Source organism: Labrus bergylta, chromosome 3 (genome assembly GCF_963930695.1).
Source record: "Labrus bergylta chromosome 3, fLabBer1.1, whole genome shotgun sequence".
Classification (NCBI taxonomy): domain Eukaryota; kingdom Metazoa; phylum Chordata; class Actinopteri; order Labriformes; family Labridae; genus Labrus; species Labrus bergylta.
The window spans coordinates 25,703,404-25,991,761 of NC_089197.1; the positions used below are offsets into that span (position 1 = coordinate 25,703,404).

Here is a 288,358-nt window from a genome sequence, read left to right on the forward strand (position 1 = left end):
GTTAATAACCCTAACTATGTCAAATATGCAATGTACTTGTACAGACTTTACTAATATATTAGTAGAGAGAAAACAAATAATAGTTATATAGTGCCTCCGGTGGACAGTTTGTGTAAATGTTTTTCAGCCACAGAGAAGCAATACTACCACCTAAAGGCAAAGAATGTGTCGTCTATTTTCAGTTTCCCTTTTTAACAGTGTTTAAATGTTGCTGCAGTACCATTTGCTGTGTGTAATGTAATGGAAACAATTTAAAGTCACATTGTCATGATTGAGTGTAACATCTTTATTAAATGGAGCAAATATAACAAAATACTCAAACAAAGAGGCTCTTTATGCAAAGTAACCTCACTGAGCAACTTTGGAAGATTGATGTAATGAATGTTGTGCAATCTGTGGACATTAAACTATGCAGTCTGTCACGAGTTTTCATCTAACCAATGATGGTGTTCAATACTTGTTTTCATAAGACACAAACGTATGAATCTGCCAAGTTGCTTTAATGTATTAACAGTAGGCTACCATCATCTATCATTGAGATCATTTGTTTTTTAAAAAGGAAAACAAAACCACAGGACCTTTCATTGAAGCAAAAGCTTAGTGAAATAAATGTGGAGTTGCATCTTTACCAATCCATCATGACATCCTTTATTAAAACAGTGGTTTCACTTTTCTGGGTACCCTCCAAACAAGAAATAAAAAGAAATAAGAAATGCAATCCTTTACCAAATATGCGTCAGGCAGAAGGGTTGCCAAAGGTCAGAAAGAAACTCTATTTCTTCTGTTTCAGGACCCCAACTTGATGGGAGGAGAGCGTGGGTGATGATCATTCAACCATCCTGAAGGAGCCTCTAAGCAGCGTATAACAAAAACAACAAACCAAGACAGCCACTCCAAATGACTGTAAGTTTAATCGTGTCATCTATTGCCGTTTACATATTTAAAAAATACTAGTATCATAAAATATCACAATGATGGAATGTGTGTGTAGTGATTACCTTGAGCTCCACAGTTCTCATTCACAGTGGGGTTTGTTTTCTGGCATGGGGAGGGAGAATAACAACGCAATATGGGGAGAGGGTGACAGAGAAAAAAGAGAGCATGGAAGGAAAGCGATAGGACTGGCATAAATACAGACTATGATCTGTGAAGGATGAATGAAGGTAATGTTTTAATGTTGCCTCTTTTTTCATTCCTAAATCATCAGCGCCTCTCAGTGGCCACACAGCCACACAGCAGGAGAGGTGCATTCATACACTGCATGAAACCATTTAGAATAGGACACATGCTAGATATACATTCAGTAATAAGACATTTTTGAATCAACTAGAGGTGACTACAATATTATGGGTATGAAATATCACTTTATTTTTAACACCGATTTGATTATTTTTGTGGTGTAAATCTGATGTCAGCACAGAGTAAACATGACAATAGTATGTTCACATTTTTAATTTATTTCCAATTTAGAGGAAGTTTAGCTATAATACAGTTTATATTGTAACAAAAACGAATCCTTACAACCTTCTTTAACAATCTGCATAAAAATGTAGTCAAACTATTATGAGGTAAAATAAAGTAGAATCAAGGTTACAATTCAATCATTGGTGTACTATTAGAAAACAGCTAACTTTACATTTTCAACAGACTCTAAACGTGCTTTTTTAAACACAATGACAAACTATGTTTCTGCACATCTATTTCTATGTGTTTTATTTAAAGAAAAAAAAAACTTATTTTACCTTTTTTTCTCAACAATTGCTAGAACAACAGATCAACACAAAGAGTACATACACAGCTCTCATGGTCTACTAAAGAACAACGTAAGACACATTCAAAACTAGTTTCATTTCCTTCTCAAACAAACAACGAACCAATGAAAAGTTCTACAAATCATTACAATGCCCTTTAATACAGGCATGTGAAAACCAGTTTCCCACTGATGTTCATAGCTATAAGTTGATGATGAAATTGCTTGAAATCACTGAAACTTGCTGAATCAGCGACGGGGTGAAAATGTAAAAACTGAACGTGTAATAAAAGTGAGCTACATTTTTTAAACATTTCATAAATTAGCTTAAAAGGGAAACATTTTTTTCAGAAGAGGCAAACCCTTTCCAACCCTTTTGTTAAAAACTTTGGCATAGCTGTCCCATTATTTTTTTGCCACCTCTGTGTTGTAGAGGCTACATCTGGTTTTCGTTGTATTGAGGGCTGGAGTGCTGCTCCTGCATTGCCCCAGCAGCTGCACCCATGGCCGCCTGCTGGACGTGTGGGTTCTTCCAGGCTCCTGTTGCCCACTCCTCCTGAGCTTTGGACATGCTGGCCCCGCTGCCACGGTAGTAATTATGGATCTGAAGGCAAGGTGGAATCAAGTTATTACTGACAGGCCTTCATGTTTGGAAGGTAAGTGATTAAAAAACTTAATTTATTGTCATATAGAGCTATGGAAATTTTTTGCATTTTTCAAGGACATGCCATGTTAATGGTACAAAGGAAGGTTGAATTTGGACTTTTAAAAGCTTGTGAAGTTTAACTTTATTTTGCTTTGTTTTAGATAGATATACTTCTCGCTTGTTTTTTTTTAATTGTCACTTAATTACGGCTGAAGAGTAAACAGGCAATGCAAAAAAAATAAAAAAAATAATGTACAACATTGTTCACAGACATAATGAACACGGATCGTGTATTCACATAGATTTCCTGTCTGTCGTCATTTCCCTTTCTAGAAATGCAGAGGCTAAATTCCTACCCTGGTGAGAGCGATGAAGGACAGAGAAGCCACTGCAGTGAACATGATGGTAGGGACCAACATGATGAGAGCGATCAAAATATTATAGCTGAAGAAGGAGATCGTAGCCAACCAACCACTGAAAGCAACAAAAAGAACATTAACAAAATACATTTCAAATAAAGATCAATTGAAGACTATGAACACAACATGACACAATCACTCAACATCTGCACGCATAATGTAAGTAGTCTTGTGAATTGTAAGTGCTGCTATATAAAGTTTAAACATTTTAAAGCTCATACATGATGATATATGGCTGCAAACGGTGACATTTATAAACTTTATGGAGGCTGTCATAATATTAATTCCTGATCATCAGTCTGAGTCGAGTGACATTTTGAGGTTCTCTTTAACAGCCTCTCAAAGCCTAATAATAGGGCGATCATTAAAGTTATATGAGGGCAATTTCTAATGTTCCATCACTGTCATGTTAATGAAAGCAGGGAACAAGGCATTTAGAAATAGTTCCTGACCAGACTTAGAGCTTCAACTCTGAATGTTTCATTCTCAAGCAGATTTTGAAATCTTAACAAAACAACTGTGATTCCAGTAGTTAGGACTTTATCACCTCAAATGTGAGAAATAAATTCAGTGAACCTTTGTAAAGACTGTGCTCGAGTATTACTTAAAATGCTTGTTCGCTTCACCTTAATGTTAGGGGATCGCATTAGAATTTTTTCTTACTTTAGTACATTTATTTCAAATTGAATAAATAGAGTGAGATCCAGCAACACAAGATAAAGAGTTGCCCCTGGCATTCAAGTATCCTTTTATGTTAGAAACTCTTTCTAAATGAACATAAACTTATTTTCTTTTCTTCAAGAAATCAACAAAAAAAATTAGAAAACATATTACATTATACAAACAAGTTGAGCTAAATGATTTCAATACATTTTCAGTTTCGGACTCTTACCACACGCCCCAGCCAGGGATGCCGATGCATTGGATGATGCTGATGCCAACTTGGGCCATGAACACAAAAAAGAACTGCATGAAGTTGAAGGAGCTGTCAGTCCTAAGAAAAACAAAGATAAAGATGTAGCATCTATACACAGAAATGTGATCTGGCTTAGATGTTTCCACAGACACACAGATCGTGTCCTTTACTGTGGTTGTGATAGACACATCAGCTGTCCCTGTCTGTTCAAAAAGCAGAACTAAAGTTCAAAGATACATGAATGACTTAAGATATTTATATCGGCTTTGCTTGATAAAATGCAAACGCTGTAAAGGGAGTCACCTCATGATAGGCATGATCTTCATACACAGGATTTCAAAGTTGTTTTACAGACAGGGACAGAAGGGATGTTCAGGGTGACATTTCTCCTCTAGTTATTTCTGCTGCCACTGAAAACTTCCAGAGAATAGAAGAATAGTTTCTCAGAGCCACCGTACTATGGACCATTGCCAATGAGTTTCCCAATTGAGAAGAATGGTAAGATTTGTTTTGAATGATGCTAAACCCCTTGAAACACATTCAAATTACCATGCCAACAATCAAAGAAGTCTTTTCTTTTTTTAAATATGTGACAGTTTTGTATTTGATTTTGTGCAGTAGACACAATACAATACAATACATTGTGATACAGAGCATTCCATCTTCCCCTGAATTTGCAAAGTATTCTCTCTACCACAAATAACTAAGAGGAGCATGCCCTCTCCCAGTCTCCTGCCTGTAGAGTGAGAATCAGAGCCATTCATGGTACGGTTCTGTGTGTGTGCAATTCTCTCATACTAACAGAACAAAACCGACAAGACAAGAAATACAAAACCATGTTAGGAATACAGCTATATATAGAGAAAACAAACAAGTAAGAGCAAAAAGCAAGAATAAGTGTTATTAAATTTATAATCAGCTCTTCAGATACATCACCTGACATATAGTGTCACTTCACCACTAGATGTGCCTGCAGTTACTTTTCAAAGCTAGAGATATTCTCTGTCAATCGGTTACTCACTAACACGGGATACACATTCAGTATATTTTATACCAGAGTTATTGTCTCTACTGAGCTGATAAAACACAAACAGTAGAATTCAACTTTACCTCTCTGTATAATATGTCAGTATAACATACGAGTTCAATATTGTGTTCTCGTGTTTTAATGCATTGCCTTATTCTTTCTTCAACTACGATGACTGTCAACAATTTCAACAACACAAACACAATTTTACCTTGAGTTATGACCGAAACACTAATTCAACAATACTTGAAATTGAAACTTGAGTGTCATATATGACTTACTTGAAGGCCTTGTAGATGGCTCTAAACCAACACACGTAGGAGCAGGGAGTGAACATGAGCAGCCAGATGATAGCCAGCCCAAAGTTGGTCACACCTCCACCACCAAACATCCAGGCAAAGCAGCCAATAAGATTCACCGCAAGAGTAGCACTATTCACTTAAACACACCCAAAAAAAAAACAGACAATGGATTTCAGGTATGGACGAAAAACACTGTTTAAGGCACACATACAGAGACATGCACATGCAGGAAGGAGTAAAAAATAAAGTGGATATGATGAAAGAAGGCAAAACATTTTTCAAAGCCTTTAATTGCAGTGGTTGACAATGCAGCTTGTGTTCCCTAAATAGCATTTTTGTACATGTCATTTTCTATTAATTTTCAGAGATATTATGAGGTTGCAGTTTACTCTCTGCTTAACATGCATGTAATAAGAATAACTGTAGCTCTGTGCTTTCGTTCCATCTCTTCTCCAAACTAGGTTTTCAGGCTGATCTGCTTCATATTTGGGGCCAGTAAAAACAATGCACTGTGCCTCTCAAGATAATTATGAGGCCAAACACAGCTGCAACATGACTGCTATTAAGGAACACAGTTAAATGTCTTGAAACAGCAGAAAAAAAACTTCAAATGATTTTCACAATGCAAGAAGAAACCACAAACACACTGAAAAGCACAAGTAGAAAATGGTAAATGCAAGTGCAAGCAGAATGCAGAAAATTGTAACGGGGGAAAGGAGATGTTAGTAAGTTTGAATATCAGCTGAAATACCTGCTTATGTTTATCGTATATTGAAAATGAAGAACCCTGTAGAAAAAAATGTTCGTCACGATCATTAATAGTTTAGAGAGGAATTTATATTTCTCATTGAGAATAAAAGATAATTGTTAATAAAAAAAATCTCCTGGAAACACAATAAATATCCGGCTGTAATTTGCAGCAGGCTCACTGAGGTGGAGAGGCACTTCTGGACGTGCGTATTTGGCCCAAATCAGATGCTACCGGGTATGATTTGTTTTCAAACTGTTATTTGGCTTAGTGGCGTTCTCTTACTACCAGGTTATTGTCGTCGCACCTGTGTAAACGCCACAGTGGATTTTGTTCCTCTCCCTTTCATGGACAGGCAGGGAGCTTTCAGAACAGAGCAATATCACAAGCATCATTGTGCTGCTTGTTTATGGTGTAATAAACTTTGATGAAAGGGCTTCTGGCGAAAATTGTCAAACACAATTTCAATGTTTACCGCTCTGCTCAAACCAAGGCCATCTGGTCAGTGCCATGACTCATTAGCAAATAAACCAGTCAGGATAACAGCCAATAAAAGAAATCAAAATCTTTGTGGACTATAGGGACCCTTGTAGACCATGGCCCTTCTGTTACATTGTACTTCTTATCGTGAGTTACAGAGGGGAAGGTTTATGGGACCTTCAGGAAAAGTCTGTTGGCTCCTTTTTATTCTTTAAAAGGAGAGTCAGATAGTCGGGGCAGAAAAAAAGTCAGTTTCATCGTAACTTAAGGTAAAGTTTATATAGTAGTAGCCTATGATGCAGAATTAATACAACAATGTAACTCTACTTCACTTACACATCCACAGGTGGTACATTTTCTTGCACATGCTGCGGTGCTGTTCAGGGATCTCCTCAAAGTCCTGGTAGAAGCATGGCTTCAGAGGGATGAAGCCCGGCAGTGGGGGAAAGTTCGGCTCTGAGACAATGATTTCAGAACAGTTAGTTAAAGCTTGTTGCATATCGTAGTTCCCAGTTATACAGCTCTATAATGACTGACCTGCCATGTGAAAGATTGTAGAGGTAGCTCGTAGATTTACTTCTTCCTCAGACTCTTGAGCTTGTCAAACGAAAAAAAAAAACACACAGGGGGGGGTTATGAGGTGCTGATGTAGGAGGTAATATCGTACAGGTCTACGGTGTGGGGAAACACATCTTATGTTATTAACATGTTGTAACAGAAGGTGCTATAAGATAAGCTATCACGTCCTGTCAGGGATTTAATGTGTGAGCCCTCCAGGCGCCGTCTCGACGCACTTGATAAGATTTTCACAGATGAATCCTTCCGGTTTGACTAAATACAACCAGAAGGGCCCCCACACTCCTCCAGAGAGACTGGACACGCACAGCTGTTGCAAACATAGTCAAGACGTCCCAGCACCGGCCAATAATATTGTTTAATAGCGACGTCAGTGGGATATTTTGACAGGGCTGGCCCATCATCGGCAGGAATTACGGATTTCACGGAGAACATAATCTTCTTACCTTCCCCAGAGATCAGCTGTTTCTCTCTTTAAAGTCCACAGGCTCCCGTTGGGAAAGTCTCAGCGTGTTAAACGTAGCAGACAATCAATAAGACGATGTCTCTAAGCTAAACTATCGGACTAATTTAATATCTTACCCTGGACATTCCCCTGAGCAATAAATCCTAACGCTTCCGTCCCTCGACCAATCAGCGCGCTTGATTCTGCTGTCACTTTGACTCAGACCAATAGGCAGATTACTCCAATCCTTGACGTTGTATTGTTGACCCAATCACTGTTTAGCCCTCTGTCCATGGTTCTGAACCCTGACACACCGACTTAGCGTTGAAGTGCAAACAAGTGTAACTGTATCATTTAAGTACATCTTTAAATCAGCTCGTCTGAAATGAGAGACATTGTGTAAATGGTTATGTTGCTTCGGCTGTGTCGAGCAGCAATGATTCTTTGCCGTAGAAATATGACGCAGCAGCGTGTGCATCATCTATAAACTAGCCTACATATATATCTATTAAAAAAAACCCACACAGACACACAACAAGTTATAGTTTCTAATAAGAACGTATCAATGTTAGTAAAAGGCCTACGTAGTTCTCCTGTTTAATAGGGCTATACATAGGCTACTCTTCTTTTTGTACATTTGGCTTTTTGATACCCTGTTTGATAAAAGGCATCATGTTATATCAGTGCCCAGAACCAAATGTGAGCCTTAGTATGTGTATCTGACTTAAATAAGACATTTACTCTATCTCTCCAGCAGGGAGCGCTGTTTCATTGCAGTTAGTGTCTGTACTAATTCAAAAACAAAACTCTAAATTAGATTCAACAGGACACTCTCGACACTGTGCACACTTGTTGGCATTCATTTGCTTGGCTTGCTCAAAAGAAAAAAAAATTTAGCTGGCAGGAGAAGTTGGTAATTAATCCACAATATGGAGCCACCTGTTTCATATTTGGAGCTACGATGGATGGGTAAAAGTCCAGCAGTACTGTACAGTACAACAGGTCTCAAAACAGACATTACTCAGTTTCTAGTTTGAAAAGTGTACATATAACAGCAACATAAAGTACATAGAAAAAAATTGTCACATTTAGGCATATACAGTAGAAGAAAAGAACAAGTCCAAAAATGATTTTATGACTTTGGGTCATTTTTGTCAAGACCCATTGGTTGTAATGAATGAATGAATCATAAAATCATGTAGGCTGTGCCTGACATCGTGGTCTCACTGTAGTTAACAGATTAATTTGATATGTACTTTTTGTCAAATATGCAGCTCTGGCCTTTACCACACTTTGATTACTGCTTTCTGATGTACCTCCAATGATTTGATTTGTAACTGATAACAAAGGCCAAAAATACCCTTTTCTGTATGCAGGCTAAATAAATCAAACTCTCTCGGGCAATACAACTTGAAAAAAATGATATTATCTAAGTTGCCATGGTGCTGTGTTTTGACAGAGTAAATAGAAATGAATTAAAAGGAAGAACTATGGAAATGAGTTACTCTATAATTCTAAATTTTAACCTTAATCACAGGTGCAAATGTGCCCTGATCAAACCATATGGACATAATGAACACCATCCATATGTCGTCACCAATGAAATGGGTTTTAATCACTGTACATAACTTTATACTGTGTGGATACATTTTTTCTGGAAGTAGAGGTTAATACATTCACTTAAAAAAAGCTTTAAATAGCAGAATATCACAAACTACTTAACAATAGAAATTTGGTAACAGCCTTTACTTACAGATGTAAGTCATGTGTTGATATATGTAACAGAGAGAGAGTAAACAGCACAAATAGGAACTGTAACAGCAGAGTGACTCATTTTCTAAAAGATACTGAGCATCTTAATGACAAACTAAGACATACCGTAAGTCATTTGCCCCTTTCTATATAAACGTTTTTAAATTATGTGATGAGAAATGCTAAAAATAAGATCCATCCATTCCTCTCCCTCATCTCCTTGTTAAGTCCTGAGGAACTTCTCTGCTAGCTTATACTGGGCAGAAAGCAGGTCATCACCATATGGATCTTCTCCAGTTCTGAATTTCAAAGAAAGTGAAGGAAGTAGCATAAAACAAAGATGGGCATAGAAAACTGTAAGCAGTCATAGTCTAGACATTTGCTTTATATCAGAATAAAGATCAGTACAGTGTGTCCAGGAAAAAAAGAAAGTGCATATGGCTCATAAGAACATGTTTTTTTAATAAACTTTTATAAGCTACTTTGAATGCATCAGGGACCCTTCTTTCTTCCCTTACTGTCACTTCTATGACACTCTCATTTTCCCGCTCCTCTTTTCATTAATATGCATCAGAAAGAGCTTCAGTCTAGACGTGTTTCTAACAGGTTGTTCTATAGCCACTTTGACATAGACTGAGTTGGTTATAAGTGGTCTCGCAATCTTGCCTCTTTGTTGTCTTCCTCACTCCAGCTCTTATTACGCCTCTCTCGTCTCTACACCAAACAAGGCAGCCATTGAGATGAATTTCTTTACGCGCCTCGCAATCTTCAATTTACAATATTATTCAGAATCTACTTTTCAGGCTAATTAGGACAAGGGCTGCTTCTTTCAGGAAATAATGGCCCTCCTCTGCATTTACACAGCCCACCTTCTCCCTCCAACTTCAGCTCACGAACCAACCACAGTGTTTTACTCTGCAGAGATTGAATGAGTCCGATTTCCCCCACGAGTTTCCCAAGACAGCATCAATGCAACACAATGAGTCTTTCTGGGTTATCTTTGCTGTGTGCTTTGTCATCTTACTGCATTGGAAACAGATAGAAGGCAGGATATTAAGTATCCAATGAGATAGTGAGATAATGTGAATGGTTGGAGGGAAAAATAGAAGAAGGCAGAGAGAAGAAGAGAGGAAATGAAGGATAGGAGAAGGGCCGGATATCTTTTCATCAGCATTTATTGAACATCATAGAAATACTGAAAATCTTTCAAGGAGAAAAGTCAAAAAAACTTTCCCATACACACACCGACACATACAAACTTAGTAGCCTACTTCAGCATACATGAGCACGTTTATTAATCTTTATCACTTGACATGTAAATGCACTTTAAATGATGCAAAAGTGAGTGTCTGTTGTTCAACACTCAATACCCCTGCTTTAAACTTCACTTGTGGCCCAGCACCAGTGCACCCCAAGTGTCATTGTCCTGCATTTGCCCAGTCACCCCCTAAGCCCATGTGCCACCGTTGTCCTGGTTTCTATGGAGACACTTTCCTCCAGACCAAGCATTTGGAGGGCAACCCTCCAGCGGAAGGAGGTGGAATAACATTGTGGCGAGGCAATCATACACCAACCTCATTTACATATCCAAACATGAGGCATGGATCGTAGCATACAGTGTTTGTTAACTAAACAGTTCACAGCTGGTGAGTGGACCTGGCTGGAGATGGAGCTCAGACTATAATTGTCTTTAAAAAAAAAAGAAAAAAAGGGAAGTAGATTCTAAAATTATTGGAAAGAAGGCAAACATCAGAAAACTGACAAAATAAATATACAGTCAATTATGGCTCTTCTTTCAGCAGGTAGAAAACATCTGTCTTTGTGCACTTGGATTGCTCAGCATTCTGATCAGCGCGGCTGCCTTTGTAGTGCTGACATGAATGATGCATGTCTGTGTCTGGGCCTGATGTTGTCACTCCTTAGCACCTCCAGCTGAGGGCGCTGTGCCATCTGTCTGTCAGCCACTCAGTGGTCTTCCTTTTCTATTCAGGAGATGCTCTGCTGTTAGATGTGATTCTGTTTCTCTGACCTTGAGGAAAATTAAAGACAGCCACCACGGATACAACTGTACTTATTATTCAAACACACAAACCTTACAGGGACGACTGGGGCTCAGTTGGTAGAGTCATCGTCGTCTCTCAACCGGAAGGTAGAGGGTTCGATCCTCAGCTCCTGGAGCAACGTGTCCTTGGGCAAGACACTTAGCCCAGAATTGCTCCCGCAGCTTCGTATGCGGCGTATGAATGCGTATGAATGGGATTAGTTAATACTGATGGTCACATAGCATCCACTGCCACCAGGGTGTGAATGTGTAGGGTTAGGGTTAGGCTTTGAGTAGTCAGAAGACTAGAAAAGCGCTATAGAAGCTCAAGTCCATTTACCATTTACAGACTCGCACACAAGAGAAAGAGACACAAAGAACAAATTGCTTCTTTTCAAATTTCAAACCCAATAATAACTGCTGTCACTTCTAAACAACTTTCTACTTTTGAAACTCCTCTTGTAATGATAAAAAAAGGCTTAACAGAGCAATATAATAGAAACAAGGATTATTTTCTTGTTCCTTTATATACTTGAAAAAAATGTGATTGTTAAACCCCAAATTGCTCCCCAAAGTTGCCATTAATGTGTAAATGTGTGTGAATGAAATAGCACTGATGGGCAGTTTGGCACTTTATGTCACAGCCTCTGATATACTGTACGTGTGTGAATTTGTGTGTGAATGAGTGACCACTGGCGTAGGGCAAACAACAATAGAACGCAAAGAAGGCTAAACATAATTAAAATATTCAACAGTAATGGACTGCTTCACACTCCCATTTATACATATAACCCAGCATTGAATTTCAAACTGAGGGACCAAACTCTGTAAAATGTATGGTAATGACTTTTCCTTATTGAAATGCTCAATTCCATCACTTAAACATTGTCAATAGAACACAATCATAGATTCATTTCAAACAAAGACTTAGATAATAACCTACCTCTTGAATGTCGATGCATCATTTTCTCACATAAATTCTGCAGTCCTTGCACCCTCGGTAACTATTGAAGCACATCAGGAAACCATCATATACATGTACGTTACTGTTCCTTGGAGAGATTTGCATCATTTGATGAAATATTAACTACATATTATATAATTGTACTAAAATTTTAATGAAAAACCTTTTATGTATTATAGCAACAACTATAGCATTTGAACCACAAAGTATATTAAAAGCAATAACATCAGGCGGGCCAAGACTGAAGTAGGGATAATCACAGGGGCCATCATCTCTGTAAATTTGTTTTCCTTGGCCATGAACATTATCGTAAAACCTGCTCTGAGCCAGAGCGCAAAGGGCCCAAGATGAAATACACAAAGCACCAATCTCCCATCATGGCCTTTAAAGATGATCTGTCACCAGAGAGATGGTACTAGGCTGTAGGTGGATACTGTTTATTTTCAGTATTCAAGGTGTTACTAAAGTCGGAGTTACAAGAAAAATCAGTAAAGAACCTTAGAAAGGTTTTCAACAGCACCCTGAAGGATACATCATTCACCTGATACCTCTTATCTGCTTTGACTTGGAGAGTTGGTAGCTAACTCTCCAAGTTGGTCTGCTATGAAAGCATGTCCCACTTGACCCTAAATCACATAGCCACTCCAGTTTTACAAGATGCCAGTCTCCACATTGGAGGTCCTCGAGAAAAAAAGGGGACAACTAGGGCTGCCTAAGAGTCGGAGCAGCATTCCACTAAGTCATTACAAAAATCTGCAGCTGCGACGTCAAAAGCACAGGAAGTCAAACATGTCTTGGTCAAAGCAGGAAGCAAGGTGAGGACTTGGAGGAGATGGTAAGCTAGGATCAAGGGTGGACCAGGGTAATTGGTGCAAGTGGTAACTCATGGCAAAGTGGGGTTCAGATCTTTTATATCTATCGAAATTAAGAGAAAGACAAGCACTGCCTTGCCCATGCAACTATTTCAAGAAAAGTGTTTTTTTTTCTCACTGTGTGAATACACAGCAACTAAGACAGACATATCCTGGACAGAAGCAGGTGCTCAGCTCCTCACCAACCAATTACAGTATTTTCTGTAGTAGAGGAAAGCCTAATTTGTTATCAAAGAAGAACAGCAAATCCAACATACCTCTCACTGCCAAGAAAAAGTACTAAAACCGCTTGCAGTTTGACACGAGCCAGACAAGTTTACTATACTAATTGGTCTCAGTGGGCAAGGCATCAAATGTGTAAATAATTTTCTCAGCAAATGGTCTGCTTTATTTTGAGCGATCAATGGTTTTCATTATTTTACTGGGGGAAGAAAGCTGTGCCTGTTGAAAAAAATGCCCTCTTATTGCAAAAGTAAATTGTTAAAATAAATGCAAAGTTGCTTTAAATTTGCCTCTACAATATTGGGATACATAATAGTAAGTCGTGTTTTTAAGGGTAACAAATTGTTGATGGGGTTTCAACTGTTCCAACAGCATGTTCAGTTTGACTTTGGTTAAAGGGAATCAGGTTACTTATAATTAAGACCATAGCTGGAAGCAGGTCGTACCATCTAATAAATCAGCTTTTCGTACTTCTGTCAATACACTAGTCATTTCACTAGCATTAGACTGCAGTCTCTACATAAAAGTGTCATGGGAAAGCGTTTTTTTTGCATTTGTTGCATTGGAAATTAAAATGTATTGGTTGATTGGCCTGGCAAAAGCATTTACAACAATGACCATACAGTACAGCAGCACATGTGCACTCTGTAATCAATAGAGGGGAACTTACAAATCTCCATAAAGATTGTGAGGGTTGACATTTTGTGAACAAATGTATCAAGCTAATTCTTAAACATGTTTTTTTTGTTCAGATCATGAAGCTTTCGTAGAGCAATTTGCGAGCAGCTGGTAGTTTGTGTTCATTATTCCACTGGAGCTGGAGGGAAAGGGAGTATCATGGAAATTACAGCTTGACCACAATCACAGAGGACACACCAATGCTATTAGTTTTCCAATGCAATCACATTTGCTGATGGCCCAGACATTCGCTTTAATCAGACACCTGGGAAATGCATCCGTCCCATTTCATTTCATCATCCCCAATCCATCACTGATCAGGATTAAATGAATACACTGAGATGAGAAATCGAGCTAAACAAAATATGATATCCTTAGTGGGACTCCATCATTGCTTTATGAGTTTCTGTCTTGCTTTAACATGCTGAAGACAACATAATGAATATTCCTTGCAAACATGTTGTTCAGGCATTTTTTATAAACAAAACAGAGCTGTACTCAAAAGCACAAATGTTTCACTAAGATTAAGATGTTGAAAGAGTCTGTATAAGGATTTATTTTAATCCCAAAACAAATTTTAACCTATGTGGATGTCACATCAAAAGGTGGGTTTTGCACTTTACAATTTAAGATGTTTGTGTGTAACAAGTCAAGGTTTTTATGTAATTTCGAAGGCTGTATCTATATTGTGAAAGCCTTTGTGTGTTTGCCTCTCCTGCTTTCTCTGTGCATGCTGGTGAATACTAGGATGCTGCTGATATCAGTGATGCTGAGAGTCCTGCATGAGGCAAGTCTTTGTCTGCTCGGGGAAGGCTGGGCTCCAGCTGGCTCCCGCTATGTGCAAAAGTCAGTGGGTCCCTCAGCACTCAGTGCAGTAGGCGAGCCGGCTGATTGATTGGGATGCACACCACCAACACCCCACCAACCCCACCCCTTCGTCCCCACCATCCCCACCTCCTCCTTCGCCTTCTCCTCCTCCTCCTGCCTGCTCTTGCACAGGGAGCACATGTGCCTCTCCTACTCTCCATTTTTTTTCAGACAAACCTGCTATACTACACACTGGCATCCTGCAGCCTTGCCTTCATATACGTGCACTTGCATAAACAAAGGTGCATGTTCTCTATCGCATATTGAGCAACCTAAAAACACAAGGATGTCTTAATGAATTAATCGGAGGATTTTGCACAGTTATAAAATAGAGTCTGCACTAAAATGTGTGTCTAGTGAATGCTCGAAAAAATAACCACTGTCTGAAACCTTGGGTTCATTCGGGGCAACAAATTGGCAGTCATTACAGATAACTGCTAAGCGTGACCATCCTGCATACTTCGCTTTAATCTTGCAGAGAATGAGGCATTACCCTAACGAATTCATCATTCCAGAGAGAGAGAGCGAGAGAGAGAGAGAGAGAGAGAGAGAGAGAGAGAGGGCGCCTGGGGTTAAATATTTTTTGACAAATTTTATATTGCTAGTGTATCTACTTGCGTATCCGCTTTGAATGAATCCTCCAAGTGTCTTTGGAAAGCGTGGAGTTGGACAAAAAAGGAGGAAAAGGGGTGTGTTAAAATCACCGACAGCTTTTCAGGACTCCAGCGACGAGCAGCCAGCCAGCCAGTGTCTGGTGAACGTGCATGCGCGTGCGTGCGTCCACTAGCATGTGTGTGCGTGTCTCTCTCTCTCTCTCTCTCTGTGTGTGTGTGTGTGTGTGTGTGTGTGTGTGTGTGTGTGTGGTGTGGACCAGCAGCCAACACACACTTAACATTCGTTCGCAACATGGCGTTGAAGCGCCGAGAGACACGACGGCTCTCCCCAGACTAATGCAACACTGTTAGTTAGTTAAAAGAGTGGGGACTGTTCGCCTAAAGACCGAAAACATTCACGAGGACTCCTTTACGCACCGGCGGAGACAATAGCGGATTCCAACGTATGCATGTCGCTATAACGGTATAGCTGGTTGTATAGACGAACGCTGCTACCCCACTGGTGGAAATCAAAGGCTGTACATGGCGGTGGAGAGCACTATTTGGCTGTTCTGTTTTCTTTCGCTGTTTTGTGGTCCATCCAAGCAAGGTAACGCGCTTACTTTAATCATCTGCATGCTTTTAGTGGAGTGTTTTGTGTGAGGGGGGGGGGGGATTCTTGTATTACACTGTAGTGTAGTTACTTAGAATTCAAGTGGGCTGTGGTAAAAAAAAAAAAAAACAAGAGAAAGCGATTGGGTGAATGTGCACCTTGCATGGTTCGTGCAATGTCCCCACCGGATTCCGTGTTCACCTCATGTGGCCTCTCCTGTGCGTTTGAGGCAGGGGTGTATTGTTACTTCATGGGTGTCTCTCCTGGGACGCGCTGGAAGGCTTTTCTCGTAGTGAAGTTGCAGCACGTTACCTAAGGAGCAGCTCCCTGGACGTTGCCACAGAGCAGCCACAGGGCTTTGAACCGAGCAGGGACGACTCGGATCGAACAGGGGATGGGGCTCATTATGCAGACACATGGGCTTGGCCTTGGTGCTTAAGAAGCAGCACGGTGTTAAATGTGTGGATAGCTTTGCCATTGAAATAATCACAACTTTTCTGTCTGGCAGTTTAATCAGGACTATGCTGCATTCGAAGCCGGCTTCAGCCACTGCCTGCAGGAAGTTCATTGAAAGGATCTTGAGGAGATAGTTGATTATCAATGGGATGCTCTTTCTGTGAATGGATATTTTTTGTCTGATAGCTGATTGTCAAATATGCACACAAGCAGTTTCATTTCCACAGATAATGTGGTGGCTCCTGAGTGAGCTGGTGTGAGTGGAAAGTCTGCCTGCCCACACATGGGACATTAAGTGGGTGAGAAAGTGGCCACAGGATTAACATAACAAAGACCTGTGCAGAATATAAGAGGAGGAGGCAGAATGCATTGAAGCCAAATAGTAAATTTACTTCATTATACACATTATGCTTTTGCATACATTGAAGCTATTTTGACAAACTTTCAATTTGTCTCAATTTAGGAAGCCCCTGTGGACTAAGTGCCTCCTTTCATTTTGCTTATCTTGTCCTGTAAATTACTGAGGAGTGTTTCCTAAAAAAAAATATCATCATTTTGTCTTTGACAGTAAAAAGTATCCCTCCCTGTGAATCTTTGCTGTGGAAAACTAAAAAGACGGCTGTTTCTGCAGGGTGCGGATAATCGCTTTTCTTCACAACTACCAAAAGGCACAGGCATTGAATATAACAATAATAACCAATCTAATATGTGATGGTCTGGTTTTCTTTTGTAGGTCATAAAAAGGCATCAGCATTTAGTTGAGTTAGTTCTCATTACCCGCTAAAAACTCCTGAAAAGAGCTTTGGTGGAGTGAAAAACTGAAGTTCAAGCTTTGAGTTAAACTTTTTTTTTTAAACTTTACTAACAGGTTGTAAATATCCCACAAAGAGGACCAGAAATGTTAGGACAGTGTGTATGTGTGTGTTTGACAGAGAGAGAGAGAGAGCTAACACACTAAAGAGGATTTCCAAGAGGAGGTATTCATTTTTAGGCTAGCATTATAATGACTCCTGAGAACATTTAAAACTTATTTGAATCTTCTGTGTTTAACAGATTGAACTACAGCCTCATCTTAAAGTTAGGCAGCAAGTATTTTGACGACAGTTAGTCTTTTAAAAGAGTGATGAGAGGTGTCCTGTCATGTAAACAGAGCACCCTGAAAATCTCTCTTTCATTAGTTGTTTGTAATGCTACACAGCTTTAAGAACAGTCAGGCTTTGTCCAGTTCTTCATTTCTTGTCAAAACTGTCTGTACTGAGCGTGGCATTGTCTTGCTGTAATGCTATTTGTTGATGTCTCTCTCTCTGCAACACAAGAGTGAGCACATGTTTTCACAAGTAGATGACTTCATTGCTTCACTGATCAGTATTTTATCCTTCTCTGTCTGGATATTTCCTGCTGCTCCTCCAGCTCCTGTATGACACACATTGCAGTGATGGCCATCTATACAGTGATGAGAAATAAAGCAATATAATGCACAAGGATTGGAGAACGGAAAAGTCATTTGGCACAATGAATATATCAGAAACTCCAAAGTGCTTCTCCACATCCAGGTAGACCACAACCTTTACTTTGAGATCTACTATATTTTTTATCATATAAGTTCCATTATCCATTGTTCAATTATGCATTGAAAGACCAAAGGAGGCACTAGAGGTATGCCTCCTCCACTTCAATCTGATATAGTGAGAGAAGGTCAGAGGATACAATTTATATAGAGTTAGATTACCATGCCCTGCGGACTCCAGCAGAAACAGAATAAGGAATTACTCCCCTTGAGATCCTCCTGGCAGGAGAGAGAGTGCCACACTGGGGGCGATCACATCCACATGATGAAATCTCTCACAGGTAAATGGCCATTGTGATGGAGGTTGTCTGTGATAAGAGTGAGGGGGAAATTGATTTCTTTACAGTGTGAGATTTGTCATTGGAATTTGGTAGCAAACAGTTTTGACATTTTGTGGCTGTCTAAAAAGCTTTTGAATTGTTAAATTATCCCACTTGTAAAGTTGCTAAGAGACTATTTAAATCAAAGTCTGAAATCTATTAAAACATAAGAGATAAAGTGTTCAGAGCAGAGGCCACATTTGTATTCACAAGCTCTTTAAACACTGACTGAGCGATTCAACTTTTTGATCAAACGGACAGATTAGTATATATCATATGTTATTACTACATAATGTCAGGGGCCGTTAATAACACACTCGTTGATGGTGACTCACTGTGTGTGTGTGTGTGTGTGTGTGTGTTTCGTTGGGTTTAGAAAGTGGAGCGTGAATGTCATGGGTGTTTTCCTACTTGTGGGAACTGAGGCTGGTGGGTGGGGGCTTGGGGTGATTCTGGGACAGAGATGAATTGGCGGGTGCCGGTTGGGGCGAATTTGAGGGCAAGGGCCATGGCTACATCCACAAACAAAGAGCTTGTTTTGTCCTTTCTGAAGATCAAATGAAAATATGGCAGCTCCACTTCACACATCACAAGCAAATGAATGCAACCAAAGTGCCTGAGTGTCTCTGTGTTCACCGTGTGCACGGTTATTAAAGGACATAATGGAAACAAACATTTGCTCTCCAACAAAACTTTATGAGCAAATGCATGTGTTTATTGTGAAGCCTCTGGTCTTTTGATATGCACAAACACACTGTAAACAAAGCAACAGTTTCATGGCAAAGCTTTGGTGCCTCACTGCCTGAGCATGTCACTAAGATCACCCTTCAAATGCACCACATTTGTTCTGTTTGTTACAAACAAAATGTATATTGAGCTACTATAGCACAGTATAAATAGTATGTTCTGCACTTAATGTCGCCATCTTGTATCCATGCATGGACCCAAAGTATTGACTTTATATGATTTGGGTTATTACACTGTTATAGAAAAAAATAGACTTGTAACTAGAATCATATTATCAATGGCTTTCAGTCAAATAAATTGTGCTGAGTCTGACTCCGGAAGTGCTAGCAAAGGTTAGATAAACACAAAGATGGAGGATATTTATTTGTTTCACATCCAGGTGCGAACAAAACTACATCACATGACAATTTTTGTTGTTCTTGTTGTATTTCATTTTTGTCTAAACTGCACCTTTACTGAAACTTTTTATTTAATCACAGCTTTCTGCTTCCGAGGCATCAATTTATGCTGAACAAAAGGTGATCAATCACAATATACTTCACAGCAATACTAAGTATCCTGTTAAATATTCAGAATTGCAATAAAATATGATGAAAAAAGTATTGTGATTATGAAGTATCATCAGACATCTGTTGATGAGGCTCTTGCACATGAATCAATCTGAATTTACTCACAGACAATGTAAGAGGCAGATTGTAGTGAACAGCTCATGTGTTGCACTTGGATTTGGTGTTAATCTGAAATTAAAAGTGAATGAAGAGACAATTGTCAAGAATTCTATCATGAACTTCATCCAAAATAAACGTATCTAAAGTATGTCACATGCTCCTGATTTAGGTGTGGCTGAGGCTGTGAGCAGGCCCACAGTTACCACAGTTGAACTTTTACTTTACTTTACAATTTCTGTGCTTCTTCAGCTGTACGGAGGAATACATTACAGACTTTTATAGGTATTGATGGATAACTCTGCATCTCAACATCTACTCTCGGTGACACTGCTGAATAATAAGCACAAAGCTATTCCTCCAATATTCTGAGGTCAGGTGGGGTCATCTCAGCAACTTGGTTCATACTATGTTAATATCGCATCTAAACACCCGAGGAGAATCTGCCTGTGGGAATTCTGATCTGGAGTGACCCTATACAATGTTGGTTATGGTTGTGGGAGGGGAATGTTTTTTGAAGTCAACCATTTATTCCACAAACTGCACCAGGGTCCTCTGGGGCGAAGTCCATTCTCCTGCTTAAATGTCATGGAAATGTATAGTTACATAAGAGGTTACATTTTCTGCTATAGGCACAGTGTCAGAGTGAGATATTTTGAATCCAGTGAGGCTGCTGTGTAATAAACTTTGTGTATTAAAAAAAGTTGAATGTCACATGAGTTGAAGCTCTATTTCCTCCACAAATTCCATATTTTCCATGGCTTTCCTTATTTCTTCAATTATGTTGCCCCCCACGCTAGAATTTGAAAAACACCAGAGATTTGATACACACCAGAAGATTTGCAGAACAAAGCAGAATAAATGCTGAAATCCTTGTCCAAAAAGATAATTAAAAGTTAGATAACCTAAAGAATATGCTAACACAGGCTTGGAGATAACAAGCTTTTACATCACATTGTAATTGCAAAAGTTAAACAAAATCTAAGGTTAGCATAAAGCCATTGCTTTACTTTGTACAAATACTTGTGCTCGTAAGTTACAACTGTGTGAAGTGTATAACAGAAAAGGAGCAGTATGGGCTTTGTAGTTTTCTTACTCCCATGTGATGGCTTCAGTTTGGTCCCCAAAATATTAAGAAAAATGTCTACTATTAAAAAGATAAAAGTATTTTCAATGTCTTCTTATAGAGCTTTCACACTTGCAGAAAACTCAGGAGGACCTGGGGGAGAATAGCAGAGAGAATCCCTCCCATTATTCCCCGCGAGCATCAACGTCATCTTTTGTTATTGTTTTGATTGAGAGCCCCCCAGTGGCGGATTTTACATACTGTGCGTTTAAAGCTGCATTTAGGTTACTTTTTAAAGCTTGTTTTTGGTTTCTGGCACTAGTTTTCTTTCAGCTGAAAACTTTTATTTAAAGATCTGACTCTGTTGTGCCAGTCAACAAGGCATCTAGTGGTGTTTTGCAGTCAGTATTTTTCCTACTGCACATAGAAACATGTTAAAGATGAAAAAGCTCCTAAAAGAACAGAAAACTGAATGAAAAGCTCTTGAGGCAAGCTGAAATTCCTTAGTCAATGCAGGAAGACGGTCGATCTGTGTCAGCACCTCTTCTCCTGAGCTCTTCGCTCAGCTGTAATGTTCAGAGCACGTGTCCAGGTCTGGTTTGTTGTGTCTACACCTGAGGGCCAGCTGCTCAGCCTCCCGTATAGAGACAGCTACAGAATATTAAACATTGAATTTGTAGAGTGATGTAGAGTGTACAGCAGCTTTCATTACCTTTACTGTTAGTGCTTTTATAATATCAGTGTGCACTTCTTCTCTATGATCACTGAACAATAACACTGTAGGTTGTGTTTGTGGTCATTATTGTGATAAGTGAAAGTGAGTGCCCCGTCATAATTCATTCTTTCATTCCGCATGATAGATTAAGAAATCCTCTTCTATTTGTGCAAATCCCCTTAATGACCTCATGTACTTGCATTTATAATTGAACTGAGGCATCAACGATGTTTGAATGTTAATTTTAAATTGAAATGTAAATACTTTAATGACTTGGTTCTCTTTGATTGGACGTTGGGCCCAAACTTATTGCACTCTTTCAGTATTTCTGTGAACAAACATGTTCAGATCTCTTGAGACTTCAAACCAGATCTTGTCAGACAGTAGTGCATGTGTAGAATGGCTCATTACACATTAGCCGTAAATTAAGCATCTGTATGTGTGTGCGTGTGTGTGTGTGTGTGTGTGTGTGTGTGTGTGTGTGTGTGTGTGTGTGTGTGTGTGTGTGTGTGTGTGTGTGTGTGCGTGCGTGCGTGCGTGCGTGCGTGCGTGCGTGTGTGTGTGTGTGTGTTTGCTGAGGTACAATCACCCTGTGTGTCTGCCTGCTTGTGTGTAATCGTGGGTGTGTCAGCTGCAATTTGTGAGTGCATCTTGATCCACTCCCCAGAGAGTCCATGCTAAATTAGGATGCATATTATTTAAAGATGCCCTGGGCTGAGTTTCAGCTGGGTATATTTGTGCAGTGAATATGTTGATTTTTTTATGGTGCCCTCTGTGCGCCTATTCATGCTGCCAGGGAGGGAGGCATTCTGAAAGTCAGAAGTGTTTGTCTGAAAGGAGGGGAAGTCTTGAGATAGATTTGTCTGCTATGAATTCAAATGATCTGCTCTCTTTAGATGTTCAAAGTCTTGTGTCCAATTTATGTTCATAGTTCTTTTTATTCTGTTGTAAATATGGGTGAGCGAATGAGTGTTCAGTTTTGGAAGCCTGTCATCTGTCAGGCCACAGTTTGGCCTGGAAGAAGATACGATTTTTTTCCATCTAAAATCATCGTCAACAGAGATTATAATAGTATAATCAATTTTTTTATCTTTTTTATTTTATTTTGCTGGCTTTTATTGAACTCTATATTGATTACATTTGAACCAAAAATCTTCTCAGACATGTTACATGTTTAGGGTTGTTGATCTGGTGAAACAATTTTTCCAGCCATCTTTACAAAATAAGTGTGGATTAAGTGTTTTCAGTGCATAGTGCCCTAAGTGCAAAAACGTCCTAGGTGTCAGCTGTAGCTGCGCTCACAGCCTTCTCTTGCCAAACTGGTTCAAGTTTTGGAACACTGCTTGGCATGTCAGTGTCACTTTTCTACCTCAAAATCAAAAAGGAGTGGAACTTCCGCCATCAACTTCATTCTGCATTTATCCCCCACTCGTTTTAAAGCGAGCGCAACAATCAGTTTCTTCGTAAATGAAGACAAGAAAATAATAAATACCAACACCAAAGCAATTTTAAAAAGACAGTATGTAGATTCCGCCACCAGGGCTTCTTAATCAATACAATAACAGAAGATGACGTTGAGTCTGGCAGTGAATCATTGGAGTCCTTTCTGCTTTTGCCTGTTTTTGTCACTTTTGGCAACAACTGTGGACTAGCAAAACCTCTTATCTCTATTCCGACTCTGTCCTGGACAGGCATAAATAGTGTTTAAAGACAAGCTTCAGCTTCATGTAGTTAATTGCTCAGGTTGACAGTGACCTGTGACAGCAGTACGAAATGTAAAAATTCAATTAAAGACATAATCTATATTGTCACTGATGGTCCTCTCCTCAGTGCTTGCATAGGTAATATAGTTATCAGTATTCATTTCAGTCTGTTTCATAACTACGTTTAAAAAATATCTGCACAGTTCTCGTGTGCTTTATTCTGTTCAATAATGTCACCCTGCAGGCAGCATCATATTACTGAGTGGGCGTTGTAAAAGAAGCACTTTTGAAATGAATCCAACAGGGGAACTGGTGGCCTCGCGGTTAGTTTGTGCACCTCATGTCCTCAAGGTGGACGGCCGAGCAATATATGTGAGAGTGACGCGACTCCTGGACCGGCATGGTGACCTGTCACCTCGTGACAGAGAACAACCAATGCAAGCGTTGTTACGCAAAGAGTGAATAAAACTCTGCAAAGGAGCCAACTGGCCACATACTGAATCTCGGAAGAAAAACACCCCGCACTCACAGAAGATTAAAAAGATAGGACTAGTTAAAAACAGATGAAAGACTAAAAAGTGGTAGACTGCTTTGGGTCACATGAGAAGTGCCCCCTCTCCTACTGGACATAAAGTAGTATTCTTCTTGGCAGCGTTTGCACTGTGTTGCACTCCATTGCTCACAGAGATGCACCTTTTTACAAGTTGCTCTAAGGTAAAGCTGCTATCTGTTAATCCTTTGATCCCAGGAGCACTTTTAGATATTACTACTGGAATAATGTAACTCTGATAGAGTGCGCATTTCACCCCCAGGTTTGCCTGAGAGCGTTATTGAAATTTTTACATAATGTGATTTTAACTGATGCTCAGAGACAGGTCAGAGTTGCACTGATGTTGCTTTACAACTTACCGCCGGAGCAAGTTTAGAGTCAGATTCTGCACTTACCTCAATCCAAGGCCTATCGTTCAACATCCACTTTATGTAAAAATGTTCACACTTTTTAGTGAAGCTGCAGCAACATCTTGTGTAAGATGGATACTTAGCATGAAATGGAAGCAGTCAACCAGCTCTTTAGAATACTGGTTATTCTGTTTTCCACAATTTCTTAAAGATATATGTCTTAAATAAGTTTAATTTTATCACACTGTGAAACTCTATATAATTGGTACAACTTTGATTTTTCATATTTATGTATATCTTTAGATGTCTGTGGATTTAAGCGGTCACACTACGCTTAGTTGGTTAACTAACCTGCATGTACATTCCTTCCATTCCTCCTTGCCGTCTGTTCAGTCACATGAGAGCAGAGGAATGACGCTGAAGGTGGTCATGTAGGTGGTCAAAGTGCTAATGCATGTAAATATGACTACATAACTCCTGAGTTGGGCGTTAGCTTTAGGGTTGCAGTATAGTGATGAGTAGATGCTGCAGAATGAACAAGTTCAGGAAGTTCACATGCATTGAAGACAAAAAAGTGCAGCAGTAGCCTCTGCCTTGTTTCTGTAATACTAATGTAACATGAACAACACATACATCTATAATTACCTCAAACACTCCTTTGTGCATTCATGCTGAGCACATACACATTTTAATTTCTCGTTCAAATGCAGTTCAATTCTCAAGATCAGTGGTTGCGATGGAAAATGTCACTATTGAGAACCCCTTTGTGAGCGTAACATGTGAAGCCTGCTAAGTGCAGTGTGTCCTTCCTCTGTGCATACAGCTATAGTGTCACATAGCAGTCACATTCATCATACTGACCTTGTGTGCTATCTCAACCCTGATCTTTGTACACCAGCATTATGATGTACATATGCGCTAACTCAATCAGCTCAGATGTGGGGCAAGGGAGCTGGGTGGGGGAGGGAGGGGGGGGGGGGGTGAGACTGTTGTTGCAATTTTTACATTAAACACCCTTAAATTTTGACATTTTAGGTTCTTCATACTCGGGACCTACATTACACTTTGTTGTGCACCAATGTTAGTCCAGATAACAGTTAATCAAGTGTTCTACGTTGTAAATCAACAGATTCGGATCTCATTTGTTACTCACATGTTAGTTTTAATGCTCTCCCTGTTGACTCATACAAGAGGGCCTGGCACTTGACTTGGCCATGTGGAGGCCCCATGCTGCTGGGAGGCCCAGTATACAGGACCGCTGCTGTGATTGGAGGAGACCAGAATGGGATGAATGAGCACTGTACATAAAACAGGAGGCATGAGGGACTATACTGCGCCCCCCCCATTCTCTACCCCTGGTTTTCTGCTCTGCTCTCTCGTTCCCTCTCTCTCATACACACAAATGCAGTGGGAAACAGGAGCCACCTTTGCCCCCCCAGAAGCCCTCCTAATTTTTTTTCAATGTGGACTTTCATACCATTTATAATCAGTGTATGATTTCAAAAGCCACCAGTGAACATATCAAGTCTTTGGTTCATTATTGCATCAAAAACATGACCTACATAGCCTACATGTTGGGACACTAAGTGCTTATGCAGTTTAAGTAATACTGGAAATCCCATAAAGGCCCTGACACACCAAGGAGATCACTCTGATTGGCTGTTCAGCTAAGCGAATCAGTGCACGAGAAGAAAAATGGAAGTGACCAAAGCAAGTAAAGGAGTCTTGTATCATAACATCATCATCATTGTATCATCATTCTTCTTCGTCCTCGTCCTCTTCTGGTTTCCCCTTTATGGAATGACTATTACAGACTACCTCCACCTGCTGGCATGGAGAGTTATTTCCTCTCCGGCCTGCGCAGAATGTACGTGGAGGTTGGCCGTAGTCTTTGCGGTGTGTTCAAGGGCAACTTTTTTGGCCAAGACAAAGGCGTTTTGAGGTGACGCCACAGTCGGCCTTCATCGCCACTAGTTCTTTGCCGTCTGCTTGGTGAGTCAGGGCCTTGAAGGTTTCATTATGCGAATGTTGGTAGTAGAGATGTGCGTGATTAGTTGTCTTAGTGGTTTTTAAATGTTGAGGCACACCTTCACTGGAGGGTACTTGATGACTTCAGGGGATGCACAGCATGGAAACAACATAAACCATAAAAAGAACCAACATCTGGTAAGTTAACATTTGTGATGAGTGGGGCATTATGGATCGATTTTTTTGAGTAACTTTAGAGAGAAGGAAGACAGATTCTGGAGTGAGCAGAAAAAGAAGGAAGTATTTCCATGACTACCGGTATGTGAAGTTTTGATTTTCATGGATTGTTCCTGATTATGCTCCAAGATCACAGTGTATTATTTTCAAAGAGGTGCCAACTCATGAGACCAAGCACCTAGTATGTTTAGTAACCAAGCCCCATGATTTTTTTTGATAGAAAGCTAAAGGGATTGCGGTCACAGAAGAAAAGATGAGTTTCTCTTGTGTACTTTTGGCTGTCTGTGAAGACTTCCACATCTCTCCACAAAGGTTATAAAAATGCTTATCCCCTTCACCTCCGCTTCCCTGTATGAGTGTGGGTTTTTGTAATGACAGCAAGCAAAAGCAAGGTACTTGCAAAGACTGCAGTTGGGGGATGATTTCTCTTCTACAGTGCATACCTGCGTAAACCACATATGTACATAACATAAAAATCCTGATTGGCATTCATTAACATTTAAATAAAGTGAAACAATGCATTTTAAGAGTAATCATGAATGAATTGAAACAGAACCTTAAGTCAAAATCTAATGCTTTGGTTTTGTTTTTTACTGATGGTGGAGCTATTCAGAAGGTAGAACACGTGAAATATCGTGGTGTGTGGAGTGACTCTTCTCTTAACTTTAAGACACACATCGACCATATCCTAAAAAAAGTACACTTTAGTGCTGGTGTTTTATACCGCTCTAAACATTGCTTCACATTCAATTTTAAAAAGAAACTTGTCTCACAACTCATACTACCAATAATAGACTATGCTGACATTGTTTACCAAAATGCATCCCCTTAATGTTGTATATAATAGACTCTGCAAATTTATACTAGGTTGTTCTTTTTTTACACATCACTGCACAATGTTAGATACACTCAGCTAGCTCCCTCTCAATGCAAGACGTCAATATCACTGGTATCAATTTGTTTTCAAATGTATTAACTAATTATCCTTACTGTCTTAAACAATGTTTTGTTCCTTACACACCAAGTTATTCTCTCAGAAGTTCTGATCAGACTCTCTTTACAGTTCCCTTTGTTTCAAAGGATGTTGGTAAAAAAGGTTTTAAGTTTTGTGCTCCTTCTGATTGGAATAAGTTACCTTTAAATCTCCGTTCCTTGTCATCGTTCCACTTATTTAAACATGTTTTGTTTTCTCATCTTCAAAATGATTGTGTATGTTTTCAGTCAACACTGTTTGTTTATTTCTCTCTATGTATAGACTGAATCTCTCTCCTCTAAGGTGTCTAGTCTAGAGTTGTAATTGTTGTTGTAATGGTGGTAGCTTATTGTTGTATCTGTTCTCTGTGTTGTCCCTTGTTTAGTTTTTTTGTGTGTTTTGTTTTGTTGTTGTCGCTGTTGTTTTCTGCTGTATGTATTACTTTGTTTGTTTTGTCTGTAGTGTGTTATGTTTTGGTTTTGTATTGCTGTGTTGTACCTGTGTCTTTGTAAATATATGTTTGGCACCCCCTTGAAAATGAGGTGATACACCTCAAGGGGCTTATCCTAATATAATATAATACATTTTCTCTAGATTTTCTCTAAATATCTTCTTTTTGTCAATAATCTGATTTAGGGTGGTCATTAGATAACATTGAAGTCCAAATAAAGAACAACATGCCTCTCGATCCGAAGGCTGTGGTCCAGAGCAGCAACAAAACTCAAAAGATGCTGAAACAATTTACATCAGAGAAGTAATTAGAGTGGAAAAATGTTTTCTCTTAACCTCAGTTGACTCATGCCCAAGGTCTGACTGGAATCTTTGATTTGTGGTGTCATCGTTCTGACAGTGAGTGAAAGTATGTGTCTGTGATTAGGATGACAGGCTGTGAAAAGAGCCCTGCTGTATGGTCATGGGAGGAAACACAGCTGGAACGGTTAACACCTGACACAGCAGCTGTTCACATTGTTGAGTGACTCACAGCCTCGCTTTGTATACAGGGAAATGTTGCGCCCTCTGTGAGGAGCACTGCTTTACTCGTAAACAGAGTTTTCATTTCCCATCAGCGATATTAAAAAGTAACAAAGTAGGTTGAAGATGGGAAAGGTTTCAGACTCCTGGCAGTGTTTTACACTTAAATAGAAAAAGGAAAAAAACAGACATTACTGTAAAAAAAAAAGAAAAAAAAAAGTGATGTCTGGCAGCAAGGGTGTCAGAAAATGTTGAAACAGAAAAAACAGCACTTATTTTCTCCAAGTTGCTGTATTTTTACTTAGAGAGACCTGGTCAAGGTAGCAGTCTAACACAATCACAAACGCATACAAAGACAATAGAACACAATATAGTTAAATCCCAACAAAAAATAAAAAGAACAACAATAACCTATATGGGGATTAATAAAATCACATTAAAAAAGGTGTTCAAGATTCAAGTTGCCTTCCATGAAAAAAAAAGACATGCCTCTGTCACCACTTTCTTTATGATGCATTTATAATTGTAGTGTGGTATCAGTGTATTTCATTTTTAGCTCTTTTTGAAGAGTTTTCTATGCCCACAGTGCATTATGAGAACATCACGTTATTAATATTACTCTCTGTTGTAAAACTATGCCATTTTCCCATCCAAGCAATAAGTTGACTGCCTGTATCCTTCAATCTCTCTGTAATAATACATTGTTTAATTTAGCGCCCCTACAGGCCTGGAACACTTCTGTATAAGACTGGATTTGCAGCGTTTATGGATTTGCAGTTCTTTTGATGTTATTGTAGTTGTTTTGGCTTTTGCTGTTTGTTTGTTTCGCATTTGTTTTGAACTTTTGCATCTCCTTTTGAATTTTACGTAGCCCTTGAAGGGACGTGGAGGGGAATTCTTTTGGAGAATCTGTAGCAAAATTTTGCAATAGTTTTTGCAGCCTTCCCTAGTCAGTTACTCAACAGCCGAACATAACTTTTACAAAACCAACACCTCTTTCCAACCACTGTAAGGTAGGAAGCAAGCTAGGTCAGCTTACATTGGCCTCTGTCTAGTCAGCCAAGGCTCGAGGAAGGGGCTCTCCACTAAGTGTAGTACTGAAAAGCATGCTACAATACTGTTCAAAGGCTACATCATGAATAAATGAAGTGTGGGTTGAAGTGTTTAGGACAACATTTTTGTGGATTATTTATTGTTAAATATGAATATACATGTTTATTTGTCCATTTGTCTTTAGCCTCTGAATCTTTGTTGAAGATGGAATCAGTAAAGTTATTTTTATAGCTTAATATATGTGTGATGTTTACATTTTTAGACGTCCCTCTCCATAGAGTCTCAGCCGGCCATCCGGCTATACGTAGCGGTCAATGTTTGTTGTCCAGTATAGAGAATGACTTGTACTGATGGAAATCTGGTTGTAGCTCTTTGTCTAGAATACTTTGATTGAAAACTGGTGTTGGTTTTGTTTACTGATGAGTTATTGACCCAGGAAGGCTGAGTCTGTCTTTCTTTCCAACAAGTCATACAAGAATTCCCTTAGCAGCAAGGCCCCCCTTGCACAAAATGCTCGTTTGAGGGCCATCTCAAAAAGAAATACAATTAATCTCTCTCTGAGTGTGTGCCTTCTTCCATTGTTGATGCATGTTTCACTATATGCCTGTGAACTAAAGTAAGAAGTCACTTGAATGAAAGCTTTTGCAAGATCTTTAAAAAACGAGTATAAAGAGTATAACAAGATCTCAGAAAAAGTTTCTGGGGACCCTAGAAAATCGTTGCCTGTTATGTCCCTTAAGGGGCTCAGTTGAATTTGCATAGATTCTGATACAAATTAAAAAAAACTTCAATTCAAATACATGAATTCACTCAGATAAAATGATAATAAATGCATTTTGTTTCTCTATACTACTACACCTTCACATTGTGTTATAAGTTACCACAAACATAAATAGTCTGATCCTATTAATATAGGATATAATTTGTCTAGACAATAGTTAAAAAATATTGAACATGGAGAACCACACAGTAGATGAAGCCTCCTGAATAAAAGCACAAATATGTATGATTGCACATATATTTCCACCTGCAGACCCAAACTTAAGAGCTTCCATCTCCTGCAGGGATTGTTGCTAGTTGCCTTCTTCTCAGGTTATCACAGCTGTGTCTTCACAGTATTCATTTACTCTCCACAAGAAAGTGTAAGTGCCAGTGCTATTTTTCACCCTGTTTTTATTGATGCATGTCAGTTTGTGGTATCCAGACCTACATGATACATAAACACCCACATGGGCGGTTTCTCATACTTTCAGACCATCTGTCCCTGCCTGCATTTACCTTTCATTGTGTTGTGATGTCTTACAACAACCCTGTTTTGCTGAGACAAGTAGTACCTACATGTGCAATAGAATATTGCTAACATCATTCAGGACTCGTAGCAATTATCTTATGCCGCTGTGTCAATTTAGCAGGAGGTACAAGGCAATCTGGTTATCACTGCTTTTTGAGTGCTTTAGTGGTCCCTCTTCACAAAAGCACCTGTAATCACACTTCACTGCTCTCTTTCAGTCGACTCTGCTCTAATCTTATCTGTACTGTTCAGTCCTCTATTTCATTCGTTAATTCTGGCTCTCTTTCTTTTGTCATTGTCTTTCTTTCAGTCTCTTACCTCATACGTTCCGCACCACATTTAACTCTGTGACCCCTCTCAGCTTACTTGAGACCACAGTATGTCTTCTACTGTTGTTAGCCATGCTAGCAGATTAGCTCTCGTCAGTCAGTTGTTCTGTCCTCCATAGGAAATATATATGGTATATATCTACTGAATAGATTTCTCAAAATACTTCTTGTGAACTTAAAGGGTCCTGGAAGGACTAAGACTACTAACTTCTCTAGTGGACATTTCTTTGAAGATGATAAAGTCCACATCCTGGCCAGGGAAGTGGTGTTAAAGAAGCCATCTATGTTAAGGTGGAAAAATCATCCCTTAACAGAGACTGTGATCTGAGACATGAGCTTTCTCCAACTTTCAATGCTGTTTAAAAATTCTCTCTCAAAATAACTGAAGCCCCAGTCCCACCTTGGAACTTGATGCGACCCCACAGACTTACAGACCACTTGGAAGGTTAACGACTCTAAGCGAAACTAGGTAGACGAGTCAGCTAACAACTCTCATGTGAGTCATCATTGTTCATTAGTATTCTAATGAACAACAAAGGCTTACATTTCTAGCTTCGTCCACCAGTTAGTTTAGAACTAAAGAAGCCTTTCGGAGGAGAGATGCAACGTCTTCAAGATCTTGAGCCAAGTCCAGTTGCCTTTGTGTCAAGCTTCAGTTACCATGACCTAGATGACTGAGAACCTGCACAGACATCTATAGTAATGTTGATAGTTGTGAATGACCGTGCTGGTCAGTTGTTGTTTTTGAGTCGTTTTAATCAAACCATCATTTCAAAAGGTTTACTTCATCTACAGTTTGCCAATGTTTTTGAATGCATGGTTATGACCTAATAAGGGACAAAAGCTGTTGAAAAGTGGCGCTTCCAGCCTGGTCCACGTCGCTATGTGTGCAGCGAAGCAGCAATTTTTGTATTATTGCAATACACAATAAATGGGGTGAATTTTCATTCATGTCTAATCATGTCTGTGACATAGTCTTAGATAGATGATGATGCCATGAAACTCCTCTCTTTGAATTGTAAACAGGTATATTGGTCTTACTGGTATATAGGATGCAGCCCAATTTTAGATTAAAAAAAGGCATAACAATGGCGTTGTATATACCAGGTTTTACGTTAATCAAATACTTTGATAGAGAGCGACAGGAAATGTTGGGAGAGGAGATTAGGGGATAACATGCAGCAATGTGCCAAAGTCAGATTTGAACCCACGGCCGCTGTTACCAGGACTATAGCTTCTGAACATAGGGCTTGCGACATAACCACTAGGCTATCGACGCTCCAATACTTTGATTTTTAATTAAGTTTGTTGCTGTGTTATATACTGTAAACATAGAAAAGCAGCCCAGATTCAGGAACAGTTCCATTAAAAACATCCAACAGCAGCATATGTTTGACTGAGGTATCAGCATCAGAGAAAAAGAAAATCCACTCCATCCTGTGACCCCTCTTTTTTTAGACTCTTTTAGCTGAACCTCTTTGTGCTTATCTGTAGTTCCTGAACGGCCTGAGGTATTGTATAGCTCCTCTTTGGAGTCTGTAGAAACATGAGCTGTGGCCTCCGGGTCATTGGGTGTCCAGTCTCTGCTGACAAGCTGAGCTGGGTGAAATATTCTCTTTGTAGGGTCACTCTTCTCCTCCTCCTGCTCCTCCTCCTGCTCCTCCTCTTTCTCCTTCTCTCCCAAATGTTTTGTGAATAGGTGATCCATTAACAGAAATGGACTAGTGTTGATGGTATCTCCATTTCCCTTGCCTTTTCTCTCTTTTTCTCCCTCTAAGTGAGGGTCAGTTTCTCTATCTGAGCTGCTTTTGCTTCTCTTTTGTTTATTTTTTGTGTATTTTATTGTGAATCTTAGATAGTTTTTTATCTTTGTATTATTAAGTAACAAAAGCTAAACATGGGTTTTGATTAGATAAAATCCTGGGGATCATATTATCTTTGTGTTTTTACATTGTCCAAATAACTGTTACTGCCTATTATAAATCAATTAAACCCAGCAAAGTTATTTAAACTATTAGCAATAAGCTAAAGGGCAACTGAGATATTGGTGTGTAGTATGTTTGCTTCTGTGTGTGTGCATGTGTGTGTTTGAATGTCTACTGTTGTCTACTGGACCTTTTTCTCTCCCTTTTTGTAAACCTCTGGCCTCTCTCTCTCTACTGAGAGTAAGCTATGAACAGCTTGGCACAGTGCCATCACAATCCATTCACCACAGCTCAGTGAGATCGCACAGCCGCTACTATATCCCAGAGTGCACCCTGTCCTTTCCCGCAGCTCCCATTTCAACAGTAAAATGGCAAAATGGCCACTTCACAGTTCCCCCCCTCTTCAACACACAGTGTTCTCATGACACACTGACTGTTTCTGTGTGAAGGGTGCGCATCTGTAATGGTTTTGTATGGCACATGATAGTATGTGAATATAACGCAAGTGTGTGTGTGCCTAAACTTCAGGACAGGTGGATGTTTATGGCATTTGATTGTATGCTGATATCAAGTGTTTTATTCCCAGATGAAATAGTTCTGAAAAAAGTGACTTTTCTAGGCTAGATATTGACAGCATGTGTCATTCTTACCTCATCATACTTCTACTTCAGTTTGTTTGAGCGTACCTAAAGCAGAATGATCCCCATGTCTTGCCAAGTGAAACCATTGGCAGTGAGCTGGGAAGTGGCTGCTAACATTTTAATGACATAATGAGACCTAATTAGTTCAAATGGAGAGAGGAAGAGAGGAGCTGTAGAGGTGATCTGTGTCAGTTTGTGTTGGTATGCGACTGTTTCACTTCCTTCAAGATGATAGTGTGTTTTGGTGTTTTTACATGGGTGTCTCTATGTGTCTCAGTTCATGTGGTGCATGTTTGTGCGTGAATGTTTTTTCTATAGCAGGTGTGTGTGTGTGTGTGTGTGGCACAGCAACGTGCAGCCTTTCTCAGCATTAGCCAGCCTCTTCATCAGGAAGTGGTGGTGGGGGGTCAGGCCTCATTTAATCAAGGATCATTTAATCCGTCTCCCATTAACTTAATTAATCCAACACTGGAGAGAGAGAAGAAAAAGAAATGTGTGTGCCTGTGCGTGTGTGCGCCTGGTACTTATGCCAGAAAATTGTGTTTCTAAGCTGAATTTGTAAAGAGGCTGTCAAATTAATTAAAAAAGGAAGTTTTAATGATGTCACTTGTTCAGGTACAGTAATGACTTTATGAAAAAGACATTCAGTGCGTTCAAAGGATTTCAGTTGCATTGCCAAGCAAAATGTTGAAGGGATCCAGTTACAGCTGTTATATTTAGAAAATGTGTTCATCAAATAGTATTACATTTAATGGAAATGTTCCAATTAAAAATTGAAGCTGTTGAATGAACTTTGGTTTAAACAGACAGACATCTTTTCCATCCCACCAACTAACTAACTAAACTTTCTAGAAGTGAAAGCATTGATAGATAAAGGGCCTATGAGAGCCACTACTATACAACTCTCTTGATACCATTAGGCTCTCTAAAGTTTTTTGGCCAGTACAAATTTATTTCTATTTTTACAGTTTTGGGTTAAACCCAGAGATAGATGTACTGTAAATGAATTAGAATTATAATAAGATTACGATAAAGACAAGAATGCAAGAAATAATAGAGTGTTGGATTGAAATTATTCTTGCGGCTTTCAATGACCTTTTCCACACTGCATTTCTACATGCAAACTGTGGAGGCTGATCAGAACAAATTTGAGTCGAGACTGAAAAATGACTGCAGTGTGTCAAACATAATGCTTAGATGAAGAGGAGCAAGAACCCAGCGGGGGTATTGGATAGCCTATAGTGGAGGTATAAGAATAGATATGATACAATTGGACATACAGTAAGTATATAGGGAAACACTAGTTTTTCTTCAAAGGGATGTATTCTTCATGATGTATTTTCTCTATGTGCTCTCCTCACTGTCCTGACAATTAAGATATACTGACATGAAGCTCAAGACAAGTAATTACAAGAAAAAACATCTGTTTTATTTACTTTATTATAAGCTGCAGTACGAGCCTGATACAGATATACATTCTATAAACACATTGTAATTACTCTACCTAACTGTGGAATGTAAATGTACCTCCTTTCAATTCAGGCATGAAATACTTCTATACTTCAAAGGGGCACTAAGAGAAAAAGTGTGCAACTTTTTTCCACATGCAAAAAACAGAATCCTCTGATAGAGATTATACAAAAGAAATGGATGCATAATGTATGAAGAAATAAGCACAAAATAAATGATTAACAATAGACTGTGCACATGGTAGTGTAATGTAGTGTAATGTAGTCAACTGACAGTATGGCTTCTCTTCACCTCATCTTTTGCACTCTTTTTATCATGATTGTTTTTCTGTCTGCTGCCATGCAGCCTACTTCTTAAAGATAATTAACTTCCATCATGTCACTCAAGATTTGTATTTTTCTGTTCCTTTTATCTCCCATCTCTGATTCTCTCGGGTTCCTTTCTAATTTTATGCTTTTCTTCCATATAAGATTTGAATTCAAACTGTGCTGCATTACTGTAACAGAGAGCGAAAAAATGTCAAAAAGGAAAGATACAAACTGTGTAGGTGTCTTAAGTTATATAGAGGTGTAGAAGAAGTCAATCAATCAATCATTTAATCTTTTTTTGTATAGCGCCAATTCATAACAATTATTATCTCTAGACACTTTACAAAAGAACAGGTAAAAGACCTTACTCTTTGTTATTTTATCAACAAAGACCCAGCGTTAATCCATCATGAGCACTAAGCAACATTTAGTAAAGTTACCAAATCTGAACCGAAACTGTCCTGGAGTTGAAAAATGGGATAGAGGGAGATGCAGGAAAAAGGATAGGGATACAGAGGAGCCTACGAGTCAAGAGAGAATGAACGCATGTGGGAGCACAGCACAGTAGGGGGACATTTTTGAGTCGTTTGATACCATGTGTTAAAATGAATGTTGACTTTAGTACAGTCTGACTTTGTCAATTAAGCCTTATTCAACTATTAAAATAAAAAAGAGCTTCTCCCTTGTCTTCAGCTCATGTCACACCAGCTCATCAACTTCTCACCCCCCTCCCACTCTCTAACTGTAATGTCCTGCTGTTGACACACAAATCCCTTCATGCTGCATTTCATTTTCGGAGCTCCTCCTCTGGCCCCCTCTCTGTCCCAAAAACACCCGGCGTCTGGAATGTGCTACCCCTATTCATCTGTGCCACCTACAATATTGATTTTATTGAAGTTATGCTGTGAAATGACAAATTGCCAAATGCTTAAATTGATACCGTTGACAAAAAAATGACAAATGATGCAGATGTGTGGATAATCGACTCCATGAAGTAAAAAAATAACTAAATTCAATATTCTGGTGTTCACAGAGCAATACAAAGGTTTCTGCATTGATTTTAAAAAAAGCTGTAGAAGTGAACATTTAGATGCCTTTGAATGAAAAGAAACATATTTTTACCTAGACCGTGGCAGATATTGGGCATATTTTACTAACTCTTCTTTCCTTTTCCCTTTCCCTCACAGAAAAGCCTAATTCTGTGGAGCTGAGCTGCGGGGCCGGGCCCAGCCATGTAGTTTTAGAGCCAGGTTTGCCCCTCCTGCTGGACTGCAACCTTGGGGCCAGCGACACACCTTTCAATGTCACATGGCTTCAGGATGGCAAGCCTCTGCCTACAGAAGGGGGGGACGCTCTGCAGTATTTGGCTAACGGATCTCTCTTGCTGCTGCCAACCTCTGAGGATGGCCTGCCGACCCGGGGTGTGGAGGGGGGCTACAGCTGTGTGAGCGCCAATGCCCTTGGAGCCCTGACCAGCAGGACTATAAATGTTCTCCTAGCAAGTAGGTGTCCAGCAGATTCTTCTGCAAGTGTTGCAGGGCTCTTACACTCTTATGTATGATTTCAAGAAAATTTGGTTATTTAAATTCAAAGATTTATGCAAATCGAAGCTTCACACTGAATATGTATGGCTCCAGGTTACCTGGGAGCTAAATTGAGTATAGGGTGAATATAAGTGGTTCATTCTTTCTTCCCGTTCTGCCCTGATAGACTGAAGATTAGTCTGGAGTGTACTGTATCTTTCCCCTAATGCTTGCTGGTATGGACACCCCATGCGAATGATTTTCATGTACAAATGGATGGAGAGTTCAATAAGGATTTCTCATGAGCAGAGATGTTTTGAAGAAAAAAGATTGAACTCAGTTGAACATTTTTTAAATTAAGGGGTAACACGAGAGACAGAAATTATCTTTAAGGGGCACTGGTGGCCTAGTGGTTAGTGCGCGCGTCCCATTTACAGAGGTTACAGTCCTCAAAGCAAGTAGCCAGGGTTTGAATCCGACCTGTGGCTTCTTTACCTCATGTCATTCCCCACTCTCTCTCTTCCAGATTTTTGACTCTATTCACTGTCCTAAAGGCATAAAATACCCCCCAAACACATCTTTAAAGAAATACTCTTTAAGATGCTGATAGTGTCTGGATTTTTTGGCTAAACAAACCACCAAAAAAAAAAGAAGAAAAATCTAATCTTGGGCTTTTGTAAAGGACAATTTTCAGTATAACAGATAGTTTACCCAAAGATCAAAAGACAAATATCTTGTTTATAAGGTTACTCTGATGTAATAGTAATAACAAAAACAACAACAATACTGACAAAGAAATATCATTTTATTTATTAGGAACTTCTACTTCCTGAATACTAATGGAAAAATTATTTATAAAAGTACTGCATATAATAGCTACCTAAAGGCAGGATTGGTAGTTCTGGAGAGTTAGCGAGATTTTAAAAAGGACATCTCCTCAGGTCTCTTTCTAAGCCCACCACAGGTGGGCACAGTTTCCTGAAAGTTTAACTCTGTAAACAGTTAACAGGTTAACAAAGACGTTAACTTTAATATCAGTTAATTCCAATAATATATTTAACATAAGTTAAAACCTACTTCGGACCATGTAAACTACTTTAAGATCAAACCAACACAGCAGCCACAATCTACACATTTGTCAGAGCATGGACAAAACGAACCAGTCTTTCTGATTCATGTTTCTTACTGTCTGAAGGTCTACTGTACTCTGCCGGTCCTAATATTCCAACAAAAACGGTCCTGCTGCATCGCTCAGCTTTCCCACGGTCCAATCAATCCAAACAAATTAGCCTACATCCATCAAGATGTACAGATAGATTCAAAACTTCTGCTTTTTACTCTAGTTTCCACAAGTTCATGAACTCCAACCTTTCAGTTGACACCTTATTTGAACAATTAGGACCTTCCATTCACTGTTCCTCGGCTACTATAGTCAACGAGAGCTTGAGTAGAAACGGGACTTTCTCTCCCCTCTGTGGCACACATGAAACAGATGTGTGAGTTGAAAAAAGAGATAACAGCAGGGCCAGCATTCTTGTCTCTTCAGAGAGCCAGGAGCAAATGAGGTCAGCTGACTTGAGTTGGCAAAAGAGAATTCAAGTAACAAAATAACCAAATTTAACAGAAGTTAAATGTTACATAAAAAATTAACGCCGGTCATTAACGGTTAACAGATTCCTGGCGCTAGCCCAGCTGTAAAACCCACCCCCTCCCCTCAGGGCTCCTTCAAACGCCACGCCCCCTACACACATCCAGCACACAAGTACTGCTGGATCACAAGTGCTCCATGACAGTGCAGAGAGAGAACCTCAGCGCATCGTTTTCAAATATATTCAACTACGTCACCTCATATCTAATTCAGCAGTATGAAAACACCTAACATGATCATACTGAAAGTAAAACAAACAAAACATGGCAACCATGGCGTCACTTTTGAGACCCTTCAACTCCCTCAGCTATTGCATGCTGAAAAGCTTTATAAATGTTTACTCTGGTGTGTCCTCTTGCTTGATTTAAACTCTTTCTCGTCTCAGCCTTCTCTGCTTCTGTCTGTCTATTCTTACCCTGTTTAGCAGGGTGAGCGGTTACAAGTTACCATGGCAGTGATCATTTGAGCTGAGCTTTCTGCTGTCCTCCAGTAGACGTGGAATACCTCTGGCGGCAGTGAAGCCCTTTGAGTGCAGGCTGGTGCACTGCAAGGGTAGAGTACGCCTTGCTGCCAGAGAGGCATTTGAATGGGACTTTCCATCCGGACTTCACAGTGCTAGGTTTGGAGTTTTGAAAGTGTTACAGCAGCGAAAGGGTGAAGACTCTTTTTGGTCCTTTTTCAGAGTACATGATTGGAGTAGAAAGACCATTTTAAGGAATATAACAAAAAGTGTATGCGAGATAAAATGGCCAGCCCTGACCTTTAATTTCAATCAGTGTTTGTATGTTTTGGGGCGTCCTACATGCTTAAAAATGCAAGAAGATGAATGCTGCAGCATCATCGTGATGTAAGAGAGAATGGTTTGATTCATTCATATATCGAAAGCATTTAGTAGGGTATGCTTGCATGCACACTCTTGCAGAACCAAGTGATCTGTCAGATTTGTCGAGGGAATTTTCCTTGCATGGATGACGATGAACTTGGTTCTCCTCTGCCTCACAGGAGAGACTCATCCTCGGGCAGAGCGCTAACAAGTGTCCTGGGAACAGGTACACTCCTAGTCTGTTAAAAGGCACAGCGTGAAGGAGGAGTGGGCGAAAATAAAAGAAATGAACATGAAGATGCGGGTATGAGGGACAAGAGGAAAGGCTGTAGCTTTTTTTAATCGCCCTTCCAAGGGGGCCTCTTTCTCTCACACTGTGAAGTGGCAGTCTTTATTAAGCCATTAGCTTTGTGTAAAATGAGACAGTATTCTTTGTGGATGACCCTGCTTTTGTCAGCTGTCACACATGCCTATTTATGAGGGTCTCTTGTTTGAGGGACAATAAGGAGCTAGGGTGGGGGGGCTGGATGAATGGTGGGAGGGAGGAAAATAGTATAGAGCTTGTGGTGATAGTGAAAGAGAAAGCCTCACAGACCATTAAGAACGACCTTCAGTTTGCGAGGGTCTACACCCGCATGCATACACCACTCATGTATTTGTGAGTGGCTTCTGAATTAAATCAGCAGCGAGAGGCTATGAGATAGATGTGACCAGCGAGCAGGAGGTCCAAGTCGAAACTGCCTCGATGTTGACATTGAGCGGACATTCTCATTTCCTACTGCGACTTAAGCGGCAGAAATGAGTCTGAAGGGAGAAAGCAGCAGAGATCACATCTGTGAAAACACATTACAGAAAACCCACCTGCTTCAGTGTCCAGCTCGCAGAGTTTGATGCATGTGGCCTCGTCTGAGAGCATGTGAATGTGTCTGAGAGGGAGAGCCATGCTGAACGAGACCTGCTCTTATTTTAAATGCAGATTAAAAATGTAAATAGAGCCAGTATTTCAGTCTCCTACTCACCCCTCTCTTGGCAAAATGCCAGAGGCGTCGTACAGTGTGCAAATAACATTTCACAAATACATCGACGAGTAAATGATGATGCTGCAATATAACGTTAATTAGACCAATTAACCTTTCTCATTATAAGGATGCTGAGGTGAATGTCAATATTTCCTAATTCCTACCAGCTTTCACAACCCATTTTAGTCAAAGAGCTGATGTCATAACCATAAAGAGTGTGCACTCTCCTCCATACAAAGAGGCTGCTTATGGTTGGAGGTTTTCCTCTTACTTGGCAAAGGACAGAGGTAGAGGAGTGCATTCTCTTTTTAATCTTAGTCTTTAAAGATGGATACAAAGCGTCAGGTATTTTGTCACAGTGTAAATCTGCCTATTTGTTTTCAGCTAAGAAGAGAATCACATCTTCAACAGATTGAGTGAAAATAGCTCCCTTTCAATGCAGCTTGTCTGGTAGTCGTGCCCTCCTGCATGTCAAAGCAGGCCGCTTTCACAACAACCCCGTTATTCACCTGCTGGACAGCGTATGCTGAAGACATATATTCTGTGTACTCTATATTCAGGTTCAGGTTACTTTATTCGTACCCATCGGTACATTTGGTTGCTTGAGAGTCACATAAACTTGTTAGGCACAGACAATTCATAAAACATCAATTGTGCAAATGCACGGCTACAAAAAAACATGATAAACACTCATGTCCTATGACTTGTTCTGCTCAATAATGGCTGCTGGGACAAATCTGTTCCTATAGCACTTTGTTCTGCACTTTGGAACTGAAAGTCTTTGTCCATTAAGAAGAAGCTGAAACTCACCATGCAGAGAGTGAGATTGAGCGGGTGATCTGCTCCACCTGCCTGATGTACAAGGTCTCTAGACTGAGCTGTTGCTCTCCGATCAGCTTACTGGACCGCCTCACAATCTGGTGAATTTCTGTTCTTCACAGAGAGGTTTCCAAAGTTGACAGCAAAAGCACAGTAGAAAAGGCTCGTCATGGTTTTGTCAATGTGGAAACGGCCCAATTTCCTCAGACAAAAGAAACGCTGGTGCCCCTTTTCACTCACAGCTTCACAATTCATTCCAAAATAAAATTTGAGTTGATCATTTTTGCCAAGATATTTGTTTGACTGTAGACAATATACTGGTTGACCGTTAATGAGTGTGCCTTCATGCGTGCAGGAGTTTATCCTCAAATTGATGGTCATAAATTTTGTTTTTGATATGTTTAACTGCAGATAAGCCAGACCATTGTTGTTTTCATTGTCCCGTAGAAGACTAACTATGACAGTATACATACTTTATGAAGGTCCTCTTTTTGTATGTACTTAGGCATAATTTTGTATAAAGGATTAAAAAATGTGGTGAAAGCACACATCCTTGTGGAGAGCCAGATGAAGGGCAAACTTTGAGCTCCATTAGTTACGAAGTCAAGTATTCATCTTATCAGATTGTTACCTAAATCAAAATGTTGTAAAAGCCCATTAAAAAAATCTATCCATGAAATTAATGGAAAACATGACAACATTTTTTTTATTTTGTAAACACCTTCATGAATTGAAAAATGGTAGTTTACTAAAACTTCAAAATAAAAAATAGTTTGGCTAATATATTTTACTGTAGCCGGGGCTTGCTTGATGGGTTTACCCCACTGTTAGTCGGCCTGAAAGCTGGGTATCATCGAGGTCATGGGTGGAATTATCTGCTTGCACAAGAGGAGGGGGAAAAGGCTGCAATCTGATAGCTGTGGGGCCAAAGAGTGGGGAATAGATAGAGGGACGGACAAAGACACAGTAAGTTAAGTCAGTGTTAAAGTCAAGGGCAGGACGGAGGGAGGGAGAGAGAGAGAGAGAGAGAGAGAGAGAGAGAGAGAGAGAGAGAGAGAGAGAGAGAGGCGGGAGTAGTGAAGAAAGGCAAGAAGGGACATTTTAAGTTCCTGTAGCTATAGGACTTAACTAGACATATTTTTGACCCTTTGGCTCAATATGTCATTTTTCTTGCCCATTTTATCACCATAATCAGGAGAAGAGCAGCAGTGTCAGCTTTGCAAAATGTGAGAGTGTGTTTTCCATGGTGCTGGACAGACCTGCCACAGAATTTTATTTCAGGCCTGAAGACCCTCAAGGAATCCTTGGAAAAGACTAATATGATTACGCTTTGACAGAGCGGAGGTGGAAGCTCAGCCGGTCGCCATTGTTCCATCACAGCGTGGGCAAAGTTTCTTCCCTGAACCCCCCCCCCCCCCTTCTCTGTGCTTTAACATCTGCTAATATGCACTCTCTCTGATCAGCTGTTGTTCTACACTCACACACAGATACCCAAAACTCCTGCACATAAATACACACACAGCAATCCAGAGTGGTCACAAGCAGTCCATGTACAGGATTCAAGGAACACACTAAATAAACACTGAGGTACAAATAGCTCAACACACACTGTGAGCCGCTCTCTGGCAGTTTTACAGGTGCTGTGTTTACATGAGGGCAGCGTCATGCTGTGTAATGGCTGAGTGGCAGGGGTTAATCATCAACTCCTCCTGGTACCCAACAGTCATAGCAAGTGATTCTGAAACGAATCACATGTTTAGTGCTTCTACTAAGGGTCAGCCTCTGCCTTCTCTTTCAGAAACTTTTTTCTCCCTCAGCACTGCTGGAAAAACACAGATGGTTGGTTTGTTGCCATGAAGAACAGTTGGTGTGAAAGGGGTTACGCTAATCTTGGATAGGCCCTCTGTTTCCTTGACCTCAGTGGTTTGGAGGATATCAGCAAAAATTGGGAAAGCTAGAGTTTTTAGGCATTTTATGGATGTCTATGACTTTGAAAACACCAATCTTCCAAAATGACTCCTCTTGTTAGTCTCAGTTCAAAGCTGAAACAAGTTTTGGAGCTGTTCCAGTCCCTTCCTCTTTAGTTCTGTTTGTGTGTAGTCAGATGACATCCCACTGGGTCTTCACTTTTGTGCAGCTTTAAGACATTAAAGCTGCCACTCTGGATGGAAATGTTGATCTCTTGACTGGTTGGATGGTAAACAAGCACTTAGGTTTGATGAAAATAATAATACATTAGACTTGTATTACTATTATTAGACTAAAAGTATCCTTACAAACACTGGATGAATCACTGTCAAAATCTTTACTGACAATCATAAACCCCAGATTATGAATCTAAAGCCCCTTTTATTCATGATCTCTTGACTTTTTCTACATAGTTTAAAGACATAGACCTGAAGAGTTCTGGAATTCCTATCAAACGTGACCCTAACAGGGGCAGACTCTCTGTGTTGGATGTACTCTTACAGATAGAAAAATATTCTGGTTGGTGAAGGTGAGGGGGAGTGACATGCAGAAAGTGACAAGGAGAAAGGGGAGGAGAAAGATTTATTTTGGGGCTTTATATGCCTTTATTAGAGAGACAGGATAGTGGATAGAGTAGGAAATCAGGGAGGGAGAGAGTGGTGAATGACATGTGGCAAAGGAGCCACAGGTGGGAATCAAACCTGCGCTGCCCACATGATGAACTGTAGCCTTTGTACATTGGCGCTCACTGACCACCGGGGCCTCAGACATTTAATGGGAAGCTGGCAGGAAAATCAGTTTAAAATCAAGCATGAACTGATTTGGACTTTTGCATTCACAAACGCACCCACCAGGACAAATTCAGTATGATTTCATGACTGCAGTGCTTTTGTTAAAGTGGCTCTACTGATTTTGGTGATCCCCTGACTTTGTATGAGTTTAAACTGTACTCACAGCTACTGTAACCACAATAGGATCTAATCTTTTGTGAGGAAAAAAATGGATAGACGTGTAAATTGTTCATACTTATTTAATAAAGGATATCTCTCTGCTATCAACATCTCTTTGAAATGCTTGAATGAAATTTGTTCTTCCTGCAGAGGAGATCTTTGAATGAGCTGTAGGGTAATCTCTACATGATATCCGCCTGTTCAAATCTGATTTGAGTTAGTCCTGCGAATAGCCTTACATGGAGAGAATGTGTTTGAGAACATGATACAGAAACTAGACAGAGTTATTGAGTTTGTTACAAAGTTTTTATAGTTTACTTTGTGGCAAATATTTTCTGCTTTGATTACATCCCTTCTTATTAGCACTGCTGTGTCTGTAAGGATTTGGAGTCTCCCCTCTTTTCTCTTACCTTGATGCTTTCTCTCTTCCTTCGGTTGCTTTCATTCTCTTCTTTCTGCACTCTCTCCTCTGATCCTCCCCCAACTCCCTGCTCCTGAGTCAGAGATACAGGCAAAGTTTCTGGCAGAGCCAACCAGTTTTGTTTTCTTCTCCAGCAGCCTGAGGGGGTCAAAGGTCAGAGGCCCCTCAGAGAGTGCACACTGCTGCTCCCTGGTGCTCAGTGTTATCTGCACTAGGAAGCTTTTCTGCGTGTGAGAGAATGTGTTGAAGCTGTGAAAACTGGAGCGCTGCCACGATTCAACCTGCAAGGGAGAGAAATTATCTTGCCAAGCCTGATTAAATAACAAATTTGTCCTAATTGGGACATTCAAGGATATTTAAATGTTTAATTGAATTACTTGACTGGAATAGCTATCTTCAAAATAATTGAAATAGAGACTCTATTAGTGCCATAAACTCATCGTGACGTGAACATTTTTCTTCACAGCAATCCAAGTGAAAAAAGTAGCTGATCATTTTGATATCTAAACCAAAGAATTACAATGTGCTCCATTTATTGTGACTGAAGTATCACACACATGATTTCAGATCATTAAAATAAGTCAATTGCTTAAGCCTTACTTTAGATTCAATATGTTTTTGTCTGTCCATTAGGACCTCTCTGCTTTTGATAAACACCCTCCTTACCTGAATGACCTCTCTCCCCCAGCTCTGTCCAAGTTCCATCAGGAGCCTTCACCACAAACAGTGCCCACTGGGGGAGCTGCCCGCTTCAAATGTCAGATTGAGGGAGTACCTACTCCCGTTATCACCTGGGAAAAAGACAACCATGACATCCCTGAAGACACAAGGTGCGCCTTCATGTTTTTGTTTTTCTTTGATTCATTGTTTTTCTCTCTTTTATTTTGACTTTTTATTTTTTATGTTGCAACATGTAATTGAATTTGTGATGTGGTTAATCAGGGACCTCTGTGATTCAAACCTAATTATTCTGAGAACATATGAGGTTTTTCTTTTTTTTCTGTGCCTGATACGACATCCTGTACCTGTCCATTTAATAAGGACATCCAGTCATTTAAAGGGATGTCGTTATAAGTCATAAAGAACAGGACTTTCTGGTTGAATTATTTGCTGTCAAAGTAAATGACACCACTGTTTAGTGAAAACACAAACAGGAGGACTCGAGGGACTAAGGCATGTTCATGAATAACGTGTGAAGGCTGTGTTTGTGTTTGTGTTTAAAATCTGAGGCTGTCTTTTTATAAGAGATGAACATAACAGATAAAAGCCAGTGAATGTAACATTAATCATTTGTAAAAAAAAAAAGGAAGCACACACTGACTAAAATGACCTTGTTTTTCAACTACATTTAGCTGTGCCGTTCAATATTTTACACGCAAAACATATGCCTTTTCACTGGAACTCTTCGCTTTGGATTCTCAAGGTGAAAGAAATGTTCTTGTATAATTTCCCTTCATCACTCAAGGCTACACCGATGTTAGTTAGAACTTATCAAAGACACATAAGAGCTAGTTTTTGATGATGACCTGTAAGCACCAGGAAGAAAATGTTAAGTTAGAAGAACAGAAGGTGTTTTAACGAAGCGTTCTTTCAAGAAAAGTTTTTCAGTTTAATTTTGCTTTCTGTACTAGCTGTTAATCATTCATCTACAAATTGATAATAAAATGTTCCTGCTGTGTTATAAATATAAACCATACATTTACATGGTAATAATTTGTGCACATTTCAATGGCATTGTTATTACACAGCCAGTTAAGAAATCAAAAATTAAAAACAAAATATTGATTGTGAAACTATTTCATTCATTAAATGTGGATCACATATTCCTTCTATTTAAATTGTCCGATAAACCTATGGTTAGAGCTGCATCCATCCAAGATAAACTCTGTAGTTTTGTCGAAAGAGCTAAGCTAGCTGTTGTTACGCACATCAAACTGTGAATGCTTCTTCTTGAAGTGAGACAATGTGAACACATCTGCAAGAGTTACTGCAGCACCTCGTCACTTGGACTCTGTTGACAATTTCATTCCATTCACCTTCTTCAAACACCAACGGATCACACACCACGTCTGGTTTTGTGGTTACTTCAAGTGCCATCTTCAGTTTGGTAGATTTCTCTGTCGCAGCCTGCAGTTTTCTTTTCACCCCTGTTGTTTTCTCCTTTGTCATTCTCCTCAAAGAAACAGATGGAATTCAAATTAACTCAACTTCTATCTGAGGATTGATATGATTACAGTTTGTAATCCAGAGATTCACCTTGAGTTTGAAACAAACCTCTCACAATAAACCACCTGTGCTTAAACAGATAAAAAAAAGGTTGACCACCCATCCTTGACCTTAACAGGTCTCTCTCTCTGTCAGCTGTTCCTCACAATAGTCTCATATTGCTGAGCAATTAACTCACATTTTTAACCTTTCCATTTCATCCGGAGTAATTCCCAATGTATGGAAAACTGCTTATGTTACCCCTTTACGACTGAGTGGAGATAAGAGTGACCCTAATAATTATAGGCCAATCTCCAAATTGCCCTGCTTAGCAAAAATATTAGAGTCTCTCGTAAACTCAAGGAATTTCTCTCAACAAACTCTGTTTTAAGCCCACATCAGTCTGGGTTCAGATCTATGCACAGCACTGTGTCTGCTGTCACGCTAGTGTTGAATGATGTTGTCAATGCCTTGGATAAAAAATAAAACATTGTGCTGCCATCTTTGTCGACCTCTCCAAAGCATTTGACACTGTTGACCATTCATTGCAAATTCTTGGTTTTATTGGTTTTAGTGCCAATGTGTGTGCGTGGTTTTTGAACTACCTCACCGACCGACGGCAATCAGTGAACCTGGGAACCATCCACTCTGAGTTTCTTCCAATCACTAAGGGTGTTCCACAAGGTTCAATCTTAGGCCCAGCCCAATTACAATTTTTATTAATAAAATGATTCCATTATTATCTAGCAACCATTCACATGCTCACTTATATGCAGATGATACAATATTGTACTGTATTGCTAATTCTGCTCAGCTTGCCATGTAGAACCTGCAACATTCCTTTAATGTTCTCCAAGCTGCACTTAACAATATTAAATTGGTTTTAAATGTTCAGAAAACTAAATGTATGTTGTTTTCTAGGGCTAAATGTGAAACTGATAATAACCTTCATATTACCACCCTGCTAGGATCCATTATCGAGAGAGTTAAAGACTATAAATATCTCGGTATATGGATAGATGACAGACTAACATTCAAACTTCACATTGATAATCTTACTGTCAAATTACAACAAAAGATTGGTTACCTATATAGAAATAAATCAAATTTCCCCATGTTCTGTCGGAAAAGGATAATTGAAGCAGTTTTTCTCTCAGTTTTGGATTATGGTGATGTGGTCTATAGGCATGACTCTTCCACTACGCTAAAGCCCTTAGATGCCGTTTACCATTCTGCGCTTAGATTCATTACCGGTGATAGCTACATGACTCACCACTGCATTCTTCATAATAAAGTTGGTTGGCCCTCCCTCACTGAGAGACGCAATAACCATCTTTTTGGCATCTTTTTGTCTATAAAGCCCTTACTAGAAAGCTTCCATCATACATCACCTCCTTAACTTAAATAAAGGTTGATGATGATGATGATGATGATGACGATATACAGAGCCACGTCACTGTGTCTTTACTGGCCTCTGCGCCTTTAAATTTGTTTCCAGCCGTATTGCACAGGACCGAGCGCTAATGGCTGCAGTAGCCTTTCATGACCTGCAAACAGCGTGCTCCTTATAAGGTCTTATTGCTGGGATGTGGTTCTCCCACTGCAGGTGCTGTTAATGACCTTTCTCAAAGATGAGCTAACAGACAGCTAATACATCACTGCCTTTTTTCTCTCTGTTCTCTCTTTCTCTAATGTTCATTTCCCTCATTATTGGCCTCTCTGATGTCTCTTGCTCATCTCTTTCACACCACTTTTTTCTCCATTTCTGCTTCTCTTCAAATGCCTTTTCTCTTAATTCATAGCTAATGGTCCTCCTTTCATTACTTGCGTTTTTTCCCTTCATCATCTACCTCTGTAGTCGCCCTCACTTTTGGCTCATCTTGTCACTTCTGCTTTCCACTACTTGCTGGCTGACCACTCCACCTTTCGTCACATTTTTTATTTCTATTTTGCTTTTAAGAATAATTGTCTGTTTTTTATGAAACTTGAGATTTGCTAGATGTTAAATGCTGCAGGGCATTTGGCCATTTCTTCATTTTTTCATCTCTCTCTCTCTCTCCCCACTGTTTTCCCCTGCCTGTAACAGGTTAATTTCCCTTCCTAATGGGGTGCTTCAGATTCTGGAGGTGACCAAGGAAGATGAGGGTGCCTACCGCTGCGTTGCGTCCAACTCTGCCAGGAAGCAAATCAGTCATGAAGCCAGTCTCACAGTCACCACAGGTGAGGTCTGTTGCTGTGCTTCATAGTGTTTGAATAGGTCCTGGTCCTGCTGGATACTGCCAGACCATTCTCTGAAATCAAATGCAAATTTTAGTGGCACTGTGTCACAGCACATTGTGTTTAAGCAAGTGTTGTAGATTACAATGGCTAGTCTGGTTTTTAGTCCAACAAATATTGTTAAAATGGTTCTATTTTCCAAATAAAAATTAGGAATGATCTCACAATAAATATCATCAATCAATCAATCAATCAATTTTTATTTGTATAGCGTCAACTCATAACAAGTGTTATCTCGAGACACTTTACAAAAAGCAGGTAAAATACCATACTCTTTTTTTTATAAAATAAATATTGTATATATAATCTATAAAATTGTTAAAAGTATTCAACTTCTGCTACACCAGTCTGCTCAGTGACAGTCATGGGAAGTAACAAGTAGCACAAGAGTTTAAACGATCTTGGATTAAAAATGTATATATATTTTTTTAATTGAAAGCATTATGATACAGTGGATCTGTTCAAATTGAAAATACATGTGTGAACAATGTTTTCTCTGATGTTTCTATGTAAAATATCCCAGAACAGTCATGCATCAGCTGCAAAAATAATTCATGCTAAACATATATGCTATCAGTGAAGGGGATCTTGGTGTATGTTGATCTTTATTCATGCCACCATAAAAACAAAGAAAAGTTAGGGTTTAGAATGAGTGTAATTTGAAAAACAAAAACTGTGCAGAAAAATCAACAATGAATACTAATTTACTTTGACCATATCTGTCATTGTCATTGGAGGTAAAAGTTTAATCATATTATTACCATTGTTTACATCAAGTTGGATGGTGGCTAAATCAAGTATTGACAGAGATCAACATTTTTCTTTTACTTTCCTGCAAAGGTTCAGCTGTTTGGAGTCATTTTTTATGTTTATGTTGTTTTTTAAAAAGTCTGATATTTAATTCATTCAGAAGTCACCCTGCTCCTTTCTCTTGTGCTTCAATAAATGAAAACAAAGTAAAGCATAACAAAGCATTTTCTGCAGATCTGAAAGGTTTCTGGTGTTGAAAAACTAATCTCATACTAATATGACGTTAAGCCCATCCATCCATCCATCCATTTTCTTCCGCTTATCCAAGATCGGTTCGCGGTGGCAGCAGGTTCAGTAAGTCAGCCCAGACTTCCCTCTCCCCAGCAATGCTTTCCAGCTCCTCCTGGGGGATTCCGAGGCGTTCCCAGGCTAGACAGGATATATAATCCCTCCAGCGTGTTCTGGGAGGAAACTCATTTCGGCCGCTTGTATCCGCAATCTTATTCTTTCGGTCATTACCCATAGCTCATGACCATAGGTGAGGGTTGGAACGAAGATTGACCAGTAAATCGAGAGCTTTGCCTTCAGGCTCAGCTCCCTCTTCGCTACAACGGTCCGGTAAAACGCCTTCATTACTGCTGACGCCGAGCCAATCCGTCTGTCAATCTCACGTTCAGTCTATGGTTCCATCCTACCCTCACTCGTAAACAAGACTCCAAGATACTTGTACTCCTTCACCTGGTGCAAAGACTCACTCCCCACCCGGAGCGAGCAATCCACTGTTTTCCGGCAGAGAACCATGGCCTCGGACTTGGAGGTGCTAACCCTCATCCTCACCCTATAGCTGTAACTCTAAATCTAACTGTAATAATACTTTTACTATAGGTAGAGCCTTCCTCTCTGCAACCTGAAGTCGCAGAGAGGCGACCCTCTCGTTCAATGGGGAAAACTCCAATACAGCGGCGCTCAGCCGGGGGCTAGTGAGTATCCCCACACCTGCCCGGCACCTCTCACCCTGGGCAACTCCAGAAAAGGAAAGAGTCCAGCCCCTCTGCAGGAGTTTGGTTCCAGAACCGGTGCTATGCGTCGAGGTGAGCCCAACTATCTCCAGCTGGTAACGCTCCACCTCCCGCACCAGATCTGGCTCCTTCCCCGCCATAGAGGTGACATTCCACGTCCCCAAAACCAGTCTGCCCAGCCGTTGACTAGCAAGCCCTGCCACCCGGCTTATCTTGCACCTACTCCCCATGTCTCTCCCTGCAGGTGGTGGGCCTACAGGGCGGCGGTTCCATGTTGTTTTTTCGGGCTGAGCCAGACCGGGCCCCATGGAAGAGAGCCCGGCCACCAGACGCTCGCCTTCGAGCTCCCCGAAGCTCGAAGGCCCCGAAGCTCCCCGAAGCTGTGTTGTCCTCAGACAACACAGCTCCCGGGTTCACCAGGACACACAAACGTTAAGCCCACTTGTTCAAAATTCAGTGGCCTTAAAACAACCTAACATCTATACACCACTCTCCTTTTCTTATGAAAAACATTTCCCTTATGTAAAGCACTTACAGCAGGTGTTGTGTATTAAATGCAAGTGCTTAACGTATATCTTGCCTGTCCTTCAGCTGTCTGCAACACATACAGTTATTCAGATTCTTTTATTCACTGAATGTTGACAGACACTATTATCACCTTCTATATGGTTAGTGGCATTGGGTTAAACTTTCAATTCAGTATCCTGTAAGCGTCTGGAACTGTTCTTTCATCTCATGCAATAACTGCAAATTTTGCAAAGTTTCACTTTTGTGACGTAAATCCTGACACTTCTCAGGGTTAGTGTATGCTGGTCAGTGGGTACATGTATATATATGTGTATTTATTTGATCTCTTATATGTCTCCAAATGTTGCTACTCTCTAATTACCTTAAAATCAAAACCATAACAGATCTTTGTATACAAAATGTGTTATAGGATGTCTTTTTAACCTTTGTTTTGGGTCATTTACTTCAGTTTTCTGTGATTAAAATGTAATTCTTCTTCATGCCCTGGCAAAAAGGAAGCCAATCCTTTAGATGTAATGTACTTACTTAAAGCCATGTTGTTTCTGTTGCCTGTATGTCTGGTGAGCTGGAGATCAGTCATTTGTAATTGGCTGCTCTGTGGAAACGATTGTGTCTTTGAGTGTCCTTAAAAGAAAAGACAAAAACAAAAGGGGAGAGCCAGACACACTGAGCCAAAGCAAGCGAGTCAGATACAACATGAAGACTCTGAAAAGTTTATGCACCACTTTGAAAGCCATGCTTCAAGATTATTTATGGTTTTTTTTTCTTAGTCAGGATTTGATTATTTGAATAATTTGTCTCTTCTCATCCTGTGTTCGTCATTTGAATGCATAATATACAATAGAGGGAAGTATCCTCTTATTTATTCACACAATCAAGAAGGAAATGACTTCAGGGGTTATTACAGTAGGTACTATAACATGTCACTGATGTCAGGTCTAATGCCATCACATCATTCGTTGCAATTCAAAGTCCGATGAGAAGATCATCTAATCAGTTATGGCGACGCATTGACAGCTGTATGTTGTGGCCATTAAAGGTCACACACAAAAGGTCACAACAATGCAGTTGCATTATTGCTCCAGTTTCTCTTTTTACTTTGCACCAATGTCCTTTGTAAATACACAAGACCCTTTTGCAGGCGCACTCTGGAGTCCAGTCCTCGTAAAGGCAGACTGACCCACTTAAAGGCTTATGCATAACCAAGGCCTGCTGTATGTAATCTCAATGATTAATTTATAATGTGTTTACAGAATGCCAGGAGATCATTAGCATTATGTGCTGCTGAGACTGTGTGAGCTGAGCAAAATTGCAGAGAAGTAAGGCACTCTCACACTAGCTGTGTACCTTGGAGACTCATACACACTCAAGAAATATGTGTCTGGTCCTTTTCAACCTTTGAACAATATGGATTGAATAATGGTAACATCCTTAGTCACTGAGGAGGAGAAAATTGGCCTTAGTTCTATGATAGTGTATTTTTTTTTAATGATCCAGTCTAATGGTTCAACTTTTTTCATACAAAAATAATCTTGTTTTTGGATTCTTTTTTCCCCCCCGTCTCTGTCACTCCCCTCACTCAGAGTGTTGATGAATGGGGTATTACAGGTTTTGTATAGAGTGGCTTTGTGACCATGTCAAACGTGTTATGATGGCTGTAAATAATGACATGGCCCAAAAGGGCTTCCATCCTGCTTCCTAAAAAAAATCCAATTTACAAAACCTCCACATTGTTCCATGATAACAAATATACACTTATTTCTATTGTTTTTCAGGCTCTTTTGAAGCCCTGAATAGAGTTACGATTGTTGCACCTCCTCAGAATGCTTCAGTTGTACTCGGCCGCCCCGCTGTGATGGAGTGCATGGCACAAGGCCAGCCGAAGCCCATGGTGTCTTGGAGCAGACAAGGTAACCATCAAAAACTCTCTATTTATTTTATACTTCCTTCGACGCTAATTCATTATCCAGGTCTCACTAAATAACAATCCGTCTGTTGCACACGTCTGTAAGAACAAACATCAACACGCCAGGGTCGTGTCTGCCTACCTGTAGCTGTAAAGTTGATGTTTGAATGAAAATAGCTGTCTCTTCTCTGTTGTTCTATTTTGCACTTTTTGCATTTTTGAGTGATGCAGTACTTGAGCTGAATTGTCAGACTGATTAATGTACCTTTACAACTTCCATTCACACACATCCACACATACTTGTAGACTTAGCGGTTATGATGTCTTATACAGTTTTCTGTCAAGATGTGATTGAACAACATATCTACTTTTTATGAGAGTTTATGATGTGTCTTAGAGGTTCCCTCTGATTCACTCTTACATTTTTAACAAATAGGGAATTCTGTTGAAGATTATTCATTAATCTAGTCGTCCAAACTTGCACCCATTACTTCAGTATGATGTAATGTCTTAGTCACAATTCTTTTCACATTTCCAGTGTGATATATTTCACTATGAGATGATGATCATTTTCTGAAGAAGAAATGCCAGAATAGTACCAAACCACAGACAAACCAAATCGATGTCTTCATTATGAATAGAGATGATTTTGCGCACAGTGTTGGAGTGTGCCAATGCAGACAACTCAGTGAACCCCCAACCAGAAAGTCACAGAGCCATCTGTTGGTCAACTTGTGGGATTACAGGTCAAATTCCCAAGTACTGCCTTTTCCTTTTGTTCTGTTTCTCAGGCAACTGAAAGCCTCAGATATGAGCTCCACTCTACTGAAGGTCAAACTTTTTTCTTGTCATCTATAAGGTATAACTGAGACTGTACTGTTGTTCTTTGTTGCTTTCTTCTTTGAACAGATGGAAAGCCCATTTCCACTGATGTGGTTGTCCTTGCAACGAATCTGGTTATTAGAGACACAAGAAGCCACCATACCGGCATCTATGTCTGCAGGGCCAACAAGCCAATGACTAGAGAGTTTGTCATTGCTGCTGCTGAGCTGCATGTGCCTGGTAGGAGTCATATCACAAACTTTACATGACAAATTAGATGAGATCTGTTTAGTTCAATTACTGTCTGTCACAAGTTTTCCCATAAGTCAACAAGAAATTGAAGGTGTCAAAGATTTGTAATAGGAAAAGTAGAACAATTTAACAGTGTTAACAAGTGTCATTTTTTTGGGGTTGTGCATTTTTATTTCAGAGGACAGTGGACACAGTAGGAAAAAGGGGTGAGAGAGTGGGGAATGACATGTGGGTAAGGAGCCACATGTCAGACTTGAACCTGGGCAGGCTGCTTAAAAGACTAAAGCCTCCATACATGGGGCACAACCTATCTGCTAGACCATGGGTGCCCTGAAAAGTTCTTCCTATCAGTGCAAATTGTTATCCCTTTTGTGTCAGTGCCCATGTGACATATAGGAGTAAAGACGCGCCATCAATTGCAACATCACTAATTGCATCGTTCTTTTTCCTGACATATTTTTCCTATTTTTATCTGATTAAAGCATACAATCAAAACACATTGTGTGATTCTTGGGATTCAGAAAGCTTGAAAGGGAACAGCATTGTAGAAGACTGTTAGCCTTCACAAGCAGGGGAGAGGAAATTAACTTTCTTCGTATTTGCTAAGTTGATCTGGAACCTTTTGTTGTAAACTTTGTTTAAGTGCAATACTAAATCTTTGGAGTGTACCTTTGGTTTCGTACTGCACATTAAATCAGTGTCCTTTTTAAGAGAGCTTCTCTCCTCTTTTCAACAGCCCCCCCAGTCATTCTTCAGCCCCCAGAGACGGCCTCCCTGTCCCGGGGAAACACAGCCAGGTTTGTGTGCAACAGCTCTGGGGAGCCTCCTCCTGTGCTCCACTGGCTGAAGGATGGCCAGCCCATCAAGCCATTCAGACGGGTGAAGAGCCAGAGCCCTGGAGTTTTGCTCATAAACCAGCTGGCACTGGAGGATGCTGGGTACTACCAGTGCATAGCAGACAACGGGCTGGGCACGGCCTGTGCCACTGCCAAGCTCACAGTGATTGTGAGGGAAGGTCTGCCTAGCCCTCCTCAGCACCTGTCAGCCACGCCCTTCTCTAGCACTAGTGCCCTGCTCACCTGGGAGAAACCTGAGTACAACTCAGACCAAATCATTGGCTACTCAGTGCACTGCCAACTTGCCTCAGGTGAGTGTCTATTCTTGATTGTGTACTAGTTATTTAGTTAAAATTGACCTGAACCATATAATTTAGTAATAGTTTAGTTAAATGTTGTTCTGCTTTTCAGGCTCTGATAATGTCGAGTACCAGTTTGCAATGAACAATGACACCACAGAATATCATGTCAAAGAGCTTCTCCCGCACACTGCCTACACATTTTTTGTGGTGGCTTACTCTCCCATGGGAGCCAGTCGCCCATCCCTGCCTGTCACTGTGGAGATGCTGGAGGACGGTTAGTATTCAAAGTGATACAGGTAAAAAAAAAAAAAAAGACTTCGTAAATAAGGCAACACGGTGTGATATTGCCGGCCTTGGATGGTTCACTGACTCACATAGCAAACAGTCTGAAAACCTTGTAACTTTTCGGAGCTCATGAAACAGCTGTATCATGTCTTCATAGAGGAGTTGTCGATTTTACAAAATAGTAGTAGTAGCTCGTCAGGAGCTCAAATAAGCATTTTTGCATTTAAATATTAATATAAGTCTGTTGTTTAATTTTTGAAAAAAATCACTCCACAGCAAATTTTGAGAAAAACTGATTTTGTGCACACTTTTCCTCAGTATAGATAAGTTATGGAAAATCTTGGTTTGAATGCTGTTCATAAACGGTGCAGCTCTAAAAGACCGACTTTGTATGTGCGTCATGTAACAGTTCAGTATGTCTTTTATTCCCTCATGCAGTGCCGAATGCACCTCCTCAGCTGTCTATAGCCAGCACCTCTCCCACAGACATCAGACTCATGTGGCACCCATTGTCCTCGCAGCATAGTCGAGGAGCTGTCACCCGCTACCGCATTGAGTACAGCACTCTGGATCAGGGTGAGTAACCTCTGCTGGTCAAAAGACGGACTTAGCTGCCGGTAAAAACACCCTTTAGTTACAATGAGTACACTCAGGAAAATTGGCCATTTTGGTTTCAAATAAGTTGATCAAAGAAGAAGGACATATTTCTCTCAGAACAAATCACATTATAACATCCTACTTAATGAATTACCAAATGTAATGTTTGTGTTCTATTCCTAGAAATTGTTAATCATGGCATAAAAGTGAAGAGGCTGAGGCTTATATACATGTGTATGCTCCTTTAGAATATCTGATCAACTTGCAGAAAATAATCATTTACTCTGAATATCAACTAGGAAAATAGCATCAGTTAACAAAAACTGTTCTATGTTCTCTGTTGTCTAACAGACAGCTAAATTCTTAAATCAATGCAGGAACAACACAGTAATGAACACTGGAAAAATTATCTGTATGATATATTACCTATTGAATCATCAATTCCAAAGACAATAAACCTCAATAAAATAACATCATCATCTTAATAAAACATTCCAAACTACAAAAAGAATAATCATACTGCATTTGTAGAAACATAACAATTCAAAAGTATTCACATTGAAATATAACTGCAAATGTAGACTCTCTATTTTGGTTCCTACTGTGTCTTTAAATGATATACTGTGGCAAACCGTACAATTGCTGTCTAAGTTTAAGTCTAAGTCATTCATTCAATTTGAATAAGAAAAATGCTGATTGGTTTGATGGTTTGATGGCAAGAAATGAAAACATGAAGAAGAAAAGTATCATCAGGAAGAACCCTATAGGGACTGTCTTACTTAAAAATGTGATTTTCAAGTGTTTGTTCTTTCTTATGAACGTGTGTGATATCACTCTGCCTATATCAGATGAGCTCTCTCAGGTCTTCGGTAATAGGTTGGAAGATGTACAGCAGTCAGGTTTGGGTTTAAAGGTCTCCCCAAGTATTTGTGTCAAAATATAAGTGGAGACATTTTCACGCTCCTGCAGGCTGGTCCAAGACAATCAGCTACAGACAGCCCAAGAGCAGGCTGTATGTTACTAAAAGAAGGTGTTATCACAGCGTGTACAGCAAACTCTTACAAATGCTGGGGTCAAAATGCAGAAATCCTCAAACAGAAAGAGACTGCACTCATTTAACCTGCATGGGAGTTGTGCCAGGAGAAGTCTATGCTGTCTATAAAGGCTCAGACCAAGACTTTATGGTTCTGTTTGGGGCCAAAGAGTTCTTAAACAAGGTGCTCTGGTCAGATGAAGTGTTATGGTTTCGTTTTGCTTTGTGTATCAGGTACATGCAGAGGCGCTGCTTTTCAACAAGCAAGGTAGGCAACTGCTTGGGACCCAAGGCCAATAGGGGGCCCCCTGAGGGCTGACAAACTTTACAGCAAAGCAGAGGCTCACTCTCGTTGCTCTGCTAAGTGTTACATGCTCTATTACTTTGAAAACCAAAGTTTGTCAGTGAAAGGGTAAATGAAAATGAATGATCTATGAGGGAGGGAGGAAAAAACAGAGGAAAAAAGACGAGTAGGCATCAGGACACTGGCAGACATGATGGTGGAGATCGTGGAGCTGGTTAAAGGGGCCTCCAATAATTTTTTTCCCAGGGTGTCTAGAACCACCACTGGGTTCAGGCAAACTTACAATCATAGATTTAGCACTAAATTCTGTGAATGCTTTAGGAGAAAGTGACACCAAGAAAACCCACCAAAGACTGGTTAAAGACCAAGACATTTAGGGTTATTAAGCAGCCTAGTCAACACCCAGATTTGAATTTCACGAAAATAAATGTGTATTTTAATTTGCTGTACATACATTATAGCTCTCAAAATATCACTTCTGAAAGATAAATGTTTGGAGGAGTTGTGAAACATTTCACAAAGCAAATATCACGAGAACAGAGGCAGATTAAATAATTATAAAAAGTTATTTCTGCAAAATGAGACAACACCAGCTCCTGAATAGGAGCAATAGGAGATATTCACATATTTTCCAGTAGAATATTTCTATCTGTGTAATTATGTTGAATAAATTATTGGAAAGGCATTTTGTCCCCATCTTCAATAGGTTAGGTGGAAATTAATATAAAAAATCTTCTGGTCCAAAGATGCTCACAACTCAACATTTATTATGGAGTGTACTGGCTTTTTCAAATATACTGTAAAAAAACATTTGTGAGGATTTGTATTATTTGTTCCCACAGTGGACTCTGTGTTCTCAGTGGAAGTGGGGGGTAATGAGACTCAATTCACACTCAGAGAGCTTCAGCCCAACCAGGTCTACAGACTGAGGATTGCAGCTGGAACAGTCGTTGGCTTCGGGGTTCCCTCTGAGTGGGCCCAGCACCAAACATTAGCCCTCTACAACCACAGCAACCACAGCTTGGGTAAGGACTACAACAGAACTGGCTCTATAAATATTAGTTTATTCTTAAAGCCCCTGTTTGTTTTTATTCAGGGTTCTTATTTCCCCCTGGGATTAATAAAATATTTCTGATTCTGATTATTTGTCTTGTAGAATAACCTTTTAATCACTTATAACTTCAAGAAATGTAATCTGTACAGGGAATTTAAGATATTGTTACCAAATTGTGATTTTAAAAACATTTAAAATGGTTAGAAATCCCTTAAGTGGACATGTTACCTGAAGACTAATAGTCATGTAGAATGAAGAATGATAGGTGAAACATTTTGTTACATTATAGAAAAGTAAGAAAGGTAGATCAATTGAAGAAGCATAATGATAGGACTTAGCACATTAATTAATTAGAACTAGTGTTTTTTCTAACCTTGACAGAAAGACATTTTATTTGCATATAAATTGTTGCTCTGTTGCTCACAATCATCACAGTACAGCCCTCTTACTAATGTAAGTTTCAGATGTTTCAAATTCATTTTTTTTACTAGTCATTTGTAGTCTGCACTTTGAATTGCTCTGCTCTCCCTACTGCTGACATAAAACTACACTTGTTCATTTGACTATAGTCATATTTTTTACATATTGTACATGCCTGGCGGGTGATGTAAATGTTATCATGGTGAATTATATGAAGTTTCCCCTTGTTTAAATCCCTTTCAGTGGTCTTTGCCCCTACTGAGCTTAAAGTCAGAGCCAGAGTGAACACACTCAATGTGACATGGCACCCCTCACCCAATCACACATTGGTGTCTGGGTACAAGCTGTCCTGTCGCGAGATGGAGGCTGAAGATTCGACCAATGGAGAAAGAACAACACAGACCCACACCATCAGGCTCCGGAAGAAGGCCAGGTATCATCTCCTCACTGGGCTGGGTAAGTTTGTTGAAACAGGCCAGTTTGCTTTAACAATATTCTTCTTCTTTGATGTTTACAAAAACTCAAAAACAGCTATTTCCAGGGAGTAGAGTCCAGAACTTTGAATTACTTTAACCTTTGACAAATATTATTTTATACCCCACTTTGCTTGAAAAAGTCAGCCAAGTTCAAGAATGATCAAGGGAAATTATGTTTAATCGGGGACCTTGCAAGTGCAAATTTTACACGCATTCCTTATTAAAATAAAAAAGCAGAAAATTGACAGACCCCTCTCTTTAAAAGTTATGATCAAAGCTAAGAAAAACATTAAAAGGTGTCACAAATGTAAGTATTTGCATGAAGGTGGTTTGTGCGGTTGCCATATGTAATTTCCGGTAAACATACAGAATGTTCAACATACATTGATGGCCTTATATCATTTAAGATGTTTCCCCGGTTTGCAACATAAACTACATACTGTACACAGTATTTATATCTTAATCATTCAATTATTTGTGTTTTCTTACCTGCTTTGTCCTTCTCTCTCTTGCTGGTGTGTCAGTCCCTGACCGGCAGTACGAGGTGAAGGTTTGGGCTTTCAACAAACAGATAGAAGGAGCAGCTGCCGTGTGGAAGGGAAGGACAGACAAGGCTCCAGGACGTAAGATTTATCTCCTCCATGTGTGCATCAATACATAAATAACTGAATGAATAAGTGACATTTGCCAGCCCCCCTCATCATTTTCTCAACCTATAAACAATGACAAATTGTATTTACATTGGCCAAGATCCATGTCTTATATGTCTGCGTGTGTGTATGTGTGTGTTAAAGCAACAGCACTGCCCATGCGCCCCCCTCCGCTGCCCCCAAGCAGCATCAGAGCCACAGCCAACAGCTCCACTTCCATCTGGCTGTGTTGGGAGAAGCCACGGTTCAGCAACGTACGCATCATCAACTACACAGTGCGCTGCAGCCCTGCAGGGACCACCAACGCCTCGCTGGTCTCCTATCACACCAGGTCAGAAACAAAGGAAACTAAGTCATGTTGTATAATTGCACTGCATATTTAATCAGTCAGTATTTGTATTGTATGAATGTGAAATAATTCAATCACATCGGTTATTTCATGGAAAGACGGCCTTTTAAGCAGAGTAAGGAAGAAAAAAAAAAGTTGAATGTCTTCATAAAGTTGAACATTTTTTTTTATCCTATTGCTTCTCTTAGAAAGATCCTGTAAGGTCAAAGTCAGTTTTAAGTAGGCTAATAGAATTTCTCCACTTAAGTAAGAACTACCTGGTTTTCTTTTAAATGTTTTGACATTTTCCTTGACATTTCTTAAAAGTAAAAGGTTGAATGCAACAAAAGAGAGCTTTTTTTTAAAAGCTTAAGTAGCCCCTTTGTGAAACATCAATTGGACATTAAGATTAGAGTAGCTCTATTTTGAAGCATCATTTAAAAAATAGACCAACAATATGTCACTTTTCCACTGTAAAAAAAGTAGTAGTAAATTCGATCTAATCGTGCAATGACTTTTAACAGGGAGAATAGTGTCTCTCTCATGTTCACAGTGCGGCCTGGTCTCTGTTATTAACACTATGTAGCTTTGGCAGCGGGCCACAGCTACACAGCTGTAGTTCACACAGCAGTTTTCAGCTGTCTCTGTACTGTTGTATACAATGGCTAAGGCTTAGACACAGAAGAGGAAATATTGGACAGGCTTTTATATATTTATATATAATTTCTATACATGATAAAAAAGCTTCATGAAACAGCAGTTAGTAATGCATGAACAGAATGTTAGACATGGCATTTTAGCCTACATATGCATTGTTGCAAACAGGTTACACTACTGCCCAGCAAGAAGTTATTATGATCTGTCTCACGACTAATGGGAAATCAACAATCCGACAGCAGAGTGTAGATCCCTGCAGATATTATTCATAACAGATTGTGACGTAACAATTAGGCTGTATTGTTATCGGTGTCATTGTTTTCTCATGTGCAAAAAGTCATCTAACCCAAGTTATGTCTCAGGCTTGAATACAAATAAATGAATAAACCAGTCTTACGTCAGAAAGTTTACTCTTTCATTGTCGGCCTTTATGTTAGCTGTAGCACTTTATAATGAGCCTTACAAACCTATCTCATGATAAATAACCCTCTTCCATGTAGACATTTAGCCACGGACTATAGATATCATGTAACAGCTAAATACACATACACATATTCCAAATGCAGCTTGCAAACAACTGGCTGAAGACGCTTGCAGTCATATTTACTCAAAATCCTGTAATATTGCTGTACTTTGTCAGTTGGAATGGTTCTTTGGCTTCGCACAACATCTTTGTCCTCTGTTTGTCAACATATGCACGATGCCCATAAGGGAGAGGCAACAGCCCTGTTTGACTTACCACAATGCAGTTGAAGTAAGAGACCATCGGCCGACCCCCCGAGCGCACCTCTCTGAAATCCTAATTATTGTTGCTGTAACCAAAAGACTGGAAATCAGTCTAGTCATTGTCTGCATTACTTTGGTTCTGCTCTTTGTCACTCTTTATCCGACCTGTTAGCATTTTCATGTAACTTATACAAGAGTTATATTGTTATGGAGAGCATGAAGTCTTAAGGCAAAAGAGGTGCTTGAATATTGACAAACATAACATTAAATGATTGTCACCCAGGAGGCAGGTATTCAGAGGTGACGATGTGAAGGTAATATTTATCGTAGATAGTTATTCAATTCAATTTCAATTCAAAAAACTTTATTTGTCCCCGGGGGGTAATTCAAACGAGTTAGGATTTGTTCAGTACATAGTTATCTTTGTGCAGAGCAGGTAATAAAATGCAGAGCACTCAACACACACACTTAAGACTCATTTTTTGTTTTGCAGCTCTGCTCAGGAGATACTGCTTGGGGCACTGAAGCCCTTCACCCGCTATGAGTTGGCGGTGCAGTCCAATGGGGTGGGTGTGGTGGGACCCTTCAGCGGCACAGTGGAAGAGTCTACTCTGCCTGACCGTGAGTCTCTACTGCGCTCCTGTTTCTATAGCCTCTCTCGTTTATGATCCAATTTAATCCACTAAGGTGATTTTGGACCCTTTTTAGGGGTCCTGCAGCACCCCAAATTTAATCATAGCACCCTGAAATAATAGTAACAGGGGCACATACCTACCTTTGACAGAAACTTTGCAAATGTTTTAAATGTGTTTTCTAGCTGTCATTTGGAATAATGCATAGTAACAATAAATACTAATTTAAGTATACCCTACTCATGCCATATATCATACCTCAAAAAGGCAACCCCCCTCTCTCTACAGTTGGTTTAATCCAAAAGTCACGATCGAAACCAGCAGGTAAGCACAGACACAGATGTGACAGTTAGATGTGGGTTTCTGAAGTAGTCTATTCAGTAGAACATCAACCCATGATTAAAACGTGTAAGATATTGGCCTTCTCTCGTTCAGCCCTCTGGCCCACTAGCTTACATTAATCACGTCTTGTTATAACATAGCCTCTTGTCTTATATTTATAAGGAGCTGTGTGAATATTATGACTGTGAGTGAGGGGGCTGTCACTTTTTTGTCCACTATACAGATAATAGTTAGTAAAACACATTGAATTCTTAAGATAATTTCATGTCGGGATGCAGAGGGAATCTCTCTCTGGAGAGAACTGTAACGCGCCAAAAATAGAAAGCTGTAGTTATACTGTGTAACTGAAGAGAAAGATATGTGTATATATATGTATATATATATATATATATATATATATATATATATATATATATATATATATACAGCTTATAGAAAGTGCTTCAGTTCAGTTTAGTGGTTCTACAAATAAATAACAGGTAGGCCTTCTAGAAACATTTTTTTTAAGCTAGTTCATGATTTAATTTTGGTCTTTAAATATGTCACATGGTATTTCCTACTTGTGTTTGCTTAAAAATGTTACTTATACACATAGAGTCTTCTAGTTCTTGTGCAAAGTCATGCTGCCTGAATTTTTGTCTGATCAGTTTCACTTGGCTAATTCTTTGTGCCAGATTGAATTTAGTATTTCAATCTTCTACTCCAGCTGACAAAAATAAAGGTGTTCAAGTTGTGGCTGCAGATGCTTTGATATATGCATGCAAGGTTGTGCTTGAGTGCATGCAGCTGAATGTGTGCCCTCTCATGTGAATCATTTTGTTGGCTGGCTGTTCGCCAGTGGACATGGGAATAAGTGGTTGGCATCGATGGCTGATAACTGGCTGTAATGAAATACCCAGGTGTAGTAGCAGCTCCTGTGTTGGCCAGCAGCTCTGTCACTCAGCCAAGTCAGGGTGCTGAGTGCAGAGTGGGTTGCTTTTAATGACATTATTACAACCAGTCACCCCTTCACGCGCTCCACTTCCATGTATTATCACTCGAGCCCTGGCCCATTCCCCCCATTGCCCTGCTTGTCCCCTCTCTGCTGTACCCAGGTGGCCCAGACATGAGGGCGCAGATGGTTGTCACACAGCACGTCAAATCCCCTACCAAGGCCATATACACGCTGCAGATGTGACGCCTCATTGCTGGGCTCTTAATTACTGACCCTGTCGTCCTCTTTACTTCAGGGCCCTCAACACCTCCAGAGGAGCTGCAGCTGAGTGCGCTGGACTCATCCTCTGTGCTGGTTAGCTGGCGCCCTCCACTGGAACCTAATGGTATCATTGTCAGCTATAAAATCCTTTACAGCGGCAACCTCAGCCAACCGGAGCACATGTGGGAAAACCTCTTTCAGGATGGTGAGTGTTAAGTCAGCATGACCTGACTCTTCTTCAGCGCTCTAAAAACATCACTTCTAAATCACAGCTTTTTCTTTGAAGAAGAACTTACACTTTATGCTTTAACATTTCATGAATAAAAGACCTTCACATTGTTTTCCTGTCTGTAATTTTTTTCTCAGGGAAAATCACCAGTGTGGAGGTCGAGGGTTTGTCCAGTGATACCCGTTACTTTTTCAAGTTGGGGGCATCTACAGAAGTTGGGGCAGGGCCTTATTCCCCTGTAAAGGATGTTCACATGCCCCATCAGCAATATGGTGGGTCTATTATAGAAGAAGTAATCCTAATTTTAAGAGTACATACAGCAGTTATTGTGGTTCAATATCGGTTTCTACGTTTGCCATATTTCACATGGCAAAATGTATTTAAAAAAAGATAGAAGGGGCGCTGGTGGCGCAGTGGTTATCCCGCATGTCATTCCCTACTCTCTCTCCCTGATTTCCAGCTCTATCCACTGTCCTATATCTCCATTAAAGGTCCAAAAAGCCCAAAAACAAATCTTAAAAAAAAAAAAAAAATAGAAGTTAAGATTAACCTAATTAAAAAGTAAGACAATAACCTTGACCTATCATTTAGATTTGAACTAAAGTAGCTGCTTCCAGCAACTTGAATACATTTATTTAGTGTGATGATTCAGAACCTTGAATTTGCTATCTGAGTCTGAAAGAATATTAAACCAAAAGAAAAAGAGAAAAAACATCAAAATCAAGTTTAATTTGAATCATGCCCGTTTTTAAACTGATGTTAATTTAAAATAGGAATATTGAGGTGCACTGGTTTTGCTCACGGTCAAATAAAGGCAACAATGGTCATAAAAATAATTTTCAAAAAAGAGGCAAATTCAACCACATGAATAATAATGAAAGTACAGAATTTCCATAATGAAATTTCAAAATGATGTGTAGTAGTGGTTAGAATTCACAATGATGTTGATGTCCTTTTAATTTAAGATTTTGCTTTTAAAAGCAGACACACATTGGACAACACTAACACACATCTGCACACACCGACCTACACTTACTACACACATACTCACACACACACACACACACAAAGTATTTCCTCTCAAAGTGGGTAATTTCCCTGCCAGCAGGGAAAGTGTAGCTCAGTAGGACCCTGTCATTTCGCTTCTCCTATTCTGGTGCATTTGGAGAATAATATTAAGTGTGGATATCAAAGAGCGGCCTCATCAGTGACCCCCAGGGGAGGGCTTTAAACTCCTCTGTACCCAGCAGAATAGCTGTGAAAAGCACTTTATCTACTCTTGTGGCACTTTGGGCCAGATTTATTTAAGGTTTGCGTGTCTTAAAATGTGTGCAAACTTGATACCACCAGCAAAAAAAGTGCTATCTGATCTACTAGCGGTGCGTTATTGTAGTTAGGAGGAGACAGAGGCGCAACAAAGAAGGCATAAAGATCGCGTTTTTCCACACAAGTGTTTACATGTTTCAAATGACATGAAATAATAAATGGCATGCATTTATTTTTTAATTTGATTCAATATTCTAATCGTTAAGGAAGAGAAACACCATGATTAAACTACAGGCTATTGTTGCCATATATCCAAAGAAAACTGAACATTCACACCCTCTGCATTCTATAGAATTTCAACATTGACATTTATTTCTTCCTATTTCCCTCTTTTCGCCAACATTACATTTTAAACTGGGATTTCCTTTTTCTCGGGTCGCGTGTCTGTCCCCCAGCTCGTCCCCTCTGGTGCGCTCCTCTCCATAATGCACGCGTCACCTCCCTCTACAGCCTGCTGCTGCTACTCTGTAGGATGCTTGGATTGGGGGACCTCACCACTGTTTGTAACCCCGTCTTCGATACCTCTTTCCAGGGCATTTATATCCGATCAGACACAGCGCTGGCCAGCTGTCTGGTGCGCAACAACGGCGAGTGTAGAGCGCCCGTACCACAGAGGATACAGCTCAGACCTCCTGCGCGATGTATGACACTTCATTCTTAAGATTAAGGGAAGAAAAGAGAGGCCCTGTTTAATGCTGAGGTTTTCTTATAACCACATTTCTTTTGTAGTATTCAGATTTATCTCCTATAACTCGAAAGTATTGTGCGTTCATTTGCCTCTCTCACTCATACCTATTTTGCGCTTGCAGTTATCCTGCTTTCTGTCCAAACTCTCCATCACGTAAACCAGTAGAACACGCAAAAGCCTAACTTAAATAGTACCGCCTCCACAAGGTTTACACCTGGTGTCATTCACACAAATTTTCTTAGTAGACCACCCGCAAAACGCCCACCAACCAAACGTGCAAACTTTTGGAGTGAACACGCAATTTAGTACTCTTTAAATGGGAGTTTAGTAAATCAGGCCCTTTGTGTTTAAGCATGCCATCTCATTATGCACTTTTCAATTCCATTAGTCAGCATTTCAACATTACCTGTAATTATTGAATGCCCCTTTTGTCTTGAGGGAGTCATAAATACAAAGCAATTAACTCGCCTGTCAACTGTTATATGAAGTGAGCCTGTCATTCCTTTTCAAACAGTCCATAAAAACAATCTCTTTACATCTAAGCTAAAGCATTGTAGCATCTTGTGTTTTTCTGAATGTACTGTCTATTATTTCTGAATATTGAAATTCCCCATAGTGAAAAAGCTTGATGATTTAGTGATAATGCAGTTTTGTTATTGTTTTTCTGTGTGCCAAATCCTGAATAAAAAAAGACAGAGTAACAGGTTTATTTGTTCACATAGGCTATGATAGTGTTGCCTGTGTGCAGTGTGAATGGGACTGAGGTGGCTGGTGGGCGGGTGAGAGCTCCTGCCATCTGTTTCCTCTCCTCTCTATGTCCTGACTGCCAAAGAAACCCAGAATAAATGAATAATAATGAAGCTGTTCACTCCTCAGTCCAATGTTGCCTCATATCTCTCAGCTACCTATACTTTCACTTTAATAAAAAATCAATACATTCTCAGTGTGTGTGATTTCATAGGGCCGGATTATGTGTATCATATTTACTAGATATGTTAATATGATACTTGTGTGAAATATACAATATACTTTTTAATATAGCCTCCAGCAAAAGACCAAAACATAGAAATGTCATATATCTATGGGAATATCTATGAAAATTATGTCTTCTCATCATTTGTGTTGTTTACATTATATCTTAAATTCTTTCACACTTATTCTGTGTTTTCTGTTATATTTACAGAGCTGGACATCCATGCGGTGACAGGCATTATAGTTGGTGTTTGTTTGGGACTGATTTGCATCCTCCTCTGCATGTGTTTTAGCTTTCGTAATGGCAAATCTAGGTAAGTTAACTCAGCGAGTAAGTACTAATGATCTACTAACATGTCAAATGTGTTTTCTTACTTAAAACAATTGTTGTATTACATACAAAAGTTAATATGAACAACCCTGACAAATGTATTAATGTTCAGTTTTCTATAGTCCATGTCTCCTTTACTGTGTTTTAACATTTTCATCTCTGCTCCACATAGGGAGGTGTCGGGGGGCCTGGACTCCACAGCTGTGACCCCAAAGTACAGGAGAGGAGGCAGCCCTGTTCCTTCCACCGTGCCGGAGTGCAGTGATAGCCATGAGCTGGAGACACTGATGCCCCTTGGCAGCCAAGAGTCTGGTCAGCCGTTAGAGGAGGCCCCAGAGGATCAAAGCCTGATGGCAAGTGCTAATTCAGGGGAGGGGGAGGGTGGCCCTGCAGCTGAACCCAAGGTCAAAGGGGGAGCTTTTTTCCAGATGGGCCTTGGATACTCTGTTACTTTTTTTCAGGTGACGATAGAAGGATAATTATGGTAATTTGGATCAACTTTGTTGTTCCTCTTGCAGGCTGCTTGGAATGGCTCTGTGAGCCATAACTGGGCCAACAGAATCACAAGATACAGAGAAACCATAACAGAAGACTCTCCAGCACTCATTAATGGAGCTCTCAACAAGCAAATTAGTGATAACAACACGGTAATGACTTGACTAATTTAAATGACTCATTAATTTTATATATATAAATATGTATCTGACAAGACAATTAGGTTTTTACATCAGTGGTTCATTAAATAGGACTTATTCACTTTTTAGCTAAACCACATTTTATAGTTCGGGCTTCTTTGCTAGTCAAATGTTCCATTCTTGCACTGCACATATGCAGTTTATTCTCGTATTACACTGAGGTTAGGGCAGCTTGAACACTTGAAATATTAGGTAAGTCATTTATATTAAGAAGGGGAATTAGATTTCTGAAAAAGATTAACCATGGTACGGGTCTCGCTTACTGCAGCTAGCTACTTTAGCTATAGGTTAATATCCATAAAGGGGTTGATTAACATTTCCTGTGGCTAACTGTGTAATATGTTAAACTGATTTGTTAAAGAAATCTATGAAGGTTTCTCAAATATGCACCTGTGATAAAGTCTGTTTCAACAATCAATATTTCAAAATAAAGGCTGTAAGGATAAGGCCTCACCTATGTTTTAGTAGATGCCACTTTATCTCAGCTAACAATGTTTATGGCGCTCATCTAAATCCAATTCAGAGCTTGAAAAAAAAACAACTAAACTCTTATATCAGACAGGCTTCCACACAGTGGGAAACTAATACCTGATGTAAAATATGCTTTAACTCTACTGTAGTTTGTCCTTGGAAGTAACATATTCTGTACGCAGTGAGCTGGTTGGATATTCAAACCTTTAACCCTTATATTGAAGTAGATTTAAAAAAGATAAAGAAAAGCAGTTTAATCCATACTTACTCACACCTTTCTCTTTCAATGAAAAATACAACCCTTCTTTACATCTTGGAATTTTGATCAGTGCTGTTATCACTGTAAACATTTGCATCATGAGGAGTAGCTTGAGTGGAAATTCTGTATGTGTATTGTGTATTGTTATATGTGTAATGTATTTACACTCGTAGATCAACTAAGAAGAAGCATTCAAAATAACAAGATTGTTTTGTTGCAGGACTGCGGCGATCGTCTGTGTTCTTCCATGTGCAGTAACAAGGTGGAGGCAGAAGTCATAGTTCACTCAGAGCTGTCAGACCCAGAGAGAGCGAAAGAGGAGGAGGGCAGCCAAAGTGAGACAGATACTAATGCCACGAGGGGACACTCATTATCAGAGGACACGTATTACCCTTTGAGCCCGCCAAGTCCACCAGGAGAGGAGGAAACAGTAGAAAAACTATCAATGGCCCAAACCCCGTTGAGTCTTCCCTCGATAAAGTTAGTGGCCAATCACAACGGAGAGCTAGAAGGCATGGGGGACCAGCTAGACAAAGAGCCACAGCAGAGCACGGGGCTTACCAATGGCTTCCACTCCCCAAAGACAGTGCGTTGTGTGCTGAGGTCAGAGCAACTGGGGAACGGGGACTCAAGACACTGCCCATCAGCACCCGGGAAGGCCATTTCAGCAGGGCTGTCCCCTGCCCCCTTTGTCAGCTCCGGCCTTGTCCACTCTACCTCAGCAGCTCACAGTTATTTGTGCCCGTAGCCTCTGCATGTAGGGTATGGACCCTTACACAAACACACAGACATCAGACTGATTTTCTTTCTTTGATGTACCAGGAAGAATCCCCTTGGATTATTTTTATGCACCTCATCATTGGATTCCTTTCTCTCACTTGCAATGGTATTATAGGAACTTTGAATCCATTGTTTCATATGTGTGTATGTACAGTTTACATATACAGTATCATTTTAGTGATAGAGTACTGTATATGGGTATGCTTTCTCTTGCATTGCAACCATAGTTTTCCTCTGGGTATCTTTCCTGTCCGTAGGAGAGAAACAAAAGATTTAACTAAACCAAGCAGATGGAAGAGGATTGAAAGAAGCTATCCCGACTGTGTCGCACATGGCTCCGGTCCCCTCAGGAATGAGAAAACCTGGAATGTTCTGCTAGTGAGTGAGACAGGCTGCCATCTTGGATGGGAGGGATCCAGAGCACAGGCGTTTCCTTGGGTTTCGATGTGTGGATGCTACTTTAAAGAGTGACACAGAAGTATAAGCCTTAAAGAATACCTGCGCACTCTGACAGTGCTGCACACCTGTGTCTCTATCCAGCCACCTGCTGTCTCAGGGTCCACACGCATGCATACACACAGACACACACACACACACACACACACACACACACACACACACACACACACACACACACACACACACACACACACACACACACACACACACACACACACACATAAACACACACACACATAAACACACAAAGAAAGCTAAAGTAAAGCTGATTCCTTGGTCTCTCATGGTAATCCATAGACAAACATTTACACACACATTTCTTGACAAACGTGTGGGGGTCTCAGGTGCCTGACTATTAAGGTGAATTTATCACTTCTGTATATTTCTATAGATTTTATTCAGTACAAACACAAAACACAGCAAGAAAGAAAAAAAAAAACTCATGATGTAAAAATATTTGGAGAGTTCAGATTTGATACAAATGAAGATATGTTTCCAAAATGCCCTATGTGAAGGTGGTGTCATTTTGTAAACCAGGGGGCACGCAGTTCAAAAGTGGTTTTGCAGTATTTCAGATGGTGGATATTCCATTTTGGAATCCAAGTATTTACATGTTCATGTTAGGATTAGTTTAACTCTGTTGTTGGGAGAACAACAACTTCGGGTTCTGCTCATACTTAGGGATGCACCAATGCGCTACTGTGCCATTCATTTTAGTCAGTACAAACACTTGTCGTGTTTTTCATTACTTTGATGGAAATCACCTTACTTACAAGCATATTTGGTTCCAGCTGTATGAGAAGATCTCCAGCTTTACTCTTACACAGTACAAATCACTCTAAGTTAACCTGAATGATCTGAATGTATCGGATAGGAAAGGCGTTAGATGAGTAATAAACAAATCTATTCAAATTAAAAAATTTTCATTGTCCCAAAACCTTTAATGTATTTCTTGTGAGTTCAATATGATTTCTTACCATAATAATTAAGTGTGAAAGAGGAAATGGTGCATCTCTACTCCTTATCAACAACACTACCTCATTTCTTTTCAGGACTATTTCCAATGTGTTTTTTTAGCTTAAATTAACTAGCACCTTTTTAAGATCTATTTTTAACTTGTCTCATAAAACATCCTTTGGTATATTCCCAAATTAAGTGTCCGACACTGACAGTAAGTTCTTTTATCATGTCAAAGGAATTTATATCACTTTAGTGTACCTCTGCTTCCTCTCAGATCTCTGACAGGTTTTGCCATTCAGTAATGTGCTTATGGTAAACTCTTTACTTCAGAAAACATAAACATCACATTTCTTTCATATCTTTAATGTCAAATTCGGGTTTTGAACCTGAAGTTCCACTCAAGGCTGTGCCAAGTACAGAGAAAGGAAGGTACAATCTCACACATGCACCAGGCAAGGTGTTACTTTTATTGTTGTCTTTAAACTAACAAAGAGTCTGTTTTTGAGTGAGTTAGAAGCTGGTTTTATTTGGTTTTTCACATCATGAATAATATTCTAAGGATGCTTAGGACTCAGAAAGGGTAAGGGTTACTTCGCATGAGTGCCATAAAAACTGCTGATGACATAGTTTGTTGTACATCTATGTGATTCTGAGGTAATGGCAGGTTAGCAAAGGTTGGGATCGGTTAATAATAGTAATCATTTATCCATTCAAACGATGGACAGAATGAGAGAGCATTGAGTCCAGCTTTGTTTTGCTTGATGTCTTATTTTCTCTCAGGTGGCTTTCTTCTAGTCATCCAGCATTGAAGGGGATTTAACAAACCACTTATCTCTTTTCTTCTCATGTCTGTGTGTGTGTGTTAAATCTCACTAGCTCAACTCGATTACATCAGCAACAAACATATATGATTCCTCATGAGATGCCGGGAGCACCCTGAACGCGTTTGTCACAAACATAGTTGTTTATTCTGTAGAACTGATATAGTTTTCTGATCGAAAAGCATGGTTGGTACCTCAAAGAGACATATTTTTTTAGCCTTGCCATGTATGTTCTAAACATCACAACAATGTAATGTGTTTTTACTGCACTAGCAGTCATATAGGGACAGAAGTGAATGTGTTCTCAGCAAACCTGGGTCAAACAATAATTACTGTAGGTGAGCAAGGTTTGCAGAATCAGGATAAGTCAGATTTTACAGACTATAAATTAGAGAACTATTTTTTTAAATACAGTCTTATCAGATTTAAGAATGTATGGCACTCAGTGCATACTTATTTGGCAAACCACACTAAATTTGTACATAAAGACCAAATTAATAGTCAGCACATCTGTAGTGGGAAACTGCAGCAGCATGTCAAACCTAAATATTGGCAAACTTCCAATCAATGATGTCAGAGCAGGTTTCAATCAGCTGAGTGAAAATCTTGCTGTGAAGTCATTTATTTGGGCGACCATTTGAATAAAGAGAGCTGCTAAATCTCTTCATATGCAGTATGCTTAAGCAAACCACCAAAACTCAGTAATGTTTTATCCAGGTTCTTTACTGATACTGTTTTTTCTTGATACTGTTTCACATCATCCTCTAAAGCCCATGTGTCCTGAGTTTTAAATGAAAGCATTCCAGTTTTATATCTTACATATACCTCTCTCAGTCCAGGTCAGCCATGATTAGTGTGTAGGCCTTCATTAAGAAGACATGTGCTTGAATGCCTGAATGTTTTTCTCACAGGTCTAACATGTTTCATCCAAATGCTTCAGTTCTTCTGTTCACATTTAAGATATTGTTTGGACTACAACAAAGTGGATGGAGTTTACTGAAACAGGATCATTGAGAAGGTGTTTTTAATAAGTTGCCAGTCACTTTGTCTCTCAAACTGTTTCTCACCTGAAGTGGCCATTCAAAAAACAATTATACACACTTTATTTGATCTAATTTTAGTAACATACAGTATTTCCCATTTGTTTTATTCCCCTTACATAAAGCAGCATTACCCAGTAAATTAAGTATGCTTTTCTTTCAGAAGTTTCTTTAACTCGTCATCCATTATCATTTCAAACAAGGTACGTGTTTTTTTCCCCCCTTTGTCTGTTTGTTGGCTATAACAATCAGAGATTTTTGTGAAGAAAACTGCTCATGCTCATTTAGTTAATAATTACTGTGATTTTTTTTAATCCTCCTTTTCAAGGGTTTCATTAAACAGTATACCTCATGATGGTAACATGTTGGTGTAAGTCTGATCAGTTGGTTGGTACTGCACATTTTGTAACGAGTAGAACATAAGCATCCTTTTGTATTTGTAAGCATCAAGTCTTAGAGGACAGGGTTGACTGTTTCATTTTACCTCAGTGAGAGTTTTCACTAATTTCAGTGGCCTGGATTGTCTGGTCGGGTTGAGGGGTCATTCGACGTCATCTAAAATTGTTTTTTTACGTTGTTATTCTGCAAGGGTAGCTAAAATCTTTCAAACTTAAACCATGAGATAAAGCAAAAGATCTTTCTGCTACCGTTGAATAACAGTGTAAAATCCCTTTTCGGTATAATACCACTCTGACACATCCAGGTGACTGAAGTAGCCTACATAGAAGGGAGAAGGGCTGAAAGGACACCCTACCCAGACAGATCATACCTCAGTGCAGCCAGTCATTAAAAAAAAGTCTCTTCTCTACTCAGGTGCCCCATCTTTGCATAAAATTGTGGAGGATCATGCCAGCATATTCAACTCAGATACATGTCATTTGTTGTCAAACCAAGTCTAGTTTTAACCTTTTAGAAAGTAAATCCAGGAAAATCTTATCCATTGATGATATTTTGTTTTGTACAATCAATGTATTTCTGTCTCTCTTCCGGTGCTTTGTGGTGAGCTGATTTGTCCAGTGATGTCACATTGTTGTGCATTTTTTGTATGTCTTCTCTAGTTTTATGTGTACCAGCTCAATTCTGCTTTTCAGAATGTGTAAAGCACAGACTCAGACTCTGTAGTCATGTGCTACCAATCTGCAGCTATACTTAGACACCTTTGTAATAGTTGTGTGCTGGACAAGATCTCATTTGTATACAAAAGATGCTACTGTTGGAGCAAATTGTAGGAACACTTCAAAGATTAGCTTTTTTTTTTCTTGGGCCATAAGCAACTGTCATTTTTACATTTCTAGAAGTGCAATTTTCTTACTCTGTAACATGACAGATGGATTACTCAGTGTTAGACATGGCAGCCATAATTGGTGATAGAAACATTGCTTGTTCAGAAGAATCATCACAGGATAGGTAGTACTTGTGGTTGCTAGAAATATTTCCACCATTTTACTCATCAAAACTCAAAACAACTCTCAAGATGTTTGTGGACAACAACTCTTCTGTAAATAAACATCGAAGATCAAAGTAGGGCTCTGTGTGATGTTCTTGAAACTCAATCAAATTGCATTATTCAGGCTAACTTTAAGATCACTTCATTTTTTGTCCCTAAATATTTACCAGTCAATGAATCTCCATGTGTGACAGCTTTGTATACCCATTAAAATCTGTGTCTTGAATACTGAAATCTATAATGATCACAGGTATTTAAGTATGGGATGGGGGGCCTCTTGAAAATCAAGATTTTCAAAAATGGGACAAACACCCAAACCCCCTCTTTTAGAGATTAGGATTAGGGTCCACAGAAACACCACTTACAATGGATTTCGAGCTAAAATAGGCCAATGTTCCCTTTTAACACCAACTCCTACCATCACAAACACATTACCAATTGGAGGAGATAAAGAACACTAATCCATCCAGCTGATCCTGAGGCTCAGCTCCTCTGGTACCAGGCCTCAGGACAGCCCTCACAAAACGGACCAGTCAAATTATAAAGACAGAAAAACACATTTCTATAACTCCAAGCAAACGTCAGTGCTATTTGGATCTAAACAGACAGTACAGTATATACTATCTGAACCAGTGACTGATGAAAAACTGACAAAATACCACATACAGACTCAATGATCTCAGCTTGGCTATGAGACACAAGCTTCCCAGAGAGGACAGGCTGTGTCAGCTCTGTCCCCACAGACAGGTGGAAACAGAAACACACTTAGTGTTACATTGCATCAAATATGAACACACAAGAGAAGACTTCTTGAAAAAAAACTAAAACTACAGTCCCAAATTATGATATTTCATGACCAAACCAAAATGCAATACATACTGGGAGAAAACAGAGCCAGATGCATAGATACAGAAACATATGTCAGACCCTGTCACAGCCTGGGAGATAACAATCACCAAACAATCTTTAGTTAGTCTCCTCACAGCTCACAATCTGCCTTTTATTTAACCTATTATGTAATTTAATGCTTGACATTTTCTGTCAATATATTTATTGTTAGTAATTGTTGTTTTATTGATGATTTTCTGAATATACAATTATTGTCTATGATACACACACTCAACAATTACACCCAAACTTACACTATAAAAAGAAAAGGAAAATGTCATAAAGACAAAAGTTAAAAACATGTATTATTTGTTTGTAATGTACGGAGCCCCTGAAGGCCCAAAAAGTTGGAATAAAAAACGTGTTCGCACAAGCTATTAACTTGAACCCAATCTGCGAAAAAGATAATAACTTTTGTGGGTAAAATTGTTATCACTTACCACACAATTATTATTATTTGGGTGACTTTAGTCATAGTAGAGTATTATAAACTCCTCAAAAAAAGTTTGGAAATGTTATTTCGGTCACTTATTCTGCCCCTTTAATAATACTTACTGGTTTTGTATTTTATATCGTTGGAAAGCCTGATTAGTCACATTTACAACGAGGTATAACTTGTAAGGATCGTGCATTCGTGGAATATGCAACACAGCTAAATGTGTGGGTAGCGCCCCCAAAAAATGTGCCAAAATCCCCTGTAATGTTCTTGTGGTATTCACTCCTGTTTTGAGCTTCCAGTGCTGCCAGGTGTGTGCCAGTTACAGGTGTATGACTGGCACCTGATTGGCACCTAATTGACAGCACTTGTGAGATCATCTTGGGCGTGCTGTTCATGCCAGAGTGACCAACACAACCATGCTGGTTGACCTTCAACAACTCCTGGTTGAGGAATGGGACACCTGGCAGCACTTGAAGCTCAAAACAGGAGTGAATACCAACAGAAGAACATTACAGATTTTGGCACATTATTTTGGGGCTCTACCCACATGTTTAGCTGTGTTGCACATTCCACGAATGCACGATCCTTACAAGTTATACCTCGTTGTAAAGGTGACTAATCAGGCTTTCCAACGAAATGCAATACAAAACCAATTAGTATTATTAAAGGGGCCAAATAATTAAACAAAAGTTTATTTGTGGATTGTTGTTGTTGAAATGAGAGCCTTTGTGATTTAATTTTGTTGCTTTCTTGCCTTGAAAGATTTATATTGTAAATATGAATCTAAAGCGTCACAAGGCATCCAGAAGTCAGAAAGAATAGTTGTTTTTACATTTCAATTTTTTTTTTTACAATATCATGGGATATCACACAAGAAGGGAGTAATAAGTTTAATCACTGCTGTGATACAGTTAAAGGCACAAGGCCACATAAGATAAACTCTTGCACAGCTTAAGATAATCATATCATGCTAATAGTCACATCACAACCTCAAGTCTGATTTTGCTTTTAAGTTCATGTTTGACCAGAAGAATCTAAAGGTAAATTCTTATCAGTTATAATCAACAATATTTTTTATTTTTAGATTTATAATCATTTGTTTTGTTCCTTTTTCTGGAGCATGACTGAGACTGGACTGTTACCAAGCAACACAATCTTTAGCCTATACTGCTGCTTTGTGTGTGTGTCTACACTCAGCAGACCAGGTACTGTGTATAATGCCCATATGTCAGTGTGTTTCAACTGATCATAAAACCAGTGAAATAAGAGTTAGTTGACAGTAACTCTGTTGGCCTGTGCATTTGCACTACCTTCTACAAGGTACTATGCCAAGGTGCCAGCTTTATCAATTTATCACTTTGGGGCAAAGTGATTGAAATAGTTAAAAGTCTGCGTGCTGTTGTACTGTGCACTATTACTCATATCCAATCTGTCCAATCAGATTTAGTCAGAACTATCTGTTGTTTCAAATATGTAACTTGGTCAGTGTCAAGCATGCTAGGAAAATACTGGTAAGAACTGCTCATAGTCTTAAAGCATTGTTTTTCTGGAAAATAGATGCTGGATGTATACCAATTTTTTGTATCAGTGCTAAAATTATGTAGCCTATATAACTGTAAATTGCTGTAAGTGTTAAGTCTTATGTTTGTCTTAAAAAGTGAATGACTTCACCCAAATGATTAAACTATATTCGTCAAAATATAAGCAAAAGGCTTTCAGACTTAAAGAGATATTTTCTTATGGGAAATCAATATTTTGCTAATAATTGCATTGGATGATTGTTGTTTATTCCTTAAGAATACAATTTAAGTGTGAAATCTGAATTGTATACTGTGCATTAAATACACAGTAAGCTATTTGAAAGGGAGTTTTTTAAAGTAGGTATATTTGCCCCAGGACAGGGCGAATGCGAATAATATGCCCATATTTGCTTTTTGGCCCACCCTTGTCACTCAACATGTCTTTACAATAAGAACCACTTGGGGGCGGTGTGATACTTTCCAATGACTCTTGATATGAAGCAGCTTCAGCTGCTGCCACTCCTTTGTAGAAAAAAGCTGCCTTACTGTTGGACCTCAGGTGGTGCTCTGACCTCATACCTGCCTTGGCTGTGTAATTGTTTATTTAATCTATAGACAACTGTAAATTAATTTTATGGAATAAATAAATACAAAAACAATATTTTCTTTCATAGAAATGATCCAATCTCAAAATTATTAATCCTCAAAAAAGGTGGGAGATGCATTTGCTTCTGTCTTTTTGTACATGCATGTTTGTGTATGTGTCCATGTGCATTGTGGGGATGTTGGTGGGTTTGTGTGTGTATATGTGAACAGAGGAGATAGAAGGATGGAAGACCTGAAAAAAAGACAGAGCAGGAGGTAGAGAAAATAGGAGGGTGATATGAGGGCACAGAGTTAAGACAGGAGCTTGGAGTCAACGTCACATGACAGAATCCCCTGCAGAGATAGATAAAAGCTCTCACTGAGACAGGAGGGTCAAATCACTTTCTTTAGAAATTCATCACTGCTAATCAGAGGGAGAGGCTCCACAGCCAGAGGGGGGGGCACATATGTTTAAAATCTACACATGAACCCACAATATTTCACACCCATACACATACACACAGGCATGCGTGAATTTACTGTTCTCGCTGCTGCACCTGTCTGACTGTGTATTGTTAGTGTGTACATTGTGTTTTTGTCCTCCGGCAGCAGAGTGGTCCCTGGGCTACTTCAGCATGTCTCATATTTCATTGCAGAGGTAGGCAAGAGGAGCACGCAAAGTCAGGTGAGGGCTGGACCCATGAGGTAGAGCTCACTGCCTGTGGAACATAATAATGTGCAAAGCTCTTGAATCAGCCCATTCAATCTGCCTCTTCCTGCTTCTGCTACTAGCACCACTACTACAGTCTCTAACTCAGCATAAGCTTGTGTAAGTGCACAGTGTTATACCTGCTGGGTAAGCAAGCATGGTTTGCAAATATTTACAGATCATTGTTTTGGATTGCAGAAACTGTTGGCTGTTGTGTCCAGGTATCCAAATTATAGATTTTAACACTCTAATAGGAGAAATCCCAATGGAGATGTCTAGATAAAAACAAAAAGTTGACCTAATCATAACATGAGAGTCAAACCTCACACTCCTTTATTGATTCCATACACATTCATGACCTTGCCAGAAAAATAGGCATCATGATAATCCAGTTTGTGAATAACAAAAAGAAATTCTGACATTTCAGTTATATGGTGTATGGTGAGATCCATTATGTCCTCCATACATGTTAAAACGCAATATTATGTGCACAGGCCCAAATTTACTCTAAATGAAATGGTAATTTTTCTTTGGATATCAGCCTGTTCAATTTTAACCTCTCACGCTAAAAGCATTATATTGACTTTATTCTCTTTACTTGGTCTACTCCTGCTGCATCTCAATATAAAAGATATGGGTGCTGAGCGGGTGTAGTTGTATGATGCTGTGATAGCGCTAGGTGCAGGTCTAGCACATAACATTAGTTGAAAGTCATTTCATTCTTTAAATTAACTGCTTATACTTAATAATGAAGTAATTTTATTATGCTCTGATTGAAGATTTCCCCATCCCTGTCTCTCTTATTCCCTGCATTCATTTGGTTATTACAAGATGAAATGCTTCTTACAGATAAGACATTTTCTCAATGTCAGCCCGGTGGGTTATAACCTGCCAATCAGATATTCCCTAAACTAAAACTGAGACAGCCTGAGGAGAACGAGAATGAAGGAGGATGAGGCGAGAAATAAATGAATGAAGTCAAGGAGAGGATGGATTTGGGAATGAAGTGAATGGGGTGGAATTCATTTGCTTTTTGTAGGACATATCTCTGGAACTGTATTGAATCCTGTGTGCTTTACAGTAAGCCTTAACATTGGTTATAAAGTAACTGTTAAAGGTGAGCTCACATGGGCATGGCTGACTCAGAGAGAGGAGGGAGTCATGGCTGTAGACTGTTTGAGCCAACTTCCTCTTTCCCCTGGGTCCAGTGTGCAGCTCACTATTCACTGTTGGCGTGTCACAATAGGACCCCAGAGGAGAAGCAGCTTTAAAACTCATTGTATACCAATTCCCCATACTGTAGCTGCAGGCAAGTGGTGAAGTTGTTTCAAAATCAAAAAGTGATACATTGTGATGAATGAGGATGAAAAGCTTGATGAAGTCCTGGAGGTGTCGGAGGGCCACAACATTGCAGATTGGTCCTGACATCATGAAAACACTGGAGGACCTTGAGATGGAGTGAGTGAGCCGGAGAGTACTGCTCAGTCGAGGGGAGCGAGGAAGAGGAGCTATAGGAGATCTGCATTATGGCTGAACAGATCAGGGAGATGAAGAAGCTCCTGATCATGAAGTCAAGAGTGAAGGACATTCACAGACCCTGCATGCCCAGAACCGTTACCAAGGCTGAAACAAAGAAGCTGGAGAAGGAGATAGGTAACCTTGGTCTAGACATGAAAGACAAAGATGAAAGTCACTACATCCAAAAAGCCCTGACACTTCTGAAGCATCACAAACAAGAGTAAGCATGAACCTTTAGCTACTCCCACCTCCAAAACCTGCAGCCAACCCACGCTAACACCAGTCAGGTTTCCGGGATCCAAAACTTGACCTCTAATTAAGTGTAAGTAAGTAAACTTACACTGGCTGTTTCTCTACCTTACCCTAGTCCCTCATTTTCATGAGGGTAAAAAAAGGAGAAGAGAGAAAAACAAATTAGATTAACTGTTTTCTCTTAACTTTATCTTGGCCCCCAACTGTCAGTACTACTCCTTATGCAAATCGCTTTAGCTGCTTCATCTGGCATCCCAATAATGAAACAGCTGATCTTGCTATGAACCCTTTACATCCCACTTCTACTGGTCGCTGTTCAGCTTCTGACCCTAAACCTGGATATCTTTTCCTTTTCCTTTGATAAGCGTCCTCTATAGGAGTCCTCCCAGGGAACTGTAAGTTCTATAAAATAAACTATCGGCTGACTCGCAGACCATAACACTATTACTTAGGTAAGTGTAAATTAATTCCTGTGGCAAAAGACAAAAGATTTTCCTCCCAAATCTTCCTGCATCTCTCAATCAAAAGCGCTTTTTAAAGTACCTGACTGGTGTCTGCTGAAAGATCTATCTCCTTTGCATTTCTCTCCCTCATTGACAAACTGAACGGCTACATTCTTCTCTCTGATTACTTTCAGAATACACCTGTCATCTTTTACTTTCAATTCCTGCTTTTTTTTAATCACCTGGTAATGTCGCTAATGTATAAAGACCTTGTGATAGACTAATCTTACAACCTCACACAATATGCCTCAACATAGCTATCTCTTAATGGGCACAATGGGTCCCAGTCTACCCAATGTTTTAGGTACTGGGGCCAACTGTAGCCTATATGTTACCTACAATCTCTGTATGCATTATAGCTGCTTCCTGTACTGCTTGCATTGGGTTCCATTTCCTCCCTCTAGTTGGATTTGTGAGAACGTTACTAAATACCCTCTCTTTGCTCCCTGATAGCTACAGTTCTGTCCGGACCTCCGCACACTTGAACTCCTCTGATAGACTTATTTTTGGTAGCTGGAATATCCCTTTTACATACAGTGCCACACTATTAGACAGTGAGGCACCCCTAACCACTTCCTTAACTAACCTTTAAGCACTTCCACCTTTGACATTGGCATTCAAAAAATGACAGTGGCCAGATCAATCTAAATAGTCTGAACTGTAAACACCACAATTTCAACTTACCTGGGAGCCCTGATTTATCTATCCTTCCTCCCCTCTGCAACATATTTCCTAAAGCGGGGTACACACTACAAGATAATTGGGCCTAATTTTGGCCCGATTCCCCCCTTCCAACCAAAGTCAGCAAAGGTCCGCTTATCTGTTCCAACGATTATCTGGCCAGATTCTCCTGTGGTGTGAGGTGTGTTGAGAGTGATTTTAACCTCCCCAATCTGCTCAGAAGACGATCGGATCAATATTTACGATCGGAAATCCTGTTGTGTGGGGACAACACAGAGGACGGCCAAGCACGGACTCTGTGTATTGTCACGTGGAACGGAACAATAGCCAATAGGGAGGCAAGCTGACGGAAGAAGGAAGCACAACAAACATTACCATGGCAACAACAGCAATCGCGAAGCATAAAGTTAGATGGACGTCATAAATTCAGGACCAACTTGTTGATTTGTGGCAAGAAAACACGTGTTATATCACAACATGTCCTGTAAAACAAACCAAAATCCAACTGACAAGGAAAGGAGTTTGACCAAAATGTTTCCCGTAATGGATGTACCAGCTAACAGCTTGCTACATTTAGCTTGTCCATCATGTTGGCTTACTCTTAAATTGCGTTTGGCCGTGTGAGATTACACATTGTGATAGTCAAGACTCTGGTTGTCGGTGAATGAATCAGTTAGTGTGCACTGTGCTGAGTTGATCGTCTCGTTGCACACCACACACTATGAGATGTGAAATGTTAATCGGTCATGATTGTTGTCATATTTTCAAAATCGTTTAAGATTTTAAAAGTGGTTCAGTGTGTGCCAGGCATAAGCTGTTCAATCAGTTACCTACCATTCAGGTCCCCATTATACCACCTGCCTAAGCTCTTCACTGACTTTTCCCATATAAATTAGATAAAATTTCATCCTCATCTACATACAACTTTTCTATTCATGTTCCTCTGGGCACTGAAATTCTTCTTGGTTTACTAGGCTTTTTACTGGACTGATGAGAAGTGGACACTCTTATAAAATAAAAATAATTTTAGATTAGAAAGAATATGGGACTTTATTTACATTCCTCTGACAGTAATAGAAAGTACTCTGTGAGTATCCTGAATCACGTCAGTTCAGCTGAGAGTTCTCTATAGAGTTCCTTGCCTTTGGAAAGAATCTGCAATTGTACCTGTGCCCAAGATCAAAGCACCAAAATATTTTAAAGACTTTGACTTTGACTCTATGACTGCCTTTGAGAAGATTATTAAAAAATATATTTTGGTTGTAACTAAGTGTGGTAGACAACACAACATTGTCTTGTTGAAGGCAGCCTCTTACCTGCCTCTTCCCCACTCACTAATTAGACAAGCTCAGGCACCTGGAGGTTTTGTGCAGGCTCTCTTGCTCCTGCCTCGCAGTTTGCAGTTTGTATTTTGCATTTTGCAGTTGTGTTTGGTGTTGCTGTACTCGAGAATAAAATATATACATGGGGTTAGTCAATTTAGTTAGTCAATCAAGTTAGTTAATTAATATACATATTGTAATGTAAACATTAGCAACCAAATTCTACATATATACCTTTAATAGTGATCCCTAAAATTGTCATATATGGTTCACACTTTTTCCTGATGAAAGCACCATTCCTCTATCTTGTTATTACTAGCTATTTTCAACTATCAGACCTTAATCATGCACTCATCACGCCTGTCTTTTCCGGAGGTGAACGCAGACAGGCGACACAACTACGAGGCTCCTTCTTTGTGCTATAGCTAGCGAAAAGGTAAGACTGAATTTGTCTGTTCCAGTTTTCTTTGGAGTGGAGCATTATTTATTTTGTGAGAGAACATACTGTTAACCAATATAACATAAATAGACGAGCTACTCCGAGGTTTCTCCTTGTCAACGTTAATGTTAGCCTTGCTAGCTAGCAGCTATGACGATAGAAATTGACAAACAACTTAACTGTCTTGGTCTTTTTATTTGCATGTATCTTTTTTCTGTGAATTATATATAATATATATATATAATTTATAATGCAAATGATTTCCATACTGTGATCTCAGAAAGCTACTATTAGCTCATTGGCTATTATTTCTCTTGGTTCTTAAATTTAACATTCGAGCCATTTTGCGCAGGCGCATTTTTTAAATTACTTGATAGCATATACATAATAAACTTCTCCACCCGCTACGATGGATTTATGTCAATTTCACAATTGTATTATTTTTTGTCAGTGTCAATCAGACAAAAAAAATAAAGCAGAATGGGGGTTAGTGACATTTTAATGTCAGATATTTATCTGAATCTTGTAACACGTAGTTTTGCGTTTGTATGGCATTTCAATGTACAGTCAGAACTTCTATCTGCTATGTGAAGTCTGCTCGGTGTATAAGGCTTTTATTGTGATAGCGAAGCATAAGTGTGCACCGCCCGTCATGTCTGGACTTTTTTTAGGCTTTGGTGTGCAACTTCATTTACTATTTGAAATACCGGAGAATGATAATCCGTGACATGACGAAGGCAGGCAGGGCAGACAGTCACAGAGTGCTCCGCTATCGGACACACTCCGCTAGGAACACGAGTCAAGTCAAGAGGTGTTACAACACATTACCCACACAGACCACCGCACGACATGAATCACTTTTAAACTAGACCGTTTGATAACTAAATTCTTACATGTTATATTAGCACAACAAGCTATCACCAGTTTGTTACACACAACTACTGAGTGGGTGAAAGTTAAAAAGTGCAGTACGTAAGTTCTGTACACATTTTAAGAAACTTGTACTTGTCTATTTGGTGTGTCTTTAACATTGACTACATTTTATATTAGGGACAAAAAATACTTCTCACTACACTGAATTTATAGAAAATCTGTAGTTTGTTACTTCTCAGATTTAGATTTGTAATGCAAAATAGGATGAATATGCTATTTGTCAAAATATCTTATGCCCTGGGAATTCACAAGGTATCCAGCTATATGCAGTGTTTCCCCTATAGGCGGTGCGCCGCTGCTGAAAAATAACCGCCGCTGCTGACTTTTTTTTGAGAGAGAAAGAGGAACGGGGAAATGAAAGGAGAGGAGAAATAACTTCATATTATTTTGCACAACGGACGCTTGTTATCAGGTCATTTAACACACCTCTGAGTAAAACATGATAATAGACAGATTTGCCTATCAGTCTGTTTCAATCCCACCCCCATATGCTCAAAAATGGCTCCTGCGAGATTGCAACTATTAATTACACGTGGTCGCATTGAGAGAGAGCTGACACTCCGGCGCCTCCCGCACTATAAAGCTATTAAAATGGAACTTCATGGGACGTTCTACCATAAACGCACGTTTCCACTTCTTAGAAATCTTGGGGGGGGAAATGTCTTATTCTTGCATCTGAACATTGAGTCATTTGGAGGACATGTTAAACTGTGATAAACACATATCATGCCATCTCAGAATGTTTTTATTCTTAAATAAAACACATTTTATGTGCTTTTCACCCCTAAAATGTCAGGCCCTGTCACAGACAAATTTGTTAGAATGGTTTCCTAATGAATTTATTTGATACAAATAGTATTTTCTTATTGAGCACATGTCCCTAATTGTATCCAACATGGTTTTGTAATTCCAAAATGAAATATAAGCAACTTTTTGGTCAACTGTAGTGGATAATAAACACAGAATGACCTATATCCATAAAAAAAAAAAAACCTATACATTGGAAATTAAAAAAAAATGCAATAGTGGATATATAACCCTACCATTATTCACACAGTGTAAGAGATACATCATTATTTTCTTAAATAGTCCATATTAATATCATAATATCCTGTATGACAGGACTGACGCTGGCATGAGGAGACTGACGCTGTTGTGACAGGACTGACATTACGGATTTTGTTGAGGCAGGAAAATTTATGTTTTGTGTTCTTTAATTAAGTTCTGATAAGCATTCCTATTTTAAATTATTATTATGATTTTAATGTTATATTAGACTACAATGGTTAAGTTCAGCCAAGGACATATAATAAGGACTTAATTCATAAACTGCTATTCAACATAAAAACATACTTAATTGAACAATTGATTTCAATTCAATTAATTTCATACAATAATAAAATGGCAAGATAAAATAACAATAATGATAACAATGAACAACCCAACCCTAACCTTAACCTCACAAAACCTAAACATGTTTACATAACAGGTGGAATGTTAAGAATGAGCTCCTAGTCCCCAGTCTGATGCTTATTTTCCACAAGCTTTACCCAGATGTCTTATTGGATCTCATGGTGACGGTTGGTTACAGGCTGAGGAGGTGGAATGATATGAATGACATCCTCAAATATGTACCAGATCCTCTCTTCTTTGGTGGGCCAGAAGAATCGGTTCACTCCTACACGGTGCATGCATCTCACTTGTACCTGACCCTCATCAATGGTGGTGATGATGCCTGGGTAGAGGTCTCCGTCATATTTCATTAGCACCGCTTTTCAATTACTTCTGGGCCCCATGTAATCTCTTCTGTTGTTGGTGTGCTTGGTGTGTTCCATCCTACATACTCCATCCTAGGGGAAACTAATAAAAAGAGAATCCCCCCTAACTTATTTTGCTTTTGTATCTTACTTCTTACATCTTCTTACGTCATACTTTAATTTTAGAGTTTGCTAAAGAAAACCTGCTGTGACTGTTCATTTATATAGGTACAAAGTGCACTTGACTGTAGGTCACATTTGTTAAAAACAATATATATATATATTTGTCAGCCTAAAGTTTAAAAAAATAAACATTTCTTAGATGGAAAAACAAAAGTTAAAATTGATTATTTGTTACTTGTTATACGTTGAGAATTTTCAGTCGTTTTTGTTTATTATTTGCTGTAATCCCTTGCTTTAAAGGGATACTTCACCTATTTGCATTAAGCTTTGTATCATTAGAAATCTGGTAGTATTTTTGAATGGTCATGCATCCCGCCTCATTTTCCCCAGAGATGGGAAATCTTTGTATTTCTAAGTCTGAAAGGAGCTTCCAGTGACGCAAAATGACGATTTTTGCATCACTGGAAGCTGTTGCGGTTAGTGGGGTGAAACTACGGCTCGAGCTGGGGCGGACTGGTAGTGTCGGTGCTCTAACTGTTTGCCTATGGACACAGACATAGAGTCTGTTTTCTGCCAGGAATTTCCAAGATCAATTCTGGAAGAAATCTCTGAATCAGTTGAGGAAATGGCCTTATGTGTTAAATATGTCTGTAAATGTTTTTATTAATTCTACTGCTATATTGTATATTTTGGAGAAACTGTATTGATCGAATTTCCCTCTGGGATTAATAAAGTATTTCTGATTCTGAAATAGAGGACCTTAGTGGGAGTGGCCTGCGGTGCTGTGCATTCTGGGATTTGGTGTCTTTCATCAACATGAGCTAAAAAGACACTTTCTGCTTTTTCACGGCCAAGAAGACACCAACTTCAAAATGTATTTCACATTTCTACTACATATATGACCCAATGTCAATACAGATTCATGTTTCAACGGGTGAAGTATCCCTGTAAGGAGCTACTAGTGCCGTACTACCCTTCGAGAACATTACGGTCCCAGAATGCGGGCCTGCTAGTGGTACCTACAGTCTCTAAATGTACTATGGGAGGTAAAGCCTTCAGTTATCGGGCTCCTCTCCTCTGGAATCATCTTCCAGCCGGGGTCCGGGAGGCAGACACGCTCAGTATTTTTAAGAATAGACTTAAAACTTAAAACCTTTTTGATAAATCTTATAATTAGGGCTGATACTGGTGTAGACCAGCTCCTAGTTATGCTGCTATAGGCTTAGACTACCGGGGGAACTGGCACCTTGAGCTCCTCTCTCTCTCTCTCTCTCTCTCTCCCTCACTTTCTCTCTCTCTCTCTCTCTCTATCATATTGCATGTATCTATCTGTAAATTTCAGTCATTAACCACCTATTTTCCTGGGAGCTCTTGAGCTCTCTTAGGCTCCTCGAGATCGTTGGTTGATGGCCTGTCAGAAAGTTTTTTCTTACCACTGTAACTTTTGCTGCTTTGCTAAAGTGCTCGTGATGGATAGGCCAGGTCTTTGTAATATAGCAATAAGTAAGGTATTTTACCTGCTTCTCGAGATAACACTTGTTATGAGTTGACGCTATACAAATAAAAATTGATTGATTGATTGATTTACTGCCAGCATGCCGAGCCTCATATTTGTCCAAGAGTGAGTTGATCCAGCTATACTAGGAGCCAACCATGCCGATGAAAAAGCTTCAGTTCTGGTCAATGCATGGGCCTGCATGTTGCCTGCCATGAAGAGCTTGCTCAAAGTGATGTGCTGGCTCCTGGCCATCAGTTATCATCAGACAAGGGTTTTACTTGTCCTCACATTATATCCAAGTGTGACCTGATGTCAAACCTGCAGAAGCTCAAATGTCTGCATACATTAGACCAGGGCCTGCAGACTCATGAGAACACATATCTCTACAAACTGTATATGCCTGCTAGCAATACCATGTTATGTACTGTGTTACAATTTATCAACAGCAGCCAAGTTTATGTGGCTAACTCGGTCTTTAATAATGTTATGTGCAGGAGAGTGTGAGGTGGCCTCAATGTCCACTGTTTACACCACCCTTCTTTTGTTGTTTACTTTTTGGTATTGCTGCATTTCTTTCTCTGTAACGAAAGCAGAGGTAATACAAGAGAAATAGCTTGACTTGTTCTTTAATCAATGACAATAACTAAAGGCCATAAAGCCTAGAAAAAATAACATTTATGCTTGTGTTTTCTATCTAGTGATAATAACCTCAGTGCTAAATGCCTATAACCCATTAACTGTGACCGGTCTTCACGGTGTCAATTAAATCACTTATGAAGAACAATTTCCAAATAACTATAATGAGGTGCAGATCTAAAATTGCAGTGAACGACTCATTGCTGGGACCTGACGGTGGCTGTGTTTGGAAGTGCAGTCTGCAAGCGGAGCCTGATGCAGGAGACTTATTTCCACATCAGTAAATGGTACAGGCTGCATCTCAGTGGGCTGAGTGACCCACTTATCAGCTCTCCAAGTGTATGTTAGCGTTGTGCACTGCACATCACATAGCACTCTGCCGTTATGTACATTAACTCACATGCCAGCCATTAGCGTCATATCCCAAGGCATCTAGAGTGTCATTGAAAATCATTTGTTGAAGATCTGCTGGCTATCAATTTAGATAAACCATCACAGATCTAATGAGGAAGCAGTGCATTGTAGACAGCCTGCATTTTAAATTACACAATACCTCCACAACCACACTCCTACTGCTTCTACCTTTATACATTTGTATAATATTATATGAACGATAATATCCATTATGTCTTCTTAACAAGTGGAGATTATATTAAACTTTTTTTTTAACAGTGACCATTTCATATGATGTGAAGGTGTGGTAATGATAAAAGTTGCTGATCTTTGTGAAGCATAAAAGTGGAGAGCATGATAATGTAATGATGATTCAAACTAAAACAACAAGATTATGAAAATTATGATAGGGTTGAAGATAATGAAAACTAAAATTAGTAGTCAAAAGAGGAGTATTTTCAAAGAGGTGTATAAGGGATATGTGAGCCTTTTGATAATCAGCCTAAGGTACAAAATATAGAACATTGTTTTAATGAAAGCGATAAAAAACTGATTTTAACTGATTTAAATTCACTTGCTTGTAAACTGAGCATGCTTCATATAGCCATGCATGTGCTGTATTACGATGTTCAAGTCAGTAATAGTCAGAATGCGGTCAAACTGGCAATCCGTACCGTGCCCAAGCACGCTTCAAACCTAAAGTCCAGTCAGTTGGATTCTTGTGCTTCATGAGAAATATGCAGAAGTAGCTTCAGTATTTGGCAAAAAAAAAAAAGTCAATTCAATGTACTGATTTGGTGTTGTATGGTAATTACCCATTAAACAAATCAGACAGCCAATTTGTGTGCAGAACCTCACCGGAGCTGGAATCACAGTCTGGACTGTTGTTTCCTTTGGGCATTGATTTCCTTGAAGACAGAAAGAAGAACAATTTAAACATGAACTTCTGCAAAACCATAGAGGCTGTTAAAATCTTCTGCTAGTCTTCCTTACATCTTAAGAAAGAATATACATTTTTACTAAAATTACTTTGATGCTGATAGCCATTACAATAAAACGGTCCAATCATATGAGAGATAATTTTACCTTTGAGTCCAATGTGAAGACATGCTCTTCAGAATCAGGACTGCAAAGACAAGATGATGGCGTCCACCTTCACAACGTGCTGCTTCAGTCTGGCTGCTTCTTGGTCACCTACAGGAACACCACAGAAATGCAATCAAAGTACTTAAGTTTATTTATCAGAGGATGTACTGTATGCAAAGTAGAATTCATTTTTTTAGTTATAATTCCTCAAAAAGATTTGAGACTGCTTTGTTATTTGAGAGGTTAAAATTTAAGTCTAAAACTAAAAAGTTATAACAAACAAAATGATAATGAAATATCCAAAAGAGCATTTTAAATAGAAATGAATGTTGTTGAACAGAAATAGTGTTAATAAAAGGAATGTTATTATATTATATATGAATCACATAATCATGGAGCAAAGCAAGAAAAGTATTTCTGAACAAAAGCTGAACTAAAGTCACAACAAATGAACTGTAAACTATTGAATTGATTCCTGGTAATGTGCTGAATATTAACTCAAGTAAAGTAACACTAAAGTCAACCTGTTGAAGTCTTAGTAGAATATGATCAGCCCGTTTTGAGTCCTGGTACAAATCATGTTTGGTTCATATTACATTTCACCGTCGGCTGCTGATGTTAACACGTCCGTTCTGTTTCTTTGCTTCGAACAGTTAGAGACATTATTGAACCAGATAATAACTTTAGTGTTATCTGAACACATGAAGAAATATTCTGCCTCTTCCAAATATTAATTTTAAATTTCAGCCCTGCAGCAGCATCACGGGGAGCGGAAGAAAGTCGAGCCTGTTATTCTTACAGTCTGTGCAGACCGACCAACTGTTAATGTTATTAATAATGCAGACCATCAGGACATATTCTATTTTACTTTAACAGACTGTAAAGTAAAGTTATATAATACAGACCATCAGGACATATTCTATTTTACTTTAACAGACCGTAAAGTAAAGTTATATAATACAGACCATCAGGACATATTCTATTTTACTTTAACAGACCGTAAAGTTATTGTCGGTGATGCGCAACTAGTATATGCTGAATTTGACTACGGATCTGATAATTTATTCATGATATCAGTGCTAAGAACCACACTACCCCATCTTCTAAAGTGAAATGATGAAATATTAATGACAATAATAATGAAATAATTATACGGATTGGTTCAACAATTAACTTAAAATATATGTTTCAGAAAAGATGTATTATGTACTAATATATGTCGTTTTTTAAATTTCCTTTTCCAGAGAATAATTTGGAAGAAATGAAGGAAAGTCAGGAGACTTCTATCACCACTTCGAAAAAGATAACTGCAGAATCTCCTTGTGTGCCATCTCCGGATGAGGTGGAGGCTGCACAGAAGACTCTTCACAGCTTTGGCGCCTTCTTCACGACACATTTTGGAAAATAAAGTTGGAAGGCAGGAACCACAAAAAGACGGAAAACGCCAACACCACCTCCAAGTGATAGAGGACAATTTGATAAGAACATCCTGCCGGCTAAAAAAAAAGAAAAGAAATAAAGAAAGAAATCCTTTACCACTGCCAAGGGAGGTAATCGTAAAGACAATCAGAGTGTCCACAGTGGAGGCACCTATTAAAAAGCAGTGTAAAGGAACCACTTACAATGCCAAAGAAGCCACAGACAAATCCCAGCATAAGGTGTCACCAACTAAGAGAAAAGATTCAACACCTGCAGGGTCAAAATCCAGGGCAGTCAGTTGAACTCTCAACCCCTGGAAAAAACTACCAACGATGTCTGTAAAACACCAGAAAAAACACAGCCCATAGGAATACCAACTCAGAAAAAAGTTTCAACACCTGCAATTGTATCAGGGTCAAAGGCAGTCAGTCAGCCCTCCATGCCCCTGAAAAAATCCACAAACACTGTCTGTAAAACACCTGAAAATTTGCAGCCGATAGTGATGCCAGGTCAGAAAAAGGTTTCAACACCTGCTATTGCATCTGTGTCAAGATCCAAGATGGTCGGTTTGCCCTCCAAGCCCCTGGATAAAAATGCTGACAACTTCCGTAAAACACCAGACAAATCCCAGCGTACAGTGACATCAGCTAAGGTAAAAACACCTGAAATTGTATCAGTGACAAAATCCGAGGCAAACAGCCTGCCCTCCAAACACGTGGAAAAAATCCCTGACACCCACAAAACCCCAGCGTGTAGTGACACCGACTCAGAGGAAGGTTTCAACATCAGTTTCAAAAGCCATGGCTGTCAGTCTTTCCTCCAAACCTTTGGAGATTATCTCTGACAATGTCAAGAAAACCCCCAGTGCATGGTGACACAACTTCAGGAAAAAACTAAAGACTGTAAGCACTTTAAACCTTTAAATACCCCAGTACCAATAGTGCCACAAAATATGTTTGTCCACCTAGTCCAAAGAATAGGACCAGAGGAGATCAGCTGTATGAAATTAATGGTAAGGATCTCACAATTAAACCCAGGAAAGGGTCGATAATGAAAAGGGAGGTTTGGCAAGAAAAAACTCAAAGCTAGCCCTCTAGTACTAGAAACCTCTAAAGGACCAAATAAACCAGAACCAGACAGCAATAGCAAAATGCATCAATCACCAAAGATCAAGAAACTTGAAGTTGAGAAAAAGATTCAGCCCAAAATAACACCAGATAGGCCCAAAGTACCAAAGGCTCCATGGGTAGACATCCCAATACCACCAGCACAGTACTGGAAAACTACAGGCACTAAAGGTATAGCCGCCTGCGACAATAATTTAATTCATACCCTCACCTGTCCTCATTTACTAAATGGTATTACTGTTGTAAGACAGAAACGCATGCAAGTAACGGCAAAACAACCATATCAGTAACCCTGTTTTGATTTTATATTTTTTTTGTCATCATGTCCATTAGGTTCCCTTCAACCTTGGAAGGGGGTCCCCTCTTGTATGATCCTTCTCTAGGTTTCTTCCTGCTTGACCTGTTTGAGGGGAGTTTTGCCTTGCTCGCTTTAGGGGGAAGGGTCCTTCTGTTTAACATGAAGGCCAAATCACTTAGCCATTGCTATCACTTCCGCGACAGGTTTTCCCTTCATTTCCATGAATTGATTTACTACTCCAATTCACTCACACTCAGTAGCTGCTTAAACTGGCGGCTGTTTAGCCCCTCTGCTCTTGATAAAACTGATGCTGGACACTACAGTTTACATGACATTGTTGAGCCACAGAGGCTGTGCACACTGAGTTTCCTGATGTACAATGCAATGTATTTTTCACACTTTACATTAACAGTACCAGTCACAATGTTACCAATGCATATTTTCACTTATATCCTGGTTAAAAAAAAAAAAAAGGCATACAATTAAAAGTCATGGATCAAGACAGAGACTGCTCCTTTCTTTTTTAACTAACACAGTTAACCCCTTTTGCAAGCCAACCATGGGGCTCCATCTGTAGTAAGGGCTTAACTTTTCAAATGGTAGCTCAAATTGGTTCATAGCCGAAACAAGTTTCTCAAAGAAGTCCTCAAATTTTGTTTTACCATGCATGGCCTCCAAAGCCAACAATTCCTCTCGTGTCAAAGTCAGCAGTTATCCGACGCATTAAAGTGGCAAGTTGGGCAGTATTTGTTATGTCTTGTGCCATGTCAGTAATCCTCTCTGTGACGGTTCTTCGAACAACTCCGCAGTGGCAATGAGGCACTCTTTTACAAATTCTAAATGTGGCTTCAGCTTATGGCGATCAGCTCGCTCATCTCATAACTTGCCTGCATAATAACATTGTCTTGTCAGTTTGTGGTCCTGTGAATGCGGCTTAAAGCACCCAAACCCAGGCTAAGAGTATTGACTTTATTCCAACGCAGAGTCAGACTAAAACCTGATTTTTTTTTTTTTTTAATTGATTTTTATAGTATAAGTTTAAAGTTTTTTTAATGACACAATTCTGTTCTAAAGAGATCTTAATGGCCCTTACTTATCAAAGGTACGTACAACAGAAAAAATAGGTTTACAGTCAATCTGGACGTGAGTGGAGGATACACTCAAATCCCACGCCAGGTCTCCGCTTGTGTACGCACCTTTTTAAGTCGACAAATTTGGCTGTGTCTGAGAATTATAACCAACAATACTAGTGCAGTGCCTGTTTACACAGATTTATTGTTAGATAAGATATGACATCTAAAATGCATTTTACGTTACGCTCCACCTCAAACGATTCCTATAGGCAATATTTGTTTTTAAATAAAGTTGAGCAGTGCCAGCTTTCAGGTAACTTAATTTGTTGTGTTATAGTTGATGCATTTCTTTAAAGATTATTGAGGCTGATTTCAGTAATTACTGGTTAAACATTCACATGGGAATATCACTGCAGTAAACATTTAGATAAATGTAAACAGCTTTTAAAGGATGGAAATATATTTTTATACAGCTCAATAGGCCATGCTACATGTGACATATTAACAATTATTGTTGTGTGATATATCCATCATGAAGGATTTGAACGTGCTGACGATCTGCGATTTCAGCGGTGAAAACAAAACTTAAGAGTTTGTCCACAAAAAGAACTCCATCCTGGTTATATGCTACTCTTTTGATATGTTTCCAAACCGACACGGCATGAGCAACAGTTAAGGTTTACATCTCGTATAGTGACACAGTGAAGCCTTAACGAGCTGGAGAGACGTTTACAGTCTGTTGAGAGTCAGACAGAGCGGAGCTCAGACAGTCAATCAGTGATTGGAATTATAACCCCAGTGTTTAAAATGTTGCTGTCGAGGTTTTCTGCTCTCTCGGTTTTTAAAAGTTATTAATAAGTCTCTCCACCCGAAGCTCACCTGTTGTGATAATGGAACTTATAGGGATTAAGCTAAACAACGTTATGGAACGGAGGGAGACGATCATATCAGCAAGGTCCGGACCTTGGCTGTTAATTTTTTTAACAGTAGGCCAACAATAATTTATTTCTATGCATTGATGTCCATGCATGCTGCTTGAAGTGATGTCAGTCAGCAGCTCTTTCTCCTCTCATTCAGTGTGCAGCAGGCTGCTGAGAGTGAGTAACCATGGTGACTGTCTGTCTGCCAATCAACAATGTCCCGCTCCCTCTATGAATAAAACTCTTCTTTCAGTAAAACTTACTTTGATCATGTGTCACAGAATGAACACATTCTGTATTATGTTTGATTATATCAGAATCAGAAATACTTTATTAATCCCAGGGGGAAATTTGTTTGTTACAGTTGCTCATAACACCAAAAATCAGTATGAAGTACAGATAAGTTAACATTATAAAACAAAATAAAAATAGTAATAACAATATAATAAGCATAAGTACCAAGTGAAAGCAATAATAAAGTAGTATAAGTAATAAGCTATGTTCAAGCGCAGGTAATTGAAAATATAAACAATATTTACAAATATGAATATACACTGATGGATTAACAGCGTAGATATTGCACGGTTCATGTATAGATAGCACGTTTGATGTATAAATATTGTCCAGTTTTCAACAGATTGCACATGTTTTAGTCGAGAAATAGTCAAGGTAATAGTCCAGGAAGATTGCAGACTCAGTGTCTGACTCTCAAATGGAAGAGTTATTGAGTCTGATCTTCATCTTGGGGGAATGAGTCTTGCACTGAAAGTGCTCCTGTGTTTTGCCAGCACGTCACTGAGTGGGTGAGAGACATTGTTCAAGATGCCACGCAGCAAGGAGAGCGTCCTCCTCCCTGAAACCACCGTCAGAGAGTCCAGCTCCACCCCCATGACGTCACTGGCCTTGCAAATCAGTTTATTAAGTCTGTTGGAGTCTGCTATTCTCAGCCTGCTGCCCCAGCACGCAACAGCAAACAGGATGGCACTGGCCACCACAGACTCGAAAAACATCCTCAGCATCGTTCTGCAGATGTTAAAAGACCTCAACCTCCTCAGGAAGTAGAGGTGGCTCAGGCCCTTCTTGTAGACAGCCTCTGTGTTTTTACTCCAGTTCAGTTTATTGTCCAATTACACCCCCAAGTACTTGTAGTCCTCCACTCTGTCCACACTGACCCCCTGAATGGAAACAAGGGTCAGCGGTGCCTTTTTTTCTCCTAAGATCCACTACCAGTTCCTTCGTCTTTGTCACATTGGGCTGGAGATGGTTCTGCTCACACCATGCGACACCCACCACAGCCCTATACTCAGCCTCCTCACCCTTGCTGATGCATCCAACCACAGCCGAGTCGTCAGAAAACTTCTGAAGGTGGCAGGACTCTGTGTTGTAGTTGAAGTCAGTGGTGTAGAGAGTGAAGAGGAAGGGAGACAGGACCGTCCCCTGTGGGGCCCCAGTGTTGCTGACCACTCTGTCCAACACACAGTGTGTAAGGCGTACATACTGTGGTCTGCCAGTCAGGTAGTCCACAATCCAGGACACGAGGGGAGCATCCCCCTGCATTGTTGCCATCTTCTCACCCAGTAGAGCCGGCCTGATGGTGTCAAAGGCACTAGAGAAGTCAAAAAACATGACCCTCACAGTGCTGTCCGGCTTGTCCAGGTGAGCGTAGACACGGTTGAGCAGGAACACGATGGCATCCTCCACTCCCAGTTGGGGCTGGTAGGCGAACTGGAGGGGGTCTAAATGGGAACTGACTGTCTGCTGGAGCTGATCCAGGACGAGTCGCTCCAGGGTCTTCATGGTGACTCCAGGGTCTTCATGACTGCACAGTATGGATGTAACGATTCACTCAACTCACGATACACAATACGATTCTCTCACGATTTATTTTATAAAATGAGATTTCCTTTAGGGGCTTCAAACCTTCTTATCAGTGTGAGCTGGCCTTTTATGTTTTTTTTTTTCTCTCAACAATGGGAGGTGATTGGAGCTTCTCATTGTGGTGTCGATTACATGCTGCATCATATTGGTCTGTTATCTTCTCACCTTTCACTTTCTGTCTTGGGGAAGCCAAAATGCTTCTACACCTCCGATTTAAAAGACTGGGTTGCATCCTCAATTTCAAAATCTTGCTCTGCAGCGGCCAACCGCATCTGCTCTACAGCTGCTGACGCTCACGATATTATTATGATTCATTTTTCAGAGTACCAATGTGAATCTTGACACCTTTGAATCAATTTATCACGATTTTCCGATTAATCTTTACATCCCTACTGCACAGTGAAACACATGGACTTATTAAAATGTATGTTTTCTAATTAATGCCAATTTATCCTCAACCTGAGAAATCTGTGCAGTATCTGCCTGGGAAATTTTACCCCAGGAAATATATGAACAACTTGATCAAAAACAGGTTCTACAACTGAATCAAGACAGAGACGTGGTTCCAAAAGAAAATGTGAATTTATAGATTGCTGTAATGAGGTAAATTAATCAATTTAGGAAGATGTATCAAAAGTGTAGAACAATATAATTAGTTGAATTTATTCAGAAAAACACTTCCAATCAAAGGTAATTTAAAAGTAGCAAAATGGGAGGGAGAAGTGAGTGGTGAAAGCAGAGGGGAGGCAGGCTAACATCCAAGGGTGTGTTCCAGGAGCGTAATTTAGTCACCACTCATGAGCTCACAGCAAACGGCATTCAGTGCAAACTATTGTGTCTCGGTGTGCTTACCACTACACACAGTGCAGGGAACCACCTAGAGTGCCTAGTGCCCCACCAGCAGCTGGCAACCAACTTCACTAAAGGGGAAATATCAAAAGTATGAAACAAAGAAAACCAAACAATAATGAAACCAGTTGGTTCAGTTTAAAAATACATTAATAAGCAAAAGATTAAAGGCCTGAAATACAAATAAAAACATACAACATATTATAACTTCTTTATAACATTGTAATAAATATGTAATAAAACCTCAAGTAATCAGAGGTCGCTTACCGAATATTTTCCTTCTTTGACGGATTTTTTTTACCAATGACGGAAAAATCTGAAGGCTGTCGGACATTTTGACGGATTAGAATCACTGGGTGTCCACCGCTCCTTTCTAATTCTCACACAGAACTGTCATTAACCACATATAAAGCACCTGCAGTAGACCTCCAAGTCCAGTTGGTGCATAATTAATTAGTTATTGTTTTGTCCTGTAGGATATCTGACCTCACGTGCATGACATCGTTGACTAGCTGCTGGTTGTTTTCATAGCATGGTTAAGATATAGCTGGTGTGCTTTGGCACGTTACAGTTCATGCTCGAGCACAAGCACGCAGGTACCTAACATTGACAGCCTTCATTCGGGAGAAATCCTGGAGTGGTATGGCTGTATCTGACTAACATGACTTAAAAAAAAAGAGACACACAGTCAGTAAAGGAGCTGCCATGGTCTCTGTGTTGTTCTCCGATGTGCGGACATGAGCTCGATCGTGCGTCACTTTATTTATTTTTTTCCCCGAGTCCACCTGTATAGTATAAGCTGCTTTATCGATTCTGTAAAATCTGCATAGATTGGCAAGGAATACATGACCATATTAATTTTTTGAGCACAGGCCTATTGTCCACTATTAGAAGAAAGCTCTGACCTTTCTTCTGCTGAGGATCAGATTCTGATGAATCCCTCCTCCTCTGTACATCGTCATCTCCCTTCTCCTTATCATCTTCCTTGCCTTCTTCAGCTGGCCCTGGTGGAGGTGGATGCGTACAGGAAGGGGTACAGACTAGATACGCCAAGTAGTTGGCACGGAGGAAGTGCTGGCGTTGACTATCTCCATCTGGAGGGAGGTGGATGAATGATTCCTCATCCATGGTGGTACTCTTCTTGTCGCCATAGATAATATGTTGTGTGAACTGGAGGAGTTCCCCAAGGTCAAGGCTATCTCTGCACCACTAGAGCTGCCATCATGACACAGAATTCTTCACCACTTTATCAAACACAGACGACTTACCCTTGGTGTAGAAGCCATTGGCATCAAAGCCTGTCATTCAATGGAGCTGAATAATAGTCTGCCCTCTCCTCTGTCTCCTGTTTTCTCTTGATACAGAGCTTACCGGGCGTAGCAAGATGACTGCTGTGGCGACATATGAATCTGTCTCACTCGTCATGTTTTGTTGAGTATTGTGTGTTGTACGGGGTTGTTCACAAAGATAATACGGTCAGCATCACCATGGCGGGCAAGGATGATGGATGACACCTTGCGGACGTAGTCTGACCACTTATATTGGGTGCCATCTTGTGTCTGTAGATCTTCTGCTGATGGAGTTGCCATCCTCCAGATCATGTCCATGTCGATGAGAGCAATGTAGGGTTTTTTCAAATCTACAGGTTGGAGAGAGAGCTTCTGGATGAGCTTGCTCTTCTGTCTTCCTGTATGTGCCATTGGAATTGAATAAGGCCACACACTCCTCAAGAAGAGAGGGAGAGCTGAAGAGGACACGCACACATTTTATTCATGACTTCAAAGTATTTATTTAGCGATCAGTGGAATAAGGTTTTCTGTACGAAACATTGTTGGTATGCGGAATACAGTTAGTGTACGTTAGCTAGCTAAGCTACCTTACGACCAGTTGCTTAGTTACTAACTTTGCTTCCGTTTGTAGTGTGCCCATGTGTAGTTACGTATATGAACATGAAAAAAACACACACTATTAATGCTGTGTGTGTGTGTGTGTGGTATGAGTGCCGGACGTATAGGGCTTAAAGTTCTCCGGCAAAATATTTATTAAAAAAATAAAAACACAAATTTGTTTTGAATGCGCTTGATGAAGTTCGGCTCAATAGAGTTTACCCACCAATGTTCTGTGAGTAACGCAGCTCTCATTCTAGCCAATCAGAAACATAGTAGGGCAGGTTTTGGTAACACTCTAGCTTTGGGATCTAGTGATGCAGCAAGATATGCTAGGTGTGCCATCTAGGTATATTTTCCACCCATATGATCTAATTTGGTATTGGTAAAAATAAACATGTAATATTTATTTAAAAAAACTGTATTTTTTACAGTTATCACAGAAGATAAAGATATTCCAATGTTGTTGTTTTTCCCATTTTGTGAAGCCCTTATTTTTGCAGAGATTGACATGCTGTTGTCCCAGTATTACCCATGCAAGTTACTTTACACACTCCTTACACATTACTGGACTCAATAACTTACTAACATTAACACATTTTACATTTTCATTCAAGTCTTTTAGAGCGGCACTGAACCAGCAGTGACCCAAAGGCATCTCACAAAGCAGCCAAGAAAACTGCTGAGGTTGGCTTATTGTTATAAGTTGTTATAAGTTTATTTACACTGGATACCCGTGAGGTCCTTTGAGGTCCACATGCCTGTGAAATGTGTTTCAGAATTGCAATATTATCTGCCCTCATTATTATTTACATATTATTCACACATAGGGGATAGTGTTCAGAATAATAGAGATGACTAGTCTTGTTACTTAGCAACCACTGTATCATTGCATCAGTCATTAAGGTTAATGGCACACATGACTGGTAAGGGAAAAAAAGCATGTGTCACCTGTTTTGATGTATGAGATGCAAAGTACTGTGAAAACAACTCCTGAGCATGATCTATAGTGTACATATCTAATCTGGTGTACACTGCTAATGCAAATGTTCAGCTGCAGAGTGATGTATGCCCGCTGAACCTGAATCTCTTATGGACACAGTTCATTTGTAGCAATCCAGATATTCTCAGCCTGTGAAGTGTCAAGTGTCATGACTTGAATTTTGTTCTTTAGACCTTCATTCATTTTTACGCTTTTCTTTTGTTACTAGGCAGTAGACCGTGACAAAGGGCCAGACTGGGACTCATTTGCAGCCCAGAAATGTCATGGCTCAGACTAGCCCATGTTAACTTAAAACCTTCACTGGAGATATATCATTTCAGCCTTACTACTAAATAAGTCAGAAATAGTGCACTATTCTCGACAACCTCTTTATTTAAATCTATTTGATTCAAAATCAAATTTACATTTTGACACACTTAACAAATAAGAGAACATCACTTTTTTTCTCAGTGCAAATGGGCATACATTCCCCCAGGTGCTCTATATGTTGTACTTTGTGTTGCACATCTGGCATCTTGATCTTGCACTGTTAGCTTATCTGTGTCATCTCCATCTGGTGCGTTTACAATGAGCTTGAGTAAAGAAAAACGTATTGACTTTGGCACATTTGGGTGCATCAGCGCCACTTGTGCTTATTTTATTATCCATTGCATCGCCTCTGAACTTTCTTGGGGCAGAAGGATCAACCGATGTCAAGGAACAAACATTATCGAAACAATGTTAAGCTAGTATTTTTATATTCGTACATTGACCTCCCGATGAAGCCTATACTGTTTGGCTGTGGGAGAACATTACTGTCTATAGTGAAACGCTAATCAAATAATGAGTACTTGTACCCATCCCTAGCGATTGGAGCCTCCTGATCTATTTACTGTCACTCTACACCAACCCACGCGGCTCTACAGCCAGTGGGAATTCTTTTGATTCAGAAGAAGCTAAGATGCTTTCTGAAGGCTGGCCTAATGTGAAAGCATCTGCAAAGCAAAAAAATGAAACCAGAACGCACAGAGGCTGTTTTATTTGAATCATAGTTCTTGGCAGTGGTATTCTATTCATCAGATTTCATCTGCTGACAATCTAACAGAGGCTTGATGCAAGAATGGCCTGGGTTTGACCCTCATTTTCTGTTTATATTGTGAAACCAAGGTTTGGCTCTCGCCGAGCACCCTGGAGAAATACCCTGCACCTTGTTATCATCAAATCTCCCAGGAAGGCAGGCAGCTGCAGACATCCACTAGTTGTCCGTTCCAGGTTACAATCTTAAAGGCCACAGATATTTGGCATGCACTGCATTGGGCGTATTCAGATGAGAGGCCCTTCTATTGCTGTAAAAAAAAAAAAACAGCACTTTCTTATTACACTAGCATAAAAGGTAGTGGATCAAAACATAAAACTGTGAATACTGGTCACTGTAGTGGAGTAAATTTAGAAATTCTGTTTGTGTCTACTTTAAGTAATAGTCAGAGTAGATCAAAAGTGTATGTTTTATGTAAAGTTGATGTATACAGTCTTTGGTGTGTGTTGATAGCTATTTGAAACTTTTATGTGCAAAAATGACTGCCTGGCAAGCTCCTTTCAAAAGAGGGATGCAAAAGATTGCACACCATTGAGAAAAATGTTACTCAACCAGTAACTGTTGCAAGCCACTGGGATTGCTACGAGCAGTGCATGATGTCAATTATAACGAGGTATATTGAATTTACTTTTAAATGATATAATAACTTACCCTTCTCTCACTGCCATGTTACAACAATTTCTGCCTTCTAACGGGGTGAACAAAGACACATAAAGTAATTGCAAATTTGTTTTCAGTTGGAACAATTAGAATACAATGACATACTGAAAGGGTCAAATCATTTCCATTCTCAGTCAGGTTTTTCAGGTGGGTAAATTTACTCAGTATGATTCTACTAGAGAGAAGGCTCTGAGACACTCCCAGCCAAACAGATGACTGGTGCCACGAGGCCACTAGCTCAGCCCGAGCATGCTCAGCTGATTTATGGCTTCAGCACTGTGCCTGAGCTGACATGATTAAGCGGGCAGCTTCCTGGGATCCACACACCAACATAAAGGTTACAAGAGGTGCTCCACCACTCTGCATCCCCACATGACGAGATTGTGGACAAGATGAATTTCTGCCACATTGTGGATCCAATCCTTCAAAGGGTTTTGGGATCATTTCTATACATCCAGTTAGCGGAATTTAACACTTTTACTTTCTCAACAAGTTTTTTGTATGCTCAGCTGCAAACAGCCAATCTATGTGGTTCCCAGCAAGAACCTGACTAGATCTTGCCAAATAAATGTGTGCAGGGCCTCTAGGGAGAGAGGGAAATCAATAGTGGATTGACTCTCCCTCCTTCTCACTGATCCTAAGGCTCGTCCATGGAAAGTTGTTTTCCTAAACATGTATGTGTTTACTGGAGCTGCAGGTTTTTGATTGTCAGCCTGCACTGACTTCTGTTGGCTTAGGAGAGATCACCACAAGGCATACTCAACCGCTGGTTAAAGAAATGTTCATTAAGAAGACACATGACCAGAAGCTAAATGAAGAACTTTTCTGTCCTGTCCTGAACTATTTGATGACTCTAACATGCAATCACATCTGTGCACATTGTACACTTAAGAGGAATAGGAAATTAATAATCACTTATATTAATGGAAATCTTATTATCTTTTTTGTTTACAAAAAATTCTAATTCATTCCAACCAATGTGTATTTGAAACTATACTGCAATATGCTGCACAGCTCTGTCTTTGTAATTGGGGTGGTGTGGTTGTTATTATTGTGACCCCACAGTACGAAGACTGTTGACTTCAGTTTTGACTTTGGTCACTGTCGAAAGCTTGAATATTGCTGTGCTGCCCATTATGTTTCCATCTTGTAAACCAGTGCAAATGTATTATTTTAGGGAACTTAAACATCCCGTTTACCCTGTAACTGTCAAATAATGTCTGTCTTGTTTTTTTGTGTGGACTACTTTGTTTTAGAGTAAAAGAAAACTACACATATCTATGATAGAGTTGTGGGTTGTCAGGCTGAAGCATTCTTTTTGGAGACTAGGCTGCACTGGCTGGTGATTTGTCCAGGGGTTGTCACTCATTTCCCCCCAGTAATGCCCTAAATAGTCCACCCTAAATCATCTGATCAATGAATTGCCAATAAACATGGTGAATCAATACTTTCAGAGGCATCAGTAAGTTCTATCTTGACAGCAATTCTTCTTACAGCACAACAATAGAAGTGCAAGATATTACAGCTGCCCTCCCTTGGGCATTTTTTTTTTCACTCATTATGGCCTCATTCCAGATCATTTTATTATTGAGCAGCAGCTTCAGGCCTTTCTGAACACCAATATCTCTAATGACATTCTAATGTACCATTGCTTGCACCAGCGGAACCAAACAAACCATCAGCAATGTCGTTCACCATCAAACACCTATGTAATCAGTAAATGGATCTTCTCTGCATTAAATACAGAATCAGAGTGGATTTTTTGCAAGAAACTTCACAGACATGTTTTGGGGAGCTCTGAGACTTATGTCTGTTGAAAAGGGGGATAATATGTGACCTTTAAGGGGCAATTATTATGGGAAATTTAGTTTAAAAATAAAGCACAGAAAATATCTGTGAGAGGTTAGAGGGCTGTCTCATGTCACTTTTTTCAATCAATCTTTCTGAAATTCTCAATTCAATTCCCTCTCCTGTATTTTGGTTTGAGGCCTTTTTTATAGAAATGCCAAAGATGAATGACTTTTTGGCCTTTACAAGATGTAACCTTAGGTTTCCATATTGCAGAAGGTAAGCTGTTATAATGCTAGCATTTAACCACAAGCTCCCATTTAGTGCATGAAACCTCATATGGAGGGACACTAAATCCTGATATTGTGACTGCTTTTGCTCATCACATAATTCTGTCACATCATATGATATGAAATGTATTTTTTACTAGAAAATAAATAACAATTTGTGCAAGAAATGTATTAAACTCTGTTTTTGTCAACCATTACATGAAAACTGCCCCTTTCACAAGCCCCTTTTGCACATGCACTACAATCTTAAGATTATCAAAATAACCCTGAGTTGCTTTTGAAAACATCATTGTCGAAATCTGAATCAAACTGAATTTAACCTTTGATTCCACTTGCACACAGTGAGTTAAATGTCCAATGAGTTGATCTGCAATTGCATTGGTTTGGGTATCATTAGAATAAGCTCCTCCCTCTACTACACGCTCTACCTAGGTGACACCCTTCCTCTAAACCAAACATAGCACATTATTTGCAGTATATAGCACATCTCACACAGACCATCTCAAACTGAATACCTGTACATGAAAAACAAAGTCTGGAATAGGTCTGGGCCTTTGTGATTGTTCTGTTTCTATTTTTTTACATTTAAAAAAAAATCAAAATTCCAGGGGGAAACGTCAACCACCCGTATGCCATATGCCATGTGGTTGTTGTAAGGTTATTATTGTGAATGCCTCTTCAATGCCTTTTCATACTCTCTGAGAAGATGCAAATTACTGTAAAGGTTGTTGGGTGAATCCTGGCTGCCATTTTTAAGTCATTGTTTCCTGAATCCCTTTTTCCACCAAATTGAACATAACTTATTGGAGCAGCAATATGAAGATGATGAGTCACCACTGTTTGGTGTGACAAAAAGAGCAGCATTTCTCTTTTTCTTACACCAGGCTTACTTTGCGGACTTATGAAATACTTATTATTTAGCATTGACTTTGTGTTTACACTGAAAAAGGGCACCCTATAGAATTACAGAAAGAAAAAAAGGCTAAACTCCTAGCTAGTTATTCATATCTGGACATTACCTTGCTCCCTGAGTCATCGTGTGATATGTAAAACTGTAAGGACACTTTTTGTTCATGTTTTTTTGGTAAGTTTTAAATGATATAGACGGAAATGTAGACTTTGAAAGTCAGTGTGACCTTACTACTTTCCATTTATCTTCCGTTTGGAGATGAAATCTCTGACCCTGGATGTGTCTCTCTCACTCCCCTCTCTATTTTTTAAAAACAGTAAATCATAGCATCATAGTGGGCAAATGCCCCTTCAGTCTTAAGTATAGAGTCTCTTCATTTTCTATGCATTACCTTCAGCTAACGAGTACAACAAGAAGGAATGTCATTTTAATTTATCTAGACATAAGACTGTAGAAAATAGGGAAATAGTTAATCTGGCTCTCCCAAGACTAACACATTTTGCTTAATGCCCCCAGTATAAGAAAAGCACATGTAGTTTTGTAGGAAAATATGTTTCCTCTTTGTCCTGACTGTATGCTAATGAAAAGGAGTTAGAAGAAGTTTCATATTTCAAGTTTTTCAAGTTCACTCTTTCGTTATCCTTCTATATTATTAATTCATTGTATTTCCAAACAATCCTGTTATCACTTGCAGACAAGACTTCCCCTTGGATATATTTCTCAATCTATAAGCAGTAAAAACTTATGGTCATTGCAATGCCATCTGTATTCCCCAGAGTTAGTCAGCCATAGAGTGGCTTTAGTGTCATCATGCAAGAAATAATGTTTCTGGCTTGTGTGTGTTAAGGAGTACTGTGTGATATGGAAACAAAGATGAGTGTGCAAAGAGATAGGTTGCTGGTGATGATGCATCGTCTAAGAAGAGGAATTCCTTAACATGGCCGGTATACCAGAGCCATATCTTCTCCTTATAGAGATTAATGACCCAGACATCCATTTAATACCTCAACCACAGCGTGCCACAAATCATCAAGTCTTTCAATGCAGGTAAAGGCAACCGATCCTCTTCCTTAGACAATACAATGCGGATCAGTTCAATGAGCTGTAACCCTTAAATCACAGGGCTGTCTGACTGAAACACCATAATATTTGTGTGTACACAGAATAGTTGTCAGTATACAGCAAAGGTTTTTTTGCCTTTGTACTTTACCTCCTGACATTTTTCAGTATTCAGAGCTGGGTGTTATATTCTAAATCAGTGGCATACAGTAAACCAAAGCACCATAAACAATCTGAACCATCTAGGAATGAGAGAAAATTTCAATAAAGTCATCTGCTTGACTTATTTAGTAGCTGTGATTATTTAAGAAACCCTTAAGTCTGAGCAAAACACCTACACCAAAGCTGCAGGTAAGCACAAAGTACTTGCAAATTTGTTGAAATTAAATTCAGATCATATCTGATTCCTAATGATTGTTACCCGGCTGGAGAAATAAAATGGAATTATAAGGACGGACAACAACGTATCGGTTAGAGACAACATATTTTTAAAAATCAGGGAAACATGAGTTAATTTGTTTGTCTTTCTCTCAAGAAAAAGTGCCATACAGCAGCCATACAAACTTTATTGACAGTGAAAAGGTAATGCTGTTAAGCTAGATGCCTAGAGGGGATAACTTGAGGGAAATTTCAGTGTAAACAGCTTTATTCCCTTCCAGACACGAAGGCAAGTAGACGTACTTCTCGTTAATAAAATATGTTGCTATCATATAAACACTTACATTATTTCTAGGTCAAGAGTTGGCCTTGGGCTTCTCGTGGCTGTGGTGAATAGAAATGGGTGCAATCTATTGCATCAGTTGCTCTCGGAAATAACGTGAATTTTTGTGACCAACATACAACAAACAAAAAACATCACAAGTTAGGTAGATTGCAGCTAATCCTATCATATGTAATAGTAGCAAGTAAGGCTGAATGGCCTGTAAAAAGCAGATACCTTAACACACAGTATGTGAGTAGATAAATCATCAGTCAAAATGTGAAATGGTCTCGAACATCCAGATTGAGCTGATTAGTTCTGATTTATGCTTCCATACATCTGGTTAAATAGCCTGAAGGAAATATGCTCTGGAGTATGTTAGCAGGGCAACCTGTAGTAAAAAAGAAAAACTATGTAGATATACTGTTAAATGTGCATTCTGTCTGTTGAAGTTTCTGCCAACACACACTTGGATTTTGGTTTTTACCTCCTCAAGTACATTGTTTATTTGCTGCTCTATATGCGCTCAGAAAGACGGTAAGATTACATCTCTGGAAAATAACAAAAAAAAAGCTATGTCAATGTGATGCATTTAATTTCAAATAAAATATTTTTTTGTTATTCTTAGTTGACGTGCAAAATCACTTCTTGTAGACTGAGAACGAATGGCTGGTGATGCTGTAGCACCACACGTCTACGTAGAGAAACTACTGTCTCTTAGTGGGGGATGCTTTGGTGGAAAGTGATAAAACGCCTTTCTCTGACCATCTGCCATGAGGCCTTCCTCTCTGATCTGCAGTCTGCACATGAATAGGGACACACTGGGCATTCCACTGTTAAAACTGAGCCATAGCTGTTTTCCAGCTGGGCGGTACATCTCTGCCTGCTTGGTGATCGTTAGAGTGGGAGATGTGGCCACAATTAAGTTATTTATTTTAAACTGTCACGGCTTATTTTTGAACCTTTACAACCTGCCAAAATGTCAATAGTCATGTCACAACACAAAAACTCACACATAGACACACATATAGAAATATGTACTTAGCCCTGTACACAAACATACACAATTCAACTAACAGGCGTTTTGTAAACTGTGTGAGTGAAGTGTGAAAGGTGCTGCTATTCCAGTGATTATGATTAATAGCACAACCGTCGCTGTGCAACAGCTATGGCTGAGTGCCTGCATATAGAATAATGTTCCACTCTATGACGTTATGTCACATTGCTGGTGGATTGGTGTGGCTGCACATATATTCAAGAATCTCCACGTGCCATTTACCCTCACTCTGTTGGAAAGCTGTCATGCCACTCATCATTTGATGTGGCATGACAATCATTAAAGGCAGGAAAATGGGGGGGGGGCTGATGTTGATGATGTTTTTCTTCCCTTTCGGATTTCCCTCATCCTCAAATCCTGGTCAGCTAGAAAGGTATTTAACAAGATTGGTTCCGACTTAAAACCATGTAAGCTGCGATGCAGGAGGTAGAGCCAGCATTTACCTCTCAGCCAGGCTATAGGTCGGTCAGGGGACCTGGATTCAGACTGAGCCAACTGAGGCCCAGAGCTGTAATTACACATGAACAGATGGCCTTGTTGGAGGACTCTCCTCCCTCCTTCTCTCAGACCTGCTTCCTGCAGTGCTCCAAGCTCCTGCTGCCCACAAAGCATTGTTGCACATAAATTATTGTTCACTGTAAATGTGAATGCTTACAGGCTTTATAGTTAAAGAGATGTTTGTGTTAGCAGGGATCGTAATCTTTATCATTGACAAAGCCCCCTATAGCTAATCATCTGTCAGCACGATGTAAGACGATGTGAGTCCTGGAGCTGTATATTATAGAACACACTGCATCCTTCTGGTAGTCATACATCTTTTTTTATAACATGGAAAACATTTGTTTTTACTCATAAATAAATAAGCCCTGCATTCATTGACTGCAGCAGGAAGAATAAACACTGTCGTATACTTCAATCGGCATGAAGAGTTCTTCTCTGGACTCCTGTGAGATAAAGATGCGCTGGGATAGATGCCTGCTGTGCTACCTACATTCTTTGTTCTCAGTTTGAAATCATGGAGGTGATGTATGAGTAAGGAATACAAATTATGCCTCTGTTGTGTTTTGCTGTTTCAGTGGCCCCTTGAAGACAGAAGCAGAAAAATGTATCCCAGTTCAACTCTGGCTGTTATTCTTCAGGCAAAGACAATGAGTAAAAAAGGAAAGAGGAGACAAAACCAAGTAGATAATTTATTTACCTCAGCTTCAAAGTACTTAAGGGCAACACACAAATAATTCAGGCTAGGGACCCCTGAGCTCTGGAGCAAACAACGGATTGCAGATATTTACTCTATCAAGGACCAGTATGAGCTGTTTTTCTAAAATGCCTGATAGACATAGGAGAGTTCTTGGCTTTAAAATGTAATGATTTGTCGAATCCAAAAGATATATTTGCCATTGAGGGATGTGGTGATCAAATCCTAGATGCCGGCATTTCCTTTTAATCAAAAGCTGCAAAATGAAACTGCGTGCAGTCAACTGAAAACTAGACCCAGATGACTGTATCACAGAAGGAAATAAATCCTGTTTTCTCCTGCCTTGTCATCATGTGTGTTTGCTATAAAAATGTCAACCAGCAGAAGCAATTACGACGTTGTTTGCACCAACGACACGCTAACGGTTGGCTGCTCAGTGTCATGGTTCAGTTCAACATCTCATCCATCAGAGTGGAAATGGCAGCACTGTTGTCCTGCTTACAGTGACGGAGGTCGTGTCAGCAATCCCTTGCTGTGTGTAATGACGGTAAGATCCCACCTTGTGGCTCTATGGGGGTGCATTACTTGGTGTTCAACAAGTACAGCGTCCACCTCTGCAGTTTAATGGCTGGCTCTTACCTCTCCATAGTGGCTGTGTCGACTAGCTTTTCCTCTGTTTAATGGCGGGATGAGGAGTGTGCCCACCGAGACACACAGAGCTGTAATTACTCTCAGCCAGATTGGTTGGGGAGAAAGGGCAGGGTGAGTGTGCACCCATAGGACACATACTTAAAGGCACATACTATATACAGTATGTAGTTCATGGGGCAGCCATATTCAGGTCACGCAATGTCATATTTCCTACTACATATGCTGTATACTATACACACACTGTAAAGGTACACACACACAAACCTTCAGACAGATTGTCCTGATGATTTATTAAAACAGTGAGAGGAGAAAAGAAGAAGCAGCAGTCAGGAGTGAGGTAGAGGAGGGTGGTGGTGGTAGTAGTGGTGGTGGTGTGGGTGTGTGTGTGTGGGGGGTGATGCAGCACAGGCCTGGACGTCTTGTCACTGTGATGCTTGATAATCTGTGTGGATCCACCTGGGAACTCCGCTTTCAAGGCTGAGGAGTAAGAAAATAAGGTATAGGTATAGGTATAGGTATAGGTATAGCTCCTCACAGTGTTCCCAGCAGACATTTCCCTTTTCAAACACAGGTGTAAAATAACACTCATGATTGGCTGGGTTCCATTAGGTTGGGCCTTTGTATATCTTTGAAAAGATCTAATTCTGGAAAACAGACACAACATTGTCAGTCTCAGACACTATAGCGTCCCAATATTCGCTTCTATGTAATAATACTGTATTTGATCATTGCAAATAGTGGGAATCTTTGAAATTGTTTGAAGTTTCTTATTGATTTGCAATGATAAACCCACTGGATAGTAACAATAGGGCCATATATTTGAGGGGGGGGGGGGGGGGGGGGGGGCAATTTGAAACATGTATACTGTATGAAGAATGGACAGGACAAGAGTGGGAGATAAGAGAAGCCAAAAGATAAAGAGCCCCCCCTGCAGACTGGCTGCAGTATAGGTCATAAACTCCGCCTCCTCAATGTAAACAGATGGAACATGGGGCAAACTTTACCATTAAATACACGTCACACATTATATGGTCTGGTCTCCTCAATAAAATCTACACAATGGGATTGTATAATCCTGACTCGCTTGGTTATTTAGAATTTGTTAACTGTATTATATGGGTTCATGTTGTGTGTGTCCTTAGCCATCATTCATTGTTACTGTGGCACTGACTAATAAATCAATCTATATATCATCAAATATTCTCAGCATGTACACATTTTCATTTCAAATGTTGACCTTCAAGCTGAGAATAAAACACAGTCGAGTGTTGTTTGCTCTGAAGGTCATAAAATGTTTGAAAGATTAACACGTGTAATCCATATCTTTACATAATCAAAACAACATCCATTTGCATGCAAAAAACAATTGGCAAAAACATATTCAGAATAATTGCAACCTGGCTCTTTCCTTTTTGAGAAGTGATTACTTGCTATGTTTTATTATATGGATCAGATGATAGTACATATGATATGGCTACTATGTCGTTTGGTGCTTTAATATTGTACTGCATCATGATGCATTGTGTTCCTATTGCATTTTAATAAACATGTTAAAATGTGAAAAAAAACACAGCATTAAAACTGTATCTCCTTCATCTTGGGCATGGTTGTATGATATTATATTCGGCAGTGACATGAAACAGTTATAATCGGTTTCATTACTTGTGTATGACATTTGTATTTTATATAAAATGCATTGGTTTGGATCTCATGCTGTGAATGACGTATCTCTCCCTTGAGGTGAGCTTCATCAATCTCCCCCTGATAGATTAACAGCCTTCTGCTTTGAAGGACACAGAAAAGTCTAGGTATGGTGCTTCAAGTATGTCAGACTGTTTCTCATTCAGAACAGCTGGCTGCACTGCATTATCACGCAGATGGACCAGTTCCTGTAGCCCATAACTTCTGGTTAATGTATCCTCCTCTTGTTGAGCTTCACTGCTGTTTTATCCTCCTGTCATGTACTCAATTAGCCAGCCCTGGATTACATCTAGTCTTCTTCATTTAGTACATAATCCAGAGGATCATCAGTAAGAGAAATGAGCTGCATAGGTCGACTACTCTCCAGACACACACACACACACACACACACACACACACACACACACACACACACACACACACACACACACACACACACACACACACACACACACAAAACCCCCCTAACCATGAGGTTAACAACAAGGTTGTCATTTTACCATAAATTATATCACCAAGCTCCTTCTCAGAGATCCTCATTTGCCGAGCATCAGTGTGTCCTTTGAAATGCGCAGCAGCTGATGACTAAAAATTCCTGGAGGAGTTGACAATATGCAAATGAGAGGTCAAGGTTGTGGGAGTCAGAGTTGATGTAATTTTGCATCTTGGCAGCTCTACTGCGGTATGAGTCAAGTTCATTTTTTTTCTCAGTTTTCCCTCCAATCTGGGACTAAAAGAGCGAGTGTTTCCTCTCTCTGCTACATGTTGCTCTTTTAAAGTGTTACCGTTTTCTCTTCTATTTCTTTTAATCTAATTACATGGGGAGGAAATAAGCTGCTATCACTGGCGTAAATGGCTCAGAAAAGGAAAAAGAATACAACACCAAGACTAGCACACACAGTATCAGGTGTTGAGAGTTAATTAGAGCAGTTGGTATTCTGCAAAAACACATGATGCAATTTCTTGTAATATAATTCAATCAACATTTCAGACACATTCAAGTGTAATAGATGTGATTTTAAGGTCACATTTATCACAGTGTATTTATTAAAATATATTCTTTTCATGCCAAGAGGTGCTGCTTGTCAACATGCAAGGCAGGCAACTGCTAGGGGCCCCAGGCCAGTAAGGGGGCCCTGAGGGCTGACAAAGTTTAAACCACAGCAGAGGCTCAAATGTGCACATTTTGCAATGACGGTAGGACACCTCCCTAATAGGACATTATCTGACAGCAATCACTGTCATTGCACTGCTAAGCATTGCATGCCTTATTCCTGTGAAAACCAAAGTTTGTCAAAGTCATCAGAGAATAAAGAGGAATTATCCGAGTGAATGAAAGAATGAGGGGAAAAAAAGCAAGACATTGGATCATTACTTAAGTTTCTGACATAATACATCAAAAGATAAGGATAAAGTGCCCCCTCAAAATGCTGATAATGGTTACTTTCATTTATATTATTAAGGTGATGAATGCTGGTTAGAGGGCGCCCTGTTCATTTTTCCTAGGGAATAATCACCACTGTTCCTGCTTTGTTCGTTTGTACTCTATGATATTATATTCTTCAGAGCTGATGTTAGACGTTGCTCTTTGTGACCTTAATTTCAGAATGGCATCCAGTTTTCATACATCTATTAAACTGTAGCTGTTGGTATGTAGCTGCTCTTAAAGTTCATGCTGTTAAATCATCTACTGTACAATGTATACAATCTTGTATGGCATTGGTCAGTTACACCAATGATCATTTACCATCATTCCTTAATATCCTCCAAGTGCCATCTGCAGTTACTGAAGTTTGCAGGTTTGCAAAATTTTAATGTGACTTGAAAACAGGCTGGTGGTAACGTGGAAAGTACCCATTGACAAGGATTGTCTCTTTCACAATTACATTTTTAGACAGATTTAATATTACACGTTTAACCAACATTTGGTAGTATAAGGAGATACAACACAGACTAGCTTTCTTACTTTACAATTTTTAACATTTGCTAAAGCAACCACTCGCAGCACAGCCATTGCTATAAGGGACTGCTATGAACTGGTATGACTCCTATTATCCTCATAAATCAATTCAAGCATATTTAACATTTCAGTATAGCTTTAAGGTATTTGAGCTTGTAAAAAAGATTGTTTTAATTTGTATGTGTGTATATTTTTGAGTAAGTAGTTTGGCTAATGAAATCTTTACATCATTTGCTAGAAGAAATGTCAGAAATGCCTGCTTTGAAATGTCAAAATGTCTGCAGAGAAAATTGTCTGTTGGACATTAGTAATAACTTATCTGTGAACATAAATATAGAAAAGTAGAAACATGCTTTACATTGTAAGTTAAAAATAGCAATACACACAACAAATGTATCATTCTATATCAGTATTGAAATCACTGTGGATTACTTTTTAAACACAAGTGTCATCATGTCCATTTGAGAGAATATCATTAAGCTCAGGACTAAACATACCTCTCACATTTCCTGTCATCTTCTTTAAAGCACTTTTGGTCTCTTCTGTAGTTCCTTCTTGTCTTCACCACTCCCTCAAAGACCTGCTTTTTTCTTTCTATCTCTGTGCTTCAGAGGGAGTACCGCTGTAAAAAAAAAAAAAAAGACAAAATGGTGACACTGACAAATGGACTTACTTTGCCGGGTCCTCTAATCCTAGTTCCAGGTGATTAGTTTCACTGTGTGGCACCAAGGGGACAGCCTGTGGCTAGAATAATCGGCTTTCAATGATCACTTCTATAATCTTTGAAGACAAAATTATTGGTAAAGCTGGTAACTTTTGAGGAAGCACATTTTGATAATCTCAAATCAGCAAAATGGGAAAAGCCATTGCCCGAAACATATGAACGTGCAGGATTAATCCACAACAGAGTGAACAGAGAGGCGTGCAGAGCATCATAAAGCAAAGCGATAAAATAATACATTTTGATAAACATTAAATGTAAAGATAAAATACAATAAAATAATGTTATGATTTAATTAATTTAAAAAATATACGTTTTGGGGCACTGGTGGCGCAGTGGTTAGAGCACACGCCCCATGTATGGAGGCTGTAGTGCGACACAACCGGACTGAAATCAGCAATTCAACATTAGTCGTACAACTCAGAACTCAGGTCTAAATCAGCCTGAAATCATACAGTAAATACCCAGCATCACAAGTACCATCACCCTTTTTATAACTGTGAGTGTCTGCTCCAGAGACACACATGAATCTGTTCTGCTTTGGACTGTACTGACCTGAGGGATCTTTGCTGTTTGGTCAGCAAGTTAAATGTCTGTTTTGTTTTTGTGGAAGAGCCAGACATGGATTCTGCGGCTCAACCAGCTGGATCCCTTCTGCATGAGGCTCCACATGGCATCACCAGTATAATATGTCAGCAGCCATCACGAGTATTTTGGCTTCAATTTTGTGGACGAGATGGTGACGCAGTGTCCACATTGTATACAGTCTATAATCTCAATATGTGTGATTTTAAATTCTAACACAGATTTTTGTAACTTTCAGCCATTTGAAGTAACACAGATGGTCCAAATGAAATGACATAAACACGGGCGTTAAAAGTTTTGGCAGGTGACATGCTGTTGAGGGATTAATTTCTACCACAGTCGTGCAGTTCTTCCCGTGGGTGTTGAATGACTGACAGTAAGTAGAGCATAACTGATCTGAAAACACTCATCTCAGGCACCATGAAATCACAAAAATAGAGAAACTTTGACAAAGTAAAGCGTTCATGTTTAGTGCAAAGGATTATTTTATCTTGTGGAAGTAATCTGCAGGTGCTTTCAAAAGACTTAACATCATAAGGGAAGCATCTCAGACAGTGTGCAGACAATGCCATGAAGTTTCTACACAGTAGTTGGGGAGGAAGAAGACAAATTCTGATTTGGTAACTTAAAATTATCAAAACGTATTGACTATTTCAGTTATTCCCACAGTTAGCTGGTGACAGTTATATTGTTGCCTTTGTGACGGACTTAAGTTAGTATTTGAAAAGTGATCTTTAAAAATGGTTATAGCTATTCCTATCCTCTGAACAAATTCAGTGATTCTTTAAAATGCCATAAAGATCTATTCAGGCAGTTCAAAATGAGGATATATCTGAGGAACATTTGATCTTGTATGTTTGCATTTAGCAATTGAATGCTATTTTCAGCTTTAATGCAGGAAAAACCTTAGATATGTTTTTAATGGTGCAAAATGTGATGGCTTTATTTTTTTTTTTATTCTACCAAGGAATTATCAACAAATTAAGGCATACAATTATTTTAGACCTTGGCGTTTAAATCTTAAAATGTGACCCAAAAGAAAGCAAAATATGTTTTGTGGAGAGAAAATAATCTGGAAGAGTAGAAAGAAGTGAGTTTACCAGACCTCTGTAACCCGCTTCCTATTTCATCTTGAGGCTAGCAACTTGAGGCTACCTACATTGGCTGCTGATAGCACAACAGTCCATGAACTTGGTTGAGACAAGTTGCATTGTGGGTAAAGTAGGCACAAAGTTTTTTATAGTAAAGGATGCTTAAATAACAGAGACTACAGCTTGGGTTCTGGTGGATCAGAGTTGGTACAGTCTTGACTGCTCAGCATTACTCTCAGAAATTCATAGACGTGTCATGCTTCATAAAGCATGTATAGCATACTCTAGCATACTGTAGTTTGTGTACTATAAAAACATTCTAAATGTTTTAAAGGGGTTGTGATTGTTTTCATCACATCATACCCACTTCTAGAGAAAAATGTCCACTTTAAAAATAAAAGACAGAGTCAGTAGCTTTTCCCCAAAAAATAAAAAGTAAAGCCACTCAATCATCACTTATAGGCCTCCATATATATGTGGTGATGACTGTGTCTGCAGAGTGTCTGTCCTTTGCCTGGATTTTGACTTTTTATTGTGTTTTAGCTGACACAGGATGTTTCTTGGTGGGAGCTGGTGTATTTCCCCCAGCCAATGACAACGTGCAGGTGAGTTTAGGATACATGTTGGACATGGATGTAGCAGCAAAGAAGAGAAAATATAATCATAGTGAAGCGAGACACCACGCGGATAAAAGCTTTTTCCAAAGCAAAGTTGAACCTTATGTTTACTTTCAGACCTGGATGGGGATTTGGCCTGCTTTATGTTGGACAGGCAGGTCCCAAACATCATTGGTTAGTTTGAGCTAGCGTATAGTAGTTTGCAGTGTAGGTAAAAGCAGTAAACATACACAGTTTACAGTGAGTGTGCACTTCTGGGGGCGATGAGCCCAGGAGGAGGGGGCTTGAATGTTGTGTTTACAAGCTGAAACAAACAATGCTACTGACTCTACCTTTATATACTGTAAGAGCATTGATTGGTTTTCAGGTTTGCTCTGACACAGCCATTGGATGCAACCACTTTGTCATAATGTGGACAGTTCTACTAACCAAGACTGTTACTCATCAAAGAGACACAACTGCAAACTTTGCAAACACGCTTCTCCCCAGAAGTAGTTATGCATCCTCTGTATATGGCCCCTTGATCATAATTAAGCTTAAAAAATGGAAAAGGTTAGAGGAACGATTGCTTGAAAGTTGTTCAAAATGAACCAGATGTTTTAACACATTTGCACATACTTTATGCACATTGAAGAAAAGTAGACTTTTGTACAATATCTCACTAAATATATTTACATGACATACAATTCGCCATCAGTGCAATACATAGGAATGTTGCATATTTACCAAATGTTAGACTCTTTCCTTTATGAAGAAAAATAATTCCAATGAGCTGATTTAAATGATGTGTAAAGAAACATGTGCAACTTTCATATTGTTTAACATCTTCACAGGAAATAAAAAAAATAAAGTCTTAGTACCACCCTATCGATAATCAAATATTTAGCATTGAAAAAGTAATTGATCACATGTACATATATAGCTTCATACATGTAATGGATTGCTTTTGTACAAATATTTTATATAACTTTGGCAGTTTATCAGGAACAAAGTTATCGGAAAATATGAAACAATAATATCAAACTGTAAGCAATGTCATGTAAGCTTGCCTTCCAGAGCTCATGTTCACAGTGGTCATTCAGAAAGGCTGGAAGCTGATGGCCCAAAAGAAGGAAAAAAAAAAAAAAGCAGAAGAAAAGAAACATTTCCATCCTTTCTGCTTAGACTGTTAGCACTGGAGGCTGTCGTCATTGTTGTCATGGTTATAAAATTACAAACACCTATGAAGGTTTACATAGCAGTCATCGCCATTTAAAAAAACATGGTCTTTTTTTTCAGGTTGACTTAAAATACAAACAGTTTGAAGGCAAGGGGACAGGGCCCTGCTCGGTGGTCACCTTGGAATCATGGGAGAGACATGACCGAGAAGAGGACATGCACAACAGTGCTGTGTGGAAGAACGTGAAGCCAAAAAACGAGGGTGCAAAATGAAAGACTTTGCAACAATCAAAACGCCACACGGTCAGAAAATGACTTACACCGGACAAAATAATCGAGCAAATTTCAAACATACTAAGTTCACCATAATTCATATACGTTGGTTTTGTTCTTTTTTTTCACTGGTTTGGCACTTTATTGGAACAAATCTCTGTTCAAAAAGACTAAATGTTGTACAAAAGGTATTTCATGTCCCCTTAACATAACCTGTAGAATATAGTACTTAATAGTAAGCATACGGTAAGTAAACACTTGTACATACTGTAGTTTTAAAATGAACATTCCAACAGATGTTTTACGCACATGCACAAAAACAAACAAACAAACACAACTCTCTCTCTCTCTGTCTCGCTGCTTTGCCACATGTAGGCCTCCTCCACTTCTCTTTGGACAATCTCTTTCTCTTATCTTCTATCCAGTAAGAACAACTGTTGCTACTGCTCTTTTTTTTATCTCACTTAAGACAACACAACTCTTTTAATACTGCATGTTTGCTTCATATTACGACACTTCCTCGGTCGATCGTGTGTCCGTCTTGAGACGCACAAACTCTTTGGCCACCTCATCATTGGTCCTTTGAGAAAGTATCCTCATGATGGTGAGGCCAGTTTCGTCCATAGAGATGCTCTTCATCAGGGGGTAGCAGGCCGAGCAGCTGCCTGTGTCTGCCAGCTCTCGGAGCTGGATGACTGTCATGCCGATGACGCGGTCCTCCCTGGCGAAGCAGTAGTCCTTAACCGAGACGTGCAGCTCGTAGTACTCAGGGCCATGTTCGTTACTGAGAACACTGGGACAATGAGAGATTAGAAAGGTCAATCTTCAGAGTAAAAACAAAAACAAAAGGTTTTTATTCCACTCGAAATAGTTTCCCTGAATTCTGAACTATTAATCAGCAGCAATATTAGAAATGGAGGCTTCACCGCATTATTACGGTTGAGATTCATAGAGTAAGTTGTGAGTGACATAAAGGTGTACCAAGCTGGCTTCAGCATACTTTATTTTTGTCGGAAATCACTGTACAAACCAATAGCTTTTGGACACTGACATTTGGCTTTGTATACAGCTGAACACATCATGTCTGTTAGTCGGGGGCTGGAGGGGCATTTCCCTAGAAACAACTGCTTATTATCTCTCTAACCTTTAAGACAATTCTATCAGGTTTTTCTGGTTAACCAAATGTGTATATTAAATCAAGCCATAACCCAGAGAGAGGTTTTTCTAATTATCTTAAGCAACTAAATGGCCTCTCAAAAATCAAATGAGAGTGCCAGCAGCAGCAGCAGCAGCATCTTTATGCACACAGGCCTGCACTGATCACACTGATGCTGCTCCGACTCTAAGATCACTCAAACTCTGTAACTTTAGCTGCCTCTGCTTGGAGAAGAGTGGAGTCAAAGAGGGGACAAGTCTTTAGATTCGCTGAAGCAGTCTCTTGACTACCCTCAGAAGTTTCAATGCAATGAGCAGAAGCACTGTAAAGAAATCGGATTCTATTTAATGCTTAGAACAGTTGGAAGGATTTGGGGGCGTATGGAATAAAAGAGTGTTATGTGGTACTGTATAAAGGTTGCTGCAGGCTCTTTTATAGTGTGCAGATGGCGTAATGAACACTAGGTGAAAGGTACAGCAGCATACAAGGTGCAGCATGCAACACATTATTTTGAAATCCTTACTATCTGTAACTAACACCAATAGAAAAAACAATTACTCACTATTGGAATGTTTCATTGTACTTTGGGGACCAGTTGTTGTTCTTGGTCTTAGTGCTGAATTTGCGCTTCTTGTCAGCCAGATGGGGTCCCACGGCGTTGACCTCTACAAACGGCCGGAACATGGCATTGGTTTGCCAGATGAGGTTGTTGACTGCGACCACTGAGGAATGCAGAGAAAATAAGAATGAGCGTCATCCTAGATAAAGTTTAGAAGAAAGTGCAGAAAAAGAACACTATGCAAACACTGATGTTGAGAACTACTGGTCCATTTCTTTTCTTTTTTAACTTTGGAGCATTTTTATCTTTTTCCCACAGATGACTGGCTAAATGTAGAAAATGTTATATTGTGCAGAGATACTGTCAGAGGAAGTAAAACAGAACTTGATAGCAGAAACATTCCCGCTTATCTGGAAGGTTATTGGTAAACATCTTTGGATATCAGTGCTAGCAAATAAAAACTGCAAGAATTTATTTGAAGAAGATTTTAAAGAGGCATAACTCTACCATGAGGGAGAGACAGCGACACTTATTGGACGTGTCTCTGACTGACCACAGCACAGTTTCAGAAATGTAGAAAATCACTCACAGAAATTTTTAATAGAAACCTCCATATATGGTCAGTGTTGGGATTAACTGTAATGCCACTACTATTAACTAGTATCGTATTTAGTGACTTTGTAGATTTAATAACGCTGTTACAATCACTGACATTTAAAAGTGACTTGTTACTTTATGAAACAGCTGGGAACAAGCAGGCGAGGAGACGCTAACGTCAGCGCAGTAGCATCCAGGGAGAAAGAAAGTTGCGCGCAGTCAACAAACGCAGTCAGGTGATCATTCAGCCGTGAGCTGATACTGATATTATTTTTACCTGCTCCAGTTAATGTCTCAAGGATAATAGCAGTGAGTTTTAGGCTAGTCCCTGTGTAGGAAGGAAAACTTATCTCATAAGAACGAAACACCAAGCCAAACAACAACACACGTCTAGAGAACGCAGTGCTGAAGACATCGGAGACCCAGGTGTGGCTCATGTTAGCTCAGCAGACCAAGTAGGAGACACTCCATACAAACAGCCGGATTGATTTAAATCACTGCCTACTTTGACTTTACCAAATTAGCCACAGCCGCCCGACTATAGACTCTGTCAGTCTATAGGTAGGCATATTGTCAGCGACATGCTTCATATCAACTGTTGAATCTTTTGCCTTTAGAGATCTATTTAGTAAAATACCTTCAAATTCAAAATGACTACAGTGTTTTTTTAATGTGCGAGATGTCACAGCACAATTCTGCCACAACATCAGTAAATCATGTGAACATTAAAGGTCCCATATTATGCTTTTTCTGGTTTTATATGCTCTTTAGTGTGTTTTCCAAGTGTCCTGTGCATGTTTAGGCACATCTATTTGCAGAAATTCAAAGTCCGCGGAAACGCGGCTTCTCCTACGTCCTCATGTTAGCTGTAGCATTAGCTGCACGTAACGCTCGGTTCTAGCCCCTCTCGATAAAAAATTGTCAGTCCGACATCATTGTCAGTGTGAGATCACTGATCTAAGCCCATTGGCTCGTTGTGGCAAGCCCAGCAGCTCATGTCGCTCATTAACCTTTGTAGCACGCCCACGATATGCCGTAGCCTGCGGTAGCACAGTAGTGCTAAGGTGCTAATGTTTATGCTCCCCTCGGACAGAGCCAGTGGCTGCATTCCCAATATGGTAAAAGAGGCGGGACATTTCAGAGAACCGCGCTGAGCAACTGACCAATAACGACAGAGCGGATCGGCAGACCAATCAGAGCAGACTTGGCCCACGTGGGGTCTAACAGTGTGGGCTCAACAGAGTGTAGCTGACGGACTCAGAGTATAGAGGGAGCAAGGGGGAGCAGTTCATGAAAACAGACACTTTTTTCGGACTTTAGCTGTTGTGAACGTACAAAAGTAGGTACATAGATTAAATATACAAACCCCAAAAAGGGCAGAATATGGGCTCTTTAATACGAGGATTGAAGCTAACAGAGTAATGCTGAAGTTACTTTACCAACTAACTAGTTGCTTTTATAATGCAGTAACTCAGTTAGTAACTCAGTTACTTTTTGATAGTAGTAACTGGTAACTAGTCACTCATTATCAATAACGTGGCCAACATTTCATATGTAACCTGACTGGACATCACACAGTCATGTTATTGATCTGGGCTGATTTGGAGCTGTAACACCGCAGTTTTGGGGTATAAAGTAAATGAAGATCAACAAGTGTAGGATTATAAAAATTCACTTAAGTTATATAAAGTAATGACATCAGAATCAGCATAATTTCTTCTGCAAGAAGCAGAATAAAGTATTAAATAAGGAAATACATTGACACTAGCGGTTTAACTAAAATGGTACTCTGACCTGCTGGAGGACTTATTTTATTTCACCATGATTATCTTTACAAAAGCCCATGCCAACCAACAAACTAGCTATGGTTTTCTGTGTATTACCTTAAATTAAGCCTCAGTCTCTCTGATGCACATTTTCTTTTTTGTCTCCAAAGGTAGCACCAAAACCAAACAATCCTAATGATTTGTTCCCAGCGTCATTATTGCTCAGATGTGAAGAGCTGCAAGATCTATCTGATTCTTTTGCAGGTGTGATACAGTTGAATAGGAATAACAAGAAGCACGACTGAGTGGAGGGAAATCTCACCCTTCGCGCTGACTTTGTGCTCTCCGGTACCAGGGTGAGAGATGAGATTCACTTGCATTGACACCTCCCCCACCGACCCGTTGGATGACTGACCTGGACACACACCGAAAACAACAACAGGAGAATTGGAGAGAGGCATAAGGAAAATCACAGAGAATGGAGGAGTGGCAGGGATGGAGTGAAGGAGAGAAATAGAGAGATTAGAAAAAAAGCAAAGAAGAGAGAGTATGAAAGGACCCAATCCAAAACTGTTGGTGCAGCTTTTTTTTTTCTAGATGAGGAATCCAAATATTGATCCGAAGAGCAACACCTTGCTGTGTGTCAAAAAACTAAACACAAGGGGAGGAGACTTGACTTCACCCCAAGCAGTAAGCAAAGTGAGGGTTTCCTTTAGCTTGAGGCTAAACGAGAACAACAAGAAGGAAGAAAGAGAGCAACATGAAATAATCTGCCTGGTTTGAAGGCAAAGGAGGAGGCAGATGGTGCAAAGGGATCCAATAAATCAATAATTTTTAACACATTAAAACCATCAAACTGCTCCATCGACAGAAATACAAACAAAACATCAGATTTGACTGTGTGCAGACAAGCGGAGATAAAAACATTGCATCAGAAGGGAAGTACAGAGGGGACGACAGGAAACTAAAACACAGTGTCAAGGAGGAAATGCGCTTTTGGGCATCACACCCTGCACGGTTACGTCAGCACGACGGTTTCAATCACATAGAGACACGTTGTTGCCAGGAAACAATTTGAATTGATTGCTGACCATGTGTCTCATTTGCCTGCTGCAGGGCGTCCTGCCTCTAATCATCATGGCCTTGTGTTTCGCCCAAACGGGTACAAACAGATGTTGAACACTGGAAGGCAGCATGCCGGTGTGGTTAATGGATGGGCATGTTGATCCAATAGATAATCAATACGTGCCAAACATGTCGTGCCCATTATAGCTGGTAATGAAGAAACAAGCCCCCTGATTTATTGTAATGATGCCCTGAGAGGCAGGGGGAGGGACACCAAACACTTCTGCTGCACAATTAAGCCTTGGACTTTGGGGAAATTAACAGAGCAATGCCAGCGCACATTTAGTTCAGCTATAGGCAGGAAATAATGTAATACAAAATAAACAATTTAGCATTCTGGTTGGATTCAGAGGCAAGAAACTGCTAGCACCTTCATGAAATAATAAACATGCTTGCACACAGCAGAGAGAGTAATGGACAGCCTGTTGGACATGTAGGACTTGAGGGGTGAGTAAGATGGATGGTACATATTGAAGATAAAGGAGAGTAGAAATAGATAAAACAAAGGTGACGGTGAGAAGAGTCAGCACTTAGAATGGGGAAACAACAAAGAATATAACAGATGAGGGAGGAATGAATTACTGCAGGGTTGCAGCTAAGCTCACTGAAGGTTTCCACTGTGCTCTTTCACATAAAACCACGATTTTACACTTAACCCAAACAAAGAGACAAATAAACAGAAAGCTGTGAAGTATTCACATGTAATTACTGTCAAGGAAGATGCGTTTATTTGTTTTGATACTGTATTTCCATTGAAGCATATAACAGCTGTCCGACCTCAAAAATAAACAGGAAAAGACACTTGGCAGAAATAGACCAGAGCATGCAGTGGTCTAAATGTGTCACTGCCAGAGCACAGGGGGAGGTGATTAATGAAATGGTGTCCTATGTGCTTCATCAAGCGTCAGCACGTCCCCACTCTGTTTACTGACCTGATGCACATCAACCACCTCACTACATCCACTTATACACACCAAGTTGGACCACCTCAGATAGAGAGCGTCAACATGGTGTGAACTCAAGAGGGGGGAAGGGATGCTACGATGGAGAATGAGCAGAAATGCAACAAGCTTTCTGAAAATAGCACACAGTGGAATATTGTGCACCTAAGCCCATCTGCCAGTCAGTGAGAAAAAGAACACTGGTTGGGACTGCTGGCTGCCTGGCTGACTAGCTTTCTCCCATCACCATTCTGTTTCCTGCCGCACTGCCTATGTACCGTTCTACAAGGCTGAACACACTGAGGCAACCAGGAGCTTAAAGCTTCACTGCCCCACAGGACCAAATTCCTTCACGAAATCTCTCCGGACACATGATGTGTCCATCAGTGTGTAAATGATTTTTTCAAGTGGAGACGGATGGATGAGGCAACAGCACATTAAAGTGGGTCGCTGATGACGGAGAGAAAGATGAGAGAGGATGCACGATAGGGAATTTATACATTTACACTGAACATACTGTACATGTATAGATAGCTTTCTATGTATCAAACTTGTTGAATCAGTGCATTCATGTGGTTTTATTTAAAGAGAGAGAGAGAGAGAGCTGCTTCCAAGGTTATGGGCAGAAGGGTCCACAGAACATAACTTAGCACACGTGTGCTTTAGCACCTTTTAAAAGTACGAGAGGTGAATGAGTATAAGGAAAGCAGACTTATGGTATTCCTGCGGTGCAAAGTTAAATGACACAGAGGAATCCCTCTTTATTTCAAGTGTTTAACATGCAACTCACATTTAATTGTCGGCATGGGAAAAAAAAAAAAGGCTATGAAAAATAATTCAAAAATTCGTGGCACACTGAAAATAACTTAACTGTATTCTATTGTGAGTGAACAACGCGTTTCACCTGTAGCTTCCTCAGGTTAACCCAGCCACGTAAAGGCTGTGCCTGTTGGCCATTTACAAAAAAGCATGCTGTTAATGGCCTTGTCTTACACCTACCATGCCACCTACCATTATATTGAAATATTCATTTGTGAAGGTCTTTTTAGCTTTCTTAAGTCAAATAGAGGCGTCGGTGTGGTTACAAGCCTGTAGAAATGTTATGTAAAAATACATTATGAATTTAGTTTACTTCAATATGTTTACTACATTCACAGTGTGTGTGGAGGTGCTACTGTGCTGCACAAAAGCATCCACAATCTGTGCCTTTTCACGCCTTTCTACCCACTTTTACTAGCTACGCTTCTTTTAGAATCACTTGGTCAGTTCTTGCCTTTATAGCACATTGCTTTTATTTAGTCTCAGTCTCTGTACTGAAAAGTAATTGTGCCTGGCCTTATGGAGACAACTTACCTTGAGAGGTTTGGGTGCATATATATTTCTTGATCAAGGCATCTGTAGGTTGAGTGTAAAGGCTGAGAGCATATTTGAGGGACTTCATGTCAGGGCTTTTTTCCAGGAAGGTTTTCTTCAGCCCATTTCCTCCAGCATGGAAGTATTGCTGCAGGACAAAAAGATAGAGCATAGATTTACCATTTCCTGAGGTAGACTGAACTCTTGGAAAAAACTCTCAACATGGTAGCAACGTCTTGATTATATACACAAAAGTAGCTTATGGTGGGCTGAAAGACTAACCTTGGCTTACACTGACAGCGTGCATTTTACAAGGAGGAGCAAACACATACAGAGATCAGACAAGGGGCAGCACTAATAGCCACTTCTGTAGCTAATTAGTATGCATTTAAGTCTGAAACTCGGCTTGGATGGTTAATGCACATTTGTGTTGATAAGCCTGATAGCTGTGGACAGACAAGGCTTTGCTTTCTTTTTAGATGCTGTCACCACTCCCAAAAGTGGAAAGTGGGAGGATAACTACAGAAAGATCTTATTAAGAAAGGAAGCGTTGCTGGAAAAGATGTGAGGATGAATGGAAATGTCTTAACTCTTTTTAGCCTTTATGTTTCTTTGCTTTAAGTTGTTTAGGTTTGCTCTCCTGTGTAATAAATGACCAGATGTGATGAGTGTTGTTGGTGTGTTCGCTGATTTAGTTTATCATGCACGTTGGGTTAAGCAAGTGAAAAACACAAATCTTAAAACCCAGAGGCACTAGACAAAGAAAGTAGATACAAGATTGTTAACAGAAGCTAGGTTACATTTGAGTAATATAGAACGATGCCTCTATAGGGTGCTGATCTGATTTGCCATGTGACTTTGACTCAGCTCAGTAGGAGGCCCTATTTTCTGCTTCACTAACGACTTATGAGTCACAGAATTTGACCAACACGTGCTTCTCATGGACTATACATAATCTGGCACGAGGAGAGTGAGTCATGTGTAGAGTTTATCGAGAGACAGAGAGTAAATCACAGACTCTACATTCAAAATATCATTTTAAAACCATCTTTGATGGTTGATGAATAATGCACTCGAGATTACGCATAGGATAAGTAATGATAAAAATATTCTTTTTGTAAAATTAATTAGTGATAAAGATACAAAATGCAATTATGTAATGGGTTGACTGAAGCTAAACTTTATCAGACCATAATAATAAGAAAATCTACATAATAATCAAAAGAACCTAATATATGTACAAGTTCATACTTTTAGTGTATATTTAATTGTTTGTCTACATGTGTTGTACTTTGAGGTATTTTTAGGGTTATAACTGATTTAAATGTTGTGTTTAGGATTATGCTATTTGAAGAAAAATGTGAATTCTGTTAACCTTTTCATGGTGGCAACAAAACTAAATAATCATTAGGGTTTCAAGAGGGTCCTCGCTCACTCTGAGTGAGTGAGTGCTCGGGCCCTAACAAGGTCTGGGAAGTGTAGGAAGGTGTCGCCACATGGTTGAAGATCCTCAAAGTCTTACGCTGAGCTGTGATGCTTTATTCCATCTGGCAAAAAGAGCAGCCGACCCAGAATCACCTCACATGCTCAAAATACCCCCCTGCTTCTGGCCAAATTACCTGCTAGACTGGTATCTAACATGTCTTCTTCCTTGTCTTATTTCCTCTTTCCCTTCGTACTTTCCTTGTTCCGTTACTTCCTTGATTTTTACATTTTTTGCATGGTCATGTGTTGGTCTTCATGACATTAGTCTTTTCTTCGATTACAGTCCATGATTCATTTACTTCCATACAGGTACTTCCATACTGTTTCTACAAAGAGTATAATAACTATATCGGACTATTGGCATTATGGGTAAAATAGATGGATATTGTTCAATAGATTTTTGAAGAAAACTTGGCATCTTCTGTCAAATATGCAACATGTTACATCATACTTCAAATAATGAAGCTGGATTTGTTGGGAGTGTAACAGCTGCATTTCATCCACAATCACTCAGAGGCCAGAGTTCAAAGAAAGGAACAAATGGTGCATTGTTGGCAATAAACTAAATGGACTACATACAATGTTGGTCATATAGCATTCCTCTGTGGATCAGTCCATTTATACATTGTCCTTTCCATTAGTTTCTACAGGTTCAAAGTTCAGTCTGGATAAAAAAAAAAAAACACATAGATTTGCTTTGTTATTTCCATACACAGTTTTGTATGGCTTATTTCCTAAATGGACTTGATAATCCTTGCTTGTGCAAATCTGAAGGCCTGTTGGCTTTACTGCCTTTGGTGTTTTTTTTTTTATGTATCTCTCCTATTTTGTCGCTGTTGTTCCTGCTGTATGAAAATTACAACACAACTAACCATCTGCAACTGTCTGCATAGTGTTTCTTTATCGGTTGGTCTAACTCTCCAGAGGAATTACTGAACTGTGTTAATTGACTGTTCTCATTGGAATACTGATGAAAAGAGTTCCAGTGACATGATTGATCAAAACCTGCAGGTAGTTTCCTTGGAGACGGCAGAATCAATTAGTTTTCTCAGCACTTTATGATGCAGTGTTCCCCCAGTGGCACCTCACCATAACTCTCCTCTTGTCCCTGTAGAACTGAGGCTCGGTCTTGAAATTGTCCCATATCCCTTTACAACAAACAGTCGCAGTAAATTAACAGTGCTGCATTTCACACTTTCTTCTGCTGAGAGGCTTTGGGCATCTTTCCATATTCCTGATTATGAATTATCCTTAGATGGTTCTAAACTGGCATTGAGTAATGTGCTTTTAAAGCTTTTAAAAAAATGTTTTTCTTCTCCCAACTACTTAGTGTCTCATCAGGAAACATCAGGGAACAATTCTGCAGTTTGAAGAATATTTCTCTGCATATACAGTCTCCATATATGGTCCACAACATGAAATAAAATATACATATGGGGAATATTTTTCCCTTAAGGGTTAAAGCTGTACTGTAAATGCTCCTTTTCCTATATGTGAATATCTGGCATAAACATTTCTGCTCTCCCTTTTAGCTTACCCCATACATATGCTTGGACATCTGCTTTCATCAGCCCATATGCTGTAAATAGAAGATAACATTTCTTCCCATAAACTCTCAAAGCTCATGAGGTGAGCCACAACCTGCCAGTTAACAGTGAGTTTGATTTTTGATCCTTAATCGCTTTTACCGGACACCCCGAGGTTACATCACTAGGGCCATAAACACACATCAGACTGCTGGAAATGTCAGAATTCAGAAGGCTCATTATTGGACGGCCCCTGGCAATGCCCCAAGATGAGAAACTCTTGGGAACAAATCAACATCTGTGAAAAGGGATTAGAAGGGACAATTTTGAATTCTCTCCCAGGTTATATGTATGGATGACCCATCAATAGTAAAAGACTGGAAATGCAGAACTGATCCAAATGGCCAAAATGGTGTATAGACATATTTTATTGACGGGGTGGAGAGAGACAGAAGCCCCCTCTTACAGGGAGTCATTCAAAGAATTTGAAAGGTTGGCCTCATATGTAATAAGAAAAAGGCTATGAAATTGTAAACAAAACAAAAACAGTGTTTGTAAATCACAATTCTTATTCAAGCTGATTTGCCTAACTGTGCTCTACTGTGCCTTATGTATGTATGTTAGTTTGCTTTTCAAAGGTTACGTTTAGCAATCCAGGTGACTCTTAAAGTAGAGTCAACAATATGATGGACACAAAACTCACCTTGATGGTGGGAAGCACGAGGTCCATGGCTGCACATTGTCGTGGAGTCAGACTTCTGGCTTCCTCTCGAATGACATGTTCCTGAAAGGAAATCAAATTTTGTCAAACAGGAACATGATAGTTTTAGATGCCTAATAAATGTAATGACACCTTTCTAGAAGAATAGAAATGACCCTCAGTGGTCCAAGATTAACTGATGATAAAATACTATCAGTTGGTTTCTTTAAAAACTGCAGTGGCTGAAACATCTTTCCCTTATAAGGCATAGACAAACTGCAGTGCTGAAAACAGCTTAGAAAAAAATGAAATAACCGGTGTAAACAGGGCGGCAAACATTGAGTACACAAGTTTGCGGACTTCTACATGAGCTTTATGTGGGTTACTGAGACTAAATCAACACGTTCACAAAATAAGAGGGATGAGCAGCACTGTAAAAAAATCTACATCCTGTGCCTTAAAATTAGATTCAGCGATGAAACATACATTTACATATTTTAGATTCAGAATGTGATACAGATTTTATCTTCAATGAGTCTGTTCTACACAGATTGTAAAGAGCTGGGGTTGGACTTCAAAACAGCCACTTCAATCGACACCTGCAGTAAGACATTGTCTGTTTGGAAGCCATGATTACACTGAGCCCACTTGATTTGTATTGACTCAGTTCCAGTTCATCTGTCCATGCCACAAAAACAATGTCATGGTGAGCCTCAAACAACTAAAGCCTGCAAGCTGGAAGAAATATTTCTCTCTGGTGATGGATACAAATGGATTCTATGTTGGTTATCTGATTAAAAAAAGACCCCTTCTTTAGATTGATAACACAATATTGTTCAATAGAATTATGGCCTTTATTCCTAACAATATAACGATATCTTCCGCTGAAAAAACACGTGTTAAGGCAAACAAGTCCATCCTAGATATGTGAATGGGATTTGTGCTGGTCAAGGGATGGGATGGTCAGACCTGCTCATGCAAACTGCGTTTTTTAGGGAAAAAAAAAATGAGCCTAAGGTGACTCAGGCCCATTAATCCGAGCCATTTTGAGTGGTCACAGGTCGTAGCATTAAGGCTACATAGAAATGTTAGTCCCTTTCTAAAATGTTATATTTAACTAGTAGATCATGTTACTAATTAACCAACTATGATAGTCAAATTGATTTGAGCTATAAACACACACATCCGAGAAAAGTATTTCAGTAAAGTGATCTGAAGATTATGAGTCGTAATGGCAAGTGGATAATAAACGAAATCAATTATTTGGGATGAGACATTCACACATACAATAGCCAGAAGTTCCCTCAAATAATCCCCCACACAACACAATGTAATAACACACCAACATAAAAACACACATATACATTCACTTAGCATCCCCATAGGACTAAGAGCTAAAGTACGCCTCTGAGGTACTGTCATACCACAGTTGTAAGTGAAACCACAGAATAATTGATCCATTCCAGTGCCTCTCTAACTCAGGGCTGGAAAGATTAAACATCCTCTGCTATTAGACAACAGTCTGGCTAGAGCTTCACTGAGTTACACTGCACTACTCTGCAATGCAATGCAAAAGGCTTTGGTAGTAGTAAAAGATGCACTCTTATGACAAAATCCATCCACCCAAATCTTTATATAAAGTACTCTATTAGGCTCTCACTGATATATGTATTGGTATATTTTCATCCATACTACATGTAGTTTAAATGATGTGAGAAACAATGAACATCTGTTTTATATTTACAGTACAATGTTTTTTTAGTACTGATTGTATTCAAATATCTGAATATCTGCCTAACTTAAAAAAGGCTTTTAAAGATATGTTCACGGGGTCTGTAGTGAGTTTCATATGATGCATTACATCTAAGTATATCTGTATTATGTAAAATAGACAATACAGAACATAATCCATGTTGACTAAGTACAGATGTCAGTGTGTGTGTAGGCATTATGCATGTTTTACTGAGATGACAACACGCCTGTTAAGCTCAGTGAAATCCCTTTGGACTCAGACATTATAGGCTTCTGACAGTATAGGTTTTGTGAGCAGAGATTAGCAGCGCCTACCTAAAATTTACCACAACATTACCTTGAGTTTTGACAGCTGTCCCAAGTCCTTGGCAGCATTAAATATCATCTGAGCTCCTTGCTGTTGGACAGACACATCATGTTAGTCAAAAGGAAAAAATAACCAACAACAAAAAAATTTAAATTTCCAAAAAGATGAAATTGTAAAAGGATTCTACAAAGAAAACTAAGCAACAGGAGATGACATCGTAAATAATCTTTACTGTAATTGTGTCTTTAAGCTGCAGTTTTTTTTAGGAAACTCCAAATGACAGGGGATGGAAAATGATTGAGAACTGTGTTACATGATCAAATTAAACTACACTTTTATGCCTCCCTCGACAAAAAAAAATTATATATATATATATATATATACACATATATATATATATATATATATATATATATATATTCTTATGTAAAATGTTTATGTAAAACATCATTCTGCTTCTTTCTCTCTTAAGGATTAACAGTCTCAAAACATTCACACCACGTGTGTGTGAGGATTTAGGGATGCCATGTTGTTTCATCTCCTGTACAGTAATTTGTGCGTTGTGAGGGAGCAGGAGAGAGAGAGAGAGAGAGAGAGAGAGAGAGAGAGAGAGAGAGTTGAACAGATGGAGGGAATGAGAGAGAAACAGGTGGAGAAGAGGAGGGTGGTGTAGGGCAGTCCAAAAGATGAAAAGAGTAACAGAAAAGGGAAAGGGACAGATAATTAATCAAACTCACACTCTGGTCATTCAGTGGAGGCAGAACAATTGTTCTCTCGATGGTATTCAGCACAATTTTCCAAAGCTCTTTGAGGACTCGTTTCAGCACAGTCTTCTCACAAATCTTGGCAAATAACATCAAACTGCAAAGCAGCAAAAGAAGAACATACGTCAGGTCAACAGTCAAACGCAAGCGTCTCAAGGTGAGCCAACCCAACCAGAGGCTCCAATTTATGGTGCCTTAACAAATACCATGATTAAATACAGAAAAACACCTGTGATTCATAGAATGAATGCAGCAGCTTTATACTTTAATCTCAGCCCATTGTGCGAGCGGGGTCTCAGAGACAGGAGGAAGGATTTGGTATTTCCATATCATTAAGAGGATTCCCTTTAATACCACATTGGCCTGAATGTTTCTTTGACAAATGGTGGAGAGCAATTCCCATAGCTCAGCTGAACCATAATATCATCTTTTCAGTTCTCCAAGAATGCCTCAGAAGTAAAAAAACAAAACAAAAAAAACAGTCTCTAGGTTACACGAATCGACATTCACAGCAAACACAGGGCTATTCCTTCCCCAAATAAATGCATTAAATATAAAAACAATAATAAAACTGCTGCTTTGTCATGTTGGGAATTTCTCTCGTATTTATTTCAAACTTGAACTAGGACGAGAAGTGGAAATGAAATCAAACACAAAAATGTTTGGCTCTGTATAAAGCAGCTTACTTTCCCATTCATAAAGCTACCTTATATTTCACAGGGCTAAAACAACCCTGAGATATAAATTAGAATGAGTGCAATCTATGAACATCTTCTAATGAGAAAAGTTAGAGAAACTGATGTTTTATGTTGCATTCATTATATTGAGAACAATAGTTGCAACTGAACTTTCGTAGGTAAATAAATATGCTATTGAGCCTCCAATGAAACCTCGCTTCCCCTCTGTGTGTAACACCTGTTAATTTAACTCAAATAATTACCGGTACACCTTGAGAATTGGATAAATACAAGAGCTCTCTGTATGAATGGACCAGGGATAGGAAGTAATGCAGGACTAGCTTTAGTTGATAAAGCAAGGTCTTGTGCTCGAATCGGATATTCGTGGCTATCTCTACGAAACCCAATATAGCGGCGAGGCAGCTGCCGACAAGCGGGTGTTATGCCTCGGCTGCTGTGAGGACGAGGAGCCTGATTCACAAAATTTTGATATACCAGTAACCAACATGAATTTAGCATCAGTAAAGCAGTATGTGCAAAGACAGTGACGAGTGCTAATAATGGTTAAGTGATGCTGTTCCTGTCCCATCTGCCTTTTGTTAAAATAAACCCTTGCAGGTGAAATCCACTTCAGACATTAGAAGAAGTTTTGACCTTAAGACCAAACCTCTCACCTTGATGGTAATGGACCAGCTAAGCCTATTGACTCTTAAAATGGTATGAATTTCAATGGGATGGCCATTATTATAGAAAGGTCAACCACTGTCCAAAAAAAAAGAATGTTTAATTCTGACCTTGCGTTCAGTTTATACCCACTTTTTATCCAGAAGGTCCATAAGAGGCCGGAGGACGGACTCAGCGTCCATGGCAGCGTTGCTTCCTTTGGCCGGGCCTTTCATCTGAACCAGCTCCTGGTTCATCTGCTTCACACAGTCCTCGATCACAGGTTTGAAACTGTTGAATGACATAAAGTCCTTTAAATGCTTTGTTCCTGGTTGCATTTTTGAGGCAAAAAGGCAAGTTTAAGGCGGTGCAAGCTCACTCATGCTTCTCCTGTTAGATTATTGAAAAGTTGTTCAGAGCAAGACGCTGAAATGTTTAACAACTTACTGCAGTCACTGAGCATAGAGCACAGCCCAGGCTTGAGTCAATTATAATCTGAGCAAAATACATGTCTGTCAATAATTCAGAAGTCTTGTGATTCAAGCTCCCTAACAGAACGAGTAGAGAAGTTTACCTTAATGAAAATGATCTCATACAAACACATGCACATATACACACGGTCAGTCACATTCATGCTTACCTGGAGCCAAACACTCCACTGAGTTCATCCAGCACGGTGTTGAGTTTATTCTGCAGCTCTTTTAGCAGTTCACTGGCCTCTGCATCCAGCTGTCAGATGGAGACAGACAGTTACTACATCATTACACTCCATACAAAAGCCCACATTGACTCATTCTCTGCCTCAACTGGGGTGGGTGTGTTAAGGGGGGGAAGACGACAGGTCCAGAGGAGAGGTAACCTGCCTCGCTTGTGGCCTCCCACTCGTTCTGCCTGCCATCTGTGCCGAGCCAAACTCTGAATACAAATGGACGGCTCACCTTCGAGCGCTGTAATGATGACTGCTTGCCGAGTCATGAGACATGATGTCAGCAAAGGAGCAGCCAGCTAGGGGGGGGGTCTCTCAAAAGAGAACATTTCTGTGCAGCACTTCACAAGTTACAGAAGACAGGGTATGCTGTCAGGCAGCTGTGACACTGTAACATCTCAGGGGAATAACGCTTACCGTCATTTATACATAAAACCAAGTTTCTACAGCTGTTCTGACTCAAGGACTGCAATCTTCTGAGTGACTTTTATGTTCAGGGAGGAAGTTATTGATGCAGTGGAATAGTTCCGTTTTCTTTGTTTAACTGCAAAATTCACTCGATTTTGCAACTTTTTCAAAATAGTTTACATTTCAGGGAATGCTGGTTAGCCACTGTAGAGTAATATCAGTGTCCATACTCTGCTAAAAGACTCATAAATTAAGAGTTAAGGTGCCTTAATATCACAGAATAAAATAGTGCATTACTGATTAAAGGGAGAATTGTGTAACATTACAGTATTTACAGAATTATATATTAACCAACTAGACCTGACCCTCTTTTTTTAAACAATTTTAAAACTAACCATACGAAAAAAAATTCTTCAGAATCGATTCACAGTATGTATGAGCCCATGCATGGCATGTGTTGGGTAGCTGCAGCTTCTTCTTAAATGCATGTGCATGTGATGGTTGCGCAAATGTTTGTGTGTGTCTGTGGTTTTTGGCAGAGCCTCAATAAAATGCATGAGTAGATATCATGTAACTGTGCAGTACTGCACATTTTAGTCTGTTTGTGTGAAAGTCACTGCATGTATCAGTATATCTGTTAGCCTGTGTTGTATAAATGTGTAATATTGATGTAAAGGATGGAGTGGAGAACGCAAGTCTCTGAGGCTCAGTGCCTGAGATGAATGTGTGAGGCCAGGCACCGCATCACATGCAGAACAGATCGTCACATTAGGCCTGATAAGCTTAGCCATGGAGCAGCTCATCTCACACATTCTAATGGTGGATGGCTCAGCTGGGAAGCGGATGTGTAAACCAAACCTTTTATAGACATTTTTATTTCACCACATGCCTCTATCTGAAGCACGGACGGAAAATATTTATATTTATGTGCATATATGTTCCCATGCACACATGGTCATACCGTTGTCATATCATAAAATGTATTTCTGTCACAGAGAAAATTACCAAGACGTTGGAAGTGTATATTTACTATTTAAGGAACATAAAAAAGTGTTTTTAAGTGATAGCAGATAAAAACTGTAGGCCATAGTAAATAATCAGCTATTGGCCTGAGGAAAGTCTCAGACTGGCCCTTTTATCTGCAGCCTTGTAGTCACTGGAATTGAGATATTCTTTTGTTTTCTTTTTTTTTCCAAGAACACCAAATTGATGAAAATACAGGAGGAGAAATCCCCCAGCTGTTAGATAAACCAAGACACCTGTCACCTCCTGAGGGGAGAAATTTCCTTTCTTACTCTGTGTGGTTTCTGGTGCTCTAGTCAAATGTCAACCTAAAGAACCGCAATTCTGTCAGAAAGGCCTCTGTTCAAGTCAAGACAAGTCAATTATTTCCAATAGTGTCAAATCACAAGTTACCCTATGACAATTCCATATAGAGTCAATCTTGATCATACGCTTCTCTTTGAAAATATAAAGGGTGCCAAAGGTATTTGAATTGCTAAGTGAAGCAGTCCTATAGTCTGAAAAGATCAGAGATTTGTCTTATGAAATGACAGATTAAGGATGAGATCTTGGATAAGTAGGGAACAGGATATACTATCAATAATAAGAAGACTATCATACTATCAATTAAAACAAGAGTAATTTATGTTGATAGATTTTTAAGGTACTATGAATAGATCTGCCATCTTTTGTTCTTCAGTTACACTTTTATAAACGTATTCTAATGTCAATATTTCACCAAGTTATTGGAAATGTTTTTACCATGGGATTAATTTAATACCAAAAGGAAATATTCATTTTGGAATCTATGGAGCATCTGACTCCTCTGTGGTGGTTGTTTAACTTGACACTGACAGACATCAGGACTCCTCTAGAGTATACAAACTCTCCCCTGGCTGACAGCCTATCAACAGCAGCCCAGCTCTGTCTCCCTGTTTCAACAAACAATATCTGTTCACTAGCAGGTTGTTTTTCCAAATCATAGTTTGTCCTAAATGGTGCCAAGTAAATAAAGGTTTAACAAACCACCATCTCCAAAGGGAGAAAACCAAATAAGCAAATAGTGTGCCACTCAAAACAAAGCCTGATAACAATCTGGGGAGATCAGGACATGATGAGTCCATAAATGTGGCTACTGTAAGAGATTATTGCTAATCTCTGATATTGGTATTTCTATGATAACAGTTCTTGGTAATTGGCTCTCCGGGAGTTAATTCGTGATAGGGAGCTATTCTGTAATGAATATGTCACTGAGGCAAACAATGGAAAACTTTCACCAGAGCTACACATTGGCTATATGAAAAGTGTTCAGGAGAAATTACATGAAGTCCTTAAAGATCAACTAAACTGCCAATTTAACATGAGTTTACATGAATTTACTTTGTGAAAGAAATAAAGACTTCTGGTTTCATTAGTCTTCAGGGGACTCCTGGAGGAGGCCGGTCTGGGAGTGCAATAGGTCTAGAGCTACTAACGATGAAATCGTTGCAGAACCTTGTCTGATGGCACAGCTGGAGAGATTTGTAAGTTTTTGAGAAGCTCATTAAACAAAGCGGGAAATCCTGTCTAAAGCTTTTTGTGGCTGCAGCCTGGGGAAAAGATAGAAATGATCAAAACCACAGCCCACACCCCAACTTTGAGACTTTGAATCCACGCTTTGCGTCGGGGAAAAGAGCGGGGACAACAAACCAAAATAAAAATACAATTTCTAATTTAGCCATGAAAAGAGACATGGCAGACAGAAAAATAGCAAGCTAAAAATAAAGATGAGATCGGGTGGGTTGAGCCACTATCCCCAGAGCACCAGGGATGGTGAGCTTGAGCAGCCTGTCCAGAGGCGTGATGGGTAATTCAGATTCCGTATGCTCTGTGGCACATGCTGCTGGAGGGGTTTGGCGTAGGGGTGAGAAGCGTAGGAGCGTGAGGGGTGGAGGGGAGCCACAGGGGGGAGGGGCGTGCTTTTTTTGTACTATTGGGTAAATGGTGGGAAGGGGTGTTGACGAGTCCTATTGCACAGACCTTACAGAAGGACACAACCCCCTCCTCCTGGAGACAGAGAGAGAGAGCACAGAAAGGAAACGGGGGGGAAACAGAAGACACGACGACAGGAGACAAAATGCAAGGCAAGACAGGTGTTAGATACTGGAGAGAAACATGCAAGTAAGTCACGAGAAGCAGTTGTGGCTGCTTCTCAGGTTAGACTGACAGACTCAAAGGTAGAGAGAAAAATATTTAACTATGTTTTAAACCAAACACACAAATCTAAAGGGTTTCAACTCAATATCTACAAAAAGGGGCAACACACAGGGGGGGTTATTGGTGGGGAAATAGTGATGGTGAAGGAAGAAGTTATTGAGGAACTGTAGTAGAAAAGATGGTATTAGAAAACTGACCTACGTGTCAGATTAGTCTATTAGATGCTTAAAAACAGGACTGAAGGAAACATTACAACACTTCAGTGTCGGGGTCATTTCACTTTCACTTCATACACATGTCATCACCGGATCATGACACAGCATTTATCTCACAGCAGAGGGCTGGTCTGATGAGGGAGGTTAAGCCTCCTTACTAACTAGTGTCAACCCTGCTGAGGTGTCCTTTGGCAAGACCCTGAAGTCATCAAGGCTAGCTTTGTGAATTAATGTTTCCGCTGTAGACTGCAGAGCAATGTAGTATTGCATTGCAGAAATCCTGATTTTAAATTCTAAAACGACATATTCTTAGTTGAGTGGAAAATGAATTGCCCCAACTCTTCAAACAGACATAGCAGACAGAAACACTGAGGTAGGCACAGACCTGTTTGCCGCCCATGGACTCGAACATCTTCTCCAGTTGGACTCGGAGCTGCTGGATGTTGTTTAGGATGATGCATGGCTGCAAAAAGCACAGCAATGTTTAAACCTTGATTGTTTTGATAAGTACAGGGTATGATTGTGGTTGTCATCGGGACAACAGATATTTGACATCTTACATCGTTTACGGTTATTGAGACTGTGTTATTACAGTTGTTTAGCTTGAGAATAAACCCACATAATAGAAAACCCACTGCAAAACATCAAACAAGTAAAAAGGAGTCAGATCCATCAGTTTTGATATCATGACACACCATTTATACAGAGATGCAAGGTTTCTGACAGCAGGGAACCACAATACATAATCCAACAGGGAGAGAAATGTCTGCACTGAATATGTCAGGCGTTATCGATTCTCAAGCTCTACAACACGTTTAACAGATGACAAACATTAATCACACAGCGTTTCATGGACACTGAGTAATGCTTCAGAGTTTTCATTCAGTCACATATCATGAACATGATCTGCCCCAAAAAAAACCTCTGACAAACATACAACACAAAAAAATATGATGCTGGTGATGGATGTTACTAGAATGATAATTCCACACCCCACAGGAGACGGATGATTGGTTGCTTTCAGATCACGGAGCGGGCCAATAGAGTCTCTGCGGCAGCACATAATGGCTCACTCTCCACTAGATTTATGAGTATATTTGTACGGGAGTGATTAGATTTTCTAAATCAGAATAAAAACAGCTACATTATCGTAGCCTCAGAGAGGACATGTTATACCCTTTCTACCTTTTCAAATTTTCTAAATGAAACAACTGTGCTGTGCTTTGGTCAAAATACAACATAAATCAAGCACCAGAGGAGGTTTGTGACCCTGTTTAAACCAGCTCTTTCAGAACGCTCCGTTTTGGTGTGTGTGTCTCTTTAAATGCAATGAGACCCCCCTGAGTTTTCCCAGTAGACGTCACTCCTCTGTTGCGATAATAAAAATGGTGGACCAGCGCAAAAGCTTTGTTCTAGGCTGGGGGTGGAGTCTGTGGGTGGAGATATCAGGGGAGGGTAGGGGATTTTTATTTACCAGAATCCCACTGTGACATCACAAGTTGAGCAAATTGGAAACAGAGTACTTTTCTCTGAGTTGTAAGACTTATGCAGACCACAAAGAAAGGACAGGATGGGTTTATTTCACATTTTGTGGGTCGGTAGACTCTCAGGTTACCCAAATATATGTTCAAATACATGGTAAAAGAGGATTTTTCATAATATGTCCCCTTTAAAGGCTCAGATGCCCCAAAGGCTGTAAACCAATTAAAGGTCCTCATCTTCAACATTGGCCTTAAATATAGAGAGTATGTTCTTGGTTAAAGATTTCTATGAAGTAGGTCATATAGTGTATGTGACAGTCTTACAAAATAGATATTAGGTCAAACTGATGTGCTCCTCTGTCTGTAAAACTCCATCTGCCTCTTAAATCATTATTTTCATAATCTGTCTGTCAGTCCTGTCTGGAAGAGGGACGTTTCACATGCTTTTTTTCTGAGTTTATTGTAATGAGGCTGTCAACTCTGTAAAGAAACATCTGCCTCCTCCAGGAGTTCCCTCCGTGTTATCTCTCACTTCAACTTCAAAGACCAGTGTGGCTAATTAGGCCACTCGGAAGGCTCTGCATTTAGTAATCCGTCACATTTAACAATGGACAGAGAGAGCAGAAAATACCACTGACTTCTCACTATCAGCTATAGGCTGTGAGACGCATAATTGCATTTCAGTTAATAGAGACAATTTGTTGAGAGCATTATAGAAGACAGGGCAAGGCTAAGAATAGAAGTGATTGGGCTGAAGTGTGTAACATTTTCCTCCTGGTCTCCATGAAAACTGCTGTTATTAACATCATGGAAACACTATCGCCTGACGTACCATATTTGTATTTTGACCTACAGTAACTTTTACAGTGACAGACTTTAAGTCGACACTTACCACATTCTCCTTACTCAGATGCAAAGGGAAGTCCTTCGATATGATTGCAGCATACTGCAGAAGAACTTTGTTGATAGTCTGTGGAGAGAGAGACGTTTTTTTGATTATTGTTTGCTGTTTTATTATTAAATGGGTCTCACTGACTCAAAACAGCCTCCTGAGATAATATCAAACAGAATAACTATATCATTCTCTCTTTAGATCAATGGTAAACTCTTTAACTGTGACTTATATGTCCCCACAGGGGTATTCAGGGTTCAACGGGTGGGCTTTCTAAAGAGCCTGACCTTCGCAAAGCGGCACATGAAGTGAGCCAGAGCCTGTGGGTTGGGACACTCCAGCTTCTTGATTATCTCAAAACTCTGGTTTAGTTGAGTGAAGACATCCACCACTGAACAGGAAAACAGAGCGTGCTCTGAGGTTTGCTGGAACTGTTGCAGGACAGAGAGGGGAAGAGAGGAACATGAGTGTTGAGAGGTGAGGAAGGAAAAGAGAAAAGGAGACACATGTAGAATCTCAGGTCCTAAGACCTTTGAACACCTCATAGTAGTATAATATCATTAATGACAGAGAAGACCGAACTAATGAACCAGTTACTGTCCAACCACATCACTCAAAGCAGGAATCCAGACTTTACTGCCAAACAACATTAGCAAGGAAATACTAAATCATTTATGCATAAATGCTCAGTATAGCGACAGTTGTGCACTAATAGCACGGCACTTTAATGTGGACTAAAATTAATTCCTGAATAGATGCATTGAAGATGTTTTTTGTCAGTCCAAGTGAGTGGTTATTATGAATAAACTATCCTATACTCACTCCGTCCTTTTTATCCCTTTCCAGTGCTCCATTGAGGAAATCCATTGCAACGTCCTCGTTCTCATCAAGCCACTGAATGACAAAGGGCTCGAACCACCTAAAAAACAAAGACTTAGATTATTGAAGAGTAGGAGTTGTAGTTTTGATCCAGAATTAAAGTCAAACATTTAAAGCTGTGCTATTGCCTTTTTTTAGTGGAGTATTATAAGGAGTAGTCTGTCCTGTCACTTTATGTACAGAAATACGGTATATGTTTTGATTATATAATAATATAATAAGCGTGATTGTCATTGTAATATCTCTCATCTCTTTCTGTCATGTCAGAGAATATAGGAGCAGTAAACAAGGCCTTAAAGGCAGGATTGGTAATTTTCTCCAGATACACTTTTTAAGATTTTGGTTGAAATGTTCTTTAGGTCCTGACAGAAATGAATAACTCTCTGAAAAAAGAACAAAGAAAATCTGTCATCTTTAGCCGTTGTAAGTGTGTAAAAACTTCGACCAATGTCTGCCACGAGGTATCAATCTGATGAACCAATCAAGCCTCCCTGTCTCCCTGCTCGCTCTCTACCTCATGCACGCACAAGCCCACACTCAAAGCATGAGCTGAGCTCCGCTTCTGGACCAATGGCGCTTGTGCATGTAAGTGGGGTGCGTGACTTTTTAATGAGCACAGAGGGGAGGGGGTGGGTGCAGACAGAGCACTGAGGGAATGCTACTTTCAAAATCATGCTAGTTTTCGAAAAACTACCAACCCTGCCTTTAAGGAATACAGGGCCTGACTTACTAAAGGTTTGTGTGTCTTAAAACGTGTGCACTGCAAACTTGATACCACCAGCAAAAAAAAGTGCTATCTGATCTACTAGCGCAGTGAGGATTGCGTCTTTCATATGAGCAAAACAACACGCATTGTCCATTTAGTAAGTTTGCCTTTATGAATATGCAATATGGGGCGTTTCTGCCCTAGCGTGCAATATACTGGGGAGAAGAAAATGCAAACAACTTAAGTTAGTACACGCATTGCAATTTACCAAGCCTGGCAAAAATTGCGGTGATTGTGACGGTGTCTGAATTTAACACCTTTGAAAAGTACATGCTCACCCAGGATACCAGTGTTACGCACAACAGACTGCTGTTATTGAAGTTAGGAGGTATAAGCACAATCAAAGAAGGCATACAGATCGCGTTATTCCCCAAGTATGTTAATATGTTTGGAATGACAACAGGAAGCACCATGATTAAACTACAGGCTATTGTTGCCTATTTTTAGCACATTCACAGCCTCTGCATTCTATAGAATTTGAACATTGACATTTATTTCTTCCTATTTCCCTGATTTCGCAAAAATCTCTCCCCGTCTCTCCTCCAGCTCATGCCCTCTGGTGCGCTCCTCTCCATAGTGTGCACGTCTCCTCCCTCTACAGCCTGCTGCTGCTACTCTTGGATGGGGGGACCTCACCACTGCTTGTACCCCCGTCTTCGATACCTCTTGCCAGAGCATTTATGTCCGATCAGACACAGCACTGGCCACCTGTCTTGTGCGCAACAATGTGCCGAGTGTCGCTCCTGAGCGCCCATGCCACAGAGGACACAGCTCATACCTCCTGCGCAAAGTATGACAATTCATCTTCAAAAGGTGGAGGTAAAAATATGTAATATTCAGTTTTATCTGCTATAACTCGAACATATTATATGTTTATTTGCCTCTTCCACTAATACCTATTTGCACTTGCTGTCATCCTGTTTTCCGTCCAAACTCTCCATGACTTAAACCAGTAGAACACGCAAAAGCCTAACTTAAATAGTACCGCCTCCACAAGGTTTGCACCTGGTGTCATTCACGCAAATTTTCGTAGTAGACCACCCGCAAAACGCCCACCAACCAAACGTGCAATTTGTTGAAACGAACACGCAATTTAGTACTCTTTAATTGGGATCTTAGTAAATCAGGCCCACAGTTGTGTATTGGGATTTGCTCTGCTGGTGCTGTAGGTCCCACTTCATCTTATTTTGATCCTTTGCCTTCTAGGGTCTTCTTGTTTTTAAATGCTGTCACAGTAGCAAACCCTTTATAAATTCGTAGTTTGCTACTTGTCAAATGACTTGAAACCAGTTCCATTGACCTGAGGTACTTCAACTTTCTGCAACAAGTTGTCTTCTCTTTTGTGGTCCCAGTCTGCCCATCTGGTCCAGGTACTCCATTTTTATGTGCATTTAGATTAGAATGCACTGTATTAAGACAAGTCATTAGACCAGAATAATCATTATGACATTATTAAAACTATGATGGGTTTACAACATTTAAAATGATGGAACAATATCACACACTGACTTTGACTGTGGTTATGAAACGGTCAAATTATAGCTGTGAGGCTTTTGTACCATTTAGTTCAACACCTGAGTCAGGGTTTAATAAATATGTAAACATTAAGAATTTAATGCTTTTTACCTACTTTTATGAAAACCACTTTTTGAGGAATATTAATGAACACTGATAATGTTGTGCTTACAGATATAAAACCTTGCTGATTACAGTGTGATTTTAGCCAAGGCTGAAACCAAGGCTGATCCATGGTCTTTAAATTTCAGTGTGTGAACAGATTGGACTATGAGTAGAGGGTAAGACAGAGACAGGCTTGGGCAAGTGAGTGGAGTAAGGAAGTACATTGGTTTTTGAAATAATAATGTTATTCTGCCTGCTTCGCTTTGACATGTCCTGATTTAATAAAGTGCCTGAGCTTGTCCTTAGAGCGATGGTTGTCCCAATAAAATGGCTTTGTTTTCTTGCTAAAGGCATCTACTACAAGAGGGAGAGCCGCTAGATGAGGTGGGCGTGGCGACAGAGAAGAGAGGCAGACAGAGACTCTGTGTGTGTGTGTGTGTGTGTGTGTGTGTGTGTGTCTGTATGATGTGTTTGCTTCTGGAGGAATCAATCCAGCTCGAGATGGTGTTTGAGTGACAGTGTTGAGAGGGGGAGGGTGAGTCATTACACTGATAGACTGGCATAGAAGAGGGCACTGCATTCCTTGCTTGCATTATACATGTTTATATTGCAGCTATCCCTGCTCTGCTGATCATGATCATTCATGCACATTGGATCGCCTATTTATGCGTTCAGGTTAATTTGTACCACGATCTTAAACTGTTGATCAGCTAGTTAAAAAGCTTGTTGTGATATACTGTCGGCACAGATCATGTAAACAAAACAGCTTTTTTTAAAGAAATTAATCCGAGTTATTATAATTAACAGTAAAATGTATACTGCATTGAAATTGCTAACAGGAGAATCTTTTAAAAATTCCTGAATAATAAAAGAAACTGTTTCAGTAATCAAAAATGATTTCACAGGTTACCAGACACTTTCTTTTGGGATGTCACAGAGATCAATCTTTGTGCTCGGTTATGTTTTATCTTACATGTAAAAGATAATAACCCTAATTTTTGTTAGTTTTTGTTTCAATTTTTAATTTTGCCAAAGATACAACTATGTATCTGGTATTATTAGCCATAAAGAGCTGCAGAAATTAACATGAAATGTTTAACGTTGACACTTGGTTGACATCAATCCAATCACCTGTACTTATTTGACCTTTGCTCCAATGCAGTTAATTCAACAATAAAACAATCAGAGCTATATATTACATATGCATGTGCTTGAAAATGAGAGGACACTTACAGTGAATACTCTGGTGGAACACCCTTGAAGGCGGGCAGGTCACGGACATATTCATTATGGAACCATTTGACTTTGAAGTGAAGATTCATGTATTCAGTGCTCTTGCATAGGCGTTGCTTGTCATGCTCTGTAATGTAGAATAAAACATGATAAGCATATATGGAAGATACAGAATGTACAAAGAAGATAACTCTTAAATAGAAACAACTTGTCTTGTTATACTTTGGAGTCTCACTCATAGGACTCACACACACACACACACACACACACACACACACACACACACACACACACGCACACAACCGAGAACACAGAAAAGTCTCTTAATAGGCATATGAAAGATTGCGAGAGCAATAGTTGTTTTTAATTGGAAATCTTATCAGCTTTCATTATGTACAGCCTTGGGCGATCAAAGAATAAGGAAAATAAAAGTGAGCCTGTAAAGCCTAGCTCTCTCACAGAGAGAGAAAGCCCTTGAATGACTGCAAACAAACAGCTAAAGTGGATTAATCCTTCATGTCAGATGACATGGCTGCTGAGTCATTTAGTCCAGCTCACAGTAGACATTTGAGAACAATTAAATATTTCCTTAGGATCCCCTGGAGGCCTGATGGATGGTGATGGAGCAAGAGGGGGAGTGAAGAAAGAAGAGATAGCAGGGAAAAGAAAGGAGACCACTGAAGTAGAAACAGCGAGAAGGAACTGAGACAAAAGACAAAACACCAAGGGAGAAAGACCAAAAAGTACAACTATTCTACAACTGCAGCGCTGGGTAAAGTACATTTGCTCTGCTATATGGCTGTGGATAAAAAAACTGACAAAAGAACAAAGACAAGAAAAAAAAACAGAGAAGAAATAAGCCAGCATGGAGTATCATGGATGGCATCATTTGTTGTAAAATGACAGTACAATACAGGAAACTGTGATTACAACACATGAAACGGAATTTAAGATGTTCACACTGACAATGTCACTGTGTTTTTCTCTGTACATTACATCATAGGTAATTTATACAAAGGTATTAGAGATATGTTGATCAGTAATGACCAACAATCCTTTCCCACGAGCTATGCTGCCCGCATGTTCAACAATGACACCAGCCTTTGTCTGTTGATAAGCAGTTGAGCAATTAAAAACCGTCAGGAGAAGTCTGGAAATAGCTGATGGCTTTTCTTACTCTCTTATAAAAAGGTCAGAACTGAACTGAGGAAAATGGTGTTTAAGTTTGCAGCTCCCTTTACTTTGAACAAACAACAAAACAACCTGAAACTTAATAATGCTTTTTAGAGGATGTTGAATAACACATCCGGCAAGTGTGGGCGATCTTGACAAATATTTGCTGTTTTAATTTGTTATTTTGTGTTTTTTTATGTATCTTTATTATATATCTTGTATTGTATTGTTTTGTCTGTATGACTGCTCATTCTTGGTCAGAAACTTTGCTAACTGTGCTGCTGCCTGTCGTGGCCTGGACACTCTTAAAAATACATTTTAAAAATCAATGAGGTTTTCCTGGATTAATAAAGCTTGGATGGAAACAAAAATGTAATTTGTCATACACAGGAGAATGACATCTGGAAGATTGCATTAGATTTATTTTTGTGAAGAGGAAATAAGGACACTTTCTCGCACAGACACATTTTGTCGAGAAAAGATCCATACATTCACGTCACATCAAAGACTTCTTTAAATCCACACATTGCATCCTGGCTGCCATGCCTTAATCCTGATGAAAGCTTGTGCTTACTGTGATGAATAGTGCAACGCCTGCCAGCCTACACTCCTTTCCAAGCTTTGAGGAAAATATTTACATATGTGTCATTACCATAATTACCTGTGGATAATGAATTCAAATGCACAATGCAATATTTACCCCTCAGAATGGAGAAGATACGGAGCACTCAAGTCAAGTCAGTCTCTTATGAAGTCACTGCTGCTCATTTTAAACCTGCTTTTGAAAGTGACTAGCAGTGCACTTAAGAACTCTATTTGAATAATAATGTCATATACAACACAACCTTATTATTCAGATAAATGTGAATTGACCCCTGAGGTCATGTAGAACTAGGGTGATTTCATGTAACATGGTAAAAATGTATTTGCAATTATGTAAATCTTATGTCTAAAGGCTTGATAAGTGTTTTATTTTGAAGGGACCGCACAGCCAGATGAAACACAGCAGTGCTTCAGCACATTGCATGGAAAGATTTGAAACTGTATCTCCTGAGAAAATGTCAGTATAACAGTAACAGTACGTAGGTGAGAAGATAAATACCGTATAGGAGCAAGTGGATAGTTGCCATGGTCACCATAGTTAAACACATGCTGTATGTACAGAGTGACAGAAATAGGACCTTGATTAGCAGAAAATCACAGTACTGACGAAAGCAACTGTGGTCACAGTTTCTGTAGAAAACGTTTTGCAAAAACTGCACAGATAGAATCTCATGAAAGTCCCTGAGAGGAGTTTTTAGCTGATTGTAAATCAGATGGACTTTAAGACTGATGTATCTATAAAATGTCTAAACAAGACCATCAGAGGGAAGATACATGATTTCTATATTATAATTTTAATGATTTAAATTGCAGCCAGGGGTTTTTGTCAGATGAGGTGATTAACGCACTGAAAAGAACTATTAAAAATGTACAGATAAGAGCAGCAAAAAGATCATTTGTACTGCTTTTTCCACAGGGGGGCACCAACATAGTCACAAATCGAAAGTTTCTCACAGGAGCTTTAACTCTCCTATAATACAAAAATAAAAGTATATTTCATGTTGCCCAGCGTTCCATCTACTTAAATCATTTCTATGTTCCTAGAGTAAATGTTTGAGGTGGAGTTGGTTCAAAGTACATGGGGGCCAAACCATAGAAGCGTTTTAAGATTTGCTATGTCCTGCCGATAACTGATATGAAAACAGCACACTGATGCCATCACCTTGCAGTTATTTTCTTTTGAAGCAGAACACAGAAAATTGTAGGGATCAGTGCTTTCATCTACACCCCACCTTCACAGCCAAAGTAGTTGCGTTGGCTACAATTTTGAAGGGTTTCAAACTCTCACCTGGATTCATCTGGTCAGTTTAAGTCGCAGGAGGAGCAGGTGCTTGAAACATAATATTGAGTTAAGGCTGTTACACTGCAGTCATTGTGTCGTAGTGGCTGTGTAGTAGCTGAGTAGAGGGAATCCGTTGTGGCAGTGCCACTTTAATAACTGACTCTCTCACTCTTGTTACACACAGGATAGACAGACACACACTTGCACACACACGATCACAGTTTGTCAACCTTTCAGCCCTCTGACTGCAAAGACACACACACATCCTCACCGTCACACACTCAGAGTCACCTAAAGAAAGCAGATGGAGGTCAGAAAAGTAACAGGTCAGCAGGTGTTTCGTTTGGTGCTGCCAGCCAGGTTCTGCTGGCTAGCAATGTTTTGCAGGATGTATGTGTGTGTGTGTGTGTGTGTGTGTGTGTGTGTGTGTGTGTGTGTGTGTGTGTGTGTGTGTGTGTGTGTGTGTGTGTGTGTGTGTGCTCATGAGATCCACTTAAGAATACCTATACAGTGTAAGGTTTCAAGGACATAAACCCCATACTTTCTATCGAAAAATATAAATTGCAATGTGACATGCGGCCAGATAAGTAAGTTCAGTAAAGATCGGCCTAGAACATGTTTATATATATTGTTTACAAGTGGGAGTCATTGCCTTACAGACACAAGAAGAAAGTTCAGGGTCCCAAAGATACTAGAAGCTTAAATATTAAAACGTATTACTCGTACAATCTTAACTCAGCCTACTGATGCATTTGTTAAATGTTTTATAACACACAAGTCAATATCAGTTCCACCTGCATTCACTTCCTGACGTAAATGATTGTGCCAGCCAAATATACAGGAATTACATTCTTTTTTCTAGGAGTTAAAGGAGCATCATGTTCTTAGAAAATGATTTTTCTTTCAAAATTCTTCCATTTGGGAGGCAAAAAGCTCATATCCTCTCTCTGGAAAATGGAAGCACTGATGGCCGAAATGCATTTCTTGTAGACTCTGAATGAAAGCAAAAAGGATGTAAGTTTCCATTCACTGGGCCCAATGTGATTGTTTGAACAGAGGAAGAGAATCTGAAGGGAAAAAGGCCGTAGGGGGCAGTGTTAGAAAAGATACTGCTACAAAACATACAGAAGGTGCCCGACTTGGAAATGAGTCATCAGGTTCTTTTTTAGAGAATGCTTTAAATATTTTATATCTAAGAATTCAAGCTTAAAATGTTGGAGGCAACTGACATTTTTAGTGTTTTCCAAATTTAGTCTGGGCCTTCTCAAACATTTATTTAAAGGCTGCTGAACCTCTGCTGAAGATGATTCATTTATCATTCATTAAAGATTTTCAATTTAAGAAGAAAGAAGAATGATTTTGTCAGATTTTTAAGTGGTCATCTGTGTCGACAAAACAAAGGCTAATGTGTTAGAGAATGACAGACCTTCCTACACATGGTTCATTAGTTTGTTTAAACAATAAGAGTACACAAAATAAGGCAGAGGGGGTAAAGAGGGAGCAGGAGGGGATGCAGGAATGGCAGAAAAGGAAGAAAGATCGATTCATTTTCACTTATGATTGGCGCTGTGTATGCAAATGTGGCCTCTCATGACTTGCCTTGTTTTGTCGCATGACACGATACATTCAAAATAAAAAGCATGAACTAAACTGTGTACATGTGGACAAGTGTAAAGGTGGGCTACTCTTGAAGTGTCACATGGACTGGAGTCAGAGTGCTGCAATGTGTTGCTTTACTGACCTTGAACTATGCTTTGAAGAGGAACACAACAACACAGCGGTGGTATGTAAATAAAGTAGCACAGAAAAACAATGTGTGACCCTGGGAAAACTGGATCTTTGCCTACAGTATTCCTTCAGCGTTTACATCGAAAGACCAGCTCTAAATGTAATGTTATTTTTTGTTTAGTAAAAATGGGGGTTAAGGGAATCTCCCAATTAAATGACTGAGAAAACAAGGCTCCACCTTTGGAGTTTTTCTTTTTGAGCCTTTAGTAATTCTATATTATCATTTATGTATAATGACATAACTGACAGTGACATGAGCCTGTTTAAAGGGATGACTTTCTGTAAGTCTGGTCTTTCTGCTTCAACTATAAAGATATTCTTTTTAGAAGCCATTGTGACTGCCCCAGTGTTTCAACGGATCATTAGACTGGTTGAGCAGATAATGACTGACTAAAACTCTCATCATATTTGTATTCAACAGTCACTTCATATATAAACAAAAGTATTTTGCTTGCTTGAATGCAATCTAATTACCTTCACATTCATGATCTAGCATTGCGCTCAGGCTGTTGAGACAGTGTCTGCGTGCGCATATGTCTCTGTGCGACACATTATGCTTGTGTGTGCACATCAATGCATGTATACACTGTTGTATACGTGTGTGCCTATGTGCCCTACTGGTGATAAGCAGTGTGTGCTGTCCTGAGGGAGGAGTAGGCTCACAGTCCCTGATGAGCATGTCATCTCGTCTGACTCAGCCCACAGGGACCCACAAATTCACAGGAGACTCATTCACTCGCTGCCTCATTGATTTAAAAGCCGTTGATATTATGATGAACTGCAGGCATTCACCACAGTAATTTTCTTTTATCCTCTAGTTATCGCCCAGTGAAAATTCCTATAGGAAGGTCAGCATTTTGATTAACAGATTTGCTCAAGACAAAAGGCTGGAGGTCCAGAATGGCAGCCAAGGCCAGTGTAGTTCTCTCTGTGACATAATTCCTTCATGGTTTCTGACCCAGTTCTGTCAAAGGGCTTCCTAAGCTGTATCAAAGAGGCCCACTGACATAGCTCTGATGTTAACACCAGCGCCCACAGAGACACTAACTCCTGTTGATGTCACATATAATGCAGCCAGAAACAACCAAACGTAAGACTTACAAATGCAAGAGTCCACCCTGTTCCAGTACTGTGAATAACCATTGCAGTGTAATGGTTTTTTTCAGATGGTGTTTACATATAACCTCTCCCACACAAGTGTGCCTGTAACCGCTTCAGAGACCACTCCAATACCAAACGGAGGTAAGCTGGTCTACTGTTGTTTTTTTTCTTCTATCCCTTGTCCCTACTACAGCGCACCTTGTATTACTCAACATTACCTGACACACAGTGAGCACGCCAGCTTCCTTTCATAATTTGGGTTGTTTTACAGTTATTATGAAAATTATTTTATTCAACTTAATTAAAATACATTTAAACTTTGAACGGATTTTAAAGGAAGAATATGCAACTGTTTGATCCAGTGGATGTCGCCTTTGAGCACCAGCATGAAACCAAAACAACTCAAGCTGCATTGTTGTGTTAGCATGCTAATGCTAGCGATCTTTATTATGCTCGTATCTTCACACTGCATGTAAATTTACATGAAATGACCGTGATCTAAAAACGCTTATGTGATATTCAATTTATCAGTGAGTACAGTATGTTATTTTTCTTCTCTCTAGTCCCTCAATTAAGCAACTTTTATATGCAAGGGGATGAGCCAGCCGGCCGTCTTGTCCATGAAAACACGGTGTACATATACGGCTCGGACAACATCACAGACCGTGGGACTCGGGTGTCACACTCATTGTAGACAGTCATAACTCACAGAGTTATTTTCAGAGGATATACTTGATTTCTGCCACATTTAAGTGTAAAATATCTCATATCCAGCCTTTAAGGTTTGCAAAGGGGAGAATTTACAGAGTCATCAAATTGAAAAAAATCCAAAAGAAAAAGCTCTTACACCAGCAGATCTTTTTATATCTGTACTGACAAAATGAATTACATTTGAAGGAGCGAATGTATTAAAACATTTATAAGCATTTATAATGAAAGAGATTCGCCACCTGCAAGGCTCACTCAATGCTTTATAAACTCTATTAATGCAAAAAGCCATATGCTGTTGGAAATGAGAATTGATTGTGCAGAGCTGTGCTCCAAAGTGCAATAAAGGCATTCGAGAATAACAGATTGAGAACAGTCTAACGTATTAAAATCACACTGCAGGACAACACCAAACCTTTGGCCATGCCCAAGCACTATAAACAATCTCTTTCTGTAGTTACAAAACTCTCCTCCAAGAGGTACATTAATTGCAATTCAATTAATATATTCTATGGACTGAATCTGTTCCAACAGGCTGAAGATGAGTTAATGGGCTGCTGGAGCATTGGGTCTTTAATGACATGCGCCAGGGCCTGCAACCATTAAGCAGCCATACAGTTGATACACAACATGCTCTGTAGAATTTCATCACAATCCATTTTCTGAAGTCTACAGGTAGCACTTTTTCACCGCTGAATTAAGAATCTCTTTCTTGGTATCACCAAAAAAAAAATCACAAATGTGAATACATGTGGAACCGAATGTTTTTAAAGGATGCAGACCAAAACGCCTTGGGACGCTACAACTCATCACTGCACTGGTGCGAGACATACTGTAGGTGTAGGCTTTAAAACCAGGACGCCTGCACCAATATCCAATCCGGTGGTTTCTTCTTCCTAAATAATACTTAGAGTACTGGCATGGTATGATTTAGTTGCCAACATTAACCATCTGTACATCACAGGAATATTGGTTAAGTTTGTTTCACAGCAACAAATTGGCATATTTAGAACTTCCCATATCAATGGCAGCCATCTTTTTTTCTCGCAGGTTTTCACAAATTATGGAATAATTTGGTTTTGGATGAGACAGCTCTCTTTCTCTCATGATGGAGGGTGAAGAAGCTTTATTCTACCTGAGAGTACGAATGACAAATGTCATGAATTTGGATATAGTAATAATTTGAATGAGACAGCTATATCAGTAATAACAGCAACATTCCTACACTCTCTCACATCATTCATCCTCCTCCTCTTCTTCATTTCTTATTTTATCCTTTCTGTATTTCCTTCCCTCCTACCCCTTTCTTTAAATCTCTTTCTCTCTCCCTCCACACATTCAGAGATTCACACAGAGATGCTAAAATTAGCAGCATCCATTTCTGCACCAGCAGTGGCACCAAAGGCCTCCGAGCAGAAAAGCAGAGGATGCATCCAAGACTTCATTAAGTATTGCACATGCACATGTGCGCACACAGACACATACCTAAAGATTGCTCTATTATTCTCATTCATTCTTTCTCACTAATGTGCACAACTTGCACAAATGTGCATGCTTGTGAGCAGGCACACATGGCTGCACAAACAGAGAAACACAGACTGACAAAAGAGGACACTCTGGCCCGCCTCCTTCAGTCTCTGTCAGCCGCCTTGGCAGTTCTATAAGTGTTCTTATGTAAACAGGTCAGGTCACTCTGAGTTACTTCCATTTGTCTGAATTAGAAAAACAGCAGAACGGACTGGCTCAGTTTACCTTCTCCTACCACCTCAGTATTGACTTTCATTGATAAAAATAACGAGTAACTCATGCATAATGGAAGGAATGTACACACACACGCACACACACGCACAAACACGCAAAGTTTGAGCCTGCATACAAATGAGGAACCCATTTGTGTATTTTTCTGCAGCTTTTCTGCAGGTCATCTTAAAACACACAATTATAACACACATGCACAAACACAGGCCCTGGTTGTGTTGGACAGTAGTCAGACAAGACAGGTTATGTTACACCAGGGAAATATAGAACAGTCCTTAAAGTGGTATTTATCTTACAGTTTTAAGATGCTATTGTACAGGTGTGCTGAATGTTTTTCCGCCTGACCTTTGAACAGTGAGCCATAATGAAAGTAATTCCATTCCCTGTGGTTTAACGGCTCTTCCATTACATATAAAAAAAAATCATGTTCTATGGCCACACATTTGATTCTCTATGAGCTCTAACACAGACACAAATGCATCCATGATTATTTGCACAGATCTCGCCAAAAAGTAATCTACTTTCTCATCAAAGAAGCATTCAAGTAAAAGCAATTTAGGCAAAGCTGGCCTACAATGCACATATTACTCAGTCTGTGGATGTAATTTAATCTTGCCAAAGAATTCAGTGACTTTCACTCATTGAGCAGAGGGACTGTTGCCATACAGAGTAGCATTAAACAAAGTCAAAGTTGGTGAGGCTCAATTTGTTACTGATTCCCTTGTAATGTTTCTTCGCATGCTACATTGACACACAGTATAATAACATAAGCAGGCTAAAGTTTTAAGCAGGTCATTTAGCTACAAGCCCGATACTTAATGTATGTGGGTAAATAATGTCAGTACTGTGATTCTCAAGTAAAAAATATGAATAAATACATCATGGTCAGCACATTCTGCAACATTAAACACTCCAGGACCGATCCAATAATGTGGGCTTCACTTTAGAAGTTACAGCTTGCCCCATCTGCTGTTTATGTGCTTTAACAATCTATAAAGTAAAACACATTATGTGGTTTACTATGTTCATGTCTGCACCAGGATGGTTTGTGTTTATGAGCTGTCCATCTCTCCTTCCTCTGACTAACAGACCCAACATAGAGCTCCAGCAGCCAGTAGGACCAACAGGAAATGAGCAATAATTCATACAAAGTGCTCCTTTGAGGAACATGACAGTCATGTCCTCCTGGCACGTGTCGCTGTGGGCATGCAGTGATGTACTGACAAGAAGAGGCACAGGCAGGGTGTGTGTGTGTGTGTGTGTGTGTGTGTGTGTGTGTGGGGGGGGGGGGTCCAAGCTCAAGGAGCAAGAAAGAGGGTATATGTGACTGAGTCCATCCATGATTCTCGTCTCCTTTTGTAACACGGACATCCTAAGGCAAATCAGACGCACACTTGCGCACACACACACACACACACACACACACACACACACACACACACACACACACACAACACACACAAACACACACAAACACACACAAACACAAACACACACACCACCAAAACCTGCTGTGACAGCAGTCAGTAACACCCTAGGTGGTCACATGACCAGCTGCCCTGACTCAGATATGTGCACATCCCCAAAGAGAGCCACACATACACTCCATCTCTATCTTTTTCTGATAGAGTGTATATCACCTTTTAAAACAGCGAAGAGGCAAATGATCTTAAAAGTTATCATGACACTGTGATGTTAAACAAAATACTTTTCTACTAGAGATCAGGTTATGACAGAGTAATACCGGGCAGTTGTTTCAAACCTGACAGAATAAATGTTTGATCGAGTAGTTTTCATTCTTTGCTCCTCAAACTTATAAAAAAAAGCATCCTCTTACAGCATCTTTGATTATCTAAACAAATTATTCATATTTCACTTCAGCTTTTTTAAATTACATTTTTTAGATTTGTGTTGACAAAACAATGAACTGTTACATTTTATATTGCTCATAACAAAATATTTACTGTCCCCAGCATGTGCCACAGTAAAAACAAAAGTCCCCTCAATATTTTTTGGAGAGATAATGCCCAATCGACTTACGTATGTCAAAGGCTCAATTTTCTGTGAATATGTCGGCTCTGGCCTTTTTTCAATTCACTAAATCGCTCGTAGATGCAAGACACTTTATTTCTTGGGATTCCCTTTATTCTCATCATTATCAGAGCACTTTGGAACTCTCTAATTTCTTGAACCAGATTGCTGTTTTACCCCAATCCTCTGCTCTTAATTAAGAGTGTGTCAGTCGGTTGGATTTTCATGTTACAAGAAGAGACATGCAGTAAAGAGGCCACTACTCTTCCAGTAAAAACAGAGACATAGAGTAATGCATTGCATGATGATGAAACGATGGAAGAAGAATCATTAAAGGCATTTACTCTGTAGGGCAAAGAAAAGAGATGTAATAAGTAACAACATCCTGTTTATGAAAGAAGGGGATGGAAGTCTGAAAAGTTCAGCTACTGAAAGATAGAGGAGGCTGAAAGCTTTAACTGCTGCCTTCTTTTGTTTTCAATACAACACCTGGGTATCACACATCATTTTACTAAATGATAAAACATCAAAACATGACACATGCAACCGTGAAAAATGAGTGATTTACTGCTGCTCTCAGTTTACATGTGTTAGACATCTTTTTGCTGCTTTATGGCTTCTCATTACCTCTCCACAGAAAAACACATCCATCTCTGCACAAACACCTTTTAGTCTACACGTCTCATTAAAATCTGATGGATGGTCACATTCATATGCATATACACCCTCCTGATTCAAAGTACAACATCACACTGAAAACGTCATCACATGTAAAAAAATATTTCTTTTTATACTTCCAGGTCTGTGCATAATAGGCCAGCAGTGTCTTCACTTGGCACCTGGTTACCATAGCAACTCAAGGTGGCTAAGCACGGCGAGAGCAGCGGGCGTGTGTTGCGTAGATGAGGATAAATCACCAACAAGCCCTTTTTGTGCTTCTGTGCCTTGTTTTTTGTTTTTTTCCCCTCAGTCACATTTCAGCTTCTCCCATTTCTCCCACTACACCCCTTCTATCATCATCTAAGGGGAAAAAAATACCATGCCCTCTGGCATGTGTAGTTCAACAGTGAGGTTTACAGGTTCAACTTGAATGAAAAATACTGTTCCATTAACCTGAATGTTTAAGTAAGGCCAAAGCAGAGAAGAGCACCTAACAACTGCTGAAGAAGTTTTTGGTGCAATACAGCTTTTCTGCTCTCCAGTATGATGTCAGAACTGACAATCTTTACACCCCAAATACAACTAAATATAATGTAACAAGCATTTTTCCCCCAAGGGAATATTCGACATGTTATGAGGAAAAAGCATAATAATTTGTGAGCTATGGTCTTATTGTGTGCTCACACTAACATTGGAGGATTTCTGTGTTATACGTTTAAAAATTGCTTTCAAGAGACACTGTTGTGTCAAAGTTTGGCTGAGCAAACCTCCAGAAAAGTCATTACTCAGGTGCTGTCCTGCTCCTGCAACACACACACATACACGCACGCGCACATGCACAAAGCCATTTTAACATTCATTCACAATCTCCCTCCTATTAACTCCCTTCAGCATTCCGCCCTCCCACTGTACATCCTGCTATCTTGGGGATTTGATCCTGAAGCCTCCAACCTAAAAAACAGCCAGTTCAATAACATCCAGGAGGCGTTTTCTGCCTTTTGGGACGTGAGATGGATATAGAGGGGGTGGGGATTGAAGTCAAAACCCACATTTAAACGATGCACATCTAACATGCATTGCTTGATAACTGTGTGTCTCTTCAGTCTTTTGAATGAGACTAAGTTGCATTGTCACTATTGGAGGTACTGCATATATATATATTAACTACTTAGAATGGCAAGTAAACTAAATTACATTTTTAAGTATATTTTCTGTCTAAATGTTGCACAGCCAGGCTGCTAAGGATTGACAGATTTACGCTTTTGGGTAATTAGTGATAATGGAAGAAAAAGATTGATTATATTGGTTGGTGCCAGGTTGAGACTTCTAAATCTCTCCTTTCATATTGAAACTAATGCACTTATACCTGGCACTGACTGTGTTTATCCTGCCAAAACAAGAATACCTAAAAAATTGTTTTATTGATAGAAATTCTTGAATACTATATCTAAAAGCACTTAACTTGTGGTTTGATGAATGCAACGTTTAAGGGTTAAATTGTACTTCCATTCTTCTTATAGATAGCTCGCTAACCTGAGCTCCTGCTTTTTTTGATAGCCATTGATCAATTGTTTATCTCGATTAAAAGGGGTTCCAGTTTCTCTACAATGATCAATAGAGTGTAAACAGGGGGGTGTAATCCAGATAGGCAGTAGAGCTGACCAAAGGCAGACACAGTCGATAACAAACACTGTGACACCAGCCAATAAACATCACTCACATACGCCGTGGTAAAATACAGTTACGCATGGATAGTTGCACAAGAAGCAGAGAGAAACATGTCAGCCATAACTGCTCATTAGGAAATAGCTACCACAGAGTTGCTCATGTGGTTACTACTCACTTTTAAGTATTTACCTTCAGCTCTCATTCACACCCTCACACACACACACATGCACACATACACACACACACACCCTCATGCAAGAGATAATTGTCTTATAAGTGTTGTTACTGACCTTCCATTGCATACTTCATATCCAGGGCAAAAAGGTTCCACGTGATCTCGGCACTGATCTGGCCCGCATTCAGTTCCTGTGGAAACCTGGTGGAATTGAAAGGGATTCAAATCAGACTCATTTCCGTTGAACGACACGCTTGACTGGGTGGCCTGATGGCTTGGCCCAGCCTGAGTCTCTAACAAACGACTTAACAGATGTGCAAGAAGACATGGTTGGTGGATTTCATAATCTAATAATCCCTCGTCAGTGCCAAACCTGGCTGATTTGGGGCAGAGAGGAGATACATGCATGAGGCTTAAAGATGAGAAAAAGAAATGGAGGAAAGGATGAAATAATGTAGCAAAGAAAAAGACAGTGAAAGAGGCGGCGGTGGGGGTGGCACCCTATTTGGCAAGTCATCTGCCATTTTGAATACTTATAGATTTCCAGTCAGAGCTAGAATGTGAGATGTCAATGGTTTAATTTTCCGTATTTTCAGACGGTGATTGGAGGAAATGTAGAGATGATGGGGCCCTGGCCTGTGAAAGGTCAATTTATCTCAAAATGTTTTACTTTTTGGCTTGTGCTCCCACTGGCAGCTTACAAAAACAACATAAATTCCCAGACACCATTGCTCCTCTTTTATCTAAATCACACTCAGAATCTTCTCTAACCTTGATTATTCTTCAGGGTCATCGTTCACCCACATCATGGACTACAGGCAATGCAGACAATGAAAACTCTTCATTTCAGTAATGAATGTAACATCTGCAGCGGCTGTATGCCTTTAGATGCTTTGAAATATACTTCTATGTTCTGAAAATAAATGATGTTCGGTGGTTTAAAAATCCACACGATGAGTATTTCTGGAAATAATCCCTAAAGCCTCTTATCCTTTACACTTTAAAAAACAACTGCCTCATCCAATTTTATATTTCCAATCATAAAATACATTCTGAAGATCATTCTATTGGCTCAAACATTTTTAGGCTAGATTCCCATGTAAATATTCTCAGCACAAAACAACAGACCACCATTTGTGTCTCCTCCTAGCAGCAGCTTCTTTTATTCAAAGGCAACAAGTCAACACCTGAGTTTACCGGGAAAAAGCATCAGGGTTGCTATCACTGTGAAAGTTGACCGGGGGAATGTGGAGGAAATGGGCATGAATATTGCAGATCTATCATTAGATAGTGTAGGAGAGAAAGCTCAGGGCATAAACAAAGTGTTAATAAGCATCGTAAATCAGCCAGAAGATGGAGAAAACAAAAGGGGGAGGCAAGAGTGTGAGGAGACCTATATGAGCGGGACAAGAGGAAAATATGCTTCATTTGATTTCTTCTAAGGCAAGCTCCGCTCCATTTTCTTCAGGTGGTGTAATTTGTTCTATTCTATTAACCCAACCATTGAAAGGGAGGCAAATGCAAACGTCTTGAAACCTCTCTGAACACCATCACCATAACCAGCTCTCATCATATTTATTTTTTCAACAAACAAAAATCTCATCTGTTACATAATTCAGCAACACTGCCTTCCTCTATTATCCATCCACACTACGGCTCACCATAAAAACAAAGCATTTTTTTCTGTTGCCTTCTCTGGCTGCCTCCAAGCTTTCTTGCGCAGCACTGCGTATATATATATATGATGTCACATTCAGTGAATACATTGAGCTGTTGGGCGTGCATTATATTCTTATATTCGTAAATTCATTTTTAAATCACCCTCATCTGATTATGAACGTGTTCCATCTGTACTGACCCTTAATACATAATACAGTCAAAGTGATATAAATATCAAAGAGTAAGTCAATTATTCATCAGCATTGGCCTTGTTGAAGACCATAACCAATTCATTATCAGCAAGCCAACAAAATCTAAGTCATCTGTGGTCACGAGTGGTTTCATAAAAAAATAACAATACAGTATAAAGTATAAAGCTCAGAAGCATCACGGGAAACTCAGCCTCCCAGCATGCTACTGTAAGTGTGTTTTAGCGTGGTTGTCTATACTTTAATAATGAAATGAACAGAGCTGCGATAAAATGGAGTAACATGCAAATATCATGACTGCATTCAAAGACACATACAGGTTATCTGGCTGCTCATTGCAGAAGCTGGCAGAGCATCAAATGAGGTCCACTATGAACATGTAATGGATCAGACTGCCTCGCATAGCTCGCGTAACGTTTGATAAACAAAGTACACAAATAAAGTACATACTGGTTAATGACTGGGGTGTAAGCAGTCCGGTCCTCATCGATTACTGACACCATGAGAGTGATGAGTTTTGGCCAGAAGTCCAGGTTCTTTATCGACGGACCCTGCTCTTCCCGTGAAATGTCCAGCTTTCGACTCTGCAGTGAAGAAAAAAAAAGAAAGATGTGAGAGTAAGAAGATCATTGTTGATGCCTTCATCATGATGAAAATACAATTTTAATTTGGGAAATTGGCAAGAGCAAAATAATACCACAAACAAATATTTTTTAAATTATTGTTCAAATTGAGAAGCTAATATCCTTGAGATTCTTTTATGAAATAAATATGGTAAGCTTTTTCAGCAATATAATCATTTGTTCATATTTATGCAGATTGTAGAATTTATGACTCATAATATGAAGCTGAGTCCACAATTTCCATATGGAACTCAAATTATCTTTACAAGCACGAGAGCTTAGAGGAAACAAAAGACGCATGTATATAATGTAGCATTTATGTCTGTCATTTTATTTAATTGCTGCAAGCAGCAGTGTTTGCTGTGTTGCAATTACGTTGCTAAAGCAAACTTAACCTTTCCTTCAGCCTTGGTGATTCTTCATGTTACGTCAGCAAACCACCCAGAACTGAAATCTTCAGGTTTAAATCTTCAAAGGTTAAAAGCATGATCTCATGGATTTAGTGTGGCTATGTAGATCCAAGTTTGAGACTTTTGTGTGTGCAAAAAATCTCTGTTATTGTCCCTGGGGTGAAAGATGTTGATTCTTAAATCACTAAGTGAGTCTACCATCTCTTGACCCCGCACTGAGTGTAACCACAATGATTTTCAGTCACCAAGTAAGTGCCACAGTCTTTCACATTGCCATGAACAGATTCCTCAGAAAACTCACCTAAAAAAAAGCAGAGCTAAGTCAGTGGAAGACGAGCCATACTGACAGATCATATTGCACACCAGTATGATATATACGTTTATACATTAAAGAAAAAAGAAGGTCAAATTCATTATTATGAGCACTTGGGTCAATCATGTAAATCTGCAAGATGTAACTATGCTGGCTAACAGTCCCAGGATAGCACATGCATACATGCACAAAAAAGATTAAAGAAAACATACAAAAGTGCATAAGTACTGACATCATGGAATCACAATTACAAATAAAACGAACCATAAAACCAGCCAACATTTGAAAGTCCAGTAACCAACTTTTAGAGACCAAACCTCTGAAGGAGAAGCTATTAACTTTTCCTGGATTGTGTATTTAAGTTGAAAACTAAAAGTCTGCTTGTCTTTATTAATAAAACCATTTTTAAAAGTTAAACATGGAGATAGAGTTATTAAATTATTTATGTTGAATCATTTCAAAACCTAAAGCATAATGACTTTGGTGCTGCACAGATCAGAGATGATGTCGTGAAAGCTGGGGATATGGAAATCCAACAGAAGTCCATTTATCATCAATACGATCCTTAGAATCCAATCAAAACCTACAATCATCAACTTGTACATCTTTTTATCAAATATCTTGCGACCAATGGGATATAGTGCCGCATGTCTTGCTTGCATTGCAGATGGGAGATCTACTGAAATTAATCTTCCAAGAACAAGAAGCAGAGATGAAGCTTACAGCTGATTTTGTGACAGCCCATCGTGTCAATGCAGGATTCAGCACTTTAATCATTTGGATTTAGAGTGGCAAAAGTCTATCACTCTGCTTGCCATCGTCATGAGAACAGATTACTCCTCGTTCCATGGGACGTTACATCCCAGGCATCATGTTGATCAAAGAGTCATGCGTTTCTCATTTGCATATTAACTTCTGTTGCTATGTAGCAAGAAATGACAAAATGCAAAGGTGTGGGAGAAAGTCTGAGTTCTATGTGTAACAGAATCTTAACTCCAAGACTGTGTGAGGACATGAAATTTAAGCTTGAGACATTTTCATGTACTGACCAAAAAATAAATCATCAACAGCATGCCCTACCAAAACTGGTTATAAATGGCTGTAAAGAAACAAATGATGATGAGCGTGCTCATAAATTAAGGCAACCAGGGCCAAAGACAGATTTGCTCGGCCAATTAATCATGAAATTCAACATATTGAGAGTCTAACAAGTGATTACCAGTGAAAAGAAACAGGAGTTTAATCAAAGCTATATTACATGGGCATATGATCAATTCCAGCCCCAAACTCATTGTTTATGTAATCAGAATAGTTGTACTAAGTTCAAAAGCGAGGTTTGGCTGAACAGCTCTGGGCCATCAGGAGTCGATATAGAAGTGCATGCAGTAGGTGCTTTAATGCTAAATTTCTGGCATGAATAATGAAAGAAGTATCTCTGCAGGAGGTGAGTCAGTTATGGAAAAAAACAGTCTGAATGTGTATCTTTGTGTATGTGCGTGTTCATGTGTGTGTAGCCGCATGCATGTATGAAGGACACTGAAGGTTGTGTCATCCCTACTAAATTGGATGCTGCATGCAACCCGCTAAAACTCAGTGCAGACTCCCTCTGCTCATCAGTATTCACCTCAAGCAGGTACAAACACATTGTTAAAGGTGATTAAGTGGCCTGCTGCCTTTTTACAGACAACAACCGACCCATGGGCTTCAGTCTCAGTTGTACTGGGAGCTGAATACTGTATTGAACAAAGAGTGCAGTGTACTTTCATTTTTGCATTGCAAGGAGTGGTGGGGGCACTTCATGACATATTAATAAGAGAGTATCACCCCTCTTGAGGGTAGCTAGTGGTTTATGTTTATGTTTTAGCACTTTCGGTCCCTGTGTAGGAGAAATCAGCATTAGCATAAAACTGGCTTCTCATCAGTTCTCTCAATGTAAAACACAGATTACAGAGGCTCTGATTGAAGGAGGTTCTCTGAGAATATGATCAAATTCTAGAGATAAAGCGCAGTGGGTGGATCTGAAGCCGCTGCAATGCATGCATTAAAAAACATGTTGTATGTACATACATATGGTAATGTGGAAAAATACACACAAAGATCCTGAGAACAAACACTGTCTTCTTCAAAGATAGCTAAACCGACCATTTGGGGATTGTTGGCAAATATGTGACAACGTTAGTAAGAGCGATTCTTATCAAATCAATTTGAATCGCTTGCTCGGTAACAAGTGGAGTAGTAATCTCTCTCCTATGTGGCTCTTCAGCACAGCAGGTCTCTGCCTCTGTCTGTGTCAGCCTGTCAACCATTATCGACCTCCCTTTTCAAAAAACAGATTGCCTCTATAATCTTCCATCTACTTATGCATTTATATTTACATTATACATTAGAATTCATGAATACATATGCATTTTTATTTAATACATTTTCAATTACGGCCTAGCACCTTCATTGCTCCTTGAATTTACTCTTGGAATTTATGGTGTGTGTTTTTTTTTTGTGCCCTTTCTGTATGAATCCTTTGCTCTCTTTTTATTTCCCCCTCGTCTTCAAAATCCTCTCTTTCCTGCGAGGATTGAAGAAACTGTTAGGCCAGATTCCCCCTGCCCCCCCTCCCTTCAGTGATTTTATGCCCAGGCAGACGCAGAGAGCTTTGTTGTTATGTTATGCAAGATGCCTCGTAGTGGACTGAGATATTTCACTGCCTGCACGGCCACCATGTCAGCCTAAGTGTTGCTGCACTCAGTCACTGTTAGCAAGTGGAGAATTGGGGTCTGTAATGTGTTGTTTCCGCTGAGTCAAAGGCTACCTGGTATATGTGAACATAATCATTTATAGTCACAGTGAGATTTGCTTTGTTGTGAAGCTGATGTCTTCTTCTTCTACTGTGAAGGAAGCATTGATGGAGAGGCTGTCACTTGTGACACCTTGGTGGACGAAGATGTAATTAGCCAAAGTGTCTATCGCTCTGCTTTGGTAATTGCTTACAACCCCTCAGGCTGTTTAAACAAAGGAAGCTTATTATTCAACTTCTGAGTGGATTGCGCCCATTATCTGAGAGTACACTATCTTCTGTGGTGTGGAGGCCATTCTCCTTGGGAAATAAACGTAAAGTAATCAGGTAGAGCTGACTGTTAAATGATTGTTATTCGGAAAAGGCAATAGCAGGTAAACTTGGACCTCCCGACAGAAAGTCTAGCATGTATGCCTCAGATCTTTCTTTTTTTCTTCTGCCTTCTACGATGTGTTGACCACAGTACTCTGCACTCTCAAAAGTCACAAGCATAGACAAACAAGTTGGTGTTCTTTCCAGGTGTTGTCTAAACCCAGCCCCTCTTCCTTCAAATTGTATCACATCGATCTGTTAGTCTATATATAGTTGCCTATATACCTGGCTTCTTACCATTTGATTGGTTAGGAGAAATAATACCAACCAACCTTCACAAAACCAATAAACACATAGGCCTTAGCGACATACAATGTGAGTAGGAGGCTGATTGGGAGGTAGAGCCAACAACAGGTTCTGACTGTGTGCCAGTGAGATTGAGGCAGCAGAGTGAAGGACAGATGGATACCTTCTACTACGAGGTGAAACAAAAGCTATATGACAATTTAAAGAAAGGCCTACACAGAAGTCAAACCATACAGCAAATCTTTGATCAAGCCCTCTTTAAGCAAATTGGGGAAAGAGATGAGAAGAAAGTAAGCCCTGGTAAGATTATTATGGTGTGGTGGTCTATTACTGAATGATTAGGTTTAAAAAAGGGCATTTACTTTTGTTATTGTATTCATGGGTCCATTTAATGGATCCAACATGTCCCTGGTCTTGGGTCATTCTCCGACCAGTAATGTACTGAGTTCAGTTTAAATTATCTCAGAAAAATTCAAATGTCCAGTTGATGCCGGAAAGAATTTCCCAGCATCATAGGGTTTCTTATCAGTATCAGTTGTTGTCTGGGACATGGCTTTCAAGCGTAGGGAACCCAACACTAAATTTATGATAGACAAATCCAAAACAAGAATAGCAGTAGTGAACACATGAAGTTTTAGAATATTAATTTTAAATAATAATATGTTTTCTCGACATCTGTTTTAAGATATTCTTAGCATTATCCAAAGACTTGCAGACAACGCTCTTTAAGGAAAACTGTATATTGGTGGGTTGACAGGATTATAGCCTAGTGAAAACACACATCACTCTTAAAGACAAGAAGGTGTAAACGCCTCTGTCCTTCTTTAAAAAAATACAAACCCTATCTGACTGCCAGTGTGTTAAGAAAGTGGCAGAGCAGGTAGTGATTTAGTAAATGGTTTGACTGACGAGCCAATGATGCTGCTATGCACAGACGATGCAGCCAGAAAGGCGATGATTCAGATACAGACAGGCACACACTGTCTCTGGTAAAAGAAGCAAGCAACAGGAATTCATTTGTGTGGACTCTTAAACCCCCACACTTAAGTGTTTCAAGACACGTTAAAAAATCCAGGTGTGAAGTCATTAAATGTTGAATATACCCATTTATAAGTATGTGTCATTAAATCGTCAAGATGTGATTTCAGGAATGCTTCGATCTTCTATTCGGCAGTTCATCACTTTGTGTAAGTCATATGAGTTTTTAAAGACACTGCACTTCTTCCCATGCGTCAGTAAAGGCCTGACTTTGACAAGGAGGTTTAGTTATGGTTTAAAGGATCTGCTTACCTGGTCGAGGAGCTGGTTGTATAGTTCATGACAGTTATCAAAAATGTATTTGTACGTAGAGTCCAGACACGCTTTAACACAGTCCTTCACCACCATACTGGCTCTCGGTGGACTCTGGAGCTCTTGAACCTGCACACAAAAAAACCCCACAGATGTTACGAAAGAATGCTCAAAGCATAAGATGTTCTAATAGCATTTAATGCTAAACATAAAGCTGTACATGATGTTATCAGCCAATGGCAGTTACTTTGTCTTATGTATATTACCACATACCGCACCATCCATCAGTTGAGCTATAACGTAATGATATCACATTACATGTTTGAAATATTAATCCAAATGTATTACTTGCTTGTTGAATAGGGAACCTTTATCACATCTATTATGTATATCATAATTGACATGAGGCCAGCCTGACATTTAGGAGAGAGTGCAGTACATCCTTTGGTAATACTGAAGCCCCAGTGTAAGAGCAGCGGTGTGTATGTACTATGTACCATAAAGCTCAGCATGGCCATGGCACAGACTGAAAGCTTTGATAACCTAAAGTGACAGTTTTCCTTCCTTTGCTCACAGCTGCCATCTTAGCTACGCCTCAGCGCTCTGCTCTACACCCCCGCCCCTCTCCCACCAAAGAAAGAGCTGAATGGAGGCGAGCTTTTAATATAGCGGAAGACAACTCAAGACAAGGCATACTATATAGTGTTAAAGGGGGGGGGGGGACAGAGCTGGAAGCATTTTAAACAGCAGGCAGGTCAACATACATTACCTACATTATTATGAACACACCCCCAGTGCTTGAGTCTGCAGTGAAGAAACAGGGCTTAGATAAATCATCTAGGTCTGATCGTTGCTGAGGAGGACATGTTTTCTAGAGTTATGTGTTTGAATTGATTTCAGCTAGATGTGAATGTACCAAAAATCTATCTGGGTTTACGTTTATAATTGAACATTGGTCGATTTTACAGCCATAACCAGTAATAAAGGGATCTCACTCACGTGCACTCCCGTGATAAAAGGTCATAAATGACATTTATTTCATACATCTACGATGGTTAGCTCGTGCCGGGTTCCGTCTTCATTTATTACGATGTTTATTGTTCTTTCAATTTCTTACATTAAGTGCCATAGAGCCAGCCCCCCCATCCCCCTTTTAACTACTTCCCGGTCAATACAGCCTAACCCCACAAATACACACACACACACACATACACACAAGCTACCTTCATCCTGAAGAAGGTGATGCTGGTCAACAAATCAACCGTGGACTTGAGATCTTGGAGGCGCTCTGGGTTTCCTGCAGGGAAATTATCCTGAAAGAGATAAAAAAAGAAGGGAAAAGTGAAGAAAATAATTAGAGGAGAGAAGACATCTTGTTGACGGCAGCCTTTTAACGTCACACAACCAGACCCTCCACATCACATCACTTAGGCCAAAACATAGTAATTGATTACAGAGCGACGCCCAGCAATCATAACGAAATGACTGTCTGTCTAATCATTTAGTGGACAAGGGAGGTCTCTGCAGATGAAAACCTCCATTTCGGGGGCCATGAAGTCATCAGGCAGTGCAGAGTACCGTGACGGGGAGCATATAAAGCCCTGACAGCCCTGAGGAAAGGCCTCACTGCCCCATACATTACCCTACTTCACCCAATCGCTCTGTGCTCTTATGAAATGATGCCTGTTTACTTTCCTTTTTATAAACCCAAAAAATTCACAATAGAACTTCAGAAAACTGAGCCAAATAACCGCAGCAGCCCGCAGGCTTGACAGCACAAGGTTTGCCTGAAAGAAAGGCCGATCCGGAGAGATCTTTTTAAAACAAGATGTGTTATGATGCAGGCAAAACAGATTTGTATTGTGTTCAATGAATCAAGATGGATATTTTCTAGTCAGAAAGAACAGAAAATAAGACAATGTTGTTGTTTTTTCTTTGTTCAACTCAACCTAAAAACTGGTTTCAAAATCCCTAACATGGATAAACTAAAGAACCTCCAGGCAAACAAGCATGACACACATACTGAACAAGCAAATATGGACCAGTTATTCTATATTTGGCTGCTGACAGGGAGGGGGAGAGAAGAAGACAATCTTTGAGCTGTTTTTCTGCCTCAAACAAAATGTTGTTTGCATCACTGCTTCTGGTATTTCATCACTTGTTCGTATTTGTAGGATCATCTTCCGTTTGAATTTTTTAAAATGTGATTTAAGAAGCTATTGCATCCTGTCTCATCTAGTCCCCAGTAGACAGCTTTAAATATAAATCCCAAATTACAATCAAAGAAAAGACGTTTCTTGCAGCTACAGTAGCCCCAGCAGTCTCGTTCACAGCATGAAGCCCATACTGTAAGAGCCATCAGTCACTCCCTCGCTCGCTCTCTCTCTTTCTCTCTCTCTCTCTGCTGACACTGAGATTTCTCTTTCAATAACCTCCTATATCTGTAGCCTTCAAACACAAGTATAACCACCAGTCTCTTTGAAACATGGATGCAAAGCTTCCACTGCAGCCTTGAATGTTGCCATTTATTTTACTCCTGAAATCACTGTGCTGGAACAGTCAAAATGTATTTTAGCTGTGTTTTTTCTTCTTTTTTTGGTGGTGTAGGAATTGCAACTTGTATAGGGTGAAACCAATCATGTTACATTATTGCTAAAAAATAATTCTGAAAAATAAAGATAGCTAATCCACAAAGGCGCCAGTATTCCTCAAGTAATGTCAAACTAATCAGTGCTTTCTTGCTTTTCTAATCAAAGCATTAACACCTTTATCTCGGAGAAGAAAATCACCTAGAGTGGGAGAAATGGTGCAATTTTTACTCCTGGCAGTCGGCTTTTCAGCAACAGTGGAAGTTTCATTCACAGTCTTGGTTTTGAAAATAAATTACTCATTCAAATTGCAAACAGAATAAAACCTTGTATCATGTTCTATTTATTTGTCAGAAAAATAAATCCTCCAGCGTTTAGCATGTGAAACATGTTAATTAGTTGATTCTCTGATGTCAAAAGGTAATCAAGCATTGTAATTATGATGATTTTCATCCAGTAAAGTCAAGGACTCATTGACACTCATTTGGTTTAAAGGAGGTAGACGGGATCTTCACAATGTCTTCTGATCACAGATTGGAAATGGTGCACGTTTGAAAGTGTTTTTTTTAACTACATCGGTTTAATACGAAGAGCAAATGAGCAGGCTTTTTCTAAATGAAAATCACAGCTTAAGGAGAGGAACCACATTAAGGCTGCTTGGGTAGCTTAAAAACACCTTGTATATGTGTAGCAGTAAAGCATTGTTAAGTAAACACAAGACAGTGTGGGGGGGATTCATTGAGAACAGATTGCCACCGCTAATAGATACATCCATAAGTGAATTTAAACCCTTTTAAGCGGAGCTTCAGTACCTTTACATTTCATTTCAACATCCAAAAAATAATAACAGGGGCATGAGCCTCACCAGATGTTTGAAATTGGACAGACATTTTGCAAATATCTTACTTTTACATTTGGCTATTATTTTGAATAATGTCTACAAATAATTAATAATAATAACATTTTAAGTCAAAATAATCCTTTGCTAATGCCATACAGCATAACCCCCCCCCCCCCCCCTTTGTACAGTTGTTTTTTATCCAAAAGTCACGATTAAACCAGCAGGTGTGCACACACAGTGAAGTGAAAGGGAGTAAAGATTTCTAAGCAAAAGCCAAAGTTATTAGCCGTCCTTCATTAAGTTTGTTCAGCGCTCTGGCTCGCTAGCTAACGTTACGTATGCTGTGTAATAATTATTTTCAGGGTGCAGAAGAAAATTCCCTTCCTAACTTAATTAAATTAAGAAAAACCCAGAAGTCAATGATGCTAAGGTTCAGTTATTTTGGTGTAAAAATATGATGTTTTACTCCCAAGTGATTTAATTAGTGAGAAAATATCCAGGTCATTGTTAATTATACACAATGTTGAGATGCATTGTTACATGTACAATTCCTTCATTTAAAATGTTACAATGGTATAATGGTATCAGCATTAAAACATGGCTCAACTATGAGTATTATGCTCAGAAAATAATGAAAAAACAATAATGACATTATAATTATATGTTTATGAATTGAATACAGCATCTTTCATCTCCTTACAAACTTTTTTGTGGTGTGAAACTCATTTAACTTCATGTTACTTTTATTGTTGTATAATTTCGCATGACGGAAAATGTTACTTGTTTGGAGGATTGAACAGGAACTCTACATGTTACAATTTCTTTAGGATCTGAGCACCCCTAAAGGCCTGATCTTAAAATCGCTCCCATTATCCTGCTGCTATTCAAAAAGCATTTTGTGTAAATGATATTCAAGGACAGACACTTATTATATTTTCTCTGGTGTGGCACATCCATTTGGTCAGAATTGAAAAATTCTCAAACTTCAGCAGCAAAAACAAAGGAAAAAGGAACAGATTTATTGCATAGAAGCAGGCAAGCATACTAAAACAGCATAGCATCCGTCTCTGAGCCAAAGGTAGAGACAACATCATCACTGCCTTCCAAAAATGACAGAAAGTCCATTATGAGATGGGACCAGGAGTGAGTGATGCTGATGAGCTTTTAGTTCTTTGTCTTTCTTCTCGTCTTCATTGAATGTTGTTCTGGGTGAGCGCCTATACAAGTGCACAACTAAAAACAGCTGCTTCTCATAAGAAAGTAAGGTGAGGACACTGTTTCCCCTCAACTTTAATAACTATACTTTGACTTCAAATAAATAAATGCTCAACTGATCGGTTTAATGATAATATCAGGTCATTCACTCAGTCTTTTGGACTTATGTTGGTGTAAAAAACACAGCATGTAGCTTCATGATTACTGTGCAAGAACTCAGCTGTAATTTCACACTGATCATTTTAACTATTTATTATTTAATTGGGTAGAAAGTTGACTCATGAGTTAACTATGTTCTTTTTAAGATTATAGTTGCAGCGTATGACAAAATGAAAAGTTGCTGGTAAAACACCAGGCAAGAAGTGGAGGAAGTTCAGGTAAACATGTGGAGAAAGAGATCACAAGCTGTCATGCACTGACGGGAACCGGCCCTGCAACTGTGACAGGAACACAACACTGAGAACATCCGTAGTGAAGGCATGCTACTGTGGGCTTGTCTCTGTGTGTTTTGATTTTGTGTGACTAGTGACTTTATGAACTATGACGTATGAAAACAACATTAATCAGTCTATTTTTTTCTATTTTCCTCTGTTAAAAGGATAATGTCTCTTAAACTGGTTTCAAGAAGTGGAACTTCTACTTCTCTATCATTTGAAAAAATATATATATACATTTTTTTATAACCAAAGAATATCGCAGTTAATACGTTAGTATAGATGCAGAACTTCACATTTCTGACGTACATTTTTGTTCCTTCTAAAAAACTTTTTTTAAAGATTTTTTTTTACAAGAAAACAAGAAGAAGAAGAAGAAGAAGGGCGGTACTGAGGTTTTTTATCTCTGTGAAATGTGATACTAGCTTGTCAGTTGTGTTTGGCTTTTTACAATGTCACACATTTCAAAGCAGTAGCTTTGGATTATGCTCGTTTTGCTCTGCAAAGAGAAGCAGGATTAGCACAAATACCTGCAAAAAAGTAAATGCTGCTTTGTTCTCTGAAAACTGTATTCCTCCAGAAAATGGGAAAAATGTTTAGTCTGCGATGTGTGTCTGGTTGTTTACTTCTGTAGCACACTGTGATAAGTAGAAATGACCCAGAAGTATATATTTTTTTGTTTAGGTGATGCTTTTAAAGTCCAATTAACACCTCAGTGATACTGAATGTGTCACAATCCTGAAGGCACAGAACAATTTGTTCTTCATGTCGTTTTTTTTTTTACTGCAGGAGGCAGAAGAAACTTTTGCACTGTAGAAAGCAACATGTAGTTATTTGCATTGAGTAACCTTTTTCTGTCAGAGCCCACTGTAATACTGCACAGAGCTCCATTTTAAGAGAATAGCACACAACTCCCATGGGTGCTTACTGAACAAACATCACTTTATATCAGACTGTCCAAACTAAGCCAACAGCACAAATCCCTTCGAAACGTGCTCAGAATACTATGATTTTTTTGTCCAACCCAGAGAAACCTGCAAATCCCAGCTGGGACAGATTGGCTATACAAGGTGTCACCGTGTATCAGGGCTGTTAGAATAAAGTTTAGAGGAAAGAAACGCATATGTAGCAAAATGTAGAGTGGCAGCAGCACCCTGGTTCTTTCCCTGCTGATTCAAGCCCTCTGTTTTACAAAAGCAAACTCAATCTGGCTCAGAATGTCATTATGGGGAAATCCATACAAGGAACGGTGGTGCAGCCAGATCTGAATCTTATTACTGTCCAATAGTGGCAGGTTGGCTCAGTGGGACAGCTTGAGAAAGTGCGAGAATGAAGGAGAGAGACGATGAACTCAGTGTGTGTGTGTGTGTGTGTGTGTGTGTGTGTGTGTGTGTGTGTGTGTGTGTGTGTGTGTGTGTGTGTGTGTGTGTGTGTGTGTGTGTGTGTGTGTGTGTGGTGTGTGTGAACCACTGGTCTGTGGCAGGCTTGACAAGAGAGCAGCAGGGCAGTGCTGGCAGGTGAAGCCAATGTGATATTCTGTGACTGCTCTCAGTGAACGTGTCATCACCAGACAGCCAGGCCATCTGAAAATAACAGAGGCCATCTCTCCTCCACTTAACCCTCTCTCTCCTTTGCCGTCGTCGGCTCACCATGCCTCCTTTCACTCTTTATCTGTTCCTCCTCTCTTTTCAAATCCAACTCCCACTTTCTCCACCTCTCTTCCACTTTAAAAAAAAATCCCATCTCCTCAACCACGCTCTCTCTGCTTATTTCATACCGCTCCTCTTCTCCTCTAAATCCTGTTTATCCCTCCCTCACTGTTTGCAACTTCATTGTCTTTCTCCCTGACATCCTCTCTCTTTCTTGGTATCTTCTGGCTGTCCTTCTCTCAACCTCTCTTTTTTTTCTCTCCCTGTGTGGGCAGAGAGCAGGATCTGCAGCTAGCTGGGTGTGTCTGTAATCACACGTGGCTTCGCACAGCGAGCTGTAGAACAGAACAGGGGAACTAAAGCAATCACCCACTCAATGACACATTACCTTTTGTGTCACATTAAAGGTGAGAGGGTCATCTCTCAGTTGCAGTTCGCTGTGAAATGCCACCAGCTGGGGAGAAGTGTGGAGATGTGTGTGTGTGTGTGTGTGTGTGTGTGTGTGTGTGTGTGTGTGTGTGTGTGCTTGGTTGCTCAGGTGCATACCTGTGTGTGAGTCATTGAGCCTTTGCAGTCAAACAGCCGTATTAATGTGTGCAATTTTTAAAAGGATGTGTGTCAGAGAGATGAGTTTGTATGTATGTGTGTGAGAGGCAGAGAGAGAAAAAGTGACAGAAAAAGAGAGAGGGGGTGAAAGGAAAAAGCATGTTTGTCGTCTGTACCTTCATGAGAGCGCATGAATGTGGATGAACATGTGCACTTACAGGGTCAGGCAGAGTGTGTGACAGTGTTTGTGACGGTGTGTGGTGTCTAACAGGATTAACTCTCCTGGGATTGTTCTGGCAGATTATGTTCTGTATGTCAGGATTTCAATCTCCCTGAGTAGAACACTGCAACACATTTGGTGACCTGCGAGTGGAAGATCTCTGGCAATTACAGATCACACTATACCGGCTAGATTTTCGATTACACCATATATCATGTCATTTAGGTGAGGAGAGGGTAAATGTGTTTTTGATTGCTCTTTTTAACAACTTCTTGATTCAGAATGGGGTCATTTGATGAGGTTGCATTGGAGGGTTGTACAAACCTCATCAAACAAAAGTATTGTACATGTTTTTTAATTTCAATGTTTGTCTATAGCTCTTGTATGTTTTGCTTTTTAATCGTATTTTCATTTTTAAACAACACACAATAGTTACAGCTACAAGTCACTGAGCTAACAACATGAATAAGTGTAAGAGAAAATGTCATGCAAGACATGTAGCCTAGTAATGCATCAAATGTTGACAGCAGTTTAAGTCCCAACACATACACAGAATGTCTATTACAGGTAAAGCGGAATATTCTCTACAGCAGCACATAAAGCTTACTAACAGACGTTGCCTGCTACACATCATTCTGTGACAATCACCAAAGAAATGTCCGTGAGGAATGGACCCATTCCATCTAACAAATAAGCCTGTGAGTGCAAGCCATTCAGAGGGGGTGAAACATCACTACACCTGTTAATATCCAACATGATTTTCCCCAGCACGTATGTAAGTGTGGGGAAAAATTAAAGGGACTAAATATGAACACCATATCTTTCTTGAATGCAGCGCAATTCAACACTACCGACCCGATAAGACTTTAAAAAATAAAGATACAACGATTAATCTATGATGTTGCTGAAATAGTCCAGCAGGAACTTTCAATACGTTTTTTTTTTTTTCTGCAGCTCTGTATTTGCCAAATGAAAGGCTTATCTATGTAAGCATATATAATGCTTAAACGTATATGTAAGAATACATCATCCTTATATATGTACAGTTTATATATTGTCATTTGTAATGTTAACAAATTGTCATAGATCAAATAACCCCTGTGATTTTGAATAGTTAGTACAAGCAGTGATTGGCTCTTCCTTTCTTTCTCATTGCAGTAGGAACATATACAGTTGAGATTTTCCTCCCTTTCTCCACTCCCCGCTGTGTACCACATTAGTTTTTTGCTGCAGTATGTATGTTTGAGTAAGTAGTGAGCAGTTAATGATGAAGCATCTGACCTTGGATGCTGCAGCCTAATCACCAACATGTAAAGCGTTTCTCTTAAGTTAAATAAAACATGCACAGCAGGGCAGGGCGGGATGGAGGGGGGGGGATTGCCTCGTTAATGTATAAGGCATTCCAGGAGACTGTTACATATTCATTTCACATTTATGTTAGGAATAGCTGTGATCACATGAACTGTGTGGGGATACTATAGCCTACATATAGAAATGTGAGATTAGTCTTTGTTGTAAAACATTCCTACCTTCCCTAGTCATACATTTTAAGTCCTCCACTCCTTCATTATCACAGCTCAAACCAGCTGAATCCATGTGTACGCTGCCTCCATCCCAACCATTTACCTTAGTATAAGTCTAATGTAATCCAAACTATAGAAACATGACTGTGCCACATGTGACATTATCAAATGTCATTCCCTGTAAGATACGGTCACTACATCAAAACTGACATTCACCTCATCTTTATTTTCCTATAATTATCATTACACATTTGCATCTGCATTAATGTCCATCCTTTGTGATTACACTGATCTGCATACATCAAACAAGCATTTAATAAATACTGAAATTCATTCAAGAGAGAAAATAATCAAGGTGACAAACACATTTGGTATTTACGACAAAGTGTTAATGGATTGTTGCCACAGCCAGACACAGTAAACACACAGCATGCTGTTAACAGAGCAGTATTAACCTTGATATCCAAAGTATATCCAATCAGCAAGGTGACAGGTAGCAGTTAACAGAGTATATATTTTCAAAGAAAATAAGAAAAGTCTCCGGAGCAGGTAGGAACACATGTCCAGTGAAAATATATATCACAAAGACAAGCATGGGGATGACATAAACAAACACAGCACATGAAGAGAGTCTCACATACCCGATATTTAGAAAGGTCGATCCTCAGTGAGTTATGCAGCTGGTCCAGTAATTTGACAAATTTCTCCCTCTGTCAGGAGGAGAATTCCATAATTCAGTTTAAAGCGTCACCACACTCAAAGCATTGTGTCTAGAAATTTATGACACTGCGGGGTTGGAAGCATTGCTATATGACCTGAAGTGATTTATTTTTACTTCCTGGAAGAAAATTTAGGGATCAAGCTAGATTGCCAGACTCAGCTTACTGCTTGGATAAATAATTTGATGCCTTACAACATTAGCTTATTAAAAGTTGAATTGTAAGCACTGGCAAACTCTGAGAGTTTTTTTGATTTCGAGTGCACAAATAGTTTTGTAAAATAACTCAAAATAAGAATGATGGCACAAAGTAGTACAGTCAAGGCTCAATATAAAACTTGAAGGCAGCATTCGATGCTATGTTAGCTTGACTGGAGACTGAAAAACCCTAATTTTCACTAAGCACTATATTGCAGCTGTAATATCTGTGGATGTCAGACCATAAGACAGTTACAGGTGCACTTACCCCAAAGTTAGAGGCAGCAAATCGGTCAGATGCGGAGGCAGTGGTTGTGGTGGTGGTGGTGGTGTGGGCGAAGTAAGCGTTGATATTAGCAAGCAGGTTGCTCATCACTGCTGGCACACCAGGACACATGTATTTGGCAGACAGACAGGAAAAGTGCCTGCAGAGGAGGGGAAAAAAACACTATCACTCTATGCAGCTTAAAAAAGAGCGCCATTTGGGACAAAATAAGAGTTTTTTTTATCTACCTAGGACAAATACACAATCACATGAAAAATATAGAGCAGTAAAATTCCAATAGTTTTCAATATAAACTAAATTATAAAGTGCATGATATGTCCATATCCTGATGTAATCTTTGCTTTGCACTGCATTAACCGCAGTAAAAAAATATAATAATAATAAAACATAAGCGAACGCCCTGTAGTACAGTAGTATTCCTTCATTATTTCACCCTTCTGAGAAGAGAACATCATTTTAATGTTCCTAACAATTACTTCTGGTGGAAAAGTTAATGTCTAAGCAGTTAACAGCCCCGTTCATGTAGTAAGAAAAGTGCCTTCATGGACTATCCGTTACAAATGATGTCATTAATCACAGCTGTATAACCTATTCTGTTACTGACATAAGGTGGCACGAGAAGAAGTAATAGACGAAGCAACCACGTTCTACAGTAAATCCTGTGGGATCCCTTAATGAGATCAAATCATCACAGCCATGGGAACAGAAAAGAGAAGTGTTTATTTAGTTGTGAACTTAAACTTGTACATTTTTTCTGCAACAAGTAGCACAGAGAAAAACACAAGCACAGGCTCTCGTCAAGGTGAGTGCTCTCCTCTGAGGTTAATACACGTGTCGACCCAGCATCAACGGGATCTCAATCATATGATGTGCACCATATACACACGAGGCATCTTTACCAGTTAGGAACAAAGGGAGGGACTTCCACTTTTGCAACCTTGATGTCTCCTGTTTAAATTAAGCTTCAAACCTTCTCTACTGTCTCAGTGGCTTTTAACTTTAAACTAACCATAATGAAAGCGGCTCATGTCTTTGCACTTAGGATTTGCAAAGATCTTGCTCCCTCTCTTTCCCTACACACACAGCCAACCTCTGCAACAGTGCTACCCATCAGTAATTATGTGCTGAAGCTTGGAAAGCCTGGTTTGAGCAGGAGATCTGTGCCTGACTGGGGAACATATGCTCTTTTTAGCACCTCATAATGCTGCTTCACAGGCCATGTGGAATGCCTCCTACAGCTTAAGACAGTGGTACCTTCGATGAACATCAAGACTCACTACCTCATCCATTCGCATTCACACTGCACATAAAGAAACTTGTAAATTGTTACAATAATATATTTACAATAACCTGTATGTCTAAAGCAGTAAACAATTATGTACACAGAGGCTTCTCTCTCTCAGCCTCCGGTGTGACCAATAGCTACCAAACATCTGGAGGCATTGGATGCTTTTCAGCGTAAAGATGCCTGAATGAAAGCTTAAAGAATAAGAAGGCTGCACTTTATAAACACAGCATTTGCTTAATACTTAATTTGACGCACAGAGGATCCAGTCAAACACATGATATACAGATGGATTCCATAATTTTATCAAAATTACGTCGAAACAGGCAAGCTATAAACAGAAAAAAATCAACCTCGCATAAGCAAAAAAGCATGTTTGCATGTTTTCCTCTCTATTCTCGCGTGATCTTGTAAACCCATGAGTACAGCTGCTCATTGCTGCGCAGACTCTCCAGAAACAGACCCATGACGCTGGTCGTCGGACAGAAATAAAACAGTGGTGCTGACGGAATGCAGCACTCACTAACTATGTGAAATTGCCGGTAAGAGCCTCTAGCACAGTGAATTGTTGGCCCATGCAGCAAAAATGCTAAAAAAAAAAAAAAAAAAAAAAAAGGGCAGAGTTGTGTACTGTAATGATTACTGATTTACTCCTCCTCCTGAGTGCAGCCCCTGCACACATGCACGCAAATGTGCACACACTCACAAATAGAAACACAAACATGTTCTCATCGGGAGGCCTATTTAATTACTCTGCTTTCAGCCTCCAAATTACCAAGGAGCACTTGGGGTTAGGCGAGAAAAGAGGGTAATGCAAAGAGAGTGATGATGGCATCCGCTGAATTCCCATGGTGCTTTTAGAGCTGGGTCTCCTGAGCCAATTTTCAAGAGTAAGACTTTGCTTCTCCTTCTGTTAGCCTGCCTTGGTTTTCACTGGTGAACCAGATGCACTATGTGCAGATTCACATGTCAATTTACGATCCTAGATAGCTGGGAGCAATCCGAAAAAGATGATGGGGAACAGGGGTGGGAGGCAGGGAGTGGTGATAAGAGTGAGATGAAGAAAAACGAACACGAGGGAGGGGGTTAAGAGGGCTGTTGTGGTGGGCATTGGGGTGAGGCAGGGGGGTGTTCAAAGCTGCTGTGATTTATGCAGCCATCATGTCAGGAGTGACTGGGAGTCAAGGTGCTATGATGAGGAAAAGGAAAAGGTAGGGCCATTTCATAAATTCCTGATGAAGCACAATGAGCACTGATATGAGAAACACCAAGCTTAAGAAAGGTTCATGCCTGAAGTATTAACTCCATCTGGGAAATCTTGAAATGAGGCCACTTACTTCTCCACTCATCTGCCTGGCGATCGCTCATCTGCTGTAATATACCATCATGCTAAAACAGTCTATCACCTAGCAACTCCACACCTGTTTGCAGCAGCAAAACAAAGCGCATCAACAACACTTGTGCTATGTAGGTGTTTTTGTTGTAGCAGTTCTCCTCCTTATGTGGACATGATGTTGAAGCATTGTTGAAACAGCTACATCAAGCTTTGCAGGGCTCAGCAGAGATTCAATCACACATTTTCCCTACCTAAAAAAAGGAAAGGAAGGAGCTTCTGTGGGATATGAAGACTAGGTCAGGATCACTTGGATCAGTCAGACTTCTCTGACTGATGGTATGGATCATACATGCTTAAAGCCCTGCGGAAGTCATCTCAAATTCAGGCCCAGTGTTGGTAGGAACCAGTCATCCAAAGTCCTTCTGAGGGACCCATTACTCTTCTCATTTTGCCGGAGACATTTAAAGCAAACCCTTTTGTACCATGATTATTTCACGTCGATACATTTTTTTTCTACATTTCTTGCAACTCATATAAAAACTTTGATGGCAAAACAATGAACTAGTGTTGCTTACTTTTCTGGACATGAAAGCAAAAGTGTGGGCTGCGGGTTTCATTCAATTTGCCCACACAATCTGTGTGTAATTAGAATCTGATTTACTAAAGCAGCAGCTAATTACAGAGCCAGATACTGGGACTGCTCAACAAGCGAATTCTGCAACGGATGGAGAGCTTAAAAAAGGTGAACTTTTGTTGATGCAATTTGAGATTTTCAAACAAACGCTCAATCTGAAATCCCCATGTGGTGATGCTCATTAACTCATTATAATACACTGAATCAAATGCAGCGTTGTGCCTCAGATTCTTTGTCTGGTGTTGAACAATAGTGAAATATAGTTAATATACAAATATCATATGACATGTACTACAAATAGTTAGAAAGGGACTTTCACTGAAGTCAGATGCATTCTGAGTAAATCTGGCTATCAATGCCTGCTGCATGAAAATCAACGTTGCATAATGTAACACAGAATTAAATGACATAGATCTGTGTTTAATGATTTCAACTTTTCAGGTGCTGCTTTTTTGCTTATGTGTATGTTTGTATGTGTGCGTGTGTGTCTAGGGCACATGTTTTGTGTTAATTTTAAATGTACCTGTGCATTGTAAAAACAGTGACAATGGCATTTATATATGGACAGGGTCACAGAAGTACAGAGAGAAACAGAGAAGAGGAAATGGGATGTTTATGTGTGTCAATGATCGATGGGACCAAGGCAGGTCAAGAGTTTTTTTTTTCCAGGAGACCAGCAACTAATCAATCAAACTAGGGGCTCGATAGTTCTCAGAGCTCTGATTCTGCTGAGGAGACATCTTTACTACTCGTCTTTAACTCTCCTTCTCTTGTCTCCTTCTCTGCTCCACTCTGTTGAATGAGACGCTGACAGATTGGGGATGTAAAAGACCATAGATCAGGGTGGTACTTACGTCATAGCCTGATAGATGGACTCCACTCCGTATCTCATGGCGAACTCGTCCACTATCTCTTGAGAAACGTCGTCAAAATAGACTTTCCATGCTTCGTCCCCTTTCACCTTCGGGATCTTCACCACACCGCTGTTCTTCACCTCGGTCAGGTAGTGGAAGAGATTCTATGAGTGGCACGAGAGATAAGACAGAAGCGGTTTCAGTGATGGAGCACGGTGTCACAACAAGTAATAAAAAAGAGGCTCCTGTTTGAGATGTGCACCAGCAAATGAAGACCCTTATCATAGCAGGGGGGGAAAGCTAAACATCTTTCTTTTTGTAAAAACTTGTAATTATTGATTTTCGCCCTGTTAGCTTGCTTCCCAATAAAATCACAGCAAATGTGTTTTCTTTAGTAACTGTCTTTGAAAACCTGATGGTCGACTTTCCAAAGATGATGATTGGAGTAAAGTAAGAGCTAATCTTGCCTAAATCAGGATTGCATTATCATGGTTACCTCATGTAAACAGGTGTACTGGCCATGAGGAGGAACAACGTTCTCCTCTCCTTTCATCTCCACACTGATCTTGAGCCTGATGGCACCAGATACCGCAGACTTGTCCGTCCTTTTATCTGTAACACACGACCAACCAGAATAAGTCATTACTTAAAAATAACTGAAAAGGAACTAACAATCATGAGCCTCTTCCTAGGAAACAACATGTTTTCTAACCTTCCTCCAATGGGTTAGATGTCATTTTAGTAGTGAAGTACATTCTTTGTTCACTTTTTTAACTTAATAATCCCTGCTGGAAAACAAACAGTTTTTCATTATGCTGGTTGATACAGTAAAGTCACTAATACTTTACACTAGCAAGACAAGCTAAAAGACGCATTACAAACTAACTATCTTGAAATTTTACTGAATTAATAATGAAAAAAGAAACAGAAGGAATGTCCTCAGTCAGTGAAAGAATGTATGATATAATACAACACACAACCTTTTGTTTCCATCTGTGTCCTTGAACACACCATGGCAAAATGACAAACAAGAGAAATCAATGACAGCAACTTTAACGCAAAACATCTATATATATAAAAAATTAATAATAAAATAAAAATAATAAAATAATAAAATAAAATAATGTTCAATACAGCATGAATGACATCACATCTTTGCACACAACCATCCACTATTTATGATGAGAAAACATTTGCTTTAGTTCCATCACTGATAAGATTTACAGTGGGCTTGGGGAAATAGAGTATGTTCTGTTTATGCAAATATTGACACACACTTTACACTGACTTTGAGTTTGTGTGACTGAATGTGAGCATGCACTAAACAGAGACTACTATTAAGACCGTCACTTTCCTGCCAGGCCTGAAAGCTAATGACTCCACAGCTGCTGGGGGTTTGTTACAGATTTCTAATGTGCCTCTCTAAGCTGCTGTATTCAAGTCATCTCCGCTGCGTCAAATGAATGATGCTCTTCTAAACAGCATGTTGGTCAAGAGACAGACAAGTGAAAAATAATAATATGAAAAGGCAACAGTGATGTGAACACAAAAGGCCCCGATTGAAGAGGCGCTGAAGAGGCTTAGAGAGGAGAGCAGCTGGAGGGGTGGACACCCACACCAGCAAAGGCCTGTTTAAACATTCATTGTGAACATTTAAAAAGGCACAGAGCAGCAGAAGTGGTCAGGGGTCACTATTACCACAAATTGCCTCCTTTTAGCTGGAGAGGCAAACAAAGACAGCACCCGCCAGTCATAACACTACAACAGAAGTGGATGCTATCATTATGCTGACATTCATTCCCCATCTACAAAAAATGTGTTATACAGGAAAAGCAACAGTAAAATACCCTACATTCACAGCTACAGAACCCAAACTGAAACAAAGGTTTCAGTTGCATCCTGCTACGGAGACAGTTGTGTTGATCTTTACATACTTTACAACTTTGGTACATATCAAACACCATACAGAACACATACCAAATAGAGAGAGTGTAGTCAAGAGTAAGTCAATCTACCAATTTGATCCATCCTTTTCAAGCAGAATGCATTCCTTTGTTCCAGCTTCTTGAATATGGTCATTGTAGAGGCGGAGATTTAAACGTTACAGCCCCACTATCCAGCACTTAAAGTTGGTATCAAAAGCTTTGTCTGATTTGTTGTTCCCTGTTTTATATTGCGGATTTTATTCAAAGTTTGCTCATCTGTACAGACCACCTTAAACATTTGTTATTTTTTTTGTGGTTTCCTAGAACTCAGGTATTATATCTTCTTCTGACAACCAACATCAGATCAATATGTCTTGCTAGATCAAATCCAGTAAACATCTGGGTAAGTGCCCAAATATCTGCAACCATGATTTAAGTAAATTGATACATCCAATATATGAAATTAGGATCTTCAGTGCTGCCTTAATGTTCCTACATTCCATGAAATTCTTGCTTATTTACTCATGTATAACCAGTTGGTCATTCACTTGAGCAACAGCCCTTAAACCTGTTGATTCTCTGTACAGAAGCAAAATCATATAGCCACCTGTAGTATTGTTATATGTGTGTCTTTGTCAACTAATGTACTGTTTATGTTGTTGTTTGGTTTCTGCTTGTTGTTGTGCTGCCTGTGTTTTGTGAGGTTCTATGTACGTTTGTATTCGTGCGGATTATTTCCATGATTTTGTACATTTCCATGAATGTGTACTGTCCGCATTTTAAATACAAAAACAATTAATCAATATCCAGTATCAAGGCCCCAAGATTTAATGCCCATCTTACCTAGATTGTACCAAACATCCATCTCTCCACTTAGAGTGCGAACCTCGATGATGGTCTGGCCCAGGAAATCATCTGATTCACGCTTGAAATGCTGCTTCACCCGTGACTTGATGTCATCATCTTCGTCCCACACACGCACCTTGATGCGGTCAGTGGCATTGTGACATTCACTGCAATTTGGAAGATGATTATGCCAAGTCAGAAACAATCACAACAACATAGACAACAACAGCAACAGCATATTCAGTGACAGCTCATCAGGTTACTCAGTGGAGCAGAATGAAAACAAAATGAACGATTCAAGCATAAAAACTAGTTCAGACACACATGCTCCCTGACTTTTCTATGCAACATATGGAGGACATTTCTCGCCTTGATCCAAATGAGAGAAAGTTTGTATTAGAGTGCACACATGGGTGTGTATGAGTTACTGCGCATGCCTAGCATGTGTATGAGAAGAGAAGGGGTCTCTGTCTGAAGGGAAGAATTATCCTTAGACGTATAACCTTTACTCTGTGTATATATATTATTACCTCCCTCTTTGATGCATGCTAAAATCATCAGGGAAGAGCTGAATGTTCCCCAAGAATGGCTGTGAAGCAGCATTTCTGACGAGGATTATTTATTTGTGAAAGCTTAATGTCCATCTTTTTGGTTCCTCTTTGCATCAGTGCAGCTGACAGACGTTTCACAATAATGACTCTGCTAAATAGAACAGAGGTGGCCAAAGCACTCAGCTTCAGATGGGGTCAGACTGTTCGGCTCTGGAATTAAAACCGACAGATTACATTTTGTTCTAATGACATCTTGGGTGCGACAGCCAGAGAAACACTATCAGCAGTATTTTTTTAACTAATCCCTGTGCGGGGGAAGCACTAGCTGCTGCTGCTGCACTAGACTGGGATTTTACTCTCTGCCAAGCACACAGTAATGTATCGCTCTATTAATCTACATCCCGGTAGTAATGGGAAAGAGTTTTATTACAGCCACCACCGGAGTCTCATTACAGGTGTGGAGACTTGTTTGTAAATGGCATAGGAGAGACACACACAAACACAGAGGGCCCTATTTTGACAGCGTAAAGAGCACTGTCTAAAGCGCAAGGGACAAAGTGATTTGGGGCGAATGAATACATTTTGATAGTTTTGACAGCAAAATCTGAGGTGCAGAGCCAGGCGCAGTGCGTGTGAAGAGGTTGAATCAAGCCGTTGATTACATAGGTGTGTTTTGGGTGTAACATGAATCAAACCAAACAGAGTGTCATCGCTCAGTCAGTTTTAAGAGCCAGGTGGGCCTGCAGACTGGTGCTTTGATATTAACACAGCAGATTTCAGTCTTTATTCTTAAATAGACTAACTCGGCCGGCAGGCTTATTTAACTTTTCTCCTTTCATTGTGCCACTGAACACACACGACACTACGCAATATGTTGATTTTATATTTCAGACTGAAGTTATATTTTGCTAAATGATTCAACATCAGACACTTATACCAAGACATAGTGAATATTTCCGCACGAGTCACAAAAGCGTATCCTCATTAATTATTAATATCTCCAGACCAGTTTGTTGACTTATATTCTGTGAGCTCAACATCAAATAAAGGTAGGCTGTAAACATGTATTGACTTATTTTCTCAACAGGAATCCATGGCTACATTCTCTAATGTGTGCATAATGGACATTGGACAGTGTGTATGAATAGCTGTGGGCTATATTATCAGTGGCACTAATAGTTATTAATAAGATTCATTATAAATCTAACTCTCGGTTGCATGACGTGTGAGTGTGTGTGCTTCTGTGTGTTTCTGCGTGTATTAGACAGAACGTGCACAGACGAGAGCTTGGAAACAAACAGACAGAGTCTCTGCAGTGCAGCTGGTGTGATATACCGGTTTGTCGTAACTCATGGTAATACCATCATGGTATTCCCCAAGCCACTAAGATTTCTTTTGTACTTATTTACTAATGCCTTGAGATTCCCTCTAACAGATGACTCCTAATCTCAGTAGAGATTATCTGGTCTGATAGAGGTCAAATTAATAGAGAACACTCACAAGAAAAACTTCTCATCCCAGATGGGGTTGAGGTTGCCGAAGATGGTCTTTGTCCTGCGCTTGGTCTTGCCCACCTGGACGGTGACGTAAGGGTCGCTGGAGCCAGTTTTATCCTTGGCCTGTAATCCTTGTGCACTCATGACTGAAGACAAGATAGGGTTGGAGAAGATTGAAAATTCATGAAAGTATTACAAGTTACATATTTCAACATGTCAAGGCTTTGAAAGCCTTTTAAAAGTGGCTGGTTAGTATTATTTATCAGAGTAACTATAATTTAATTCATTTCCAGTGGCGTTGAATTGTAGAAGTGATGAAGTGACGATAAGCACCGTCCTGGTGCGGCAAGGTTTTACAGAAGATCTCAATCCCAGTCATGATTATTCCTCTATATATATACTTCAGCTCTTGCTACCATGATATCTGGATGAAATGTTTGGTTATCTGGTTTGAACATAAGAATAAAGGCCTTGTAACTTCCTCCACTGCCTTCAACAACTCTCTGAACATGCCCTAAGCGGAGGCTGAGACCAGCTCTTTGGGTCATCGACAGCAGCCACGGTTTATCCATTTCCTATATTCAAAGTGTTAAGAATATCCATGATTTATTTATTCCTAGAGGAAATTTCCACCCCTGTGTTTCTGCCCCCCACTTCAACATGTCTATGCTGAGCTAAGCGTTGGCTTAAGAGAGAGCGATCCTTGATTCAGAACCTCACTTCCTCACACAGAGGAAGGTGCAGAAGAGAGACAGTAGTATTTCACAGCACCATAAAAGGGAAAAGGACACTGGGGCATTAAATATGCATAAGTGACAGTCTAAATAATTCAGGGTACATATATATCCCTCAGCTCAATGCTGAGAGGAGTTGGTGGGCAGGATATGAAGGTTTTAAGAGCCATGGCCTGCTTGCTGCAGGACTGCTCAAACCCAAATGTCACTATGTAAAAAAAAAGTCCTGAACAGCAGTATACAAGTAAAGAGGGGTGGTATTCCTGTCCCCAAATCTTTTATTGTCAGAATAAAGGGAAAGAAGGGGTCCACTGCTGACCACTTCTTCTGTCAATTAACAGGCTCTTTAAGTCCATTAGAGGAAGACTGTCAAAACACATGAACCAGTGTGCAAACAATTATCTGCCGTATCCCCTTTCTATGACAACTAGCCGTGTGCCCTGACTTTTAGCTTGCCTATGTTTTAAGACTCCCCTTACCTGAAAAATTCACTTGATTATGAATTACCAAATTGCTAGATTGGCATGTCTTGCCGTTCACGAATCACTAAATACTGGCCTTGGGACCAGACAAATCTCCAAGCTCATGTTTTATTTGCTGATGCAGAAGCATCTACTGTAGCCCCCCTTCCTTCAGACTGACTTCCATCAGACTTAATTCAAGGCGGGCCAATCAGAAGTTATAATCTAATATGGTTTAAGCACCATTCATGCAATTTTCTTGAAGCATGAAAATGGTTTCCCATTGTGTGGAACATTACCGGTAACTAAACTGTCAGTGAACAAGCTGAATGGTGTGCTTACGTAATAAATGATGAGTGCTGGTTACAAAAGAACGTCATGCCAAAACTCTGTGTTTGAGCTAGCTAACTAGCATAGCATCGCTACTTCATCACATATCTGAAGAGGAACTGAGCGGTGAATGTAAGGATAACAAAATAAACGTACACAATATTATAATTGACTTACAAAGGGGCATATTCAGAAACATAAACCATTGAAGTGTGGCTGTGCAATAAAGAACGGACACTGACAAAGGAGACTACGTGTTTTACCATTCAATACACTGACCTCTGGGGGGAGGAGTCAAGGCAAGGTGGTTATGGATTATACCATTAACAGTAATTTTATAAACTTTTCTCAATACATGGTTTTGTGATGATAATGAAATCAGCGTGTTTGGAGGTACAATACCCAAATTGATGTTTGACAAAGATTTTCAAATGAGCTGTTTGTAGTATGTCAGATCAAGGTTCAGGCTCACAGCCAGACCTTGCTGTGTGAACATTAGCCAGAATCAGAATATCTCATGGTCACGTCGGAGTGCTAAATGTCGATACCAGCCAGCGTTTGTCTAAAAAGTGGTGAATAAATAACATCTCAATAAGTACGTTTTTAAATAGGACGTTCAATAAGCCCTTGGGAAATCGACAGAGACATCTCTGGGTCTTTCTGCATCACTCTCTCTCATTCTTTTTTCTTTCTTTTTTTTTCTTTTTACACATTTTATTCTTCCTTCTCCTCTCCCTCTCCTACAGTCCTATTGCTTGTTATTCCAATACTTTAACTCTCCCTCTCTGTTTGCCTCCCTCACTCTCTGTTTCTATTTCACCCTGGTGTATTGACAGTGTGAGAAATGCAAGGTGAGCAATAAATGAGCTGGGTCTGGCACAGTTGCAACAGAGATGGATTAGAGACTAAAGCAGAGGTTACATAGCTCACTTTCTGACCTTCCTTCTACCAGTCAACTAAAAAAAATATAATAAAACCAAGTGAGTATGTTGTGGAATGTTCCATGAATGTGACAATGAATAAGAGCCTTATTATGGCCCAATTTCTAGATTTAGAGATTTCAGAAATAGGTAAACACAACAGATGTCGTGTGATCCAGAATGTGTTGAAAATAGCACAAGAAAATGATTTTAATAGAAATGTGTTGGTTCAGTTATTTTCTCTTGTCTATAAGGGATGATATCTGAAGACAGCATAGTTTGGTTAAGCAAAAGTATACATAGCCTGATTCATTTTTCCTTTAAAGACGGGAGTTTTAGATTACACACAACCATTTTAAAAGTCAGAGAGTGGCCCAAAGTGCCCCCAAAAAGAGCAAAAAATATGCATTGTGCAAGGGTAACATTCATCCTCAATGTGCTGTGAAGTGCTGTACTGTCAAAAATGCACTCAGGGGCATGACATTTTGATTGGCGTCTCAGAGAGCGCTTTCAACTGTTGGAGATTCATTTCCACAGTACATTGTACGTAGTAGAACACCAGTGTGCTCCAAAAAGACAACGATATCTGTCACCTGCAGCAATTATTCTCAACTAGTCATCATCGCCTTTTTATTACTCCCCTCCACAGATGTTTTATTACTGAGTTGCAACCTAATAACTTCTCCAACAGCTTAACTTGTCCACTTTTTTCATTAGAGCTACAGATCATAAGCAGGACTGAGTGACTTTTAATACATGGCATTGTCGGAAAGCTAAGGTCAAGATAGCAGAGGACTGTCTCAGTACTGTGTCCTGATTTCAAAGTCAATAGGATGAGGAACAATGTCGCACCATTATTTTCCACAATAAAATGATTCAATATTAACCAGTTCTGTCAACAATCTAACCAAATGACCAAATTAATTGATATTCCTTTTTCTAATTAAATGTGCATTACTGTTTAAATTCAGTGTCAGAGGGTAATGACAAAGGTCTGGAGGTTAATTAGAAGTGAATACTAATTTGAATAACAATGTTTGTGCTATGAGATGAGCATGACTTGTAATGGCAGCTTTGATGATTTGGTGGTGGAGGACTCAGTAATGGGGTTATAGGTCATGGTCCAAAGGTCAGTGGTTACGTGCAGCTGTATCAGGTGTCAGTTAAAAAGCATTGATCAATATTCAGTTGATGAATGATTCTTGTGCATATGAAAGCTTATAACATCCAACATTTGTGTACAAAATGATTCATAGTTTAAATTTCAGTAAATGTTTTGGCATCCTTCTCATCCTTTAGCCTTCTACACTTGTCTTTTTAACTATCCAATATCGTGTGAAGAACCAGGCTCACCTGTGATGCTGATTTTGGCAGACCACTTGGAGGTCCCATCCAGCACAGCCTGCTTGGCTGTCTTCAGATGGGTGTTGAATTCTTCTTTGGAGACTTGGAACATCTCCTGGATCACCTCAAACACTTCAGGACAGTTTTTCTCCCTTATCTTCATGCGCTCTTTCATAGCCATGATGATATTTTGAGTCTTGTCCTCTGCCCCATGCTTGGAGCTCTTCTCTACTGCCCCTGAAACAAGACAACATTTCTTTAGACTGAAAAAAGTTCATTTAAAAAAAGGAATCAGAATTACTTTGACAAATAACTGCAGTAAATGTACTGTCTTTTCTCTCAGTCATTATAAAAATAAACACTGTATAACAATATCCATCAACCTATCAACCCACTATGACTGTCAGTATGAGCATGTGTATGAGCATGTGGTAAATGAGGATTCACAAACTCATGTACTAAATGTGTCCGTTACTTATGAGAATGTGTGTCTATGAGACAAAAGAGGCTACGAGACGGTTGATTAGCTGTATCTGATCTAAGGATCACATATCTAGAGTTTGTTCATGAGTTCAGATTGAGGCTTGATAAAGATGAATCACAGTTTGAACTATAAAAAATTGTTATGCTCGTATAAAAGGGTTATAAAACACTGAGCTTTACAATAGCTGTGGTGTAGATAATCCACTTAGACTGTGTAAGGATTGCCTTGAGGATCATCCTGTAGCCTGCAGATCACATTGTTCCTACTGAATCAGTCTACTGTATGAAACGCCAAAGTGGCTGATTGAAAGAAGTGATAGCAGACTGTAATGAGCATTTGACTGAGCAAGCAGTATGAAGGCAACATGTCTCATATAGGAATGAGTGAAAGGGGATATGTTACATCTCTAAAACAAATCCTGTTAACAGTATTCATGAATATCTCAGGGCTCAGCGCTATCATTGTTCACACTTTCTATGGCAAACCACATTTGCAGACTTACCAATTTTTTAAAATGTATTTCTTCAGAATGTATTTTAAACAAAAGACTGACACATTAACTGACACTTTTGTGAACATATATCCTCAGACTTTCAGCATAGGCAAATGAACATTAAACACATATCAAAATGCTTTCTTACTTTGTAAACAATCTGCATTGAGCAGGTCCTGGCACTTCTCGTGGCATTTGACACCGCACTCGGAGCAGCGCATGCCCTGACGGGCGATGCCCCACAGCAGCCCCTCGCACTCATGGCAGTAAGTGGGAGCAGTCGCCGTCCACACCTCAAAGTTATGGGGTGTTGTGGATGAAATCGGGTAGATCAAGGCCTGCAGAGTCTTCTTGAAGACGTGCAGTTTCTGAGAAGACAGAGGAGGCTTTTAGAAAGTGAAGGAAATAATACTGTTTGAAGAAAGTACTTGAAAAAAAATAAGAGTCTGTGAACAACAGAAGCGCAGATGATGTTGTTAAACTCTTGTGGTGCTATGTGGTCATGAAAACAAGATTTAATAACAACTTCAAAAGTTAATAAAAAAACTCAGCACCTGCTGAGGGACCACAATAGCCCGATACCATAACATAAAGTTTTAGTCAAAGTTTAAAAGTTGAACAGAAATGGCTTCAGAGGGCCTAATATAATTGATCTGCAGTCTGCGTCAGATGAAATATACAGCACACTTGCATTACTGCATTACAGCAATTATATAAGTTTGTTTAACTGCAGCTAACATTCATCAGTCCAGCAGCATTCTTTAGCTTTGGGGGTTCAACCATTTATATGACTAATACTATTTATGTGAACTTGTTGGAGGTTTATTGATCCTTTTTTTTTGTTTACCTAGTCATCGATAGAGAGGTCAGCCACATTAATGTAAATCACCTTTATATCTTATCTCCTTTAGATTAACAGCACCTCTAGCCTACATGCTTTGTTCAAATTGAGTGGTTTACTGAATATAGCTCCTCCAGACCAAATACTAAAGTCTGCTTCAGGCCTGTCTAGACTGATTGCTGTGTAACAGAAGCCTCTTCAAATTGAATGCTTTACTGCAGCGGCCCTGCCATCCACAAGGACCGGAAAACGGGCCGTGACTTGCCAATTCTTGAAGGCAGAATCAATGGACGCTGTAAATAAGGTTTTTAAAAGTGAGCATTATCCAGATTGAGAGAGAGCGAGCCAGCGAGAGAGAAAGTGACAGAGAAAGAGAAAGAGATGTATTGTGGTTAAATAAATCTTCAAGAGGTACTTGCTCTCCACTTCCACTGCGCTCCCCTCCTCACCCATTCTCCTCCTCCCCTCCTTCTGCTCTCAGCCCCCTGCGTGTTGACAATGTGCTTTAACACCTGAACAGTAGCCCTGCAATTTCCCACAAAGACTGCTGTACTGCTCAGTGTAACAGACAGACACATCCTCTGAGGCACACACATACACCAGCAGAGATGATTAAATGACACCAGATGACAGGACCATAACATTGTGATACTCTTGCTGATGCAACACAGAGGCTGCTGAACCCTGGAGGACCTTTAATGAAACACAGAGGGAGACAGGGAGATTTCCCGTTTAATCTAAGAGCAATGAGATGAAGCAGATGTCAGAGATTTATCTACAACTTACACAGAAACTAGAGCAATGCCTGTTCCTCTCCAAATGTAATACTGAAGCATCCAAAACTAGAGATGCACCGATTACAATTTCTAAGGCCAATTCTGATTTTTTTTTTTTTTTAAGGTCGGACTGTAACTGTTAACTAAAAGAATCTTCAATACTTCACCTGGTTACATGACCATCTCTCATTCTCATGTCGATTCAAACCTGCTTCACTCTCTTCAGCTGCATTCTCCCAAACTCCTGAATGAATTATGAATTACTGAACATTTAAGAACAAGTGTTGACTATTTCATCAGGCTACTGCTTGCATGCTCTGACCTGTCTGCCTCTCTCTTTCTCACTACCCTAGTGAACGTCATTTGCGGTTACAAAGAGCTTTTATTTAGTTTTGATGTATTTTGATAGGTCTCATGGCAGGTCTATTGTTTTAATCAGACGCTGACACAATGAGATTTTATCATTTGAGTTTCTAACCAAGAATACTGGGGGACTACATACTACTAATATATTTAACTACTGCACTCTCACAGTCCTGGGGGGGGGCAAGAGAGAGAAAGATGTGGGGGGGGGGGGGGGGGGGGGGAGAAACAAAAACTGGTGGTGGTATTTTTGGGCAAGTGCCAGGAAACAGTCTTTGTTTATCCCCCCAGTAGGTCAATGCTTTGTTGCCTCTGCTGATGGGCACCTCTCATTGACACTGTTAACTTGCATGTGTGCCACTGTGTGCATGGCATGAGACCTGAGGCCTGAGACTGCCACAGCAAACCAAAACTGTCTGAAGTGGATGAGTGAGCCAAAACTTCTATCAGCATGAAAAAATCTGAGTACTCTCAGTCTCTTAGTTTTGGATGATTAACCTCTATGTCTTGGGCCTCAGCTAACTTAATGCTTTAAATGGTGCTGAACACCTTATTTGTTTCAAGATTTATTTCTGACAAGTGTTTCTCTGAATGTATAATTTGTAATATTTTACTCTTCATCGTACATTTTCATCGACGCTGTCGTCCCTCCTTGTCTCTCCTAACTCTCAGTCCTGACACTGCATGTCACACTGTGCAGCAGATGTGGGAAGGGAGCTAGAAGTGTGAGGCTCATGTGTTAGACTGGGAGGTAACCCTGGTAATTTGTGCAAGACACTCGCTAGCATTGATTGACAGCTGCAGCCCCCCATCTGAGAGCAACATGATGGAGAAGAATCTAATCTTCCCTCCTGCTTTCTCCACTCCCTTCCAATTTCTCCACCTATTGTCCTTGTCAACTACCTGACTGACACTGCAATCCCTATCATCCTGCTCCAGACTTCTACACCTCTAACCTTTAGCTTTAACTACTGAACCATCTCAGTGCTAACAAGGAATGCATTTTTACTAACATCATGACCTTAGTTTAAAGCGAGACAATTGCTCGCATTTCAACCAAAATTTGCAGAGAATAACAAAAATATCCAAAATGTATTGGTTGAAATCATTTTAGTGCGCTTTGCTGCAAAAAAACCTGCTTGATGGTACAGGAGCTGACCTAAACCAGCCGACACATCGTATTTTCAGGTACTCCATGACCTATGTCAGATCGTGACTCCCTACTCCTGTGGTCCCTTTTTTCTTCAGCTCACAGCAGGTAAAGCAGTGCCCATGGTTTAGGTTGACAGTCACTGTTAAAAGGCTCGGGTGCTTAAATCACATGCAGCTCAGAACATTGAGGTGACACACGTGTTGTTAGCCGGCCCACACATAATGTTCCTTTCTGCTCTAAAAAGCAGATGCATGGAAAACATGACGCAGAAAGAGAATATCAAGAGAATTATATATACGTCAGCAAGTGAGATGCTTCAGTCACATCAAAGAGGTAGTAGATTTATGTGTCGGAGAAAAAAGGAAGGAGTGGCAGCAGAGGTGAGACAAAAACAAGAAGGATGGAATAAACACTCTTTATAGGTTTAAACATCTCTTCAGGGAGCAGCGGGCTGGTTGTTCAACATTCTGCTAGGTAAGTGACATCGGGGCTCATGTTGGGAAGTCGGGCTAAGCTTTGATCTTCTTGAGATCGGGCCTTTCTTCCTCTTCTTTTCACTTAACTACTCTACACTCTTACACAGCATATGGTCGTTTACAAAGTATTCTTGCAGTCCTCACAGTAAGGCACTCTCCTGAACTTAATGCAGCAGATAAAACTCTTGACATCTGCTCGTCCTACTTAGAAAGACCGCACAATCTGCAGCTTTGCTTGGATCTCAGCTCCTCTATACAACCAATTATTCAAGTCTTCCATGTTCCTTCATCTCACAGTACTGGATAATTATTCCTAAAGTTCAACGCCTTCCTTTCCACTTTCGTGCAATCCCCAAATTTCCCCAAGAATCCACTCCCTCTAACAAACGATTATCACACTGCATCTATCACGTCATTGCTTCATCAAGGACACGAGTTGTTTATCCCTAAAGCCCTTTTAATCAACCCCATGGCAACAAATCAGCAATCAAGACCATGTCACTTAAGGGCAACTGGGCATGTGCACCATAAGGACCAAGACAAGTGTGTGAAAAAAGATAATTAATGCAAACATGGCACGTCTTTTGTTTGAATGAAATATGTGTGCATAAAGTGCAAATTCAAATCCAGTCATTTCTAAGGCTGTGGTAGCTCCTTTGCACATCAGTGGATATGATATTGTCTGCGTGTTTGTCTTGCTGAGAACTGGCCTTCTTGAGCTGTGTGCCTCATGTAACACTGCCTTCCCTCTGGGAGGAAAGAATTGCAATCAATTAATGCAGAGAGAGCTTTGGAGGTCAACAGAAAAGTGTCTCACACCATCAACTCAGACTTCCTGCCCTTTCTCTAAAGCTCAGTCTTCCTTGATGCAAAGATCCTATTATTCATTGTAGGACATTGTCAGAATGAAATGGTGGGGCTTTTCTTGTATGTTTATTTTCTGAACCTTTCCAAATTATTTAACAGAAGGAGCACAGCAGAGAGAGTGAGTATATCTGGCTACATTGACCATTTCAATATGTATTACAGACAGACAGAGGCAGACAGACAGCTGATGTACATCTAAGGGGCCAGTTTCTTACGCAATTTGTGTCATTTTAATTTCTGGAACCCAATGTTTCTGGTCAAATGATCCTGGGCCCTGAAGTACAACGGTTGCAGCATAGAGCATAGCTTTATAAGTCAGTCTAAGCCCCCTGCTCTCCAAACACCGCCCTAGAAAATAATGAGAACATGGACACAGCATCTCATGTCCCACAACTCATTATACACTACGACTTCACAATAAACAGGCAATGATTTTCAATGCAGGCTTTGCAGACATGTTAGTACTCACCAGGTCCTCATTATTCAGGGTGGACCGGTTCACCAGAGCGAACGAGAGGCCTGCCTTTCGAGCAGTGAGGGTCTGAGAGAAGAAGAGGAAAGTAAAAAAAAAGATGATGTAAAGAGATGAATCCACCGACCCATTTTATCTAGCTGCAGTTTTTAGTCAGCGTCTAAATGGATTTACAAAGAGTGGCACGTAAAATTCACATCTACTGTATGTAGCGTTAAACAGATTGTGGAAAGGAACAAGCCCAGCATAGACATGAATAACCTGTATTACTCCACTTGCAAAGAGACATTAGCTAAACAGAAATAAAGAAAGATCAAAACAAAAACACAACTGCTTAGTCTGTGTGATGGATGTGTCTAAAGACAAAGGGCTCATTTGTTGCTCTTAACTCGTGCACAAGCATAGACAGAGAGTAAGCTTACCAAAGCCTGTTATTCCAAGGAGGTCATGAATAGAGGATGAAAGAAATAAAGTGATTGAATTAGAGAGAGAGTGGGAGGGAGAATGCTGAAAGCACAAACAGCAGAGGAATTGTGTTTATTATCCATACTGAGCGCATAGGTGTCTCAACTGCCATGCAGGACTGCTGGTTTAGGCATAAAGCTCTAGAAAGATTCGACTATTCATCAGGAGAGATTATACAGCCGTTGCATGATTCTTTATCCACTCATGCATTAGAAGTTGCTAAACTGCAGTCATGCTTGGCATTTATATTCAGTTCTCTGTTGGATGAAGCTTTGATCATATTTTCTGCTGTCTGCTCTGCACATTAGTTTAACACGAACAGAAACACAAGACGCACATACACACACACACACACACACACACACACACACACACACACACACACACACACTCACTCACGTAAGGGTGAAGCCAGCTGTACTGCACAACACCAACTCTCCCTCAGAAACAAGGAATACACACACACACACACACACACACACACACACACACACACATTGAAAACACACACACACTCTGAAAACACACACATAGCTGCTCAGACATTTACAAACATACTGAAACATTAAACAGAACACACCCACATAAAGCACTCTTACAAACACATACAGATAACATATATACGCACGGACACACACAGTTATGTTTAATAGCTGTTACATTAATATCCATAGAGTTTGGGTGACCAGAGATTGATAAACACTTATCCCAGACGGGAGGAGATTACATAACAAAGGAATGCAGACATGGACAGCTGACAATATTGGATCAGTCTTTACCACCACCCTTTTGTCTGTACAGCCCAGCTATGGTAAAGATCCATGGAAGCCATGGAAGATGTAGGAGGGAACGAGACCTCTACATGAACTGTGAGTGTTGATGTAAGTGTATCAACATGCACCAGCACTGCTGAGGTTGCTACAGGCAATACAATACAACCCTGTGTCCTGATAACGTCTAATCAGCTACAATATAGCATTCAATGCTTTGTTGAGCCATTTTCAACTTTCGTATTTTGTAGTTTGTTTTTGCATCCCACCATACTATGGGGGGAACCCTGCTGTCCTTTTCAATAAAGCGCTGTTGCTGCCCTGAAGCAATCACACAGCAAATGGGGGACATTGACAAAGGAGAGGCATGAGAGGGTACCAATTATTTTTGCTGACTACTGACTTCATCCCACGTGTAAAAGACTTGTTCACTGTCACTTTTACATGATTTAAAAGCCTCAAACTATTAAATCAGAAGTCAATGAAGTCTCTCATATATATTTTTGGGTTGAGTTGTCAAAATTTCGGTTTAAATACAAATTTTTGTGACACCTGCCGAGCAACAAAAAAAAGGAAGACAAAATGGCCAAGCACCGGCGAGGCTGAAATCTGACAACTCACTGAAAAATATCACCCATAGCTGTTATGGGTCCTATATGTAGGAATGGCAAATATACACCCAAAATTCAAAAAAATAAAATTACAAATAAAAAACGACAACCCATACTTACCAAGACATTGTTGGTTATTAATTTCATGAGAGATATGGACAAATACAGCATCAACTCATGTTGTTCACTGTGATATAAACATTCATCACCATCTATGTGCATTAAATCAAGCTACGTTATCATTTTATTTAAAAAAAGTTATATAAATCTTTAAAGAGTAAAATATTTATGTATTTAACAGGTTGCTTTTAAGTTACTTAATGCAAGAGCTTTGATTTTTTAAATATTTTTGACTAAAAGTACATGAGGATGAGACATACATAAACAAGACAGACAAAGACTGTGCAGCACATATTGGACAAACAGTTATAAACAGACATGAATACGACTGGCATCACCACAGCCTGTTGTCTTTCACAGAGACTGATCATATGTGCTAAAGTGGACTCTAGTGCAACGGGCCTCTCTGTGGGATATGTTACTAAACATAATGTTGCAATAAAAAACAAACGGTGGAGCATCACTGTGATGCAATGTCTTAAATGCCCCCTCTAGGCTAATTAATCAAGCCATAGAGTAATGGCTAAGGCTACATTTAGCTACCCCGAATGGTAATGTTCTACCGTAAAAGAATTTCAAGTGGTCCCTTTCATCATCAATCAACTCCTTACTGGCTTGTTTTTATCATGACAAAAGTTGTATGCAAATTTTTCATGCATTCTTCATGCAGTTTTATCTATGAAACCACACTGCTGGTCTACATGTGTGAGGAGATATACTGTGCTGGTACCAACCTGTAATTGAGATCATAAATCCACTGTAAGTTATGTCTTAGTAAACATTAATGTTTCAGAGACATCCACTAAAAGAACATTGAGGCTATTGTCAGTCTAAGGATTGTATAAAATGATCAGAAAAACACATATTTTACAATATTTCCAATAAAGTTATAATTGTTTTTCAGAGCGTCATTCCAAAACGGAGCAGGAATCCACCAGTGTGTTATAATGTGGGGTCAGTCTAACACATCTGACATAAATCAAACATAACCTTGTTGAGGCAGATGACTCACCAGGTCCCGGACAAGAGGCACTGTCCTCTTGCGGCGTAAATCTGGCATACTGTCAATACCATAAAGAATACTGCCAGCCCTGGAGAAGCAGACAGATTTAAGGTGTATTAATATCATAATAATGCCATGCTGGGGGAAACATTACTATTGTCAAAGAGGAGGTCCTTGATTTATATAGCTGGAAAACATAATGGATCATGCCTCCTGCCTAACCTGTCTCACCCCTCCCTCTTTTCTTCACATGGTGCTGACCACCTGCGCTGAAGCTCCATGTAATCCCTCTCAGCCCCCGCTGGGCCCATTGACTCCCCCTCTTCCATGTTGTCTACACTTTAATAGAGTGTTGGTGCAGTAAAGCCTTTTATTGATAAATATTATAGCTATCACTGAACACATATAACATACTTTGAATACCGAAGATGAGATTAATTGAGCGGTGAATGCCCACTGCAGCAAAAACCATGAAAACAGCTGACTCCATGTCTCTAAACTCTCTTAGATGAGTTTCTCTCAGTCTCAGTACAACACTTCAGATCCACTTTTTCTTGCTCTCTCTATCCTACAAGTCCCCTGTGCAACACTCTACAGCCCCCTCACTGCACTCCCACCAGTCTTACTCCTTTCCCAAGAGGCTCTCAGTGACATCACCTCAGCTGTCACTCAGCCTCTCTAATGACCTCAACATGACATCAAGGCTCCAGTGCTTCCACACAGATAAAGGTCCTCAAGCTTTTCTGTCAGCCCTCTCAGCGACATCAGTGGTATGACCCTAAAGACACACAACGTGACGAGCTGTGCTGGCCCTTGCCTTACCCTCGTGGCCCCTAGTTCTGGCTGCATTTATGTGCAGCGCATGCAGCAGATGGCTGCACAGTCGCGGCCTGTGCATGAGTGATGGAGGCTTAATATTATCTTCTTTTTTTTACACTTACGATGTCACATGGCAACAGTTGGCTGAATATACAGTATATCTCTTATATGGACATTTTATCATTGTTGTTCCTACACATTTCTGAATAAAGTTATTAATCAGGCATGTGAAGACTAGAGGTTAAGTTCCTTCCATCAGGCACTTTTAGATTCTACAACTTGTCACAAAAGAGAGATTATGGTACTTTAATTAGTGCTGCATGCCAAAGAATCAGCATGTCTGCTACATTCCTGCTTCATGTGTCTGGGCATGGGAGTACAAAACAGTAGAGCAGCTCTGATTTATGTAATTGTCAACTGATCAGATCAGAAAGTGAGCCACCACTCACCCTCCAGACTGCAAGCCGAGCAGTTTGGGATCCAAAATACTGCGAGGCTGCCAAGAGAAGAAACACACAATGTAAAACAAGACAAAGAGGGTAATTGCACACAACTAAAAGCAAGGCAAAAAGCAGTCAAAATAAAAGAAAACAAAAACATACAGTATTAACAAATCAACTTATTAAAACAGTACATCTGGAGGTCAATTGAGGATATGATAAATGATAAGAGAGGAGGAGAAGGGAGGGAAGCACCACAGGCAAAAGACCAAATTATTCCACATCAATGTAATTGGTGAGCTCAAGACTCAGTTTGCCGCTCTCGGAGCTTCAGGCCAGATTTGCTTATTGTGTAACGCTCCCTCCTCACTAACCAAAATGTCCAGTTTGAAAAACAAATCAGTTTCTTAAAAGAGAAAATGCCACAACACAAGATATGGTTACAAAACAAACACATGCAAAGGATTCACAAATGGCCACATGTCTAATGATAATCAATGATATTAAACCTGTGTATCCAAAGCACTGCTGTCTGAAAGGAGAAAATGACAGGAAGGTGGACAGTTAGAAAAAAGCTCACTGGAAAATACACATGCTTATTAAAGACACTTTTCTACCACAACTGCCTGATGACACAATTCTGTAATGCTGAACAATTTATGCAGAAACGTAGACAGAGTCAACATGTGCCTCAGGGGGAGGGGCTATCATATAAAGTTAAAGCCGTATAAAAAGCTGTTATATAACGTGAGGCTCCCAGCTGAAGGTTGAAATGTGAACAGCATTCTGTGCACATAGTATATTCTAAATCAATGCAGCATGAGTTGAAAAATTAGGTCTTTGATGGATTACATTACCTGAGTTCACACTCATAGCTATGGAGGCATGGCACATTAGACAAGCATAAGCAGTGGGTATCATATTGCCATTTTAAAGACGAACTGCAAGAGGGCAAGCCCTTTAAATAAGCCAGACTGCAGAGGTGTAATTACTATGCTATTGATCCATGGGTGATGAATGGCAACATAATCATGATCTAATGTGCAACAAACAGAAAACAGCTGTTCACAAGAAAAAGATCAAATTGCCCCTCTAATCAAAACGACACAACTTTGTATGTTGTTGACGTGCATTTACGGCATCACTTACAGAGCATAAGGTATTCTCAAATTAGACTTCTTTTTTGCAAGTATCTCTTCAACATTGTTTTGTCTCTAAACTTATACACTAACAAAATAAATTAAGTATAATCTATCATTTACTGATAACCAATAATGTGTCAGTATCCCTTTTTGTGCATTTCAGGAACATAACAGAGAGTATTATAACAAAAGTGCTGCATGCACCGCAAGTTTTTAAAAGAAGTGCAAATATGTTCATGATGACAGTCCTCACAAAACCAACATTCATTTAAAAAACTCAACATGCATCATAGTCTTCATAAAAAAATCAAGGATTCATACAATTCATGATAAATGAAAAATGAAAAAGTCTTCTTTCTCTCAAACAATGATGACAAAAATGTCACTCGATGATGTCACAGCAAAAGCTGTAAACAAACACGCAGAGACAGAGCACTCGGAAGAGATACGCTGAAGGCAGGTACCATGGACAGCGCTCAGCAAAACTCTTTTCAGCACAGCTACACAAGCTAGTGCCATATCAACTACGAGTAAGTCTGCAGCTAGATAAATTAAGACCAAAAACATAGTCCAAAGTGTGATAAACCTGTGGAGCAAACTGTTAATGACAGATGGGAAAATGTGTGTGTGTTGTGGGCAAAGTATCGAGGTATCAAGAGCCACTATAAACCCTGTATTTCACTGTCAACACACACGGTCACACGTCATGCAGATCAGAGCTCACTGGAGCAGAAAAGCCTGCACATGATAGTAGCAGTAGATATATCGTATAACTAGGACTGGCTCATTCCCCACCACAACGGAACATGTTGCTATGTGGATATATAGAGAGGCACACATTAACATGCATTAAAGACACGATTGTGGCTCTATGTATATAGAAGAAGGCTCTCTATACCCCAAAACAGTGTTTACTGACTTCAACAAGATCCTGGCTTTGACTATTTTTTAACACTGTTCACAGCGGCAAAGTAGGTCATGATAACAGCCAAACGCTGTGAGTGTGTAAAGCGCATGAAGATATTTCCACAGAGATCAGGAAAAACAGAGCAAATCAAGATAATGAAGAAGAGCACAGCCCGTGACAGCGAATCAAAATCTCTATCCTTAGACTGAAGGTTCAAGTGTGGATGCTAGAGAGACCTCAGGAGTTTGAACAAATCATCAAAGTATAGCACGTGGTTGTCTGCATTTTGGTTAACAATTACAGCCTTAAACCCCAAGTCAGTTCTGTGGAAGTTAGTATTAAATAAATGGGATTCAAATAGCCAATTCTAAGATAATATCAAAGACAATATTGCTTGTATTTAAGCTTGCGTAAATACATACTTTGTTCAACCATGTTAGTCCATAAAATGTACACAAATTTAATTTTTCTCGTCAATATATCATACATGATTCCCCATATTTTGGCTAAATTGCCCTCACCAGTGTTGCATCTCCTTATTTTAACCCTTTGGAGAACAGTAATGTAAGATTATTATATCAAAAGTGTTCACATCACATTTTATTTTACTGTAACATGGGCTTATATCTTTGAGTACTTAGTAACAACGTTAATCACTTCATTTCAATTGAAGTGCTGTGAGAACTTTGAGCTATCTTTAACTACATTTATTCTAAAGAACGGGTTAGGATTGGAGTCTCTGACTGTTCCTGGACAAATCTGTGACATGGGGTTAATGCTGACATGACACAGGTTCGACATGTCGTGTAGCTCCCTGTAAGTGCCAGCAAGATCCCAAAACAGATCACAAACTGTAGACCTACATATCCTGATAAAAAGAAGTTACATGCCAACTGCTGGCCACTGCATTTGTGGCCATGTCAACTTAGCCTGCCTGTCATGACATAATGTTCTAGTCACAATACACTTAGATCAAATCTCACCCGTGCAGAAAAGCCTGTGGGTGTAAACTCTTACACAAAGTTTCAAGTCTCGCTTTAGAAAACACAAATGTCCATTCATGACTGAGTCAATGTCCTATGGTATACATAATATTCAAAATGTTTAACACATATCATGATAAAGTGTTCTTTAACCATGTCAACATACTGTTGTGCCATCTCACTGGAAACCTACATAAAAAAAAAATCATTTGCTTGAAAGTTAACCAGGCTGCACTTAGTTTAAATGACAACAACACAACTTAATCAATTATTAACAAGTTAAACTAAAACATATGCCATCAAATACTTTCACTTCAATGCACAAACTAGGAATTAAGCAGCTGTGTACAAGGCCTACTATTTATGACAAAATAAAAAAAATAAAAAATTGACCTAGCCTACTCTTGATGAACTCGATCATCCCACCAGTGGCCAGATGTAGGTCACTGGTGGGAAACAGTTTAAACAAAAGGATTACAAAATTGACGATAAACATCACAGACTCAACCGGTTCAAGGTTGACATTTTAAAATATAATAAATTCAATAGCACAAGAATGAACACGTATTCCATTTAACAATGTACGTACTTCACCTCAGAGCAAGGCTATGACTTGTGTGATTAGTTAAACTCAGTAGCGATTAGTTTTCGTAAGATAACTTTTTACTATCATGCTATGCTAAAACAAAGGTGAATTCAAACAACTGTACAGTCGCAGCACACATACGTCCCCTCTCTGTGTTTTTTTATTACATGCATGGACATCAAACCAAATCTTTGTTTTTTCCAGAGCAGCCGGACTATCCACAAATTATTACTGAGAGCGAAATTATCAGGAGTTCATTGCCCTTTACTGCTTTACTATTGAGATGTAATTTAACCTCAACCTTACTTAAAGCACCTCTGTCAGTAAAGCGTGGTATCACCTAGTGAGGAATAGGGCCTAATTAATATGCATTATATTAATTATGCTAATTTAAATAGTAAATACTTATGTAATTGTGAATGATGACTACAAGTAGTATATCTGTGTGTGTTGTATGACTCAAACAACTACTGTTCCCCTCGGCTCATTTTTTTTCTGATGTAACTATGGGCTGTGGCAGGCTGATGTCAGAGGGTTTATTTAGTTCATTTCAGCTCAAACGTCCCTGTAGGATATTGCCAACAGATATATTTTGTTATTTTTAAATTAGACTAAAATTGTTAATATGAAAGCATATCTATTGCTGTAAGCAATCAGAAAGCAATCAGAAAGTGTACCATGTTGTAAATGTCTCAGCTGCAAGACAAATCTTTGGCCAACTGGAGTCATAGCTGATGAACTGTGGATGAGAAGCTTTCCCTGTTTACAGCCAGATGCAAACAGTGATATTGCATCCGTTGATGCTGTGAATTGGATTGTAACACAAAAAACAACAATGGGGCTTCTGTTTCTACTATCTGCATTTTTCATATCCGCACTTAGTCGAGAAATGGTGCACTAAGCATAAAGAGGGTCTACCTCCTTGTTTCCCCCAGGAGCAAGCGGCAAACTTCACTAGCAGCAGACCTCTATAAATATTCCAAGCTAGGCTGACCTGGTTACAAAATGCCCTTGGGAGTGTGAATTAGCATCTGAATACAGACGCTGCTGTAGCCAGTTGAAGACGGGCCTGGCAGGAGTGGCAGTACTGCTGAGACTCCCTTCACAGCTCCAACACAGACCAGCCAGCACGCTTCTGAGCATGAGCATGATGAGCATGCATCAGCTACAGGGGATGAAGGCACAACGCTAATGAGGGGGGATGATAGAGTATCTCTATACATGGCCACACCTTTTTTTTCAGTAATATAACCCTTTTAACTAACTATATCTATTGGATGCATTTAAACGCCACTTCTTGAACATAAGTGTATTTTACCATGGTTATGTATAGCATTGACAAAAAAATTGAGCATCCAAAAGCAATCCATAGTTATGTCCAGTTCCTTACAATAAGTAAAAAATTAAATATTAAAAAAACAGCCTTGTAGATACTTTGATCCTTAAGGGGGATAAGTAAGATAGGCTTCTGGTTTTATAATAGTACGCAGATACAAACATTTATTTTGTATTTAGATACTCCTGCATAGCATTTACCCTTATCTGTGCATTTCTCGACCAACTTTTGGCTTCTAGCAGTGCAATGAGATCAGGACTTATTTTGTCTAACAAAACCTAGAAACCCTAAGAGAAATATTATCTAATACTTCAAACCAGGTTAAAAACATTTCAATGGAAAACTGAATAAAAGAGAAAAAAGCAATACGGTAGTTAAGATAATTGGCCACACATTTGTTTTTGGAGTTTTTACTGCAGACCTCACCTAACATACATTTTCAGCATATAGAAATTAGTCAATCAGTCAATGAGTCAGACTGTCAGATTGACTCTTTACTCATTTCGTCTATTAGCCCTGCACACAAAAAATCCAATGAATAAATGCTGAACCTCACAGTCAGTAAAATATGACCTTTCCATTCATTCCAAATATACCAATATCTTTGAATGAGCATTAATATTTTATAGTTTAATGGCCATGATCTTTTTGTTGGGGTTTTGAAAAACAACAAGGATTTTAATTAGCCGTAGAAAAAAGTTTTCAAGGAGAGTTATTGGTACACACCCTTTAACTATATTTCCACTGTGTGGACAGGATGAGTAAGCACTCATTCTTGAAGTTACCTAAAGTTCATAATTTAGAGTAGTTATGTAAAGGCCTATGGTTATAATTTTGATAATAACATACAGTAAAGTATCCTCTGTCTTGAGAAAAGGTGACAGTAACAGTACTGAATTTGTTTTCCACAGGATGTTTAGTAAATGTGACCACTGAAAAGGTTTGTGTACACATTTCTCACACAGCCTCACAGTCAGGTGTAGCCTCTATTCCCTGAACTATAGTGCCTACCTCACTGTGAGTGCCACATTTGCAGCTACAGTACATATGTAGGTCAAACACTTTTTCATTTTAAGTAACAGTGGAAATTCCCTGGTCTCTTTTTTCACTCTAGTTGAACTCTTACTCTTCACAGTGAAACAATGGAAACCATTTAAATACCCATGCTGATTTTAAATCACATCCTTTTTTTAACCAAAGAAAGCCTTGGCCCATGAGCTATTGAGTACTTGGATTAAGGGCCACTTCCTCACTGAGGCAAATGTGTGATAGACCTTAATGTATTGGCATAACTTTCTGCTAAATGTATACAATAGAATATGTCTGATTAAAACTGTAGTGCAAATATCCGTGACATACAGGACATATTCAGGGTTAGCTTAATGTAAACAGACTTTATCATCCTATTAGCGTTAACTGTGTCATGCTTGAACCCCTGCATGACACCCAAAGAGTGGAGTCATGTTTGAGTCCGAAAGAATTGTAAGTGTTTTACATTTGAATGAAAAACCTCGAAATGACATGTTTGAAAGTCATGATCCTTGAGCCACAGTGCATGAAAAGAGAATATAGTAAAGCGCCATGGGAATCAAAACACAAAGTCAAAGCCATCGCTATCACGTCCTTAAGCCTTCAGACAGAGTCCTCTCTACAGTTGTTTCAACTTAAAATAAATGAGCACTCAAATAGGAGTCACTAAGACTTACTTTGAGTGGATCAAAGTCTAATAATTCTTTAATTCTGACTGAATTTCTTTTTTCCCATTATATTTTACAGCTGTATGTTTTAATGCAGTACTTCCACCAGACGGTGGCTATAGTGCATCTGAAAGCAAACTACTAACAAAAAGAAGAAAAATGCTAACCACTGTACAACATACTAAAAAACAAGGCAAATAATGCTGACCTTGATTAAAAACAAAAGAAAATTAAAAAAAGTCAAGCATTAGTGCCAGTTGCTGTTAATAAAAGACATGTGCTGTGAGATTTAGAACTAGAGGAAGAAGCAGAAACTGTTTGTGTACAGCATACGTGACTATTAAATGTAAACATGCACGAAACGCAGCTGCCCGAGGCAGACACCTAAGTATGCAAGGCAGAATTTAAGTTAATGTATTCCCTCTATATCCGTAGCATCTGGCCCTGGTGCTGTTTAATGCTGTGGCCACACAGACAGGCCATTAACGGGACGGACAGAGTGTTTACTTTTAGTGTCCACACCTGCCTGCAGCTGTAGTCTTATGTGAATCACATGCAGTAAAGGCCGTGAGCTTTCATTTAAGTTGAAGTTACTATCACAGGGGACTGGTGGTCATGTAGACTAAACATAACTTTGAACTAGACTGTAGTCGAGTCACCTTGAGTATGAGTTGAGTGAGTCTCGAGTCAACAAAGAAAATCCGAGTCGTCCCCATTACCTGAGTCTGAGTCGAGTCCCCACTACCCCAGTCAGAGTCCACGTCCGAGTCCTCAAGGTTGAGTATGAGCCAAGTTACAAGACGGGCTTCAGCTTTGATTTAGTTTGGATTATAATCAATAATTATATATGGAGAAGACGGCCATTCACTACAAGTATTTCACTGTATGAACCACAACTGACTGTTAGAGTCCTTTTGGAAGGGTAGAAAGAACATTTCATTTGTAAATATTAGATTCTGAGCGATCCTGTCTGTATGTCTGGAGATTAAAAGTCTTAATGTAGTTAAAGCACTGTGTATCATGCAGAAATGCGCACAGTGTCCCTCTAGGAGAGACGCACTTGATGTTTCTACTGCGGTGGACTTACTGCAGGTGCTACCTGCTGCTAGAATCTGAATTTCCCTGAGGGAACCTTCCCAATGGATTTATAAAGTTCATATCTATCTATCTATCTATCGATCTAGCTATCTATCATTAGTTTACATGTCCAGTAGGAATGGCAAGAATAGACAATAAAGATGACCTTGACTTTGACAGCAGAACTGTGGCAGAACAAGACAGCGCATGAACGCGCCTGCAGGTGAACACACGTGCAAACTTTTTCCAAAATTGAATAAGGTTTGAAAAAACACAGCCTTTATCAATAAATAAGCCAGAGGGCTCCTTTCCATCTTCCAAGTCCAAAATGCAGTTGATGCTTGAGTCTTAATCATCAGTGCACAGGTCAGTTTTAAGGCACAAAAAATCAGGGGTTGAGTCCTGCACTTGAGTAACCCTGCTTTAAACACAGTTAGAAATGGTTGATGAAATGATAGTAACACAATAACAAGGCCGAAGTTAATTTGTAAAGTTATCTCTCGACCTGTTGTCTCTTCTTCTCCATGATGGGGCTGTCAGAGGGCTGAACCCAGCACAATTAGACTCAAATTATTAAAAAATATAATTTCTGATTAAATATTAACTGATACATTAAAACACACTCCACTATCTTGTAAATTCCAGTATTTATGTTGCACCATATATTGCAGAAAGAAAATATATTGCATTAGCAATCCCGACACACAAATCCCTACTTTAAGTACCAAGTTCGACATTTGGTATTTCTTTTTTGATAAGTTGTTTAATATGATTCAGAAACTTAAATTAGAACACGGTTGACTCCCTTGATGTTAAGCATTATTAGAACCAACCAATGTTTTGGACTGTTTTGTCTGACTACTGAAAATTTGTTAATATCCAACATGAATTCCCACTGTTTTAATATTCTATGGCCCATTGTCGTGAGATGCATAAAACTTTTTTCAACAAGTCATGCTGCACTTTCCCTGGTCTCAATGTTTGTGTTTTTGATATTGAGGTGGAAACTTGAATGCATCAACTTTCTACCTAAAACAGTTTTTAAAACAGTTGCTTTTAAATTGTTAGCTAATTCTGCAAATCAAATTGTTAAGGTGCTCTTAACACAAACCAGTGATGTTGTTTAACTTTCTAGAAAAATAACTTGTTATTATCAATTGCACTCTGTAAGCTGTTGTAAGCTGATTGATTGAAAAAAATTTCAGCAACTGTTCTTGATTAACTTTAACAGTCAAAACTCTATAAGGTAAGAGGGCTAAGTGCTGGCTCTATATGACATAAAAATACTCTTACACTGTCTGTTAAATGTGTACACATTGCCAATATAACCATTGCAAAATGGTAGAAAGTCATATTTACTGTAACAAAAAAAAAAAAATGAAGAGTTGTACCCCCTGCCAGGATCTGCTGTTCCAGTTCAGCCATCTGTTTCCTGTAGGCCCTCAGTGCTGCCTCCTTGAATGTGGGTCTAACACGTTTCTTGGGTGGGGCCTCTGTGGGTTTCTCCTCTGCAACATTTTTGTTTTCATCCTCTTGCTGTTGGTCCACTTTTTCCAAAACATCAGCAGCCTCCTCTGCTATCTCTTCAACCTCCTCTAACTCCTCATCAACATCATCCATTTCCTCTGTCACATCATTGTCCTCAGTCTCATCCGGTTCTTCTACATCTACATACTCCACCATTGCATCATATTCAGCAGTGTCCTCAGTAAGTTGGGTTTCATAATCCTCACTGTATTCTTCATCATACTGCTCATCCAAACTGCAATCATACTCAAGAACTTGTGCCTCTTTAGCTGCCTCAAAGTCACCTGTGGCTTCAAATTCTTGGGGGGCCTCAAAATCCTGAGAGGCATTATTGTCTTGAGAGGCCTCAATATCATCTGACACATCATAGTCCTGAGAAGTCTCACAATCCTGTGCAGCCTCATCTGTCTCCTCTGTTTCCTCAGTTTCCTCTGTCTCACTAGCATTAGTTCGGTTCTCCAAGTTGGCAAGTACCTGCTCCATCACTTCAACATAGTGGGTTTCATTATCCACTGATTGTTCCCGAGATTCTGTCTCTGCAGCTTTTTTTTCTTCATCTGCCTTGTGGAAGACAGGCTCGGTGCCGACATCAGAGTCTATTGCAGTACTAGACTCACTTGCAGCGGAGGTTGACATGGTGCGGAAACGTCCCATAAATGTGGAAGAGTTGGTGGGCTCTTCAGGAGGAGCAGGGGTACCTGGAGTGCCAGACTTCCAAACTACCTCAAGAGCTGACTTTGCCCTCTGAAGTGTAGAGCCAAACCCAAAACCAAAGGACTTCTCACTGAGATCTATGCTGAGCCTACTGCTCCAAGACTTGGGAACCTCCTCAACCTTCTCTGTTCGAATCTCACTCTGACTGCGATACATAGTTGAAGTCTTATTCTGAGTTTGGTGAAAGCTATGATTGACATCCAGTTCAGGGAACTTCTCTTTAGGAATGGTTTTGGGGCGTTCCTTAGGGGCATCATTAGAAGTTACTTTAGGTGCTACTTTAGGGGCATCTGTTGGGGCAACCTTTGGGGTCTCTTTTTGTTCCACTACAGAATTTTCCTTAGAGGGTACCTTTTGGGTTTCTTTAGGTGGAATCTTAGAAACTTCTTTAGTGGGTACTTTACCAATCTCCTGAGGTGCTACTTTTGGCATCTCCTTTGCGACCTCTTTTGAGGGTGGTTTTGACGTTTCTTTGGTAACCTCTTTTGCAGTTACTTTCAGAGCTTCTTTAGATGGAACTTGTGGGGGTTCTTTAGCAATGACTTTGGGGGACTCTTTAGGAGATTCTTTAGGGGACTCTTTAGGGGTTGAGATCGGGCTCTCAATTGGGGTTATTTTCGGGCTCTCTTTAGGTGACTCTTTAGGACTTGCTTTTGGAGTCATTGTCGGGCTAATTTTTTGTGTAACATTAGGGGTGACTTTAGAAGCCTCAGGAGAAGTTACCTTGGATGTCACTTTAGATACCTCTTTAACAGTGGGTTTGGGGGCAACTTTAGGTGGTTTACTGTCTTTCGGGAGGGCTTGTGATGATTCTTTAACTGTTGTCTGAATCTCTTTAGGAAATTCTTTAGAAGCAGCTTTAGAAGTCACTTTAGGTAAAACCTTAGCAGATACCTTCGGACTTTCCTTTGGTAATATTTTGGTGGTTTCTTCTTTATGAGTTAATTTAGTTTGTTTTTGTGTCACTTTAGTGGCCGCTTTAGGGGAATCTTTAGAAGATGCTTTCATGCTTTCTTTTGTTGTCATCTTGCATCCCTCTTTAGACTGCCGGGCAGGTGTCTTGATGACAGACTCCCTTTCTGCGATGGGAGGGATAATGTGGGTGGTAATAGGTGGTAGGCAAGATTCTCTGTCAAGCATCATGAATTCCTCATCTCCCTCAAATTGTAAATCCACCTCCTGACATTTAGTGATGTTTTCTGGAAAACCAGGAATGGTTGATGGGTCAAAGGGACTGTTAACCTCGATGGAGGCTTCCAGACCAGAGTCGGCACCCTGCTCCAGATGATGCCAGTCTTTCCATGGTGAAAGGTCACCTTGCAGAGAGACCTGTGAGCCACTGTAGTGGCTTCTGTCTCCAGACATGCAGACAAGTCCATTGCTCACACCACTGTCAATAGTTTCTGTAGTCTCAACCTCATTATGTTCATAGGTTTGATTCTCGTGGCTAAGTGTGTGACTTGGGCTAGCATACCAGGAGGTAGCCATGTCCTCTTGTTTTCTCTGCCATAGTTCCTGATCTGAGGAGGACAGAAGGGAGCAGCCATTAGCCCGTGTAAAGAACTGACTCTCTGAAAAGTCCTCTGAGTATGACTGGCAAAGTTTTGAGCAGTCAGACTCTGAACGGCTCAGTTTAGGGGTGGAATAGTCACTCTGGGAAAGCCAACCAGGGGTCAAATCAGAGTAGTATGCCTTTGCATGCTTGTCTGGGTCATAGTAAGAGTCATCAGCATAGTGAACTGTGCCTGAGTAGCCTGCTTCCTCTCCTGACCGACTATGGTCATGGGATCTCCTCTTCTCTGATTTGCTCTTGTGAACAGGCTTTGAAATCACCATTGCATATTTATTTCTGCTTAATTCATCTAATTCTTTATCACTGTCCATCGAGTCCCAGTCGTCACTCTCCACCACTTTATCCTTTCCTGAGACCTTTATATCCATGCTTTCATAAGTTTGTGAGGAAGACATTGTTTTGTCTTTTCTGTCTTTTCCATCATGAGTTAAGCTGTCAGTAGAAACTGTAATGCCAGTTCCTTTAAGTTTATAGCATTTTTTCAACACTACATCCCTATCTTGGGTTGTTGCAAAAATAACAATAATAGGGCGGGGTTTTGCATTTGAACATTCTCTTTGTTGTCCTAACCTATGAGCAAGCTCAATTTTAATTGTTTTATGGGCATCAATGAAACCCATTTTCTCTTTCAATATTTTGTATATAATAATCTCTGTTTTCTCTGACCTTTCCTCAGGAACATTGATGAATCGTAAGGTTGAGTTATTGGCCTGGTGACTAATTTGTTTTATGTAGTCATGAATATCTCGTGTTTCCCTTCTAGACTGTACAAATCCTGAGCGAAGCTGCTCAATCTCACTCTGAACTACCTCTACACTGCTGGAGATCTCATCAATGGAGCTTTTAAGAGCATTTACATGACCACGTAGCTCAGACAGTTCTGTCTCTATCTGACTGATTCCTTGAAGCTCTTTAAATATCATCTCCATGACATCCTGGGTTTGACTGATGCAGCCTGTGGAGGAGGAGCCAGGCTCCAGGGTCGAACTCTTTTGCTGCCGTCCAGCACGGTCCAAGGACTTGCTCCGGATGCCCAGGGTTTTCCTCCAATTGCTCACCTCGGAGTCTGACGAGACACACTCCTGACTCTTTTTCCATTTTCTTAACTTGCGTAGAGCACCCAGCCTAAGTGTGTGAAGACTGGACCGTTCCACTCGTTCACCCTCAGAACTGCCATCAGAGGGAGCCAAACTGATGAGGCTCTTTCTGTTTCGTCTTACTGGCATAGTGTGAGATTTTTGTTCATCCAGTCGTCTGACAGGTTTTGTCTCACTCAAGGTGTCAGAGTAGCTACTATCAATTGAAAGAACCTCGGGAAAGATGCTTTCATTATGATTCAAAAAAAGAGAGTTTTTCGGAAGTCCATTTGCTATAGCTACACGATAGCTAAAAGTGGGTGACAGAGATGAGCAGTCGTTCTTTCCGTCGTCCTCTTCAAGTGATATGTTACGTGCCGAAGAGCATTTGGAAATCTTTTTAACTGTAGTCTTCAGTGTGGTAGAGAGAGTTAGATTGTGTTCTTGCAAATCAGTGGTCAATTTGGGCTCTTTAATTTCGCTTCTCTCTTTCTTCTTTATTGGTTTTGCCAATTTCTTTGTAAACATTCCTTTGCAAATCTTTTTAATGTAGGATGATATAGTCTTTATTAGGGCAGAAACCATGGATGGTAATCCTGTGAACTGTTGTTATCATCTAGTGAAAGAAGTTGGCTGAGAATACAGCGATGGTGAGCCAAGCACAATCAGCCTTTGCTTGACAGCAGGAACCCAGCTAGCAATCACCGAAACCACAGTTTGCGACGCCTCTCAGTGATAACTTCTAAATCCAGTGTCCTTCCTCCAATAATGGAACATCTCCCTGAAAGACAAAGAAAAGAGTAATTACTTAATGGTTGCAGATTCCCATATCATATTTTAAGACAAGCAGGATAATTTCAAAAGTCTCAATCTACAAATTATGCAAAAAAAATAATGATTCAGATGATGTCAAAAGGCACTATTAATTGAAAAGAGAGAAACAAAGAAATTCACTGAATGAGCCTTTGTGTATCGTGTGTATTGTGTGTTTGTGTATGTGGGGATGGGGCTAATCAATTGCATGTTTATATGACTGTGTGTGTACAGTGATGTACGTGTGTTTGTGTGTGTGTGTAAAAGTCAAGGTCAATAGACCCACTATAGCAACATTGATGTATCCAGCTTCTTCAGCAGGAGCTAGCTGGCCAATTATTCTAATTGCTTCAGTGATACAATGTTCTTGCCATGGGACCAATGGAACATGGGGAGCACTAAACTAAACAATAACTATTCTTTAATAATGTACTTATGATACAAAATATATTTTAAAATATTAGTATTTTTTTGTATTTAGTGGCTCAAAAGATGTGGATGTTATCACTTTTTATGAATGTTGAAGGTAATGACCTATAACGTTGTTTAAATTCCCAATTAGTTTAATTGGACTTGTTCAGCACCTGAACCATTCAGGTATCATAATGGACATGTTCAGGAGACTATATAATTACAAATCAGACAATATGGCAACCTTAGGCTCAGGGAAAGGGGGGCAGAGATACCGGTACTTGAATTGTACTATATAGACTGTTTTTTCTTCTTTCAAATATTATGGAACTAGCCAACTGGATCTAAAGATGGATGTTTTGTGCAGAGGATCTGACAGCTGCTTCACATTAGTTCTGGTGTTTAGAACTTGATGTGTCTACAGTCTCATGACCACAGAGACATGCTTACTTTAAATGAACTGTGAAACTCAGAATCACACTTAGCCTTTATTGTTGGGCTCTGAAGAAGAACCAGGCAATAGCAAATAGAGCTAAAAGCTAGATTGTCAGCATAGATGTAATCCTACCTGATACAATTCTGATGGAATGACTCCAGAGCTCGATGTTTTAACTTCACAGGACAAGGTTTGGGGCAGGCCTGGGGCAATACTCTTTGTGCAAGGAGTTACTATGTCACAAAGGTCTTGTACCGCAGAGCCAACCTGAATGTATGAGCTAGTTTACTAACTGTATTCACTAAATCGTCAGACTTAAAACTGTCCATCTTCAGTGACAGGTTTGTATGGTCATAATAACAATAGAAAAGAAGCTTTAATATTTCCTATCACCGACAGGGAATGACAACAGAGTAGGTTAAAGGAGTACGATATGTTTTGGTATCATGACTCAGCTCTCTTGTAAATGGGACTAAAGCCAACTGCAGACCTTTGCCACATGATGGGTCACGACCAAACACTGTCCCTCCCACAAATAAATCCCATCAGATGTTGTCTAAATATGTCCTGACATTGCCATGACTTTCACTGGTATTTGTAGCTCTCTTATGAAATTCAAACTACTATCTGCATTCAGAAACTTATGAGGTGACACTGATAAACCACACTTTGCTTGTTTGAATCAGTGAGCTGCATTCCTCTGGGGTATTTGTAGAGTGGTGGTTTACTCTAGTAGGTTAAATAAATGAGTCATTTCTAAGCAAAAACATGTTTGTAGTGGTTTAGTATTTTTTATAAACACAACTTAAGTTATCCCAAATTTCACAATTTATTTTCCCATGAAGTGATTAATGAAGTGATTATTATTAACAGTAGAGAGCAGGAGATTCACTAGAGTCAATATACTGTGTATCATAGTAATAACATGCAATTATTATTACAACTGAATATATGCATTGAGACTGGTGGAATTTCTTGTTACTCTGTTTGGCATTCTACTGAGTTAAAGAGCTATCTTTAGCACTTAGCAGGGAGTGACTGATTAGCCCCCCAAAAATTAAAGACAATAAAAAAATAAAATACTTTTTTGAAAATTGTAATTGAAAATCCAGAATATCATACTCAAATGTCAAGTTGTCGCAAATATCACAAATCTGTGTCTAACTTGAATTAGATTTGTAGTCAAGGTGCCATGTTTAAACAGACAGGTCACTAGTGAAGATAATTGGATTATCCAAGTTGTATAGAGTGCATAGTGTTTAAATTACAAGTCTAGATTATGTTTTGACTTTTCTCATGTTACCCTTTCAGCCCATATAATTCATACTTTAAAAAAAGATAACCTATTACTACATAATGCATATTCGACACAACCTATAATGTCATGTGCTTTATGTTCTAAATTAAAGTACAGCAACAATCATGGCTGACAGCATCAAGGATTGCTGTGTACTGTAGCAGTGAGTGAACATCACTTCTGTGAAGCACCTTGCTGCACTGTGGCTGCACTCTCTCTGGACAAATCACACTAAAGGAGTACTAGTGTTTAATCAGTGTTGATTACCAATTAGGGAGCTGCCTTCTTCTCTTAACACAGCCAACACCCTGACATCTGCATGGTAATGTTTGATAAATGAAGCATTCATCCTCTTCCCCAGCTGGAGTTGATAGGCAAATGACCTGATAATACCCACAAGGTATCGCCCGTATCGTCCCATTAGGGCGTAATGATGCAGATTAAGAGAAAAGGATGACGGATAATAGCACCACCTCATCCCACACGTGTGTTTGTGTCATCAATTTGAAAGTACAACCTGCAAAGAAGTTGCTTTTTGGGCAGACTCAGCATAAAAATGGGCTACAAATGAAATGGTACGTTTTATTCCGAGCAACTGGGTGCATGTGATAATCAGATCACATGCTGGATTATCTAGATCCACAGCATCTCTGCCACTGTTCATCCTTGCCCTGTAGCAATATACAAGCAGCTGCATTGCACTTGAAAGAATTCTGTATTAGCTAAATATATAATAGTAACCAGTTGATAGGATGAGCAATAAACAATTCAATTCTCACCATTAAATAAGGCGTTATCTGGCACATACACTATCTATGGCTAACCGTTATTACATTTATTACATAATATGAGTAAGTACGTAAGTACATGTTCAAGCATAGGCCTAAAACACAAAAATGTTGCGTTTTTGTGAATTTGATTTCCTATCCTATTATCATCTGTTAGTTTCTTCTTTCAATCACAGGCCTATGCTGTGCTTTGAGCAAGGCACAACATCTCAAACTGCTCTGTGTCTCTTGTTTCTGACTCTCCAACTGTCTGTTCTGTTGTAAAGTAAAGTGATCAGAGTCAACTTGCTTAGTCAGTTTAGAGTGCCAAAAATATAGATGACTCAAGAAAATCTGGGAATTCCTGTGCTCCTGAAGTAGAGCCACTCCCACGTGTGAGTCAGACTAGAGAAACCTCCAGAGAAAGGGGGAGCACCTCAGCCACACCCACTTTCTACTTGCTACCAGAGGCCCTGAATTAATGCCAGGGGACCTATTTACCCCCTTTTCCCTTAATGCATCTGAATATCAGAGCACTCTAAAAAAACTCAATTTCTCACAGGCCCACAGTCCCTGCCACTTTCCTTTAATGAAAATGAGTGTCAGTCTGAGGCATGCTAACCTATTTCTCACAACAGTACAGTCTTCTCTGTTCTCCTGACGAAAATGCCAAGTATGCCAATTTGAGGTTATTATGCTGCAAGCAAATCCACTGCCTGCTGTTATCACTCTGGGTGAAACTGCCTTTACAAACGGATGCATATAGGTTAGATATAGCCATGTGTTACGTCATGTCTCCATTACACATGATTATGGATTATGCCCGAGTGTGGATTAGTGCACATGTGGGTTTGTGCACGCCTCTCCGTGTGCCACTCTGTGTGCATCCGTGCATGCACACACATGTGCGCCTTGCATGCCTCCGTGCGTGATTGCTTTTGAGCGTGCATTTGCTGCTTGGAGAGAAAAGCGAAGCAAACCAGTGGGGGATGAGCATGTGAGGGTGTGTGCATCCTCAGATCATATTGCCCACACGCCCAGCCTCAGCTACATTTTGCCTCCCCACTCCGAACCTGTGTATTTCCCATCAGTGAAATATCTGCCTGCAGCCGTAGGAATCCAGCCAACATAACAACAGATTGTCTATCCGTATTCATCAAAATATTACAATTTCTTTGGCCAGCATGACAAGAAGCAGTCTCATCGCATTTGCTCAGTGTGAAACAACATCGTTGCTCACATGGGTTCGTGTTGTGCGTTATGCACAACAACATGTGAAAGGTGAGAACGAAAGCAATGAGACAATTGTAAATCGAGAGTGTTTGTGTCAGATCTGGATTTAAGAGTAAGCAATAAAACGAAAAAATGTAATTAACACCTTGCATTATTTGTATTTCACACCCCAGCTGCATCGACAGAAGATGCCATCTCACCGCATCCTCCCCAAATAACGTTTCATTAATCCACTGACAGGGCCACAGAGGGAGGGGAGGGAAGCAACAAGAAGGATGAAGTCAGAACAGTCAAGACCCCCCACTCCCTCACCCACCACAACCATGCAAACACGCATCCAGCGCCCTAATGGGCTCCACCGATGCACATACCTGGTTGTATCAATTCTCTGTTGCAGGATGCCAGCGGTAGTAGTGAGCACAGCGAGCCGTGTGGAGCCGAATCCCCGGTTTCAGCGAATGGTCGGTGTGAAGAGAGCAGCTGGGGAGGGAGGGGAGAGAGCGGCTCGGTGCGCAGCTGCCTGCTAATACCAGAGCTCACAGCATCTCTCCGAGTCCGTCAGACGCCACATCTCTCTGCCCTGCCTCCGCACACAGACACACGCACACCTCTCCTCCATGCCACCTTCGCTCGGTACCCCCCTCTCTCGCTCCTCTGCTGTGCTCCCCCCCTGTTCGCGTAGTTGGAGACCGAGGATACAGCCTATTAATGCCGTAAGCCTCTTGCTTTTATTTGCTCCACGACTGACACACAAACAGTCACACACAGTCACACACCCCTGCTCGTAGACTTTGTGAAAGCACGGGGTGTCTGATCCAAAAAAAAAAAAAAGAAAAGGTGTGCAGACGGGTGGCGGTAGCGCTGAGGGGAGGGCAGACAGCGCCGCTGCTGCTGCTGGCTGCCGAGACTGAGGCTGTGCTCCCCGGCTGGAGAATGTGTCCCTCCCTTGAACAAAACTCTCTCTCTTTCTCTCTCTCTCCCTCTCTCTCTTTCTCTCTCTCTCCCTCTCTCTATCTATCGCTACCCCTCTCTCTCTTGCTCGGCTTGGATGAGACACACCCCCCCCCCCCCAACACACACACACACACTTTCATAGGCTCGCGTGAGATGTCTTGAGTGTGAGGGAAGCAAAAATAAATGGAGGGGGTGATGTGTAAATTCTATGTAAGCTATAAATCCTAGCACGACAAAAATGAAAAACTACACATTCCGATGGAGACGTCCAGGTGACGTAATGGGTCAATAAACATTGAACACCTGAGACACACGCATTAAAGAACCATATGTTACTAGTGGTATTGCTTTAATTGTTTCGTCAGGGCTTGTGCGTGTATTGTAGCCGCGTGCATGTCTGTGAGGCTCGAGGGGCACACATGTTAGTCTCATACAAACGCACATGCACACACACACACGCACACACACGCACACACACGCACACACACACACACACACACACACACACACACACACGCTTGATATGATCGCAGCCGTCTCAAAATAAGCGCATCTTGAGAACGTCACATGGGCCGCACTCACACATCATCTAATTATGTATCTCACTGGAAATGTCGTCATACATGATCGCTCGTTTGCGTTGCATATTAGTCATCAATGTTGGCCTAAATTACAGTTTTTATTTTGGAATAAAAATTAACTTGACTCGCGTCAAAGTAGCAGGGTAATTGTGGAGCTGCAATTTAAGCAATTTCCTTTTATTTGTCATTGTGTGCCAGTTTTCTAATGGATTTTATTTCATGTAGAAAGGGACAAACGAAGATGGACAGAAATGAAAACATTGCAGGTAGTTTCACATGATAGTCCACATCATTTCTTCAGCCCCCCCCCAAAAAAGCTCTCTCTCTCTCTCTCTGTCTCTCTCTCTTTCTCTCTCTCTCTCTCTCTCTCTCTCTCTCTCTCTCCCTCCCTCGTGTGCGGGAGTCTGCCTCCCTCTGTCAGTCTTGCTCTCCTCTTCCAGCTGAGATGTGTGTCATGCGTTCCTCCAACAGCCACTAATTGCCTGGCCTTTTGGCGAAATCACATTTCCTTCCTTCTCTCTCATCCTCTCTCTCTCTCCATCACATGGGAAAGAGGTAGGATAAGGAGATGTGTGTAGTTGTGTGCGCAAGCGCGTGCAGATGGGATGGTGGGGTGGGGATTGGGGACTGTTGGATGCTGATGCTGCTGTGTGTGTCTTCTGCTTGCCTCCTGCTGGTGGTGAAAGTATCTGCAGCCTGAAACCTCAGCTGTTACTGAGCCAGTCTGACCCAAATGATCCCCAGCAATTACTGCAGCGCATTTGTGTTCAGCCAAAGATAGCAGAGCAAATACTGATTTATTTAAGCATAAGTCATGGTTCAGCTCAGTTTTGATGTGATTTAAGGCAGGGTTAAATAAACAAATTACTTTGTTTATTGAAAATGGGGAGAATTTCCATTGTGCCGTATTTATCATATAGTGTATTGTTGTTTGTCACAATTAATGCCTATCAGTGCATAAAGGAAATGCTGTTAGAAACACAATAACAAAAACTATGAATTGTAAAGCACAATTCTCTGAAAATGTCTTTTTCTCCTTTCAGTTTCATTCTCAATCATTTTTGCTCTATCATTTACGCCACTCAACCCATTTCTGCCTTCTCAGGAAAGAAAGATCACTGCTCATGTTAATGCCTTCAGCTGCCAAAAGACAGCTAGCCAAGACTCCTCTCCTCTCCTCTCCTCTCCTCTCCTCTCCTCTCCTCTCCTCTCCTCTCCTCTCCTCTCCTCTCCTCTCCTCTCTGTGTTAAATTGAAATGCAACGGCTTTAGATAGATCACTATATTGACCCCATGGGATATTGATATTCATAGATTCAGATATGTTCCCCTGGGAGTCAACTTGTGTTTCATTTTCAAGCTTACTTACTTTCTATGTGAACTGCTGTCATTTACAGTGAACAATTGTAATTTGAGGAAAAATATGATTGAGCTTAAGATAACCTGCAGCAACCTCTGTACCCCAATGACCTGGTAAACTGGAATAATGAGCACAGCCTCTAAGCAGTAAAACACCACTGTGCTTTTTGAAACAAGGTCAGCTCCAGGCATGAATTATGATCCATAAAGACACCAAAGTACAGTTTGAAACAAGTGTTAAGACATACCAAGTGCTGGTAGAGGAGAAACAAACTTGAGCTGCAAGGTTTTTTTGTAAAATTGCCTCAGGCTGTGTTCAACCATGAGGTTAGGGGTGTCTGACCTGCCCGCTTCTGTGAGCTGACTGCTAATGAACAAAATATATTTAGGATTCTTTTCAAGATGGCTAAAAGGTTTTTTAACATCACTCAATGTATGATTTATAGTCTGTATGAAATTGTTATTTTTACTAACATTTAGAGAATCCTTTTCTACAGTTGCGCAAAGGCAATTCATACAACATTACAGATATTATAACATGTATGACTGCCATGCACCTAAAAACATAATTTCTTATTCCATCAAAACTATAGATTAATATATATCCAAAATGCACGTAATATATTATGGTCCATGTATATTTATGATGACTCTGTGTTTGTCTTTTGGAAAGATTTAACCCAAAACGGTCTTTCTGTTATAAATTAGGCCTACTTGTTGATGATGTGATTGTTGAAATCCTGATTACTCCTATAATCATTGTACCATATATATCCAGTGTCATGCAAGCTACAGTACTTGTAAAATGTAGGGAGCTAAACTACCACTCGACATAAATTTAAGCTTCACTACAACAAAGCTTCTATTTACTGGTATTTGTCTGAAATGTACATATTATCATTATTGTTATTGTTATTAGTATTATCTTGAACCAATTAAGTCGAGGTCAATGCCATTTAGCATGTGAAGTTGGACAGCTCTGTACTGAAATAATAAGCTTGATCTGCATACATTTCAACCAAACAACCTTGGCCAGCCACTGAAATTGAACCCTATTCCCCATGATTGTGAAAGTTGAATAACTGTTTTTATTGACCAAGATAAGAAAAGTATTGTAAATTAGCACAAATGCAGACTGCACTGGCCAGGTTAACTTCATAGGTGTTGATATGTTAGCTTGTACAGAAATCACCTGTATGTTTCCCTACACTATTGCCAGCAAATACTTGATTTGTTGAAATCAAGTATGACTGATGTCACGTAATATCGAAGGAAATAGCCCGCTTCAAATACACATCTGGCTGGCATCTTATACTCATCCTTAAAGTTTGATTTTGGACTGTGACAGAGCACTTCAAATGGGAAAAAATAGCTTGTTTGGGCACTATACCCTACTACTTGATAGAAAAAACAGCTAAGCTACTGAAAAGCTATTTGAACCAGAGAACAATGACGCTACCGCAAAGTGACTGAAAAAAATAGTTAAACTACTATTGCTATTTGTAGTGCCCAGCACTGTCTTTATCAGTACTTCATCTGACAGCTTTGATCTTTCTACATAGCTCTAAGGTATTTATAAGAAACTGCAGATGCAAGGTTTGGATATCTGTTTAAAAAAGTTTGAGGACTTCAGATAGATTTAATTGGCCTCATTTGCTCTTATAGTGGTGTACCTCATGCATCCAATCTTATTCTCTGTATTTGCTCACCGTAAGCTATGTGATTTACCAAGATATCTTTCTTATTGATAAGCTAAAATAAGATTTATTTGATAACAACTCCTTGCATTCTAATAGGTTATTGTGCAGTTTAGTACTGGGGCCCAAAAAAAGCACAAAGACAACCAGAAAACAGTGTAATCATTTCTAACCATGTTATGAGGACTTTCTGTCTGCACCTACTCTCTTGAGAAAATGTTGTGTATTGCTCCTTCCTCTGTTCGCCAAGATTAGTACTGAAATTCTGCCTCCTATATTATCCTTCTCTGCCAAAGCTCCCCCTCCTAATCTGTTGGCTAAACTCACTGCACAATATAGACAACAGGCAGCCATACCTCTGGCTAGCCTTGTCAGTATGTGTGTGCCTGTGTTTGTGTGTTTGCTTTGTTTCCTGACCTGCAGAGGTGGCACAAAATGCTGAGCCGCTGTTTGGGTGTAACCTTTACTGTTACTTGATTTGTGTGCTCTGGAAACGCCACGGTAGGCTACAAGAGTAGCAGCTTTCATCTTAACCCAGAAGAATCAGAAATATTGTACAACCATCTCCCATGGCAGACCTTTGGATCCTCTGGAGGCAGAAACACAGAATAGTTGGCAGTAATGAGACAGACAGATGGCCTTTATATAGCCCTTTAGTTGTTAAAATTCTTCCATTGAAGCATAAAGGGATAGCCATGGGCTGATGTAGCATTAAATCTAGCACATGACCATCAGCTTGAAGCAAAATATATTTTCATTTATGTTGAGAAGAGAGAGAACATTTAAAGTAGTTTATTCACGTCGCACAGCTGTCGACACACAGCTGGCATAAATTCCTGCTGCCTTCAGCACTATGAAGATGATTAACATTTTCATCATATTAGCACCTGGTGAACCAGAGAGAGTTTAACATTGTTATACTAAGACTCTACAGAATAACAAAGAGAAATGTTTTGAATTTCAAAGAAGAGCAGTTGTAGAGAGTAGTGGTGGTGTTGAATTTTTTTTTTAACATACATTCATGATCATGTCTGGAAATCTTGCTCAAGTAAATTCACAAATAAACTAACTGCAGTGTTTAGAGGGGCATCCACTACAAAACACCACTGAGCATGGGTGAGTGTGGTGACCTGTGAGTGATTCAGTTTTTGTTGTTTTTCTTCTGGAACAAAACAGGAGAAATATTTTCCTAGAAAAGCCTTTTTTCTCACGGGAAAGAAAATATTTGAGACAGATTATTAAGCTCCTGGGAGAATATATCCAATAAAGAGAGGTTTATGTTTCCCTTTATATCTAAAGAAGTAAGTAATAATGTCTGTTGTTATCTTATCATCTGGTTTGTTTAAATTGATTGTATCTTTTTTTTTAAATGATTCATGCAACTTGTACATCCAAAGAGGATGTTTAATAGCATCCCTTGTACAGCTGTGCTTATAGATCAGCCCCCTACAGATAGCAGGCTACAACTTTAGCACGTTTAAATGGGTCTCTGAGATCCCCAAAACATGTCTCTGTTTTGTCTTATTAAATTTCCACTCAGCTCCTATATTTAAGCATGCCTATAAACCCCCTCTATTTCAGCCCTGCTCAGAACAGGCTGTTTCTGTGTCTGTAGCTTTAAATGTAAAGAGCTGTGTCTGACCACCCCCCCTGAGGGAGTGGTTAGTGCCCTTTGTGATGTCACATAGGGAAAATCTCCCTAACAGAAAATGGCCTCTTAGAGCACACATTGTCTGAACAGTGGAGCAGGCAAAAGACAGAGAGTATGGACTTTTGTCATAATTGTGTGGTTGGTTTGCAGACAGACTAAGGAGACATATTAGTGTTAGAAAAACATGGTAAAGTGTATTTTGTCTCATATGTGACCTTCAAATTTGAAATAATACCATAGTTACATTAGCGTGGTTACATAAATGAGTGACGTATGTTCGCCTAAGTTGCTAGGTAACAAAGGTGCATTTCTTAAAATAAGCTGTTGTTGAATTTGCGCTTCCCCAAGGGTGGGTGTCAAAAGTCATTTACTTTGTAAAAGTGGATTTACACGAATAGAAAACACACGAGTAAAAACGTTCTGTGTGTCCTCAAAGCTCTTTGGAAAGTTAAGAGCTCAGCAATTCAATCTGAGAGGGGAACAACACATTTAAGGTCTCACTTAAAGCTTTAACCAGGGGCACTGCTGTCACCATGGATAGGGCTTTTGATACAAGTGAGTGTTTATGTGTGAAGGTCAAGTGATTAATCAGAGGGTTGTGTTTGAAGAGAGATTAAAGTAACAAATGTGGACTTCCTAAGCGGCTATGTTATTCTTTATTTCTCATCAGTATTAAACAATACCATCATCTTTTCTGTATTTCAGTGTACAGTCGGAGAAAGAGAACGCTCTTTGACTTCACTTGACAATGGGAGACATGTGGATCAATCAGAGGGTGTATAAGTCCCTGGCAGAGTCAGAGTCCTCTCTTCAATTCACACAACTGCTGCACTGCAGGTAAGAAAAAACATCCTCTGCCAGACATCTTTCTACACAGCAGAAGCCGACTAACCTAATAACCGTAAATTACACATTATCAGATATATGGATCGGGATAAGTCAGTTGTATTGTGTACAAGATTAAATATGAACTACATCTGAATTTAGATAACTTTTGCTGACGTTCTTAAATACATGTGTAGGATTTGCCTTTGGGGGTTGTTCTGATGCTTTACTCGCGATGCTTGAATGCACTCCCTTTCATGCCAGATGGATAAAGAATCCTGTAAAAAAAAAGAGCAGGAAAAGAAATCCTACATACCTTACCTGGAGCAGTTGCAGAAAATCTATTTTTGGCATATATGTGGCATTAGACTCAAATACTAAAATATAACCAAACCACTGTAAACCTATTCCAAGAAGAAGTAAGATTGTAGAAAAATATCAGTACAATAAAATTGGCATATTTTGGGGTAAGGGATTTGTGCTGTAATATCTTTCTTTTAAAATCTTTTGTTACTTCATAGAATTGAAAGTGTTTTATATAACTAATATATAGTTACAGTATCAAGGTAATTTGGCTTCCGAGATATGTCAAAAGCCCACTGAACTTCTAAAGGAGTAGACATAATAAAAACAAAAATAATGATGACGCTGAAGTTGGGCAACATCCTTCTTGTAAAATAAATCATTCATACAAGAAAAAACACTTTGTGAGAACTTTGTGATTCACAGCAGTGTGATTTGTTGAATCTGCAAGTTGGTGATTAAATGGTATGAATGAAAGGAATCTTTAGTTTGAATGATGTGTATATCAAAAGAATGTAGAAGTAGCAGAGTCATTTGTCTCCTCTCAGCTACAGTATGCCACCTTTGTGCTGCTTCACTAAGCTAATTATCATCTTTGCTGTTGGCTCTGGCAGGTAAACCAGGCTGCTTTCAGAGCGTGAGTGATGCTCAACACTTAAACCCTTGATGGGCTGAGAGCTTATCCCTAAAAAGCAGCATGCCATGCCCCAGACGACAAACTGTCCTGCGCCTCTTAAACCTCTTGTTTTTAAATAATTGATTATTTTAAGTGGACAATCTCAGAGCAAGGTTCACCATAAAAATTAATTCTGCTCATGCTGCTCCAGAGCAAAATTGTCTCAATTACTGCTGCTGTTTACAGCCTAACTAACTGTGATTAGCCGTCACTCTCAAGTCAGAGGTGATCTGTCACACTGCTATGCACAATGGTAATGAATGATCAGTTCTCTTTATGGCTGATATATAGAATGTTTTTTTTCTTTGTTCGAAGCAGCATGAGGTATTGTTTAACACCTGTAACCTCTAGAGCAAGATTATAGGGATACTTCACCCAATTGCATTAAGCTTTGTATCATTAGAAACCTGGTAGTATTTTTGAATGGTCGTGCATCCAGCCCTCAGTTTCCCCTGAGACGGGAAATCTTTGTATTTCTTGTCTGCAAAAGGAGCCTCCGATGACGCAAAAACGGCCGTATGTGTTGTAGTAAATATGTCTGTAAATAGAGGACCTTAGTGGGAGTGGCCTGCAGTGTTGTAGATTCTGGGAGTTGGTGTGTTTCATCCACATGAGCCAGAAAGACACTTTCTGCCTTTTCTCGGTCAAGAAGGCACTAACTTCAATATTTATTTTACATTTCTACTACATATATGACCCAATGTCAATACAGATTTGTGTTTCAACGAGTGAAGTATCCCTTTAAGTCATGTACATAACTTGTTGTTTGGCACAGCAATATTGAGGGGGGGGGGGGGGGGGGGGGGGGTTGGCTCTGGCTCAGTGGTAGAGTCAGATGTGTCCTAGGGCAAGATACTTAACCCCATGTTGCTCCGGTAGTGGCGGTGATCACATTACAGGATGCCACTTAATGATAATGATACTAAATATAATGATACTTAATATAATGATACTTAATTACTGGGTTTGAAATAGCTGTTACCTCAGTTTCCAGACTTGATGCTAAGTTATTCTAACCAGCTGCTGGCGGTACCTTTATTATGTAAACGGAAATGAGCAAGGTATCGACAGGAGAACTTGGGACAGACAAGGATGACAGAGCCTCACCTCTGAAAAGTCACATCTGTGAAATGATTCAGCGTACAAACTCTGCCCCTCTCTCTCTTTCTCACTTTCTCTCTCTGTCTGTCTCATATTGTTCTCATGCATGCTTTCTCTTCTATCACCAGAAATAATTCAGTGGCCTATAGATGACAACCTGTGGATTTACCGCCTTCACCTGTCCTCCCCTCATCACCTCATATTCACACTGAGTCATAACAGCACCAGACATACACACAATCTTGCCATACACTGTGGACAGCTATAACCCCTAAGGTGAAACACTTTTACCCAGCATTACAACAATGCTATAAGAATACATTAAAACTAATAAGGAAAACACAGATATAACTGAAAAAGGTAAACACTGAGTGACACTAGAAAAAAAAACTTCAAAACACTGACGTTCAGGTAATGTAAAGCCAAATATTGAGTGTTCAAATACACACACACACACACACACACAGTAATAGTGCAGCTATCTCTTATTTCCTAATTTATTTCCTCTCTCTCTCTCTCTCTGACTCACTGTCTCTCTCTCTCTCTCTCTCTCTCTCTCTCTCTCTCTCTCTCTCTCTCTCTCTCTCTCTGTCTGTCTGTCTCTCTCTCACAAACACAGTTTCTCAGGTGTTGATGCCTGACACTCTAACAATGGCGGTGAGCATAGCAGATTATCATTAAAATTAGCTCAGAGGGCTGCAAAGGCTCTCTACAATACAGCGTTAAAGGCGCGGCTGTGTCAGCACAGCACTTCCTGTTTACTGTTTAGTCCTGCAGCAGCCTGCAGACGCTAGATAACAACGACACAAAGCATGCTGGGAGATAAAAGTGCTACAAAATGTGCTTGTGCCCCTGTGGCGCCTGCTGTTTGCCTGATGTGGCATCAGTCAGTATTACTGCTGAGAGTGGTGCTCCTGCAGAATACCCTGCACAGGAGAGAGAGACAGAGAGAGAGAGAAGGGGATGGTGGTGGTGGTGGGGGGGGGTCATGTAGAGAGCAGGAAGGAAAGAGACAAGTGTATGTGATACTCTCAACATTTACTGCAGTTTTTGATCATTCACGAACAGTAAAACTTTGATAATTCTAGCTATTCATACTACTCGTATCGAACATCTATGCTGCTTAATGGTTTTTGTCTGTGGGTGAATGGTCACATTTCTATGATAAGGTGTGTGCCCTGAAACAAGAAAGAATGTGAAGAATATAACAGTGAGTCCAAGGCTAGACAGATGAATTCTTTGATAAGCTACAGATTTGAATCCCAACTAAATCAGCTAAAATTCTGTGGGCAAGTGCTTAAATTTTCCACTTAGTATCAATCAGGTTTGTTCAAGCCTTGAGCAAGACACACATTTCCAGTTGGAATTAAAAGCCTTGAAAATGTAGCTACTGTAGTATGTGTGGCTAGAGAAAGAAAGGTTTATGTGTGTGCAGATATTTCTAAGTTAAGAAGGGGCTTTTACGTTGAGCCCTATTTTTTAGCTTTTGTTGTTGATTAGATAATTGACATGAAAGTTTATGATGTCCATGATTATGCTCTGATTTCTCTGAATTGAATTTTCAGATTCACGCCTTTATTTAGCAGGGCCTGGAGGTTAAAATTGAACAAATGGCGGGTTACAGAAATAGCCAGTGCAAAGATTTCTTTTTGCCTTAAAAACTCAGCGTTTTGCAAGTTGTTTCCTCTCACAGTGCCACAGCAACACTAAACGTGTACATTAGTATGAGAATTGGTGTAAAAGGAAGTAAAACGCTAAAGTTACTTTCCCAAGTAAATAGTTACTTTTTTACTGCAGGAACTCAGTGACTTCTTGATATAGTAACTAGTTTTCAGAAGCTTGCCCTTCACTGGTTCTGATAGGAAGTATCTTAAACTTTTATAAAATGCATGAGTGAACTAAAAGTTATGAACAAATGGCATGGTCTCAGCTATCTGGAAATAGCTTGAGTGAATATGACTATCTGCACTGCATGCAAGGTGTAACGCTGAGACTTCTTCTCAGTTTTAAAAGGTCAAATCCATTTCTCTAAAATAACCGTTTGTGCTGGATGAGTTCTCTGCTGACTCCCCCGAATGAGTTTAACAGAAATTTCAGTTAAACGTATTCAGGGCACACACACACACACACACACACACGCACACACACACACACACACACACACACACACACACACACACACACACACACACACACACACACACACACACACACACACACACACACACTACAAAGACTCTATTGAGAAGATGACCAACCCCAGGAGACTTAATGAATTGCATACTTGAACCTACACATGGGTAGTTCCGCATGTGTCCTCGTGAGATCCAACAACAGAGAATCCATACCTGAACCATTAATTAAATCCTTAAACATCTGGACCACCTGTCCACAGTGCAATACTTACCACCATCCAACCCCTTTATTAGCTGACTTTGCAAAAGCATCCTCACTCAGATGTCAATTTAGAATTCCAGTTGAGCACACACACCCCTGAAAAAAATGCAGAAGTGCACAGAAATACACCTATGGGCTACCGTACTTAAAATAAAACATGATTAACTTCACCCTATAACAACACATGAAGGACTGTTGCCCAAAAGTCTCCTGGATTGTTCCCGGCTAAAATAAAGCTGTGAATATGTCTGTCATTGGAGGATATTCCTGCCCTCGCTACATCAGACTAATTATGTTCAGCCGATGATAAATGTGGCTCAGCTATGATTTACTTGCCGTTGCCCTCACTGTATTCATGGCATGTCTTTCCAATCTTTCTTTCTCTGAAACACAGCATTTTTCCCTCCTGAGAGCAATTATCATGGAGTTGTACAGTATGTACTTGTGTTATTAATCTCTTCACTGACTTCACTGTGACAATACAGCACTTTCTGCGGTTATTTACAGAACAATTCATGGCCAATGGGTTTTACTGGAGCCTATAATTACCGGCACAAATAAGCTGACGAATACAAATCCAGGAGCTAAAGAGTGAGTTAGCATCTTATTGGACAGGTGTGGAGGGAATAGAGGTGGATTTCTTTATTTCTTTATATACACTGTGAAAATATTCCAATCACAACATGTATATAAGAATATATATTTTGTTTTTAAATTATGTATACAGTTTAAAGTAAAAGGGACAATGCAAATTCATAACATGTCTTTAATGTGCCAGTTTAACCATCATTACTAATTTTCAACCTTTGTCCCTTGGCATGTGAGTGACTAAAACAAAGCGGCAATACTGTACACTTAACAGGGCACATACAGTATAGAGCACTTGAATTTAAAGCATTTTTTAAATGTTGTGGAACAATCTATTCACGTTATTTATTCAGTTATCTGTTCAGTTTATGGTTTTATTGAGACTTTAACATTTTGGAAATGTATTTCTGACACTTATGTGTCAGTGCTGCGCAGTATCTGCACAACTTTGTATGGTCTTGATATAGTCAAGAAGATGTAATTCTGGATGTGATGTAATTTTATGGTGAGGATCAAGTGTGTGTAGGACTGAGGTTGGTTGTAGATAGATGGGTCAAACAAACAGGGCCATCTCCTTAAAGATCTATATTTACTCGCTAACGTTGGCTGTTGGTTTCACACTACTCACGAACAACAGAAGAAGAGCCGCCCGGCAGAGCTGCTTTTTGAAGAAAATATTTGCATCATGTTGCACAACCATGTAAAGGGGTTATTGAGACATCATAGAGGTTTCAGAAGAGGAAATTCCTGTGGATGAACTTCATTTTCTGACTGAGTGGGTCTGAATGTAAAGTTAGGTAGTATGTTGTATGTGATGATGAGCTGTTAAGGTTCTGAATGAAACTTTTTTTTCTTTTAACCAGATGGTCCGACAGAAATTTTACCGATGTCAAGCGGAGTGTTCGAGAAACTAAAATTAAACACAGTTTATGGTCCAATTATATTTTCTGTAGTGGGACTGACAGGTCCTTTTTTAAAATCTAATCTCATAAGTAACATTTCTAAGGTTCTAATGTTGAAACTAAGCTCTCACGTAGTCTGCTGCTACAGGAAGTTATGATTATAAAAACAACTGTTTTCAAATTTGTTTAATTTCACCAGTTTCTGCATGTCAGGTTATTGCCCACAGTTAAAAGTGAAAAAGAGTTAAAGACATGATTCATACACCAACTGAAATAAAGTTGGTTGAACTCATTTGGCTTTTATGTTATCTGCAATCAGCAATATATCTGAATTAAAAGTTTTTACAAAGTACTGAAAGGCAAAGACAACTGGCTCTGCTTTTATAGTCTTTATAATTGGAATAGTGGTTGAGTTGTGGGAGTGATGAAACTTCTAATTACCATAAAAAAAGACCTTAAACAGTAAATCCAGTTCCTTTTGAATAACATGAATGTTTTTCAACTAACATATAATAAGATTCACCCAAAGTCTGTTTCTCCATCAGACATCTGGACACATCTGGTCCTCCTCAGCCCCTTAACCTTTATCAACATTGAAGGCTCATCATTTGTTTTAGTTTTACAGGCAGACATTTGTTAGTGAGGTTATTGTGAAATAAGATGAGGAGGAGTGGACCGTGGGAGGATGAACAACAGGGCATTGGAAAGAGAGAGAGAGAGAGAGAGAGAGAGAGAGAGAGAGAGAGAGAGAGAGAGAGAGAGAGAGAGAGGAAAGGTGAGATTGTAACAGATGGCCTTTCTCTGGACTTCATCCATAGCACCACACACACACACGCACGCACGCACGCACGCACACACACACACACACACACACACACACACACACACACACACACACACACACACACACACACACACAGAGAAACGCTTCTGAACACATTTTCACAGGCAGTCCTTCAGTACTAGAAACGCATGTTGGAGGGTCACAGATGACCAGGAAATTAAGCTTCCTGTTTGTTTGCAGTTCAGAAACAGTAAGTGACCAACGGCTCGAGGGGCACCGCCCTGCTGACACTTCATTAATGTTATAAAGGAACTTTTGCTTATCCTATATGTCTATCCATATCCACTTTTGTTCTGCTGAACCGGGGCTGGGTCGCAGTTGCAGCAGGCTAAGCAAGCTTGACCCAGACATCCCTCTCCCAAGCACGATTTCTAGCTCCTCCTGGAGGATTCTCAGGCCAGGTGGGATAGCTCTGGGTCCAAGGTCTCCTTTCAGTTGGATATGCAGGAAAACCTCCGAAGGGAGGCCCCCAGGACACATAATAAGATGCTAGAACCACCTCAACTAGCTAGTTTTGATGACATTCAGAACACCCTTTTGGATGTCTTAGCTTCTTACCTTATTTCTAACACTGAGCTCAACCACCATGTTGAAGAAACTCATTTTGACCACTTGTATATGAGATCTGATTTTGTCAGCCACTACCCAAAGCTCATAATCATGGCTGAGGGTTGGAACATGATTAACTGGTAAATCAAAAGGTTTTCCCTTTGGGAAAAAGATTTCCTCAACACTGCTGATGCTTCCCCAACCAGCCTGTCAATCTACTTTTTCTGATTATTATAATAATTAATTGGGGGACATTTATGTAGAGGAAAATAACTTGACTCTAAGGACAATAACGTGTTATCCCATTCTGCCCATCAGTCTTTACCTTTAAAACTAAATATCAGTTCTATATGACTTTAAACAAATCTGTCTACAGGATGTACTCAATATTATTCTGCCACAGAGCTACTTTTTGTTTTCAGAAAATATACAGTAACTAGAGATATAAGGCATTCCTCATAAGAGCAAAAAAACAATTAGCTTGTTCATTGAACATGAAACACCACCTTGTTAGCCAAAAACAAATTGTGAGTGTTATCATAAAGCTCTTGTATTTGTTGCAGAAAAAGAAACAAAACGGAAACTCTTGTGCTGTTCAGGTTGGAAGATCAAAATAAAGGTGCCTCCTGAGGCTTTCACTCCACAGCAGCTCCTGTTGGAGGAAAGAAACCAAAGAGAACTCTAAATTATGATTAATCACTTGAAAACTTGGCTGAATTTTAATTAAAGCCAGTGATGCATGAGGCCACAACTAAACTTGTTTTCACCCTGAGAAATTTGTAACGATCATCTGAAAGAGAAAGTAATTTAGTGACAAATGAATATGAAGCTAACGACCAACAGGTACATAACCATCATCACTACAGGTGTTGTTGTATAAACGTGCTTAAATCACTTTCATAATTAAAGTTCTATTTGAATGAGTTTCATGTTGGGTGGGGGTTGGGGGGGATGGTTTTAAAATGAGTTGGAATCATGTTGTTTTTATGTATTTTGTTCCTCAGTCCAAATACAGTTAGCTTTGTTCTTGGGAACAATGATTCTAAATGTTAATTGTCAGGAAGCCACACTTGAGAACTGCACTAAATAACCTCAGACTTTCATAAAAACATCTATTTCATTATTGCAAAACATATAATGTGAAATAATGTCAGACCATCTAAAGTTTATACTGTGGTATACTTCTTACTCCAAAAGTAGTTTATCAGTTTACTCAATTACCACAATGGCCTCCAATTGTCTGGACTTTATCAAGCTCTCATTTCCTCGAAAAAGCAGTAGTATCACTTTTGACTTGTGTGAATCCATGGCAGTGGCCCCTAGCAGCAACATAAACTAAAAGATCCAGCTGATGAATGCTTTCGTCACATTGTCTAATAGCACCAAAGGGATCCCTGAATATAATGTGATCATCATCCACTGAGGCTTTATTGTGACCTTCAGCCTGCACTCATAGAAATTCATTGTTGCATTGCTCCTCAATTTCTTGTTGTGGAAGTATTTTATTAGGGCCCTTCAATAAACAATGTCGCAGAAATTTACACTGTACTATTTCATACTGAAGTTTATTGTAGAAGTCATCATTTTTAAGTTTTGGTAACTTTAATGAACATCCGTTTTTTAGAAGACAGAATCAGAACTGCCTCACATTTTTTTACAAATTAGCAAAATGTCGATTGGAAAAGGCTCCACAATGACGCAACATTTTTATTAAAATAGTCATCTAGTATTCAATAATAAAGTGTTGCAATAAACCATGCATTTTAGATTAACTTCAAGGTATACTTGTAATACATTAAAGTCAATGTCAGGTGCAACTAAGGTTTCACTAATAATGGAATTTATTTCTGAGTTTCCATATATTTTCTTTTCTAGTTTCATGATTGTAAGGTTGCCCTATGTAGTCTTTGAGGTGTGTTCAAGTTCAACAAGGCCCAGTACAACCAAGCTCAGCCATCATAAAGTCCAGGGGAACGAATGCCCGCTAAGATACAACATATCAACTGGCAACATGAAGAGATAATCCAGCCAAAACTGTGCCTTGCTTCTAATTTGATTGATTTCCTTGCAGGCTGCTTTAGCTAAAGGTCTCTCTTCATCTTTTAGTTTTAATTGGCCTGACAGCAGGGGAATCGTGCATGTCAGTGGCAATCAGAAACATATATTGCTCATTTTATACAGAAATCTCTCTGCACTACACACTCATTATTTCTCTATGTATTTACATACAAAAACTTTTGGCATCCTTAACTCGATTAATTCAATTACAACTTTGCAACCTCTCAGATATCTGGCCTCAGGATATGTTGTTATGGTATTATAACCATTATAAATCCGATGTCAAAATAATAACACACAAAGTCAAAGTCCCTTTTATTTAAAAATAGCTGTGAACAATCATCAAGGATGACAAAGCTTTTTTTTTTTTTTTTTTTTTAATTAATCCAAAAATGTTTAGCTTTTAGAAAAATATTGGCTATTTGTCTATTTGGATTTGTGAATGTATCCAAGTTTTTGCCAATCGTTTCATGACTATACTGTTTTTCACAGTAATAACTTCAATAAGTACTATACGCAGTGATACATTTTTCTAAAAAGAATGTTTTCGTTATTTTATTCCACACCCCACACTTGTATCCTGCATTTACAGTTAAAAAAAAACAACTTTTGCCTTTAAAACAAACTACAAACCTGAAAATCTGTATATCCACTGAACTGCTGGCTGGTCTTGGGTACAAGTGGATAGCCTTTGCTCAGTTCTTTATAATAACCATTACTAATGGGCTATCACATTATTTTGTCTTGTGAAGTCAAGTTGTTGTTTTCAGGTTCAAAGCCTCTTCATTTCTAAATACCATCATCCCATCATCATCCCTCCAGCCTCTGCCTTAAACAACCTTAAGGGCTCTACATTTACTAAATACACTCTGCTATCTAATACACACATACTAACACATGACGATCCAGCATGTTGACTCTCAATCAGAGCAGAGAGGCTGGGAGTGGATTTATGGATACAAGGGGGAGTGACAGGGTTAAAAGAGGATGTGACCTGTCCAAATGAACAGAAACAGTGTTCAAAGTGAGGTCAATGAGCCTCCTGCAGTACTGAGTGTCAGGCAGCACTACCTGAACCCTTAACACTTAAGCATAAAGAAGCTGTTCTTCCATCTGTGTGTGTGTGTGCATTAAGCAGGCTCACTGAATGCATTAAGAGACTCAATAGTGGCTGCAGTGACCTTGACAGAGTTTTTATCATTTAATTTAGTTATTGGAAGAAAAAAAAACATACAGACATACATTAAAGGGAGTTTTGAGTTGAGTCTGCTTCCGGCACCACAAGTAAGCTTTGTTAAGTCTAAACCTTGATTTTAATAAAGTGAACAGTCTGAACCTAAAACACAAGGAGGGGGGTGCTGAAGGAGTTGACAGACCTCCAACAAATTTACATTTTTCCACTGATTTGAAGGGAATAAGTCATCACTTAAGGTTCATTTAGTTTACATGTGTTTAGATGGCACGGACAATCTGACAATTAAACATTTTGGTTTTGGTTTTTTTCGTCAATCATGCCAAAGCTGAATTGAATTTGTCAAGAGTCTGCTGGCATGTAAACTATATCAGTTTCTGCTGACATGCACTTTACAACAAGGGTTTCACAGCCTGTAACTGATGTTGCAATGTGTTTTTGGGGTATTTTATTTTTTTGAGATCCTGGGAGATGAGGCAATCCTAAGCAAGAACTACACGATAAATAATTAAAAACAATAAAATAATCAGAATAGGAACAGTAAAGAGGGGGAGGGATGTAAGCTGTTTTTATTTTATAACATAACAAGGGCATTTGCCGAGGAGGGATGATGACTCAGGGCAGTCAGAGGGAAATGAATTTCCCAGCTGGAACTGGGTCTTTACTTAGTTTCCACCTTCTTCAACGTAGAACTACTTTTGTTTAAATCAATTGTTTCTTCTCAACAGAGACATACAATATAGTTGAGAACATACAGTGTCGATTTTCTTTTTAAATGTTGTAATTATACAACATTATGTTTGCCAAGTATGGATAACACAGCTAAAGCCAAAGACAGCTGATGTGTTAATTGGAGAAAGTCATTAGTCACAAGAAGATAATGAAGTATGAAGAATGAACATGTTGAGATCATTTGCATACAGTTCTTTTATGGAGATTTAGAAGTTTCTGTATTAGATAATAAAAAGATCGATAAGATCAGTTTCACAAGCAGATGCTGTTTTTCTGTTCACTGCAGCACTCTGGGAAATGTGTCTCCTAACTGTTTGTTTTTTTAGTTTTTTTTATCACTCTCAAACTAGTAGTTACTGAAAAATGTACTAAATAATCCTTGCCTACCATTTCAAGTTGGTAGTTGCGTGCCTCATATATGGAGGCCACAGTCCTCCAAGCGGGCAGCCCGCGTTTGAATCGGACCTGTGGCTCATTTACCGCATGTTATTCCCTCTCTCTCTCTGATTTAGACTGTATCCACTGTCCTGTCTCTAAGGGCGCAGTCACACTGGCCATCCGTACCGTGCCCAAGCACGCTTCAACCCTAAAGTCCAGTTTGTTTGGCCAGTGTGACCGCTCCATGCCGTGCTCAGGCACACTTCGGAGAGGTGTGCTTTGGCGCGGTACACTCCATGCACAAGCACAAGCACAAGCACGCGGGTACACAACGCTGACAGTCTTCATTATGGAGAAATCCAGAGTTTCATGGCTGTATTTGACTAAAATGACACAATATAAGCCACAAAGTAGCTGTCACGTTCTCTGTGTTGTTCTCCGATGTGCGGCCGCAGACTCTGCCACGCGTCTCTTTTATTTTTTAATTTATTTATGGCTGTATCTGATTAAAATGACTTAAAATAAGCTGCAAGTCAGTAAAGTAGCTGTCAAGCTCTTTGTGTTGTTCTCCGATGTGCAGACGCAGACTCGACTGCGCGTCCCCTTTTTTTTGCTCTCTCTGGCTATTTGTCAACTGATCACGCTTCATAATAACATAAAGCGTGCATGCGTTGTATTACGACGTTTTGTGCAAGAGGTAATCGTGCTAAGGCACGGTTAGTCCTGGCCAGTGTGACTGGGGGCCGTACCGGCCAACGGGGGAATGGTGCAGCGGGGGGGCCAATCGAGCTTGATTACGACACGGTACGGATGGCCATTGTAACCGCACCCGATGTGGCTCAGTTGGTAGAGTCGGTCGTCTTTCAACTGGAAGAGTGGGGGTTTGATCCCCAGCTCCTGCAACCACATGTCCGATGTGTCCTTAAGCAGACACTTACCCCGAATTTGATCCTGCAGCTTCGTCGGCTGCGCATGAATGTGATTGAATGGGGTAAATTACCTTTGTTGGTAACTTTGCATAGAAACCTCTACCGTCTGTTTGTGAATGGGTGTGAATGGGTCGGTGTGACCTGCGATGTAAAAGCACTTTGAGCAGTCAGAAGACTAGAAAAGTGCAATACAAGCTGAAGTCCATAGTTAATTTAAATATAGGCCTAAAAAAGCCCAAAAAGACAGAATGTACATTTTTTTATTTTGTTACGCATCAATTTTCCAGTTTTTCTATGATGCAGAAAAAATGTAGAAATAATAATGGTACAGTATAGGAAGCACAAATGATACTTCTTCATCTCGTTCTAGCCAAAAAAAGTGGGAAGTTGTTTGACAAAACACTCTCTCTGTATTCCCCAGGAGAGGACAAAAATCTGCAGATTTAACATTCAATTTGTTTAAAACTGGAATCTGTTATTTTATTTTGACTGTCAGCGTCTAGGTGATGCAAGCAGTGTTAAGCAGACTTTTACCAGCTAGTCGTTGGAACCTGTCTCCCCTGTGGCAAAAAGACAGTTTGAAGCACTCCGTTCCTTCGGTTGCTCAGCTTCACTCACTGACTGTCATGTGTGTTGATGCGTCTTCAGCGTCGATGAGTATCTTGTCTTCGAGACCAGCACTGGCCATCGAACCTTGTGAATTTTAATATACTTATTCCTTGACTGAACTGCGCGACATGCTAGTCATGATGCAATTATTCTCCATGTCACAGCAACTCTGCAGGCAGAACCGTGTCATCTCTGAACCTCTGCCATGCATGGCTACTCGCAGCAAAACAATATATTCTCTCATGAAAGTAAAATAAAGCGAGGAGTATTTTTCTCCCCAGACTTGTTGATGCCTTGGTTAAATGCACAATACGATACATTGTGCTTTTTTATGTTGTCCCCTCAGGGAGTGGGTGCAGTGATATGCAATGTAGAGAAATGATGGCTTGCATGAATGGATTTCAACCCTTTACTGAGGTCACACTCTGTAACAGATCGGCTGCACACTGAAATTCACAAGCAACCCCAGCCCTAACACAGTCATTTGCAATTCCTCAGGTCACCTAATTATAGCATTTAGCACCCTTTCTATCAACAAAAAAACACAATTAGTCTGCACTCTGCCCCTCTCTGTTGAACGTTAAGCAAATCAAACCAGTGTGTGTTGTTTGTTTATGCTGCTGACAGCAGGGGGTCTGCTCTGTTTCCAAACACAGAAGATTTCTGCTGAAGCAGACAAATTTTAAATTTGGATCTGATCTTTGTATGTGTGCGAGCGCATGCGTGTGTGTGCGGGTTTGGTGATCCGAGAGCATAAACAAGCACAAATATGCAGGACTGTGTCAGGGTGATTGTCTGTGTGTAACTGTGTGTTAGCATGGTGGAGGACTGCATTTTTTCAAGTGACAAGCTAACGTAGATATTCATGCAATTGGTTTACATAACTGTGTGTGTGTAGATGTGTGTGTGTGTGTGTGTGTGTGTGTGTGTGTGTGTGTGTGTGTGTGTGTGTGTGTGTGTGTGTGTAGGTGTGTTTGTGAAAGAGCAACTGTGACGCAGGGAGAAGCCACATCGCTTATGGGCTTGGCTAGTTCTACAAATGCAAAGGATGCTGGGTAACCAAAGCCCTGGGAGAGGACATTCCTAGTTCCTCTCCAACTGCACAGATGAGGATGGGGCTCTCCCAAAGGAGCCCCCCAGCCCCCCACCACAACAAGCTGTGATGGCTGATGACATCACTTATTAGAGGTCACAGTAAAGAGCACATGCTGCTGAAAGGGACAGACTGGAATTAAACAGACAGTACTTAAAGTGGCTTTGACTCCTTATAAGGGCAGTCAATACTAATGCAATCTTCTCACCCTAACCCTGCATACCAATAATTGCTACGTGTGTTAACAAATAAGGTTTGTTTTTGTGGGATGTTTACCGACAACCCCCCTTCCTCCCCAACACGACAACTACTGGCATCCAATATGCAGGTGAGTGTTTTCATGTGCACACCTTTACATACATGAATTTACATACATGTGTATGTTTGCATGTATGCCATACTCCTAAACATGATATGTGCAAATAATATTAATAATAATCATTATAATTGCACATTTAATTTATTTTATTATAACTCATGTTATATGGTTTGGACATTAGATTGGCACAAGTGAAATGCTGAAAGCAGTGAAAGCAGGAATTAAGTTCATTATTGGCATAAAAATACTAATTGTTGCAGGTTTTATGAAACAACTGAAGTCATATTAAACTTACTCATAACTTAAAAGTTGACAGATTGGAATACACTCAATTGTCTCTGTGTATGTAGGCCTACATTTACATGCCATCTAGCTTGCAAGTTATCAACAACATTTCCTACATCTTGTCTGTTGTCTTTCAGATTTTACCACAAGATGTTGGGAACATTGTTAATATATAGCACAGCACTTGTATATGTTTCTGTTGCTGGGAGTGGGAGTGGGAGTGGGATTTTGTGGACCAGCAGGTTTATTATTATTAATTTTGACTATGCCCCAGATGTGTGAAACAAATCTATAAGAGGAGAAAAAAAATGTCATTGCATTAGGGATGTACAGACACACACATCTGGTAATAATGCTAGACGTCACAATAACACACCCAGAGACCCAAAGCATCAACTTTGTTAAATGAACCATCAAAGGAACATAGACGTCTCAATTTGTTTTAATGTGTAATCAAGCAAACGAGTGGTTTTACTTTGAAGATTTCTTCATTTTGTTGACATTTTAGACAGGTTTGAGATGTGTAATTAAAGTTGTCAGTTTGTGCCTTATTGCATTGTGTATTGTGTCACATAACACACGGGACAATAGCCAAGAACAAAGCACAAAGAAAGGTAATATCATATACGATATTACATTTCAGTGCCCCTCTTTCCAGTTACCAAAAACCTGCTTTTTGCTGTCCACAGTTATTACACTCTGCTTAGGAGACCTAACTGGGCCACAGGGTCCAGGTGGGAAGATCACCATCATAAAAATGAAGATAATGATGAAGATGGCTGTGGGCCTTCCTTAGGCAGTCTGACTATTTGCATTATGTCAGAAGTACATGCTGTGTGTGGGTGCCAGAGTGATGAGACCGACTGGCTGTAATCCGTACTGACACTCGCTTTCATCTTGTTTTCCTGACTCCATGGCATCGACATTCACATGGCATGGCGCCTTGCACACACACGGTAACAGAAACACACAGTAAAAAAACAAACAAAAGGTGAGATGTGACTGAAAATAATTGAATGACATGTCATCATAGTTTAGTGAAGCCTAACCAGGCGACAATGTGAATGGACTCTTTATGGTTTGTAATGTGTTTCATAATGATGCGTAAAAAAAGATCAGTGTAATCAGATTAAAAGGTTATATAAGGAATATATAACAGAAGACTTAAACCCTCCACCTCAGATGGACTCCATTGGAAATGAACTACTCTTCCTTTTCCTCCCTTTTTTTCTCACTCCTCACTCCTCCTCACACCTAAATGCTTCTTCCAAATCCCAGGTGGCCAAGAAGCTCAGTGCTTCTTTGTTTCAGGAAGGATATTTCGATTGGCGAAGAATTAACGGTTTGAAGATCAGTGCTTTGGTTTCCTGTTTCCCCTCCCCCACAACACCACTAGTGCACCACTTCCCTAGGAGGAAGACATGGATATGGTTTCCACTTGGAATACTATTCCATCTGAAGAGAAACATAACAAGAATTGATTTCTTAAGCTATGCTTGCAGCCCCTAGAGTATATAGTGGTTATTGCAGACAACAAACAGTGTGAGGAGGTGGAGACACATCATCCATTTGGAGTACAGTTAATGCTCACGACATGCAAGCTTGATAAACCACCATCTAGAGCAAATGCTTAAACTAGATTTGTATAAAAGGTTTTTGGTTATAAATAAAATCTCTATTCACAGATAATACCTAAAATGTAGAATCTATACTAAGAGGTCTAGATTTTCAGTATTGAGCAATGTAGTACACCTGTTGTCCGAGTTGGATTGACCCTTTATGAATCAGAAGGCTTTGGTGTATGCAGGAGAAAGAGTCAGTGTGAACAGCAAAAAAAAAAGTGGAACGTCATCCATGCTAAATAATGACGTCCAGCTCCCTTCGGCGATCATTTCATTGCTATATAAACAGAACTCTGCATTAAGTGCAACAAACAATCTATGATATATCAAACATTTCAACCTGAGCCGCAAATTTGATTTACGCTTTGTCAGGAAATCCAATCAGTGTTTACATTCCATGAAACGCAACAGAAATGATCCTTCCCAGAGGCATGTATCTATATCTGGCACATTTCATCTGTTAGACAAAGATAGATGATGATTTCCTGTGGGTTCTGATATTGGTGCTGTCAGGAAAAAAAAACACACTTGCTTAGGACGCTATCAAATATATCAGGAGACTAATTAATCATATATATAACTTGGTGCAGGACTGCAGAAAGTCTTGACCAGAAAATGACAAAATCAGACAGTTGCTCAAAGTGTTGTCATTTTCCCTGACAAGTGAGCTTGTACAGCTGTAACGTTTCTTTGTCAGACTATGATCGTGTCACAAAACATTAGAAAGTCCTACAACAACAGGACTGGGTGAACTAAGCTAACACTTTAACACCGCAACATTTCAACAAAGACGTCTATAGTTATCAATGATGTCTTGTAACCGATACGTTGATTGATTATTTTCTTCTTGCAACTTGTGAGCAGTTAAACAAATTGACAACACTTATTAACTCTGTAACGAATTGGGGCAGACTTATCGATCGAATGGAGCTATTGTTTTTCTCATGGTAAAGAATACAACTAAAGAGTTGATAAATCTGTGTTCGTTTTTTAAAAGCGTTATTATTTCTATGATTAATTCATTGAAATTAACTCATTATATTTATATTGATTATATAAAAATACCAATTCATACAACTTTAATTCTTCTCTTAAATGTAGTTGCCTTCGCTTATACAGACCTTTAACATAAAGTTGGTTTGTCAAAAAACTCAGATCTTATATCTACAAATTTGAAGGCAGTGAAAACATGTTGTTAGGTATTGATGCTGGATGGTCTAATTCATAATAACTTTGCCAAAAATAAGCCTAGAGGAGATTTGGTTGTATGTTAACATGAAACATGAATTTCCTCTATTCAGCCCAGACTAAAAACAAGCCTTGTTATCTGTTACAGACCAAATGTTTGGGCTTTTTGGGGCTCAAAAACAGATGTCAAAAGAAAGGCTTGGTTTAATTTTAACTAGAGGAAAGGCAAATATTGCCACTTCCTTTCTACATGCCGATTAAACACCTTGGGCAGATCAGGACTAAAAAGTGGACTCTTGTAGTTGTAGATGATTTGCCTCTCGCATATATCGAATGCCACTACTTCCATCAAGGTCAGATCTGTTTGCTTCCAAGAAATTTTAAATGTTGAAGAAATGAAAATAATATGACAAAATATATTTATTGTATATATTTGTGTGATATGAGGTCCTCTCTCCTCCTTTCAACCCATTCTTATTTCCAACAGACTAAAAGCTTTTTTCTCAGAAATCATTGCAAAGTTCATCCTTTGGGGATGCACACTGATGCATTTATTTTCACCATGGCTTCCAGCCCTTGTTATGTGATGAATGGAAATGGAAAACCTTTTCCTGAAATTCCATCAAATTGTGAGATCCCTTGATCATCAGTAGATTCCTGCTTCTACTGAGCAAAGTTGTGCATTAACACCAACAAACTCTGCTCTCTGATCAACCATCTGATACTGTTTGATTGATTGAGAATACAAAAGGATTGGAGGTTGAGAAGGGCTGAGACTGGAACAGAAAAGCATGTTTGAAGCGTAGATTAAATCCTTTTTCTTTTTTTGATATGTGCATTATGGGGAAAAATGTATGTCTAGAGATACATATCTGCAAACCACACATGCTGACAGCTTCGCAGCCATGAAACGGAATAAAGAAAGTGTCGGGGGGTAAGGGTTGGGTAGGATGGAAATTAATTTTGTGCTTTTACCTGCTTTGACAGTTTTGCAGTAGCTGGCCTTGGCTCAGGCTGTTGTCTGTCATGTCTCCTGGAAGTTAGATAAGCCTTGCATCTGTAGCTCACTAACGGCCTCTGAATGATAGGAAAGATGCTGTGATAAGCAGATATTACCACTTCTGCAGCTCCTGGGTTGCTGTTTGATCAATGGATGCAATAATCTTACACCCCTGCACATTACCAGCACAAAAATGGGCAATGACACGTTTTTGCAATGCATTGCCTTTCTTTTTGTAAGGATATCGCTATAAATCTCTATCAAAAGGGTCCATTATCGCTGGGGCTTGAAACTGAGCTGCTCCAGAAAGTGGAATATGGATGAGCTGCAGTGTGAGATGAAAGAAAGTCGGACTGCATAAGACAAGTTGAGCTGATCAAAGGAAAGAAGATTGTAACATCTCTTGTTCATTTGAATGGGATTGTCTTATCTCAGCTGTGTCTTTACATTATCTGTAACTTGTTCCAATGCCTCTTACAACCTTCATTATGTTTATGAAAACATGACAAGGACATCTTGCGATTGTGTAATTTAACACCCTTCCTGTCAGGACCAAAGGCAGGAAGTAGCATGCCACAGTTTCAGTCAACAAATCATGTTCAGACATTGAACATTGTTTCCTTCTAACCTTGACCTATTTTCTCATTTTCTGCAAACATTAAGGTATCATTGCCTTAACCCAAACAACATTAAATATAATGATGGCGTTTGGTAAATCATTTGCTGTAGTGCTGATTTCCCATTTCTAGAATCACTGCCTTATTATATTTTCATCTTCATAAATACTGACACCTTTCATTAAAACTGGCAGTGAATAAGCTCATAGTGTGAGGGAATAAAATTTGAGGACAAAATAACAGAAATGAGAGGAAACCTTCAGACTTACAAAATAAGTGACTGTGAACAGAAAATGGAAGCAAACATGCCATTTTCATTGTGAGCCAGCTTTTCTATGCTGTGATTAACTATCAGTAAACGTTTTATTAAAGGTAGAGTCAGTAGCACTGTTCATTGCAGATTGCAAACCCAACATTCAATCTGGGACCCTCTTCCTGGGCTCACCCCCAGGTCCCTGCACAGAAACGTCTAGTTTCAACTACAACAGAAGAAAACATAAAAGTCCAGGCAGAGGGCCGGGTATCTGCAGACACAGTCACCTCCACTCATGTATGGAGGCCCATAAGTGATGATTGAGTGGAATTACTTTTGTATAAGTCTATATTTATTTTTTTAGGAAGAAGTGACTGACTCCATCTTTAAATTCTAGGGAAAAGTGCAAGTCCAAACTTTGTGATGTAATTGTTCAGTCATGCCTGGAAATTGGACAGTTGCAAATGTTGTTTTCTGAACATATCTTTTTACTCTTGGTGCGCAGGGTTGCAAGAACATATCATGAAAAATGAATCAAAACTCTGTCGCACACTGAAAATAACTTCACTGTATTTTATGGTTCGCTCACAATAAAATACAGTAAAGTTATTCTCAGTGTGCCATGGAATTATGATACATTTTTCATAATAAGTAAAAATATTGAATCTGTTCTTCTAACTTCTACTACAGATAGTTTTCTACAGCGCGAAATGTAAAGAGGTTATGTTCCTCAAGACTTCCAATGTGTTCGGGAGTCTGACCATGAACATCAGTGGTGTCCTACAGACAATGCGGCCAGTGATGGTATTTCCAAAAAAACGGTGAAAGACTTTAAGCATCTCCACAGAATAGATTTTAAAGCCTGGCTGGGTGGATCAGATTGTTTGGGGCTGGAAAAAGACTCCCTGTGAGTGCGCTCAGGCACGCCTGTCAATAAGTGTCATTGCCTGGGTTTAGTTCAGTGGGATTTCATTACAGAAAATCAATTTCCTTTTGAGGGGTTAGATTAGGTCAACCTGGATATCCTATCAGTGTGGATCAGCTCAGAAATCCGCTCTGAACAGCTTCTGGCAAGTGACCATGCTGACTTGTATCATCGCTATTGTCACTGTCACAGTGTCATTGTCACTAGTTACAGCAATAATTAGAAAGAAAGAATAAATAACTTACATTATTTCCGTTTTATTTATTAAACAATGAACGATGTTTTATTTTGAAAAATGACCGGATTCCCTCTGTTACATCCGTCTATGACGCACTCTTGTCGCTTGTCTCGGTTACGCGATACGTTGCCGCTCAAATTAAACCCACAAGCTAGCAAAATGAGTAAAAAACAAACGTCTTTGGAAAGTTTCTTTGCGAAGGGGAAAAGGCCCAGTGAGGAGACGGAAGAAGAGCCTACGACTTCCAAGAAAAAGAAAGCTGCATTTAACAGACAATACCAGGAGTCCTACTTAAAATATGGATTTATCGTGACAGGTGATTCCCGCGCACCAAGCCCGGTCTGCATAATATGCGGCGAATAGCTCTCTAATGAGGCAATGAAGCCTTCAAAACTGCTTCGCCACTTGGAGACCAAGCACCCTGCATTAAAAGCAAAAGCCTTCGGAGTATTTTGAAAGAAAAAAGCATGAACAAGAAGGACAGAAGCAATTACTGAGGGCCACCACATCAACAAATGCGAGTGCACTGAGAGCATCATACTTGGTGGCTAATCGTATTGCTAAGGTTAAGAAGCCATTCACCATTGGTGAAGAATTGATCCTGCCCGCCACTAAAGACATTTGCCGTGAACTTCTAGGAGAGGCTGCGGTTAAAAAGATAGCACAGGTGCCTCTTTCGGCTAGCACCGTCACTCGGCGCATTGAGGAAATAGCAGAGGACATTGAGACACAATTGTTGGAGAGGATTAATACATCACCGTGGTACGCACTCCAGGTTGACGAGTCTACAGATATTGACAACAAGGCCATACTACTTGTTTATGTGCGATATCTTTATCAGGAGGATGTGCATGAGGATATGTTATGTGCACTATCATTGCCAACCAAAACCACAGCCGCAGAACTATTCAAGTCGCTGGATGATTATATATCAGGAAAACTGAAATGGTCCTTTTTGTGTCGGCATATGCACAGACGGAGCTGCTGCCATGACCTGACGGCTGTCTGGTTTAACTACTCGGATTAAGGAGGTTGCACCTGAATGTGAGTCTACACATTGTGTCATTCACAGGGAAATGCTGGCTAGCCGAAAAATACCACCGGAACTTAACAGCGTATTGAATGATGTGGTTAAAGTTATTAACCACATCAAAGCACACGCCCTTAACTTGCACCTGTTCGAGCAGCTTTGTGAGGAGATGGATGCGGAGTACAGACACCTTCTCTTACACACAGAAATAAGATGGTTATCCCGAGGGAGATCGCTGGCCAGAGTGTTTTAATTACGAGAGCCGCTGCAGAGATTTCTCTCAGAAAAAAAGTCACCGCTGGCAGCACATTTCAGTGACGAGGAATGGGTCGCAAAACTCGCTTACTTGTGCGACATATTCAACCTGCTCAATGAACTCAATCGGTCACTTCAGGGGGAAATGACAACTGTCTTCAAGTTGGCAGATAAAGTAGCTGCATTTAAAGCCAAACTGGATTTGTGGGGACGGCGCGTGAGCAGAGGTATATTTGACATGTTTCAAACATTCGCGGGGATTTTGGAAGAGACTGAGCCCGAGCCTTCATTCACCCAGCTGGTGCACGATCACCTGTCTTTGCTTTTAAACGAGTTTGAGCGCTACTTCCCAACCACAAAAGACCCACGAACTGGCAAGGAATGGATCCGCGACCCATTTGTCAACAAACCAGGGGAATCCAGCATGTCTATGCAAGAAGAAGATCAACTGCTGGAGATCGCAAATGACGGCGGCCTTAAAAGTAGGTTCGAAACAACAACTCTGCCGGTGTTCTGGATTAAAGTCACAGCAGAATACCCTGAGATCGCCACAACAGCACTGAAAACCCTGTTGCCATTTCCGACATCCTATTTGTGTGAAGCGGGATTTTCTGCATTGACAGCAACCAAAACAAAATTACGGAGTAGACTGGACATAAGCAACACACTTCGGGTGTCATTGGGTGTCATTGTCTCCCATTACTCCTAGATGGGACCGTCTCGTTGCAGAGAAACAAGCTCAGGGCTCCCACTGATTTAGCAATATGGTGAGTTGTATTTTTCATGCACTTTATATTTGTTTTTGTGTTGTGTCTTATTTTGAAGGTATGTTTAAATGTTACTATAGCGACCAGAGAGTGTTAGGGGGCAGAGAGGATGTTACTCATGTTATGTTGTTGGCGCGATGTTACGAGGGCGCTGCTAATAAAGTTGCATAAGAGTACACAGTGGATTCACGTTTATTATTATATTTAGAAAATACCACAGTTTTTATGCCGGTCGTATCATTTTATTTTGTGTATTTATCCGCCACCCCTTAAAGGCCGGTCCGTGAAAATATTGTCTAACATTAAACCGGTCCGTGGCGCAAAAAAAGGTTGGGGACCGCTGATTTAAACTGTCTGCAGTTTCAGTCTGTGTCACAATTGACAAATAAAACCTTCATAACTATTAGAAAACCTTTTTCAGAAACAGATTATTTTGCATTTTAGGTCTTTTCTTAGGACTGTGTAGGCGTGACAGCGCAACTTTAGCCGAACTTAGTCCTCTAGAACTTGTGTGAATTTCCTCCAACTGTCCAGGACATGCAGGTTAGGTGTACTTGCCCCTCTTTAACTCCCCCAAGGTGTAATTGTAAGCGTGAATGTTTGAGTGTCTGTGTGTGTCATCCCTCTCAAGTGTGTTCTAATCCTTCCTGCAGCCCTAAAGGAATTCAGGTTACAACGTTGGCATTGCTATTGAGCAGGCTGTCTTTCTCCAGGTGATAAGTCATGAAAACGTAGATTAGCTTGTTTGTTGTCAGCAGTGAGTAACAGCACAGTGACATTTGTTGCTGCATTGCACATTGTTATCATTGCTTTGGTCGCTCCCCTGTGGCAGCAGAAACCCTCTGAGCCTTGGCTGGCAGAATAAAGAAAAGGGAACCTATCTCCACACACATATGCAGGTCTCAGGCATGGCAAGTGTGTAGCAAAAGTTGCACATGAAAACCAACTGAAAGGCAAACACGAGGTGATGTTTTCAGAAGTAAATCATAGAATGTCGCTTACATTGAGTTTTTGATTCTATTTCTTCAGATTCTTGAACACATTTCAATCAAATCATCTGTAAAGGAAGGATGTGTTATTGGTGTAAAGGTGCAACAGGGGTGCAGGGTGATGTATGATTGAGGTCAAGTTTGGAAATGTTTTTTGAATGTTACAGATTTAGATTCGTACATATGGATTGCCTTGTTGTAATTAATATTCTTGTGGAAAAAAAGAGTGAAAATAATATTACTTGGTAAACAAAATATCTGTCCAACCATGCTGCCACACTCATCTGTTAAACTGCAGGACAGAAAGTGTTTGTTTTCTTCTCTGTATTATAATCAATGACATTCTGTACACCATACATCTGATACATGAACACTGTTGGACTCTTTTGTTGCATATACGAATAACACACAGATTGATCTGTTATATCTTTTGAAATAGAAAGTCACATTTTAATATGGTTTAAAATTTTGTGGTTTAAATGTAAATTAAATACAGTCATCAACGTTTAAGACTGTGAAATGTCAGTAAGACAGGGATGCTCCTGCATGTGGCTTGTCATCACAGATGCTGATACATATTCCAGTCACTGAGCTGGTTCAGCCTTTGAAGTGATCAATGTGTCATTTTGATGAGGAAACAGGATTATTATTGTTTGTGCCTCAGAATGGTTTAGACAGGAGACCCTTGTAGTACGATTTTTTTGTATACAGAATGTAATTTTGACACAGGTGATTGTCCAATGTGCAACTGTTAACTTTCTCGTCTTTAACCTCATTGTCAGTCTTTTTTGGTCTTGAGTTGCTTAAAGCTATTATAGTTAATAATCAAAGTGAGTGATTTATCATGTTATTCTGAATGTATTTACAGAGTATTTCAGTATTGTTCTGCTCATAGTTTTGCTTTTGTGGTTTGCAGCTTCATTCATCCAGTTGAATCTTATTTCTCCCAGTAGCAGATATCAGTAATAACAAAAACAAGTTGGCTACCAGCTGGTGGATATATAGCAATATATGTTGGAGGACACAAAGCAGACCGATATGTGAGTGAATATTTGACTGAGATGCAAACACTCACCACAAAAGCAACAAAGACATTGCTCCTTATCTACAAGATTGAAATACTATTTGTCAGTATGTTAGGTAATTTAGTACTAAACTAAAGTATCCCGACAACGTAACTACAATGGTACCACTCTCATAAGCGTCTATGAAGCAGCCGATTCTTATAGCCTAGCATAAAGATTGGAGACATGGGGCTTTGCTTAACTTGAAATTAGAAACATTTTCTAGCAGGTTTGATTAATACATACAGAAAATGATCCAAAAAGGACTATTTCCATTCCTCAGCTTGGTATGTTTGGTACTATTATTTAATCAGGAACTGTTACCAGGAAATCAATGAAAATCCAAGAATAACTTGTCTTGCAAGCTATTGTATTTCATCTCATCAGACTGACTGATTTTGTAACTAAGGCTCAGCGCGGTGAACGGAGGCTACCATCATAATGGCACATGAAGTCACTTCACCACACCTAATGTTCACATGGTCAGGAAGGCAACTGCACTGGAACCTCCTAAACCAAATGTAACGTCTTCCCTTTGAGAACATTTTGGCTTTCAGCCAAATGAAAAAGGGGAACCAGCTGTTTTAGATGATGCAATTTCTAAAAATCAAAAAAGTTAAGTTTGAAACGAGGTAACACATCTCAATTGAGCAACCCTATTTGCTCGTCGTAGTAAATAGTATCTGGCATGCATGATTATTTTGGTTGATACTTATTTTCTTAACAACAAGGCCGTGACAATCAGTGGCAGACATTTATGCCTTGGAACAGTGTGCATGTCGGCAGTGCAGCGGGCACAGCACAGCACAACGCCTGGTGCTGAAATACAGCACTGTCACAGCAGCAACAGTTATCACCACAACCATGCGTTTTTTAAAAGCTGTACAAAAAACAATTTGGCTACAGAATATAAAATGACAGGCTCAGTACTTACTTAATGAAAAGGCACTTAACTGGTCCAGAACTCGGTGAGGTCCGTGCAGACTATCAGAGCGCACACATCATGTAATGTACTCTGTAGTCAAATTGTACTGTGCAGGTTTGGAATAAACGAATTGTCTTGTGCTTTTTCGTGGGGAAAAAAAAAATGTGAAAAAGAGGAGGTCATTCTGGTGATAACTTGCTGCTGTGATCGTGCTTCACTTCAGCACCAGGCGCCAAGAAAATTACAAAATAACGTAACAATCAAAATGATCTTGCAGGCCAGATGTTATTGCTAGCAGTCCAGTTTCTGACCCCTGATTCACAAACAAAAATTGTTTAATAAATAAAAAAGGTGGGATGTGATATTACCGCATACCACACTCTTGAGCCATCCTGGATCACCGCAGTGGAAATTCCTATACAGCGACAGCCCTATTTATAACACGACTTAAGTTAACATTAGCTATGAGCCCCATACTTCACATGTGAAGTGCTGAATAAAACAAAACAAATCTATCGCAGCTTTAGAATTTCAATTTACAGCACTGGACTGTGAAAGATCCGAATCTGCAACTCATGGCTGAAAACGCACGTCAGTTTTGAATTAATGAAATTGTGTGGGAGGTGAGAAGCTGACTCTGTTAGGGTCAGCTTTCTATCGTCACTGTCCCTCAGGCGTGTTCCTGGCGAGAGGTGGCATTTTCTTTCTTCATTATTGCTGCCTCCTCTTCCTCAGCTGGATGGAAAGAGATTTAAGGAGATTAGAAGTGATGTAATGTCTTGTGACATCCTATCCTCAACAGCATCACCCGGGGTGTAGGCCACAGACTCACACATACAGGGAACCCCATAGACACTGTGTAGGGACGGCAAGCCTTTAATCAGAGATGAATTTGCACAATTCATAAAGCATAGACATAGCAGCACAAAAATTTACTTTAATATGAACAAGAGCCACAGATATGAAACGAGATCATTAGTGTCATTGGAACTAATGATACTAATTTTTCCTGAGTCTCTCTTTAAATAATAATTATATGACTGTAATTTCCCTTATTTATTTCAGTACTTGTCTAATGTTAGCACTTTTAATTTATGCCTGTGAAACTTTGCACGTTGTTGATTTGTTGAGATAGCAAAAGATGGCACCTCACAGAATCATAGAAATACCTGGATGGTGCACTGTTTCCATGATCTTATTAAAGATTGTATTGCTTTGAGGTCTCGTTACAGTGTTTAGTTCAAGGTTAGGAGTTAGAGTAACACATTCTGAGCTGATTCAGCAAAATGACATTTGACCATGGCCATACTGTTACATGATGATTTGCTGAAAACCGAACTGCTAACACACATTCATTATTTACCTCTCTTCACAATGACTGCAGACTTGTTCTCCACATATTGTGTACCAAGGTATTTTACTTTAAAAGCTTAGGTACCCTTTCACTGGATGAAAAGTTGGCGGAAGCAAATAAAGCTGAATGATTTATTTTAAACGACACAAAACACCGATATTGACGCCCACCAATCCTCTGTGGGACCACACAGTGTTGAGATTGCCTGAAAATCGATGTTTGACCCTTAGCCCAGTCTCTGACTTTCAGCTTGACTTTGGAGGGAATTCTATCGACACAGCTTTAAGTGTTAAAGCTTCACCTCTGTGGCTTACAGTTCAACTATAACAATACCATTATCAGTGAGATGTCGGGATACTCTAAACCTTAGAGCTTTACTTAATCCTTAAGGCAAATACAGTCTTCAACTGAATGTAATGTAGAATTACAGTAGATCTGTTATTTCTCGAGCACAAGCTCAGCAATAGACTGTGTAGGTACTTAAGTATTGCCTTCATGTCATAACACATTTTTCTGATGTTAAATTCCCCAGAACTGCAGACTGGAAAAATAAAATTTCTAACACCTTTTTTTAAAGGCAAATGAAAGTTGGATATGTGAGGTTTTTTTTTTTACAGGTTATGAAACCTCCTGTCTGGCATTATAACATTTCAGAAAGTTCCAAGCAGTAAATGAAACGTTAAGTCCACTGATGTTGGCAGTTTGAAGAATTTACAGTGAACTATATGTGAGTGTTTAAACCAGAATTTACTGGGAAAAAGCACTACTTTTTTTACAGATATGCTTGGCTCTGATGAAAGCAAGGATTAGTGACTGTAGCAGAAAGCAAGCACTGCAATTTTATGATGAATACGTTCATAAGAAGATGCATCAGAATTTATGTTTTCAAACCAAGAGACAAAAAGAGTAGATTGTCGAACATACAGTTCCATGAGCACAGTTTGTTCAAATGCAGGAGGAAGCATATCAACTGCCTCCCTCAAGTAATGTGAAGAAGAAATGACTATTGCAAACAATAATGCGTCTACAACAGAGACACAAAGGCTATCAATCAGCCCTTTAAATCAACAAGAGCCGTAGAGAGGTTGTTGTCTGTGTGAAGGATTTACAGCTTAAGGTTCATTCAAAAGAGAGGATTCTCTCAAAGCCTGAGACAGGCAGCATGGTCCGAAATTATTACTCTGCTTTAAATCTGCTGCTCGTGGGATTTAGAAATCTATGAAAGAGACAAGGCATTCATTAAAGGCAGCCACTTCCAAGAAATGTAATATTCATGTCCCTTACTGACGACACCATTTGGGTAACGGAAAGAGGAAATTGCAGTTTGTATGCCCACTTCAACATCTCTCCTGTCCCATTGGCATAAATCATCTGATCAGACCGGGAACGCCATGATGATGAAAAATAAGGCGATACGCAATCCTGATAAAACAGACCTTTCACCAACTTTGAAATCAGTTTGAAAATACAGTATATCTACAGAAAAATAATAGATTTTAGTGTCTTTAACCTAATTCACTTTCCGTTTCAAATCAGTCCCCACGGCTCGGAATGCAAGTGATCCACTGATCGATGGAGAAATGTATTATGTTCTGTCAATAAATCCCTCTGAAGTTTCAGTGGAAGGCAAGGAAAGATATATAGATTTATAGGTAGTGTGTGTAGTTGAAATGAAGATCCACTGTAGATAATTATGAAGACAGTCTCGTCTTTTATCATAATGCGTCAAACAGGGTCATAATGGTTGATATTTTCTTGTAAGTGGCTACTGTGTATCAAACATCTACCTGATTTCTGATCCATCATTTTCCGGGCCTGTTTATATAATGACCTCATGGGTGTAATTGTTGTTCGGTTGGCCTGGCCCAAAACAGATATACTGTATGATAACTGAGATAATAGCCTCACCTGATTTTGGTTTTCAATTCACATACACAAACTGTTTCAAAATACTGTGATCACTCTTAACTGCTCTTTATTAGCAAACTGTTTTCAGATAATAGTAAAAAAAAATCTACAAACCCAAACGGCAAACTGGCAAAACTAGCAGGTAAAAAATAGTGGAGCATTTAACAGCTAATCTTTTTCACTTTTGATTACCCCCCATCTTAAAAAGGTGAATAACTACATTTCTGGAATATCCATTTAATCTGTATTCTCAAGGATTGGATTTGAGGCAGCCTCTGCAAAATGTTCTCATGCTTTTAACTGTTTACCAGTATTACTTTGTAAGTGTTTCAGTAAAGCCAATGTGTCCTGTGAATACCTTAAATGTCAACGTGTTTGAATCAGAAAAGAGGATATTTCCCTGTGACCGACGCCAACTCGTTGGCAAAGTGTATTGCCACTGTTACTCCAAGCTAAACACTTCAAACAAAGCAAGATAAGCTTCTAAAATAGGACACACTTGCTTGGCGTGGTAATCGATGCAAAGAACACGGTATGTTACATGATCAGCTCACCACTGTCTACATATCAAACACTCAAACGAGGATCTAAAGGACCAATAATCCAGGGGGCATTCAGCCCACCATCGCTTTCTAACTATGAGATGCTGAGATGTTGAGTAATTACGGCCTACAAACTGAGGATTTACTGACATCTACAAGCACATGTAACACACACACACACACACACACACACACACACACACACACACACACACACACACACACACACACACACACACACACACACACACACACACACATCTACACACACACACACACACAGAAGAGCCTACTGTAGTGTACATGTACATGCTCAGGGCTTATACACACACACACACACACACACACACACACACACACACACACACACACACACACACACACACACTCACAGGGTTTAATGTAATCTGTGGCTAGCTGCCTGTGGCACTAATGTAGTCATGCTGCTTCTCCATGAAGAAAATTCTCCAAGACATTACATGAGTATACCTTTCACATAAAATAAACATATTTCCCACCCACGCAGAGACAGAAAAATCCTCTGTCCTCGTATTATCTGTGTGTGTGTGTGTGTATCCTTAGATACTCTATATGTGTGCCTCCATGTGTGACATCATGTCCAAGTCTGTCTTTACATGTTTGCTATATGTGTGCCTATACTCGTATGACCGTTAGTTTCCTGTGTTTCTGCTTGTAAATGTCTCAGAGGAGTCTTCTGGCAGCTGATAGCGACAGCTGACTTTTCTCCTCATTCACCGCTCCATCAGTCGGAGATAGAAAACAAGAGCCGAGAAAAAACCTCTGACTGCTTTATCACAATGTAGAGGAAGAGTGGGAAAGGGAGCCAGAAGGTTTCTGTCGTAATCCTTGACTTTGTGTGCGTGTGTGTGTGTATTTGCGGATGCACATTTAACTGATGTGTGTTCATATAGTAGCAAGAGTGTGACATTAAGTATTAGAGATGTATACATTTTTTATACACACATAGAGAACCTGTATAATATTTGTTTCTGGGTACAGTTTAGTTATTTGTGTAGGCAAGCGTGATAATTGTGAGGGTGTCTCTGAATATCTGTGCGAGCCAAGCGAAAAAAAACAAAAACGTTTGTGTAAGTGTGTGTGTGTTTGTGTGTGGTCAGGCTTGTTAATATTCCGCACAGTGTGCAGACAGCCTCTCTGTGCAGGGACACCTGGTCATGCCTCAGAGCTTCAGGCCTCTGTGGGACACCACTGAGAGGTCTGCCCGACAGCCTGACACACACACAAACACACACACACACACACACACACACACACACACACACACACACACACACACACACACACACACACACACACACACACACACACACACACACACACACACACACACATACCACCACCATTAGGTTCTTTGTCTTTGATTTAGCTCTTTTTCACATTTTCTTCTTGTCTTTTAAATTCTGGTTCAGCTTTCTTTTAAAAGGCCTGAACACAACCCTAATCTAAAGACAAACAAACAATGTAAGTATTAAGGCCAATTATTTCTTGCTAAGTCGCTTAGACAAATAGTTGAATACTATCCACTGTATATCCAGATTGTTTCTTCAATAATTTTGCATGGACTTAAATCTCAAATCTTTACGTTGAATTTAAACTCAGTTCACAGATGACAAAGAACAACAATCCTTAGGTTTCAGAGCTTGAAAAAATAAAACATATTTGGCCTTTTTGCTTTATAAATGACAAAATCAATTAACTGATAAGCTAAATAGTTGAAAATTATAAATTATATAATTACAATCGTCCTTTCATAACACTCTTTAATTAACACATTCATCTGTACTTACCATACTTTCTGCAGTTTTCTTCTCACCAATCATTCAAAAGAACTACAAAAAGAAAAGTCAATCTGGTTTGGAAGTTAAAACACCCAATTACAAACTACATTTCAAATTGGTACTAAAAAATAACCTTTTTTTTTAAAGGACAGTTGTTGTGTTTTGTACAGTATCTACAGTGATTTGGTTTTTTCAGTTTAAAGACTTGCTTTAAAGAAAAACCAGAACAACCTCAGACACCAAACTGATGAACGCAGGGCATACAACAAAAATGTTGAGATACTAAAGCCTGGTGTTCTAAGGAAAAGCAATTAGAATTTCATTATCTGCACAATAAAAATCCTCACTTATCTTCATGTCAAAATGATGCTCTGCAGAAAATCTGATTCTAAGTACCAAATATCCACCCCCTGGAGACTTGGCAGATGCCTGTTTCATTGTTCGTGAAGAACAGAGACTGTGATCAACTGGCTTTAATGTCTGTAATAATGGATTCAAGTAGCGAGACACATTTAGATATGTTTTTCTATTGCAATTATCAAATCAAGAACAGATATTGTACTGGCAACCAAACTACTCTTAAAGAGCCCATATTATGCCCTTTTTGGGGTTCGTATATTTAATCTATGTACCTACTTTTGTACATTCACAATACCTAAAGTCCGAAAAAAGCGTCTGTTTTCATGAACTGCTCCTCCTTTCTCCCTCTACACTCTGAGTCCGTCAGCTACGCTCTGCTGAGCCCCCACTGCAGAGCCCCACGTGGGCCAAGTCTGCTCTGATTGGTCTGCCGATCCGCTCTGTCGTTATTGGTCAGTTGCTCAGCACGGTTCTCGGAAATGTCCCGCCTCTTTTACCATATTGGGAATGCAGCCACTGGCTCCATCCGAAGGGAGCATAAACATTAGCACCTTAGCACCGTTTCCGCGGACTTTTAATTTTTGCACAGAGATGTGCCTAAACACGCACAGGACACTTGGAAAACACACTAAAGAGCATATAAACCCAGAAAAAGCATAATATGGGACCTTTAAAGCCACATTATTAAGCTTTCAGGGTTTGTTAATTGATTGTAGAAAAATAGAAGTTTAGGAGGCTAACCCTTTAGGTGTTTATCAATTGATTTGGTTTGTAGAATTTTCTGCAGTAAAATTGACAGCTCTTTTCTCGTAGAGCAGTACTGACATGCACTAATGCTAATAATACAACAATGTTACCTGGGGTATAGTCTAACCTGTCACTTGGAATAACGCAGTCAGAAGTCAGAACAGGCCTTCAGCAAACAGTGTTTACTTTGTCAATCGTGCAGATAACCTGCAAAGAAAATCTTCAAGTCCTTGTCAAGTTTGGTTGATTGACCAGCTAATCGGATCAAAAGTAGTAGTGACATCATCAGCCCTCTCTTTTTTCAGGACCTGTTATCTCAAAGACAGACTCCATAGTTTTAAACCACTATGTAAATAGCGATAAAACATTCTATTGTATTCTGAAAATGCATGGCAGAGGAAAGGAACCCTCCTGCCTTCAGAACAACATGTATGCCTCAGAAGTAATCTCCAGCTTCATATTTTGAGCAAAGAATTGGCATAATTAATATTCTCATCACTGAGAGGAAGTTTGCCAAGTTACGGAGCATCAAAGAACAATCAATCTGTGGCTCCACTGTACGCATGCAGGTTCCAGGGCTCAGCTCCAATGTAATAAAATGGAGGAGGTGTTTATCACTCAGCTCCTGACTCTGTACTCTCTGCAACAATGCTGCTCAACCGTCTCTTTCTATAACACTCTCTGCCTCTCTCATACAAATATCACCTCCTTATCCCCTTATTTCATGCAGACCTGCTCTTAGTCTAACACCAACAAATACACAAATGCGGTAGGGTTAGAAAATAATATATCCCAGGTTTTATTAAAGCTCATTCTTCCATCTTAAAATCCACTCAATGCACTGCAATATGCATGCATTACACTGGCTGTTTGTTTTTATGAGTTTTTCTCATGTTCATGAATGCACAATGCAACCGTTAATCTTTGAGGTGTAAATGGGAATATTCAAAGAGGGGTTGACGTGATGGAAAGACACCTGTCAAGAATGATAATAAATGTCCTTGAAGAACAGAAAGTTAATTGATGTCTCACCGTGGATGAGTCTTCACATGGGGGAATATTTCTGTATTTTTTATTTCCTGGCCTGTTAGATTACAGATACAAAGACTGAGTGCTGCTTGGCAAAACATCACAAGTGTTGTGGGATAACGATCTGGAGCTGGGTGAATCAGCTGGGTATACGCCTCAGTGAAACAACACTTCCGACTGAGAGCTGAAAGTTACAACCAACCTAAAGTTATACTGTGCATCAGTTGGACTTGAGTGTCACTTTGTTTGGTGGTGTAGGCGTAAATTAGAAAATTGGACCCAATGTATGTATCCAATGTTATACAAACTGAAAAATGTAACAGTCACAAAATTGACTTTTTGTCCTAATCATCAGTGTAAAGAAAACAGTGATATACTATTTGTCCAAAAGTGTTGTGGGGTGTTCACTTGACAGTCAAGTAGAGGAGGAGCACTTAGACCAGATGGAAGTGTGCAACACTCACAGTCACCGCTACACAAATGTTCCCATTGCCCAGCATAATAAGAGCTGGGACAGCTATGACCTTTCTCAGTTAGGCTTTGGGCACGCTAAGATAATTTCAGTCAAGAAGTCAGTCATAGCTAAGTCAGAGGTAAGAGAACTACATTCTTTACGCCCAGCTGGTGCACTTGGCTCCTGGTTACTTGTAAACACAATGTTTATTTAGCAAGCAACTTGTTATCTAATAAGTGTTGACACGCCAAGCAGGACTAGCAAGAAGGGCCTTCAAGTTGTTCTCACTGTAAGATTCAACATCCTTACCAATGTGAGGCTTGAGTTACATGCTGGCTTTTACCTGCGTTTAGCATCATGTCATGCACCACATGGTGCTAAAATTCTCAACACTAACAGGCTGATGTTAAGAAGTATTAACATCAGTATAAGTTAGTATGTTAATCATACTAACGTTTGATAAGTACCACTCAACAATATATCAATCCATCAAACACAGTATAGCTATCTGTAATATACAAAGCATTTATTTTTTTCCGAAACCTGGCCCACCCTTGGTCATCCCCTGGATCCGCCCCTGCAACCAAGTTAAACCAGCACTCCCAAAAATAATTCTATAATTTATAAATGAATATTGCATTTATAACTTTACTCCTAATCAAGGACTCTTGATCACTTTTAATTCTCATCAGTGGTGCTACTCTTGTGAGAACTATAACATAGTGTTATCAATTTTAATGCACCATCTAAGTCCAGTGGTAGAGACGACGGCTTACTGATGTCAGGAGACAAACAACTCGCTCAGCCAATAATTTGCTTTTATTGTGTCGTCCCAGTCGCTCACAGTTGAAGTGAAAAACCTTCAAACAGCACAATGTGCATTGAACATTTTCAACAAGATATTCCACAAATCAGGCATTTATGGACACAACAAACACTGAAAAGGCCAGCAAAATGCTGAAGGGACTTACAGACATTTCCAGTGAATCCATTTCTGTTTCCCTTCCATATGTATTATTTTGTCATTGGCTTAATTATGGTAAATTAAACTACTCGTGTTGTTTGTGGTAATAATGTCCCAAATTTTGAAAGGCAAAGCATATTAATTGTAGGCTATAGACACCTTTAACAAGGCATTTAATGTGCTTTATACAAGACATAAAAGTAATTTAGAAAAGAAACTCAAGGCAATATAAAAGACTATAAAATTTTAATAGGATACGCTAAAAAATAACAGCAGAATCAAACAGATAAAATGGTCAACAGGAAGAACACTTCATCTATGTTGCAAACTTTTGGAACATTTGCAGAAGAATAATACATTTTTTTAATGTAAAGTGGAATTTAAATTAGAGCATTAATGTTAATGTTATTTAAAAGTCTGGGTCACTAATTATAATCCTGCAAAGTCCTAATATCTTTTTGCATGAGGAGACAGGTAGACGGAAGCCCTGGTCTTAACACACACACACACACAGACACAGACAGACACAACTGTCTAAAGAGAATGGTTCCATCAATACTTGGACAAAGTAGAGCAGACTTACCATCAGTGAAGTCTTGAGGGAGTGAAGGGAAGGTTGAGAGGGGTGAGAGAGGTAAGACACAATCACTCTGACTTAGATGATCAATACACTCTCAGAGGATCGATCACAATGGTCCCCATCAGTGACTAGATGAGTAACCCAAAGCCTCTGATTGCAAACCCTGACTCAAGAGAGGCCTCCACTGTGACCCCTGTGATGACTCATGTTGGACCAGATTCTGCAGTCTACAATCCACTTAAGCTTTTGGCCAAAGAGTCTGGAGAGGCACAGAAGGAAAGAAACACAGCTAGCTGCTACATTGTTGTACATTTTGGCTGAGAAATTTACAGTATATCCAGGATTTTTTTATTAAACCACATATTTGTATGACAGAGTAACATTAGAGCGGAATCAGCTGGATTTTGGATGTGATTTTTTGGATGTGTTTATTGATTATTAGGTTTGTTTTATTTAGGGCTGCCCTGCTGGCTAAAACAATGCCAACCCTTCTCTGTCCTCTGCTTTGCATTGATCCTTGATGATGTGCAGGTTTAGGGAGGCAGTCACAGAAGCCCAATGACTTGAACAGACAGAAAGAGAAGAGAAACTGCCTTTTTTTGTTTTTGTTTTCTTTCAAATTTCTGACTGCTGATGATGGGAAAGCTGTGGATTATTTGTGCAGACTTCTCTATTCATCATCCCATGCACCGATGGGTTTTGGGCAAAATGAAAACAGTGAATGTTCCATACACCAGCAAGGTAATTCTGAATTTCTCATCAAACCATGTCTGTGAGCGATCAAGTCAATGTGGCTAGGCTCTTGGGGAATTAAAACTGGCTGTGACTCAGGGGTGGAGACGGTAAAGGAGTCACCTGATCCTCTGACACATCGTGAGCCCCACAGGAATATCCATAATTAGCTTGAACAAATGCTCTAAAAGCATTTTAATTAAATCAAAACAAAGAATCCACACAGGGATCTCCAATCTGCAAAGTAATAAATGGGGCTATTTTTTAATCTCTCCCCCCTTCTAATTTGTACACACACACACACACACACAAACAGACAAACACAGAAACACAACATGCATATATTAAACATTAATGTAGTCTATCTTTTATTCACTATTATGTATTATTTTAAAGCAAACATCATTGTATGCTGATGATACACTAGTATTCCCTCTATACACTAAATCCAGATGCTATTGTTGTTGACATTGCCTTCAAGACAGAAGTAGAAAACTTAGATCCTCAAAGACTTCTATTCATTTGATCTACATCTCATACAATACTCCTTTTTGGTACCCCGTGGAGAGTTGCATTTTGGCCCAAAAAGCCTTTTTTAGTTTCCATTTGATTTTCAAAGCTTTAAAAATGACCTGAATAATCAGAGCTATAATTCAGTGGTTTTGTTCTCACAGTTCAGTATTACTCACATCTACAATGGAGATTGCAATGTTTAGACTTTTAGTCCACATAGAGCTATTATTGCCACATTTTTGGCAAATTCACAAGGTTAAAATATACAGAGTTTTCCTTTAGGGAAAGAGAATCCTGGATAAGCATTGCACATGTTTGTATGAAATGACCAACTAAAACAACTGTACAAAGCACAGGAGCTACACCTGTATAGGAACCCCACAACCCTTTTATCGGGAGGTCAAAGAAGTGAAACACCAGGGAAATCTTAAGGGTTGAATTTAGGATTGTCAGATCCTATTTCTGCTCACCGAGCACATCTCCTCACATCAATCAAAGTCCTCCTCCTCTGGAGTAGGCTTCCCTCTGCCCTCAGCCAGTCATACCACAAACACACACACATACACAATAACACAACAGGACCCTGGAGTGCGGCTTTCCCATTGCCCCTGCACACACGAAGTAGCATGTCAGCTTCGATTATCAGCACTGCTCTCTGCTTGCTTCAGGAGCTTCTATTTTGGATCTGCTTTTCCTCTTTGCAAGTGAGAACAAAAATGCAGGCTTTGCTTACACTTGTCATTTCAATGTTATCTTCTGAAGTCTGTTCATAAAGACGAAGGAAAAAAGAAAATGCACTGCTGTGTCTCTGCACTTGACCTCATAGTGTCTCTAGGGCGTGCAGCTTCTGCAGCTACTTAAATCTCTGTGCACTTTCCACTAGCTTTTGTTTTCCTGCTGTACTTTTCCGGCATTAAGACGAAGGAATACATCATTGTAAAATTTCCCTGTCACACCAGCAACTTATCACATGCCTCTGAACAGATAATTGCTAATTTTCCTGTGTTTGAAAATGTGCTGCTCTTTGAAAAGAGGAAGACTGAAAGCTCAAAGACAGGCTTTTTATTACTGTAATCTGATGAAGCTACAACATAAAAAGTGCTGTGATGGAACCAAGCAGTGAGGCAGGACCAGGCCAAGAAACAGAGATGGGACAATAAGACACAGCTAGAAATAAAACAGAGTGTGGCAGGAGGAGTATATAAATGGGGAAACAGTGACAAATGCACTTAATTTCTCTTCAACGCATTCCGTGTCGCTGATAGTACCCAGGCACAGGTTCATGTGACAGGGGAGAAACCAACAGAGAGAGACACAGAGAGAGAGACACACAGAGAGGCTTAGCCCCCAAAGGGAGTGAGAGATAGAAAAAGAGGCAGAGTAAGATACACAGAGAGAGAGAAAGGGGCGAGCTCAGTGTGATTCATAGGTACTTTTACTGCTTCAGAAAGGTGTCGCCTTCCATCAGAGTTCAGAATCAGCACGGTGTAGCACATACAGTAGCAGGTAATACCACCTCCTTCGCGCTTTATCTTGCCTTGTTTCTCTTGCACTCCCTCACCTGTCAGCTCTCCTCCCCTCAGAAACGCACACAAAAACACACAGTCAAAGAAAATTGAATTTAAAAGAGAGAGAGAGAGAGAGAGGTCTCTAAGCGAGGCAACCTCAAAGACTGAGACCTGAAAAGCATTTAAAGACTTTTCGGAGCGTTTCCCCATGTGGTGCTTTCAAAGAAAATTCTATAATGTATCCCAGTGCAATTGAAAGAAAGCATCAATGACTGTGGATTTAAAAATGAAGTAAGGAGGCGTTTGTGCAGGTTCATTGAAAGTCAAGGCTGGAGATTTCAGACTTCATTTAAAAAAAAGTTACATTAAGGGAGAAAACGAGAAGAATTCTAATCAGTTTCACAGAATAACAATTATGTAAGACAGCAGCAGTGCATCTCCTCCAAAGCTTTCAGAACAATTTAAAACTGTTGCTGAACTTACTTTTTGCACAAAAGAGTGACTTAAAAATCAAATATATTCTTAATGAACATTTATTTCTTAACATTTATCCTCAGATGTTAGTATTGATCTCAGTATCATTCAATCAATCATGATTGACCCTTTAAGGTCAACACTCAATAGTGTTGACTATTTGCACTGTTTGTGCCATTTGCCAAAAAATTATTGAGCAAGAACAAATATTCAGTCCAGACTCCAACCAGGCGTCTCTTTGAACCTGCGCGACCTTCCCTTTTGCTCATTATAAATACTCATCACACCCCAAAAAAAACCATTGTAGCTTCACGGCTCTTTAGGTTAATGTAACATACTTCAGTCAATAATCAGCCTGAAGGAAACACTCAATTGACCATTTTACTCAGAGAGCACAGTAAGTAAAAGTACACAGCAGGTTAAAGAAAGGGTACAACACTCTGATGTAGTTTGTTGGCCAACCATAACGTTACGTCTCAACAGTTTTTGCACGCATGCAAAGTATCAACCACCACTTCACAACGGGATAAAAGCAACAAAGCTTTTGCAGCAGAGGCATGTAGGCTGCCTCTGCTGCAAAGGCTGTAACCATTGTTTTGGTTTATTTTAGTAATAGAGTATTTGAAAAGAGTGAGGCCGCCTTTGTAAATGTAAAGAGCTTTAACTTAATGTAATTGTTGTTGTTTTATCCACTCTGCCTGTGTTGAGGCGTGATTGGTAGGTCATTTTTTTTTTTCAAGTAATATGTGAAACACCTCTTTTGTGAAACATTTTTTTATGAGCATCTGGCATGCCAAAAATGTGTTAGAGTTATAACATCAAGGCAAAACATTTCTAAATAAGGTGTTGTTTTTTTATATATTTAAAAATGTTATTCCCATGATTAATTTCTTATGAGATACAATCCACTTCATAATCATAATTGTGGACGTTGTAAATTGTACCTTCTTACCTGACAACTTAACCGTAAATAACTGGAAATGGTTAGGGAAAATTGAGGCCCATAAAAGTAATCTTGAAAGTACTCCCTGTAGCCCTCGACATCATTGAGGAACACTTGAAAGGTCAGCCATTTAACTTTTATCTACACCCATACCACACAGACAAAATTGTTACAGCATCGACTGTGATCGTCCTCTATGATGACACATATGTCAAGAAGCTTTCTGCGGCTGCATCCGGAGTGCTCATCTGTGATAAAACGCATATTATCAACCATTGTTTAAATGCCAACCAGTCACATTTCAGACATCCATGTCTTAACAGACCGTTGACAAATGATCCAATGTGCCCTCTTATTAACTCTGTAAGTCTGTGAACTTCAGTCAAAGTATGACGTATCAGTCTTCCAAATAAATATTCCCTCATTTGGTGTTTGGTGATTGATGGGTAAAGTGCCTTCTAGCATGTCAGTCCAGTATGTTTGTCCCAATGGGTAAGGACGGTGGCTGTGAAGGTTTAAATCATTGTCAGACTCATCAAAACACTTGTTTGCCCTTTATGCCCACTCGTTATATTTGTACATATCAATGGCCTGATTTGATGGTAACTTCTAAACTGTACCCCACAGTGCTTTTTCCACCAGTTTTTGTGTCCCCATTTTTGTATTTCTGTATGTAGTGTAGAATTTGAAGAAACGCCATATAACATATATAAAGTGTATTTTATCACAATGTTGACATTCTCTCTTTCTGGTCAGTCCTTTTCTTATTGCTGGAACACGCCAAAAGATTTTTAAAATATTGAAAGACGTGTGAGACCCCACACATGACGACAAATCATGACAGATTATCAGTTCAGTTCTTATAGTGTGTGTTGTGCAACAAGACGACCAACACGGCACACCACACACTAACTCATTCATTCACCAACAACCAGAGTCTCGACCATTAAAACATGTAATCTCGCGCAGTCAAATGTGATTTAAGAGTAAACAAACATGATGTGGCTAGCTGTTAGCTGGTACTGTACATGCAAAACATTTTAGTCCAACTCAATCTTGTCACTTGGATTGTGGTTTGTTTAACAGCACAAAAATGACACCCTAATTTTATGCTTCGTGTTTGCTGTTGTCGCCATGGTAATGTTTGCTGTGCTTCCTGCTTCAGTTAGCTTGCTTCCCTATTATCTATTGTTCTGTTTATGTGATAATTCACAGAGTCCGTGCTCGGCCGTCCTCTGTGTTCTCGCCACACAAGAGGATTGCTGATCGTAAATACTGAACATGTTTAATATTTTTACCCAGGATTTTCTCCTGCCAGCCCCCTAGTATTAAGATATAGGTATCGAGAATGCAGCAGGATATTATCCGGACAATTTACCGTGAGTCAGAAGGAGAGGGTTGATGGTGTGATTCCGTTGAACTACACATAGCATTAATGTAAAGACATATTCTCCTTACAGCATCGTATAGCACTGTGTCGTTTTTTAACGTCACATCTTACCTCAGGAGACCCCCGACCGGGTGGGGTATCTTCTGAGGTAAGATAAGTCCCTGGAACTTGTGTATGCACAGTCACATGTAAGTGCATTCATTGCTCTTTTGTATTCCTAGAAATGGCACTGGGAAAGTAAGAGGTCACATTGATTATGTGAGTTCAAAGTTTTTGTGCCACAACTTTATTACATTAAGCTCATACTTGTACTAATGCGACTTTTCAAGCCATTGACTGACAAGAAAGCGATTCAAAATGCACTGTCGACCTTTCTCCAAATGCTTTACCTAGCTGGTAATGAACTGGAGAATATAACTGATCTTAATGTTAACACTTGCTCCTCACTCAGCTTTTATTTCAATAATCAACCATATGTGTTTTTCCTCTAGAATTTCCTCTTGTGTGAGGCCTTTATAATGAAGTTGAACTTTGTTTTTTACTATCCATGTGCAAGTGAGAATCACCAAGCCCTTGACTACACGCTTAAATAAACAGGGATCTGCCTCTGATTGAGTGGAGTTGAGACACACTTGATTGGGGTGATGACTCTTGTACCACTGCTGATTGTTAGGATGGAGGTTTCACCACAGTTTATGATGAAAATGTACTCTGGACTGCCAAAACCAATGAACTCTGCAATGTGTGTTGCCTGAGCTTGAACTGTGATTAACTGTGATTGGGCCAATGTTAATGTTGACACCATCGATCAAAACACCACAGCTTGGGCCTCTTGTTTGTGGCAACAGAACAAAAACCACCACTGATTGAGATTCTGAGGCCTGAATTCAAATGACGTTCTGAATGGCACAGCACAAAAGGGGAAAATAAATCAAGAATTTTCCGTCTCTCCTATTATGCCGGTGTCAGTGTTGATGTTGAGTTTGACAATCATGACTTCAGTTGTTGGGATCATTTTGACAAACTTTGTCACCATGACAGTCTGGCAGCTAGTGCTCTGTGACATTGTTACGTATTTGAGGTTAAATTGTGTACATATGTAAAGTTCCTGTTAACATTGGATTTTAGAGCAGTAATAAGTTAAACATGTCTCTAAATACTACAATATGAAGTAAAATGAGAAAACAGGTCAGCAGGGGTGTGTCTAAAGAGGTGACCAGGGATGCCACTAAACACCCCCCCCCCCCCGTCCCCCGTCCCCCGTCCCCAGAAATCTGATTGGCCAGCCCAGGTGCCACCCCAAAAGTCATACACTGTAACCCTTTTCACACATATGGAAATGTCCTGAAAAAAAGTTTACTTTTATAGGTAATTTTATATTGTGGCTTTGAACATACATCTTTTTGTGGCATTAAAAAATAAGCTAATGTTGCCATCTTCTGTTATTAAGTAGATATTATTGGTGAGGTAAGAAAGGGTAAATAATTGATATTTATTTGTGTGTTTGTGTACACGTCACACTTCAGGCCACCCCTGCATAAGTCAGCGCCCCGGTTGGGCCACACTAGTCAAAAAAGTCAGGACACGCCCCTCTCTGTCAGTGATATTTTCAATCTCAGTAAGGATGTCAGTATAATCAACAAAAGAGGTAAGATATGTTTTCACACAAAAAGTAGATGGATTATCAGATTACCAGTGCATCTGTAATTCTTCTGCCAGACAGCTGTTTAAAACACCTGCTTGTTATCTGTTTAAACAGAAATTCAAAGCAGATAAGCATTTCGGAGGGATGTGTGTCATGAACACTTGTTTTCAATAACTATCCTCAACCTACCAGATGGCATCATATCTAGGGCCAAATTACAGGAGGGAGTTTGTGAAAGATTACATAGTTCTGATCCTACAGCAAATATAATCATAGAAAGACAGCTCCCCTTGAAAGTATACGGGTTCACCTGTAACACAAAGTAAACTCTCTTTTTACCTGATCCATCATCCTTAAAGTAGGGCTGAAGTCTCTTCTCAAACATGGCCCGATCCCATCTTGTAATCACAGTCCTATTTCATGAGAAGTAAAAGCCAAGTAGCCCTTAGATGTATCAAAAGGAGATACATGACTAAAGTTCTCCGTATGTGGAAAGTTTTCAGGTCATGGACTGAACTGTAGGGTTTTTACACATGTGCTCAAATCCAAAGTAATGTCCTATCTAAATGCAGTTTATGTTTCACTGCTAGAGAAATTAGAATGCCAGGTCTGTGTCATTGCTCTGCTGTGTGTGTGGGATTACATTACGTCACATTACATTATGTTAGATTAGATCTGATAAGATTGGACAAAACCTTAATTATCTCCATGACCTTAATGATCTCCATTGGGACGTTGTATCATTGAAACAAAGATTAAGATTCTGTCTGTATGTAAGCATGTGTGTGTGTGTGTGTGTGTGTGTGTGTGTGTGTGTGTGTGTGTGTGTGTGTGTGTGTGTGTGTGTGTGTGTGTGTGTTTTTGGTGAATCCATGTTGATTACATGCATTCTTGACAGTCATGTCAGGCTGAGTAATACCCTACTCATGTTTGATGGTTAATCATACGTGTGAAAAGTAGGATATGGTGTGTGTCAACATGGAAAAGGTTAACCTCCCCTACAACTGAATATAAAAACTGATGACAACAATGTCGACGTCTTTGTGTGTGTTTGTGTGAGAGAGAGAGCGAGAGAGGCAGAGTCAGACCAATTTAAACACAGAAACACACAAATAACCTGAGGCTACTGATCTTTCCCTTTTCAGCTTCTACAGCTTATGACAATGCTGAAGCGAAAGCCTTTTAATCTGGAAACCTCTCGCTGCTTTAGGGCAAACAGTGAGAAGTCCACTGCAACACGATTTGCTTGTTTATGAGGCAAAGCTGAATCAAAACAAAGGTGCGTGCTTGTTCATGCAACATTACATCTTTTGTGAGTCAGATTTGGTGTTGCCTGTATACAGTATATGCACACTTGCAAAGGTCAAAAGGATCGATATCAACTCAAAAACATCAAAGTCATCCACAGCCATAATGACATTTTAGGTTCACTCTGGTTGTGGAAAGTGCTTCTGGATGTGTCTATGACGTGAAAATTGTGTGTTTTTCTTTGTATTGTGTAATGTATGTACTTGCTTACCTGTCAATTGTGCTGAGTTATTTTCACATTGATTCAAATCAACATGATATAAATGTAAATAATAATGTAGTAATGAATATGCATTGCTAGATAGATAGATAGATAGATAGATAGATAGATAGAGAGATACTTTATTAATCACAAAGGAAATTCAAAGCATCCAGTAGCAGTTTACAAATGACATGCACGACATGAAACATTTGTTACAAATAAACAACAACCGCTGTCCCCCCTCCCATACATATATATTAACCCAAAACAAAGATTTAACTAAGCCCCTACATGAAATAAAAATAAACCTGTGCAACTGAAAATAGTACAAAGAAAAATGTACATAACCCCGTTCAGGAATAAAAAATGTATATATATGTTCAATTTAAGTGGAACCTATAAACTGTTTAAGGAACATTGGAAAATTACACCTGTGCATAAAAATAAATAAAAGTGTAGACCTTCTGAAGTTTTTTTTAAAGTAGCACTCACAGACTTGGCTTTGTACCTTTTTTTTTTTTTTTTTTACAGTAATAGTAACTTTTAGCCAAGTAACGTGATTGGATGAAAAACATCCTTTTAGCGCTGATGACAACAGCACTGTGACTCTGTGAATCACTACACCTTGTTCTGAGTACAGTTAATAAACATTACAGTGAGGTGTCTTTGTTAGATTGATTAAGCTGGTACCCCAGACTCACATCCTCAACCAAGGGTATCCTTGGGTTATCTTGACTAACCCTGACATAAGAGATCATGCTTAACTTGTGTTGGACAATCTGATGCTTTCTGCATCTCGAGATAATTTACTTTTTCCCGTCTTAAATTCCTTTTCCTTTTTCCATTATAAATATGTAAGATGGGGAGAAATTGAGTTTACCTTGAATTCTATTGCTCATGAGATTTTCATATAGGGTTTATTTTTACTAAATAAATCCAAGAGCAGAGCAGACATGTCAGAGGAGCCTGAGTATGAAGACATGGTCTAAATTTGGCGCACAGGAAATCTGTGCAAGCAGCAACTTTTCTGAATGCAAACATACAGTTTGAGCACAATCTGAGCAGATTATAATGAAGGCTATTTGAGTGCAAGGTCAGGGGTTTAAAGAAAAGGATAAAAAAAATCGGAAAGCAAGACAATAAATGATCTGAAGGACATGCGTGAATTAAAGATAGAGGAACATTATGACAAAAAAACATACCTTTCTATATGTAGCAAAGAATGAACTTAATTCCATAATTGAACATTGATTTAGTTTAATTATTAGTTTCATTTATGGTCCTTGAAATGCAGACATCTAGCAGTCCATCTGATGTGTTTAGATCAGATGAGGTACCCAAGGAGCACCAGAGATGCTTGTTAACCTCTTTTTTTTTCAATAATTGTATTTCTTTTTTCAACATATTTAAATTGTTAACTTGTTTATCTATGTTATTAATGTCAAACAAAACCAGCATGAAAAGGTCCTTCCCCTCAAGCGAGCAAGGAAGAACTCCCTAAAACCCTTAAACAGGCAAAAAGGAAGAAACCTTGAGAAGGATCACACAAGAGGGGACCCCCCTCTAAGGTCGATGGAAACCTGGTCGGTCGAATGACTTAGTTTAGTCCTAATCAAAATGAGGTTATTAGTGTCTTGCAGTGCATTCTGGATCCTCCACCTGCTGACCTTTTATAGGTTTAGGGGAGATTATCTTTCCTTCAACCATAAACACCTGTCTTCTATTAGTTTGCATTTGTCCAATTGATGGAAGAACGTGTCTTTTTGGGACTAGCGGCATGGGGGGAGTCGAAGGTTTTGGAGGCTGTCTGTCTGGACTGGATTTTGAAGGAAACCCTGCAGGTGTTGAGGTTTCCTTCTTAATCGGTGACAGGATGGGAAAGTGGTTTATTGTTCTGTTGACATTGTCGGTGGTTCCTTCCAAAGGTTTGAAGGGCTGACATACAGAAGACTTTTTTGTAATTGGCAGCAGTACTTTTAGTGGTCCTTCTGCTATTTTCTTGACGCTTTCGATGATTTCTTTCTGTTGAATAAGGGATTCCTGGGCAGATGGTAGAAGCTTCCCCTCTCCTTTAACAAGAAGGAAAGGTGGCGGTACCTTCCTTCCATATACTTTTCCAACAAAGCTAGGTGGTGTTGGTGTTGCATACATTACTGATGTCTTCTTGGCCTTTTTTGATGATGTCTTTACTCCTGCCAAATCCTTGTACAGAGTCTTTACTGCCTCTTCTACCTCAGTCTGAGATGGTAAATGTGGAGGTGCTGCAGATGTCTCTGTGGTAGAGGTGGTCGTAGTCTCCTTTGATTCCTTCATATTCAACAGGAATAGCTTACTCCATTCCTCTTGGTAGATGGTGGAAACATCATTTGGATCAGTTTCAGGTTGAGATTCTCTGAAGCGGACCAGCTCTGACAAATACTGGATTAAAAATACAGGTATGTCAGTAGGTTGTGAGAGAATTGCAGCTTTGGAGATACATTCCATTACGCTCTTCAGGCCATGCGGACACAAACTCTGGGAATTCATCTTCGAAACGTCTCTTTGAAATGTAGCTTTCGTACTCCAATGTTAGACTGTGTGCCGACACTGTGAACTGATTGAACTGGGTGAATCTCTTTCTGTCATCATCATAGAGATTCTATGATGTCATAGAGATTCTATGATGTCATAGAATGTTCCGATCAAAGCTGTGTTCTAAGTTCTATTTACACTGATAAAGTTTTTTTTTAAACCGAGTAAAACGTTACATGGATTAAATAAATAAATCCTCTTTACACAAAATAAGCTATTATAACTGTTACTTAGTATAATATCAACAGACACTTACCAAATATATTTAAAAAATGATAAAGAAAAGGTCAAAAGTATTGTAAATTAAGTACACTTTTCACAAAAACAAAAGATCTATTAATTGTACACTTCACTTAATTACATAGCCTACTTCAGAATAGTATTTATTATTTAATTATATGACATATACACATGTATTTTCCTCCCTAATTGTAGGTTAACTTTACTTTCACATTGTATATAATAACATATGGCCTTTTTTTTTAATATACTGCAAAAAAGAGACTCGTCCGTTAGTATTTTTTCTTTAAAACACTACAAAACATAGTAACATTTAGTTAGGTGGGGGTGTTTCTGCTGTCAATGTTTAATGAGGAAATTGCGAGACAGTCTGTGGATTATTTTAGAGTTTTTTGGGCCGAGGTCAGACACCAAGAGGACGCACATGGCTGACAAACTTTTCATGTTAACAGTCTTGCTCATCGTCTGTTGTCAGGCACAGCGTACAAATTCCTTACCATTATACACTTCTAACAGGCTAGATAGAAGAGGTTACCTTCACAAATGTCAAACATATAAGATTTCTTCAACCACATCAAATCATATTTCCTTTTCAGCTCACAACATACACTTGGCTCCAATCCAAATTAATCTCTGCTGCTATGAGGTATATGTATTACAGCTACACAGATATGAAATAAGAATTACAAGATGACAGGTTTAAATGGTGTATCCACAAAATTACCAAGATGAATCCATGAAAATTCTTACTAACACATGTGTTGATAGCCTATTATAGGCATACAAATAAATATACTTTGGAATAAGAAAGTCAAATAAAAAAACTTTTAATTTCTTTACCATAGACACTTAAGGAACATCACTTCTTATTTTGAATACTATCGATAGATTTCTAACTATTGATTATTATCTCATTTAACCACAGACACATTTCTAAAAAATAATTGACATTTGTTCCTGTTTTTAGAAAAAAAAACATTGTGCATGTGCTACTAGAATTGCAAACCTTTGTTTATTGACATTAAAATATGATTTATATTTATTTATTTTTACAGATAAAGTTAAAAAAAGATACTTAATATATACATATTCTTTACATATGTATTCCCTCAGCCAAGATTTTATGTCTTGATCACAAAGAAAACCATGCAAATACATACAAATTGAATGATACAAATACTTGTATCATTAAATATGACTTTGTACTTAATGACACAAACATTAGACGCAGCAGTTTGATACAACACTGCCCCTGAGCCTCGAGGAGGGTACAAGGAGGAGGGTGTCAGGAAATGGAGGAGTTAAAAGCCAATTCCTCGAGCTCTGACAGGCACTCAGTTGTTGCCCTGTACAAGCACCCATGGTCTGGGAAAACGCCCTGAGCATTAACGGGCAGAGTATAGATGAAAGGACAACAGTGCCCTCTTGTGGACATCATTGAAGATTTCTCTGTTTCAAGCTGTAAATGGATGGTCTGCAGTGGTGTTATTTACATGATCTCTGCAGGACTGGGGTCAGAGTCATCAGAATAACAAATATTTTAGACTGTTTTTTCAAATTCTTACATTGAATCACCTGAAAAGACATTATTTATCATTTCTGTGGTTGGATCAGAAGTAGATTTTATGACAACATTTAATTTGAACTTTGTGAAATGTTTGAAGAGGAAATGGATATGGACGACTTTAGTGTGGTGGATATTATTTGCAAAATCACAATCCAGGCAAATATTTGAGGCACTTAATATCGATGCTGCAATGGAGATTTGAATTTCATAAAATGTATTTTAGTTTTGTATCTTTTATATGAATAATTCATAAACTGAGTCTGGGCAGAGTCTGATAATAATAAAAAAAAAACACAAATTACTTTGCAGCAATATAAAGAAATGTAAGACTGTGTAAATTGTTCAGATTTGCTTCACTGATTATCAAAATGAATGTGATTTGAATCCAAAGTGTGGGTTTGTCTTCTACATCCCATGCCTCACATTACACAGCTGGTGCAGTGCAGCTTCTCCTCATCTGAATAAATAGTTTTCTTCCTTCATCATGGTTCAATCTGTCCCATCCCTGGAACTCAGCGCTCGATGGTCCTTTATTCCTACACATTCCTGTACAGGTGTACCACTGAGATGAAACACATTTAAGCAAAGAAGCACACAATCTGTTGCATCTTGAATATTTTATACAATATGATGATTACCCAAATCAGAAACCCTGAACATGCCATTGATGGATGTGTTGTTGCTCTGTCATAAACTTTAATCTTTGGGTAAACTAACAACCACATAAACCTTCATTGGAACTTGTCACCTTGTTCCTTATATTACTTTATTTCTTTTATCACGATAGGAAAGAAGAAATAAAAGTAATAATGCAACAACAGGTTGCATGTTGAAATGTCAGCAAAGGAAATGTCCTCATAACCATCATTACTTCAGTCATTTAGTCCAGAGGAGAGTTCTGCAGTATAATAAGTGCTGTGTGGTCTGAAATACAGTTCTTGCCTTTGAGTTCATCCAGTAATGAAGTGCTTTAATGCAGATTCATGTACAGCACAGAGGCCTAATGACACCATCTTTCTGTGACACAAAAAGACATTTACTTAGAGATCATGTGACTGCAGAAGGGGGGTACAATTTCTTGAGCAGCTTAGCCTCCACTTTGATCTCTCCGGTCGGGGATGATAAGACATTTTGCCCTAAGGGTATCTTCACACTTCTTAATTATTCATTATGAAACAGAAAAGCAGATGTGATTATCTAGAAATTATCTTTTGTCCAAAAATGTAAAGCACACAATCCGCCCAACCAGGAACAAAAACAGAGTATAAAATATTGTCTCTGTACGCTAATCAGTATCAACAACAACTGCAGGTGGTACTAATAAGCTGCTTTTCAGTTCTCTTACAACACAAAGACTGAAAGCGAAACTAGAAATATCCCAAATCATCTTTGTTGAACACTTACAGCTTGACATGTGCCTGACATATAAAGCAGAATATAATATACATGTTTGTGCACACTATAACAACATAACCAGCACTAACAGATCACTAATGCTGGATTATACTTTTTGCAATCATTTTCTTACCTTTAAATAAGTTGTATGGACCTAGATGAATCAATGCTTTGCAAGAGCAAATTTCAAAGGTGAGCCTCGGCTATAGGCACTGCAGGCGTACAGTTGATTTACATTCTAATCCCATACGCTGACATTTGCTCAAGAAATTAATCATGCATGCAGACAGCCATGCATATTCACAAAGCCACCAAGGATCTATTCCCAGGGAGTCCTCAACATACAGCACACTCAGTCTCAGGCGCACACACACACACACACACACACACACACACACACACACACACACACTCACACACACAATATTTATACACACTCAATCACTCAAGTGCACTTTAATTCTTTCAACATGAAGCAACAATAAAATATGTATACTCTGTTGCTAAATGTCAAATGTATAGATTGTAATCTTGTCTTTAACACCCCACGTGTTGCAAAGAGTCGATCTTATGATCGCATGAAAATTCAGTGAGAATATCTTTTGGTTCATTTCAGATTAAGATCTTAAATCCCCTGATCATTTGACATGTCGCACAGTGGAGTGAAAGTAGGAACCGAACAGTAAAATACACTGCTAGACAAATGGTTGAATAACAAACGTACACTGTTTGTCATATATTGTTTACAATAATACTCCAGTTCTGATTAAAAAGCGGGTGGGTGTAGGCTGCCTTACATCAGTTTTTTCAGTTTGCTCAGTTTGGGCTTATATAGCAACATGGTTTTACAACATGGCGTACCTCTCCAGCAGTAGATAAAAGGAGCTAAAAGGTGTTTTAGCACAACAATTCTCAATTATAGATTTAATGAAAGATTCTTAAGAACATCTTATTCAATTTCCGCCTAAAAGATCCAGGTTAGGACACTGGTCATTTACTTAATATAGATTTGCAGTGAATTTTAAAAGAATATTGTGTGATATAAAACTTCATATCATTGCTGTCTGAAACTCTAGCTGTGAAAACTCTGGACACGTTCCAGGCTAAAGGATTCGTCTTCTGATCTCTTTTAGACCTGAGCTTGCACATATCAGATTGTTAGCCAGTCTTTAGGGGAATTGTATCTGTCCATATGAACACATGTAAGAGAGACCCCTGCCCTGAAATATGTTTAATTTCATCATACTTTATTGTGACTTTTATCATTACAGAGCTTTATTAAAAAAGACTCAATGGAGTCTCTGCTGTTAATTTAGCTGACAGTGACTCATGGAAATCAAAATAGTGTCTCTTTATTCAAAGTGAAAGCAGCTGTATTGTTGACATTGTTGTTTAGTGTAGATAACATATGTATATATTTTTTACAATAGCATTTTGTCAAGAGGGAGTGCTACTCTTACTGAAAGAAGAAAGAAGGACTGAGGGAGGCGGCCTCCAGCAGAACGCTCCTGCTGAGGCTGGCATTTAATTAAAGCAGACAGAGCTCTGCCCTCGGTGCTGGCATCAACCTTAAAGTCATCTTTAAAAAGGGTACAGCCTATAGATGAGCCAGTATATCATTTATTATCATCTGCTTTAGTTGAGCTTTTACCTTTTTATTTTATTTTACTCCTTGTCTGCTTTCATCTTATCCTACAGATCTACTGTTAAAGACAGAAAAGTTATCCTCCTGAGTCTCAGAACTTTAATGTGCACTAATAGTCCATACTTTCATGTGGACTACAAATGCTTTTTTATTGGAAGCAAGAATTTGCGACATTTTACACACATATATATATATATAGCAAAAAATCAAGTATATCCTCTGTAAATGTCTGAGTCTTGATTGTGTGAGTGAGAAGCGTGATGGTCTGGACGGCTGACTCCTCTTCTTCTGTACTAAATCTGGACAAGAGAAAAGAAGAATAACATAGCCTACAGTACTCACTGCTTATTTAGATGTCATGTAAGTGTGTTTAGATCACAGTCGTTCCGTGTCACTTTTTGTTAAATGAAGCTATGAGTTAACCAAAGTGTGCTAACATTAGCCTGCTAACTCAACAATGCAGTCCACAGGCAATCGCAGCTCTAGCAGAGGACAATTTTGTCCACCGCTTGTGCATAATGGTGCTTCATTATGATAACTCCTTCGTGCGAACGTGAGTGGAGAGGGCTCTGAGGTGTACTGCTTGAGGAGAGCGGAGGCTTAAGAATAGCCGAGTTGTCGTCAAACAGCAGTTTGTTTTGGTTTCATGCTGGTGCTCAAGGGCGAAATCTACTGGATCAAACAGTCACACATTCTTCCTTTAGATGTTGTGTTTTATGTCAGAATGTCTAAATGTGCTGTTGCCAATCTTTGACAGATTCACTTAAAGAAATTTAAAAATCAAAATGTATTCAACTTGCTTTTAAGATATCTTAAATAAGCTTTTAATCACATTTGTGTCTTTATTCATTGATAAACATTGAGTTCTGGTATTGTGTTGCGAGCATACATAAATCATTGAACACTATAAATCAGAAAACATGGCTTCAGAGTTATAACTTCAATGAGTATCAATATCATCAAATAAACAGCTCCCCCCCCTCCCCCCTCTCTCTCTCTCTCTCTCTCTCTCTCTGTCGCTCTCTCTCTCTCTCTATCTCTCTCTATTGTTGTTGCAGTTGTGCAGTCGAGCCACTGGGTGTAGCTGTAAGTCCACAGTTTAGCAGAGACACCGATGAAGGAATAAAAGGCACAAACTCTGCAGCTGAAAAGCGTCAGTTATCATCAGAGACAGGTTGGTCAGTACTTCTGGTCATACGCTGTATTCACACATTTACACATCTGTGAAACCAAATCAATGATTCTTATGTAGTCGCCAAGCAGCGCTTGCACAGAAGATGGAGGATAAATGCCTTCAGGGAAGCAGTGCACAGAGCTCTTCTGAGCGGGCACAGTTTCACTCACTATGAGGAATATCAACACTGAACATACAGGAAATTAAACCTAATGAGGGAAACGTCTGTTTAGTTCTTAAATACTAATAAGACCGTCATGAAGGTGAAAAATACGTTCTCAACGTTTCTAAAGAAAGAGCTAAGTGAGAATGTGTCTGAGGGATCTTTAAAATATTTGAGGCAGTAAATGATTGCTAAGGTGCACTTAAACAGAAGTCTCGTATGTTGACAAGGGGTTCAAACCTGAAAACGCATGTGCATGGATTAGAACAAAAGCCTGAAGAAGATCTGTGAGTGTTGTACTTTATGAATATGACAAATCTTGAGTGAATATTGTGGTGAGGCTACTGTGGAAGGCAAAATACTTTAAGAAGAGAAAATAATTCAACGACCAGGATCTTGTGTTTAGCCTCCAATATGCAAAAAAATGATTTAAGGAACACAAGCATTCAAATGGATCCTAAAGAAGGAAGCCAAGGCATCACAACCACTGAACAACAGCATCCAATGAATCCACAGTGTAATTCACAAATGATATCAAAACAGTAATAGGCTAAGAGCACTACACTTTAAAAACTAAAACATACATAACCACGACACAGCAGTCTCAAGTTCCTCCACAATGGCATACATGATACGATATTAATCCATTAAAAAGCAGAGTGAGATACCCTACTAAAACAGCTTTTATAATGTAATAAATTTAAAGAACAGACGTTTAAGAAAAAACTTTAATAACCATTGTGCATTCTTTTATCATGATTTATTATTGATGACATTTTTATTATCAATTGCTGTCCCTTTTCAAAGTCAGACTTACACACATCTGAGACATTATAGTATCCAGTTTAGATTTCTTGTCTTGTAAATTGATAAATATATACATTTTTTATTATTATTATGGTTTTGGGTGATATTTGCCTTTATTGGATAGGACAGTTGAAGAGAGACAGTAAACATTTGGAGGAGAGAGTGGGGAGTGACATGCAGCAGAGGGCCAAGGCTGGATTCAAACCGCTGCGACCAGGACTAAAGCCTCTGTTCATGTAGGCGCTTGCTCCAAATGATATTCCTTTTCTTTTTTTTCATTTATATCCTCGTTTGAATAAGCTCTAAAGGTTCACTTTTAAATAGTGTAAACCTTGCTGCTTGTGTAATTTATAATGACTTGTCATATTTAAGCCAGTCATATCTTTGAAAGTTAAAATTAGATTTCCTTTTATAACTCTAAAACATAAAACATTTTAATACTGGATACACAAGAACACTATAGAGATACTCATAAATTATCTTTAAAAAATTATATAAATTGATATACATTTAAAGTATGTATTGAGAAAACTCAATGAGGATGCCTGAATATTGAATAAATACACAGTATGCACATGTATGCATTAAGTTACTTTCCTTGCCTCAGCTGAACACATTATCTTCTGATCTTAACCATTTCTCCGATGTTGTGTTAAATATTTGATGATCCAGTTTGGGATAACACTGTGTGACAGATTCATGCTGTGCCAAAAGGAAGAATTACGATGTCTAAAACAAGACTCAGATATGGCTAAAGATGGCAGCCCTTTTTAATAGCAGTGATTAATTGTACACACAGAAAGATTGAGGATGAGGGGGAGAGGGAGCACGGAAACACTTTGTTGACTTTGTTTGATCAGACAGTCATATAGTCATTCAGTCGCGTCCTAATTGCTGAGTAATCGTCTGATTGTAGTCGTTTGCTGCTTGCAATCTGTGTAAGCAAGCAAATACTTTAATCAGGTTTATATCAAACAGTAGCCTGTAAAAACATGACATTTACAACACATCGCTATAAAGCTGTGTAAGCCAATCAATAAGCGCACACACACACACACATACACACACACACACACACACACACACACACACACACACACACACACACACACACACACACACAGACACACACACGCTAACAAGCACAATGCATGATTTAATGTCAGCTTCTCTGCATGGAGCCGAGCCAAGCAGCAACACAACATACAGTACCCGCTAACACGTCTCCTCCCGTGTCTTTCTCTGTAGCTCTTTGTCTCTCGTCAGTGTTCCCTAAAGTGAAAAATATTCAAATTCAGGAAAAACATTTACAGATTAGATGCAAATGCCAGAGTTATCTTTTATAATGATTCATAGAAAGGACTTGGAAGAGAACAATCATTAACAATCGAAATGTAATTATTTTTTGTTTGACACAAAATATTTTGTTCTAGAGTTTAAACAAAATAACCACAGGGTTTAAACCTTTAAAAAATAAAATACATTGCTGTCCAGAAAATATTTGAACCACCAATAACTCTCCCGGAAATGATCCTGTCAACATTAATTTATACCATTTTGGAAGGATGTTTTTTACATTTTCATCGTGCTCCTTATGCACGAATCCCAACACGTTAAATTGTCAGTGCAGGAACTAAAGCATCCATCTTTACATTTTTTAATTAAGTTTTCAATTTCTGCTTCTTAAATTATTTAAAGGTCTGTCAGTGTATGCATTCATTAATTGGGCCTTGCTAGTTGCACATTTATTAAAACTACTTGATTTTTCACCACAAGCCCCCTTATTACAACCGCAACATTTATCCAACCACCAGTTAGTGCTGAATGGCCTGTTGTTGGTGTTTCTGTGGCTGTATTCATGCACCACTTTAGTCCCCTGCACATATAGGCTATTATATTATTGACTGACATGACGTTCAGGCCTCCTGGATTATAAATCAATCATGTGTTTCAGTGTGTTTGGCAAACAGCAGCTCCTTTCATGTCATTAACTTTCCCTGCTTTACCTTTATTGGATCAGCAAACACACTGTAGTGTGCGTCTTCTGCTCCAGCACCATCATAAAATCATCCACTCGGCCCTGTGCTCTGATGACTTAACCTATCAGGTAAAACACAGCATTGTAAAGTTCTTTGGGCTTGAATCAGTGCTTTATGGTGTTAAAACATTAGATGTATCCCTTTTCTGTCCGTGTTTTCTCCTGAATCTTTATCTCGTGTCTTCCAACTGGATCCTACAGCTGCATAATGGAGCAGTGCTGCTCTGTGGTCGATGTAAACATCGGTTTACTTTCTCTGTTTCTTCATTTTTTGATTGATTGCTTACTTCCCTTCATACTCTTTCTTATTTTCCACACACCATCAATGCTTTGCACTTAGAAAGTAACTAACTCTGGATCCGTCCCCATGTTTGATGGTTTCACATACTGGCTTTGTAAATGAGTTATCTTCAGGGCGCCAGTGACGAAGTGGTTAGTGCGTGCCCCATGTACAGAGACTATGTTCCTCCAAGCGGACGGCCCTGGTTAGAATCCGACCTGTGGCTCCTTTCCCGCATGTCATTCCCCACTCTCTCTCTGTCCCTGATTTCCATCTCTATCCACTGTCCTGTCTCTCAAATAAAAGCCCGTATATAAATCTTTAGAAATATGAGCTCTTACTATGATGTCATACATTATCTCGACTGTGCCTTTACTCACTGAAGTGTTCCTGGTTGAGTTCTCGTTATAGCTTCATGCACATACATTTCATTATTTCTGAAATGTTTCAAAGAGAAAAAGGATTTCAGAATAAAAAAGCTTGAATCTCTTCGGGGCTGATAGTTTTCAATTGTCAATAGTGTGGACCCCTTTCATCTATTTTGTCTTCTTTCTCTCCTCAACTAATATTTGCATTATGATGCAGTCTCACCTAGAATGTAGAATAATACACCTTCATGCGCAATGCTGCAGGAAACATCCCAATTTGATATTAAAGCTCTTTGAAAATCAGCAATGCAGGGTATTAACCTGTATGCCCTTCTGCAGGCTGAATTGAGCATCAACTATGTATGACTTGTACTTAGCTTTATATACTTTTGGGAATACTTTTTTAAATGTCTGCTTTTACATTTATATATTGCAAAGTACCTGTTTGAGATGCTCACACTGCACAGTTTTAGCAAAAGCCTTCTCAAATAGTGATGGAAGTCTTGTGAAATATCAGCTCTGCCTGTATTCTTATACATCCCATTTTTATAATACTGTGCACCTGAACATAGTTTTTTTGACACTCGGTACAGAACAAAGCACTTTATGTATGATTTTAAAATATTGTGCTAATCTGGACCCATTTTTGATGATGTCCTCCTGATTTGATGACATCAAACAAATTAAAAAGTATTTTGGATTAATTATGAACTTGTTTATTGTAAACTCAGATTCCTGTGATTCACTAAACGACTCAATAATCAACGCCCAGAGAAGAAAAAGAACACATTTCCCCGCAGTCTGACTTTGATGTAATTCTTTTTGCTGTTTATCTGAGATTGAACAAAGTAGAGAGACAATCATCTTAGACTGTAGATACGTCTCCCATTGTTAATAAATGAATGTAAAAATAGATTAGAAAAAAAGAAAAGTAAACCCCTCCCAGTGTAAATGCTGCAATTTGCCTCTCAGCTGGTGGAGGCAGCTTTGACAACGGCTAAACAGCTCTGAGGCACAAAAACAATCAATACAGATTCTCTGCTCCATCCCGAGCCCACCTGCTCTCTGCTCCGAGTCCCACACAGGGAGGCAACCCCCACCTCCAGCATCACAATCACTGTACATGTAGACACACAAAGACTAACACACATTATTCAAACGCACACACAGTCCTCCTGTGTCAGAGTTTTAACATTCCCGACATGACTCTGACTCGTCACCTGGTGCAAACTGTCATCATATCTCACCTTTTGCATTGTGCATTAATAAAGCTCTGGTTTCTCTACTTCCACACACACACGCACACACACACACACACACACACACACACACACACAAACACACACACACACACACCATGCACACCGCAGATTTTTGAGTCTTTGAGCATGCACAGTAGGTGGTCCCACTTTCAGTCTTGCTTTCTCACATCGCTCCTGCTATTTGTGTGTGTTACTCGTGTTTAACGCCCACTTGGAGGATCAGAGCGTCAGACAATCAAGCAGACGGCAGACACAGGCAGATTCCTCCCTCACACTTACACTTTGACTCTTCTTTTTCATATTGCAGTGTTGTTGATGCACCCATGTTCATACTCAAGGTCCATTTGATGCATGTGTCAGGCGTGAGGTGGAGGTTTAACTGATTACATCAAACTCCAGTGTGGTAAAAGAGCACAAAGGTGTCAATCTGGGCCCTGTGATGGGAGATCAGTGGAACAGTAATGCAATGGTAGTGAGTTATTAAATGAATAAAGAGGCAGAGCTGCCGAAGAGTATTGATTTTTCACAGCTCCCTGAGGCTCGGAGGGCTTTCAAGGCAGGGGAAGGACACACACACACGCATACACATAGGCATGGACACACATATAGTATGCACACATATACAGACACACGAGAGACAGAGAAAGAGAAAGGTTTAAGAGTGAAAGGATAATGGCCCCAGCAGTTGTAGTCTCACTTAAAACACAGTTTGGGTTCTCAAGGTTTCCCACCGGTCACCGATCGCCTGATAAAAGGACTCATTCGGAACCAGCCGGGTTTTGTTCTCCTCTGCTTGCCTCAGCTGTAACACACGCACTCAACGTTTCTCACAATGATAGCTGCTCTCACACACATGCTGTACTACATGCAGAGAAGTCCGTTTGTAGCAGCTTCCACAACCACCTGGGGCTCTGAGGAGAGGGAAAAAATCAGTTAAAAAGCTCTTAATCATAAAAAGATGAAGCTGAATAGATTAAAGAAAAGCTCGGGTGTGATGAATGGCTTTGTCTGATTAAACTGAGCGATTTACCCTGAAGGGAAATGAATACCAGAGACAGTGTATTGAAATATTGTATTGCTTTGCTAATTCTCAAATAGCACATTATTGTATTATAATGATTAAAGCTCAAATCAATGAGTTGCCTAATCCTGCTCATAATAATGAACAGGTATATACGCTCAGCTATGCCTTCAACTGCCCGGTGTCGAAGTGAGCTTTATCGCCGTTTTGTTCAACTGCACTGGAAATACACAAACGTTGGCTTCTTTGTGTGTCATTTTGATGAATGCTCGGGGCATTCTCACAGAGTGCAAATGTGAGGGAGCAGAGATCAATCTTGTTTTCAGGAGTCCGTTGGAGTCCATAAGGGGAGGGTCAATGTCCATCAGTTAGCTGGAAAAAGTATAAGACAGACCATTGACCTCGTACTTGGTCTGTGTGTTTCTGAATTCGTACACATCTAGCCGTACATCATCATATATATTACTCTTTTCCTTCCTCTGTGTTCTGTCAGTACACTCTTACACACTCTTACAACACACAGGCCCTCCCTCTGCATCCACACACATTCAAAGCAATTAAGTCTTTGTAATGAGCCCTGAAGGGCCTCTTGATTGCGGGAACAGTAAAAAACAAAATGCCTGCAATAGCTGGTGGCTTGTCTCTATTAGATTTAAGAGCTCTGTCTTATTGATAAAAACATTTTCTTAATAGTGGCCCCATTGTTGTTGTTTTTTTTCTTTGCCAAGTGTGGCAGATAGACACAGGTCACACCACAATTGAGCGTCTTTGTTCTGTGGTGGAGGGCGACTAAAGAGTCTGTATTAACTGACTGATGTAGTGCATGAGAATAAATTCCTGTCAGCACAATAAAATAGAAGAATTATTTTTCAGACTTATGAAGCAACTCAGGCTCTTGGAAGAAGGTTGAAAATAAACACTTCATTACTTTTAATTTGGCCTTGGTTACACATGTTTTGTGTGAGATTTAGGGAAAGAGGGGAGGCTTTGGTTTTCCTGTGACAATAAAGCTGGATAGTCATTTAGATGATTTCTTAACACAGAGTATAAAGAAATATTTCAGATAAGGATAAATCAGTGAGAGTTGAGACCTGGTTCATGTGCAGAGTAAAAGCACAGGACTTTTTGTATAGTTTTTGATTAATGATGCGTATTACAGTATGTGTAGAGGATGGAAAATAATACCAACATTTTACAGAAGACCAACAAAAACTCATACAGGCTGTTTAGTCACCCCAAATCCTAAACTATTTCTAGCGCTCTACCTGGACAGACACTCAATATTTAAACATGCACAGCCCCTATAATTTACAAATGGCTGATGTCTCAGCGATGTATCTTCAGCAAAGTGTTTCTCTTTAGTGTGTTGTTTAACATGTGTAGAGAGATGTGCTTTATTGACGCGATTGAAAGCTTACTTTCAAGGAAAATGGAGCACATGTTTCATCTCGTCCCAGAAATGTCCTTGAAAAATGAACTTTTTCACATTTGTTGCAACAAAGAAAGTCCATTTCTTATGCTTCATTGTTTGACACCCTTGTCTGCAGCGTCTGGTTTCTGTCCATACGCATGTAAACATTTCAGATACAGTTTACAGAAGTGAAAAGCATTTAGCCAAGCAGATGTACATTTAGGACACAGAAGATACAGGATGAACACACAAAACATGGAGACATATAGACAGCAGGAAGGACAAACAAAAAATTCCACTTAAAAGCACATTCCTACGATACAAACTACAGGAAAATCAATAGGTTTTTTTCCCACAAAGACAGATACAAATTTTCTAGTTTGGACTGCTGAAAGATTTGAAATGTTCCACATTTGGATGTAGAATGGTTGATTAAACCTTGAATGATGATTCATTGATGAGCCATAATAGTGCTGATGTGTTTCAGTCCAGAATGCAGATGTGTGCTTGCACTCTACATGCAGACACATCACAACCAAAATATGATTTGAGTTTCCAATTAGCCATACATTTCTTCCCAAAAGCTGAGAAAAAGGATCATAGGAATTTTCTGATTTATTTAGCAAAAGAATTACAGGGCAAGAAGACTAAACATCGATGAATCTCTGGTTGTTTTCCAGCCAAATCATGTATTTCTGATATTTAGAAAATGCACGTATATTAATGCAATTGGCTTAAAAATGACAAAAGCCATTTGGACCAAAAGACTGACCCACCTTTATTCATTTTCTAATTTCTGTCTCTGCCTCATATCTGGGGGTCTCTGTAGGGAGATTCTTCAGTCCTGTCGGAGTCAGTAGCTACTGCCAGCATGTATTGCTTTGTTGTTCAGACAGTAATTACAGACATCGGAGCGAGTTGTATCCACAGGTGCTGTATATCTAACAACACAGAGGAATTAATGCAGTTAGCGTGGGCCGCTGTAGCTCTGTCTCTTGCTGAGAGTGAAACCCAACAGGCCTTTAATGCAGAGTGGAGCTGTGAGGAGTGTCGGCCCATGGTGAGCTGATTCAATCCTCCCCTCCTGCCTGTTTTAACACAGGATCCTTTAATGCAGCCCTAACAACATTTGGGGAGTATTTTTAAACAAAATGAAATTGCCCAGGCGCCACCTCCGTCTGCCCCAGTGTGGCATGGGATACAGCCCCCCTCCCCCCCACACACCCCCCACCCGAGCACGCTCAGAGAGGCTGCAGGAATTTAAACTCCTGCTAATGAAGATGGGTGGAATGCTGTTTCTGCACATTAGATTAGGATTACATTGTCATACAGCACTGTAATGCAACAGAGTCCTATCTGACTGTGAGGCTCATGCAGCGTGGCAGCAAAGGCACAAGCAGGGGTGTATGTCGAGGATTTCTTCAGATATTTATCAAATGTTATTGAGTTCATCACAATCATATTTTACAAGTGTATGAGCAAATTGTTGCTCCTTAGTCAATGCATGCAGATTCTGATTGTTAGCTGATAAAATGATCAACATTGTTTTCATAGTTCTTCTACTCTTATGTAGTCTGCAGTTCACTTGGGGCTCATAATCAACAGACGACCTCCGTGCCTATCTGTTCAAGACCTCGTGCACACATGTCTCATGTATGTCTTATTTGCGTGTGTGTGTGTGTGTGTGTGTGTGTGTGTGTGTGTGTGTGTGTGTGTGTGTGTGTGTGTGTGTGTGTGTGTGTGTGTGTGTGTGTGTGTGTGTGTGTGTGTTGTCTTGTGTCCGGGCAGCTGTAGCCTCTGAATGTTTCATGTGACCACTGGTGTGAGGAGAGGATCTGGAGTCTGGAGGTCAGGAGGGTGTGCTTTGACATACTGAGGAGAGAGAGAAGCACTCCTTGATGTTTGTCCTGTCGATGGCTTTGCTCAGGGGAATCTTCTTTCTGTATGTGTATGTGTGTGTGTGTGTGTGTGTGTGTGTGTGTGTGTGTGTGTGTGTGTGTGTGTGTGTGTGTGTGTGTGTGTGTGTGTGTGTGTGTGTGTGTGTGTGTGTGTGTGTGTGTGTGGGGGGAGGGGTCCATCTTACTGGGCTCCAGTTTGTCTGTATGACCTGCTTGAATACAATGGCTTGGCCCTTAAACTGCTTACGTTTGGCATCTTGAATAGTTTAGTAGTGTGAGTGTGGAGTTACCAGATTCATGCTACATATCCTTGTGTTATATCTGACTCTTCCATATGTTAAAGTGTGTTTATGGGGGAACATCACAGGTTTTGGGACAGGTGTCCCAGTGAAGGATGCATGTGCCAGGTTTTTGGGGTTTTTTGCAGCACAGTGTCAGTACACAGGGGGGGCGCTACAGCTCTGTAGGCTCCTCAGGGTGACACTATCGTCACCTAGCCACACAAACGTCTCTACACTTTGTGATGCAACACACTCAAATAAATATGAATACACAAACCGAGGCTGCTTGTTCACCACAGCTATTGAAGGCAGATTTTTGAACAAGCTGTAATGATTTTTTTCTTTTCCCTTTTTTAAAAACCATTTAAAGAAGAACTTGGCAGCTTCATAAATAAGCAGGCAGATGCTTTGGCAAATTGTCATATAAAAAACCAGCGTTTAAATAACTTGAATTCTTTAAACTGAAAAAGGCTCTGCTAAGGTTTGATAAGTTGTATAATTTTGTATCTTTAATTGTTCAGATATCCTCTTTAGATTGTCAGAATCAGAGTAGGGATGGGGTTGCAAACTTCTCTGTTATTGGATTAATAAAATTAAAAAAATCTGATATTGCCTGTATACAAATCAATAAAATAATGACCAGCTACCTCAACCATGCACTGACAAGCTGACCACTGACAGACATTCAATTTCTTCATGTAAAACAAATGATCTCAACAGTCAAAACATCTTCAAAAAAGGAAAATATAAACAATAAATTCACTTATCAACTCCTTAATATCTTTACTGATCTGTTTTTTAGTGTCTTTTCTAACAGGGTCCCCAGTTTACATGGTGTGTGTGTGTGTGTGTGTGTGTGTGTGTGTGTGTGTGTGTGTGTGTGTGTGTGTGTGTGTGTGTGTGTGTGTGTGTGTTTGTGCGTGCGTGCGTGCGTGCGTGCGTGCGTGCGTGCGTGCGTGCGTGTGTGTGTGTGAGGGTTTTGTGCAGAGACACCAACAAAAAGAGAGAGAGAGAGAGAGAGACGTGTAGTAATCCATTAAACAGTCCCTCCATCTTTGAATTAGGTTAGGCCATCAGGAGATGGCTCCGTCACTCTGAGCAGGCCAGGTGTGGGTCAAGCATTTAGTAATAAGCTCAACCATCCTATAGTGACATGTAACCAAGGTTACCATGCTGACCCTGTCCTAGCAACAACTCTCCAGGTCCCTGCACGGATTCTTTGACAGAGTGCACCACACAGCTGATACCTTTACACATACACACGCACGCACGCACGCACGCACACACACACACACACACACACACACACACACACACACACACAGAGGCAGGGTTACACATTTCCCCACTACTGTAACTATATAGTTCCAACTTTCCTCTCTCCATGCTTCCCTGAATACTCGGCCATGTCCTGACACAACCTCATATGTCCTCTCACAGGGGAAGCTACAGTTCCATGTTGTCTTTTTTTGACACGAAGCAAAACAAAAGCCTTCGACTTAAGCTCAGTTCCAGAGGTCAAATAAGGTGTCTGGTATCAGCCGAGGTATAATTGCAGGGTCATCTTTTATCCTGGATGGCCAGAGCGACTCTAACCTCGACCACTAGCCCCTCTGACCAGTGATCGCAGCGGCCCTGTGGATTGCTGATGCATCATTTGTCTGGGACGTGTTTTGGTCCACATGATGGATGACATGCGCTGATGCACAGGCTCTAAGTGATTGGGGAAAATTGAAGACACCCAATTCACTTACAGTAGCTTTGCTCTCCATCCCATAACCAGGCAATCAGAGCGATGGGCACATGTAAAACTGTACATGTATGTGCTGAAACTACCAGACCTGCTCTGCATAACCTGGAGTTTTAACTGCACTAATTGCTGAGGTTCTCTCTGCAGGTCGGCTGTATCAGAAGAGTCATGTGTGTTGAGCTGGAGTTTAAAACTGTGACGTAGATATACAAGCTAGGTTGTCTCTTTAGATTTGGGTAATGAAGGAATATGAAAATCAGGCTAATTGATGGTTATTTCTTTCTACACCGAAACATTTAGGATACAGACTCACCTCTCCTTCCAAATTGTACAACTAATATTAAAAGAATGGGATCTATTTTATAAGTTTATGCTTCAAAAGGACACATTCTCTAGAAATAATCATTGTTTCTAAAAGCTATATTCCCAAAAAAAAAGACTCAAGAAATTATAACACTCCATTTACTTTTCCTGTTTTTAAATGCATTTAACTGCGATTTGTGCGCTTGAAGGTTTTGCAAGTTTTTCTAGAGTATACTCAGAAGACTACTGTCATGTTGTAATTTTGCTCTCATCAAACATAACATAACATTACAAGCTTTTGATAACAGAAGATAGGACTGATGTTTTTGATATTGGCCTTGGTAATACTCAGTATTGCATACACATTTTATGTTACAAGCAGATATACAATGTGTTTTAATACACAAGAATTATGTATAGTGTAGTAACTATGGGCATACAGACAAGTCTGGTTACACTTTGATACTAAATATCAAGTCTTGGACAATGATACTGTGTTATCTGATATCACAGAGTTTGCCACGATAACATTTTGATTGTTTTTTTTTAGAAACAGTTCAGTTAATCAAATATAGAAGTTTGAATGAAGGACGGTTATATTTGATCCAATCTAAATATTCTCTCTGTCGTACAAAGTTCATTTTTTCGTCTTGATGCGTACATTGTTTTTGTTCCCTTGGAGCAAAGTTACTCTGACTCAGTGAGGGGTTTGTTTTTCTCTATATGAAGCCCCACCCCCGTCTACACAATTTTCCTTTCTTCAACATTTTAATGAGGATGTTTATGAGCTGAGATGAATCAAGAGCGACAAGATGTTATGTTTCCTGCATTACAGCGA

At 39.6% G+C, this 288,358-nt stretch overlaps 3 protein-coding genes across 4 annotated transcripts; 1 reads left to right on the forward strand and 2 right to left on the reverse strand.

The window, feature by feature from the left end:
* Positions 1-1,344: 1,344 nt before the first annotated feature.
* LOC110001453 (secretory carrier-associated membrane protein 5) lies at positions 1,345-7,498 on the reverse strand. The gene is made up of 7 exons (XM_020656979.3): positions 7,311-7,498; positions 6,826-6,885; positions 6,625-6,744; positions 5,040-5,196; positions 3,708-3,809; positions 2,753-2,870; positions 1,345-2,354 (listed from the first exon to the last, which is right to left on the reverse strand). Exons 2-7 carry the CDS (start codon positions 6,830-6,832, stop codon positions 2,187-2,189), a joined length of 672 nt encoding a protein of 223 aa, XP_020512635.1. The 5' UTR covers positions 6,833-6,885; positions 7,311-7,498; the 3' UTR covers positions 1,345-2,186.
* An 8,068-nt stretch (positions 7,499-15,566) lies between these two features.
* Positions 15,567-74,541, forward strand: igdcc4 (immunoglobulin superfamily, DCC subclass, member 4). The gene is made up of 20 exons (XM_065953030.1): positions 15,567-15,908; positions 36,405-36,719; positions 45,077-45,218; positions 48,680-48,813; positions 52,943-53,077; positions 53,983-54,135; positions 54,884-55,294; positions 55,395-55,559; positions 56,009-56,146; positions 58,347-58,529; positions 59,222-59,434; positions 59,979-60,077; positions 60,249-60,435; positions 62,309-62,436; positions 64,019-64,189; positions 64,351-64,485; positions 67,411-67,513; positions 67,703-67,883; positions 68,049-68,177; positions 69,176-74,541. The coding sequence occupies exons 1-20, from the start codon at positions 15,842-15,844 to the stop codon at positions 69,701-69,703; spliced, it is 3,717 nt and encodes a 1,238-aa protein (XP_065809102.1). The 5' UTR covers positions 15,567-15,841; the 3' UTR covers positions 69,704-74,541.
* A 40,923-nt stretch (positions 74,542-115,464) lies between these two features.
* Positions 115,465-216,901, reverse strand: LOC109991172 (protein unc-13 homolog C). 2 transcript variants are annotated; one of them, XM_065953031.1, is made up of 33 exons: positions 216,351-216,901; positions 207,524-211,803; positions 198,914-198,936; positions 198,414-198,460; positions 197,155-197,233; positions 194,174-194,227; positions 189,377-189,596; positions 188,261-188,488; positions 184,467-184,608; positions 182,413-182,582; positions 180,141-180,256; positions 179,645-179,808; positions 175,518-175,674; positions 174,975-175,043; positions 166,541-166,630; positions 165,318-165,446; positions 159,723-159,856; positions 157,520-157,605; positions 144,458-144,584; positions 140,782-140,878; positions 140,247-140,390; positions 139,960-140,037; positions 137,972-138,049; positions 137,195-137,221; positions 133,700-133,788; positions 133,213-133,350; positions 131,693-131,816; positions 130,986-131,045; positions 128,900-128,980; positions 125,186-125,333; positions 122,089-122,181; positions 119,407-119,566; positions 115,465-118,481 (listed from the first exon to the last, which is right to left on the reverse strand). In XM_065953031.1, the coding sequence occupies exons 2-33, from the start codon at positions 211,605-211,607 to the stop codon at positions 118,196-118,198; spliced, it is 7,722 nt and encodes a 2,573-aa protein (XP_065809103.1). In that variant the 5' UTR covers positions 211,608-211,803; positions 216,351-216,901; the 3' UTR covers positions 115,465-118,195. The 2 variants fall into 2 exon arrangements, with proteins under 2 accessions (XP_065809103.1, XP_065809104.1); XM_065953032.1 differs by lacking the exon at positions 137,195-137,221 and having other exon boundaries at positions 216,351-216,900.
* Positions 216,902-288,358: the final 71,457 nt, after the last annotated feature.

Excerpts from the sequence above, each read along its gene's own strand:
- igdcc4 (XM_065953030.1), top strand. The coding sequence starts at position 15,842 with ATGGCGGTGGAGAGCACTATTTGGCTGTTCTGTTTTCTTTCGCTGTTT. Across the intron at positions 48,814-52,942 it reads CAGTCTCACAGTCACCACAG|GCTCTTTTGAAGCCCTGAAT; the intron begins GTGAGGTCTGTT and ends ATTGTTTTTCAG. Across the intron at positions 58,530-59,221 it reads CCACAGCAACCACAGCTTGG|TGGTCTTTGCCCCTACTGAG; the intron begins GTAAGGACTACA and ends AATCCCTTTCAG.
- LOC109991172 (XM_065953031.1), bottom strand. The coding sequence starts at position 211,607 with ATGGTTTCTGCCCTAATAAAGACTATATCATCCTACATTAAAAAGATT. Across the intron at positions 179,809-180,140 it reads AGTACACCTGTTTACATGAG|AATCTCTTCCACTACCTGAC; the intron begins GTAACCATGATA and ends TGCCACTCATAG. Across the intron at positions 118,482-119,406 it reads TACAATGAAACATTCCAATA|TGTTCTCAGTAACGAACATG; the intron begins GTGAGTAATTGT and ends TCATTGTCCCAG.
- LOC110001453 (XM_020656979.3), bottom strand. Across the intron at positions 5,197-6,624 it reads AATGTACCACCTGTGGATGT|TGAATAGTGCTACTCTTGCG; the intron begins GTAAGTGAAGTA and ends GGTGTGTTTAAG. Across the intron at positions 3,810-5,039 it reads GCCATCTACAAGGCCTTCAA|GACTGACAGCTCCTTCAACT; the intron begins GTAAGTCATATA and ends TGTTTTTCTTAG.